This window comes from Malaclemys terrapin, chromosome 1 (assembly GCF_027887155.1).
Source record: "Malaclemys terrapin pileata isolate rMalTer1 chromosome 1, rMalTer1.hap1, whole genome shotgun sequence".
NCBI lineage: Eukaryota > Metazoa > Chordata > Testudines > Emydidae > Malaclemys > Malaclemys terrapin.
The window spans coordinates 69696812-69985169 of record NC_071505.1 but is presented as its reverse complement, the minus strand read 5'-3'; the positions used below and the strand labels follow the sequence as shown (position 1 = coordinate 69985169).

Sequence of the window (288358 nt, the reverse complement as noted above, 5' to 3'; positions counted from 1 at the left end):
AGCTATACAACTGAGTCACACTGATCCTAGATTCTATATGTTACGTATATTGATAAAACCTTTCCACTGGATCCTTTATCTTATTATCCATTTGACTGCTGCTGTTGAATATTCTAGATATTTCCTTGTGAACCTCTCTGCTGTGCTACTGAATATATCTGGTCTCCGAACACTCCACTGATTTCCATGAAATACTAATGGATGATATCAGAGCAGCAGGCACCAGGCTGTAGAGGATCTGCAGTGAAAGGGTTAAGTTAGTACAAATGCATGAATGTTTTCCAAGTAGACATCACCATAAAACTTCTGATGGAGTGTCAAACAAAATACACCGATCCTTGAAAACTACAGAAGTACACCTGTTCTTAGAATGAAATTCACCCTGGTGTTAAGAACCAATGTGCCTCTTGAGCCCCACTTCAGCCCTATTTTGGCTCTCTGCACAGAGGTGAAATTCATCCCTAAGAATTAGAAATCTCTTCCTGGTGTTCTAAACAAAGCAATCTTTATACAGTCACTGATTCTGAGCTGAGTCAAGCCACTGCTACTGAGTGTACCAAAGATGAAGCACTGACCATGGAAGCACATCAGACAGCAATTCTAGGGGGTGGAATTGTACAGAGCTCACTTGTATTTCAAAATAATGAAACACTTACAAGATCTCTTATTAAATATATACCAATAATTTAAATCTATTTACCTATTTGGAATATCAAGATAAGAAGAGTAATTTTAAAGCTCAGACTCAGAACTTTCAAATGCTGGGACTGATTCTCTGGCTTTTTACAGCCCCTTTGCACCACTCTAGCAGCACAAAGGGAGTGTAAAACCAGTTTAAATGGCTTTCTAAAGATTCCCCCCATGCAGAACAATCCTCAGTTGATGTAGAGCCAGCACATGTAACTCTAAAGTCCTATGCCCCCTTCCTCTGCAGTGCTCTGACTTTTGGAACAGTCCTTTGGTGTTACCAGATTTGCCTGTTACTTTGGGGTACGCTCATTTATTAGGGTTACTCTTCTGGGGGAGGGCGGTTCTGTAATTCTACCAATGTACTGCTTGTGTCACTTATGTTTCCATCTACTTTTCCCTTCTGCAAGTCCCCTCCCAATGGAGCTATCCTGCAGGACCTAGGTTCCCTAAGACTGGGTTCCTCCAGCTCCAGAATCAGATGAATACACACACACACACACACACACACACACACACACACACACACACACACACAACAGAGCAAGTCTGAGTGAACCAGGTCAACCAGCACTCTCAAGCTGACCCCTTATATGCCCCTGGACTCAATAGGCTGGGCCAAGCAGCACTTCCAAGCTGCCACCCTTATATGCCACAGGTACAGTACAGTACACACAATACAGTGCTGTCACTGGACTAGAGTACACCTGAGCAGGCTGGGTCGAACAGCACTTCCAGGCTGCCATCCTTATATGCCCCTGGACTCAGTGGACTGGGTCAAGCAGCACTTTCAAGCTGCCACCCTGATATGTCCCAGGTTCAGCACGTCCGTATCCCCACTTTCAAGTTACAATTGTTCTGGTAGTAATTCACTTGATGAGCAAACCCCACAGGATTTTTGGGCACTGCAGGGATCTTTAGCTTAGGTAAGAGGAGTGTTGCTGCAGAGTAAATGGGGAAGCCAATAATACAAAAGAATAAAGTTCCGAGAGAGACAGGGAGGGAAGCAATCAGCTTAACCATAAAAGTTATTTATTGAATAATAGTGATAACCACACAAGGAGAGCCTAAGCAAACAACAGTTACATTATTAAAGGTTACAAAAGTCATATATAGAAAACTATACCTGATCAAACAAGTCAGGGTTAAAAAGTTATATCTAAGGTAGAAAAGAAAACAGAGAGGGAGAGAGAGCATGCAAGTGTGCTGGGGTCTCACCACTCCATGCAGCTTGAACTGGTCGGGGTTCCCAGGTGATGGTGGTAGCTCGCGGTCCTGAGTGCTGGAGACAGGCAGAGCCCCAACACGATCAGTCAGGAAATGAAGTCCCAGTGGAACTGATGCAGAGTTTGGATCTAGGCATCAGAACACTTACTTGAGCAGGGGTAGGGGGTTTTGTAGGGAAACAACAATGGTTCAAGGGAGAACACTAGATTTGTTTATGAGTAAACTGATGACTCATGGGTTTTCTTTAGGCTAGACAATGGGAACTGATCATTCCTGGCTATGGGTGGTGTTCCTTCAAGGGAGCTCACAATGCAATTAGGCAGCTTCAGTATTTTGAATATCAGTCAAGGATTCATTACTTAGAATTGGTCTGATAACTGCTGAGCTGGGTGTACGCAGGCGTAGGTTCATTAACATCTGTAGCAGAGATCCCCCATGATGCAGTGCTTCTCTGCTTTTCTGGTCCCAGAGTTCCGTGTGGTTCTTGTCTTGGAATCTCTGTTCTCCATTCTGCATGCTAATTGAGATGCCTCCCTGTCCCATCTTTGAGGCAGATGAGGCTGGGGAGTTGCCTTAATCCTGTCACCCTTGTCAGGAGGGGTTTAGGTGTGTCTCCCACTGCCTTTTCATTGCTTTCTGTAAGTCTTTCCTCTGATCGGTTTTGGTTCAAGCAGAGGCTGGGGGGGGGGGGGGGGAGGGGGTGTCCTTCATGAGTCAGACAGGCTGGATACTGTGCCCTGGTTCCCCAAGAACAAAGATCTGACTGGTATCATTCGGGTTATGGGTCGTTGAATACATTTTAGAGCTGCTCTAAGTTGCACCCCAGCCAGCCTCAGGACTGGGGGAATGCAGAGATGATGTAAAGCCACCTTTGTTCCATCCTTGGTGTTTGCACTGAGCAGAGCTCAGCCAGCCAGAAGAATGGGGCCTGATATTTGTAACTGATTATATAGAGAGTGAGATTATATAAAAACTAATAAAACCACTGGCAGATTTTAAAAAGATCTTAAAATCTTTAAATAGAAAGGACACACTCTCCCCCTCCACATTTTTTCTATAAAAGGAGAACATATGTTAGAAAAGGCATTGCCAGTTTTGTAAATAATTATACTAAGCATTTATATAGTGCTGTTCATCTTCAAAGAGTTTAAAATCTAACTAATTAATCCTGTGGCATACCGACAAGAAAAAGTTTTTAGTAAAGTAGATCAAATTACTAATCAACCACTTCCATACAAAATTTGACAAGGCAAAAGGGTATGTTAACCAGCTGTATTAAAAACGCATGTCCCATGTCCAATGCATTTGAAATGGATGTGGTGAATAAATACTGCATAATAATACTTTCTAGAACCTTTGGGCCATATATTCCTGTGTCTTGCGAGGCAAATGGAACAAGGGAGCACCAAAGGTACAAGTCTCCCCACATTTTATAACAGGCTGAGGAGTATAATACCATGTTCAAGATGGCATTGCAAGAGTCATTAAGCAGTCGAGCCACATTTGTCCAGGAGGGGTGGGGAAATGGAGTGTAGCCAAAAGACTACCACATGAAGTCAGACAAGAAACCAAAAGTTTGGTATCATCTCCTTAAAAACAGCACAATAAGTGACAACCAGAATAGGAAGTTTGCCAGCATCAGAGACAGAGCCCAGAAGGAATACAATCAACTCCAAGCAATGTTGCACCCCAGACACAGTTGAAGAGGCATAGTAACAAAAGTACAGAGCAGTGGCAAGCATCAGCAAAAATCAGGGCCCCCTGACTTTTTTAAAAAAATACAGTCAGACCAGGTAAACTAAATGCAAATGTAAGGGACCACAGTGCAGAGACTTGTATAGTAACTACGTGGGGCTCAGTAAGTGCACAGTGCAGGTGCTCAGATGCTATGGGGATGTATGCAGTATATAAACCTAGACAGAGTAGATGCAAATAGTGATGTTCCAATGACTATATGCTTGTGAGAATTCTCTTTGTTTTTGTTGTACTGCTTCACATGCCCTATACATGTGTCTGAAGTGGACAGAAGCCTAACAGTGTCCTACCCATTACTAGTTTCAGAGTAGCAGCCGTGTTAGTCTGTATCCGCAAAAAGAACAGGAGTACTTGTGGCACCTTAGAGACTAACAAATTTATTAGAGCATAAGCTTTCGTGGGCTACTGCCCACATCCGAAGAAGTGGGCAGTAGCCCACGAAAGCTTATGCTCTAATAAATTTGTTAGTCTCTAAGGTGCCACAAGTTCTCCTGTTCTTTCTACCCATTACTAGTTCATGCTGCAGACTGCCAACCCTCCGGGGTTGCCAACCTTCCAGGTTTGTCCTGGAATCTCCAGGAATTAATCTGTAATTAAAGATTAATCTTTATGTCATGTGATGAAACCTCCAGGAATATATCCAACCAAAACTGGCAACCCTAACTGCACTGCTGTTTATTTCTTCTGATGCGTTTCATGCTTTTCCCTGAACCTGTAATGTGTTCCTTCCAATCATTTTGTTTCTCATTCTGTGATACGTTATTACAAACTGGTTTCCTTTGTATCTCAGTGGTATCATAAGCATGAGGTTGCACTTCTAATTTGTCTTTTTTTAAAGCTAAACAGACAAACAAAAAACAAATCTCTGCCACCTACTCAGACACTTCATGCAAATGAAAACATAAGGTCATTAGTCTGAGCACAACATCACGGATATCTGGATTCTTGTAAATTTCACACTAGTGCCTTTTGTTACATTACAACACATGCCAGCTTGTGCCAAGGGTGGCACTACACTATAAGCAGAACAGACAGCAGCACATTAGGTCAACAAAACATTCAGCAACTGTTTTTGTTTGTGGGACGGTGAGGGAAGAACATATTGTGGTTTACCCTAAGGCAGTGGTTCCCAAACTTTAACAACCTGTGAACCCCTTTCACTAAAATGTCAAGTCTTGCGAACCCCCTCCTAAAAATGAACATTTCTAGGGATTTTCTCCTTTATCTGAGTATAAATTATAAAAGCAGTGATCTTGGAAATATAAAATTTGTTTTTATGACATACTTATTACACACTATTATTATTATTATTTTATTTGTTATTACAGTATTTTTATTACATTATGAAAACAGTAACACTCCTCCAAGATCTCACTTTCATAGCTTGTATCACTTTGAATAAGCCTGTTATAAGACAAGGCTCCTATGTTTCTTCAAGGAGTATCAAATGTGAAACAGCAGGAAGGTATTTAAAAAGCCAACTCAAAGAGTTCCTCCTACACAAGCATTCAGGTCTTGAGCAGTCCAGGCAAATAACGTACATTACAACAAAGCTTAAATTTGTTCTTCATAATAATTTTAAAAACAATACTAGCTGCCTATTTAATTTTAAAAACAGCAAAAAATATCCACCTCTCTTTCCATTTCTTACAAGGAGTCTGGATTTTTTTGCCTCTGTCTTCACGAACAAGGTCAGCTCCCAGATTGCTGCACTGGGCAGTATAGTATGGGGAGAAGGTGACCAGCCCTCTGTGGAGAAAGAAGTGGTTCAGGACTATTTAGAAAAACTGGACGTGCACAAGTCCATGGGGCCGGATGCGCTGCATCAGAGGGTGCTAAAGGAGTTGGCGGGTGAGATTACAGAGCCATTAGCCATTATTTTTGAAAACTCATGGTGATCAGGGGAGGTCCCAGATGACTGGAAAAAGGCTAATGTAGTGCCCATCTTTAAAAAAGGGAAGGAGGAGGATCCGGGGAACTACAGGCTAGTCAGCCTCACCTCAGTCCCTGGAAAAATCATGGAGCAGGTCCTCAAGGAATCAATTATGAAACATTTAGAGGAGAGGAAAGTGATCAGGAACAGTCAGCATGGATTCACGAAGGGGAAGTCGTGCCTGACTAACCTAATTGCCTTCTATGAGGAGAAAACTGGCTCTGTGGATGAGGGGAAAGCAGTGTATGTGTTATTCCTTGACTTTAGCAAAGCTTTTGATACGGTCTCCCACAGTATTCTTGCCGCCAAGTTAAAGAAGTATGGGCTGGATGAATGGACTGTAAGGTAGATAGAAAGCTGGCTAGATCGTCGGACTCAACGGGTAGTGATCAATGGCTCCATGTCTAGTTGGCAGCCGGTTTCAAGCGGAGTGCCCCAAGGGTCGGTCCTGGGGCCGGTTTTGTTTAATATCTTTATTAATGATCTGGAGGATGGTGTGGACTCCACTCTCAGCAAGTTTGCAGATGACACTAAACTAGGAGGCGTGGTAGATACACTAGAGGGTAGGGATTGGATACAGAGGGACCTAGACAAATTAGAGGATTGGGCCAAAAAAAACCTGATGAGGTTCAACAAGGACAAGTGCAGAGTCCTGCACTTAGGACGGAAGAATTCCATGCACTGCTACAGACTAGGGACCGAATGGCTAGGTAGCAGTTCTGCAGAAAAGGACCTAGGGGTCACAGTGGACGAGAAGCTGGATATGAGTCAACAGTGTGCTCTTGTTGCCAAGAAGGCTAACGGCATTTTGGGCTGTATAAGTAGGGGCATTGCCAGCAGATTGAGGAACGTGATTGTTCCCCTTTATTCGACATTGGTGAGGCCTCATCTGGAATACTGGGTCCAGTTTTGGGCCCCACGCTACAAGAAGGATATGGAAAAATTGGAAAGAGTCCAACGGAGGGCAACAAAAATGATTAGGGGTCTGGAGGACATGACTTATGAGGAGAGGCTGAGGGAACTGGGATTGTTTAGCCTCCAGAAGAGAAGAATGAGGGGGGATTTGATAGCAGTCTTCAACTACCTGAAGGGGGGTTCCAAAGAGGATGGAGCTCGGCTGTTCTCAGTGGTGGCAGATGACAGAACAAGGAGCAATGGTCTCAAGTTGCAGTGGGGGAGGTCCAGGTTGGATATTAGGAAAAACTATTTCACTAGGAGGGTGGTGAAACACTGGAATGTGTTACCTAGGGAGGTGGTGGAGTCTCCTTCCTTGGAGATTTTTAAGGCCCGGCTTGACAAAGCCCTGGCTGGGATGATTTAGTTGGGAATTGGTCCTGCTTTGAGCAGGGGGTTGGACTAGATGACCTCTTGAGGTCCCTTCCAACCCTGATATTCTATGATTCTATGATTCTATGACGTTTAAATCTCCTCAATGTGATAGAGATGCTTGCTTTGATCTGCTTAGCTCCTGGAAATCCAGGGGCTCCGGGCTGATGGCCCCGTGCTGCCCAGGGTTCCTCAGGACAGCTCTGTCTGCCATTAGGGAATTTTTTCCCTGAGAACCCCCTGTAACATTTCGTGAACCCCAGTTTGGGAACCACTGCCCTAAGGCAATGGAATGCCTAGAGACTCTCAAGCTGCATCTCAGGGCTAGCTTGTGCCACCAGTTCACAGCCTTGTTCCACCCCTCCTCCAAGGGCGCAGTCATTTTCTGTTGGCCTGTTCCAGAGCAGATTTCTGTCTTTGCTCCACTCTACCAGCTGGCATGTTACAAGGTGGGACAGGCATGATCCTGCCCACTCCCTGTTCACCCACTGTAGGGATGCATAGCTCCCGAATCGCCAGCCCACGGGCGCAGCAAACTGCTCCCATGGCTACGAGGCAGGAGTGACCTTCAATCCAGCGTTTGTGTTTGGGAAACTTATTTGGCTGATTTGATTGTACCCTCGCAGCTGGTGTTCACGCGCTCAAGAGATGGGTTCGTTATCTTATGTGCATGTACACTGCCTGGCTTTTCTATGCGCAGGAATGTAACCACTAAGAAGAGTTGTAAACAAAGCAAGGAGAGAAATAAAAACCCCAGGAAAGGTTTTCCTGGGAGGCTTTTTGCAATAGGCTTGTAAAGCTCTCTGGCTACCAACAAACCTGGCGTTCTGTTTCCTGCGTCGTCACCACAGCTGGTGACCCCGACGTGATACCCCTCTACTCACCGGCTGGATACGCCGAGCGCGCCCGCGGCTGTTTGCCGCCCCTTATTCGTGAGTATGGGGGGGAGACTTTCCAGTGCCCAGAAGGAGCACGCAAGAGAGTTACAAAAGATTATAAGGCAGCGATCATGTGTCGTTGTCTCGGTCGCTCATATTGAGGACCTTCTAAGGGAAATAGATCGCCAGTGCCCCTGGTATCCGGACTGCGGGTCATTACAGCTTTTTGATTGGATACGGATTGGGATCACCTTGTATAGTGAACCCCGTGCCCCAGTTCAGCACCTGCTGCTCTGGCAGCGTTGTAAGGAGGCGCTGGAGGGGTTCGGCCCCGACGGCCTTAAGCCGGTTTCCCCTTTGCCCCCAGGTGATGGGCCACCCCCCTCCTGCCCGCAGCTGACCCTCCCTGTGCCGCCGCCCGTGGCGGCGCCCCCATGCCTACCGGTCGGGCGGGGGGGCGCTGTCGCCGCGGCAGTGCAGCTGGTGCGCAAGGCCGGTCTCTTGACCGACAAGGAATCCAAGTGTGGGTTCGAGGCGTTCCCCGTCTCTAGGCGGGATAATGGAAACGGGGGCCGAGTAGTGGACTGGGAGGCTCTCCCCTACTCGGTTCTGCACAAGCTCCGGGGGATCTTGAAAGGTGTGTCAAACGGTTATCACTTGCTCCCCCAAGATTGGAAAGACATGTGTCGCATGGTGCTGTCTCCCGCGCAATATGTTGTGTGGGACAGCGAGTACCAGCGAGAGGCGCTTGCGGCAGCAGCACAAGGTGGGGGGGCTTATCTTGCTGAGCAGTTATATGGCACAGGGCAGTTTTCGGGCATCCCCGAGCAGGCGGTGGGCACGCCCCAGGTAGCTTTTCCCATCATTGGCCAGTGTGCCCGTCGCGCGTTTCACAGGGTCCCCGCTGCGAGCGAGTCCTCTAAGTCCTTCGACCCTGGCGGAGTTGCTGCAGGCGTGTACTGATGTAGGCACTCAAACCCATCAGATGGCCCTGCTGACAGCTGCCCTGCACAAGGGGCAGAAGCCTCAGGGGAACTGCTTCAACTGCCACCATCCATATTGATGATTAGGCGTACGGCCCTCCCCCTTCCGTTGGCTCACTGATGAGCCCGTATGGGTTGCGCAGTGGCCGCTTTTCCCCAGAATATGTGCAGTGTATATTGTAGCAGAGGTAAAGGAAATGCAAACCTACCAATATAGGTTGTGTTGTCTTGTTCAGATCACTGTGTGTTTGAAAGCAGGAGTTAGAAGTAAAAGGCAATCAAAAGACTGGGAAAGTTAATTGTGTCCCTTTTAAGTAAAAATCTTTAAGCTGTGGATAGCTTTGGATTTGGAAGCAAGCCAGAAAGCATTTGTATTAATGCAAGTTTCTAACTAATAAGGTAGAAGCCACTGAAATCTGGGCTGCCTATGAACAAATACAAGGAAACATTTTAAGCAATGACTGACTGCCCAAAAGGGGTAGACCTCTGTTCTTTTGTTTTTCAGATCATCAGAGAAAATGGATGCCAGCTGAACAGCATTCAATGTACCATGCATTTACTGGCACAATAGGGATTATTTTTGTGTTTTATGGCAAAAATTGTTAAAAATTTGCATACCAACAGTCTTTGGAAGCAAAGACATGGAAGGTTAACCCACTCTCCATATTGTCCATGGGATCCTTCTGGCTACCTCAGATTTCTAGCCAGAGGGCTGGGGAGGGAGGAAAGCAATTAGACACCTGAGGTTGTACTGAGTGCACTCCTCAAAAGTGGGTGTGCTTGTCCCGGTTTGTTGCTCCAAAGCTCTGTAATAAAGTTATTTTACTGGAAGAGTGAAGGTTTCCTTTGTAGGTTAAAAGAAGCCGAGAAAGGGAGAAGAGGAAAAAGCACAGAATGAGTTAACTGAGAGGAAAATACAGCTTGCAGGCTCATCCAAGGCCACAGCCAAAACTTGGCTGGCCCCCAAGACAAGGGGGGGGCTTAAATGTGCCCGAGCAACTATGAGATCTGCAAAACACTGCCAGGCATTAATGAAATGTGTTAGGTTTCTTTTCTCACAGGTAGAAAAGTGCTACCCAAAGATCCTAGCACCCCTGCCATTTATTAAAACCAGGAGACTGAGTCTATGTAAAGTCCATCAACGAAAGACTGCTTTGGCTCCATGCTGGAAAGGCCCTTTCCAAGTCCTGTTAACCACCAACACCGCTGTGAAGTGCCAAGGACTGACTGCCTGGACCCATGCTTTTCACTGCAAAAAGACCCCTCCACCTCGGGAGGACTCTTTGACTGATGATAAGCCTATTTCTTCTTCTAGCCCTGCTGTGCCTTCTGGACAGCAGGAAAAAGGAAAAAAAGACAAGGTGAAGTGCTAGTAACCTCTCCCTTGTCCACTGACAGACCTACTGTTGCTCTGAATTTTTCCAGAAAAAGCAAAACCATTACAGGGTGATGTGCTAGTAACCTCTCCCCTGTATGATGCTAAACCACACTGTTTCAAGAGAAGAGAAGAAGGAACACTTGCTTCCTTGAAACCACAAAGTCCAGGAATTCCTGACTACAAGAGACATTAAGAACTGACCCTGGTGAAGAAACAAAAAATTATAACCTGGAAAAAAAGAAACTTGTGGGACCCATGCTTGGGAACGTGGTGTTGATTGGATTTTGGGGTTTATTCTACAGGCTGCGCCCTGTGTTTTGAATAAGTCCTTCAGTATGTATTGCCTTCCCTAATTGGATTTTAAATGATAAGTACCAAAGGCACCTTGTTGCCATTGCCCCTGCTATCTTCTTTATTACACTATTACCCCTGTAACACATTCAAATACAGACAATGACCCAGAAGTTGCTGACAGAGATGGTATTGAATATCACTGAGGCTGGGAAGGCATTGCAGTGGGATCTAGCATGTTCAGGCTTGGCCCACTGCCCTTACAGACACATCAGGAGTACCATCTGATCTGTGGCCATAGAGACATACTTAGAGACTTTCTAGGTAAAAGTGCAAACGTTCTTAATGCTCCTTCCAAGCATATGGACCGGTAAAGGGGGTGTGGCCTTCCACATACCAAATCCTGCCGGGTCCATGGGGAGGATGCATGTGGGATTGAGTAATTCACCAAGACATCTGGGAAATTAGACTACCTGGTATGCCCAGTTAATTTTAGTTAGTGCTCCTGGGATTACACCTGACAGGACGCTTACTTTTTCAAGTTAATGACAGCTGTGTGTATGTTAATGACACCACATTACAAGACATTTGGGTCCACCTGGCACAAGTATTGAATCAATCTGATTCCTGCCTGGCCGTTGCCCCGAAAATGCAAGGTCTGTTAAGTACTTGCCTTGTTCCTGTCTGCAAACCACCCAGCAACATCTGGGGTGTGAGACAGTAAAGGAAATGTGTTGTTTTAAGCTTACTGATAATAGTAATTGCATGTAATAGTAAATTGATATGCTGAAATGTTATGTTTAAGTTATCCGCTAGGACGTTTTTCTTCCTTAGTGGGATTATATCTAGTCATAGCTACTCTTAGAGTGGATAAAGACCCTCTTATAGTATGGGGTCCTAGTTTTGATGTTTGATGTTTTACTTTGCTGCTTTGTTTAATGTTTACCCAATCTAGTGACATTGTGCATGCTACCCTGCGAAGGTGCTTTGTTTAAACACTGCATCTATGAAATAAAACAGGGGGGGATGTAGGGATGCATAGCTCCCGAATCGCCAGCCCACGGGCGCAGCAAACTGCTCCCATGGCTACGAGGCAGGAGTGACCTTCAATCCAGCGTTTGTGTTTGGGAAACTTATTTGGCTGATTTGATTGTACCCTCGCAGCTGGTGTTCACGCGCTCAAGAGATGGGTTCGTTATCTTATGTGCATGTACACTGCCTGGCTTTTCTATGCGCAGGAATGTAACCACTAAGAAGAGTTGTAAACAAAGCAAGGAGAGAAATAAAAACCCCAGGAAAGGTTTTCCTGGGAGGCTTTTTGCAAGAGGCTTGTAAAGCTCTCTGGCTACCAACAAACCTGGCGTTCTGTTTCCTGCGTCGTCACCACAACCCACTCTGTGAGGAGAGGGGAGAGTAGAAGATGCACAGTCCCTGTTTATCCCCGTGCAACCTAACCCAAGGTAGCCCATGCAGGGGCTTATGGATGCGGGGCAGTCTTACTGTCCCTTACACCCTGGCATTAGCACATAGGCCAAGAGATCATCTAGCCCTGATTGATTTGACTCTTGTCCCTAAACAAGGGTCAAGAACCAAGTGGGGCACAAAGAGGCTTACAGGATATAGGTTTCTAAAAACACAGATATGCCAACACTGAGAAACATTGTCTCATGGAACAAAAATGCAGTAGTGGAACATCCAAATCTACCAACATCAATGCAGGCAAGATACTGCCACCTTTCCTCGCAGGGATAGCTGTGGCTGCCTGAAGTGCCTATGCAGACAGGCTGGTAGGGGGCCCCCAGGGGAGAACTACAAAAGCTCTAAGCTAGCAGGACATAAAGATCTTTTAGTCACCCCCCTTCATTCTGATGTCAAGGCCTCTGTGCATTTGATGTTACTCCCTATGAGAAGCACCTTACTCTAGGAGTAGTCCTGCTGAAGTCAATGGGGACCTCTCATGGACAAGTTACTGCAAGGAATCTGCACTGGGTGAATCAGCCAGTGCGCTCTTAATCCTGTTCTGAGAGGACAAAGCTCACCAGCAGGAAAGGTTCTGTGCAGGTTGGAAAGGGGCTGGGGAGGAGTGGGGCTCAGAGCCCGGGCAGGCAGGGGGCCCTGGGAGAAGTGTGGGGTTGCAGACAGTTTGGGTGCTATATGTGATCCACCAGGTGCTAGAGCTTTAGCAGCTGAAGTGCCTATAATGTCGTCTGGGACATGATACACCTGGCACACTACTAGGGACTGTTTCATGCAGAGTTTGATGGCTGCATTACTTCCCCATGAGGCGCAATGATTACAGTATCATTTAGTGTGAGCCAGGGTATCAGCATCTGACTCTGAATTCCTAAGAGACTGATATCAGCGAAAAGTGAGCACCCAAAAATGGAAACTAAATAGCATTGCCAGTGACAAAAAGGGACTCTAAATAGTGCCTCTCACTCAGCACTAGAGGACACTAAAGCAAAGCCAACTCCTTCAATGTCTTCAGAAGAGAAAATTGCAATTGAAGTCTAGGATGTCCTTTCTGTATCCTTTAAAGAATATGACAACTGAATCATTCTGAGGGGTTTTAAGAATAACCTTTTAATCAAAGTGGGTTTTCCCCTGAAATAAGGGCATGAGACCCCAAAATATGGATCTCTAAAGAATTTTGAAAGAAACAAAAGTTTCCTAAGTTGGCAGGGTTACATTTTACTTTTCTTTAAACTTGTGCAATTGATAGGTTTCCACTTGTGCAATATCTAAGGTAATAGAGATCAGACTTTGGCCCGCGCATTGTAAAGTCAGTCTTCTGAGAACAAACTGCCACGAGCAAGAGCAAACTGTGAAACAAACTGTGACCTGAAGAAGAGCTCTGTGTGGCTCGAAATCTTGTCACTCTCACCCACCTTGTCTCTGTGAAACAAAGACGTTTAGCACTTCTCTGGGTCTGTATTATTTGTGATAATTTTACATCAAATTAGCTGCCAAGACTGAAATGTACAAAGAGTGAAGATAAAAAACAGGAAAAAGGAGCTTGTGGGGCCGGCTGGCAGCCCCAGACCCCCGACCCCGCGGGGCTGGCTGGCAGCCCCAGACTCCCCCGATGCCGCGGGGCCGGCCGGCAACCCTAAACCCCCAACTCCCAATCCCATGGGGCTTGCCGGGAGCCTCGCCCCTGAACCCTCCCTCCCCCGCAATGGGGTGGGCCGGCAATCCTGACCCCGCCGCACCGGGTGGTGGGTCAGCCTGGCCCCCACCACGCTGGACAGCCAGGAACCTGGACCCTGCCACGCAGGCCAGCTTTTAGCACACAGCTGAGCTGGGCCACAGCCATGTGCTAATTGGGCTGCATGTGGCTAGGGTTGCCAACTTTAGTTGGATGTATTCCTGGAGGTTTCAGCAGAACATATAATCTTTAATTAAAGATTAATCTTTAATTCCTAGAGACTCCAGGACAATCCTGGAGAGTTGGCAACCATGCATGTGGCCCACAGGCTGCTGGTTAAGAACTGCTATTCTAGAGGAACTAGAGAATTGTCTGAGCTACAGATTCAGGTCTGAATCCAGTTCTGAATTTCAAGAATATTTGAGGGTGTTCAGGTGCAGGCTTTTCAGTCAGGAATATTTTGAATATGAACCAGATTGGGGAACAAAGGGAAAGATAATAATAATCAAAATTTTGCACTTATATAGTGCCTTTCATCTGAGAATCTCAGGATGACCAAAGAAGTCTATCAATGTAAAGAATCTATTTTGGGGGCCCAATGGTACCAGCATACTCCGAGTCTAAGGACAGGAAAACAGAGAAGGAAAACAATGATCCCCTTGCCATTGTGTAAGGCTAGCAACTATTTCTTAGGAAAGGTTCAGGACTGGAGTACCAAGGGCTTTGCAGGTCACATTAGTTAAGCTGTGCGAGAGAATCTGTATAGGCCCTGCCTTCATAATGGCTCTGGACTATGTTTTTAATAACACTTCTCCATGAGAATCAAATTCACACAGAAAGTCATGGAATTATAATGGTTTAATGAGATTTATGTGAAATATTATGCCTCATACCACACACCTGGAGAATCTTTTAGGACAGGGACAAAGACCAGTCCTTGGGTTTATTGTCCTAAGAGCCCGATGGCACCAGTTTTCATTTTGCCTTCTCCATTTTCCTGCCTTTGTTTGTTATTCCATCCCACCTTCTCTGCTAAAGTCTGCTGCTTTTCTGCTGTGTAAAACCAGCACAGGGCTTCATATCAATCACTCTAAAGGAGCTGCTTTGCTAGGTGCTGACTCCAGGATGAAGGCAGGAGGGGCCAGAGATGGATAGGTGATGTGAGAAGTAGGACAGGATGAAGGGTTTTTAAATATCTGATCACTATTCTCGGAGGCTTAGAAAGCATTTGTAAACTGTGGAGGGTTATTCTGTCTCTGACAACCTTCCTGCATGTTTAATTGTTTACCCTGTATGTTGTGAAGATACCCTTGACTGTATAATCCAAGCACCACTATTTCAAAGGGGTCTAGTTTCCTTACAGGACTTGCACAACCTTGACAAACTCCTGCAGACATTAATGTCTTGATTTTCTTTCCTCCCACTTTCCTCCATTCTTGTTTTCCATAGCCGGTTCCAGCCAGTTCTCTCATTCATGGCCACACCAATGAGCTCAGCAACAGCATGTGTGTGTAGGATCCACTTCTGCTTTTGTCAGCTGCCTGCTTCCCAGGCTACCATACCTTCAACTGCATCTTTACTTCTGGGGGAATTCTGTGCCACTGCACATGCGCAGAATTTATGTCCCCCACAGATTTTTTTTCTTCCCCACAGAAAATGACTTTCTGACAGGGAAGCAAAGGGAAGCCACAAGAGCAGTCATATGACCCACCCCAGCTGTATGTTTTGGGTGCCCAGGGCAGCCGGAAGATCACTGTAGGGCAGGGGACGGGACTGGGGAAGACCCAACTGGTGGTTCCTACCCTGTGCCAGGCTCAGCTACTAGTCCCGGCTGGGCTGGGAAGCATGGGACTTCCTGTTCCCCACCCCCAGATTTCTTCCCCGGCTGTTGGAAGCTCTGCAAACCCCCTCCCCAACTTCCTGCACCCACTCCTCAGCTGCAGGGAGAGGGATCACTGTACAGGGAGCTGCTTCCCCATCCACCCAATACCCATACAACCTCCTCATACCCAGACCCTCCTGCCGAGCTTCACTCCCCCCACGCCCAGAATCTCCCTGAACAAGTCCCACTGCCCCTGCACCTGGACCACCCTAACGAGCCACCCACATCCGGATCCCCACCCTACCGAGCTCCAACCGGCTGCACCTAATTCTCCATCCCACTGAGCCCCACTCCCCCAGCATCTGGAAACCCCCCCCCCTGAGCTCCCCACACCCAGACTCCCCTGCCGAGCTCTATCCCCCCCACACCCAGACCCCACACACTAATCCCCAACCACCTTCACCTGGACCCCCCTGCAGAGTTCCATGGCCTCTGCACCCAGAACCTCCCCCCAATAAGCCCCTGTGCACCCAGATCCCCCCCCTGCACCCAGATCCCCCCCTGCACCCAGATCCCCCCCTGCACCCACACAAAGCCAAATTGCCCCACACAGAGCCCTCTCAACCCATATTTAGATCCCTACACACTAAGCCCCTCCACACTTGGATCCTGCATTGCTGAGCCTGCCTGCTCACACCTGGTGCACTTGGCACGGAGGGGCAGGGCCCTGGGGTGATTCTGGGGCAGGCCCGATCCTTACATTGTGTCAGGGTTGGTTGCAGCCTCATTGCTGAGTCCATGTCTTGGGGGGGAGCTGCACAGTGATCTCCCATCTCTGTGCAGCCTGTGGCCTCTGCTCCCTAGTGCCATGCTGGAGCCTCCACATTTATTTGACAAATAAAATTTGCAGAATTTTAAAATACTGTACACAGAATTTTTAATTTTTTGGTGCAGAATGCCCTCAGGAGTACATCATCTTCCTTCACAGAAGAGAAGGAAGGAGAAGTGAGGAGGGCCTGAGTGATTGCAGACTAGAACCAACTTACCAGCACTAATTCATACTCACTTAATGAGCAACAGAACTCCTCACCCCATTCCAATACATAAACACACCCCTTTCCCACCTCAGGAAGATTCCTCCCTTCCCTATGCCCTCAATATCCCAGACAGCTTTCCCCCTCACTGTAGAGAGGGGAACATTCCTTGTGGCCCCCAACACACTCATGCCCTCAGTAGCCTCTTCACCCAGCCCATGAGGCTGCTTGTATATACATCTGAGCCAACTGACTCCACAATTGAGGGAAGGGGCCCTCCTAAGATGCATCCACTGCTGCTTGGACACAATTGAGGATCTGGTCCTTATTCTCTGCCTCCAAGTGACTTTTTTCTGAAAGTCAGAGCAAGTGTTTGTAGCACTCAAATGGCTGGGAGTATGTGGCTGAAGTTTGGCATTGAAATACCGCTCAATGAGGGGAAGTGTCTTTGAGTGCTATAGTTAAAGTTGGTTTTCACTTGAGTACATTGAGCAGGGGCAATAATATTTGTGGTGGACAGGAGATTTTTGTGTCGTTACTGATACAATATCACATAGCAACAATTCCATTGTATGTAGAAGTGTCAAATAAAATGAGTCAAAAAATTAAGCTCTATTCTCACTCACCATCAAAGAGTGAATCTGTAAAAAACTGACCTCTACATCCACATTCTGTATGTGCTCTTTCCTTAGTGATTCTTACGTGATATTCTGGCAGGAAGAGGCTCAGAATGACCTTTGCATTCAATATAACTTCTTTGCCTGCATTAATACTTTAAGCTTTATTGACAAGTTTTCCTTCCCCACTGTTCTTCCAAGTCCTAAGCTCCTATGCATTTAATATCAGACCAACTTCTCCACTGTGATTGCCCATTATCATAGCTGCAATCATTTTGGAAGAGGAGAGATTCCTGAGGTTACTATGCACCATCCTATACTGCCATTTTAATTGTCATTATGGTCATTATCATTAATAGGGGCCACTCCTGTTCTTTATGCATTATGATGTTTCTAAGAAGCTAAACATGTTCTACAAATATACCATACTTGTAAAAACCTGCCAAAATGCTTCATTTGTGATGCACAGACCTCCCCTCCATTACAAAAGTGATAAGCATTAGCAGCTTGAAGAACCAATGTCACCAGTAAAAGTAAAAAGTTAAATACAGAGAGAAGATTAAACAACTACCCAAGAAATATTAAATATTGTTGATGGAAACAGATCAGGCGACTGTCCACATTTACTACACCACAGCCCATTCGTAGCTGACATTTCCTAGGGGTTACTGTTCATGATACCATCTGCTCTACTGGGATTGCTGGGTACAAATGGTCACTGTCTTCCACCCCACTGTCCTGTCAGAGTCACTAGATGTGAGCTGTTGAGGCCACAGGCACCCTGTGTCAGGGTCACTGAGCATGAACTGGTGGGGCCAACGCAGGCGTGCTTCATTGGCAGGGCCTGTTTGCATTGGTTTTGATGCCTCTGTGTTGGTTGCCACAGTTGATTGGTGTTGTGCTGACACTAATGTCTCTCTCTTGGCAGGAAGCTGCTGTAAGCATCTCTCCTAGGAGGCTGACTTTCATATTCTCTACTGAGGAATAAGCAAAGCATCCACCCTCTTGAGGACAAATCCCCCCTCTGAGTTTGCAACCTCTTTCCCCATATGAGTTTCCTCCTGGATGTCATTTTTTCATTCTTATGGTGATCACTTTACCCTTTCTTTCCTTTACTGGATTATTATGAAGACATTTTCTTTGATCTTACCCTCATATACAGCTGCTGAGTCAGGAATTATATTAGTAACACTGAGGCATAACAGGAATTATGCCACAACCCCCTTGCAAATAACATTCTTCCTCTCCAGGCCCCAGGCACATCTCCAGCGTCCCCCACTGCCTTCAACATCACCCCAGCTAAGAAAGCGTAACATTTATGCTGAGTGTCTGAGATACTCATATCACCAGGGACAATCCCTTATAAATGGACTCACCTTTCTTCCTACTTTCCAGACCATTCCTTAAGCACCTCATAGCATAGGCTTCTTCCTCTCCTCACCCCCATGAGTATATACCCCAGCAGGTGCTAGATTCTTTTTGAATTAGCTTCACTGGGCTCAACTGGCTCCTTGACAGTATACGTTCATCCTCAAGATCTGGCTCTTTTCCACCAACCATGCTTTCTAACAAAACAACCAAACCCTACTCCAAGACTTTCCTCAGGATCAGCTCAATGATTTCTCCACAAGCTTTGCTTGTGCCCCAGCCTGTTATAGCTACACATGCTAGCACAGGTGCCGGTGGCCTAAATTTACACACTTACATGGGAGAACCAGTCCTTGGCACCCCCAAGAATCTCGGGATATAAAGGTGCTAAACCCTTCCCAAGTCCTGGGCCAAGTTCAACTTATCCTGACTCAAGGTTAGACATCTTTAACTCTAGAAGATGCAATGTGGCCACAATGCTAGAAAAATATAAGGGGTCAGATTCTCCATACAGTTATACCTATTATACACTGGTGTAACTCCATTTGAATGAGTGTTATACTGGCATAAAACTGGTCCACAGATTATTATTTACTTATTTATTGTTAAATAATGATCTTGTTAAAAGCTTTGCTGAAAAACCTTTTTTTAGCTAGAAATTTTAATATGCACTTGCCATCTAGACTTTTCTTTACATCAAACTTAGCAATGGAGGGCTCCTCTTCTAAGGAAAACCCCATTGTTTTGCTCTTCAGTGGACACAGGACTTGGTTTGTTTTATCTACTACATTTTAAACTGGCCCATCTGAGCCGTGGCTTACAGACACCACCAAGTTGGACTTTTAACTTTACCAGATGCTGTCTGACCACCATAGAAAATCCTGCCAATTTTATATTATATCTCTTTGTAATTATAGCTCTTTAGCTCAGTAGGGTATTATTAGCTCAAGCTGTAATTCGTTGACTGCACTATAATTACAGTGCACTCAGCCTGACAGTCAGCTATCACCTAGAATGGGTGTGTTCCCGGTGTTATTTTTAACAATCTGTTGGCAGCACTTATTACCAAGGTTTTCAACAAAAACATCTGAAATTGGGCAGGCATTTGGCAGCCTCATTAGCAGCAAACCTCTCTGGATATTCTTAAGTGGTTTGCGGGTTGCTCTCATTTTTGTGTCTCTCACTGTCATTGTCCCTTCATTGAGAAATTGACAAACAACAGAACAAAAAACAAAAGAAACAGGAGTGTGGAATCCTACTCCACTGGATCATAAATGCTTGTGGGTATAGGAAGGGGTCTTTATCTGTTAGTGCCGCCTTGCAAAAGGATGGGGAGCTACACCAGCTGACTCCATCCCCCTTATGCTGCCGCACTCAATTCTGTGTTCGTCATGTTCATCATCCGGCCCTCAAGACAATGGGGAGTTGGAAGTTCCATGGCTCTAGTGGAGGCTAGACAGACCTAGGTCTCCTGGGTTTAGAGGCTTCTTCTCCAAAGTCCTTGCCTGGAGGAGGTAGGGGAACCCAGGCCCATCCACTCTACTGGGTTCCAGTTCATGGCCTTTCTTTGGAACAGCCAGAACCAATCCTTCTCAGTCCCTGGCCACTCCTTGAGATACCTCCTACCTCTCTTCTGTGGGCTTTCCCAGCCTGTTTGTTTCTTCCTCTTTGGAGGGTTGACTTCTCAGGCAGCTTCTCACTAGTCTGGTGGAGGGATCCTCTCCCTCTACATTCTCTGTAGTAGCTATCTTTCTTCTCAGGCAATTAACTGCCTCCTGGTTACTCAGTGCATTAACTACTCCCAGGTGAACCTGAGCTGCCTCATTCCCCCTATGTGGAGCCTGCCTGAGGTTGACTGGCCCCTACTCCTTCAAAGGCCTAGCTACCCTCTGACAAGGTGGTCCCCCTTAAAAATTCTAGTGGTTTCATTCTTTTAAATTTGGAGTCTACTGTTAAAATTCATAGTATGATCCTTGGGAATATCAAAATTATACACTTGCATTAAATATTGTAGTATCAGAGGTGGTCCAAGGTAAAACTCTGACATCTATGACCCTTTATGGGGAACCTACTATCATTAGAGACACCAGATGCTTAATGGCTGGCTCTCCTAAAATGTGGTTTAAACTAAAATCCTTTGATGTCACTTTACAAGCTTACATATGTATAAAGTAATGGCTCTAATAAAAAGTCAGTCTAAAGAATAGTCTCTCTCCCCTTGTTGCATGGGAGATTTATACAGTGCATTTCAGTTAATGCTAGTGGAAGTTACTGGATAAAGATAAGCATAAATCCCACCATCCAAGTGTACAAGAGGAATCAAGAAATTAAAACTGTGGTGGTGGTTTTGTGATGTAAAAATGTATCCACTAAACACTGGGTATTTAAACCATCTGTTCTACCTCCCTCTCCCCCCCCCCCTTTTTTTTTTAAACTGAGAAAGAGACTGATTTAATGAAAACTCCTCTTCTCTGAACTTCACTGACCTGATGGTGCAGGAGACATGAATATCAATAAGCCACTTCTACAGGGCTCCTTGCATGATTTGCCTTTCACATACCAGTAAGAATGATTTTAACAGTGGGAGAACAAAAAAAACCCCAACAATTCTGGGCTTTTTTTTGGTTTGTTTGTTTTGATAAATGGGTGGAAATTATTCAACATTTACAATGATTTGGAGGACTGGGCCAATATTTTAAATTAGACCTGAGTTAGAGCAATGGCCAGCAACATAATGGGAGCTCAGTACAACACTCTTCACTGGTTTTGTTATATACCTGTATGCCATGGAAACTAATATAGAGAAATAGTGCTAGTGAAAAGATAACTGAGGATAATTTAGAACATATAGTATAATACTGCATTAGTGTCCTAGGGTACAGGTCATTTGGACTAACGTAGGAGCAGAAAGCAAAGAAGACTACTGATGCACTAAAAATATCCTTGCTGTGGAAGAAATTATATCGGAATTAAATAGATATCTTGAATGATTAGCCCCAAAACTGGATGTTCTTGGTAGGGAAATCTATTGTAAGCGACTAGAAATATTTCCTCCCCTTCCTTCTTTAATGAGGGGCTCTGGAATAGATGGCATATTGTTAAAATACAAAATATAAGCACTTATTTTCACAACTGTCATAGGTTGGCCTTCCCCCTTACCTGCAGTGATGAGACCTCACACTGAAAGCTACATTGTGCCCTAGTCTACACACCCATGCACGGGTGCAAGGGGAAGTAAGAAACTCCTACTCTATGCTCCCTACTCTCCTGCTGTAGAAGATGATAGATGGGGAGTTGCAAGGAATGTACAGAGCCTTAGCTTCCCCCTCCCAATGCACCAACTCACAGACCTGAGTAATTTTCTGCTAGTGTAGACCTGCATCAAATTACTTCACCTGGAGCAGAGAGGGAGCAAGGATGGAATTATGCTTCTCTGAGCATCATGCCACCCCTTACTGTGGGCTGTCTTTGTGGCACAGTCCAGCCCCAAATGAACAAGAAAACAAACAGTTCTTTTTTCCCTTCCAGGCTGTTAAAACTGGTCAGAAAAAGTAACCCCTATTACAGTGGTTCTCACCCCGGGGCCCAGTTAGCACACAACTGTGGCCCAGCTGTGTGCTAAAAAAAATTCAAAATTTACTGCTCTGGTCTTGCAGGGGGTGGGCTGGCTGAGAGGGAGACTGTCTTGCAGCCTGCATCAGCGTTCCTGCCAGCAGGGGGCTGGTGAGTGCCGCAGTGGGGCTGGGGGAGGAGAGGAGTGGCTAGGGGTTTTTTTTGGGGGGGGGAGGCTCTGGGAAGTAGGGGTTTGACCCAGGTTTTAGGTGGCGCTCCGCTCCTGGCCGCTCTTCTTGGGTCTTGGCTGCCAGCCCTGCCGAGCGCTCCGCTCCTGGCCGGGGTCCCAGGTCCAGGGCCCAAGCTCCTGCCCGGCCCTGCAAGGCAGGATTTGGGGTCCGTCTGCCTGGCCTACGCCCAGGACTCCACTCCTGGCCCCGCTCTGGGCAGAGTAGGGTTACCATTCGTCCGGATTTACCCGGACATGTCCTCCTTTTCGCGCTAAAAATAGCGTCCGGGGGGAATTTGTAAAGCACTCACAATGTCCGGGATTTCCCCCTCCCCCGGCAGAGCGAGCGGCTGGGAGGGCTGCAGAAAAATCCCGGGCTGGACTCCTGAGCAGCTGTAGAGGAGCCGGAGCCGCCCTGCATTCTGAGTTGGCCTCTCCTGCAACCCGGTCCGGCAGCACTGTGCAGGGCCAGGGACCGGGTTTTGTTGTGCAGGGCCAGGGACCGGGTTTTGTTGTGCTGGGGAGCGCAGCCACATGTCCGGCTCGGCTCGCACAGAGCCCAACACTCTGTTCTGAGCAGCAGGGTAAGGGGGACCGGGGGCAGGAAGGTTCTGGAGGGGGCAGTCAAGAAACGGGGGGGGGGCTTTGGGGGGGGGTGGAGAAAGTTTTGGGCAGTCAGGGTACAGGTAGGGGGTAGGGTCCTGGGGGGCAGTTGGGGGGGGTCTTAGGAGGGGGCAGTTAGGGGACAAGGAACAGGGAGGCTTAGGGGTGGGGTTCTGGAAGGCAGTTAGGAGCAGGGGTCCCAGGAAGGGGCAGTCAGGGGACAAGGAGCAGGGGGGTGGGGAGCTGGGAGTTCTGGGGGGGGCTGTCAAGGGGGCAGGAGTGGGGAGAGGGATCGGAGCAGTCAGGGGACAGGGAGCAGAGAGGTTTAGATGGGTTGGGAGTTCTGGGGGGGGCTGTCAGGGGGCAGGAGTGGGGAGAGGGATCGGAGCAGTCAGGGGACAGGGAGCAGAGAGGTTTAGATGGGTTGGGAGTTCTGGGGGGGGCTGCCAGGGGGCAGGAGTGCGGAGAGGGATCGGAGCAGTCAGGGGACAGGGAGCAGAGGGGTTTAGATGGGTTGGGAGTTCGGGGGGGGCTGTCAGGGGGTGGGGAGTGGTTGGATGGGGCGTGGGAGTCCCAGGGGTCTGTCTGGGGGTGGGGGTGTGGATAAGGGTTGGGGCAGTCAGGGGACAAGAGGCAGGGAGGCTTAGATAGGGAGTGGAGTCCTGGGGGGCAGTTAGGGGCAGGGGTCCCAGGAGGGGGCAGTCAGGGGACAAGGAACGGGGGGAGGGTTGGGGGTTCTGGGGGGGCGGGAAGTGGGAGGGGCAGGGGCGGGGCTAGGGCGGGGCTCCTACCGTCCTCTTTTTTGCTTGCTGAAATATGGTAACCCTAGGGCAGAGGCACTGGGCATAGGGGACAGTGGGCTGTTTTAGGGTGGGGAGCACTGTGGTTCTCAACCTGTGGCCCACTTAACACATTGTGGGCCGCATATGCAGCCCACAATGATAACCAGGTTGAGAACCACTGCCCTATTACAATTTTCCCATGATTAGCCATACATATCCTCTTCTTTTTTTTATTTCTCTGGCAGTTGAACTCTAGTCCACGAAAGCTTATGCTCTAATAAATGTGTTAGTCTCTAAGGTGCCACAAGTACTCCTGTTCTTTTTGCGGATACAGACTAACACGGCTGCTACTCTGAAATCTGTAGTGTAGATAAGCCCCATCTGAATCAGTTCTCCAGCCCTTTCAACCATGCTGCTCTGGTTTCCTACCCTGAAAGCTCTACCTGGACAACCCCAGCCAAAGTATACGGAAGCCTCCCATGTACCAGATGGGTAGGATACACCTCACAACAAGCTCAAAACCTATTTTACAGCACAGAGCTCTCTGCATGAATAACTGAGCTGAACATCTGATGAAACTACAAAGAAAGAGGAGAAACAACTATGAATCAAACCTACCAAGTGAATATGAAACTGATGAACCTCAATTGGTTTTCAAAAGCTTAGACTCTGCTTGATTGAATGTCTTGAACATCCATCCACATACAAGTAAAGTCACTTATGCTGGTTACAAAGAATAGACAAGGTACTAAAGTTAGCTAAAGTACCATTGTCATAGATGGGATGTGTGTCTACTGACCATGACTAATACATGGAATAGCTCTAGGTTGTATGCCACCCTTTAGTATGTGGTATGTAGTACAGAGTAATATTAACAAAAAGGGACAATTTTCTGAACTAAGTCCTGTTCCCATGCTCCCAGAGTATTATTTAAGGAAATGTCCCTAAGGAAATACATGGGAGCGTCATGGCCCCTACACAGACTTTCCGGAGTAGGTGTAACATGGGCTCTTCTATGTGCATTACCAGGGGCTTGATTCTGCCATCCATACTCGCATGGAGTAATGGGTAGTGAGGCACTGCTCAACATGAATATGGGTAGTAGATGAAGCCCTTATAATTTGCCAATACACTAATAAAAACTATGGAAGGGGAGAAATACAAAGGGAGATTGAGGCAAAAAGGTAGAAGCCTTTGGATTAACTTCAAGTTCACATGAAAGTGCAAATGCGTCTCCTTCATCTTTTGGGCTGTTAAGTGTATCATGTGGTACCAATGGCAGCTTTGTCCCAGAAGGAATTCCTGACCGCACTGTTAAAATAGCTCTCTCCAGTGCCAGCTCTGACTTTATCTGTAATTTTAGCAAGGCTACTTCATTAGCAATGCCAATTATAAATGTTCTTCTAATTCGCTTGTCCTTGTCTGTCCCAGAATCACAATGCTCAATGACTTCATACAAAGTTCAGACAAAACCTCTCTACCGATTCGAGCAATACTGACCCAATTGTGCCCTCTCAATACGATTCTATGTCAAACTTCCTTATTAGATGATCATATTATTTTACTGGCCACCATCACGTAATATATTCAGTCTTTCCTCATTACATATAGCAGAAAGCTAACTTCCTCAGTTTTCTTGTTCTGCTTCATTGAATTGTTGTTTGAAATACCACACAACTAGGATGTTATGCCAATTCTGGAAAAAAAATCCTTTAAATATTCCAGGGTTCAAAAGACTTTTAACCCTGTGTTGTATCACAAAAATGAGAGGGGATACATTTCTTGAGATTCTTCAGATTATTTGATAACAAAGATTGGACTCTGGCCAAAATTTCAAGTGTCCACTCATTTTGAATGCCTCCACTTTTGGGATGTGTAGAGAACCCTAGGACTTGATTTTCAGAAAAGGTCAAATGTCAGAGTGAGACACATTTGTAGACTATATCAAGCCATTTATACTCCTCTTTAGCTATGTTACCAGGGTAACTGAGTTATCGTCGGGGTCACACCTGCTTAATGGTCAAGCTATTGTACAGTCAAAGCTGTGCTCCAGGATGTGTCCTTTTGGGTGATCAGTCCTTCTTGCACTGACTATGTCAGGTCAGATCATTACTGTTCCATTCAGTAGTGATTCTTTTCTCAGACAAGTATCCCTCCAGTTTACTGTTCAGAGGGCTCTCCTTAGTCCTCTTTCTATTTCCTGGGGAGAACAGTCTCTAGAAACCCCAGCTTTCTTCCCTGGCTTCATTTGCTTTCACACATATGTGATTTTACAAATGTATATTTCAAGAAAGAAATCAGACATCATAAACCACAGAGCATCGGAGTGAGTGGCATAAACTACAGCATCAAGTGAGCAGGTGGACCTTGACAGAGTTGAAGCTTGGGCCTGATGCTATCTTGATGAGTACATTGTAGATAGCTATAGGGTTGCCAGGTGTCCGGTTTTCAACCGGAATGCCCAGTCAAAAAGGGACTCCATCTCTGTGCCTCAGTTCACAGGGCGCTGCTGATCGGGCCATTAAAAGTCTGGTCTGTGATGCAGCAGGGCTACGGCAGGCTCCCTGCCTGCCGTTGCTCTGCACAGCTCCCAGAAGCAGCAGCATGTCCCTCCTCAGGCTCCGCACGCTACCCACGCCCCAAGCACTGGTTCTGCAGCTCCCATTGGCCAGGAACTGCGGCCAGTGGGAGCTGCGGTGGCAGCGCCTGCAGACGGGGCAGCGCGCAGAGCTGCCTGGCCACGCCTCCATGTAGGAGCCGAAGGGGGGACATTTTGTTGCTTCTGGAAGCTGCTTGAGGTAAGCGCCGCCTGGACCCCTGACCTCCTCCTGAACCCCAAACCCCTCATCCTCAGCACCACCCCAGAGTATGCAACCCCAACTGGAGTCCTCACCCCTTCATGTCCCAACCCCCTACCCCAGCCCTGATCCCCCCCTGCTCTCCGAACCCCTCGGTCCCATCCCAGAGCATCCTCCTACATCCCAAACCCCTCATTCCCAGCCCCACCCCAAAGTCTGCACCTCCAGCCAGAGCCCTCCCACATACCCCATGCCCCAACCGCCTGCCCCAACCCAGAGCCCCCTCCCACACTCTCAACCGCAGCCCAGAGCCCCCTCCTGCACCCAAATCCCTCATCCCTGACCCCACACCCCCAGCCAGGGCCCTCACTCCCCCTGTACCCCAACCCCCTGCCCCAGCCTGGAGCCCCTTCCTGCTCCCTGAACCCCTCTTTTCTGGCCCCACCCTGGAACCCACACCCCCATCCCAGAGCCTGTACCCCCTCCCACACCCCAACCCACTGCCTCAGCCCGGTGTTCCCTCCCACACCCATAACTCCTCATTTCTGGCCCCATCCCAGAGCCCGCCCCCCCTCCTGCACCCCAACCCCCTGAGCCAGCCCAGTGAAAATGAGCGAGTGAGTGATTGTGGGGATAGCGAGCGAATGTGGGGAGAGCGAGTGACAGAGGGAGGGGGAATGGAGTGAGTGGGCGAGGCTCGGAGAAGGGGCAGGGCAAGGCTGTTTGGTTTTCTGAGAGTAGAAAGTTGGCAATCCTAGATAGCTAGATAAATGCAAAATGGCAGACTGCATAATGTCAGATGAGAATATATCATGAGTGAATCTGCACAAATAAAGCCTCCTTTTTGACTTAGACAAAGGTGTTCTGAAGGCCTGAAGCTAGATTTTGGTGAGTGAAAAGAGAGGTTTGCTGACAGTAGTAGGGTTACCATACGTCCGGATTTTCCCGGACATGTCCGGCTTTTGGGGGCTCAAATCCCCGTCCGGGGGGAAATCCCCCAAAGCCGGGCATGTCCGGGAAAATCGGGAGGCTCGGCCGGGGCCTCTTTGTGCGGGGCCGGGGGCATGGTGCCCGGCCGGGAGCCGGGCCGGGGGCCAGGCCGGGCCAGGGTCGCAGTGCCGGGCCGGGCCGGGCCCACGGGGCCGGGCCTGCGGGGCTGGGAGCCGAGCCGGGCCCGCGGGGCTGGGAGCCGGGAGCCGGGCCGGGGTCGGGGAGCCGGGCCGGGGTCGGGGAGCCGGGAGCCGGGCCGGGAGCCGGGCCGGGGTCGCAGTGCCGGGCCGGTCCGGGCCCACGGGGCCGGGCCCGCGGGGCTGGGAGCCGAGCCGGGCCCGCGGGGCTGGGAGCCGGGCCGGGGTCGGGGAGCCGGGAGCCGGGCCGGGGTTGGGGAGCCGGGCCGCGGGGCTGGGAGCCGGGCCGGGGTCGGGGAGCCGGGCCGGGAGCCGGGCCGGGGTCGGGGAGCCGGGCCCGCGGGGCTGGGAGCCGGGAGCCGGGCCGGGGTCGGGGAGCCGGGCCGGGGTCGGGGAGCCGGGAGCTGGGCCGCGGGGCTGGGAGCCGGGAGCCGGGCCGCGGGGCTGGGAGCCGGGCCGGGGTCGGGGAGCCGGGAGCCGGGCCGGGGTCGGGGAGCCGGGAGCCGGGCCGGGGTCGGGGAGCCGGGCCGCGGGGCTGGGAGCCGGGCCGGGGTCGGGGAGCCGGGAGCCGGGCCGCGGGGCTGGGAGCCGGGAGCCGGGCCGCGGGGCTGGGAGCCGGGCCGGGGTCGGGGAGCCGGGCCGCGGGGCTGGGAGCCGGGCCGGGGTCGGGGAGCCGGGCCCGCGGGGCTGGGAGCCGGGCCGGGGTCGGGGAGCCGGGAGCCGGGAGCCGGGCCGGGAGCCGGGCCGGGGTCGGGGAGCCGGGCCCGCGGGGCTGGGAGCCGGGAGCCGGGCCGGGGTCGGGGAGCCGGGAGCCGGGCCGGGGTCGGGGAGCCGGGAGCCGAGCCGCGGGGCTGGGAGCCGGGAGCCGGGCCGCGGGGCTGGGAGCCGGGCCGGGGTCGGGGAGCCGGGAGCCGGGCCGCGGGGCTGGGAGCCGGGAGCCGGGCCGCGGGGCTGGGAGCCGGGGGGTGCGCCGGGGGTGGTCGGCCAGGGCCCGAGCCGAGCCAGGCTGGAGCCGCCGGGGGCCAGCCTGGGCCGCGCCTCCTTCTCCCTCCCCCGCCCCTTACCTTACCTTACCTTACCTGCTTCAGGCTTCAAGCAGGGGAGGGGGCGGAGACTTTGGGAGGGGGCGGAGTTGGGGCGGGGGCGTGGGCGGGGCTGGGGGCGGGGCCGGCCTCCCCCGGGAGTGTCCTCCATTAGGAGGCACAAAATATGGTAACCCTAGACAGTAGTAAATGGAGACAAATCTCCATTGGTCAGATAACCGAAAACAAAGGATCAGGGTGAAAAGAAAACACCATTGCTCCCCAGACAGTAAAGAAAGCTGTACTGCAGGCATGACAGGCCCAGAGTCATGAACAAATGAGGCCTAGAAGAGTCAGTGAAGCCTGCTTCCTTCTAACTCCCACAGCAAATGACACATTATCCACAGCTGAACTGTGTGACTCACTCAAATTCTAGCCACATCTGCTCTGGGAGTCAAGAGACTGATCTGGGATTACAACGTTATTAATTATAATTGTAATGTGCACAGTGCCTTTCCTCCAAAGATCTCAAAGTGCTTTACAGGCATTAATAAACTAAGGGCTTGTCTACACAAACAGTTAGTTCATGGCAAGCTGGGTTGGGAATCTACCAACACTAGTCTGCTGCCGACTAAATGCCATGTGCATGTTCACAGATCAAAGTGCACAAATGAACTTTTAATACACGTCAGCAGGGTCCATGCAGCCAGTTAGTCTGCAGCAGGCTAGTGCAGGGTAGATTCACACCCCAGCTTGCCACGAACTAAATGTTTGTGTAGCTAAGCCCTAAATCACCCAAAACTCCTGTGAGGAAGCTTTATTATGCCCATTTTAAAGATGGGTGAACTGAGGCACAGAGAGGCTCAGGATAAAATAGTGGCTTTGTGCCATTGCTTGACTTGCAGGGGTGAGGAGGAGCTGTATGCCTGGGGCTGTTCCTAGGGGCATTTCATCAGAAGCAAACACAATGCCCCCAGGAGCACTGGAGAAGCACACACAGCAGCTCTGATGGCTACATTCTTTTACATGGTGAGCTTGTGCTCTACCTATGCTAATATAGCTCTTGGACAGTGGAGTGGGCAGGAGAATCATAATCTCACCATTGCCCCATCCTTCCATGTTTCCATCTGGAGTGTCAACCACTGCTCACAGCACTAGAATTCCTTGGTCCTTGTGTGTCAGTAGCACGAGGACAAGGAATGTGCCTGGCTCGTGAGCTGGAGTGCAACGGTGGGAAAGGTTTTCTGGGCCCTCCTTATCCACACAAGGCTACATACAATCTAGCTGTAACTAGTGAGTAACAAATCTGGGAACAGAACCCAGGAGTCCTGGCTCTTCCACTGCCTTCTTTAATCATACACAAAACCATCTAAGAAGCTTACTATTGGATATAGAAGAACACATTGGTTCTAGAACACTGACCACAAATTCAGCACTAGTCTATCTCCAAGGTTAAATTTGCGTTTTGTCTAAGCATTAAAAGTTAGTCACGTAGTTATATACTAAGAAGTCCATTTCCACTTTTCTCCTGACTCTCTTTCTTCTGTTTCTTGTTGTTAATTTTATTTAATCTTTCTGGAATATCCCACAGCCATAAAGAAAGTGTAATGAAGCCTGCACTACCAGCATCCTGTTTCTTCAACCGTCTTCCTTTCTGTTTTGTGCCCAGAATAGAATGGATAATTTAGATGATTTCACTGATGATTGAACGTAACTGTTACTTCAGCACAGCCAACATTGCAGGAAAAGTAATAGGCATAATTGTCCTGAAGCAGCACTTAATCTAGGGATCTTGAGGGAAAATTCTTCTAGAAAGAAACATTTGTATAAAAGATGTTATTTGGCACAGTCTTGTAAATGTGTGGCAAATCGCGATTTCTCACTTCAAATCTGACTTTCTAAAGTCTCACAGGAACTATTATGATCTTTTTTTACATTTATTTCCTTTGCCACGCTTCCTTCTTATAATTTCAACCTCTTTTCTTCCCATAGTCCTGATTCCCTCCTCCCCCCATATCTTTGTTCCTTTTTTCTGTTTACTCTTCCGTTTCTAGTCTCTTCTACTTTCTTCCAGTACCTAGGGTGAAATAAATGATTCATTTAAAACACTTTGATGAATTTTGCTGCGTTTTCTATTTGCAAACTAATTTTTAGTCTATTTGTAAAATGACCCTATGTCCTAATTTTACCGGGACAGTCCTGTTCTTTTTCATATGATCTCCTTGTTTCCCAGGATCGTCTTTCAGAATACCTGAAATGTCTTCCTAGTCCTAGTCTCTTTATCCATACAGTCCTAGCTTCCAACCCCTGCCATCCTCTACTGGCTCCCAGTCCCAATCTACTCCATCTGCTCTCTGCCCCTGAGTCTAGAAAGTGCTGCTTAGCCCTTGTATCCCAGGGCTAGTGCATGTTCAGCACAGACAGACTATTTGGAGAATTAAGATGCTGAACTCTAAGAAGTCTATACAGAGCATTTGTGAACTGAGATATTTTAGTGACATCTAACCTTGCCAAATGTGGACTGTTTTTCACAGGCCCAGCACAAGACAAATCCCTGACATCAGCAGGGCCCCCTTGCCAGATTTCAAGTCCCTGCTCCAAAGCCTGGAGGTGGGTGCTAGAACTTCTCAAAAAACTGGCATCAAGAATTATTTTTTTAACGTGAGCAAAACAGTGTATTTTCCCCTAACTGTATTCTCAGAAACAGCTGAACAATTTTTGCTGAAACTTTCCAAAAAAATTCAGCCCGAGGCAGACACCTGGCATAGAAAATTTCAGCTTGACTGGTTAAAATTTGGCAACATTATAAGCCACTGTAAATAGGGTCTTATAACAGGATGTGTCAGGCAGCCTTATCCATAAGCAGTGCTATAAGCTCTCCCTATAATTAGTAAGATTCATTCTCTGAGCAATATGAAAAATAAGCAGTGAATAAAATCCAGTAAACATTTAAATATGGCAATCGAGTACAGAGCAGGAACACCAGTAGTTTGTACACTAGAAATCCATTTAGTTCCATGCACATTAGTCACAAGGCAAGTAGAATGAATCAAATGAGTATTCAAAGTGGCAGAGAGATGGACAAAATGACCTGATGAGTCTTTTTCATCTCTAATTTCTGTGAAGTGAGTCAATTAATCTCAGGCAAGGTATACAAGTTTACAAAGGCAGCAACTAATGAGATAGCAAAACGAGTTAATGTAACACAAAACCTCCATTTAACGGATCCTTTTCAAAATCCATAAAGGGCTGCCATATGTCATAGTAGCGCAAAGAAGCCCGACCAGCCTTATACGCTCAAATCTCAGAAGGCTACAGTTCATCAGCATAGTTAAGCCAGTGCACAAATCAGAGATAATCACAGATTCTCCATTAATTCAAATCACTTTTCTTGCCAAAAAGAGCACACTGTATAGTAGAAGCTCATCATGCCAACTCTGGTAATGTGCTGGCCTGTGTCAATGTGTATCACTGCCCTCTACTGGGCAGAATCAGACTGGACTGAGTGTTTTGTGGTCTGTCATTGTCTAATCCAGTGATTGAGCTGTAAAAGAAAGTGATTGTGTGCTACCTTCCACTCAGCTCTTTTCCCCACCCCAAATACCAACCCCTTTTTCTCATAAGATGTGAAAATAAAGTATGTTCCTCTCATTCAAGTACTCTTATTTTCCTATAGTGACTAGCCTAAGAGGATGTCAATCTATGTCCCTGGGTATTGGGAATCTTCTTCAGTCAAAGCAAATTCAATGAGTTGGGTGCCTAACTCCTTTAGGCTCCTTTGAAGAACTCAATCCATGTTTGTACTGAATATTCATGTAGCACAGACCAAACTCCCAATATCTTGCTCCAGGATTCACTAAGCTGGTGTAAAACCTGGGGTGGGTTCTCTGCAGACAGTGTAGTCCAGGGATCGGCAACCTTTGGCGTGCGGCCCACCAGGGAAATCCGCTGGCGGGCCGGGACGATTTGTTTACCTGCAGCGTCCATAGGTTCGGCCGATCGCAGCTCCCACTGGCCGCGGTTTGCTGCTCCAGGCCAATGGGGGCTGCGGGAAGCGGTGACCAGCACATCCCTTGGCCCGTGCCGCTTCCCGCCGCCCTCATTGGCCTGGAACAGTGAACTGCGGCTAGTGGGAGCTACAATTGGCCAAACCTGTGGACGCGGCAGGTAAACAAACCGCCCTGGCCCGCCAGCGGATTTCCCTGACGGACCGCGTGCCAAAGGTTGCCAATCCCTGATGTAGTCAGTATTTGTTCCAACATTCTGGTCATGAATCTGGAAGTGGCATTCCCCTAGTACAAGAGGAAACTTATGAAGGTTTGCTTTTAGCTCACGTAGAGTTTATTTGAATAGATGGTGTCCCATGTGGTACATACTGTATTGCACTTTTGCATCTTCTTTGTACTTTAGCTTTGAGTCTCTCAAGTGAAACACAAGAGACATTTTTTAATAAGACAAAAACATTTTGGGACAAATCCTTGGCCTTGGTCCAGGCCTTCTCCACCACTTTGGCAACAGAAGAGGCATAACTGGCCAGCTGAGGATTCCCAAAATCCCTCTTTTGCTTAAAACTGGTTTAGCTGGCTCCTATGCCCCCTCCCTGACCCACAATGTAGGGCTTGTATTGGGAACATGGATGGAGTGCTGCTGCACTCTATTGATCCCTGGCCATAGCCAGCAGAAATAATATAGGCTGCTGTAAAATATATCAGGACGGATGGAAACTGCCCCTGTGATCAGGGAGCTGCAAGTGGCTCCTTTGGGGCTCCATCATTTAGCTGTGCCCAAAGTTTATTGAGCACAGCTGAAGACTGAGCCCTCCATATTTTGTTAAGACAAAGGCCATGCTTATAATACTGTTTTGGTAAGAATTTTGGCGGGGTCATGTCTATGACATGTCAGAAGGATATTTCTTGAGTGGTCATTGCCATCTACAGTAGTAAAACTTGCAGTTTGGCTATCACAAGGATCTGAAAGCCACATGCAGATTTCTAGTAATGGTGTGTCTTAATGTCAACTGACAAATCCTCCTCTGACACTATCAATGCCAGCATAATGGCAACCACATCGCTTCTCTTCAGGTCTAGCCTAACGTCCCGCTCCCAGGGAACTGCACTGGCACAGATCAGGCAAAATGAACAATGCTACTTTTAAAAAACAACAAGGAGTCTGGTGGCACCTTAAAGACTAACAGATTTATTTGGGCATAAGCTTTCGTGGGTAAAAACCTCACTTCTTTGGCTGCATCCTTGTTGTTTTTGTAGATACAGACTAACACGGCTACCCCCTGATACTTAATGCTACTTTTGAATATTTCACTGGACACATTAAATGAAAAACTGACCTTGAACATGCAACCAGAGGTGATTGTTATGAATGGGTCATGCAGTGGTGGAGAATAGTCCTCAGTGAGTAAAGCCAAGCTCTCCCAGGGATCAAAAGAAAAAACAATTCCTTCCCCTCTGGGTTCTTTCTCTTTCACATCAGCCTAGCAGCCCCTAGACCAGGGGTCGGCAACGTTTAGCACGCAGCTCGCCAGGGTAAGCACCCTGGCGGGCCGGGCCAGTTTATTTACCTGCTGACACGGCAGATTTGGCCGATCGCGGCCCCTACTGGCCGCAGTTCACTGTCCCGGGCCAATGCGGGCAGCGGGAAGCAGCGCGGGCGAGGGATGTGCTGGCCACAGCTTCCCGCCGCCCCCATTGGCCAGGGACGGCGAACTGCGGCCAGTGGGGGCCGCGATCGGCCAAACCTGCTGCGTCAGCAGGTAAATAAACTGGCCCGGCCCGCTAGGGTGCTTACCCTGGCGAGCCGCGTGCTAAACGTTGCCGACCCCTGCCCTAGACCATGCCATTGATGGAAACTTCACCACATATGGAAGAGAAGAAGTAAGTGTTGTGTTTACATTTTATACAGTGCTTCAGCCACCAAAGGGAACATTAGCAGGACCAGCCCAATGGCTACAGGATAAACCTGTCCCTTCCATGCACTGACAATACCTATTACTAAGGGTAGCTTAATGAAAGGATTTGGCCCATTGATCTAGTGAAAAGCATGTTAAACCAGAAGACTGCCATGCTGGTACTTAGTCATAAAGAATTTGAGTAATACACGACAAAGAGTCCTGTGGCACCTTATAGACTAACAGACTTATTGGAGCATAAGTTTTTGTGGGTGAATACCAGGGCCGGCTCCAGCATTTCTGCCGCCCCAAGCAAAAAAAAAAAGCTGCGATCACGACTGGCGGCAGCAATTGGAAAAAAAAAAAAAGGCCGCGATCGGCGGCGGCAGTTCAGCGGCAGGTCCTTCGCTCCTTGTTAAGCTGGTGCCTGGAGCTGGCCCTGGTGAATATCCACTTCATCGGATGCCCATGAAAGCTTATGCTCCAATACATCTGTTAGTCTATAAGGTGCCACTGGACTCTTTGTCGCTTTTTACAGATCCAGACTAACACAGCTACCCCTCTGATACTTGAGTAATACAGTGTTTGTGACACTGTGTTAAATTGCAATGACATTCAATATTACGGCACTACCCCAATACAAATAGTATAATGCATTGCCATCATATCATTTGCAACTCCGCTCATTGCTCTAGCTACTCTTACTCCTCGCCCTCACCTTCCTGGCTGCCAAGACCAGGGGATATTTTCTCCTTTGCTCCCTCCTCCCTTTCCATATGGGTCATTGTTCCCTTAAACACTTAAGGACGTTTCAATTTCTCTGGTAGTACATAGCACATCTTCACAGAGAGCTTGTCTCAGAGCCCCGTATCTCTCCTATTCAGAATCACTTAACAGCAACATGGCAATACTGCAGATGCATAGATGGAAAAGTAACCTTAAGAAACCATGTAATATATTTTAACTGTCTATTAAATACATCTTAGCAACTGGAAAGGAAGAGGAGGAACCAGCACTATGTAACAGCTCTCCATGGACTATCACAATTGCTCTGTGGAACACAGTTTGAGCCTATAAAGCTTCTAATACAATTGACATAGAAGCAGCTCATATTCCATGGTCAGACAACACAATTGCAGATGCTATCGCTTGATATTCTGCCTCTTAGCTGGCTATACTTCTCAAAAGGTTTTCCAAGGTGAACTCAGTGAAGATAGAAATGCCTTTAACAAATCAACTAAGCTACTAAATAAATAAATGTTAATGAAATGTGCTGTCTTGTCTGTGGACCAGCATCACATCATGTACACCTTTCCTCCTTTATAACTGCTATCTGGAGCTTTATTATACAATATTTATTATTAATTTGTATTATTGCAGTGCCTCTGACATCTTAAAAAATGTATGATCCCTGCTTCTAGGAAAGATGCAAAGACTTAAACACAGAAACAATTATTATTGCACAATGGTCAAGTGCCCCAGCAGCATTATGGGCATTTTCCCCTAAGGGGCAGTTTGCATTGTTGAACTTTTCCAGCTTATTCATTACTTGTTAGAATACTGAGCACCTACCTCAAAGTCACCAGAATTCAAAGAGGACTAGGGTAAAAGCCTCTCCTCTACAGCACTTCTGGAGAAAAATGGTGGAAAATATTACATTCTGAAAGTGAGTTTTAAAGAAGAGGAGAGGGCATTGGGTAAATGAAAATAGCTTATGCATGAATCAGACCTCCCACCAGGAGCCAATGGGCCCAATTCTCCACTACCTGGCATCTTGTATAGGCATTTATATCTGTGGAAAATGAGAGTGCGAAGTCGGTGTAAAAACAATGCCAAATTAGATTGTCAGTGTTTTACACCCACTTTACACAGGTAGAAATGACTACACAAAGTGAAATGACTACACTAGCTAAGGGTACGTCTACACTTAAAACACTACAGCAGCACAGTATGTGACACTTACTACAGTGATGGGGGGGCATTTCTCCCACTGCCATTGTTAATTCACCTCCCAGAGAGGTAGTAGCTAAGTCAACAGAAGAATTCTTCTGTCAGTCTAGCACTGTCTACACTAGGGGTTGGGTCGGCATTGCTATATCTCTTGGGAGTGTGACTTTTTCACACCCCTGAGAGACATACCTATGCCAATGAAAGTTTTCAGTGTAGACCAGTCCTTAAAGGTATTCTTCACTTAGTGATAGAAAAATAAATGGTTAATACATTACCTCTCTAGAACTTGGGGGAAATGTCTACTCTCCTTGACTCTCTTCAGTCAGCCAGGGTGTCTCCCAGATCTTTCCCCTACTCCTTCAACCAACTGGTTTTTAAATCCCTGGATCCAGGTCATCTCATATCAGTTTATCATCTCCCAGGGTGAGGTTACAGCAGCCTTCCCACATAGTATTGCTTGATCTAGTACACTTTAATACTCTCTATTCCCCATACAATAATTCCACCTGTCTTGAATATTTATCTTAGATACTTATATGGCCCCCATTATCACAGTATGAAAGTGCCTCACAGCCTTTAGTGTCTTTATCCTCCCAACACCCTTGTGAGATTGGAAAGAACTCTTATCCCATCTTACAGAGGGGAACCTGAGGCACAAAGAGACCAAGTCCAATATCACATAGAAAATCTGTGGTGGAGAAGGGAACTGAATTTGGCTGTCCCAAGTCCCAGGGCAGTGCCCTAACCACTGGGCCAATTATTATTGTCCTATTGTTCAGGTATCAACCCCTCATCTAACTCCAGAAGGTTCCCCCACCTTCTTGTCTCCAATCTGACCCCTCAACTAAGACAAGGTGGACAACTCAAACCAATTAATTCTTGTTTTCCCTCTTCATTCTCTGAGGGTTAGATTGTGACTAGAGCTACAGCTCTGAGCAAGGAGTGGCTTAGGCTGTCCCAGGAAGAATTGTGCCTTGGAGACACACTGGAGTCACATTCTTTTTCTTCTTGCTCCCTTGGCAGCAGTCAGTTATAACCTTTTTTGCCCAGGTTGTCTCAGCTGCGCTGGCCAGCAAGTAGGGTAGAGTGGATCCAAGGCTCTATCCTTTCCCTGCCTATCTGCTCCAGGGAGGGAATAAGAGGTAGACAGCGCTAGTGTAACCCTTCTGCCCATCTAAGTTGGCAGCAACTAGGGCCAGGTTCTGTATCTAGGGGTTCCATTTCAATAACACAATGCAAAACCAGCTCGAACCCCCACCCAGAGAACTGGGACAATTACATACCATCCCCTGGGTGCCTCTAAGAGGCAATACTTCCCCTCTCGCAAGCACAGAGTCTGAGTGTAGCAGAAAATGTTTAATAACATGAGGTAAACGACATCAGCATTAAATTGGAAAAAAACACCAAACAAACAGGATTCATAACATAAACCATGAGCAAAAGACCCACCCCAGCAAATTGGGCTGTGTCTTTTCCCTTTGGTTCTTGAATCCAGCAACACAAAAATCACCCAGAGTCCAACATCACCAAAGTCTCTGTCCCTGGTCAGTGCAGCCCCAGAATAAAAGGGGGGCACGCAAGGTGTTAAGGGGCACCTTACGTGATCCAAGGCCTGCCGGCCATCTCTCCGTGGGGTTCCGCCACAGCCTTCACCATGAGCCAGTCCACTTCCTGCTGTCCCACAAACTGGTCTGCTCTACAAGCTGCTCCACTCCACTCACCAACCTGTGAGCCGCTCCAGCCGTCTCCGCAAACAGCTCTGCTCACCATTCCTTGGGCTGCTCCAACCGTCCCCACAAGGCTCCTCACCACTCGCTGCTTCTCCAGTCATCACCACAAATTTGCTCCACCAGCTGCTTAACAATATAGCTTCAGGCTCCCCCACTAGTTAACACAGCATTCAGTGATCTCAGCTCTTAATAACTTTAGCTCTTTTGTGATTTCAGCTCATAATAGAAGAGCCCCAGTGTTGATGCACCATTGGTGTAAAATGAATTCAACTCAGACTCCTAATGGAATTAAAGTTGTTCTGACATTCAACAGTGGAGAGAGGAGATGATGGAATTTGTGTTTCAAGCCCACAAAGAGAACCCATACACATACCATACCCTCCCTCAATTCATAGGGGGTTTGTAACCCATGCCCCTTGTCAAGCAAGTGCTACTTAGGTAATGGCGAGTCTTTCTGTCATACAACAGTTCCACTGGCCTTGATTCACAGAATCAGGGTAATAAAACTTTATTCTTCCTGCCCCAATAACAGAGAAACTGGGGATCCCACACCAGCCAAAGTAACCACTTTCAGTTACTGTTGTTTCATGCCAGGCGGGTGGGTGTGCCTATGCAAACAAGATCAGCCCCTGGAGTTCTTTTCCACACTCACCATAATTCACCACCAGATGTCAGGGTAGAGCTCATCCTGACTCTGCTTACACTAGCATATTCTTATTTCCTTCTTATTCCCTTGTATGGGCATGTAGTCCATGCCACAATCTAGCCCTAAGTCTGACTCTATACCCAGATCTCAAGGCTATTTCCTGCTGCTGCCTACTTGCCAGTTTTCAGCAGCACTGGTACACACCACCAGAAAGCTTAGTGCGCTGCTCTTGCTGTGTCTGAAAGGAGGAAAGCCTTCTGGTGCATATTAGTGCTACTGTGAGTGAGAAGGCAACAGATGAAAAACAGGTGTAAAAGGCTTGGGGACATCAATGATCCTTCAAGAAGAACAGCCAGTAGAAAATAAGATATCTTAAACAGTAGAAAAACATTAATACTCCTTATCTGGTCACAGTTATTAAGGGTCTGTTTATGCTGCCCTTCTTCACATTAAATAGAATATGTGACAGAAGGACTGGTCTCTGTCAATAAACCATATTTAATAGGGAGCAAAATTAGGGTAAATCTGAGTTTTGGAAGGCTGTTAATTACTTCTCTGAACCTGGACAAAAGATGTGGAATGGAGCTGACCAAGCAGCCAAGAAGCTATCTGCTGGAGTAAGATTCTAAACATTTGTAAGGGGATGAATTAGCATCTTCTTATAAATTCATAGTTTGTAAATCCCAGAATGGACCACTCTGATCATCTAGTGTGACCTCCTGTATAACACAGGCCATAGAACTTCCCCCAAATAATTCCTGTCTGAATTACAGCATGTATTTTAGAAAAACACCCTATCTTGATTTTAAAATTGCCAATGATGGAGAATCCACTAAAGCTCCGAGGACATTGTTCCAATTATTAATTACCCTCACTGTTAAAAAACTACATCTTATCTCCAGTCTGAATTTGTCTAGCTTCAACTTCCAGCCACTGGATCATGTTGTGTCTTTGTCTGCTAGACTGGAGAGCCCATTATAAATATTTGATCCACAGATAGGTACTTATAGAGTGTGATCAAGTCACCCCTTAACCTCCTCTTTATTAAACTAAATGGATTGAGCTCCTTGCGTCTCTCACTATACAGCACATTTCTAATCTTTAAATCATTCTCATGGCTCTTCTCTGAACCCTCTCCAATTTATCACCATCCTTCTTAAATTATGTACAGGGGTGAGGGTGACAGCACCTTACTTTGTGAGTTGTCCTGTTGCTTTTAATGTGACAGCTTGCAAAATAAGGTACTTAAAGTGAGTAAGCACAGTAGAATCAGGCCCTACTAAGAAGTATTTTACTATTTATCACATATTGTAAAACCAATTAATACAAAAAACCCTTCACCACAAGTTACTGTAGGGATCATGAGGACTTGAACTCAGAGCTGTAGAGTGATCTGGCCACCAATAGCACCACACTACCACCTGGCTGCAGCTGTAACCTATTACTCCCCATGACCCACAATCCACAGAGGTGCAACACTTCTGGACATTCTATCTCAAGAGATCTGACTGACAGTGGTCTTAGTGACCCTGGTTGGCTCCTTGTCCCTATATAAATCCATGGTGCATACCAGGAAGTGTCCAGGCAATAATGTGGATTCCTAGCTAGCTACCATGACTGAATTCTTCCATTGACCTAGATACCACCTCTCGGGAAGGTGGATTACCTACAGCAAGGGGAGAGCACCTCCCATCACTGCAGTAAGAAGAACAGGAGTACTTGTGGCACCTTAGAGACTAACAAATTTATTAGAGCATAAGCTTTCGTGGACTACAGCCCACTTCTTCGGATGCATCCGAAGAAGTGGGCTGTAGTCCACGAAAGCTTATGCTCTAATAAATTTGTTAGTCTCTAAGGTGCCACAAGTAGTCCTGTTCTTCTTTTTGCGGATACAGACTAACACGGCTGCTACTCTGAAACCATCACTGCAGTGTTTATGCTGAAGCACCACAGAGGCCCAGCTGCAGCTGTGCCATTAGCATTTTAAATGTAGACATAGCTGGAGTTTCTAAAATTGCTGGAACAAAAACCTTAATATCATAAGGGAGGATTGCTGTTACCCCATGTAATGCTGCTTTTACAAATGGGCCTGGGATTATATTGGTTATAGATTAGAACCTAGTGGTTAAAATGAGAGGAGACAAGAATCAACCTATGTTCTCAGTTTATGCAACATGTATGGGTTTGTGGAGTGTGATGCTTCTTACAGTTAAGGCTTATATCACAAGAGAAAACCAAATACTATAAAAATCTCAGTATATTAAAAGATGCCAACTCAGCCAATAATTCAGGAATAATATAACAAAGTATATAATATATAAAGGTCTATATTGTGTATAGAACACCACAAGAGCACATAGTGCTTTACTATAGGCCTGATTCTCCATTCTCTTGCATCAGTCTTATGCCAACGGATTTATACTGCACTACAGAGTTTTCAGTCTAGTTCAGATATATTTGATACGCCACTTTAGCTAGGTAGGAGTTGCAGACGTTGTCAGTTAGCAGACCAGCATTAAGCAGCTTTGCAGAAGAAGAAAAGGTTTAAAGAGAGATTTAAGAAGCAATAAAGCAAATTAAAAAGAACTGCCCTAATAGAGTTCCAATTTATAGTAAATCATTCTAGCGAGGGAATTAATAGCCTCACCACTATAGTATCTGAGGGCTTCAGATATATTAAGATATCCATACAATGCCTTTGTGAGGTGGGGAAGTATTATTCCCAATTTACAGGTGGGGAACTGATGCACAGAGTGATTAAGTAACATGCCTAAGGACACACACAATAATGTCTATGGCAGAGAAAGGAGTTAAAACCCTAATCTCCTGAGTCCCAGTCCAATGCCTTAGCCACAAGACAGTGGATAACAGTGGTTAAATAATCTGAGTTGCACAATCTTCATTGTAAATGATTTTTAAAAAATTAGAAATGTGGCTTTCAACTTAAAATAAGGATTTGAGCACATTTGAATCATCTGTTCAGTACTGAGAAAGGCTCTCCTTGCTCTCTGGAGTCTGAAATGCACCTCCACTGGCAGTGGGTTTAACAAACACCTACTTGTCCTCTCTGATATCCCTAGGTTGGAGAATCCAATCCCATCCCTACCAAAGCAAATGCAGACTCCTATTGATTGAAAAAGAAACTGGATCTGGCCCTCTGCTTGTGGTTAGCCGGCTGTGTTAGTGAGAACACCCTGCCCTCTGCTGGACAGAAGATCTGTTCTGACTCCCTTTTATTTGCTGTCTCCAGTTGTACCTTATTTTTTTCCTCAAAGCCAGATGTTCCGGTCACAGTTTTGATTTTGATTTTTTTTTAAGTAAATTATTTGTTATTAGTTACAATGCTACTTCTGATTGTTTTATTATCTTGGGTGTGTAGCTTTCTTGGTTAATTCATTTTGTCTCAAACGTTCTGTTCTAGTCTCTAAAACTTCCAGGGCTGATTAGCACTTTGAGGACATTCGTGGAGCACAATTCTCCACTTTGGTTCAACATAATCACCTTACATTCATGTTAGCTGGATGTTTTCTAGACAAAAAGGCTTATGTCACAGTATTTTGTTTACACTGATTTAGGCACAGGAGGAATCAATTTAATACTATGTTCCTGCAAAGCCAGCTTGTCAAGCTGACTAGAAGAGAATTCAAAGTCATATATCCTGAAGTAGTTTTCCTACCCACTCCAGCTCTTTATTTATTGCTTTACCCACAACAGCTCTTTAGACCACTCTTAGAGAGCAAGACTAAGAAGTTTCTGGATGCCTAAGTACACCAATGGAAATGTCTGAGCTGCCCTAGATCCTTTGTTCAACCACAATACAGGTGGGCTGAGCACTTAACTGAACCGATGTGCCTGTTTCAGCAAATATGCTTTTCCATGCATTAAATTATCAAAGAATGAAAACAAACAAAGGAATAGAGGACTAATTTCTGTACATCCTCACCTGCTGTAAAACTATACTTGCCTTTTCTTTAGGAAGCAATACAGCAAAAACAGCGGGCACCAACTTAGGGCTGGCTTTATTTTATAGTGCCTGTCATTTGCAGTGCAGTGACTCATGTAAAAGATTGGTAGGTTCTGACTGGTTTTGTATTGCCAGTTCAGAAAGTGAGCTCTCACAGCTGGAACTCAATTCTTTGGGATCCCTGGGACTACTGTCTTTCTGTAGGACTTCAAGCTAGCACGTGTCTTAGACAAAGCACAAAAACCAGTCTTGATAGGTTTCTCCATCATACGGTATCTGGCATCTGTTTAAACTTCTTGAGGCTATCTGCAGAAAACACCCATTATAGCATAAGTTCAGTTAAAAAAAATACTAAATGGTGCTTCCCTGTGTACCCTAGAAAGCAAGTATTATTCTGCAGCTTTATTAAAGACAACAGAAGCCATGACCTTTGCCTCAGTAAGCAGGTGCTTCAAACACAGGGCATGTGCATACCCACACATGTCCTGTTTCCTGTCTTACCTCCCCAAATAATGTAGGTTTGGTAGAAGCCAGTAGCTATCTGTTTCATTTGTACCCGTTTTAACATGAGTCATTCTGCATTCTGTACTAAGCCCAACAGAGATAAATTGAGCACATTGATGTGGTTGGTAGAGTCTTACAGAGCCCCTTTATGCTGTCAACACATATAAATGCAAAATAAGTTTTTATTATCTATGTAAACACTGCTGATATTTACTCCCAAAATAAACCTGGCTTTTCAGTATGATGCAACATCACACTACAGTAAAAAGCAACAATACAGCTAGACATATGGAGAGCTTTTCCTCAGTGCCACAACTTAGAAATATAGGTCAAACATTTGGGTCCCTATATTTGCCTAAATATGGATTTATTTGCCTAAATATAGGAACCCAATTCTGAAAAATCTTAATTTATAGTTCAATAGTTTCCAAAAGTGTCATTCTTAAATAATTATTTAAATCAGAACAATAAAAATGGCTGTTTGCAGTGTTGTAGCTGAGGCAGTGTTGTCTCTCTCATACAAATTATTGTTAGTCACTCTAGTGGCATGTAAATCAAGAAAACCAACACTAAAGCCACGTAGGTTGAAAACATTGGTACTCTGCTTAGTGCACATTTAGAACGGTCAAAAAATCAGATATTTTATGTCCCGATGAACAGCTGCCTATATTACAAAGCAATCCAAAAAAAAAAAAAAAAAAAATCACGGACAGTATAAAAATAAAGAATGGTAGTGTAAGTAGCACCAGTCCTATTTATTATTTATTTCTTCAAATGTACAAAATGCAGCTATAGGCACTTATCCTATGGTTTGGGAACTTATCCCCTAGGTTAAAAATACAAAATAATGCAAAAGGGCTGCCCACGAATATAGCCAACCCAACTCACAGCCTGTTCTCTCCTAAATAGCTAGTGAAAAGAGAAAAAAAATAACCCTCTGGGTACTCTGTAAAGTCTAACAAATCCAACTCTGGCAGACCATGGTCCTGAGGAATTTGCTATATACAACAGGTCAAGTGCATGCTGACAGTGACTGAGGAGCCTGGGAAATTTTATCACAAAGCAATAACCTATAATAGCAGCTGTGGTACACCTCCGTTGATCTCTATTTTGTGGAGTTACAATGTCCTAGCATTTTTCATGGTCTTCCGCCTAATATCCAAGGCACTTGAGACAGGACAATTTTTTCCCCCCCACTCACAAGCCTGTTCCTGCTGCTGTAGATTATAATTGCCTCATGAACAGCCAGAAATACGGGGCCCGTGTGGTGCCATAGGTTAGAATGATAATTAATTATTTTGATTTGAAGCCATGTACAAACATGAAAAATAAGAAAAATATCAATATATAAAATTAGCTCATCTGAACATAATGTACCAAATTAAAAACCTTCAAAAGCTGGTATTGCCCCAAGATAGTATAGTAACTTTGAAATATTTTAATTTACCCATTTCCAGCCATCTAGTCAAATGAGGAATTTCTTTTGGGATGTGTGAAAGATGTACAAATGGGAGATGTGGAAGAATCAGTAAAGCTGAATATCTGCTAAGGCTTTTTTATTAGAGACAAAGTGCAGGAGGTAATATCTTTTATTGGGCCAACTTTTGCTGGTGAGAGAGACAGGCTTCCGAGCTTATATAGAGTTCTTCTTCATATCCAGGAAACTAACTTACAGTATTTCTGCTAGATACAAGGTGAAACAGGTTGTTCAGCATAAGTAGTTAACACATTGCGAGGGACTATTCAAGGTGAAATGGCCCAATACCACTGTTCCAGTCATAAGGAGGAAAGGAAGAAGTTGCTAGTGGGTTATAGATTGTTGTAATAAGTCATAAATCCAGTGTCTATTCAGTCCATAATTTTTAGTGTTTAGCAAAGTTATGAATTTGGGCTCCCAGACTTGTCTTTTGAAAGCATCGTGCAGGTTTCCTTTGAGGATGAGGACAGATAGAGCGATTGGTTTATGAAAAGGGTCTTTTTGTCTGTATCATTTTCCTGTATGAGTTCATGAGAGAGTAGCAATTGTCTGGTTTCACCACATTGTTATTGAGGCATTTAGTGCACGGAATGAGGTGCACCACATGTTGATAGGCATGTATAGAACCCATGGATCTTGAAAGGTGTGTTGTGCAGGGTGTTGATCATTGTAGATATGTCTGCAGGGTTTTGCATCTGTTGTACTGGCAGAGTCTGGTGCCACTTTGAGTTGGTGTGTCCTGGTCTATGGGATGCTTGTACCTTATGGTAAGCTTGGAGAGATTGTTTAAAAGCCAGAATAGGGGGTTTAGGAAAGATTAATTTCAGGACGTGGTTCCCCCTTGAGTATGGGTTGTATTTGCCTGATGATACCCCAGTGGGGGTTCCACTATGGGGTGGTAGGTAACAACTAGGGATTTGCAGTCAGAGGGAGGTTTATTTCTGTATGGAAGCAGGTTCTCTCAGGATATTTGAGTGGCTCATTTCATGATGCAATCTACTTCTTTGGTAATGTCCTTGTTTGGTGAAGTCAGTTTTGAATGTCTTAAGGACAGACTTTTTCCCCAGAGCATATTCTGTGGTATCTGAGTACCTGGCTGTAGATAACAGATTTCTTGGTGTGTTTGGGGCGGTTACTGGCTCTATGAAGGTGAGTGTGGTGATCCGTGGGTTTCTTGTATGTAGTTGGCTGCAGGGTTCCATTGTTGAAGTTGTAGACCAGGACACACCAACTCAAAGCAGCACCAGACCTTGCCAGAAAAACAAACAGATACAAAACCTTCAGGCATATCTCTGCGGCTACAATGATCACCACCCCCACAACCACAGACACAGGTTTCCTCCAGGCCTCAGGGCTGCTGACCACCCCACTCTGCCCCAGGCTCCACCCCCACCCAACCCTTTCCCCCAAACTCCCACCCTACCCCATGCCTTCTCCCAAGCCCCCCCCACTTCCAACCCTCGTTCCACCCCTTTGGGGGAGGCTAGCCCCCAGCTCTGCCCCTTCCGCCCGTGCCCTCCCCACGGATGGAGCCCCAAGACCTCCTGCCCCCCCTCACAGCCGGAGCCACAATTCCACCCTCCACAGGAGCTCCAGGCTGGCTGAAGCCCTGAGCACTCCCCACCTCAGCTAGAGGCACCCCGGGCTGGCCGCAGCCTGGAGCAGCCCCCTGCCCTTTGGCTGGCCAAAGCCCTGAGAACCCCGCCCGCCCCCTCCCCAAGGAGCCCCGGGCTGGCCGAAGCCATGCTGTGCCTCCCCTCCCCAGACTCAGCCAGCCCTGGGGAAGGAAGGGGGAACCTTCTGTTACCTAGAAGACACTTTTGATATGCCCCATGCAGGTTCCAGAGTGGCTGAGGAGACAGTATGTGCCTCCTCAGCTACCCCAGAACCAGGATGGGGCATAATAAAACAAAAACTTCACCACCAAACCCCGCAACCAGGGGTCTGGCAGCAGCGCCAGGGGAGGCAAACTCTGCTCAGCCTATTATACCCGCAGCCCCTGCCCAATAGCAACTTATGTGGGTGAAACCAGACAATCACTGCACCCTCCCAAATGAACTAACACCTGAAAATGATAAAAGACAAAAACACCCTATCACCTGTGGGTGAGCACTTTTCACAAAGCTATCAGTCCTCATCCTCAAAGGAAACCTGCATAACATTTTCAAATGATGAGCCTGAGAGCTTAACTTTGCTAGACTCTAAAAATCATGGACTGAATAGAGATACTGAATTTATGGCTAATTACAGCCATCTGTAACCCACAGAAATAGCCACCCCAACTGCTTCTCCCACCACACTCCCTCTTTTCTTCCCCATGACTGCAGTGGTTTTAACTGGCCACTTCACCTTGAATGGTTCCTTGAAATGTATTAACTACTTATGTCAACAAGCTGTTTCACCTTTCGAAGAGCTCTGTGTAACTCAAAAGCTTGTCTCTCTCACCAATAGAGGTTGGTCCAATAAAAGATATTACCTCATCCATGTTGTCTCTCTGATATGCTGGAACCCACATGGCTACAACACCACCACATACAGCCGGGCTTTCTTATATTAGTCACTCAAGCCTGGGTAAGTTACATTGTAAATGAAAAGCCATCACTAAGCTTGAATACACAAGTGCATTGATTTAACTAAACTATGTTTTTATATTGACTTAAAGTAGTGCTGTTATGTAGACACAGTTAAATCATTTTACAGCTGGCTTATCTTGATTACCAGCTGAAAGTAAATCAGTATAAATCATTTTAAGTGTGTCCACACAAGGGGTTTGCGCTGGTCTAATTAAATCAATTTTAAATGATTTAATTAAACCGGTGCAACTTTTGTGTATAGACATGACTTGAAATACTGAACTGGTTAAGGCTTACTCAGTATGGTAAGAATACATGCAAAATGTTTCTCAAAATGTGAGGCAGAGGTACCATCTGCAAAGCTTCTCAGAATAAATAGAAAGGGTAAATCCCAATCCCACTAGTTGAAGTCAATGGAAATTTTGTCATTAATGAGGCCAGAATTTCACTTAAAATGGAAAGAGACAAGATGCAAAGAGAAGAAATACAGCCCAAGTGTAGAGGAGATGGAAGGAAGAATGATAGAAACTAGAAGCAAAGGAGATGGTGAGGGGGAAATAAATGAGAGTGCACCAATGGGTTTTTCTGGGCCTGTGTCCTGCAACTCACATAGTAATTAAATTAGTATTCCTTTACCCTACCAAATGCTGATGGCTATTATAAGCAGACCCGGTAGTTAGAGCTGGCCAGAACTGTTCTGATGGAATGCTTTTCCATGCAAAACTACTAATTTATTGAAAGCAAAACATTTCATGGAAACATGTCAATTGTTGACAAATCTTCTAACAGAACGCAAGCATGGTTTGAAACTCAACTGCCAGGCTGGTTTCCTGCCAGCTAACCTGCCTAGCTCCTCAGCAGCCTGCCTGAAGGACTATCTTGGAGTTGGGACCCCAGTGTTTATAGGATCTGCCGTTCAGAGGCAGTCCTGCTATACAGACTGACCTGGAGCCAGGCTTTCAGACCCCTGGGCCCACCTGCTTCCTGGGCTACCTAGCTCCTACAGCCTGGGGATGCAGCTGCCACAGGAGTCGAGAAGTTCAGGGAGCCAGCTGGCCTGAGAATCTGTCAATCCTGGAAGCCCTGAGATCTCTGACTTGGTGACGGTTAGGATAGTGTGGCTGCCATGGAGTCAGGGATCCTGGAAACCCAGGCAGCAGCTGACTGAAATTGACATGATTCTTGCCAGTTTCACAGCTGCTGGACCACTGAGTCCTGAAACTGACCACTGCTATAAGGTGGTGGACAGCTGTGACATGATATGATATGATTCTTGTCAATTTCAGTCAGCAGTTGCCAGGGCTCTAAGGGAGCATATCTGGTTTCAAAAACACAATCTGCTGGTGTTTCCAAAACAAAATATTGTGGGATTTCGGTTCCAAGAAAACTTGAGTTTTTTGCTTTTTGTCCCCTTTTGTTTTCTGGAAACTCAAAAATCATAGAATGGAAATTGTTTCCCAGCCAGCTCCAGTGGTGATGCCTATAGCTAAAGGTTGCTTGGCCCATCTCATTATAAGATCCCATTTTCAGTTGCTTATAACTTTGTCAAATTGTAACTGTTTGAGATGAAACTTTCCATGCTGGGTGTCTGCCTCTGGTTAAATTTTTCTGAGGCTTTCACCTAAAATGGTTCAGCTGTTTCCAAGACCCAAATTGTTTGTCTGTAAGCCTGCGTGTCCATCCCTCCTGGTCCATCTCTGAGGGAGGCCACACCTCTTCACTGTCAAGCCCTTAGCACCGCAATCAATTAGTGGGAGATTAGCAGTCTTTAGAGTTCAGTCCACTAGATCTGTACTGGGCAATAGCAAGTCTATGAACCCCAGCCCTCAGGCAGGGCAGGGCATGAACAGTTAGGGGCTCTGGCCTGCAGTCAGGGAAGAATAACACAGTCTATAAGCCCAGGCCCTTAGCCTGGGTTGGGCAGCAAGCAGTTAGGGACTCTGGCCTGCAACCAGGACAGAGTAATACAATCTCAGGGCACAGGCAGGGGCGAGCACCAAAACACAGGCCTCCTTGTTTAATGCAGGGAGGCTGCCTCCCCAGGGGAGGGAGGATAGCAAGGGGCCTGGGCCCACCCAATTCCAGCAAGTTCCAGCCCAGGGGGGGGCCCTAGCAGTGGCAGAGTGGTCCGCCATTGGGTCAGCTGGGATCCACCCACAGCACGCTGACCTAGTATCAGGCCAAGGCCCAACCAGACTGTCATCTCGTTTCCCTGGGCTACTTCCTACCTTCCCAGGGTTTGGTACCTCTGTGCTGTAGGTGTCCTCTGTCTCCCTGGGATCAATGGTCAGTGGTAGCCCAGCCACTCGCCAGCACCTTGGTCAGTCAGGGGTTCTGGGAGCTCTGGCCAGTCCTCAGGCAGCAGCCCCAGGAGTTCCATCTCAACATCCCACTCAAGCAGCAGAGAAGAAGGGTTTGTCTTCCTCAACAGCTCCATCCCAATGAGCTGCATGGACTGCCTTTTGTATTTCTGCTTCCTGTCTCACCCCTCAGCAGGCATGGCTTCCCTGGTTCTGTAGCCCCAGTATGCTGACTTAATTCCACCTCCATGTGAGGGGCAGACTCAATGTTGATGTAGTTAGGTTGACATAGTGTCAGTGTAGACACTGCGTTGCTCACATTGACTGCTACTGCCTTTCAGAAGCCATCGCACAATGCCTCACACTGCCAGTACAAGTGCTCCCGGTGAGGACGTGCACCGTCGACACAAGGAGCATAGTGTGGACATGCAAAAGCAATTTAATTACTGCAGCAGCTGTATACTGATGTAACTTAGATCAACATAATTTTATAGGGTAGACATGCCCTAGGATTGGGAGCAAAGGATGGAAAGAAGACTTAGATTAGATGAGGAGCTGTAGGGTGGAGGGAGAAGACTGGGACTGATTGGGACAAGTAGCTGTGGGGGGGGGCAGTGGGGAAGAGGAGATCAGGCAAGGAGACTAGTACAAGGAGCTTGGGGGAGTGGGATTGGCTGGGCTAGGAGACTGGGACAAGCTGCCTGGGAGGGGAAGTCTGGGAGCCAGGACGAAAGACTGTGATTGGATGAGGCACCCTGGCTTAACTGATCAGCAGTTAAGTCAGGGACTGAGCAGGCAGGAAAATGGGTGGAAAGAAGACTGAGACTGCCTGGGAAAAGGTATTGGGACAAGGAGCCTGAGGGGGAAGATGGGGATGAGGAGCTGGGGGAAGGTGAAGATTGAGATCAGATGAGGAGCCCAGTGAAGGAGGATGTTGGGAGAGACTGCAACTGGATAGGCTATGAGACTGGAACTGGGACAAGAAGCCTGGGGTAGGGCAGTGAAGAAACAGGACAGAGACAGACTGAAGGGGACATGGACCGAAGGGGTCAAGATTGGGAGCAAGAGGGTCTAGAACCACTACAATATATTCCCCCTCCAGAATGTGACCTGGAACCCAAGATTCCTGATGTCACCATTCCTCTGATGTCAGCAAAGAGCTATGAAATCCAGTGGCAAAGTGTCTCTTGCCCCTCTCTAGTGTAGGGCCATGCAGAGGATGACAACCTATCAGCTACTATTAGCTAAGTGGCAGAGGTCTGTGCTGTGGATCTAAAGATTCCAACCTTGCTGATGATCCATGCGGGTGTCAACACGATTCCTTCTGATAGAATTGCTCTTTTTTCAGTTGTTTTTTTAAAACTTAGTGTACGTATTGGGTTCCGGGAAGTGGGTGGGCGAAGCCTGCCCACTGCTAAAGGATCCCCCCACAGCCTAAGGGGAGGACCCACAGGGCCTAAAACCCAAATGATTACAGGGGGCAACTAATGTAAAAACAGGGACAGGAGTGCAGTTAAAGGGTCAAAAGAAGGGAACCTGACGGGGACACTGAGCAGAGCACCCCGGACAGCGCCCACTGCTCCTCAAAGGTGTCAAGGGAGCCAGTGGACGCCGCCCAGAGGAACTCTGCCCGGATACATGAACGGACAGAGGATCAGAAACAGGCCCCACAGTCATAGGAACCTCCATCGGCCAACCTCCTCTCCCTGGTTTTATAGATGGCCTGTTTAGCCAGGGCCAAGAGGAAGTTGACCAGGAGGTCCCGTGACTTTGTGGGGCCATGGATAAGGGAGCGCATAAATGAGAAGGTGAGGGGAAAAGTGCAACCAAAAATGCAACATAATGTCGGTGAGGAGCTGGTGTAGGGGCTGCAACCTGGAGTAAACGTGAGCCAGGGTCTCCCTCATGCCGCAGAAAGGACAGGTGTCTGGGACCGGGGTAAACTGTGCCAAGTACATGCCCGTGCTCATGGCCCCATGAAGGAGCCGCCAGCTGATATCCCTGGCAGGTCTCGGGACCAGGGTGGAATAGGCTGGCCCACTGGGGCTTCTCACCCTCAACAGGTGGCAGGAGGTCCCGCCCCTTCGTATCGGGGCGGGACATGAGGGTGAGGAAGTGAAGAGTGTGGAGCATGAGCGTGTATAGATGTTTCCTTGGCACGGTCAGGAAACGAACCGGCTGCAAGTCGTGCAGCCGGCTCACGGAGAAGGGGCGGAGGGGGGGGGGCGGTTGGGTCCACCGGGCAGGAGCCCGATAAAAAGGCCCGGAGGACCAGGGGTGGAGGGTGGGCGGGGTGTGCCCTCCCGCAGGACCTGGTCGAGGTAGACCCGAGCAGCGGGCGGCAAAGCAGCCTTCACCTCCTGAAGTACGCACCGGGGAGTACAAGGCCTGGAGAGCCCCATGCGCCGAGCGAGCGTCAGGGGATCCAGCAAGACTCCCTGGTCGTAGTCCAGGCAGTCTCCGACTCTAGTGACGTCTGCCAGGACCAACCTCTGGTGCACCGCGGGGGACTCCGCCACCTGCACACGAAGCTGGGGGTTGTGTAGCAGGGGCTCCACAAGGAGATCTGCCCCCCCCCCCCCCGGTGGCCGCCACGGACCTGGTCGCTGAGAACAGTTTCCAGGTCTGGAGGAGGTCCTGGTAGAAGACCGGCAGCCCGGAGTGGTCTCGCGGAAGACCTCTCGGATCGAGATAAAAGAGCTGCTGGTCATATCAGAGCCCTCGGAAGCAGTGCAGGAAGGCGTGCGCCAGTACTCTCCACGCCAGACTACCTGCACCATAAAGGAGCCTCTGCAGGGCCTGGAGGCGGAAGACATGGACCTGAGTGCGGAGGCACTTTAGGCCCTGCCTCCCTCCTCCAGGGGCAGATGGAGGACCCCCCCAGAGACCCAGTGCAGTCCTGGCCAAAAGAACTCCAGAATCGCCCTCTGGAGGTTGGCCAGGAAGCCCGGGGCTGGGACCAGGGTGTTGAGACAGTACCAGAGCATGGACAGGACTAGTTGATTGAGTACCAGTGCCCTCCCTCGAAGGGAGGGGCACCAGAATAGTCCTGTCCATTTCCGGAGCCACTCCGTCACCCTGCCCTGCAAACCGTGCCAGTTCTCTGGCGGAGACGGATGCGTGGCAGAAAGGTAAACGCCGAGATAGAGCAACGGACCCGCGCTCTACCGGATGGCCTGAGGTGCGGGTGGGAGGGAGCTCGCCTGCCACCTGTCCTCTACCACCAGGCCAGAGCTCTTGACCCAGTTGACCCAGGTGGAGGAGGCCACCGAGTACACGGTCTGGCAAGCCTTCACCCGCACCAAGTCTCCCGGGTTCTGGACCACGAGGAGCACCTCGTGGGTGTATGCTGACAGGACCAGCCGCAGCTCTGGCTCCCGAAGCACCAACCCCATCAACCTCCTGCGGAGGAGACAGAGGAAGGGCTCGATCGCCAGAGCGTACAGCTGGCCCGAGAGGGGGCACCCCTGCTGCACTCCCCGCCCGAAGCTGACCGGCTCGGTCAGGGTCCAGTTGAGCCTAACCAGACACTCCGCAGAAGCGTACAGAACCTGGAGAAAACCCACAAACTGGGGTCCGAAGCCTAACACTCGCAGAGTGCCCAGGAGATACCCGTGGTCCACCCTGTCGAACGCCTTCTCCTGATCCAGGGACAGGAGGGCGAACAACAGACCATCCCTACACCCAAGCTCCAAGAGATCCCAGATCAGATAGAGGTTATCATAGATGCTACGGTCCGGGATGGTGTAGGTCTGGTCTGGGTGGATCACGTCCTCCAGCCCGGACCCCAGCCACAGCGAGATGGCCTTGGCAATGATCTTGTAGTCCATGCTGAGGAGCGAGACCATTTAACTTCTAAAAAGGGGAACTACACAAAAGCGAGGAAGCTAATGAAATGTAAAATAAAATGAACAGTCACAAGAGTGAAATGTCTGCAAGCTGCATATAAACTTTTTAAACACAGTAATAGAGGCTCAAATTAAATGTATTTGGGGGGGGGGGGAAGTAAGAAGACCAAAACAATGCTACCCAGACTAAACAACAGAATAGAAGAGGCAGCTGGAGGCAAAAAGGCATCCTATAAAAATTGGAAGTGAAATCCTACTGAGGAAAATAGAAAGGAACATAAATTCTGGCAAGTCAAGTGTAACAGTATAATTAGGCAGGCCAAGAAAGAATTTGAAGAGCAACTAGCAAAAGACACAAAAATGAACAATAGTTTTTTTAAGTACATCAGAAGTAATAAGCCTGCCAAACAATCAGTGTGGCCCCTGGACAATTGAGGTGTTATTAAGGAAGACAAGGGCCGTTGTGGAGAAACTAAATGAATTCTTTGAACCAGTCTTCACTGCAGAAGATGTGGTGGAGATTCCTACACCTGAGCCATTCTTTTTAGGTGATAAATCTGAGAAACGGTCCCAGATGAAGGTGTCAATAGAGGAGAGGAGACTTTGGAATAAACTGACAAATTATACATTAGTAAGTCACCAGGACCAGATAGTATTCACCCAAGAGTTTTGAAGGAACTCAGATATGAAATTGCAGAGCTGTTAACTGTGGTATGTAACCTACCACATAATCAGCCTTTGTACCAGATGACTGTAGGATAGTTAATGTAATGCCAGGAGTTTTTTTTTGTTTGTTTTTTTCGGGTGGGGGAAGTCTCCAGAGGTAACCTTGGCAATATCAGGCCAGCAAGCCTAACTTGAGTACCAGGCAAATTGGTTGAAATTACAGTAAAGAATGCAGCTGAACATGATACGTTGGGGAAGAATCAACATGGCTTTTGTAAAGGGAAATCATGCCTCACCAATCTATTAAAATTCTTTATGGTGGGTCCAGAGACATGTGGACAAGAATGATCCAGGGGATATAGTGTACTTGGACTTTCAGAAAGCCTTTGACCAAAGGATCCTAGACAAAGTACGCAGTCATGGAATAAGAGAGAAAGTCTTCTCATGGATCAGAAACTGGTTAAAAGACAGGAAACAATGGGTAGGAATAAATGGTCTATTTTCACAGTGGAGAGAGGTAAATAGTGGGGTCCCTCAAGGATCTGTACTGGAACTGGTGCTATTCAATATAGTCATAAATTATCTGTTCATTCCCTCTGAAGCATCTGGCACTGGCCCCTGACCCAATATGGCCAATCTTATGTTCTTTCACTCATTGGAGAAAGCAATTGAGATTTGGGCTGGGCTTCCCTGCTCTTTCCTAGTGAGTTGTGATGCACAGGATGCTGAGGAAAATGGCAGACAGATGGAGCTGGTGATTTATGTGTAGTCAGAAAAAGTAACTGTGAGTGTTCAAAGGAGCCATCTGCAAGCTCTGTGCACTGCTTTTACAACTCATTCATTATTCCTGGAGTTGACACCTTCTGTGTGATACTGCACCAAGAATGTTCTGTGATACACAGACAACGTGCTATGAGGAAGTTGTAGCAAGAGCCGTTTGGATGAAGCCTTCTTTCATCCCTGAGAATAGGGGCTTATCTGAGCCTTTTACATCAGACAGGCGGCTCATGGAGAAAATCTCCAACTGTATACTTCACTGGATACACTGGTCACTGTTCCGGCAACTCCACCTGTATTCCCCTTCTGTGGTTCAGCAGGGTCACCCACTCCTAGGCTTCCGGTTCCCAGGCCGTTGCCTCTCTTGGGTAGAGACATGAGTCTCTCCCTCCTGACTGGGTGTATTTCCAGATGTGATGGTCTTTGCTTGAGGGGAATGTTGCCTAATGGTCTTGGGCTTAGGCCCTTCAACCTGCAGAGAGAGGTTTTGGTAGGGGAGCCCAGGCCCTTCCGTTGCACTAGGCTCTGGCCTAAAGAGCTGTGGGGGCAACCAAAGGGTCTGACACGAGTGCTTAATTTGTGCCAGGACTTGCCAGGGCTGAGCCCCAGCACGTGGAGGCTTGGCAGTTCATAGCCCCGGCACCTCTGGGCTTGCTGCATTAGTTATGAAAATAAAAATATTGCTTGAGCCCCAATGCCAATTGGTTGAGCTCCAGCACCTTTTTCATTTCCAATTAAATGCTGTCTGACACTCAGAAGCACCTTAAAACTGCTCTCCCTGGACCACTTCCTACCACCCCGCTATTGTCCAAAGTTTGCAGTCTGGAACAGGGGAGGGTGTAGCACCTCTTTGTGGCCAGGCATGGCATGGTTGCTTTCTGCCTCCTCTACTGCCTTGGCCCTCTGGCCGGGTCAGTTCCCTTCAGGGGTAGCCCGCAAACAAAACATGGGAAATCAACAGAAATAAACTGGGTTAGTAGGTAAGAGGAGGAAACGCCTCCTTCTCTGGATATAACAGAAGCAGGTCGTACCTTCCTTCAGGAAGGGGCCTTCAGACAGATGTTGATGGGAGAGATCCTGCCTTCCCTCAGTAGCTGCAAGGCAAAGATCCTTTCTCTTCCCTGGCCTGCCCCCACGTGTGCTGTTCTGCTCTTTTAATTCCTCCTCCAGCCTGAGCATCCCTTGCAGGTGTGGCTGGGCAGGGCTGGCTGAGCCCAGAGAAGCTCCATAACCCTTTGTTGCCCAGTGGGGGGTTTGTATATCCCATCACACTAGGCTGCACAGCTCCTTGCCAACACTGACTTCCCCAGCAAAGTCAGGCTACCTAAGCAGGCCTGCTTTACTTTTCTCCTCAGAGATGGTAAACAGTGACAAGGGCATCCTCTACTCCCACAAGCTGTCTCGTTGGCTTAATGGGATTAGTGATGTGCATAATAGGTATGAGTAAGGATTGTACAGCCATGGCCCAAACTCCGACCAGAAGCACAGCCTGCTACTGAAAAAAGCAATGACATGAACATCAAGATTGAAAAGCAGAGAAAAATAAAATAGATCAAAATACAAGTACAGTAGCAGAAGTGACAGTGCTTGCTGTATGGCCATAATGGCGTCTTCTAAAAACTCAGAAAGATTGCCTGACTGTGTCCTACCACAGGCAACTAGTACAATCTGACCTCCTCAATACATAAATGCAAAGACAAATCAAAAAGTGGAAATTCAGCAGAGTTTTATTTTGCCCCACATATAAATGCAAGAAAGAAGGACCCTTGAGCAAGAAATCCCTCCTCAGGCTGGTTTCTATCTGAATCCTTAAGATCACTGTCATGTCACAGGCCGATTAGACTTTGAAGAAATTAGTAAAAGGAAGTCTGGTTCCAATCTGGACACCAGGGCCAGTCTTCATCACAAGTTAGGGATATTGCAGCTAATGTTATCTCTACGCCCACAGTTGTCAGAATTGAGAATGCAACAGTAGTAATCTGTATCAAGCAAGAAGAAAAATTGTGTCTCATTTCCCATAAGCAGTAGATTTACACATCTTGAAAAAAGGAAGCAAAAAGTATTTTATCATTTGGAAAGAGTGAGATTTACAAAACTAGTCCAAGAAACAATAATAGAATGCTTCTCCCTGATATAGATAGGGCTACCTGAATGTGTTACTGTCCTGCAGAAAAACTATGCGTTATTTGCAGGCATTCTAAATAATTCTTCTTGCAGGGCTGTAACACAATCAAGTGACCATGACTGTGAAAGGTATCGTATGATTTTTGACCACATATCATCACGGTCATTTGACTCTGACCTTTCCTTTTCCAAGCACTGTAAATCTCCCTATCATCACGTCTGCACTATTGCCAACATATATCACTGCCCCACACCGCTTCTGCTGAAATTCTCTTTGATACTTTCCTGACCTCTCCCTTTGTTGCGTACTGAAAAAATCATAAAGCACCGGCTTGGAATTCCTTAGCGACAGGATCCAAACCTGCACCTATTGAACTCAATGGGAGTTTAGCCATTGTATCAACCAATTCCTTAAATAATGAAAAAGAATGAGACCCCTGAACAGCAGTTAACTAGATTAAAAGCCAGCTCACTTCTCCAGACATGCCCCAGCTGCCCTGCTGCACAGCCCTGTCTTCAGACTAGATAACAGCCAACACTGCATTTATCACCTTGTACTGTTTACAGGCATGTGTAGCCAACAGGAACACAGGAACACACATTCTAACCTATGCATACACCATAGGATAATTAAGCCTTTAATTAATGAACTAAAATCACTGTGCATAATGCAATCTAACAGTGACTCCCTTCTTTACGACTCACCCATGTCCCAACGCTGCCTGTATTTTAAAAATTTCCTCTCCTCCCCCACTAGTAGTACAGTGTCATCCAGAGGCCCAGATCAGGATCAGAGCCCTATTATTATTATTATTAAGTTTTATTTCTGTAGCACCTATGAGCCCTAATCACAGACCAGGACCACACACTGCTAGGTGCTGTACGTGGTGGTAGTCCATCACTACTGATGAAGACGATATTGTTGCAGTTCTCATCTATGGCTACGCATATGACTCCGAAGTCCAACACCTGATGCACAGAGTTGGCCGCACTGAGGGCATGGGAAGTCTGTATCTATGATGTTTGATGATGCAGCTCTGTTTGCCTTTCACGTGCAGCCTGGAGATGAATTTGTCAATCCTGCTCAAACCGGTTACATGCTGATCTTGTCAGAGACCACCAGTGAGTCCTATTCTGAGCCATTTGCTCAATTTCTTTGGGATTGAGTCACTGGAGACTGCTCTTCAAATTATCTTTGAAGTGCTTACATGGATGACCCTTCTTTCTTTTGCTCTGACTCAGCTCTCTATACAAGATCTGTTTTGGAAGACGGTGGTCTTCCATTCTGATGACATGTCCGCTCCACCTAAGTTGTGCTCTCAGCAACTTTTCCTCAGTACTGGTTGTGTTTTCTCTTTCAAGGGTCTTAATATTAATCACTGTCCTGCCAGCAAATGCTCAGTAATGAGCAGAGGAAGCACATATGAAATTGCTCAAGCTGTTTAATGTGACGTCTATAAAGAGTCCTTGTCTCAGATCCATACAGGAGAGCTGTTAGAACCACTGCACTATAGATCTTCAGTTTGGGGGAGACACAAATGTTATGTTGGTTAAGGACTTTTGTTCGAAGTCAGCCAAGGGCCTGGCTGGCTTCACTAATTCTGGAGGAAATTTCCTTATCAAGGGAACGGTCACATGAGATGGTACTGGCCAGATACTTGAACTGATCCACATTTTTCAATGGTGTGCCTTGGATGAAGTTGGCTGGCACTGGGGCATTGAAAAATAGGTCCTGGTTGGAACTAGACCTCTGTCTTCCCAGGACTGATGGTGAGGCCAAAGAGCTGGGATGCTGCAGAAAAATCTATCAACGATGATCTGAAGGTTGTCTTGTCTCTGGGCCATCAAGGCGCAGTCATCTGCAAAAAGTACCTCGACGAGAAGTCTCTGCAGCATCTTGGTCTTAGCATTGAGACTTTGAAGATCAAAGAGGGAGCCATTGAATTTTAGGGGGATGTATATCTCCTGATCCAAGTCCCTTGTGGCATGGCTGAGGACACAGGCAGAGAACAAGTTCAATAGTACTGGAACAAGTACGCGGCCTTGCTTCACTCCATTTGAGATTTTGAATGTATCGGAAAAGTCACCACTGGTGAGTACTTGCCCTGTCATGTGATCAGGGAACAGACGGATGATTTGTATGAACCTTCTTCGGCATCCCAGTTTATGCAGAATAGCCCATAGACTCTCTCTGACCATATCAAAAGCTTTGGTCAAATAGATGAAAACTGCATACAGGTGCATTGTTTTGCTCTAAACATTTTTCCTGGACCTTACAACAAAGATCAAGTCCATAATACTATGACCTGGTCTGAAACCACACTGCACTTCTGGCAGATTCTCCTCAGATATGTTTGCAATGAGTCTGTTCAACAGAATGCGAGCTAGTATTTTCTCTGCTGTACAGAGGAGAATAATACCTCTGTAGTTTCTGCAGTCAGCTTTGCTGCCTTTGTTTTTGAACAATGATACAATAATAGCATCTTTGAAGTCTTGTGGCATTTCTTCTTCCTCCCAAATGCTACTCAAGATGTCATGAAACACCTTGATGGCGTTGAAGCCTTGTAGTAGGGCGGCTGCCCCACTCCCTGAGATTATGGGCTGCGGCAGGCCAGGGGGCCTGCGCAGATGCATAGCCAATAGGAGAAGGGCTTACTGGGAGCCAATCAGGGCCCAGTTTGGAGACAGCCAATCAGGGCCAGGCTCAGCCCTATAAAAGGCTGCTCAGGGAGAGAGCAGTCAGTCTGTCCCAGGCCTTTGAGAGGGGAAGGTCTATCTCCAAACTGGGAGACTAGCACCATGGACAGAACAGTGCTGGCCAGGCTCAGGGAGCAGAAGGGAGCTCTAGCCTGAGGCTTGCCAGGCTGCAGGCCCTGATTGGAAGGGCCTAGCGGGTGCAAGGGGCTGTAGGAGAAATGGCCCAGGGAAGTGGACAGACGAGGGGAGAGAAGGAGGACAGCGAGGCTGCCGCCAGAGGGTCCCTGGGTTGGGACCCAGAGTACAGAGTGGGCCTGGGTCCCACCACCCCCACTCCCTTGCAGTACAACCAGCCATCGGCCGTAGGGAGCGGCTATTACAGACCATGCCAGATCCCTGATGGGAGGGATTAGACTTTGGGGTGTGTGGTTGACCACAGTGGAACATAGAGACTGCTGATTGACCCCCCCACCCCCCCGGAAAGAGTTGTGGAAGGACTGAGGGCACTGCCGGAGGGCAGTGGTCCTGAAGAGGATGCCGCGAGTTGGTGAGCGACGAGGGCTCAGACATGCCAACAGAGGGCAAGACTATGGATGGGACACCACCAGGAGGAGGTGCTCCACTGGACTGAGCTAATTCCCGGAACAACCAGTAGGAGGCGCTGCGGTGGTGAGTCCCAACCCCATTACACGCCTGCTACTTTATACAGTTCTGCTGGAATACTATCCTTTCCCGAGGCTTTGCCAGAGTTCAGTTGTTGGATGGCTTTCATAACTTCCTCAACTGATGGAGGGAGGTAGAGATCCTCTTTGATGGGTTTCTCAGGTAAATGGTCAAAGATACACCAATCAACTGTGGATGATCTATTGAGTAGACTACTGAAGTGTTCAGCCCCTATCTATACAATTCCCTCCTTGTCTTTGATAAGGGTTATGCCATCTGCCAACTTCAAGGGGGCTGTGCCAGATTGATGGTCCACAGACTGCTTTGAGAGAGTCAAAGAACATCTCTGCATTGTTTGTATCTGCATAATGCTGAACTTATGCAGCTTTCTTCTCCCACCACTCATCCTGCATTCTCCTCAGTTCAGACTGGGTCTTGCTTTGTAGGTACTTAAACCTATCTTTCTTTGAGATGGAAGTGAGATCATTCTGTGATTCAACAAATGCTTTATGCTTGTCACTTAGGAGTTTGGAAATGTCCTTGTCGTTCTCATTGAACCAATCCTGGTGTACCCTTATCTTTGGTCTCAGCACTGATTTAGCTGTGTCAATAATCACGTTTGAACCGGTTCCATTTCATCAAGTGACTGCTGAAACTGCACCTGATAGTTAGCAAAACTCAAGCACGCCATGTTAAAGGCTATTTTATTAAGTTTGGGGCACTTGCACTGTGAAGGGACTATATGCAGGTTAAGCACTACTCTTACCCATCTGTGGCCTGTCCAGAATTCTGCATCATGCATGGTTCTGGTAATTCTGACATCACAGATGTCTCGGTGGTGGGTGATAACAGTCAATCAGGTGCCATTGTTTGGACCGTGGGTGCATCCATGTAGTTTTATATTTATCATTTTGCCTAAAGATGATGTTAGGAATGAGCAAACTATTCTGCACGTTTACCCAAGAGGAGGAGGCTATTGCTGTTCATCTTTCCCACTCCTCTAACACCTCTCCAGTAACAGCTGTCTCTACCAACTCTGGCATTAAAGTCTCCGAGCAGGATGAGCTTCTCACATGCAGGGGTTGATCTGATGATGGATTCCAGGTCAGAGTAGAACTGCTCCTTGCTTTCCTCTGTGCTGGTCAGTGTAGGTGTATAGGCACTGCTGATAGTGACATGCCGTAGAGGATTCAGGGGGAAATGGAAGCCTGAATGAATAGCTCATGAAACTAACAGGCTGGTCAGGAAGTTATTTCTGGAGAGATGTTCTTATTACAAAGCCAACTCTATGGATCTTGTCTTCATCCTCTGCTTTTCCTATCCAAAAGAAATAGTAATCACCTCCTAGCTCACTGATGGAACCTTCTCCAGCCAGTCTAATCTCATACAGTGCTGCAATATCAATATTGTACTGGGCAAGTTCTCTGGAGACAAGAGCTGTTCTTATCTCAGGCCTTTGTGCATCGCCTCCATCTATAAGGGTGCAAACATTCCATGCTCCTAGAATGAGTCTTTTCTTCTTTATTAAGTATCAGGGGGTAGTCTTTAAAGGTGCCACCGGACTAGTTGTTGTTTTTCTTCTTTACTGTTTTTCGACCACTGTAGGATAATCTGCCAGCTGTGGTAGTCTGGCCAGATGTTATGGGGCAGGCAATGTTTAGGGCACCTTTCCTAGCCCCTTCCCTTAAAAAGCAGTGCTATCCTAAGAAGGGCTGCTTGGTTGCCTAGGCTGCTGCCGAACTTCTCCGCTGTCCTGGGGACAGAGCTGAACGGCAACTAGTCCCGAGGCCATCTATGTGGCTACAACTGCCAGCGGTCATCTCCACCTGTTGCTTCGCCATACCCCTATCACCACAGGACTTGGATTAAGGATGATGAGATTTGATAAAACAATGTTAATGGGATGAGAGTTGCGAGAACCTGTGCAGGAAATTTGAGTGAGAAAACTGTTGCACAGGGGCAGTCCCAGTCTCGGCCATGGAAGCCAGATTCAAGCAGCACGAAGAATCGTTACAGCTGGGAACTTCCTTAGCTACAGTGGGTGACCAGGACATCTTCAGTGGCTTGTCATGCTCTCCATGCCCCACAGCATGTTGCTGAATCTCCTTCATGGCCCAGTCTGCCAGAACAGTCTTTGCATGCTAGAGAAAGGCAGTTTCCGTATCTCACCAAGGGTAAAAGATCCATCTACTATCCTCACTGTGCTGTATAAACACAGAACAAAAAGGTTAGTGCTTTTGTGCTGTAAAAACATACAGCAAGAGACAGACTATGCCTCAAAGAACTCCCAGTCTAATTTAAGAAAATAGACAAGTAGGTGTAACAAAGAAAGGAAGTGGGGGGTGGGCGGGAAGACTGAGAAGGAGAGAACAAGTGACTACATAGACCAGTGTTTCCCAAACTTGGGACGTCGCTTGTTTAGGGAAAGCCCCTGGTGGGCTGGGCCAGTATGTTTACCTCCCACGTCCGCAGGTCCCGCCCATCGCGGCTCCCACTGGCTGTGGTTCGCTGCTCCAGGCCAATGGGAGCTGCGGGAAGCAGCGGCCAGCACATCCATCTGCCTGCACCACTTCCCACAGCTCCCATTGGCCTGGAGCAGCGAACTGCGGCCAGTGGGAGCCATGATCGACAGGACCTGTGGACGCGGTAGGTAAACAAACCGGCCTAGCCCGGCAAGCCTGGGGCTTTCCCTAAACAAGCGGTGTCCCAAGTTTGGGAAACGCTGATATAGACAGATATCCAGGCACAATTAGCAGATTTAGAGTTGGTGGTGTTTTTGTTTTTAATATAAGCAAAGAAGTTAGTGATCTCACTATCCCTGCAGGTGATCTGCCAAGCCATTTTAATCTGGCAATTTACCATACATCTCCTAATAAAGTGGGTCTTGAGGAAGGATTTAAAGGCAGACCAAGCAGGAGGTTCATGGATTAGTCTGGGGAGGGTATTCCAGGAGTAAGAGGCAGCACTGAAGAAAGCATAGGGACGTCTGAGGGAGAAGTGCCAGCAGACTCCTAGATAGAGCCCACATCAGCTCTATCCTCAAACAATTCCATTGACTACCCTTTCATTTTAGGAATCAGTTCAAACTTGCCCTTGTTTTCTTAAACCTTCTGAGACTTGTTTCAATCACCTTTACAGACCTTGTCTACCTTTAATCCCTGCCCCTCCACTTGTCTAGCCCTGGCCCCTCTCTATCGCTACATACAATCTTGCAACTGTTAGATTGAAAGCCGCCTTTAGCTCTTGTTATCAGAATCTTCTTTCCCCTTCCTCACTACTTCTAAATTATCATTTGTTTTCAGGTTTCATCTCAAGGCATTTTTTCCGATGCCTATACTTCCCTCTGCCGTTGCTTTTTATTTTAGCTTTGTAGCTATATCATTTAACTCTAAAGTATTTTGAGATACACTTGTAGAATGTTATACACAAATACTCTTATTTTGCTTTCTGTTATACCACTGCAAATCTAAAGTAACTCCACTGAGTTACACCAGTGTCGTCAGGTTCAGGCCCACTGGTATTCAGAACATTGAGAAATATCAGAAACAATAATCTGGGCCCAGATTCTGCCATCATTACTCATGGTGAGTATTACTTGCCAAATAAAGTAACCCCATTGAAATCAAGGTAGCAGAATCTGCTCCCAAATGGCTATTTCTCAAACTTCTCAACCTCCTGAACACAATGAGATTGAATGTGATCTTACTTTCATGGGTGTAGCTCAGTTGAAATCAGTGGAATCACTCCAAATTTACCACAGTGTGATGGAGCGGAATCAGGTCAGAAACATGCAGTGAGGGCTTCCAGGATGCATAGCAAAGGGCTCAAATTCAGAGCAGTCATTTTTGTCAAGCGTATAGTCACTTCTGTGGTTACTCTACTGATGATTAACATTTTGCGAGTGACTTACTACAATAAATGTGCATCATGTGTTGGTTTGGCTTTATGCAGTTATTTTTGTTTTTCTATAAATATGAAAGGACTCCTGAATGGGCAACAGTATCTTTCATGTCACTGAACAGTTAGTTTGCTCAAAACTAAAAGCCTGAGTACCTTCCCCACGGGCTTTCACAGCCTAGTCCTGCCTGGCTGGTACTCACAATCTCTCCCCAGGTTCTCTCTTCCACTCTCTTTATGTCCTGGGAAGGAGGAACCCACTTACACCTTTACCACTCAGAAGGAATGTACTGCAGTCACTATTGTGGGACTAGGGTTGCCACCCATCCAGGTTTTACCCGAACAGTCTGGGTTTTGGCTTCTGTATCTGGGCGCTATTTATGGTTTTACCCAGAAGGTCCAGTTGAAAAAGGGACCTGGCAACCCTAAATGGCATCCAAACTAAAAGTCTGGTTACCATGGGATGGGGGGTGATGCCCAGTCATTAACCTGAACCAGGCTCTGATCAACCAGGGCCATCTCCTACCTCCAGGCAGGCTCCTTGAGACAATCCAGGAAGCGATGGCAGGAGGGAGGGAGGGAGAGGAGCAAGTAAAGGGATGGGGCCTGGGGGGGGGGGGGGGGAAGAGGGGGAGCAGGGGCAGGGCCTTGTGGGTCCGGGTGCCAGCAATTTGCTGGTAAATGTGGAACACTGGCAGAACAGTTTCAATTTTTCTTCTTGACACCCTGCTGTGATAAAGCACTTAAGCCCTGGCCTTGCTTTCTCAGTCTTGGTTTCTTAAGTGCTAGATAATTGAGTTCCTGTGTGTCTTTCTGATGATTCTCCTGTAGGGTTTTGAGGGGTTTTGGTTTTTTTGGGGGGGAGAAACAATTTCAAAAAAATTCTGAGTGGTTACAGAGATTTAATAACTTGCTTTTACTTGCATTAGGAGCATGTAACTCCATATATTTACAAGGCACATATTAGATATGTCATCCATACTAGAAGGCACTAAAGAGAATTTTTTAAAAATGTTATTGTTTAATTCAACTGGAAAGAGTGCCCAAGGGATCCAGACAATTAACTCTATCTTCCCCTGAAGTCTTAAACCAACTCTCCTGAATTAAAATAGATGCACTATAAATCTCCTTTGCTAAACAAAGAATGCTTCAGCAAGCGATAAACCTGGCCCTCCAAACACATCTCTCCTTAAATGTGACCAATCTAGAACTCTTATAAATACCAGTGGGAACCAGAGGGAACTAAAATGTACAAAACTAGGTATTGACAGTGCAAATATGTGATGTCTTCTTCAGAAGGCTGATAAGCTAGGACCAAACAACGTTTAAAAACAATTATTAACCAACTGAATCTATGGTGGCTGTCACTTTAAAAAGTAATTGCTGGGCACAACTTTAACAATAAAGCATATGTAGAAGTCATTCAAAAATTTTCCTTGAGCAAAACAACACCCTTAATGTCAAATCTAGACAAGCCAGAAATAGAAGGTATCTTGAGGCTGATATCATTAATAAACTTAATATTGCCCACTAAACTTTACCCCTCCCCCCCAAACAATCACTAAACTAAGCAGGCCAGACAGGAACAATCCATCAAGGAAATTTATTTAAACAGTATCAAGTTCCTAATTATCTTACTTTCAGAGATGCACTATAACATTCTATTTGTCTTCATTTCCATTGCTGCTGGAATATCAGTTGACAGGAGGGATGAGGAGTTTGTTTCACCATCTGTAAATGGTAGATAAATGAACCTTTTAAAACATTTTGGTTCTAAACCTGGGGATGCCTCTAGTTCTCCTAATAACATGAGTTACCTGAGCGACTTTAGCAAGAAGGGTATTTATCTAGTCTACCAGGCCTCCCAACTCCATTTGAACATCCTAAAGCATCTTTTTTTTGTTTCTGAGATGATTTCACTGTGAACCCCTATGTATTACACTTCATATTTGGTGAAGCTGCCCAATTCAAATTAAGCAACATTTTCAACCTATGTGCCTAATCCTGCAAGGTGCTAAATAGCCTCAATTGCTTAAAAGCAAGCATAAATCCCAGCCCAGCATACTAGCCATAAAAAATTTATTCCAACTGTGCATTTTATTTGGGGTAGTTAGTTTCTTCCAATATGTTTAGAGACAGAAGAAAGTATAAATGCAAGTAAGAGCCATCACAATTGGCACTAACTGACAACTTTCATGGTAGGCTCAGTAGAGGCCAAGGAATGAAGGAATAGCAAACAGACATACAGTACAAAGTTCCTACTATTGTGAAACTTGCCCTCAATTCAGATGTTTGATGTACTGTATTAACTCTGGCAACACTTCTATATGGCCATTTGTATAAAGTTGTTGATATGGAGACCAATCTATCCTTGCCCCCCTAGAGATGCCTGTTAGTCAGGAATGAGGCACGCTACTGGGGCAGTTTGGGGAAATGTGTATGTTCACTGTTTGGGCTGTAGCTATTCTATTTTGTGACTGGCAACTTTCATGACATCTATATTCACACAAATAAAAATTAAAAAGGAAATAAGGGCCAGATATTTCCTGTGATACAAATTGTGATGCTCAATGGAATGCCCTAGCAGATTTGTATATGAAGCAACAACACCCAGACAACTTCAAACTAGAGCTACAGAACACAGGAATGCAACATAGAGGAATGACAAAAAAATCCCCTGTAGCCAGGCACACTGGAAACTGCATGCATCATCTATTATCTGTGCTATTCACACCTATTAAGCATGTGCCAAAATAAAAGAAATACTTTTCAATCTGTCAAGGCTGTGAAACTAGATTTTAACATGTGTGACAAAGACCCAAAATAAGAGGCAGAATGAAAAATAACAGAGAAAGGACCTCAAAATTACATGGATTGAATTTTTGATATGCATGGAGTTTTCTGCAAATTCAGCATCAATAATCAGGCTTCTTAATGTCAGTAGTCTCAGTAATAAATGGTCAGATAACACTGGATCTCTGTGGAATAAAGGTAAAAATAGAGGAAACTTGCATAAGTTGTCTTTCACTAATTTGAAATTGTTTCATATCCTTGTGATAGGCTGGAGACCACATAATCATGTGTAGATGGGCAGGGCCATCCCTCTGAGTCTGAGGGGGGCTACGCCTCCTCGCAATTTGGGTATGCTAAGGCCTTCTCTAAGAAGAACAAGAGTGGGGGAATTAGTGATTCAAAAGGGGGTCCATCCTTCAAGAAGGGCAGGCCATACACAGTCTGGGCTCTGGCTGGTGACCAGGGCAGGGTGCAGCTGTCTATTCATCCAGCCCTTAGGCAGGGCCGGGCAGCCACCAGTTAAGGCTCTGGCCTGTAATCAGGCAGAGCTGCAGTAGTCTATTTCCCTGGGCGGGACAGCCAACAGTTAAGGCTGTGGGCTGCAATCAGGAAGAGCTGTCGTACCAGCCAAGTGCAGGGGCTCAGGTTGAGCGCCACAGTTTTGGGGGCTCAGATTTGGGGTGAGTGCCACATGCAGTCTATTGGGCTTAAGCAAGGGGTTGAGCCAAGGAGCACAGACCTCCTGGCCTACGGAGGGGGAGTACTGCCACCCCAGGGGTTGGGTGGCAGGGGGGACGCAGGCCCACCCAGCTCCACCATGTCCCAACCTAGGGCCCTATCAGTGGCAGAGCAGTCCACCACTGGGTCAGCGTGGATCCGTTCACAACACACGGACCTGGTTTCAGGCTCACTCTTCACCAGACTGCTGCCTGGTTCCCCTGGGTTGCTTCCTTCTTTACCCCTCGGGCTTACCTGGATCCAGGGGTCATCCTCAATATCCTCTGAGTACACTGCCAAGGTTAGAGTTAGTAGCTCCTCTGCCTCGAGAGCATTGGGGCTCCCTGGAAGCTTATGCTGGTCCCTGGGGCAACAGCAGTTCTCCTTGGTGCTCACCTCCAACATCAGGGAAAATGTGTCTATCACTTTCAGTGGCTTCTTCACAAATAAGCAGCTGGGCCAACCTTTTATATTTCGGCTTCCTGTCCCTCCCCTCTGCTTGTGGGGTGTGGTCCTCCTGGCTCCTCCCACCTGGTGGTCTTTGGCGTTCGCGCCACACCTGCATCTGAGGGGAGCCACACCTCCTTGCTACAGATGACATGCCCTTGCAGGAGTGGGTGGAATCCTAATTTGGCTCCTCAAAGCAAAATAAAGATTTCACCAGAACTGTAGAAGGAGCTTTTATCGTCATCTGAATTAATGGAAAAACATCTCTGAAATCAAATCAAATATGACACCAGACTATTTATTACAAAATCCCCACAGCATTAAATGGATAACCACACTGAACAGAGACATTTGTTTTTTGTTCTGTTTTCAGTAATTATTTGCCCCAAGCCAAGCAACTACAGGATAAGTGTACTTCACTCTACTTTCCAAAGAAGTACAAAGGGTTTTCTTAAAATGGCAATATAGGAATTGGAAGTTTCGCCCTCTTATCAACTGCTCCATCTGGTAAAGAACTTTGATTAATTACTTGGTATGATTCTTTTTGACCTTTGTGATGGTTTGGGCTGGAAATATGTCTGTATACAATGTACAAATTCCACTTTGGTTTTATGAACAACCTGTTTTCTTACATCTTATGACTGTCTTCTTCCTGTGCTTCTTGTGTTAAGTAAACAGGGGAGTGTTGCCAACATATCAGTCTATGAATAAGTCAATCATTAAAGATTATCCACATCTGAACAGCTCTTATCTAGGAAGAACAAAGGTATGACAGCATCCTAGAAAAAAGTCAATAAAAGGTATTACTTTACAGACCTTGTATCTGTTTTCTTCTGAGGCTGTGTCTACATTAGGGAGCTTACAGCTGTACTGTACTGATTCAGCTGTGCCACTGTAAGATCTCTCATGTAGCTGCTCTATGCTGACAAGAGAGAGCTCTCCTGTTAATGTGACTAATCCACCCCCAACGAGCAGCGGTAGCTATGTCAGTGGGAGAAGCTGTGCACACTACCACTTATGCCAGCATAATTTATGTCGCTCGGGAGGGTTGATTATTCACACCCCTGAATGACATAAGTTTTGCCGACATAAGTGGTAGTGTAGATATAACCTAAAGTCATTAATAAAAGCGGAGGGCTAAGAACTGCTTCCTGCGGGATCCCTCTAGAAACACTGTTCAATGATAATTCCACGTTTACAGTTACATTTTTACACCTGTTAATTAGCCAGATTTTAATCCACTGAATGTGTGCCATGTTAGTTTTATAACATTCTGGTTTTTTAATCAAAATCTCATCTGGTACCAAGTCAAATCCCACAGAAATCTAACTATATTACCTTAACACTCTAACCTTTATGAACCAAACTTGTGATCTCATCAAAAAAAGATATCTGGTTAGTTTGGCATGATATCTGTTTTCCATAAACAATTGTTGATTGGCATTAATTCTATTATGCTCCTTTAATTCTTTATTAATTAAGTCCCATATCAGCCATTACATTATCTTGCCCAGGATTGATGTCAGACTGACAGGCGTGTATACCTATCCCATTCAACCTTTTTAAATATTGGCACATTAGCTTTCTTCCAGTCTTCTGGAATTTCCCCAGGGTTCCAATATTTATTGCAAATCAACATTAATGATTCAGGGAGATTCTCAGCCAGCTATTTAAAAACTTTTAGATGCAAGTTATCAGGACCCATTGGTTTTAAAATGGCTAAAATAAGTTACTGCTGTTTAACATGTTCCTGAGATACTAGTGGAATAGGAGTGCTATCATCAGCATGTGATGAGACTACATGTCTGTTTTTTTCCATAAGATAGAAATATTTATTGAACACTTATGCCTTTTCTACTTTAATATTGATTATTCTACTATTTATATCTAGTAATGGACCAGTACTATTGTCAGGATTCTTTTTGTTCCTAATATACTTAAAAGAAACTTTTTCTTATTGTCCTTATCTCTGCTGGCCATAGATTTCTCCTTATGACCCTTTACTTCCCTCATCAATTTCTATAATTCCTAGCTTCTGATTTATAGTACTACCAACTTCTTTTTCTTCCTTTGTTTTTTTTATATATAATTATTTTTGTAGCTGTCTTCACTTCCCTTCTAAACCAGATTGTTGTTTTTTTTAACCAATATGGCCTTCTTACTTAATTGTGGGATTGTGGCTGTTTGGACATTTAGTAAAACGTTCTTAAACAATTCCCAATTATGATTCACATTTTTCTGATTAAATTATTCCTCCTAGCTGATTTGGCTCATCATTGTTTTCGGCTTTGTGAAACTGCCAGACCTGACTAGACCAGCGGACCATCTAGTCCAGTGTCCTGTCTTTGACAATTCCACCTTATTCTGAAGCATCTGGTACTAGCAAGCGTTATGAAACAACCTGACTATATGGATTGTTTTTTTTACTTCTTGGTAAAGTTGGTTTATGGTCTGAAACATGAGTGTTTATATCCCTTATAAATGTTTACCCTATTCTATGTAACTGAGCATGTTCTCATAATCCATAATCTAATCAGAAGGGAGGGATAGCTCAGTGGTTTGAGCATTGGCCTGCTAAACCCACGGTTGTGAGCTCAATCCTTGAGGGGGCCATTTAGGGATCTGGGGCAAAAATCTGTCTGAAAATTGGTCCTGCTTTGAGCAGGGGATTGAACTAGATGACCTCCTGAAGTCCCTTCCACCCCTGATATTCTATTATTCTATGATTTGCCCGCAACAACAAATACTAATACAAAGAATTCTGAGAAAGTGGGTTATAAAGATATACAATCCAACAACCAAGCAACAGGGGGTGCAGGTGTACTCAGTATCTCTGCTGCCGAGCACTTCCTCTCAGCAGGATTATCCAATTAAATACCTACTGGAACAGCTAAATATAAGCTGACAACGTGCAGTCTACTATACATGAGAAATTTGAAGCTCTGCACACAAAAATGGGGGCTTTTGCTACAAAAGCTAATTGCACTTGACAAGAAGATGGGGGCAACAGAGAAACATGTGGAGATGAAAATTGTCTCCCAGGACAACATGGCAGTTGACAGAGTGGATATTAAAAAGTTCTTGTCAGACAGGAACAAACTGCAGATTGCAGAAAGGAACCAGTTTAGGCATAAGAATATCTTAATGCTGAGAATGCCTGATGATAAAGACCTATTTGACCTGGTGTCTGTTTGAATCCCAAATTCCATCACATCCTAGATAATCAAAAATAATGCCATGGAGTAGAGATGCCACATTAGAGAGAAGGAAAACCAGAGCCAGCTGCTGATGCCTGCAATAGAGGATCTTAGCAACTGAACTGTCTGTAGAATAAAAAGTGACCTAGGGTGAAGAAATTTTCCATATTCATTTTCTTGCACCTTAGGTTATGTCTTACAGCTGTACTAATACATATGCACCGCTGTAAGATCTCCCGGGTAGTCGCTGTCTGCCCGCGGGAGAGAGCTCTTCCGTCAACATAATTAAATTACTCCCAACAAGCGGCAGTAGCTATGTTGGGAGAGCACCTGCTGCTGACATACTGCTGTACACACCGATGCTTCTGCCGCTGTAATTTTTGTTGCGTGGTGTGTGTGTGTGTTTGTGTTTTCACACCCCTGAGCGATGTAAGTTATACCAACAAAAGTGCTAATGTAGACGTAGCCTCTGACAACACACAGAAGAAAACAATTAAATATTCTGAAAAACAATTCCATAAAGATAACAGTATAAGTCAGGAGAAATGGAAGACAATGGCATTATTGTGATTCACACGGGTGGAAATTAGAGAAGACTCAGACCTAGTGTCTGCAACACAGCTCTTTGGACCAAATTCTACTTTCAATTACTCCCATACAACCACAGTGACTTAAGATCAGAATTTGGGCCCAGGGTTTCTCATGAAGATTATCCCTTAATCATGAGTTATGTACATGGAATCACATTATACACTGGTTCATGATGTCAGAACTGAGCAAATCTTTTCAGAACAGAACACAACTCAGTGGGGCACCACTGGCAACCCTAACCCTCCTTTTGTTATTACTTACTGTTTGTATTATTGTAGCACCTAGGAGCCCCAGTCATGGGCCAGGACCCCTTTGTGCTAGGCACTGTACAAATAGAGACAGGATAGAACTTAGGAAGCCTGAGTCCCAACATAGTCTACTCCTGTCAATAAAACAGTAATGTTAACCACTCGCAGAACATGTTAGCTCCTGGGGTACAGGTCTGTGGTATGGTTCAAAAGACTACAGTGATGAGCATCCTACAAAACCTTATAATCACTAGACGTTTTTTCAAATAATACTTTAGATAGCCAATAAAACTAATAATTCTGGAAGTAATATGTGCTTTAAATAAAACCTGTCATTCTGCAGATGAGCACATGGTAGGGATCAAATGTATCATTGATGTAAGGTGGGTGCAGTTCCATGGGCTTCAATCAGAACCTGCCCACTTATGCCAGCCGTGAATTTATCACTAGATATGTAATGTCATAGTAAGCAGTTGTCACTACTGCACCAACATTTATCAGATAAAATTATTACATTTACATCTTTCATTGGGCATAATTGAAAAAGTAAAGACTCAGTCCTGCAGGGTGCTGCGTAAGTCCTACCGTGGACTCAAATGCATTCAGCACCTGCAGGAAATGCTCAGCATCTTCAGGATTGAACCTTAAGTAATTATAAAAGAGCATTGTCAAAGGATCAATATTTCCTACTCTGAGAATAAGCTTCCCAGCTCTAGGTGAATACATTTCTCATAATTTCCTCTGCTTTGCCTCAATTATGTAGCAGTGGCATTAGGAGACCATTATGCTGTGTTAATGTTCCATTGACATTATCTCCAATTCTGTTGCTTGAATAATAAGAGTTAATTAAAAGACTGAATTTTCTTTCCTCAATACTTGTTTCTTTTAAATACGTTTTTGAAAAAACCCTAAAATGTATTCCTGAGTACAGAAGATTTCTTCTTCTGCTCAACAATCAGAACTGAAATGCTAATCAGCTACTTAGAACATGTTTTCATAATTAGAAAGAATGGATTTTAAATGTCTTTTAATAAAGCTTCCCTAAATTAAGCAATGGTTCTCACCATAAGAAGTCCACAAAGGGAGATAATTCACTCTGACAAGAGTTATACACCAGGGCTTTTCAATGTAGAGCTTTAATCTGTAAGGTCACCTGCAGTCTAGTGGATTGAGGGTAGCTCTGTGAATCAGGAGACCTGGATTCTATTGGTGACTCACTGTTGCCTTGCTTTGTGACACTAGACAAGTCACTTGCCGTCATATTTTCTAAGATATCACCCTGCGTCAGTCTGGGGTGTTCAGAAAACTGGGGAACTTTTAAAATCATATGTTGAGCACCCATGGATCCTGAAAACATGGTCACATGTCTAAATGTGCAAGACAAGTGGGTGCCAAAGACATTGCTGACCATCTAGGTACAAACTTGTCTAATGAACACACTCATATTTATCCATGCCACATTTGTTCCCTCTTCCTAAATGTCACAAATAAACCCCTGATACCCTTACAGCGCTCTCCTAGTACTACAGTACCCCACATATTTGGACACCTGTGGTAGAAGGGGACAGCACACAGAGACCAATATCACCAACCATGGCCAGAAACCCTAATAATAAGTGAGGAGGTATAGGCGTCAGTTCATGTGGCATGATGAGGTGATGAAATATTAAAGCTGGTTTTCATAGTTTTTGCCATAATGTTGCAAACCTGGAATGTGCAACAAAGCATGTTATGATAAAGGGGCTCCCATATGGAAAGGGGAAGAGGCCAGAATGACCCCATATTGTTATATTTTAAGTGTATACTCTCACCATATTGTGCCTGACATTCTTGCCTACAGATTTGAGACCCCAGAACATTCTGATATATGATAGGTAGGGCCTTCCCCTCTTAGTAGTGTGAGGTGTAGAAAGATGGGCAAAATATTAATAGAGGCCCCCATGGCAGCATTTCCTTGTTCCATGCACACTGTGGCATAGATGCATACCAGAGGGACTGGGACATACTGCCAGACCCTACAGTTCTAATCCAGCCAGCCATGATAATGCGTGATCCCCATATAGTATATTCAGTGGGTCTACTGAGAAGTATGCCTATGTCATGGATCTGCAGGGTCTGTGCTACACCCCAGATTTTAAACAGTCTCTGGAGGGGGTGGTCAGGAGACAAGGAGCTGGGGGGGGGGGTTGGATGAGTCAGGAGTTCTGGGGGGGGCTGTCAGGAGGTAGGGGTGTGGAGAGGGGTTGGGGGAGGTAGGGAGCAGGGGGATTGTATGGGTCGGGAGTTCTGGGGGTCCTGTCAGGGGGTGGGGAGCAGTTGGATAGGCGTGGGAGTCCAGGGGGTCTGTCTGGGGGTGGGGGTGTGGATAAGGGTTGGGGCAGTCAGGGGACAGGTAGGGTCCTAGCGGGGCAGTCGGGACAAGGAGCAGGGAGGTTTAGGTAGGGGGTGGAGTCCTGGGGGGGCAGTTAGGGGCAGGGGTGCCAGGAGGAGGTAGTCAGGGGACAAGGGGTTGGGGGTTCTGAGGGGGGAAGTCAGGGGGTGGGAAGTAGGAGGGAGTGGATGGGGGCAGGGCTAGGGCGGGGCTCCCTGCATGCACAGCCTAATGAAATGGGCTGCACACACCTATGGCTGGTACAGGGGTTGCAGAGGTGCAGCCTGGGCTTAGGTGAAGGTAGCAGGTCCAAACCCCCCTTGCCAATGATGAGTGGTTTATAGACTGCAGTCTGCTCCAGTGAGCAGGGGCTAGATGGTGACTGGCAGTAGCCACTGAGGTGAGGTGGGGATAGAGGGTTGGGGGTTCCCCTGGGTGGGGGCAGAACCCTGATGTAAAGGGCACCGGGATCTGGGAGGGACACGGGGGCCAGCGGCAGGCGAGACATTGGCCTGCAGAGGGCGCTCTGGGCTGGAAGAGCTAATTCCTGAGACAACCAGCAGGAGGTGCTGCTCTGGTAAGCTGTTGCCTTGCTACGGTGTGCCAAATGCCTAAGGGGTCCCACTCTTCTTTGAAAGTAGGCCACGCAGCTTCACCACCTCCTAGATTGAGTCTCTGGCTTCCAGCACACCTGGTTCATACTGTGAGCTCTGCCCAGCAAGTCACACTAAGATGGACTCGTGATAGAGACTTGTACACTCTTCAGGGACTCATGCACCTCAGCCAGTATTTGCAGTGACAGGCAAGCAGTGTTGTCAAAACAGAATAGGGTTTATTAGTCAACTGGAACACAACATTGGAAGTCCTTAGGTTAGCACAGAGAAATAAAGGTTAAAGCATAACCAATTTCTGGTGAAGCCAGAGCCATTCACCAGCCAAGCTATAGCAAACTCTGTTTTCAGGTTCTGTCTCTCTCTGACCTCCTTAGTCAGTCCCTGCAGAGAGCCAGCTTCTTCCAGAAATAAACTCTTTTTTTCCCCCTAGTCATCTCACAAGTCCTTTGTTCTCCAGGTAGGGCCATGCTGAGTGCACAATCCCTGCTAAGGCAGGAAAAAGCTCCTTTTGGGTCATTGGTTACTAGGGATCAACATACTGGTGATGAAGGCTTTCCGTTTTCTTCTTGAGTTTTCCATTGATATGGGTCAGCGTTGGCCAGTCCTTTTAAAGAATCATTTAGTGTGCTCAGAGAGATAGGCAGCACACATACACGTATGGCTTTTTCCTGTTTTCCCCACTAAGTAGCAATGCAAAGTACAGGTGGAAACTGAAGCACACACAGGTGTCATAAAAATATTACAAAACATTCTCACTTTGTCACAGCCTGTGACTGGATGTACATGTCTGTCAGTTCCTTGATTATTTGCAGTGTTGTTGTAGCTATGTTGGTCATAGGATATTAAAGAGACAAGGTGGGTGAGATACAGCAGCATCCAGGGAGGCAACGCCACCTCCACCTGCTGACTCACCTCAGCAGACTACCCAGGGCTGGTTTATAGTGATCTGGGTTGAGAGTGGTGGGGGTTCAGCTCAAAAATTTTAAAAACCGCTCTGGCTGGGGGGGGGGCGCAGCTAGGGGCTGTGTGCAGGCAGGGGGTATCTCAGGGTGTAGGGATGGGGTAGCTAGGGGCTGTGAGCAGGCAGGGGCTAGCTCAGGGTGTAGGGAGGAGGTAGCTAGGGGCTGTGAGCAGGCAGGGGGTATCTCAGGGTGTAGGGAGCGGGTAGCTAGGGGCTGTGTGCAGGCAGGGGGTATCTCAGGGTGTAGGGAGCAGGTAGCTAGGGGCTGTGTGCAGGCAGGGGGTATCTCAGGGTGTAGGGAGGGGGTAGCTAGGGGCTGTGAGCAGGCAGGGGGTATCTCAGGGTGTAGGGAGGGGGTAGCTAGGGGCTGTGTGCAGGCAGGGGCTATCTCAGGGTGTAGGGAGGAGGTAGCTAGGGGCTGTGAGCAGGCAGGGGGTATCTCAGGGTGTAGGGAGGGGGTAGCTAGGGGCTGTGTGCAGGCAGGGGGTATCTCAGAGTGTAGGGAGGGGGTAGCTAGGGGCTGTGTGCAGGCAGGGGGTATCTCAGGGTGTAGGGATGGGGTAGCTAGGGGCTGTGTGCAGGCAGGGGGTATCTCAGGGTGTAGGGATGGGGTAGCTAGGGGCTGTGTGCAGGCAGGGGGTATCTCAGAGTGTAGGGAGGGAGTAGCTAGGGGCTGTGAGCAGGCAGGGGGTATCTCAGGGTGTAGGGAGGGGGTAGCTAGTTGCTATGTGCAGGCAGGGGGTATCTCAGGGTGTAGGGAGGGGGTAGCTAGTTGCTATGTGCAGGCAGGGGGTATCTCAGGGTGTAGGGAGGGGGTAGCTAGGGGCTGTGTGCAGGCAGGGGGTATCTTAGGGTACAGGGAGGGAGTAGCTAGGGGCTGTGCACCAGGAGAGCTACCCTTTAGTCACTGCTCCCCAAGGGCTCTGCCGGCCATAGAGCAGGGTCCCGCTGCCTGGGCAGCTCTTACCGGCTGTATGAGCTGAGGAGTAGCCACAACCCCAGGCACCAGCAGCAGGAGATGGAACAATGCGGCTGCCCGCTCCGTGGCACAAGCCAGAGCAGCAGCTGCCTGCACTGCCCAACTCCAGTGTCCCGCTTCTGACCTGACCAAGGGGTGGGGCCTCAGGGGCAGGGAGAGGAGGAAGTGGGGGCATGTGGAGCTGCCTTCGGGACTGTTCTGTTCTGCTCTGGCACTGCGGGGATGGGGGCAACCAGCACTCAGGGCATCAGCCCCACAGCATGGGACAACAGGACTCCGAGCTTCAGCCCTGTGGCCGGGTAGGCACCAAGGCTCAGGCTCTGGGTTCCAGCTGCGGGGTCCCACAGCTCCCCTGAAAAGGCAGAAAATCCCAGTCTTTTTTCTAAGCAGACATCTCTCTTTGCCTTCGCTTCACTTCTGTCTCCATATGTAGCCATATTGTAAGGTCTGAGGCTTTTGTCTGCAGCCATATTAGGAGAGCAGCAGCCATGAGCTAAAAATCACATCCTCACATTCCATCTAAATTAAAACAAATTTAAATTTAAATTACATTAAAACAATGTAATATCAGGCTGCTAAGAAGTTGATCCTGTCCTAATAGTATCCACCATCACCAGATAAAGAAACAGATCTTAAGATGGTAAAGAAAACTTTGTATTCTGTCTGGAAAGAAATCACTTATCAATGGTGGTGATTGTAAAATCTATACTTCTCTTGTTTTGCATTTATGGTCCCTATTTCTCTATTGTTTATCTGTATGGTCTTTGTCTGTTCTTTGATTGTTTCTGTCTGTTGCATAATTAATTTTGCTCAGTGTAAATCAATTAAGGTGATGTAAATTAATTAATGGGGAAAACAGTGAATGTGATATATCTTGACTTTAGCAAGCTTTTGATATGGTCTCCCACGGTATTCTTGCCAGCAAGTTAAAGAAGTATGGGCTGGATGAATGGACTATAAGGTGGATAGAAAGCTGACTAGATTGTCGGGCTCAATGGGTAGCGATCAATGGCTCGATGTCTAGTTGGCAGCCGGTATCAAGGGGAGTACCCCAGGGGTCGGTCCTGGGGCTGATTTTGTTCAACATCTTTATTAATGATCTGGATGATGGGATGAATTGCACCCTGAGCAAGTTTGCAGATGACACTAAGCTGGGGGGAGAGGGAGAGGGTCCAGAGTGACCTAGACAAATTGGAGGATTGGGCCCAAAGAAACCTGATGAGCTTCAACAAGGACAAGCTGGGGACCGACTGGCTAAGCAGCAATTCTGCAGAAAAGGACCTTGGGATTACAGTGGATGAGAAGCTGGATATGAATCTGCAGTGTGCCCTTGTTGCCAAGAAGGCCAATGGCATATTGGGCTGCATTAGTAGGAGCATTGCCAGCAGATTGAGGGAAGTGATTATTCCCCTCTATTCGGCACTGGTGAGGCCACACCTGGAGTATTGCGTCCTGTTTTGGTCCCTCTACTACAGAAGGGATGTGGACAAATTGGACATAGCCCAGTGGAGGGCAATGAAAATGATTAGGGGGCTGGGGCACATGACTTACAAAGAGAGGCTGAGGAACTGGGGTTATTTAGTCTGCAGAAGAGAAGAGTGAGGCGGGATTTGATAGTAGCCTTCAACTACCTGAAGATGGGTTCCAAAGAGAATGGAGCTAGGCTGTTCTCAGTGATGGCAGATGACAGAACAAGAAGCAATGGTCTCAAGTTGTAGTTGGGCAGGTCTAGATTGGATATTAGGAAACACTATTTCACTAGGAGGATGGTGAAGCACCGGAATGGGTTACCTAGGAAGGTGGTAGAATCTCCATCCTTAGAGGTTTTTAAGGCCCGGCTTGACAAAGCCCTGGCTGGGATGATTTAGTTGGTGTTGGTCCTGCTTTGAGCAGGTGATTGTACTAGATTACCTCCTGAAGTCTGTTCCAACCCTAATATTCTATGATTCTGTGATTCTATGGTGGGGTATAATTGGTTAAAGGATTGTTTTATAATATGTTAGGATTGGTTAGAAAATTGTTCAGTAATATTTTAGTAAAAAGAATGGTTAAGGTAAAGCTAAGCAAGACTCGAGTTTCACTATATAAACTGAGGTCCAAAAGGAAGTTCTTTGGAACCAACTCCAGGACACAGCCCCAAGATCAGAGCTGCCAGACCTCAACACTCTGCTAATGACACCGTGCAGAAGCTGGAGTCCCCCAGATGACCTGATCCTGACTGGCCATCAAAAAAAGTTCACCTGTCTTATTGGGAGTGGTGAGTGTAGTATGCTTAGCATGTGCATTCTGTTTTGAAGATTGTTAATAAATAGAGGTTAAGTAGGATATTACAGTGGAAGGCTCTTTCACTGGTAAAAGACCCCGCAAACCCACAGAGTGTAAGGTTACGCCCTGAGCCCTAGGAACAGGGTAAGCCTGGGTGCCTAAATTAACAGGGTTACACCTTGAGCCCTAGGAACTGGGTACAGATGGGTGCCCCTAGAATGCGTGAGTAACAGAGAATTTATGCGGGTAACACATTCTGACAGGCAACATAGCTGAGTAGGCAGGATTTGTATCTGCCGTAACAGAAACCTGGCTTCTAGTCCCAGAGCTTACTTTATTTGTGAAATGGATGGACTCATAGTTATCAGTCCCCAGGGTGGAATATGGGGCCATGGTCAATAATAAGGGCTTTGAGTTGCACAAAATATTAATAGTTGCCAGTAGATGATGACTTAAACTCATGCCCTGTCCTCCTGGTTCTTAGACTACTGTACTTTAGGTTAAAGCAGAGGTCTCAAACACGCGGCCCGCGGGTCGCATGTGGCCCGTGGAGTTATTTCCTGCGGCCTGCCATAGGCGCTGACTCCACTGGCAGCCAAGCTCTCCTCACCCCCTGCCCTCTTTCTCCCCCCTCAAAGCGCACTGCGTCCCCACTCCTCTGCCTATCTCCCAGCACTTTCCGCTGCCAAACAGCTGTTTAGTAGCACTTAAGGACTTTCCAGGAGGGAACATTACAGTTTTTAAAAAGTTGATATATTGACTTTTAATAGCATACTATATTACTCTTCACTTTTTTCATTTTTGACTTACTTTTGTATCATTGTATGAAAAGGTTTCAGTGATGCAGCCCTCGGGACAATGTACTAGTCCTCTTGTGGCCTTCATGGTGATCTGAGTTTGAGATCCCTGGGTTAAAGGGTATTTTGTGAGAGCTGTGGTCAGGCTCTCTTATTTAGAGGGGTGTGTGCCGGGCTGTAGCTAGGTGGGGGATGGAGCTGTGAGAGCCCAAGGGGTGTGTGCAGGGCTGTAGCTGGGAGTGTTATGGCTGCGGGAGCCTGAGGGGTGTGTGCGGGATGTAGCTGGGGGCAGTGCCAGATTAAGGTATAAACTAACTAAACTACATTTTAGGGCCTCGGAATATGAAGGGCCTCTAAAAAAGAAAACAATGACTCCATTTCAAATTTTATCAAAATCAGTTGATAAATAAAGGAGATATGCGAAAAAGATTCTCAGTAAAAACAGGCATTTTCGTTCAAATATCACAAAAATATACACATCTGGCTACACAAATACCCTAACCCTACCCTTACCCTTCACTAATTATATTAATTACTGAAAGGTGGGATGCCAGGGCTTAGAAGAAAATGATAATTGCACTTGTAAAATTAGATTTCTACGAGTAAGTCTGCTATCAGTCTCCTAAAGCAGCTTTCTGTTGGGCAGCTGCTACTCATAAAATTCTGACCGTGCCTTCATAAGTTATTTAAATAAATAAATAATCTCACTGCCGATAAAATTGTAAAAAATGTGAGATCGGAGATGGTAGTGTCATGAAGCAATCCTGCCAAGCTCATACTTGTATGTTAGTGTGGTCTTTCTTCTTTTGATCTGTACATACGTACAATTGTGTATTTTAGGGCGCACGCTGCTTTCTGCTTCATGGGCTATCCATGCTTTATATGACTGAGTTTGCAGTTGATCGTCTTATGTGTTGGCTTCCCTCTGTCAGTTTTGGGAACCTTCACAGTAAATATTAGAGAGTGCTGATGAAAGGATAAATAGAGGTTTTTGAGAGATGTGAAGGCAGATATACATATATATAAAATTTTTCTGAGTAGTTGGTGAGCAAATTATTTCAAACTATGTGCATATATGATTTATAGGCTATTAAAGCCTATAATATTTATTATATTTGCTTGAATAGAGGCTAGTTTTTCTCACTTTCTCAATGCCCGTCTAGAGATTACCAATCTTTTTTTCTGGTAAATTCTTTCTCTCTCTTTCGCACATATAGCTTGTTGTCACTCTGTGTGTCCGAGGTGTTTACTCGGATTAATTAGTGGTTCTGCGGGAGACAGAAAAGAAGCGAAGGCAAAGAGAGATGTCTGCTTAGAAAAAAGACTGGATTTTCTGCTCGGTGGGTTTGGAGCACGCAAGATAGTATTTTATTATAGGTAGAATGCTATGTAAAAATTCTTATATAGACTTATAAATCACATATCATATGTATAATACATTGTATTTTTATAGTATGGCAAAAGAAAAATCCCAACAATTCATTGTTTCGTAGAGAAAATTAAATCGGAATAAACGTTTGTAAATATATTTTATATATAATCTGGATAAACTTTGTATTTCCCTGACAAAATTAATCAAACCTTTTTTCATTTATTCATATGAAAAGAAGGATCACTTTCTTTATTCATGGTGTAAAAAAAATGATATATCCTCTCTTGTTTTCATGTGAGAACATAGACAAAATAGCACTAACTTTCACAGAAATATCCTGGTAAAATAACACAGGTTTTTGCCATATATATATATTAATAAAATATTATTTGTTATTGTATAGATATATAAAGCTCAGTATTTATAATATAATTTTTTTACTGATTTCAATAAAAACTTTCTGCTATTAATTTTAGTACCAACATTAGGTAATTCAGCATAACCTTCTATAAAAACAAAACAAATCAATTTATTGGAAAAATACAAGCCGCATACAATTTTCTGACGGTTTGCTTATTACCTCAGTGTAATTTATATTAATATAACTAATAGTTGAGCTTTAAGCTTGTGGGTTATCCGCATCCTATATCTTATATTGCCTCTTGTATCCTCTATTGCCATCTTATATCCTCTTAAGAGTCTCATTGCGTATTAAGACAAGGAATTCCACAATTTAGATGCCCCACAGAGAAGAAAAATTTCCTGAGAACTCTAGTAAATTGCATTTACTGTATTTTTTTATTTTATATTTTTTTATATTGTTTTGTTTACTTCTACGTTACTTACATACAAAATTAGTTCAAAGAATTTGTCTAACATTTATTTCTGCCATGTCATCGTTACAGAGGGCTGCTGAAAATGAAGATTATTACTCTATTTTTACAATTTCGTCTTTGTATATATAAAAATATAAAGCTTTTGTGTTAATATATTCAGTGTCCTTTCTGTGAAAATAATAAATTCTTTTTTTTTTTTTTTTTATGGTATGGGGCCTCTTACACTTGACATAGTTAGGGCCTCAGAATGTCATAATCCGGTCCTGGCTGGGGATGTGTGAGTGTGGAGCTGATAGAGTCCAAGGGGTGTGTGCCAGGCTGTAGCTGAGGGCGTTGCAGCTGTGGGAGTCCGAGACTTGTGTGCCAGGCTGTAGCTGGGGGTGTTGCGTTCTGGGAACTGGAGGGGTGTGTGCCAGGCTGTAGCAGGGTGGATGGGCTGCAGGAACCTGAGGGGTATGTGCAGGGCTGTAGCTGGGGTTGAGGGAGGCTGAGGGGTGTGTGCCGGGCTGTAGCAGGTGGAGGGGCTGCCGGAGGCCGAGGGGTGTGTGCAGGGTTGTAGCAGGGTGGAGGGGTTGTGGGAACCTGAGGGGTGTGTGCAGGGTTGTAGCAGGGTGGAGGGGTTGTGGGAACCTGAGGGGTGTGTGCAGGGTTGTAGCAGGGTGGAGGGGTTGTGGGAACCTGAGGGGTGTGTGCAGGGTTGTAGCAGGGTGGAGGGGTTGTGGGAACCTGAGGGGTGTGTGCAGGGTTGTAGCAGGGTGGAGGGGCTGCGAGAGCCCCAGGGGGATATGCAGGGCTGTAGCTGGCGGTGTTGTGTTCTGGGAACTCGAGGGGTGTGTACCAGGCTGTAGCAGGTGTAGGGGCTGCGGGAGGCCGAGGGGTGCGTGCAGGGCTGTAGCTGGGATTGCGGGAGGCCGAGGGGCGCGTGCCGGGCTGTAGCGGGGGGTGTTGTGGCTGGGGCGGCCGAGGGGCGCGTGCCGGGCTGTAGGCAGGAGCTGGCTGTCCTAGGGAAGCGCAGGCGGAGGAGGGGCCCGGAGCTAACGGATCTGCAAGGGGCTGGGGGCGGGGCGAAGAGCCTCCTCCGGAGCTGGCCTCAGGCCGCGGAGCTGTCAAACTCGCACCCCGCCCTCCCCGGCTCTGCGCCAATGAGTCCGGGCAGGACCTGTCACGTGCCAGAAGGGGCGTGGCTGCGCGTGGGCCCCGCCCAGCTGGTCCAGGGCAAAGGCGGCGCGGCTGGTGAGAGAATCAAACAGCGACGCTGCGCCGCGGCGGGGTTCGGGGACCGGAGCCCGAGCCTAGGAGGTGTCCCGGGCACGACCCCCTACAGCCGGCCCGGGCCGCGCGCGTCTTTTCGCTACACGCGGGTAACGGCCGGACGCTCCCAGGTGCCGCCCGGGGAGGTGAGAGCCGCGGTCTGGGACGCGCTGCCCGCCGGGGCAGTAACTGGGTGGTACCGGGGTGCCCAGCCTGTGGCGGCGGCGGCTCTGCTGGGCTTCCCCAGACGTTGGAGTCCGCCCCGGTGCTGCCGGGCTGCGAGCGAGCTGGCCTCTGGGCTGCTGCTACAGACCCCTCCACTGGCATAGCGGAGCCCGGCGCTGCCCGCACTGCGGGGGTCCCTCCTGGCCAGCGCAGCCCCCGTCCCGCACCATGTCGCTGAGGGGTCCGGGAGGAGGCAACGCGGCGCCACGTTAACTGCCTTCCTCTCCGCTCAGCCACAAGAGCCTGGCCAGGGTCGCGCCCGGCGCAGCGCTGCGGACACAGAAGTGTTCGCTTCTCTGCAGCCCGTCCCTGCGGGCGGGTCACCCCCCGTGCCTTTGTGTGGCTGTTGCTTGTTCGCAAACACTGGCTGATCTCAACTTCAAACTGTGTTTTATCTGCCACGGACGTCAGAATAACCAACTGGGTGGGTAAAATTGTTGGGATTGGGAGGGATGTAGCTGGGGTTGTGGAATTACTCTCTTGGCAGGGGGACTGGGTGAATAAATCACTAACAACGGGAGCACTTTACTTGTTGAAACGCGTGTAGAAGGTGGTTAGACCCATGGGGAAAATAGTTGAGGGCTGTGTGACTTTGCACGTGATAGCATCATGGGTGGTTGTCCCTTGGCACTTAATGTGGTGCCTCATTTAGTTTTCGGATAACGTATCTGCTAAGAGAACAGGAGTACTTGTGGCATCTTAGAGACTAACAAATTTATGCTACTCTAGTATCTGCTAAAATACATTAAGATCTGATAATCAGACTAAGAAAATATTTTGCATCGTGAGAGAAAATGAAGAGCAGTGAATTGTCATGCAGGCTGCATTGTCCTAGGAGACTTAATGAGCAAGGCATATTTAAGTTGAAACTAGGAGTCAAGACAATATAGTAATAAGCCCTTTTAAAAATACATTACACAGTTTTAAAAACCTAGTTTTCTCTGTTGTCAGTAGTCTCCTTTCCTTAGTACCGGGAAAGAAGTCTCCCTATTAACTGTTTAATTCCCCCAGTGGAACAAAACTTAAATTTCCCAAGCATTATAAACTGTTTTAAAACAAATATTACATGGCTACTCCATACTGGACTGAGAATTAATGAAATACTGTTAATTTTTTAAACTACTAAGTATTAAACATACTTGTGAGTGCATTCTTCTTGGAAAAAAAAATATCAGTCTTTCAAATAGACATTTCTAAAAAATATACAGGAGGGTCAGTGGTGACATACAACAATCTGTATAAATCAGTGTCCAGGAAAGCTGCAAAAAACAACCCCCCCAAAACCTCAACACCCCCCCAATAAACAAATAACCCCCCCCCCAAACCAGAGTTTTCTAAAGGTAGATTTAAAAAAAAAACTTAAATGAGTTGAACCTGTCACTTTTTATTAGAAATTCATCTGCTTATATGTGGACTAATACGTGGTATTTAAAACAAAACATAAAGCTGTTTAAACTGAGGACAGAAAAAAAATCTCAAAACATTAATTTTCATGAGAGGGCTCTTTTGGCGGAAACCTTAGATGTTTTAGTTTAATCTCTGGAGACAAATTAGAATGGAAATTAACACTTGGCATATCAAAACCTGACTTGTATGGTTGGGTCCCAACTAAAACTCACTTTGATGTTAATGAAAATGAGGTTCTCCTTAAATCTGTCAGATCTTTGAAATAAGGGCTGTAACATTCTTAAAAACATCAGCTGTTGAGCAGTTGTCTGCTCACTACAAATGTTGTGGTGAGGATGTATTTAGTTCCATTCCTTTGCTTTCCTTTCCAACTCAGTTCTGGTGAACTGGCAGGAATCTGAAATTGATAGCCCTGCTTCCTTAAGCACAAGGCTTAAACCAAAAACAAACACACTTTCATTTCACTGGCCTGTGATATCTTCAGAAAATACTGTAGGAGCTTCTCTGAATCCAATGCAATCACCTAGAGATGTTCTTTCAGCCATGCTCTAATTTTCCTAAAAACTCTTTAGCTTCTGCTGTAAACTCGTTTGCCACCTGCCTATCTGATATGTACTGTGCAGTATTTTAGTCTTTAAAACCTACAGTAGCACTTGACAAGCAGGATTCTAGTCCATCTTAATTCATTGCCTGTTAAAAATGCTTCTCGCTGGGGAGAAAGAAGGTGTTGCAAAAGGGTGTTGGATGCTTGTTACCATCTATGGTTATGGTCACTTCTGAGCTGTTAGGCTTTAAGTCAGTGATACTCAGACTGGGGCGTGGGAGCCGCAAATGGCTCTCTGCAGCAGGTAGTATTAAAACACTGTGATTTAATTATTAACCAATCAGGATGCTTTTACAGTAAAAGCTTTAGTTATCCAGCATGTTGGGGGAATGGAGGGTGCTGGTAAGTCAAAAGTTCTGGTTAACTAAGAGTTATACTTACCAATGGACAGGGGGGAATGGGGGGCGCAGACTCTGGGAGGGAATTTGGATGCGGGAGAGGGCAGGGGGTTGGGGCACGGGATGGGTTTCAGAGTGCTGGATGGGGCAGTGCTCACCTTGGGCGACTCCCTGCAAATGGCGACATGTCCCTGCTGTTTCTAGACGGAGGCGTGGCCAGGTGGTCCTGCACGTTGCCTCTGCCATGGTTCCTGGCCAACGGGAACTGTGGGGGCAGCGCACAGAGCCCCCATGGCCGTTTCTCCGCCTAGGAGCAGTAGGGATATGTCGCCAGGTAGGGAGCCTGCCGGCCCCTGTGCCAACCGGACTTATAACGGATATCAGAAATGCCGGTTTCTAGAGCTTTCTGGTTGTTAAAATGCAGATCAACACAACTTTTACTGTACTATGTTATTAACCAGTTGTAGTTGATATAATAATACTTGGTCAGAATAACCAAGAAAATTTTTTATATATATATATAATGTAGTAAATGAAACCGTGAATTCACACTACTGTGACTCTCTTGGGTAATGTTGATAGCTAATTTGGCTCATGAACAACTGAGGTCTGAGTATCACTGCTGTAAGTAGTTAAGATGTGATAGAATCCTTCTTTTGGAGAAAAGAAAAGCTAACTAAGCTGTGAATACAGGGAACTGGTGCTTAGATGGCTAGATTTAAATGGCAGCAACAAATTGAGCATTTTTCCTGCTTTTAACCAGGGGTTGCAGGGGGACTTCATTAAATTAGGAACGAAAGATCTCAAAATTTCTTTTTGTGTTTAAAAGCTTTTCTGTCTTCTCACTTTCAAAGAGTGTCCAAGGAAACATTTTCCCAGCACATACTATTTGTCAAGGATCCCTTCGCTTTTTTAGCAACTGTGAAACTAAGAACTTTTTAACAAAAGTTAAGGAAAACACTGTGTATAAAACTTTAAAATCCTTTTCTCTTTTTTTGTGAAGCTTAACTGCACAGGAGAAAAGGTTGGGTTTGTCCTCTTCTTGTATAACAAAGGCCCAGTGTATATATATTTTTAATCTTGCTTGTTTTTAACACATTACAAATTCAGGTCTTGTCTGCTCTGGAAGGCTCTCTGACTCTTGGAGTTGTTGAAACTATGAAATCCCTAGAGTCAAGAGGGTAAAAGCTGAGTAACAGGATTTTTAAATCTTTTGCACGTAATGTTCTCTGTGTCTGTTGTGCTGGTTAATTTACGTACTTTAAAGACATGATCCAACTCTCGTTGACTTCAGTGGAAGAGATGGATCAGGCTGAAAGTCTGGCATAAAGTGCAGCCAGTTTGACTAATGTGCACCTAACCATGTTGTAGCTATTTTATACACCATTTCTTTAGGACGTGAGTCTCCGGGGAAGTGATGATACTAATGTTTTGAACCACATATTGACAAAATGTGATTAAGAGCAAGCCATATTATGCAGGATTTACATATCTTGGCATTCAGACTCTCTCTGCAAGAAACCTCCCCCTCCCCCCCCCCCCCGTCTAAAAATTAGCTGCAGTTATTGATAGAAGCATACAGGTCTCTCTGCTCTCAGTTTTAAACTAAGGTTTACAAATACAGCAGACCAATTGTGTTTTTCATGATGGTGCATGCACCAGATAAAATATATATACAAAAAACATTTACTACAACAGAAGTGCCTCCCAGAACTTCTGTACTGTATATTCTGGGAAACAGCACTCCTAAAATGTCTTAATTCTTGACAAAAACTTGTGATTACTGATTCTTGGGTGAGATGCTACTTAAGTGTTCAGTACTCTGAATACATTAGGAGGGGCTTGAAATGAGCTTGAGCTCTAGTTTGATGATCTGACTTTTTCCCCTTCGCGTTGTTTCTCTGTTTCCCCAACTGTGATATCTTTCTATCTCGTGCAGTGTATGTGGCTGTCACTTTAGGCTACAAGTCACAAGGGCTTTCTAATTCAGGCCTGGTGCTCTCCTGCTTTTGAACAGGGAAAAGTCTTGATAAAGAAAGTAGATATCACTATTTGTACAATATGTGCTGCTTTGCTGTGATGTGGACTTGCTGTATGAACCAGAATAGCCTTCACGTAATATGTTTTGTCATTATTTTAATGTAATGGCTATCTCCGCTTCAGAGGGAGAGAAGATTTAAAAATAAATGAGCTAGGTATCATGAAAGGAGACAAGCGGAAGGGAACTGTTGTCTTAAAGTAGTAAGAATGAATCATTGTTTTCTGTAAAATGCAGTATTTATATTGGTTAAGTGTTGCAGTAGTTTTCTGGGAGTACCTACAAAGTACTAGATGCTGTACAAACATAAAAGATGGTGTTCCTTCCCCCAAAGAACTTACTATTGAATTTTTGGCTTTCTACTTCATTAATTACTTATCAGAAAACATTAAGTTTCTGCAAATAGTCTCTGTCAGAAGTGCTGAGGGGGAGAGCTGTGGCTGGAACTCATTAAAAGGTATATTTGCATGGCTCCTATGTTTACAGGAAATAAAAAATTAGAGGCTTTGCAATTTTGCAGTTGCAGGCAGTCAGTGAGATGAGGTGTGGGGGATGTGCAGAGTGTTTGCTTTTCTAAATGCCAAGCTGAACAGTTTCTTCATGGAGTAGTACGAAATTTATTTTCTGCATTCTGTGCACAGATTTACTCATGTTAAATCAGTAAAGTTTAAGTTTTAGTCCACTCTAACACATTTCTAGTCTGATTATTTTTAACAAATATGGTGTGTGTGTGTGTGTGTGTGTGTGTGTGTGTGTGTGTACCTTACAGCATAAATAGTATTGAAAGATTAGGAGTTGGAGTTACCAGAGGCCAAGGGCAAAATTAGTCCTGGGGTACAACCCAAAACCCCACTTCCACATAAGGTGTGTGTGTGTGGCGGGGGGGGCACGCTTGAGGATTCCTACTTGAGAACTGTCTTTGTATCCTGCTTGGTTAATTCATCTCTTGTAGCAGCCTTTGGCTAATTTAATATTAGATTGAAGCCCTTTTTGCTCACCTCCAGCTGTTTAAAGAGGATGTGGTCTCACTCTGCCCTCAAAACCCCAGAACTTCCTGGGTGTGGAAGGGAAAAGGAAGAACCCAGAAAAGACTGATGGAAGGGCAAAGGAGGAAGCCACCCTCAGCTGAGAGGCTGCAAGATGGCCTCTGCTACTCCATTCCTTCTTCCTCTCTATAACCACAGCCAGGAAGCTCTGGGGTTTTGGGGGCAGAGGGAGACCCATGAGTAACTCCTGTGCCTGCCTCTGCTGGATAACTTTTCTAACTACTGGTAGAGTGAAATTGACAGTTGTGAACAGTAGCAATGAAAATGACTGTACTTGTTTTGTTACTTACTGAGAAAGGTATATGCAACTGCTGAAGCACTGGAGCTGTCTTCCTATAAATCTTTTGGACAGACAGCGTTGCATCATGTTGACGCTAGAAGATTTTCTTTGCAACTGTAAGAAATCAGAACTAAGGCCCAGATTCTCAAAGGTAATTAGGCCCAGATCCTCAAAGGAAGGCAACTATGCTGCTGTTCAGAATACAAGACTTAGTTATGTAGAAACCAATGGCTTTGGGCCCTTTCTGTTCTTGCTCCCTCTCAGTTTGGGGGAGGAAAAGTTCTTGTTGCTGGAGAGTAGACTTTTTTTTTCTTCTTCTTCTTCTCCTCAAATCCAGGACAAAAATATTTGCCTCTTATTGGAGAGAGAGAGTACCACCAGTGTTAAGCCTTGCTTAGTTTTATGAATGACACAAAGCATAACTTTTTGGACAGCGAAGTAATCTCTTCAGTCATGAGATTACATCAGTGAAGACTGAGTAGAAGAAACTTCAGTTACCAGCATTTAAAGCAAATACTTGGTCAGCTCATGGTAACAGCATGTTAAATGCGTTTCCAGCAACTTGGTACATGCTAATTTAGACCTCGTCCACATTTAAATGTAGATTGACCTACCTAGCAATGTCAATCAGTGTGTGAAAAATTCACACCCCTGAGTACCATAGTTAAGATGACTTAGCCCTGGTGTAGACGTGGCTAAGTTGATTAAAAAAAAGTCTTCTGTTGACCTACCCACCATTTCTTGGGGAATTGGATTACTTAATTCGACCGAAAAACCTCTTCCATCGACGTAGGAAACAACAAGGAGTCTGGTGGCAGGACATAGGAAGCGTCTCTGCTATCGGTGCTACAGTGGCATAGCTGCTGCTGTAGCACACATAATGTAGTGGTGCCCTTAGCCTTGTAGCTTTATACCCACAACAGAGAACCTTGCTGGTGCACCTTTGTGTTTGTAGATCAGTGACCTTGAACTCTGCAGTATAGGAGTACAGTATAGATAGGGCCGTACCAAATTCATGGTCCATTTTGGTCAGTTTCACAGTCATAGGATTTTAAAAATCATAAATTTTATGATTTCAGCTATTTAAATCTGAAATTTCATGGTGTTGTAATTGTAGGATTCCTGATGCAAAAAGGAGTTGTGGGGTGATACTGCTACCCTGACTTCTGTGTTGCTTTGCAGCGGTGCTGCCTTCAGAGCTGAGCAGCTGGAGAGTGGCAGCTGCTGGCTGGGAGCCCAACTCTGAAGGCAGAGCCGTTGCCAGCAGCAGCACAGAAGTGGGGTGGCAATACTACACCATGCCATCCTTTACTTCTGTGCTGCTCCCTTCAGAGCTGGGCTGTCAGCCAGCAGCTGCCACTGTCTGGCCGCCCAGCTCTGAAGGCAGCAGTGCAGAAGTAAGGGTGGCAATACCATTACCCCCCTAAAATAACGTTGTGACCCCCTCTTGCAACTCCCTTTTGGGTCAGGACTCCCAATTTGAGAAACGGTTTCCCCCATGAAATCTATAGGATAGGGTAAAAGCACACAAAGGACCAGATTTCTCCGGGGGGAAGGGGGGAGACACCAGATCTCACAGTCCGTGATGTGTTTTTCATGGCTCTGAATTTGGTAAGGCCATAATTATAGAAGCTCTTGGGGTAGGGAAGAGGGAGCAACTAGTAGTGGTTAACAGCTGGTTTTTGATGTAGGGTGCCTGGGAAAGTGAGGAATCAGTCCTGGCTTTTGGCAATGAGGAGGCAGCTTGGACTCTGGTTCTGGGCGGTAAAGAAATCTTTGTTTCTTCCTACCTTTGACTAGGTGGGAATGTGGGCTTTGTTTTGCAATGAACTTCTTACTGCAATCTACAACAATTGCTCCTACATGCAATAAAAAAGAAGATACTTCAGTCCCCCCCCCCCCCTGAAATTTTTAGCAGGGAAATAATTATAATTTTTGATATCTAAACTGTACAGCACGTAACCTGTGTAACTCCTCTTGCATTCGTTACCTTCACCTCATCCCCCATTCCTCCATTTTTTAATTGGATTCATAAGCCTTTGAGGGTAGTGACTGGTACTGTTTGTGGTTGTACAATCCCTAGCACAAAGATCCTGAGCGGTGTCTCAGAGTGGTACTTCAATACAAATGCTAGTTAATTATATATGAATAGGAGCAATTTTTCTTTTTCTTTTCCGGACCTGTTCATTCTGCCTGCAGACATGTGCAGATGCTACTGCATTGGTCGGCTTACATTGTGAAGGTTATTTTATGGTGGTAAGGGATAGTGGGGTGTTTTTTTTTTTTTTTTTTTTTTTTAAGAATCTTAGATTTAGGCGCACAATTATACATCTGTTTATGCAGCTGCATGAAACAGAACCCTAGGGTACAGTTTCCATTCTAACTTCACTCACTGGCTTTTAACTTCCTCAGACAGGTTGCTTCTGGGTTGAAATTTATTTGCTTGATCTTGGAGCAAAGGTGAATCTTGTATTGGAAAGATTTTTAACAATCAATACAGCCACTCTTAAATTATGGGAATACTTTTCCTATATATTACAGGAGATGTCTTAATGGTCACATAACTGTAATAGGAGAAGGGACAACTTCCGAAGTAAATACTTCAGATTTGAAGAAAACAGGCTTAGCGTTTAAATTACATATATTTGTAAAGCTGACTGGAAGCTGACAGATACATCAGTTGGGGAAGGTATAATAAAGCCCAAACTACAGTTCTGTCCAAACCTCTTTTTCTAAGGACTGGCTGTGCTAACTTGGAGAAGATTCAAAAATAGGATCAAAGTAACACAAAACACTCAACAACCAAGTGAGGTTGTTTAGCACATGGGGAGAGTAGAAGCACCCTTCCCCTGGGTAGATTCTCTTGATATCTTTTTGATCTCCTTAAAGTCCTCATGAAGGGTTTTACTTGAACATTCATTACTCCTGGGGAAATTCTGCACCACTGCGCATGCGTAGAATTCATGTGCTGCTCAGAATTTTTTTTTCTCAGCAGAAAATAGTCTGCCAAGAAGTACTGCAGTTATGCCTTTTGCCCACCAAGGGCACCAGGACAGTGAGCAGCTGCTCCCAAGCAGGAGCAGCCCCAGCTGAGGATAGTGAAGAGAAGAGGCTGTATTCCTCAAAGCACCCTGCCCATGGTGCCAGGTCAGGATGCATGGGATATGGGGAGATGGACAGCATGGGGCTGCAGGGGGGTTGTCATAAACTGAGGTTCAGAATGGCTAGTGAGGGGGACGACAGGGGCAGGGGCTGAATGGGGTTGCAGAGACATGGGGATGGGGTGGATGTGCCTGACTGAATGAGGGAGGCTGGGGTCTGCATCGGGGAGGATCCCTAACAATCACTCCTCCCCCCCCCCCAAAAAAAAAATACAACAAACCCTGTTCCATACTTCTCCCACTGACGTCCAACAGCCCTCCAAGTTCACACCCCAGGTGCCTTCACAGCAGTTACTTCCCTCTCCCTCAGCTCCTCTTTTACCCTTGACTCCCCCAAGTTTCAGAAGCAGTGCAGAGGTGTGAGAAATGTTTGTACTGTAGTTTAAATGAATTATTATTCAGAGTTCTGTATTAATATGCCTTGTAAGGAATCTATTTGTCAAATGTTTCCTGAATCTTTTTTTGTTGTCTGTATTGTTACAGACATATTTGCTGACAGGTATTTTGAAATAAATTACCAAAATAATTGAAACTGGCGTGATTATATTATTTTTACAAATAAAATATGGATTATTTTTTATTTATGTCTTGGTGCAGAATTCTCCCCAGGAGTATTTCTCAAAGGCAGTTGCCTGATTCTTTGGTCTCATGACTGATTTCCTTTTTGGCAACTAAATTTCCCAGAAAGCCTATTCTGAAAGGGCCCAAGCACCTAATATAGGGCCTTGTTACACTGATCTCTTTTGAGTATGTATATTAAGATATGCTTCAACAAAGCTAGTTTTTTTTTTTTTTTTTTTTTTTTTAATGTAGGAAACTAAAACAAAATAATGGTTCATGTGGTATTAGTGATGCAGAACCATGAGCTCAAGTTAGGAAATTTGAAGTTAGTGCAGCAAGAACTATTAACTTGTCCACACTGTGCTTTTGTAGTGACTTCCAATGGTTTTTTTTGTTTGTTTGTTTGTTTGTTTCAGTCTAAACTGCAATTATTGCTATATTTATTCAAAAGTGCCATAACTTGGTCCCATTGTATATCCTGTATATTTTTACGTTCAGGTAAATATTGTAATACTTAGAGGTTACCAAAACCTGTGCTTGATTTCTCAACCTGAACACTGTCTTAATGCTGTTTCCCTTTAAATAATAAATTTCATGTGTATGATACTTCAAATATCTATTTTGTCTTTCATGAGTGAATATTAAAGATATAATGATGTAAGATTTTTCTGTCACTGAAAATGGTATATCACTAGCCTGCCATAACCACTGAATGTTAGCCAACTGTTTTAGCCTTTTGTTTAGATACTAGTTGACTCTAAGTTAATACCTGCCTTCTAACACATCATAAAGTGAATACATGAACTTTTGTGCTATGAAGGGGTATTGTTACATCCAACTTGGATACAAATCTCTTTAAGAACTTAATCCTAAAAAATCGAAGATCAGTAGAAAATACTTTCACAAAACTTGTGAAAACCTATTCCAATGGGAAGTTTTTATTAACAAATAAACGTTTCCTGCACTGTCAGCAACTTGACAAAGATTGTGCAGGGGCATGAAACTAGAAAATGAAACGATCTATAAAGAAAAAAAATTGACGAATCAGTTTATTTTCCTTGCCAGGGCTCAGAGAAAAGTGAGAATAAATCTACTGAAAAATAATCAGAATTTCAATATTTTAAATATCTTTGATGTAGTAATACAGTTATGGGGAACTTCTTACCTTAATGGGCATTCACTCCGATACTAACGTCTTAATTCTGCTCGTTGCTCAAATTCAGTTTTTTTTTGTATTACATTTATTTATCTTTATATCTGAATTGAGTCCTCTAAAAGCAATGTATGACTCTGCTTATAGTGATCAGAAGATGATGGCAAACAGAGCCAATTGCACTTAGAGCAGTCTCTGAGAATTGTGTAGTGAAGCCTATACGTTGGTCTGTTGTCTCATTACTTGTTGGAAAAGATACTTGGCTGAATTCCAAAGAGAAATGTAATTAATTTTGATAAGAGTCATTATAAAGCAATTAGTTGTGGAGGAAGTTGCGATATTGGCTTGGTTTACAGAGTGATCGCATACTTCACATATTTAAACAAAACTTCCACATATGGACTAAAAAGTTTATCTATAACAAAACTTTATTCATAAGTTAAGAATGGCACAATTTTAGTTTCACTGACCAGATTAATGGGAAAACATGGCAATGTTTGGTGAAGTGACCTCATATTTTGATGAATATACTGAAGTAATCTGTCCAAACAGTGTTCACCAGTCTGCAAGAGTTTTGATGATATTGTGTTTGGATTCACATCAGGATATTCAAAACTCAGCTTACAAAGACCACCAAATTTAGAAATACTTGTCTACTGGTATGCTGATCCTTCATAATCCTGTCCTTGTTCCACACTTGGAGTAAACCTAAAGGAGGAGAGCAGAGGAATATCTAAGTCAAAGTGAGGATACATAGTGACATATAACTCTGTTTTGGGGCTGAATATCTATTTTGTCTTTCATGAGTGAATATTAAAGATATAATGATGTAAGATTTTTCTGTCACTGAAAATGGTATATCACTAGCCTGCCATAACCACTGAATGTTAGCCAACTGCAGTTCTTTGTTCCACAGCTGTGGAAGTTGAAAATGCCTGATGTGCTGTACTGCTGAACGGTGCTGGGAGAATGAGTTCAGCATTGTTTCTTTCACTAGAGAGCTGTTCCTACAGATAAATAGGGTAGCCTGAAAATAAATACTTAATATGTCTAGAAACTCTAGTCTTTGTGATTGCATAACTTTTTGTCTGAAAAAGGCTGCAGGTCAGCCTTTTTATAATAAGAGAACAGTCTCCTCATAATGAGTGATGTAAGTGCCCCGTTTTTCTAATCTGTACAGTGAAAAGCAACCACAAAACCAGGATTATTTGTGGTACTCTTCAAATTGAATGAAGATCCTTTCCATAGCTGTGTATTAACTGAAACACTTTCAATAACTTATCAATTAACAAGAGTGCAGTATGATGTATATTACTTAAGCAGTATGCTGTGAGTCGGGACTGATTTTTTTTTTTTTTTTTTTTAAATCTATTCCTTGTTTTTGTATCAGTGGTCACACTTGACTGGAGTGATCTTTTCAATTTGAAGTCAAGGGAACAGAAATATATCTGCCCCTACCTTCTTTTGGGATATCTACCATTAATGCAGCTCCAGCTAATATAGATGATGAGGCACAGGTGTTTTTACTGTTTCTTGTCTAATGAGATAGCACAATGGTGATGCTTTTGCCCCATCCAGATTACAGTCACACTGTTGCTACCGCTAGTGGAGCTGTGTTTATGTATGGTTTATTAAACTCAGATGAATTTTGGGATCTTGAAAGTGGAGGCTAAACCAAACTTAAGTGAGCCAAGCATATTGCTGTCTGACACTGCTAGCTTCCCCACACCTCTGCAGTACTTTCGTTCATTTCACTTCGTAGTCTCTTCTAAATGTAGATATTTTACAGTGTGGACTAACATAAAATGTTTAGATCCTCCAATAAAACAGAAGATGTAAAAATAAAATGGAAGACATCCAAAAAAGGAGCAAATGTAGCATGTGCCATTATCCCAGCTAGTGAAACATTTTCTGGTGGCATGGCTCTTTAAAGAGCCAATGATTGGGGACATACAGGAGTACTTTAAAAGACACATAGTGAGGATGCTTGATCTTAAGTAACTACTTGATAAGTATTCTCTTCTTAAGAGTGCTTTGTGTAAGCCTGAATTTGAGGAAAACATTTTAATTTTAGTGGTCAAAACAGAGACAAGAGAAGAAAAGAAATGCAGTCCTGTCTAGTAGATAATTTTGAAGGAGATGTTCATCTTTGTGTCCACTCATTAACTTAAAACTTAAAATTCTATGTGTGGTGACTTTTTTTTTTTTTTTTTTGTATTTTGTTTTAAGGGCAGAAGGGTCCATTATGATCACCGAGTTTACCTCCTGCATAACACATGCCATAGGACTTCACCCAGTTTCTTCATAAAATTGATGAATTCTGTTTGAGCTCTTAGAAAGATATGTAGTCTTGATTTAAACACTTTGAACCTACCACATCCCAAGGCAAATTGTTCCAGTGGTTAACTACTCTTACTGTTAAAAATGTGTGGCATATTCCTTGTCTGAATTTGTCTAGCTTTGCCTTTAATCATTGAATCTCATTATGCCTTTTTCTGCTAGATTAAAGAGTCCTTCATTATCAAAAATCTCTTACACGTTTAGGTACTCGAAGACTTTGCTCAAGTGATCTCTTAACCTTCTCTTTCATAAATTACATACATTCAGCTTCCCTAGTTCTCACTACAAGGCATGTTTTCTAAACCTGGAACTATTCTTGTATGTCTTTTCTGAACACTTTCCAATTTGTCAACATCCTTTTTTGAAGTGTAGACATCAGAAATGGAGACTATATTCCAGTAACGATCTCACTGTGCTGTGAACAGGGGTGATGCCACCTCCCTTGATATTCCTCTGCTTAGGCAGGCAAGAATTGCATTTGCCCTCTGTCACACAGAGCCCTGGAAGTGTCCAGCCAAAGAAAGAGCTCTATCTCCACACCGAGTCCATTGTGTTTGGAGCTCACCTCATTGGACTCCAAGTGCACTTTAAGTCTCTTGAGTTTGAACATAATCTCTAGGCACTGCCCCGTCTGGAGGTGCACTTTTTAGAGTGCAGATCCTCTGTCCAGTACTCCCTTCTGAATGCTGTGTCCAATTGCCTAGCCCCTGGAACTAATCCTGGCCCTTCAGACTTTTTTCTGTAGCCAGGGCTGGTGCAAGGAAGTTTTGCACCCTAGGCAAAACCTCCACCTTGCACCCCCCCTCTCACCTAGCCAACCCCATCCCCCCCCATGGCAGCTAACCCCATCCCCCCCACCTGGGGAGCCTGCCACCCCCCCCACCCGGGGACCCCCCCTCCCCCGCAGCAGCTTCCTGCCACACCCCCCACCCTGGGAGCCCCCCTGCAGTAGCTACCCCCTTCTGCGGCAGCTAACCCTGCCCGCGGAGCCCCCCCCAGCTCACCTCAGCTCCGCCTCCTCCGCTGAGCACACTGGCGCCGCTCTAATTCTCCTCCCCTCCCAGGCTTGCGACGCCGATTGGAGGAGACTTAGAGTGGGGGCTGTGTGCTCAGTGGAGGAAGCAGAGTGGAGGTGATCTGGGGCGGGGAGTGATTCCCCTGTGCGTTCCCCCCCCATTACTGCGGGCGTCCTCCCTGCGCCCCCACCCCACCCCAGCTTACCTTCATTCCACCTCCTTGCAGGGGTGGCATGTTTGTAGAAATTTTGGTGGTGCCCAGAACCCGCCCTCACCCAAATTCAACCCCCCCCAAACTCTGCCCCCCACCAGCCCAAGGCTCTGGAAGGGAGTGTGGGTGAGGGAGGAGGTCTGGGGTGCAGGCCCTAAGCTGGGGCAGGGGATTGGGGTGCAGGCTCTGGGAGGGAGTTTTGGGATGGGAGAGGTGCAGAGGGATGGGGTGCAGGGGTGAGGGCCGTGGGGTGTGGCTGCAGATGAGGGGTTTGGAGTGTGGGAGGGACTCAGGGCGAGGGTAGGGATGTAGGGGGTGAGGGCTCTGTCTGGGGCTCGGAATGGGGGATTTGGGGTGCTGGAGGGGCTCAGGGCTTGGGCAGAGGGTTGAGGGTGCAGTGTGGGGTGTGTGTGTGTGTGTGAAAGCTCTGACTGGGGATGTGGGCTCTGGGGTGGGGCAGAGCTGGGGATGAGTTTGGGGTACAGGCAGGCTGCTCTGGGATAGGGGCCAGAGAGGAGGACTCCCCCCAGCTCTTTCCCTGCCAGCCGCAGCAAGCTCTGTGGTATGAGCCCCCCTTTCCCGCCCCCCCCAGCAGCACCCCCCCCCATCACTGCATGTGCTCCTAGGGTTCGTCTCAGGTCCTGGAATCTCCCTCGCCTCCCCCATGGTGGGGCGCTGCGTGTGCCTCCTCCCCTGCTGTTGCCCCTGACTGTAGCCTCACTGGGGGTGAGGGATGGGGGTGCCTCCTTGCCCAGCATGGGGTAGGAGCAGTGACTGCGGGCAGGGGGGTCCCCTGTGCTGCTGGAGGGTCACATTGGAAAATGAAAGGGTCTGAGGGGGAAGGGCAGGCTCAGAGTCAGTCTGCCCTGGCAGTGGAGGAAGGGGGCACTAGGACCCTGCGGCAGCAGTTGTTGCAGGGAAGCAGAATGGAGGAGACAAAGACAGACAGGCTCTGCTCCCAGACAGAGAGTTGGGGGGGGGGGGGGGCAGCAAGTTGGGGCCAGGGGACACTCGGGGGAAGGCGTGGGGGGGGGCTGCAAGTGGGGCCAGGGGGGGACACACGGCCCCAAGTATTGCTGGCTCTGAATATTGCTGGTGCCCGAGCACCACGTGGATCGGCTTTTAGGCGCCCCCAACCACTAGGCGGACGCCTAGTTTGCCTAAATGGTTGCACGGGCCCTGTCTGTTAGGGTTACCATATTTTGTGCCTCCAAATGGAGGACACTCCAGGGGACCCCGGCCCTGCCCCCAGCCCCGCCCATGCCCCCGCCCCAACTCCGCCCCCTCCCCAAAGTCTCCGCCCCCTCCCCTGCTTCCCGCGAACATTTAATTCGCGGGAAGCCTGAAGCAGGTAAAGGGGGGGGGGGGGGGGAGGAGGTGCGGCCTAGGCTGGCCCCCCCGCGGCTCCAGCCTGGGTCGGCTCGGGCCCTGGGGTGCCGGCCGGCCCCGGCCGACCACACCCGGCCCGCCCAGCACTGCCGGCCGGCCCCTGGCGGCCCGGCGCACCCCCCGGCCCCGCGACCCCGGACCAGCTCCCGAACCGGCCCCCGCGGCTTGGCGCACCCCCGCGGCTCGGCGCACCCCCCGGCCCCGCAATCCCGAACCGGCCCCCAGGCTCGGCGCACCCCCGCGGCTTGGCACACCCCCGCAGCCCGGCTCCCGGACCGGCCCCCCGGCTCAGCGCACCCCGCGGCTCGGCGCACCCCCGCGGCCCCGGACCGGCCCCCCGGCTCAGCGCACCCCACGGCTCCGCGGCCCGGCGCACCCCCAGGCCCCGCGACCCCGGACCGGCTCCCGGACCGGCCCCCCGGCCCGGCGCACCCCGCGGCTCCCGGCCCGGCGCACCCCGCGGCTCCCGGCCCGGCGCACCCCCTAGCGGCCCGGCTCCGCGGCCCGGCGCGACCCTGGACCGGCTCCGCGGCCCGGCGCACCCCCCCAGCGGCCCGGCTCCGCGGCCCGGCGCGACCCCGGACCAGCTCCGCGGCCCGGCGCACCCCCCGGCGGCCCGGCCCCCGGCACCGCGCCCCCTGCTCCCCGCCCGGCCCCGTGACCCCGGCCCGGCCCCGCACCGGCCCGGCCAAAGAGGCCCCGGCCGAGCCCTCCCTCCCTCCTGATTTTCCCGGACATGCCCGGCTTTTGGGGATTTCCCCCCGGACGGGGATTTGAGCCCCCAAAAGCCGGACATGTCCGGGAAAATCCGGACGTATGGTAACCCTACTGTCTGTAGCTTAAGTACACCCCTCTTTCTCCAGAATTTCAGCTGTGTGGCAGAAATTCTGACTTTGCAGTTAAACTCTTCAGGGGCATATGACAGTGAAAGCAAACAGATATTGCTCAGAATTCCAAACACCATTACTCTTTACTTAGCAGTATGGGATATGTGCAGGTCTAGACAAAATACAATAGTTTTACACATTTTTGCTGTCTCAGCTTCTTCATCACACTGGGGAATCCTCTGAAGTGTTCAGAGTCCTTTCTTGAGTCTCGTGGCACCTTTTTGGGTCAGCTAGCTTTCTGTGACCTTGGCTGGTAGTCCTGCAGTTAAAGCAGAGCCCCTGCTGTGAAAACATGCCCATCAATTCCTCTTTTCTACAGCAGCTTTGGGTAGGTCTCTGAATCTCAAGTTTGTGTTCCCCCTACTAATAGTTTTAGTACTACTGCTGGTGACTCTTCCATTCTCCACTTCATCAACTCCTTGCAAATAAACTTGGTTAGACTGGTTTCCCCAATCAGGTAACCTCTTCAGCATACCCATTGTATGATTAGAGCACAGTCATTAAGACTAATGACTATTTTCTTGGGTCTGGCAGAGATGTGCTACAGCAGGGGTTGGCAACCTTTCAGAAGTGGTGTGCCGAGTCTTCATTTATTCACTCTCATTTAAGGCTTAGCATGCCAGTAATATATTTTAACATTTATAGAAGGTCTCTTTCTAGAAGTCTATAATATATAACTAAGCTGTTGTTGTATGTAAAGTAAATAAGGTTTTTAAAATGTTTAAGAAGCTTCATTAAAAATTAAATTAAAATGCAGAGCCCCCCCAGACCAGTGGCCAGGTACCTAACCGGGCAGTGTGAGTGCCACTGAAAATCAGCTCGCGTGCTGCCTTCGGCACCCGTGTCATAGGTTGCCTACCCCTGTGCTACAGGCTTATTAGCAAATGGCGGATTCCACATCCGTTCAGAGGCATTCCATGATACAAAAATTTAATATAAACCAGAATTTATATTATAACTGTATAATGGACCTGTCTCCATCATTTATCACTCCACCAATTTTGTGTTACTTGTTTAAAGAAGGGAGATAAACCATCATGCTTTAGGGCAGGAGTTGGCAACCTTCAGCATGCAGCTCCCATTGGCTGAGAACAGCGAACTGCGGGCACTGGGAGCGTCAGGGGGCTGTGCCTGTGGACGGTCAATGTAAACAAAATGTCTTGCGGCCCGCCTTCGGATTACTCTGGGCTGCGTACCGATGGTTGCCAACCCCTGCTTTAGGGCATAATCCATCTACTAACTAATGTAAGTTTCTTCCAAATTCCAATATGCAATTTACTCCATAAGTGTCCATTATAGGTTACTCACCCCTTTCCTGTGGAAAAAGCTGGTTCTGGCCACTGTCAGGCAAGGCACTAAACTAGATGGCAACATGGATCATATCCAGTATGAAAATTCCTATGTTATATCATATCAGTGAAAAACAAAACAAAGATGGCTATTTGGAGGTCCATATTATTAAATCTCATAACTATTGAGAGACTTCTGAGGACTTTCAACACAAAAGAACAGAGCAAAGATTGAAAAATTAAATATACATATCTCCTAAAAAGCATCAGAATCTATTTATGCTGAACAGCACCCACTGCACCAGGTTTCCTACAGGAAAAAAAGTAGGTTGACAGGCCATCTTTAAATTAAATGCTGAAATACGGATTTCAGAACCTAACTGCAGGTACTCCGCTTTGAAAGTTTATGCAATTAATCATTATTTACAAAGGCCTTTTTAAAATTGCCAGTCAAGTTACTTTTTTTTCCTGTAGAAAACTTGATGGAATGGATGCTATTCGGCATGATTGTCAGACTCTAATGCTCTTATAATCGCCAACTTGCATCAACAGAATTAGCTTAAACAAAAAGGACAAGTTGCTATGATTCAAGGATTGTGTTGACATTATTCTTGTTAAAAATAGAAGATATGAAGCTAGAAGTTAGTGAGCCAACATTGGTATGTCGGATAGTAGGCATAATTGATGGACAAAATAGTGAGGGGTTTGGCTATTCCACCTGTCACTCAAAAGAACAGATGGAGGCTACTGAAGCAAGCTTCATCATCATGGCTGCCACCCCCACCTTTTTCTGTGACCGCAGGCCTTCATCCTGATCTTGAGAAATGTCCTTACTAGACCAGGCCAGAGAGAGGGAGAGGATGACATCGCCACCCTACCAGCTCCAGCTGAATCCGAACCACCACCTGGGATGAAACGACTTTAACATCAGCAGTAATTAAAAAGTATTGATGCCATCTAAGAGACTGTCAAACAAGGGTTTTTCCCTTCTAAAACTTTCTAAAGCTAGAGTGAGAGGAAACAAGAAATGTTAAAATGAAAGCCTTACTTAACACTTTACATTTCAAATGCTTTAACTGTATCTTTAATAGGTTTAAAGGGTTTTTATTGGTGTGTTTGCCAGGGTACTAAGCAGGCAGAGGTCTCTGTATACCAAACCACACACCTTTTTTAAAACTAATGTCGGACATAGACTGGGTTATGCTAACATCATTGGCCCACTTATTTCACCTACGTTAAAATATTATTCCCATACTTTTATCTTCTAAATGCTCTGGGTTTCAGGAAAACTTCACTAAACCCCCATCTCACACACTTGCACAAAACTGCTCTTTATATTCAATAGCCAAATCCTCCAAAGTCTCAAAATACTGTGTTGTACATTTACACAAATATTATGCTTTAATAAAATAAAAATTAAGCAGTTGTTAAAATAAAGTGTACTGGTACGTTATCCTTGCTTTTTTTATTGTTTACATGCTAATATGAAAAATTCTGTACTCCACTAAGTAAGACCTAGAGGCGCTACTGTAATTTTAGAACAATAACTTCCAAAGTAGGTGACAAAATATGGTAGTATTGGGACTTTTCTTTTCTTATCACAAATGACTATGAAAAGGCATATTCAAGAGCCTTTGGGCTATCCGCTGTGGTGATCTGTTGTGGAAGGAAGAACAAAAATATTTATTTTTACCTTTTACCGTCCTCTCCCCCCCGTTAGAGGGTATCCACACACCAATCCATTTAAACAAGTTTCTTGTGAAGCACGAAGACAGAGTAAGTTTACTTAATATATAAACCAGGTGTTTATATTGGGCAAAAAAGTACCAAGATACACAAAAATAAGCCAGTACTGCAAAATGGTGCACCCCATTTATTGAATAGCTAGGCTGTGTGCTTATGGATCTGAATTCATTAATCCTGATCTTAATAGAATTTGCTGCAATATTTCACATATTGAAACCAACCATTTTAAGAGCTCTCCACTTCAGAGCCCATTATTTAGTAATGTTCTACCATAATATCAAACTCGTATGAATTTTTTTTATAAACTAGAACAACCTTCCCTTCAGGAAATGATTTACCTTGATTGGAAAGGCTCTTTGTGGTAGGTTAGTTTCCTTGATGTAAACTAACCTAAACGGATAACAATGCCTTTTTTGCTAGATGTGCTTAAAAATAACTTTACCTATGCTTTTTTTTTAATTACACAAGCGCTGAGCGATTGCCAGAAGACAACTAGGCATCCCATGATAAATTAAAGACTACAAGAGTGCTAGGCAAGGAGAGCGGTCTTATTTGTTTTAGCTGGACTAAAGATAAATAATTTAATTCATATTTCTATTTTATACACAATTTTAGAGAATTACAATAAAAATCAAATATCTATAAAGCATGCTGTAGAAAAAATAATTCAGCACACAGACACCTTTGCAAATATACATGCCCAAGTCTTTTCTTTGGATCCCTGAATTCCAACACTGGTAAAATTTAGATCTGTGAGCTGGAAGAAGCTGCATAATATTACTGAATTTCTGCTAGCACCAATGCAGCTGCACAGTTGCTAATAAATGGGCACAAAGTGGGCTAATGTAAAACAGCATAATTAAGATTTGTCTACATGCTAGTTCAGAGTGTTCTTGTATCACAGCTGCTGTTATAGACAACTTAAATAAGACCTCTGCCCTGAGGACTACAGTCTCTAGTTTAAACAAATACTTGGTGTAAGGGATGTGAACAATCTAATGACAAGACACACAGAAACATGTTCAAGAAAGTAGGGCTTTGTCCGCACTCAAAATCTGTACCATTTTTAACTACACTGGCACAACCGCCCTAGTGAGGACACAATTGTGTGGACCCAGCTATACTGGCCTAGGCACTTCTATACCAATATAATAGCACCCACAATAGGTGTACCAGAATAATTATTTTGTTTAAATAACAAAAAGTTGCACCAACTGAAATAGTTGCAACACTACAACATCTGTTACTTTAGTCAAGAAATTAGCGGATCAAATTAACTGGCAAGTGAGCTCTAAATATCAAATATATGAGGCTGTTAAAATAAGAGTAAATGCTTTCAGAAATGTCAGGATAAAAAGTCTAGGAAGACGCATTTGATATATTTTTAACTGCATGATGCCAGAGGTGTTAACTAAGTTGCTGTTGATATCGCATACAGCTGGAGCATTCTACAAAATATGAAATTCAACCATATAAGTTAGCATAAAACAGAACATCTGAACTGTTACCGGAATTACTTTAGGGCCTTATCCTTGTCCACTGGAGTCACTGAAAATTTCATTGGGACCAGGATTTAGCTGTTAGAATGCATATGTTCATCTTCGAGTTTCAGACTGTTGCCCATCACTATAGCATCCAAGCACCTTCCACATAAAATTAATAGTAATAGCTGACGTCCCTAGTAGATTTTATGGAGCCTGTGGTGGTTCTTCCTTTTCAGGAGTAAAGGCTCTGGTTTTGGTTTTGGTTTTTGGGGGCAGAAGGCGGTTGTCAGTCTGCTTTTCAAGAAAGCCTTTCCTTTATAGCAAAAGTTTTGCACAGTATTTCCTAGAGATACTGTCAGATGCTAGAGTTGCCTAATCTCCTTCAGAGCTTCCTTCCACACCCAGATCCTTTTTGAGAATCCCTTGTCCCTAGCTCACAAATTTTATCCTGGGCTTTTTTACCTGCTTTCTCTCAGTTTGGTCTTTAGCACCTCTGTGGCTCAATCCATTATTTATTCTAAAGGTTAGGACCAATGCCTTTAAACTGACAGCAGAAACCAAGTAGGAATCAGCAGAGGGAATGAAGCACAGGCCTGAAGAGCTCATGACTGCCTAAGCCAGGGAAGCAATGAGCAAAATGCAGTTTAGTCAATCACTTCTTCAAAAAGGAGCCTACTGTATGTGGGAAACATAAATACACTTAAGTCCATAAGGTTGTTTCTAGGTACTCTAAAAGCTTTCTCTAATACAATTACTATTACATTGTTCAGGTCTGCCATTCAGCTTTAGTACAGACTGAAGTGCTTCAGATTTCTATTGCTTTCTAATCCTTCTCTGATCTAGCAACAGCTATCTGGAAGTTTTTGTAATCCATCTCCCATGACTTGTAGTACTGTAACTTAGAGCAATATGTATTTTTAACATGGTAGACCACATCAAATTTATTAAATTTGCAAAACCAACTGATTTTATAAGGTTGCTTTGATATAATGTAACATGCTGCAGTGAACAGATGAACTATAGTGGGCACTAAAGCCTATCCACGCATTTTCAATTAATTTTAATTGAAGATGTATAGCTACATCCTCTGAACTGTTTTGAAATCCCAAATATAATTTAACATCCCCATGGTTCCTTAACATTTGAAAAGGCTTGACATTCTGTTGCATTCACAACATCTATGAATGGGAACCTGTCAGGCAAATCATAAAAACTAAAAAGGAGCTATCCTATTCAATAATAGAAGTCTTCTGTTCCCAGACCTTTCAAAACTACTCAAGATAAACATGGGATTGCTTCTGTTTAGAGCTGACTTTTCCATCTTAAGCTTTCCCATCCTTTTTCCTGCCGTTACAGCAATAGAAATCATAAGTAGTTTATTTTCCTCTGACTAGAATGACAGGAAAGGTTTTTTGCTTTTTCATATTAGAGGAAGTGACCTTTTCAGATAATTTGGAAACTAGGTCTGATGTAATGTTATCTGATCATGTTTTATTTGTTTAAAATAGTTTGATGCAAGTTGTTTTTTCTCTTTCATACCTTCCCCATCAACATTTGTTGTTAGAGGACATTGTAACATCATCTCAACTTTATGAACATCCATACCACAATTGAACATGTCCTTAGCTTGAGTCAGCTGGCATGGGCCATCCACAGGTTTTTAATTGCAGTGTAGATGTACCCTAAGAGTGTAAGATCTAAGGTGCATAACAGATTTCAGGAGTAGCGTTTAGGCCTAGTCACTCCTCAGAATTCTCATGTGAAGTCCATGGCAGCAGTTTACAAAAACAAACCCTAAGGAGCCATGTGGCCATCTTTTTATTGCTGTTCCTACAGCAGAGAAACTAGGATTCCCTGCTCTTTCATCTATCTTTTTCTTCCCTCTTAAGTAGCACTATAGAAATTCCTTCTTTGGAAGGTTCTAAAAACCTACCCTGAATAAACAGGTAAGGTTAGCAGTAAGGCTGTAAAAGAACTGCCTTGCTTCAGGTAGAATGTACATTAACCATGTTGCTGGGTAGTCAGTGTTTTAATCTGAGGCACTAAGTGGGGGATGGTGGGGGACAGACATAATTTGTTGTCACAGGACAGAGAAAAGTACTTAATTGAAAAAAGTAATGTAACTTTTCAGCTGAGAAATGGTTTGAACTTCAATTAGAGTATGCTTCCATGTCAAAGTTGATGTCCTCCCCCCCCCCCCCCCATCCTCATTACTGAGACTTTTATGGCCCTCCACTTGCTGTTGTGCATTGAATAATAAAGTTGGAAGTGCTCATCTCCTCCTGATTTCCTTCTGTTTTGCCTTTGCCCCTGGAATGAGTCATTAGCTGAGTTTCCCCAGTCATTTCCTTTTTCCAGGCATTTAACAAGTTAAATCAGTATATATGCAATTTCCCAGCTCTACTCTTTTGGCTGGTAGGGGCATCTGACTCTCATTGCTGTATTGGTCTTCGGAAGAGTAGGAGTGATCCAAACTCTGCATTTTCTAACTTTCTCCAGCCAGCAGCTCAGACTCAGCATTGTTTGGGACTAACATGTCTTCCTTCTAAAGGGTGGCATGTTTGCACTGAGGTACTACTTTTGGACACCTGGTGCTCTTCTGAAGTGTGGTTTGGTCTCTTTCATCTTTTCACCATTGTATGATATCTGCCTCATAGAAGGAGTTCCAAGGTACTGCAGAGGAGGGAGGTTAAATGTAATCATGGACTTCACAAAAAATAATTTTTTGTGGGGAGAAAGGGAAGTATTATGAGTGGAACAACTCATGTAAACTACCAGTTAGGATTCCCTAATTTAAAATAGTCCGAACTGTGTTCAGATTAATGTACCTCACTGATTTGTGAAAGGATTTAAATTACATGTTATTTGCAGAGGCTCATTAGAAGGAGTCTTCACAAGATTGGGCAGAGGAACTGCATATCAGTGTTTACAGTGGAAATCATTTTCTATAAATCTTTGTTAGTTTACACTCTACTTCGGAATCTAACTTACAGGCAATCCATATTTAAATGTCTAAATTTGTGTGTGGCATACACAACAGGAAATTAGGATAGCTCGTTTTGAACAAAAGTTTGAATCTCAAAACTTCCAGACTAAACTAAATAAAGATTTTGCTATAATGTTGATTATGCCTCTGCCGGGTTACATCCCTGGTGTTGCAGGTTTTAGGATTTTGAGTCTCATAATATTTGGGGTCTTTCTGATAGCCCCAGTTGCTGTAGTCATGTGAATAAATCAGAATCTCTGCTTTCAATTAAGAAAAATTCTGGACCTCATGATTGCAGAGAGAAGCTGGAAAACACGGATCCTAAAGGCTCAAATACTAGAAGGCACATAAAAAGTTGTCTTTTAAAAGTGTTATGACTCTTTTTAGGGACTGACTTGTGATTTTGTTGGGGTATGCTTGGTGTTGGCAACGCTGCTTTGCGTAGTTATCAGTAATTACAGCTTTTTGATGTGCCATTTGGTAAGGTGGAAGCTGAAATTAGATAACTTGATCTGAAATTTACATAGACCCTCAGTTTGTACTACATTGGTGGGTGGAGTGGGGAGTGTTGGCTGACTTTTCTGTTGCTGGTAGACAGCCCATAGGACTAAATTGTTGATGAGCATGTATCTTTCCCAACAGGCTGTATAAGTGCACTCTAGGTATTATGTAAAATGCAAATCTCTCTCCTTTTGCATAGTCTGGTGTTATTGACAAAACTGTTAAGATAACACACAAGATCAGATGAAACCTTCTCTCTAAATTAGGCTGCTGGTGGAGTCCCTCTGTTAGGTCTACTCATCCCAGATCATCTTACCTGATGGTGTAACAAGTCATCTCCCTCAATGAGTCAGGAAAAAAAAAAAAAAAAAAAAACCACTCCACGCTTTCCTAGCAAGTTGAATACCTGCTATACAGGATGGAAAGTCCCTGGCAAACACTGCCAAGCTATAACAAGGGCTTTCTTTATCTTGTACTTTGAAGATACAGAAATGAGCTCTGTTTATCTTAGTCATATGAGCAGCACAACAAGAAAGGAAAGCAAATAGAATGTTCAAATAAGGCAAATATCAACAATCTATTCACATAATCTTTTGGTTACTCAGTTCTGTGAATATACTTCCCAGCATTGCTAGGAGAGAAACAAATCCTTTCTCATTATAAAAGAGGAAAAATAAATACAGATGTTCAGTACTAATATCCTAACTAAATTGAATATAATAAAACATACTTGCCAACAGAAAACTAAAAAGAAATGCATAGCTATTGTTGAAATTGTCTTCCTTATTCACATCTATAATTACATAATGGGTTTTTTTAATCTGTGTCTTTTGTGGGTCTGTTATATCCTAACTGTGTAGTTCATAATATGTAGTAAAGCCTATTTTACCCTTACTTCATGTCTTCTGGTTTTGTGCCTCCTTAAAAGTAACTTGCCATGATACACACCAGCCTGTCTTTTCTCATTCAAACTGTATTCAAAACATGGGAAAAAGTGTATGAAGAAAAAATGGCTGTCTAGTATGCTACCTTACCCAACCATTGTTTGTGCAACAGCATCGACAAATGCTCTAAGCCCAGCTGTATCCATATTGTGCATCAGGTTGCTGCTGAAGATCCAATAAAAGGAATGTTAAAATATTGTATGTGGTTCACCCCCAACCAGTAGAAGTTGTTTCTTGAGGCCATGGATCAAAGTGTCGACCCCCCCCCCCCCCCCCCCAGTGAGTTTGCATGGCTCTTTGGGTAGGTAAATTATGGAATAGTTTTTTTCCCTTGGTGAATAGTCATCTACAGTTTGAGTAGATAGTGAACAAGACACTTATTGCAGCATAGTTTAGTGTTCAGAGCAGAAGATTTCAGATTTCCTGGGATCTGTTCCACTGATAGCTCTTTCACTGATTCACTCTCAGATAAGCTTGATTCATCTACCTCAGTTTTCTGTTTATCTGTCATGCATGGATATTGAGGGCTGAACTGTATGTGTGAAATGACTGTTTCCTCTAATGAAAGCTATCAATTGCAGAGTACTGTCTGGGTGGGTGGCCTGCTCAGCCCACTAGATTGCCAGTCACAGAGGGGAGAAACTGAATGGACATGGAAACTGAACTACTGGTAAATTTACCCTTTGGAACACGATCCACAGAGAACAATTGAGATTCACTTGCGAAACATAGTATGAGTTTGCATTGTTGGTGATCCAGCTATTCTATGGATTAAAAAGACTACTTCTGTTGAAGTGCTATGAAACAATGTCTTATAAGCACTTAGTTTAGTATCAGCTGCTGTAGATATTTAGCGTATGGATGGCTTTTCCATCTTGTTGTACAAATTTCATTTAAAACTGTGGAATTAAGAACCTTTAAATTGCCTCTTGCATAGCAAGGTTAGTGCCACATATCTATTTCAATATTGCCATTCACTTCCAAACTTTCATGGGAGAAAAGCGAGCCAACCAGAATATTTGTGTTATTCCAAAAATATGCTGTTCACTTCTTGAAGGATAGGGTCAATGTAGTGTGTTCAGCTTATAGAAGATCATTGATGACATTGATATTTGGATTCTTCTTGAACCAGGTTCTTGTGAATACTACTCTGTCCAAAAAAAATTGCTCTCACAAAATAGCTGCTGGTATTCTTATTACTGTGAATTGGTCTTCTGCAAGCTGCATTCTATGCTTCAAAATAAAACAGTTCAGATGGCAGGAATTTGAGTAATGAAAAACAGTTTCTAACATAAATCCTAGACTTCCATGATGCAAACTCAATAGGAGTCTACCCTCTCATTGAGAAAAGGTTTTACCTTGCAGTCTTACTAACCCCCTAACTTAATCCTACCGATCAAGTCATCCTTTTGTCAAACCTGTAAAGTTCAAGAAAAGATTGAAGCTTTGGGAGAGTATTTTGGTTCATAAATACCAGCCCCAATAAAGGTTTAGTAAAATATCTATTATTGCCACTTCAGCCTAGTGAAGGGTTTCTCACAGAAAGCATTAGTGCATTGCCATCCAGAATGAATATCAGGTGCTGAAAGACTTTTGCTACTGCTTTGGCTCCAGGAGGCTCACTCTGTCCACCTTCCTATAATAGATATGAACATTCCTTCTTTAATAGGTCACTGATAATACTTCTCAGTAGCTTTGTTTGAAAATCCAAAATATAACTGTTACAGTATGTCTACATTTAATAGGGTAAGTATCTTAAATGCAGAAAAATAGCATTAGTAACTTTATTGTTTAGAAGCAGGTTTTTTTTTTTTTTTTTTTTTTTTTTTTTTTTTTAATTTTGGGATTCTGACTATCCTTTAGGAAACCGAGGGTCTGATGCTTGTTATGTGGATCTCTGGTGGGGAAAACAATTTTCTGTCTTTAAATATCAAAACAGAATTTTTGTGCTACATGTATGCATGACTCATAATAAGCTGAAAATGTTTGATGGGTCTCCATCAAAAGTGGTCTAGGAGTGAAATGTTTTTGAAATATTTGATGTTTTGGGCATTTAATATATTTCAGTGGAAAAAATAATTGATCTTCAGGCATACTTTTTAGAACCTCACTAAGTCTCTCATACTGGAGATGACTAGCAGTATCCCAAGAGGATAAAATTATCCCAAAACTTTCTTCAGTTTGTTAATGGAATTTTAAGGGGTTCCCTCAAAAGCCCTGTCAGCATATTTCTGTCACAACTTAAGGTGCATAATATACGTTCGAAAATTTTATGAAGCGTATACCTTTCAAACTTTCTTGAAAGACGATAATAAATCTCTCCTCCTCCTCCTCTCAGCATCATCCATTGTGACCTTACTACTCCACCGACTTATTAGCTGCTGGCTTGATCTTATTTTCAAGCAAAATTGCTCTCTTGGGTTCCTTCTATCTCATTTAACATCACTGACCTTAGCCCAGGGGTAGGCAACTTATGGCACGTGTGCAAAAGACGGCACACAAACTGATTTTCGGTGGCACTCACACTGCCTGGGTCCTGGCCACTGGTCCGGGAGGCTCTGCATCTTAATTTAATTTTAAATGAAGTGTCTTACACATTTTAAAAACCTAATTTACTTTACATACAACAATAGTTTAGTTCTAAATTATATTCTTAAAGACCTTCTACAAACATTAAAATGTATTACTGGCATGTGAAACTCTAAATTAGAGTGAATAAATGAAGACTCGGCACATCATTTCTGAAAGTCTAGTATCAGATGGCTAGCCATGTTAGTCTGGATCTGTAAAAAGCAACAGAGGGTCCTGTGGCACCTTTAAGACTAACAGATGTATTGGAGCATAAGCTTTCGTGGGTGGTCTGACGAAGTGGGCATTCACTCACAAAAGCTTATGCTCCAATACATCTGTTAGTCTTAAAGGTGCCACAGGACCCTCTGTCACTTTTGAAAGGTTGCTGACCCCCGCCTTAGCCTGATTTCTTTCACTCTCAGCCCCCTCTTCATAGACTTCTCATCAGTCAGTTGTCCACTACTCCTTTTTCTTCCACCTTTTGACTCTGTCTCCTATTGTAAAGTTTGTCCTATTAACCTACAGAGCTGGCTTATGTCCGAATCTGATTTCTGTTTCTGCTTCTGTTTGCTGCCGAACATCTCTTGGGTAATCCCATGACTATGCTGACTTACTCCATTACAGATTGGTTCTCTCCACCTTCAAAACTTCTGTCACCCACCAAAGCATACCATTTCTTTCTCGTTGAATCCCTCGTGCCATAATCTTATTTGCAGCCTTTGATTCCTAATGCTCTTGCTGCCTCCTTTCACTGGGCAGGATCTTGTGATTTCATAGCAAAGACGAGCATTCTTCCTTTAACACGTGCTCCTTTCTTACCACCCAACCATATGGTCTCCTACATTCTCTGGCAAATTGCAAATTTACTGTCATTATCAAAATGTGGACATGCCCATATGACACCCTAAATAACTGGCATATGTACAAAACAGACTAGATTGACCTTTCTTGGTAGGTGCTTTGACAGTTTTGAAAATGTCTGTCACCTTATGAATTTCATTTTATTTTGTATCACTTGTGATCATAACCTGCATTCATTAGGGACTCCATTTTGTACCTGATCATACTTCGTTCTGTGTTGAGAGCCAGTTTGATCTGCTATATGTATAGCCTGTTTGTGCTATATAACAGCAAAGCTGGAGAAGCAGAGGGCATTTCTCATCTTGTGAAACGCTAATGCAGGACTCCTCCAGATTGCTCTCTCCAAGAACTACTCACTTGCTTGAAGCTGATGTGCTTTATCACCCCCTATGAAACAAGGGTATTGTGCATGTAAAGTCAGCATGACTGGGGCTTGACCAAGACATTATCTTTAAGCAGGAGGGGTTCTAGTTGCAAAGATCCATGTAGCTAGCATGAAGGGTGGGCAAGAGAGGCTTTGTTTTTCCTCCAGGCAAATCAAGATTTTAAAATCCAGGTTGGATGTGGTTCTTAAAGATGCTCTAGTTCAAATGAGAATTGGTTCAGAGAAGTCATATGGCCTGTGTTATACAGGTGGTCAGACAAAATCCATGTGGTGGGTGTTGGCTTTGTGTGTGTGTGTGTGTGTGTGTGTGCGCGCGTGTGCAAAGCCTTTGTTCCTTGCTCTAACTGTCACATGGTCCTGGAAGAGTTAAGCTTTAAACTAAAGCAAACACAGCCAAAAGAGACCCTGGGAGAGAGTGCATAAGCAACTGAGGCAGGTTGGGAGATTTAATGTTAGTCGGGGGGTGAGGAAAAACAGGAGGGGCTGTGGGACTTGGGTGAGGTGGCCTCTCATGCATCTCCAGAACACTGGACATGCTGCACAGAGGATGCCATTTTTAAGAACGTGCTGCTGTGCACTCACTGGCGTGACTCCACCCAGACTCAGTGGGCGTGAAAGCATGGGAGCAGAGTCTGAGTCCATTACACCAAACTGGTGACCATCCACAAGGAAGGACACAGCTGAGGCTTTAACAAGTGTGTGTGGTACCATTAGAGAAGGTTGTCTTGATTTTAGTCAGCTAAAGACTTAAATTAGCCTGGTCATGCAAAGATAGGCGCAACTGAAAGACAGATCTCCCATCTTTTTAATGCTAAGATCATACAGTAAACATCAGAACATTTCTTTATATTTTAATTTCTTTTCAAATATCCTGTTCCTCTTCTCAGATGGAGTGATTTGTATTAATTTAAATCTACTAGCCCAGTTTTCATGGTTGATCAGGTATGGCTGTACATCTGTTTGTCTAATGATTCTCTGTTTCCTTGGCAGTAAATAAGAGGACAAGATTAAGACTTTGTTCTCTTAATTTAAGCCATTTTGTTTTATTTGCTTCTCTGAATACTTTAGCTAAAGACTTGCTGTAGCTTTTTCAGTTATGAACGTAATTGTTATATCTAAGTCTGGGTTAAGATAAGCACATGACTTGTAGAAAGTGAAGAACTGGACACAGCATTTGGCATGCCCTGTGTGATAGTTGCTTGTTAGGAATTAAGTGTATGAAATCAGCGAGAGGCCTCCTTGAAACATTACAAGGTGAGTATTTTCAAAAATAGTTAACTATCAAGCCTGTCACAATAAGTGAACAAATGTATTCAGCCAGTAAACACTGCCAGAAAAAAAGCTCTCACGTCATGCCGGTTCATTATGAAATAGAAATAATTGCTCATGAAACCAGACAACTAACTAAATTACAAATTATTAAAAAAAGGTTCACTATGCTTGACCTTCAGTCAAATTGCAAAAGCTGAGGAGCAAAGTAATGCCAAGATGGTGTCAGAATGTTGAAAGTAAAATTCTAATTTTAATCTTAAAAAAAAATTAGTTTGTTTTAATTTGCCATCTTAAAATAACTTACAAATGGGGTTCATGGTCATTGCACAAGGGAAAAAGTAGAGACTCTGCTGTCTTGTTTCTGAATGTTCAGCCTTGAGGAAGGAAATGTTATTACTTTGTTTTCAGTACAAATGCTGCAAATATCTTCAAACTTGTGATCTGGTCTCCTGTGAAATAACCATGATTAGTTATTGTGTAAAAGGATTGATACACTAATTACAAAAATTGCTCAGAAGTCTCTTTGTCATTGTGACAACCTCCTATGTTGAAATTGTAGTGAAGAGACATTTGGATGAGGAAGGAGAGAGTTCACTGCATCTCCTGCTCTCTGGGCTCACGCTAATGGCCCTAAGAATTCCAATCACTTCTTATATTTAACCAACTCTGCTTAAAACGTGCTATTTTATTAGGAATAGATTTTTTTTTTGAGCCAAATGGAAGAGGATGCTTAATATTCAGCTGTGTTCATAGTGTTTGAATTTGGTGTTCAAAGCAGCTCCTGGTTGGAATTAGTATGTCATGAAAGGTTTTTACAAGTGATTAACAGCAAAAGTCATCCTCAAACATCATGGGGAGTCTACTTCTCTTCTGCAAGGGTAGACTATTAAGTTGATATTTTCCATTACTCTGAGGGATAATAGTTGAACAGTATACTGAATGTCCCAGCTGCAGAAAAAATAAACAGTTGAAAGATAGATTTGTAACTACTTGCCAGAATTCTTCCACATATGTGAAGAACCTGACAATAGGTCAGGTTTTTTTATATTTTATGAGAGCGGTGTTATACCAATAAAAACTAGCAGTATCTTATTAAAGGGGACAAGATAAAGATGCCACATTTATTATAACAATTTGATTTATGACCAATAACTAATATCTTAATCCTTACACACACACACACACACTCTCTCTTTTTATTATATATATATATATATTATATATATATATATATAATTTATTATATAAAATATGCAGCTGCTGCATAGTTACCAGTCCTGCTTGAGTTTGCAGCTTGGGTTCGTAGCTTGTGGCGGCTAACTGTCCAGGAAAGCCGGGCACAAGGACGAGCTGGGTCTCAGTTGCACATGCACCGATGCCCTTCCATGTTGGCAGCAGAATGTTACCCTCCTCCAAAGTTTTCCATCTCACCCATCCTTTTTGTAGGCTTTAGTTTGAATCCAGAGTCTATAGGTCTTGCTGTGTCATGATGCCTCCAGGTTTGGTGATTGATCACCTGTCAATTGCAGACATGACTTTCAGACTCCGACTGGGCTTTGATCTTCCTTTTTATTGTACCTTTTCTTTTTAGGGTGGATTCTTCTTACTTTGTTAGGGCTCTTGTCTGCATCTTCAGCCGTTGGTGTTTGAACTCTATTTAATCAGGACAGGCTGGGGCTGGAGGTTGATTCCATCATCCATACATACCTCATTCACACATCTAAACTAATAAGATTACAGCAGGGTTTGCAAAAATGAAGGTTGCAGCAAGCCCTTACCAAATGGAGTAAGCATTTTTAAAATGGGGTTTGAATTACAATATGGCAAACAGTGAACAGAAGTTACAATATAGACAAGTGTAATAAATGGTGAACAGAAGTTACAATACTGAAACAGTGCAAGTCTCAGTGATTTAAGCAGGAATTGGATTGATAGTGAAACTTACAAAGGCAACTGACTGAACAGCTATGGCTCTTAACAAGCATCTTAATTGTTAATTAGCCAGTTATTGGGGTAACCGGTTTTATGAATGAACATTGTTTCATTCATAAAACTTTACTTAGGAAGTTACATTAATAAAGTGAACAATTAAAAACAATTTCTTTCATCAGTTCTACAGAGGCTGTGTAACTGGCTCAGAGTCTGAAGCATAGGTGACAATATGAAGAATTTGTATTCTTGGAGAAGCAAAAACAAAACCCAGAGCAAATGATAAATATCCAATAAATAGCATTTGAACATTATGTGAAACTTTTCAGTATAATAACAGTTGGCATACCAGGAGTTTCACAGCTTACCCTTGGACCTACACAATCTTCTCCAAGTAAACTGTGCCACTAGTGAAGCATCTCTAAAGCTGTACTTAAGAATCAAAGGGCACTTGATTTTGGGAATTTATTTCCAGAGTGCACCTGGTCTCTCTGAGTCTCCATATTATAAGTAGCAACAATACCTATAGCTCTAATAGAATTACTCCACTGTGATCCACTAGAGAAGAGGGTGGAAAGAGGCCAACTAGAAAAGACAGGGATTTCAGCTCTCACCCACATGTTTAGTCATTGTCCTGTTAACATATGTAGTATAGAAAAACAACCTCTTACAGCAGCATGAGTCTTCTAAACGCTTTTGTTCTTGGAAGCTGTAGCTATCTGTGAAGGAAAGAGAAGAAGGAACCTCCTGCTCTTCGAAGTCTTCTTCAGAGACCCTTAAAAGAAAATGGCGTCCACAACTTCAGAAAGTGCCAGTGGCTATATCACAAATACATATTTATGAAAACTAATTAATTCATGTTATGCCCTCCAACTTGTTAGGTAATAACTAGAAGAGGCCTGTAACCCTTCATAAATGTTACAAGCTCGTTGTATTAGTCTCTGCAAAGTGTACTCCAGTTCTTTTTGATATGTGCTGTCCCAGGTGACGAAAAGAATATTTACTACAAACACCCACAAATCCCCAGTGATGTGTATGGAAGGTAAGACTTGAATTTCTGCTCTTCAATTGATCTTCTGCTAAATTCAGCAGGCCTTTTTCTTTAGGTCCAGTTGAAATAGACTAGTGGTTTTAAAACTTTTTTTTTCTGGCGACCCAGTTGAAGAAAATTGTTGATGCCTGGAACCCAAAGGAGTTGGGATTGAGGGGTGTGGCTACAAATTTGTTTTTGTTTGTAAGCAGTTTGTTGAGAGTACTCCATTCTGAAAAATAATATCACAGGAATGTAGTATCTTGCCTCTAGTAGTGACCATTTAGAGAGAGGTGAACGTTCCTCTCTATCCCTGTTGTGACAAGATGGCCGATGTATCCCTGGCCCTCCTATATCGCACTGTTTAGTGCAAGTAATCAAATTGGTAATGATATTTATTGCTCAGGTGATATAGTATATGCTCCGAATAATGAGACTTGATTACTCTTCTCTGAGCTTACGGATTTATAAATGTTAATGATGAAAGCTAGATAATTTTGACCAAGTACAGCTGGTTAGATACATAGGTTGCTGACCTTTCCTTTTTTAGTCACTAAATTTAGTGGCCAGAAACTTCACTGAATTATCATTGGTCTGTCTTCTGGGACAGAACCAAAAGGGGTTCTGTCACAGGGGAAGCGCCCCCAGTCCCCTTTTGGGGCTGGGTGAGGGTTATTATTTTCCCACGGCTGAGTCTGTGTGATCACCCGTTTCCTCGGGATAGGATGGCCAAGGGGCAAAAGTCAATACGATTCCCCTCTCTCAGGGCTGAGTGGCCCAATACCCAGAGTCATTATACCTGCCCCCTTCAGCAGGGCTGTGCGACTTAAGGGCCCCAGTCAATGCAGGTGCGTGGCCTAGTGACCAGAGTCAGTATAGTTGCCTTCTTCAGCAGGGCTGTGTGGCCTAAGGGCCTGACTCAATATGGTTGCCCTCTTCAGCAGTGCTGTGTGACCTAGGGGCTGGTCAGGGGAGTGGGCCACCATCTAGGGGGTGTGGGGTGGTCAGGCCCTACCACTGCTTTACTGGGTCCCAGCTCAGGGCCTTGGCAGTGGCAAGTGCATTTGCCACTGGGTCAGCGGGGGATCCATCTGAAACACGCTGACACCACCCGGCACACTGAATAATTCCCCCTGAGCTACTTCCTACCCTGGCCCTGGGTAGTGGTCATGGCATCTCTGAAGTCTTTGTGCTTCTCCACTTGTGCAGCTTTCAGCAGCTTCATCTCTCCTTGGGCATCCACAGGAGCTTGGGCATTTGCCTGTGTTTTGATGTCTCTGGCTTCTGCCATCTGGGGCCTCAGCAGTTTCCAGGCTGACTGCCAAGGAGGGAGGATGCACGTTGGGCGCTCTAGCCTGGGATGAGCTGAGCTGCTCCCTTTTATGCCTCCAGCCAGAGCATGCCCAGCAGAGCCAAAGGAGCGTGGTCTCTTTGGCCCAAAGGGTGATGTTAACCCTTGCAGTACGATTGCAGGGCAAGCGTGCCCTGTCACAGGCTCTTATTTTTCCCCCTGTATTCCTGATACTTTTATTAGTCAAAGTCCTACAGTAAAAAGCTTTGATCTAGTTTTTTGGGTATGGAAGTATCATAACTAGAAAGGGAAGGGTAAAAACCCTCCCGTATTCAATATTATTAAAATCCCTCCTGGACAGAGGCACCATATGACAGGGAGAGAGAAAATGGTTGAGACTTATAAATCTCAACCAATAATCCTAGGATTTTTTCAGTTTCTTACATGTAAATCCTGCTGTGTCAGTAACTATTTTGGCTGCCTTTCTCTGGACCCTATCACTACTGTTGTAATTTGTGCAGGATGAACATGATTGAAACCCTTATTTAAAAAAATCCAACAACCTCAAGATAGTAAATCCTCTCCTTTCACAGATTTGTTTATCAATGAAGTGATTTCAATTCTTGCTGTAAGATTAAAAGGGGTGCTGTTAAATTAAATATTTTTTATTGGGTGTGATTTTTATTCCAGGTTATTGGCTTTAGTTAAAAAATAAAATCAGATAGGCATCAAATTACTTTCCTTAGGGTCTCAAATGACTGCTCAGAATTTGTTAATGAATGATAGAATAGAATGATAAAATACTACATTGAAATTGGGATGTATTTCCTATGGAATATAATGTTTTAGGAAAAATCCATCTTGGGCTAAGAATTTGATAGTGAACTCCTGCATTATGATAAAGAACAAGTTAATCATGGATGCTATAGGAGTAATGGAAGCCGTTATATTAACATTTGAAAATACGACTTAACATTATGTATTTTGGCATTATTGGTCAAGCAACTCAATTTCACTCAGGGCTGCAAAACTAACAAAAAACAAACACAAAATCCTCAAACCCTGGGCTTTACATGTTTAATAGATTATTTTGAGAGCTCGTGGTCTGCTATTTTTTATTAAAGGGGTGCTCAGCTCCAGTAGTTTCCACTGAAGTTAATATACCCTAACTCCAATGTACAGAGAATATTTTAAAGTCAGAGGCAGTTGTGAGTGTGTTTTTGCACCTCTAAAAATCTGGCCATAAAACTTTACAAAGTCGTCATGCAAGAGCTTATGTTCTAAAGGTTCACGGTCACACTGCCTATACTGATTGCATTTAAAAAATGAACAAACTTGACCAGGATACAAAATGTCAGGATTAACTTTACTGGCCTACATTTTCAAAAGTGACTACTGATATTTTGGGTTTCCAATACAGACATCTTAAAAGGAGGCTTAATTTCAGAGCATGGGTGCTTAAACACCTTATAGGTGCCTGATTTTCCAGGAATCTCAGATTGGACACCCAAAATAAGTGGTTGCCTTTGGAAGATCTAGAACACTGTATTTTTGTGCTTTCTAAGTCTGACTTACTTACCATGGTCCCTAATCACTAGATTCTATGCATTCATTGTACAATTGAGAAGAGAGAAAACTAAGAAAACACATTAGACATGTGGCATGTGAGATGTGCACATTACATCTCTTACTCAATTGGCAAAAGGATAGACATCAGGGGTAGGCAACCTATGGCATGTGTGCCGAATGCGTCACACAAGCGGATTTTCAGTGGCACTCACACTGCCGGGGTCCTGGCCACCGGTCCGGAGGTCTCTGCATTTTAATGTAACTGTAAATGAAGCTTCTTAAACATTTTAAAAACCTTATTTTACATACAACAATAGTTTAGTTTTATATTATAGACTTATAGAAAGAGACCTTACAAAAACGTTACAATGTATTACTGGCATGCGAAACCTTAAATTGGAGTGAATAAATGAAGACTCGGCACATCACTTCTGAATGGTCGCCAACCCCTGATAGAGATGCTTGGCATAGCAAAGTTTGAAAACCTATGGTCCTAGCAATCCACTTATTGGATTTAGAAGCATGTTGAAGATGTTGCTGCTAATACCAGAGTTGAATGGTTGCTAACTTCCACTCTTTACTGTAAAGGACTGATGCACTTTACTTGATCTCTAAATGCCAGATTTTAAAATAAAAATGCAAATTATGATGTATGTAAATGAAAGCATAAAATCATGACAAACTTATTAACTATGGTAGCAATACTAGGTGCGTAGAATAACTTTAAGCTAGTATCAAATTTATTCAGTAAATACAAAAAGGGAGTGTTGTCTTTTAAATTTGACAAAATCCAGGAATTTGTCTGTTTGTAACTCAGATTATTGTAGAGGAATGTGACAGTGGTATAAGTAAAGGAAGAAATAACAGTTCTCCTTTTATGAATGCTTAAAAAGGTCTGTCAAGGAAGGCTAAAAACTGCACAATTTGTCTGAAAATTGGAAGAGGCTCCTTTTAGACCTATTCTTGCCTCGTAATTATATAATGCTACATTTCATTGGGGAAAAAACAACTTGTGCTATGCCTGGGGCTCCATGGTCTTCATATAGATTTGTCACATTTAATAAAAAAAAAAAAAATTGCGCAATTTCCCAAGCTTGGAAAGCCAAGCTCTCAAAAGTTAGGAAATGTCAAAATTAAGGTTCTCATGCAACTATATACCCTCATGTATGTTTGCATGTTGCTGATCATACTGTTTCCCCCCCACCCCCCATATGAATGTTCAGCTGGTTGTGAGCAGAGGATCTTCAGATTCACAGCGCACACTTTTCCACTTGAGCTAAATGATTAACTGGTAACAGAAATGTAGAAATGTAACTATTATCCTCTGTATCAGTCCCTAGAAGGGGACATTAAATACATGTTGCCAATGAATTGTGGAATGTTTTGGTATTGGGATTCCTGGTCTCTATTCCATAGATTCCAACACTAGAAGGGACAATTGTGTTCTAGTCTGACTTCCTGTATAACACAGGCCATGGAACTCCCCCAAAATAATTTCTTTTGAACTGGAGTATATCTATTCTAGGCTTTGGGAGCAGAATGTTTTCCAATGGTTACAGAAGATAGCAAAAGTTCATAGCCTTTTGGAATGAAAGAGCCACACAGATTTGGCACAAACTTGGTTCTGATCTTTTAGAGGCCTGAGTCTTTTCCCAGTTCTGCCTAAAATTATCTTATGAGCAACCTCGGATACCTTTTTTATTTTTATATATAAAAAATATTTACTCTCTTTTATAACTGCTTTTCTTTAGAGTTAGGGATATGAACACTTGGCCTATAATTAGGGCCCTACCAAATTCTCGGCCATGAAATACACATCACAGACCATGAAATCTGGTCTCCCCCTCTGTGAAAACTAGTCTTTTGTGTGCTTTTAGCCTATACTATACAGATTTCATGGGGGAGACCAGTGTTTCTCAAATTGGGGTACTGACCCAAAAGGGAGTTGCAGGGGGCTCACAAAGTTATTTTAGGGAGGTCGTGGTATTGCCACCCTTACTTCTGCGCTGCCTTCAGAGCTGGGCAGCTGGAGGGTGGCAGCTGCTGACTGCAGGCAACAGCACAGAAGTAAGGTTGGCAATGCCATACCATGCCATTCTTTCTTCTGTGCTGTTGCTGTCAAAGCTGGGCTCCCAGCCTGCAGCCACCGCTGCTCTTCAGCTGCCCAGCTCTGAAGGCCATGCTGCCACCAGCAGCAGTGTAGAAGGAAAGATAGCAGTACCGCAACCTCCCCTTCAATACCTTTGCGATCTGCCCACAACTCCTTTTTGGGTCAGGACCCCTACAATTAAAACACTGTGAAATTTCAAATTTAAATAGCTGAAATCATGAAATCCAATGACCGTGAAATTGACCAAAATGGACCATGAATTTGATAGGGCCCCATCTATAATATATCTGTGCAGTTTGCCACCCTTAACACTAGTCATTCATTGGAAGAGGTGTGACCGAAACCATAGTCTCTTGGCTCACAGACCAGAGTACCTTCTCATGTGCCAAAAGGGGTTTGTGTATATCTCTTACCCAGTGAAGATATGGAGCGGTATGGCTGCCCAATGTGTGTCTCATATGAGGACACTCGGGAGGCCTGCATTACAATAATATTTGACTACTTCAATTGGCCAAATGAAAGTGAAACATTCTTGATTCAACCTGTTAAATTTAAAGGCCGAAGTACATAGGATACAGCATGACTCAACACATGGATCTGAAATTCCTATAATTCTTTTGTATATTGGTTCTACAAAGGATGATGCAGCAGCCTTAAAAAGGACAGGCTTGGGTAATTCAGGCTCAAAATGTAGGTCTTGTTAAATCTTTACAAATCTTTACTTTTAAAAAGAAGGCTGGCAAGGTCACTTTTACATTTGTAACAGTTAGTTCCTTTAAGTCACATTTTCTTGTCCCCCCCCCCCCCATTCTACTTTTATGGTATTTGATTTCTGTTCTTTTTCATCTACTGTGGGAATCTATTTTTGTTCTGAAAGTGCTTGAAGATAACTTCCGCAATATCTGCAGAGAAATCCAACTCCAAAGTCTGCTATTTCTCACTTCATCATATTTTTTAATCTACAACAGGAAGAAGCTGCTGAATTGCACACATTAAAGACAAACTTTAATGGGTCTATATGATCACAGTGGTTCCTTCTGGCTTTACGATTTAGTTGGGAATTCAAATTATATTGTATTGCAAAGTCAGTATGCTGCTAACATGTAGTGTCCTCTATTTTTTTTAATCCCATAGTTAATATGCATTCATAGATTAAATCAGGTAAACTTAGATTTCTAAGACTTTCTGTGTGTTTTTAACTTGCATTACCTTTCTATCCTAAATAACTTCAGTTACAGCAAGCTGTGCATGATGATGTTAGTTGTTGGCTGCATGTGTGTGTTCAACTCTGGCCAGATAGCCAGCTCACCAGACCTTGATTGAATTGTCCAGAAAGACCACCGACTCGGTTCAGTGGTGAAAGTGCTTGGTCAGGTTTATTGACGACAAAGCATTGCACTTGCACCTGTGAGACTCTAGGAGGCATGCTCGTGATAATGGACTCAGCTCAGTGAACTGTGGGATTTCTGCTTCCCCCCCTAGGCTGGACAAAGACACTCACTCTGCGACTCCTGTTTTATACACTATTACAAACAAATTACAAATGCCCCCTCTGACTTGATTAGTTACCACCCTTTACATTGTGCCTGTTGGTTTGATCAAAATATCTCTGTCACCCTAACCTTATCTTTAGGAGGAATCAGTGTGTCCCTGTATTGTCATCAGGAAGTGTATCATCAGGAGGGACGGCTCAGTGGTTTGAGCATTGGCTTTGCTAAACCCAGGGTTGTGAGTTCAGTCCTTGAGGGGGCCACTTAGGGATCGGGGGCAAAATCAGTACTTGGTCCTGCTAGTGAAGGCAGGATCTGGATTCAATGACCTTTCAAGGTCCCTTCCAGTTCTAGGAGGTAGGATATCTCCATTAATTTAATTTAAGAATAACGTTGTATGGAGGTGTTTTGGTACCACCCTTCTAAGAATGTGTTTACGTGAATGCTTAGTACCTAGGAGTGCTTGTGTTTTTACAGTGCCAGCTCTGTTCTTGCCAAGTCCATATACTGACTCTTGCTATCTTTGCTTTATATCAGCAGGGGCCTGACTTTAGTTTGGGCCTTAGGCCTTGTACCAGGCCCCATGCTTCAGCTCTCTTTCTACTACACATGATAAAGAGAAATTGGGAACATCTTTATTGGTAAACTGAAATTTTGGCAACAGTTATACACTGTCTGAATTAATGCAGTGATGTCCTTCTGAGGGCTGGCCTACACTGCAGCTGTAAGTTAACCTAAATTTTATGCTACTTTAGTAATGATTGCTTTGTGAAAAGTGTTCACCCATAGGTGATAAGTCTTTTATCATTTTCAGGTGTGAGTTCATTTGAGAGTGTAAGTACTCGTCTGATTTCACCCACACAGTTACTATTGGGCCATTTAATGCACTGGCTGAAGTATGCCAGATGTTGAATAGGCATGGGTATGACTCCTGGATCTTGAAAGGTGTGTTGTGGGGGTGTTGATCTTTGTAGCAGGGGAGATATGTCTACTGGTTTTGCATCTGTTCTGGCAGATGTTTTGACACAGTGTCCTAATTGGAAACATTGTCTACTGGTTCATTAAAAGCTATTGAATTGTTTTCTCGGTGTCCTTTCTCTCAGACATTTTTTCATTTTGGTGAATTGAATCTGATACTAGTACTACTACAGGCATCTATTCTCAGGCTTAAAATAGTAAAAGTGCTGCCTCTTTCCTTTTATGCTTTTGCTCTACATTCCACAGCAATGTCAGTCAAAGGAGAAGGGGAAAAAAGCGTTCATTTTAAAAGAACAGGATTGGTTTTGTTTTGGTAAATGTTACATGCAAAGGAAATTAAAATCTGTATTTAGTATCTCTTCTTAGAACTGCTAATTCCACTCTGGCATTAGAAATGGAAAGAACCTATTCTTGCACCTATCCATCCTGTCTGTGGAAACACCATTGTTAACTTAACTTCCTTTGTTTGAGGAATTTGGCTGGAACAACTATATTTTCTTCTGTTCGGCTCGTCCCCTCGCTTGCATTAGCTTCTCATCAGTGCTTGTATTACTTACAGACAGCTCACAAACCTATCAAGATAAGAAACCAAAGGAAATATTAATTGGTCTTCATCCATCAAAATACAGATCATTTTCTTGCCTTGAGATATTGACAGGAACATTTTAACTTCTCACGCTAATCATTCTCTAGGTGAAAATGCATTAACTAGGTAGAGAAATAAATTTTCTGATTTACTTATTTATTTTAGTAATACTACAAAAGAGTTGGGAAAGAAATTTCAAAGTGCTGCTGGAGTCAAATGAAGGCTCCTCTTTTGAATGAAAATTGTGTCACCTACTTACCATAGATAACATAGGTAGCAACAATTTGTGGTAAATGTTCCGTCACATCATTAGAATTTTCCCAGTTTCAAAGTCTTATTTAAAAATAATGAAGAGTGGGTGGAAAAAGTATGTGACTCTAAATCAGGACATAATTGCAGAGTTTCAGGGTGGAGTTCCAGGGGCAGAGGGGGTGGGGGTGGGACTTTTTTGAACATTTGTTAGCCATTAAAGGAAAGCGCATCAAGGTAATCACTTTTTTCCAAACAGACTGTGTGAAATATAACTTGTATACGCAGTACTAGCATTACAAAATATTAATATCTACTGTAGGTTCCACTCAGTGCCTGCCTAAGCATTTGGTGCAGACCAGGTGTTAGCATTCTTCCATTACAATGTTTAATTCTTTCCACAAGATGAGAGAGAATGACACTGTAAACCTATACTGGTTTAAGATCACCAAGCAAGAAAGTTACTGCAGTCCATGATTGTAATCAAAGGAACACATAGTCCTGCAGATATGTAGCTTTCTAGAAAATCCTTCCTATGCCTAGAAACCCGCCACCCCCCAGAGATAACAAGATTTTACTAAACCTGCATTTTCAAGGTAAAAACAAAGAATTAGCCCCATCTGCAGTTTCATCTGCATGTTGCTTCAAAAAATTACCGGCTTCATCCGATTTGGAAAATGCAAGGGGATGCCCCCAGAATTTATACAGTAAGGATTAGGAATGTCTTGTGAAATAGAGGGTGACTACTTTTCTTGAATTTGAGTAAAATTAACTTCACCCAGTTTTCAGCCCATTTGAAAGGGGCTAATTTGAATTGATGTTTCAAGTGATAGGGTATCTCAGACTTTCCAAGAATTTCATTGGTACCAAGGTATACTGCATGTACTATGTTCCCTTGTGTGTTGAACTTACAAATCTGATAACTAAATTTGCCATGATGGGTTGCTTTATAAACTCTTGATGGTCATTGCTAAAAATTCCATTATTCTTTAGATATTCAGATTATGGGCCACATTTTATTAGAGAAATAAGGTAGGTTTACTGATAGGTCAATGCTAGCATCACTGGCTGCATTTTAAAAATTGAGTAGGGAGGTAATACCATTCCCTGGTACCACTCTGGGTATTGATAAAAATTAAAGATGGTAGATATGAAGTAACTAAAGTACATATGTTAATGTTTTCTAAGTATCTATTAATGGATTCTTGTCAACAGTTACATTTATACATTTTTCATGATCTAATTTTAATGCTGCTTATCTTAGGTTTTTTTATAGTGCTGCCCTTTACTGTAGTGCCTGAGCACCTTCCATAGAAAATCAATAGCAATAGTCAAGTCCCTAGTGGATTTCATGGAGTCTCTGGTAATTCATCCTTTTCACATCAGAATTTTGGAGATATCCTATCTCCTAGAACTGGAAGGGACCTTGAAAGGTCATCGAGTCCAGCCCCCTGCCTTCACTAGCAGGACCAAGTACTGATTTTGCCCCAGATCCCCAAGTGGCCCCCTCAAGGATTGAACTCACAACCCTGGGTTTAGCAGGCCAATGCTCAAACCCACTGAGCTATCCCTCCCCCCGATTCTGTTTGGGATAGTCCTTTTTTGGCAGGGGAGGGACAAGGAAGAAAGGCAGGGTTAGAAGGGTCTTCGGAATAAAAGGGGCATATGAACTCAGTGTCACTAAGGGCAGTAATTACTGCAGTGGCTGATATCCACATTACCCTCCTTCTGTCCGTGGTCTGCATCCTTACCAGAAGCGCTTTCACCAAATGAAGAGGGGCAGTGTGGGGGCTGACAGCTGTGGCTTTCAGCTTCGTGCAGCTCCCCACTGGGAGCCCAGTTGCCCTCTGGGCTTCTCACCTTCCTGCTCCCAGCTGCCCAGGGCTTCTTGTCTGTGGAGGGAGATCTGTGCCAGAATCTAGTAGGCTGTCATGCCTGGCTCCGACCCAGCCTGGAGAAGCTGGGAACAGTGATTAGAGGGGAAGTCTGGCTTCACCCCTGTAGCCCTTGACTGAAGCATATGCAGTCAGTCCAGTGTTACATAGGAGCTGAGAGGCTCAGGCATGCTTAGTGAGGCTATATCCTGAGCAATTTTAGCTGTTAAGCTTTAACAAGTCTCTACTGAGCATGTGCAAACTTGTGACTTGGGCAGATTTTCACAGGTTTGGCAAATGGATCATTGCTTACATAAAGGTAAAATTTGAAGTCCTTGCTCCAAAGAATGTTGGCAGTGCTATATATTTTTTTTTAAAGAACAGCTCACTAGAACTTTAACACTTACATGTATTTTTTTTCTCTAGCCTGTGTTCTTGGAAATGGCTGAACTATTTTGGCTGAGTTTTTTGCGAAACCAGTTCTGCCTGAGCCAAATAAGCTGGCATGGAAAAATTCAGCCTGAATCGTTAGTTTGTCAAACTTATAAGCAGCTGAAAACAGGGTCTTACAATGGGAGATGTGGGGCAACCTTAATAGGTGGTGCTACCAGCTCCATCTACAATATGCTTTGTATTACCCAGAATGCTGACAGTATTTATTGACTCTGTTCTGGTTTGGTTTACTCCCCACTGTTCCATTTCTAGTATAGATTTACTTCTGATATTTGAGCTTTCCTCCCAACCACCCTTCTTTTAAAAGCTACTTTTGGCAACTCCTAATTCCTTGTCATTTTTTAGGTTGATAAATCACACCGTAAACATTATAGAAACTAAATTTAACTAGTCAAAGATACTTTACCTAAAAGTACAGATTTTATTTCTGCATTTGGTTATGATATCTTGGGTTTCCAGATCTTCACAGTTTGGGTTTTTAATATTGCTTTATGTTAGATACAATTTTCCAAAATTTGCTCACTCAGAATATAATCTTGTACTGAAGTATCCCATGAACTTGTTAATTATGTTGACCTCAGGTAGTTTGTGGTTACCAGCCATCTCTATTATTCATGTTATAGTTCTTATCTTTAAGTAGTAGTTTCAGGAAGACTTCTCCTGTGGTTGTATTCTTTACTTTCTGGATATAAAATTGCCTCTTTTATAATGTAGAAAACCCATTGATCCATTTTTAGCTGCATATTTTACCAAGTAGCTGTCTGAGTTTGAGCTCCTTGAGAGTTTGTACAGAAACTTTTCATGACATCTTATTTCCGTCTTGGAGAAGAGGGTATGGGGTCTGTTGCAGTTCCCCTTTATTTATCATATTTTTTTTTCTTTGTGTTCAGCCTCAAGTTTTAGCACCCATCATATTAACATATGTTAACTACAAAATTATCACACCAAGTGCAATGCAGTCTAGTACCTTTGAGATCCTTTGATGGGAGGCTCTGGAATTTCTAATACTAATGAATTAAGCCTTACAAGCTTACAAGCCTTACACTCTTGTCCAGTAAATCATAATTGATGTGGCCCTCAGAGTAGTCTTGAGAAGAAAAATCAGTTAATCAGTTGAACATTAATCTGTTACCAGTTGTATGAATCTATTCCTGTAAAAAGCTAAGCTTGTGGATGAAATCAGCAAACTTTTCTGCAACATACATTTGCTGAGAGCACTTGGGAAATGCAGTATTGACAATTCTCACTATTTTATCATAATCTCTGAAAGTTTAGTAGTTTTTTTTTTTTTTCTTAGTGCCAACTCCTGTAGCAGGTTAATTACATGAGGCTGCTTTTATTTTAAGGAAAGTTGGTTTGTTTCTTGTCCTTGAGCTTTTTGAGAAGCTTGAAAATGTAAACTCTAAAGGCTTAAGAACCAGAATGCCAATAAGAATGCAAAACTTAATTTTTTTTTAATCCAACTCTTGAATGCATATGGTATCAGTACTGAAACTGACACATCTTAAGTGACTTGAGGATGTTTAACAGAAGCTACTAAAATTAGACATTTTAAAACCAGCAGGTCCAGATAAATTGCATCCAACAGTTTAAAAGAGCTGGCTGAGAAGCTCAGTGGACTGTTAGTTGTGGGGGTTTTGTTGTTGTTTTTTAATTTCCAATAACTTTTAGAACACTGGAAAAATTCCAGAAGACTAGAAGGAAGGTAATCTGGCGCCATTATTTAAAAAGGGTAAATGGGATAATCATAGGGCTGTCAGCTTGACATCCATGATAATGGAATGGCTGATATGGGCCTTGATTAATCAAAACTTAAAAGTGGCATTAGTTATATTATCCAATCAACATAGACTTACGGAAAATAGATGTTGTCAAACTAACTTGATATCTTTCTTTGGATGAGATGACAAGTTTGATTAAGGTCATTGTGTTGATGTAATATACATAGACCTCTGTAAGGCATTTGACTTGGTACTGCAGGATGTTTAGATTAAAAACTATAATACAAAATCAATGTGACATGTTAAATGGATTAAAACTGATTAACAGATCAGATCTCAGAGTGATTGTAAACAGGGAATCATCAAACAGGTGTATTTCTAGTGGTGTCCCAGATGGATATGTTCTTGGCCCAATGCTATTTAATGACATATCAGAAATGATATTATATGTTTTCTTATAACATTTGCAGATGATACAAAGCTTGGGGGAGTGGTGGCTGGAGGGCGGGAGAGGATGTCTTCTTCTGTTTACTCTTTGTGTGCAGGCTTACCTATCAAGATTGATATTGAACAGTTTATTTGTACTGGTAAGTTACTAGACTTTGCCTTTATCTCTCCTATTCTCCAAGATTGAAATAAAGTGATCCTGAACGTTTCTGTACAAAAAACAGACATTTGCTTGCTAAAATATGCAGCTAAAAATGGATCAGTGGGCTTTCTAAGTTGCAAAAGAGACTTTTTCTTTTTTTTTTTTTTAATTCAGAAAATAAAGAATACAACTACAGGAGAAGTCATCCTGAACCTACTTCTTACAAGATAACAACAAAAACATGAATAATAGAGACGGCTGGCAACCACAAGTTGCCTGAGGTCAATGTAATCAGGAAGAAGTTCATGGAATATATCAGTGCAAGATTATATTTCAAGTCAGCAAATTTTGGAAAGTGGAATCTAGCAAACTACGTGCAGTAGAACACCGTATTTAACTCCCAAACTGTGAAGAGCTGAAAACTCAAGGTATCCTAATCAATTGTAGAAATAATGTATTAGGATCTGGCCTTCATATTTAAATCTAACTGTCTTAAAGCAGACTTCATTTTCTCTATCTCCTCATTAACAAAGCAGTAGAACTCCTTTTGAACTCAGACCATGCTCTGTGAAGTCTCACAAGTGCCCTTTTGTTTGTTCTTAAATCTGCAAAAACCATGAGAAAATTTAATGTGTCATTATTCAAAAGTTATTCTGGGCCCTAATTAAACTTATACTGCAGAGGTAGAGCTGGGGTGATGCGCCTTTCCTGTGAATTAGACACTTTCATTTGAGAAGGGGTTTGGATTGGCAGGAAAGCCCATGCACTTGCCAAAAAAAACTGCATAAGACAGCTCCCAGAAATAGGTTTGGATGCTGAGACCTTTGGTCTTGCCTTTTAAGTGGACTTGGAGTCCTGGCATGCTTTAAGTCGTATATCCAAAGGGGGGAAGGCCTTCAATAGGTTTGGATGATATTGGTGCTGCATTGTTCCTCCTTCAAGCAGCCTGTCCTGGTAGAAATGTAGAAGATCTTGCTTAAAGTAAAAGTTTAATAAAGTAGCAGCCACTTAACCAAAAGATCATAGTGTTTTTCTGCACTTGTTGGTTACCTGCCATTTTCCAAGGACTGAGTGAATTATCTAGACCATGCAGGGCTGGATTAACCTTTTATGAGCCCCGGTGCCAAACATATTTGTGGGCCCCCATGTAGTCATTGTAGGGCCCCCATGTAGTCTGAGTGTGGGTCTGGTGTGGCAGTGCCATTGGTGCTATAGTATACCTGGTACTGAATCTCAGAGACATTTTTCATTTTGATCAGATACCTCTGCATGACTACATGCATTGCCATACACAGCTCCCCCGGTTTTTCTCATTGAGCTGTACGCCCACTGGGTTTATCAGTGTCCACAGTGAGCAGAACTTTCATAGTGATTAGGGGAAACTCTCCACAGATTTATCTCCTTCCTCATTCAGACCTTCTTTAGCCATGTCTCCAGTACCACCCTATGTCACCGTCACTGTATGTGGTTCTGGTCTCAGCTAATAAAGTTCCACAGCCAGCATATACCTGATCAGTTCTGACAAATGCCTTCCTCAGAATCCATCCTCCCATTTTAGCAAGCCACTTGCAAACACCGTTTCCCCAAGGAGAGGACTTAACCACTGGAAACCTGAAATCACCAGCCTTTCTTCCTCTGCTCCCAGCTACATGCTAGTCTATTACTTGGTCACCACCACCTCTCCCCATGGCTGTTTCCCTTCTCCCCTGTAAGCCTGACCTGCTTCCTCTTTCCCTGCTTCCCTTGACATTCCTTTCCTACGGGTGACCTCTGTTTCTTGAAGTTAACTCCAGTTCCTTTATCTGCTCCTATCTTAGTTGCCCCCAGTAGTCACAGAGCCACCTGCAGCTTCTCTGGCTACAGCCATGGGAGCAATTGCCAGAGGTCAGCCTTAGCCTTATTACCTTTTTTATGTTAGAAAACTGTGAATGAATGATTCATTTCTTACTCGATAATTAACTTGTGATTTGTGTCAAACTCCCTTTGGATAGAAATTCAAAGTCAATGCACAAAAACAGCTCTTAATTTTTTAATTAAGCTTATTGTTCCCATATTTATTCAGCACATCAAAAATGTATCAATCATGTTTTCCATTTATTAAACAAAGGAAGTATTATTATCTACACTTAGTGAATTGAACTGGTTGTTTGTGCTCACCATGCCTGTCAAGGCATTAGAACTAGTAAATCTCATCTTCTCATACCTAATTTTTATTAATAGATTGGAAGAGGAAAACAACCAGAGGTGAAAGTAAGTCAGTCTTGCCAGTCCGGTATAGCGTACTGGCTTCCTCAGGCTGGCGATTTAAAGGGCCTGGGGCTCCCGGCAGCGGCTGGAGCCCTGGGCCCTTTAAATTGCAACCAGAGCCCCTGGGTAGCTGTAGCTACTAGTCTAAGGAGGGTTCTGCTTGAACCTTGCAACGGTGGCCCTATGGACTCTAAATCCTCAGTGCTGGCCCTAGGCAGCTGCAAACTCTGCAGTTAGGCACTTCCCTCCTCTAGGCCATGGCTTTAAGTACCTGAGATGCCCATCACCTGCAGCAGAGGCCACCAATTCCTATGCATCCCTCAGCTAGCACAGAGTCTAGCAGAAACTGCAGAATGATTTTGGAGGCTGGAGTTCCAGGGGGTTCCCATTCCTGAGCAGCAGCTCTGCAACAAACTAACATGGCCCCACTCCACTGTGGAACCAGGACCCTATGAAGACAGTGGAGTTACCCCGTGTATAACCAGTTCTGTCCAAAGCCTGTTGAAGTGAGTGGAAGTCTTTCTATTGTCTTTAATGGGCTGTGTATAGAAGCAAAAGACCCCATTCTAGACTCCAGGAGCAAAGTGCATTCTATGCTGCACTGGTTTACTATTGTAACAGGAAGGTTTTACATTACCTAGTGAATAAGCAACACCTTCTAACTTTTTCTGAGAGGCTTCCCCCCCAGTTACTAACTGTAAACCTGCTTAGCTTACAAGGGCTGAAAATATCAGGTAGTATGGTTACAAAAGCAAGGCACTTCTGAATTCAGTAGGAATTATGGATGGGCACAGAACACAGACAGGACTGGTACCTGCATGGTTACAAAACTGCAGGTGGCTAGGAGCCCCGGAGCTCGGGTGGCGTTTTAAAGCGCCCGTGACTCCGCGGTGGTAGCGGTGGCAGAGCCCCGGGTCCTTTTAAATCGCCGCCCGAGCCCTGCCGCTACAGCTCTGGGGTAGCGGCAGCGAGGCTCCAGCGGTGATTTAAAGGGCCAGAGGCTCCAGGCACCGCTACCGCAGCGGCGCCGGGGATTTAAAGGCCCTGCCTCTTCCAGTTGAGGCCCTGCCCCCTGATCAGGACTCCGGCGCACTGGTAAGTCCTTTAAGTTACTTTCACCCTGAAAACAACCTTTCCTGTTTCAACTTCTAATTGGTTGCTTAACTCTGAATACCCTCTACTCATTGAACGGAACGAATTGAATAAACTGAAATGAAAGAAATATTCTCTCTGCACCTGCAGAAGATACTGCTGCTGCCAAAGCTGGTTCAGCACTTCAACAAACTGGTTCCATGTGCTTAGCCCATGACTTCCACCAGTTCAGTGGGTTGGTTTTCTTTAAAAATTAGGAGCAAATATGTACTGCTTAGCATTACTTTTTGTATTTAATATAAAGCATTTAAATTGATTATAATAAATTTAGGCCTTAATTTCAAATTTTAATTTTGAACAGGTTTACATTTAAAAAAATAAACTAGTATTTAATTTAAATTAAATAAAATCTGAATCTTGATTTTTTTTCTTCTAAATCTATTTTTATCCACCTTACCCCCTCACACATCCTCATTTGCCTAGATCTTCGCCTAGAAGGGATATTTGCACTTAGCCCCTCTGACCCAGCACAGCGGTTGTGCACTTCTCCCTCTCCATTCTGTCCTTTTTAAAGAACAGAACTACAGAAACGAGTACAAGAAATGTACTTCTCTTTGTGGAAAACCACACATCAAGGAAATGTGAAGGCAGGTGGTGAAGCTCGAGTGCAGAAGAGAGCATTTTTGTGCGTGCGTGCTGCAACTTGACAAAATAAATTGTGGTGCATTGTGTTGTTGGATGTTTATATTGTACGCGGGGGTGGGGGGGGGCTTATACAAGAAAATTCTTGGTTTTATTATTGCCATGCTGTAGCAGACCCTCAAACTGAATAGAGAATTCCTCAGTTCAGGTGTTTTAAGCTTGTCATGGGGTCGTTTGTGGATGTCCTTTCCACAAACTTGGCTTTCCAAGAATTTTGCATTTGCTGTCAAGTCCTGCCAATCTCTGGCTCAGTTCCTTTCCTCAGTTTTCCCTCTGACTTCCTTATATCTGTTATGGGATTTTGTTGAGAACCTATCAATTTTGAACGATTAGAGAGGGAGTGCAGAAATAGAAATGTATACACCTTGTTTTTCTGCTTATTAGTGCAGACTTGGAAAAAAATAGTCTTGTCATGAAAATGTCTGAATTCCTTAATCTGTACTTTGATTTGTAACTGCTATTCTTACACAAGGATCTACACCTACTCATCTTAGACCAGAGCTAATTTTTTAAAGAGCCCTTTTTGGTGCTTTTTCTTGGCACTGTCTCTTATATACGTCAACCAAGTTATTTCAAATTCTTTCACAGGCTCTACAGAACTGTGTGTGATGATGATAACCACATTCTGAGAACTATTTCCTGTAGGTAGTATGTTTATAGTGCTATCATGACTCTCCAGGACTGCAGAATATAAACCAGTTTTGGTAGCTTTTGCTGCATTTCCACTGTTGGTCTGATTCCAGTACAAATAAACTGATTCTTAATTAATCTCCAGCTTCTTTCAGAATGCAGATATGGATGGTCAACTCTTTTTTGCAGCACTAGTCACTGAAGACAAATGTGACTATGCTATTTTAAAGGGGTTCTTGGTTTAGTATTGTAAATAGGTATCACTGTTGAGTAATATTTTTTTCAATAAGAAATGCCTACTCCATATACTGTGCCTTGAAGATGGTACTCTGTTGGTTTTGTAGGCTAACAGGTATAGCGAGAGACCCCAAAGCGCAACACTCCTAGTCAGATTTGTAATGGTATGTTCTGCAATAATTAACTGATTTGGGACAATGTTAAGAGTGTTTTTTTTTATTTTTTTTATTTTTTTTATATATATATATATAGTACACTGTGCAAGCTTCCAAGTGTTTTGAAGATTTACACACTTTTTTTGTATGTATGCATACCATACATACATGTAGCCACCCCCAGACTGCAACCTGGGGACTGTTAAAAATGCCCAGTACCACTACACAAAATAGGCCAGGAAGGACTTTGGGTAAAGCTTACCTGAACTGAAATTTGATAGGATGTTGGGGGTGATGCTCATTCTCCTACAAAAGGGATTGATATTTTAGACCAGTAGTTCTCTGGGCCCGCTGGGGAGCCACGAGCAGGTTTCAGGGAGTCCGCCAAGCATGGCTGGCATTAGACTTGCTGGGGCCCAGGACAGAAAGCCGAAGTCCCACTGCCTGGGCCTGAAGCCGAAGCCTGAGCAACTTAGCTTCACAGGGCTGTCTATGGTGTGGAACCCCAGGCAATTACCCTGCTTGCTACTCCCGAACACTGGCCCTGGCTTTTATATGCAGAAAAACAGTTATTGAGGCACAGGTGGGCCGTGGAAATTTTAGTGTGGGGGGCACTCAGAAAGAAAAAGGTTGAGAACCCCTGTTTTAGACTACAGGTGTTATGATCTTATGACTTTAACATTTGAAAGTTTATCAACATTTTTTTATATTTACAACATTTATTAACATTTTAAAGTCCAGCAGTACGCTGTTCAACACCATACCAAGGCACATGGTCCCTATGGATTTCCAGGGCGTGTTTTCTCAAGACTACATTCATCAACTGGATATTTCCCTGATAATGCCTGTCAAACTACTGATTTGGTGGATCTCCTGTTTCGCTACAATAATGAGACAAGACTACATTTCAGTTGGACTGTTTAGTTATACAAGCTTGCATTATTGCAATCAGAATTTTTAGGTTTGCGTGAACATTTATTTTGTTCTGATAAAATGTAACAGTGAAACAAAGAGCAATAGTATGTGAATCTTCAGTACAAAATTAGTGAGTTCAGAGTTTAAGCCAATTGAGCAATGTGGTTTTTATAAATGTCACTGGTATTGGACTTTATTTAATATTTATATTTCCATAGTGCTCTAGTGTACCATTGTGCTAGATGCTGTCCAGATTTGCATCAAGATATAATCTTGGCTCCAAAGAGCCTGCAGTCTAAGAAGGAAAGTGACCTACTGTGGGGGGAGGACAGAAAAGAAGGATGCTACAACAAATCCACCCAACACAATTTTTATGCACAAGCTTCTAAAATTATAAACCGACTGCCAACTATTCCCAGCTGTCTCTCAACCTAACTCTTCTTAACTAAGGAGTAGGGGAGTGTGGGAGGTGGTATAATATCCTAAATCATTACGAGTGTATGCAGGGTCATAAAATCAGGTCTTGTCAGAATAAGTAAACTGCCTAGTAAAAATATAGTGTATTGCTTTTTGTGTCTAAGGTACATTTGTTAACTATGTGAAATTGCAATCTGTGCTTTTAGAAACCAAATGATTTCTACATAGCAAAATCTTGGGTGGTGTCACTATGCGGTATTTTGTTAGCCTTTATCTTTCTGAGACCTTATTTCATCCGCAACAGTTTGGTGTACCCATATTTCATTGCTTGTATGTTTTGAAGACTAAAAACAATAAACAAACTCCTTAAAATGTAAAGGAGGCATTCTAGGGTTGAAATTTTATATGCATGGTTCTATGTGTAATGTGATTACGCAGCTGGCAAATTTTCTTTTTCTTGTAAAATTGGGCTAAATGAAAGCTTAGGATTTTGTAGCATAAGTCTATAGCCCTTGCAGTTGTGAAGGTAACCCAGTGGTGCACAGTGTAAACCAGAGGTTCCCAAACTTATTTGGCCTACCGCCCCCTTTTCAGAAAAAAAAAATTACTCAGCGCCCCCCTTTTCAGAAAAAAAATTACTCAGCGCCCCCCTGGAAATCTACCTTCTTTAAGCGAACAAACAGAAAGATGCAGTGACAAATTTGTGTTCTTTTATGTATCTATATTTCTACCCACGTCCTACAATATAGTAAAGAAAGATGTGTTATTAGAATATCGCCCACGACATCAGGTATACAGTGGTTTTTGCGTAAGATGGCAAAAGACAACCAAACTAAAATACTAATGAAACTAATAAACTGGGTTTTGTTCTTTGCTCAGCATTAGATATATGTATTTGATATTAAATTGTCAAATATCAAACTAAATTTATCAAGAAATAATTAATTAAAAATAACCAATATGCAATTAAAAATCAGTTAATAGTTTTAATTTAGTTTGCCCTTATTTAAATAATTGTTCCTTATTAACACACGCCTTATTTACCACTTAACACAGATGATTCGATAGATATAAATAAATGTTAATAGTTAACAGTTTTTTACGATTTCATTCCCGTTTTTGTTAATATTGTAATAAAAAATATGACAAATATATTGACTGTACACTTCAAATAGTACTGTACCAACAGAAGCCTGCTACAATTTTATTATTAGTAAGCACTAGAGACACAGAAACGTACGGTAGATATGTAAGAAAATGTATAAAAATACTCACGTGTAAATTGCTGTTTTATTGAAACAACAATAATACAATTTGCTTTGTATGTGATCCGTAATCCGTAAAGATCGAAGGTATTGAATATGAATAAAAAATTTTAAATACTTATTGCACTATTGTTAACTGCTTTTTACACAATTAAGAAACAATCTAAATTAGATTTCATACGTCGCCTATTTATAGTATCGTATTGTAAACAAGTCATTACACGCACATATTCCTGCCGATGCATGCTGGACTTCCCGACAATGCGCGACACGCTCGCCTGCCAACACTTGCTTGTTAAGAGTTGTTGGCGGACTTGACACCTGATTGGTTATAATTTGTGAATTTATTTGGAAAATAAAGTAATCACTACAACTTTAACTCTATGTTACACAACAGATGAAACATGTACGAACGGGTTTTCAAAATTTTCTTATATTCTTTCTTTATGCTTCCACCGCCCCCTTATTTTTATTCAACGCCCCCAATTGCACCCGAGGCTACTACTGCCCCCCTGGATCGTTCCAGCGCCCCCCAGGGGGCGGTATCGCCCACTTTGGGAACCTTTGGTGTAAACCAATGCTGTGATACTTGCAAATAGCTTGAACAGTAGGTCTGGGTGTCATGAACAGAGCTACTTATCTCCATTGGATACTGGCTCCAAATCCTAACCAAGGATACTTTAAACATTGACATTGCTTCTCTGATCTTGGCAGAAATGTCAGGCTAATACTTCACCATTGTTGGATGTAAGCTAGTTGCTGTCTGGGTCTTGTTAGTGTGGAGAATGAAGAATTCTCTATCCCATTTTGCATAGAAGTGGAACAAATGATGCATCGCTTCTCCCCATGGTACCAAATTCCAAATGCCTTTTGATTCCCAGAAAACAAAACCACCACCTACATCTTTCTGGCTGTCCAAAGCCCCATCTGCCAAAACCTCAGTCTTCCCACTTAAAGCCTCTGCAATGCTGTTGTGTATTTTAATACAGAAATGACAATTGGGGTGAGGTGGGGTAGTGTAGTGCAAAATGAAATTAAACTTAAATTTAATATTAACAAGAAAAACTACATATTGCACCATACTGGAAAGGAGCAGCAGCAGTGGGAGAGGACCTATAGGAACAGTGTCACCTAATGTAGAGGTCCCTGACACACACGACCCAGGTCTAAATTACATTAAGTCAATACAGATATCTGCCATCCCACGGTTTCCTATTACACCCTAGTAACTTGAGGGAAATTGGAGAGTCCAGCTGTAACTGAGATGTGTTGGGCTCCTGACCAAATACTCACAACTAACTGTGGCAGTCTTCAGTTTAATAGTTTTCAGAATAATAGTTGCACCTCTTTGGAGTCTGAGAATGCAAATTTTACTTATACAAGAAATAATTCAAATGTTCCTTACAACCAAAATAACAAACTTTTTTTTACTAATAGTTAATATTTAATAGTCCCTTCCATAAGGACCTCACTGTCCTTGTGATTAGCAAGCAGGTCATCCCCAAAAGGGTACTGAAAATGCTGTTTTACCTTGTGTACTTATTAGGTTGGTCAAAATACCTGCCAATTTCCTTAAAGAATAACTTACTAAATGTCATGCTTTTCAATACAGTGTAAATTCATTCTAGCCTCATTGGAGAGCAGAGTCCTAAATATGGAAATTTGCCCATGTTGAACTATTCCTTCCCTTAACTACCATCTTCAGTGTGACTATCAGTGCACCTTAAGTGATAGTTACTTCTAACATGAAGGAAGGGTGTATGCATTACAAACACAATTGTACTGTCATAGTTACAGGACTGGCTGCACTTACCGCTTTTCTGGTCCTTCAGATGTTACATATCATGCCTTTACTTATTCTGTGGTGGGATTTTGCAATTCTCTCACTCTAGAAAAACAAGGAATCTAGTGGCACCTTAAAGACTGACAGATTTATTTGGGCATAAGCTTTCGTGGGTAAAAAACCCACTTCTTCAGATGCATGGAGTGAAAATTACAGATGCAGGCATAAATATACTGACCTGTTAGTCTTTAAGGTGCCACTGGACTCCTCGTTGTTTTTGTGGATACAGACTAACATGGCAATTCTTCTGATACTTCTCACTCTAGACTGATCCCAAGGCTACAACTGTTCTTATGCTGTATGTTTGAGTTTCGGCACCTCTGGCTCTTCCCTTGAGGAGTCTCACCAGTGCTATACAGTGATCAGACAGTCTTCTTAAAACAGAACTATTGAGGTAATAGCAAAGCTTTTAGAGAGGATTTTAAGAGTCTGTGTGTATGTCTCTTACCTAAAGGCTCATCCCCTGCTGGTGACCTAGGCAGGCCCAACTTCTTCAGACATCTCCAACAGGCTTCCTATGTCTCAGACTGGTTCCTCCGATTCACTTGAGAGAGGGTCCCTCTTTAAAACTGAGAACACTGTTTTTTGTTCTTTTGCATTCCTGGGCTTTGGCCATTCTGGTCAAAACCAGTTGTGTAGGTTGGCTGGAGCCAGAGTAAAATCATCAAAGCTAATAGATGTGGCATTGTCCCTTAACAATTCTGAAGTGTTTGAGAAGTGGCTATCCTGGCCATTATTTTCCTTCCTGCTTGTTTTTCCCAATAGCCTCCTATTAAATTTATATAGTCATACAGTGAACACCTCAATTGCCAGGCCAAAATATAGTATACATAAATTACAAAGCAGCTCCAAATCTCTGGTGTATCCACAGATTATGAACACATTTTATTTAAAATATACAAAGATATAATTGTGAGCCAGAAAATCTTGGATCTCTCTTCCTTGCCCTTCTACAGACTTGCTGTATGTGACATTGGCCAAGGCACTTAACCTGTGCCTCTCTATAGAATGTATATTTATATATTTCACATGATGGCTGAGGTTTAAATCATTGAACTTTTAAAATATTTTGAGCTTCTTGGGGCAAAACCGAGTAAATTATATTTTTAAATATGCAGCATTATTGTACCCATGATGGTCCCAGGATATTAGAGAGACAAGGTGGGTCAGGTAATGTCTTTTTCTGGACCAGCTTCTTGTGGTTACATAGAGCTCTTCTTCAGGTCTGGGAAACGTATTTTTAAATAAGCATTTTGAAACCAAATCCTACAGAAGACCTGTGGACCCAAAATAAGTGGTAGGTGCAAAATTTGAAAGCTTCAAACTATTATTTTTTATATAACAATGGCCTGCTACGTGAGACCACTGTTGGGCCAAGCAGCATTTTTGAAGGGTAAAGAAAATAGTTGATGTGCTATACAGTCGGGGAGTTCTGATGACATTTCAGTAAATTTGAGTAAAATCAGAATCCCTTTATTGTCTTCATTACCGTATCCATCTCAGTAAATGTAGACTGCCCTCCCTTTCCTCCAAGGGGCTCTGAGTGGAATTTTCCTACTAGTAATCAAAAGAATCTCTCTTGAAAATCGTATTTTATATCTACTGCTGTCGCAAGTAACTCCAAAAAGGACTGTAATGGATTGCCAGCTCTCATTGTTCTCTCTGGTTTTGCTATACTTGATTATGTGACAAGCTGTTTATATTAATATATTGTTCTCATGGTTGTGGAGTAAAACTTGAAAATGTGACCCAACTGCACCCTAAAGAATCAAAAGCCAGAGGCAAATGACTCAAAATATATTTTAAAAAAAAATCTCATAACTCTTAAGCAAATCTCATGATTTGGCCGTGTATGTTGTGACTTAGAATTTTTGAATGTTCTGTGGTTTGCCATACTGATATAACTGAAAGACTAGAAGAAGAAGAAACTTTTACAGTATTTTCAGTTTGTTGACTGTGTGCATTTGACAACACTTAGTGTATAATCACTTGCATTGTTTGTTGGTCAACTTCTGGCCTTGCTTCCTACATCAAAATCCTGAGGGGCAGCAGAGGGAAGAGGATATACTATCCCAGGTCTAGCTGCCTCTGCTCCCCAGACTTCCCATGATCCTGCTTCCTGGGACCAATGGAGGAGTCTCCAAAGGTTTACAGGAGAGCTCTCCCCTACAACTGCCCCCAACACATACCCTACCTGTATCAGTGCCTGGGACCCATGGGGTAGCTACAGCCAGACAGGGCAGTGGGCAGCCAAGAAGAATGTTTCAGACCCAGGGACTCCTCTGCAGATCTCAGGTAGCAGATAAAGTTGGTGGGTGTTGGAGAATTTACTGCTGCTGCTGTTAGTGCCTCTATAGAGGAAGAGGCCTGGAAGATAGTGGGTGCACAGAGAAGAGAAGAGGATGAGAACATAATTGTTGTGTGCTAAAGTCTGGTCTCACACTTATTGAAAAACACACATAAAGATAAGTCTAAAGTTTTGCTTTATGAATGTGAAAAAACTGCTTTAAACATACATGTAATCTGGAAATTGATTTTTTTTTGTATTACTTTAAACATTTTAGTGTTTTAGAAAATTAAATATCTTCAGATAGCTTAGTACTGATGAATAACACAATAACAGCATAAAATGGTAGCTGGAGATAGAGATAAAAATGGTAAAGAACAAAATTGTCTTGTTTCTAAGGAGTTGTGGGGGTGGGGGGAATGGCAATTTTTCAAAAATGAATTTTTGGTATTTTGTTAATCTGAAATCCCTGTACACGGTGTATAAGAGAGAGCTTTGGCACAGATGTAACTGGAACTGAAGCTGCTGAAAGATGCTTCATTTGTCAATGAATTGTTTTTCACCCCAAGTAACTTAAGATGAGTTTTTACTTTTATTTGTTAATTTTTTAAAAATAACTTTTTGCCTTCTGCACCACCTTGAGTTGACTCCTTGTGACCTTTCTGTGTGTTGGGAAGTAAGGCCAGTGTGTCTTTTAAAGGAAAAGTTTTTAGCCAAGTACTATGTGTAGATTTTCAGTACTTCAAACAATAACATCAAAACATAAAGCTGCCACACTGTCTTGAGTAATCCAGCTATACGGCATGTCACTGCACCACTTTTGTAAGATCAGCCTCAATCCTGTGATCCTCTAATAAAGAGCATTAGTCTTGCAATTTCTAGCCACAATAGAAGATATAAGAGTGCAATGGCAACAGTAACCCATCCCTTCATTACTTTTAACATGTTCTCTGATTTTAATATTGCAATGGATTTATTAAAATAACTATTAGTTTTGTACACGATTCCTATAGGAATTTTAAGTAATGCATACTGTAGTTATATAACTTTAAAACAAAAAAAATTTACGGAATGTTCTGATACTGCCTAACAATTGTTCATGGTGGAGTTTCTGTCCTTGTGTATGGACGTACTGATACTGTCTCAAATTACATGATCTTGTATGCTATCTCTCTCCCTCACACCTGGCCTCAATTTCTTGTGTACATTAAACAGTGAATGGGGGTCCAGAGCAGTGTTCCCTCTAGTTATTTTCCACCCATGTGCGGAATGAATTTTATGTGCACCAGTATGGAGGTGATGTGCGACACGTCACTTCCATATTGGTGCACATAACAAAATTCATTTGGTGGGGGTGGGGCTGAGGGCTTTTGAGTGTGGGAGGAGGCTCAGGCCTGGGGTAGAGGGTTGGGTGCAGGGGTGTGAGGGCTCTGACTAGGGGTGCGGACTCTGGGGTGGGGCTGGGGATGAGAGTTTGGGGTACAGGAGGGTGCTCTGGGGCTCCGGCAGGGAGAGAACTCTTCCTAGCTCGCACTCTCTCCTCCCCGCCCCCACAGCAGCACCTGGGCTGGGGGGGAGAGGCGCTTCTCTCCGCCATGGCAGCACCTGGCCTGGGGCTGCAGGATAGGCACCCCTTTCGCGGCCCCAGCAGGTTCAGGCCAGGGCCGGGTTTAGGCCGGGGAAGGGGTGCCCGGGCCGTGCCTGGGGCCAGGTTGCACTGCGCCTGGGGCTGGGTTGGCGGAGGGGCACCCTGGCTGCGGCAGGTCACAGGGTGGGTTCCCTGAGCGCTTGCGCAGCGCTAAATAGGCTGCTGCGTGGCTCCATGGCCATGCAGCTTACAGGGAACTTAAGTCCACAGTAATTCATGTCTGTTTTTGAGGGTTTTATACTGTGGTGTGAACAAGCCTGGTATCATAGCACCCTTTCCTTGTTCCATACAAAAGATTGCATCATATATAGGGAATAAGGCAGTGGTCCTGAGGAAGGGGGTGGTATGATCCTGTCAGTCTTTTTGACTGGAACCTAAAAAGCATGGATCCAGTCCCCAGCTCGTCCAAAAATGGCACCATAAGTGGCAAAGTCACGTAGTCTCTGTGCCTCGGGTCTGTTTAGGCTACTGCTTAAACTGTAGTGGAGATCTTAAAAATTCATAAACATTTCTGATTAAATTGAGTGCTACAGAAAAGCTTGTAAAAGAAAACCATTCCTTGTTCACTGTAGGGATTGGATGTTGCTCATTAATTGAGGCCTGGAGCTACACATTGAACTAAGAGGATGTAAAAGGATACAGAAGAATCTGGTTTTTGCTTACTGACTGTTGATTATTCACTGGCCTTTGTCAGCTCTATGCCTTGAACGAGTGTGATCCTGTGGGGAAAATGACATGTTATATTTTAAGACTATCACAATGCATGTGCAAGATAGGCCAACCTTAATGTGATAATTTCTTGAGTTTTGGGTGCTTCACTTTGCAACCTTAATTTTCCTTTAATTTAGGCCCTTTGTACAGGTAGTATGTGGAATCTTTGAGAACATACGATATAAATGGCATATGGTAGCAGTTAAGCCATTATTTTTGTTGAGCACTGCTCTAGTGTATTATTGTTAAAGAACACTAGTGATATCTGGTTGCAGTGTTAATTAATTTCAGCCACTGATGATTGATTTGTTCTCTTCCAGGATATGCAGGTTTGCAGCATGGAGGAATTCTAATTGAAAGAAATACTGAGACAAGGCCTCTTTCAACATGGAGACTGTTTTATTTGAAGGGGAACCTGACAGAATTTCGGTGAGTAACGTCAATGTGATTGAATGTATTCAAATTAAATAAACGTAGAGGCTTTTTTAGGATCATTGATCTCGAGTTTGTATCTTAAATTGTGGGTACTTTTTGGTCACTGCATGTTAAAAGTAAATTTTATATCCTATCAGCAGGGGTAAAATGTACCAACACTTGTTAAGCAGGGCCTGCCTGGTAACCTTGTAGTAGTACTTTTCACTACCATGGAAGAAATGTTTGATTCCTGGACTTGGTACTCACTATTGGGGGGGGGGGGTAAGGTAGTAGAGGGCATTCCTGTTAGTCTTGCTGATCAGCATATGAGCAGGGCAGACTAGCTTTCTTTTTCCAGTCAGAGATTGGTAACTGAAGTGCTGCTTCATGAGATAAGGGGTAGGAGGAATGGTAGGGATTCTGAGGACTTTTTCAAGGACAATGAGTACTTTCCATCGAGGATTGTAAGCTCTCTGGGGCAGGGACCATGTCAACTTCCATACTGCACCTAGGACTGTGGGGCCCTAATCCCAATGGAGGTCTATAGGTGCTACCATATTTAAACAACTATGTTAACATACTAAGTAAAATAGTGAAGATGTATAACTGCTGAAGCCTTTATATATGAGCAGGCTTGGAAGAACTAGATTTTTATTGGTAAATGTTAAACATTGATTTCACCATACAAACACTAACCGACAAAAAAAATCTTTCCATCGCTTCTGATGATAAATTTACAGATAGGCAAAGTAAGAAAAATGCTGTTAACTCATTAGAATTTGATTTACAGATATTTACTTTGTATATTTTGACATGTAATGCTGACAATTTGAATATTTAAAAGTTATAAAACTTTTAATTTTTTGAATGTCAACATCTACTATCATTAAAAAATCATCTTACACCTCCCACGGCTGAAAATTGAAATCATAATTTTGCACTACTGTGAAAATTTAAATCAATAAAAATAACTTAAAATATTATTATTTAAGTTTACAGAAAAAAAATTGTCGAAGCTTATATGTGAGGTTTGCATGACACAAGATGCACTAATGTTTTTTGTGGGGTGGTTTATTATATCTAGGGGAAAGATATAGCTTTTGATCGTCTTCCCGCCACATAGACAATTCTTTAAAAGATTGTCATTTACTTGGTAAAGACTCCAATATTCAATGAATTTCCATGAGGGCCTGTTACATACAGAATGGTCCAGTGGGATGTGACTTTTTTCTCCTGAAGTCATTTTTTGAGCTAATCACCTCCCTTCAAAAACAAAGTAAATCTCATTTAGAATTTTTCCTTTCTTTAGTGAGAATAAAGGAATGCTTAAACTAATTCAAGAATTTTTTTTTTTTTTACTTGATAAAACTTTTTGGTCACCCATAAAAGCAAAAAGAAAATCTTACAGCAGTATTTGGGCCATAAAAATAAGTAATCAAAAGCAGCTGTTTTTCCAGGACATAATCAATAATATGGAAAATGTGTTTCTATCTGGAGATGAGTATAAAGTGAGCTACTTTACAGCCTGCAGCAATGTTGGATCTCTCTTTGCTCATTCAGAATTACAACAAGGAGGTCGGTGGCACCTTAAAGATTAACAGATATATTTGGGCATAAGCTTTGTGGATAAAAAACCCACTTTTTCAAATGCATGTGGATACAGACTAACATGGCTACCCCTCTGATACTTGACATAATTCAGAATTGAACTTCTCCCTGGGAGAGGGTACTGTCCTTTTCAAGGCCTTTGTTCACACCTTGTACGTCAAATGTCAACCACAATGTAGGGCCTGTTTGAAGAAACTCCCTGTTCCTCCTCCTCCTCCTCCTCCTCCTGCTGTGGTCATGGTACCTTATTTGCAATGATGAGAATCCTGCACCTTTCCTCGGTTATCAACATTTAGCAAATACAGAGATAAAGGTAAATTGGGAGGAATGCAGACAACTTTAAGTGTGTGGTGTTGGACCTCCTTGACATGCTTTAAAAATGAGATCTATAGAGTAGGTTTTTCTAAGTTCATTAAGGCTACAGATACGCTATCCTGCAGTTTGGACTGTGGGGGTGTAAAGAGCAGTGCACGCCAAAGTGTTGTGCTGTAATTCCCCCAGGCAGACCCTGTGGGCATGAACTAAAAGTTTCCTGGTTTGTGTTAATGTAGTCCTGTTTGAATAGGATGACGTTAATCTGAACTAGGAACTTTTTAGTTCATGCTCACTCGGATCACATGGGAGAATTACAGTGCAGCACTTCGGTGCGCACTGCTATTCACACTTCCAACGTCTGAACTGCAGGGCAGAGTAGGCAAGCCATAAATCTAAAACGTTGTGAATTCTCTTCAGAACTGATGTTAATGTTAAGTACTTTTTTCCACTGTTCAGCATTACTTGCCAGATTAATACTTACAGTAGTAATTAAGTTTGACAAATGTATACCTTGATTATAGGCAGAATGTGAAGTATCATTTAATGTTTCTATTTTATACCACAGCTATTGTGTTAGAAGTGTTTTTCAAACTGTAAGCACAATTAAAAGTTTATCTTTTGGGGCCAAAACCTTATCTAAGTACAGTATCTAATTTTCTTAGACTACTACATATTTTAGTTTAACGTTGCTTAAAGTATTTGAAAATCAATTCAGAAATATTACTACTATATTTAGGATTAGTACAATATTTCAGTTCCTTCTTTGTTTTGAAAATCCTTTGTGCACAAATACCCAGCGTCTTACAGTTTTGTATTTTTGAGTATGAATAGGGTTGCCAACCCTCCCAGATTGAGCCCAATTCCAGGAGACTCACAGCCAATCTCCAGGAGGCTATTGACGCCAATCCGGGATATTGTAGGCCACTAAAAGTCTGGTGGCGCAGTGCGGCTAAGGCAGGCTCCCTGCCTGCCCTGGCGCTCCACACGATTCCTAGAAGTGATTAGCATATCTAGTTAGGCCCAGGGGCGTCCAGGGGATCTCCACATGCTGCCCCTTCCCCGACTGCCAACTCTGCAGCTCCCCTTGGCTGGGAACAGCGGCCAATGGGAGCTGCGGGGTCAGTCCCTGCAGGCAGGGGAAGCACATGGAGCCGACTGGCTGCTCCTGAGCCTAGGAGCCGGACATGCTGGCCACTTCCCAGGAGCTGCCCAAGGTAAGTACCGCCCGGCCAGAGCCCGCACCTTGCACACCCTCCTGCAAACACCCCAACCCTCTGCCCCAGCCCTGAGCCACCTTCCACACCCAAACCCTTCCAGAGCCCGCACCCCTACCCCAGGCCCAGCCTGGACCCCCTCCCATACCTCTTCAGCACTCCAACCTCCTGCCCTAGCCCAGTGAAAGTGAGTGAGGATGGGGGAGAGGGAGGAGGAGATGGAGTGAGTGGGGGTGAGGCAATGGTGTTTGGGTTTGTGATTTGATTAGACAGTATGAATAATATGGCAAGCAAGTGTGGATAGCCTAAACTTGAATTTATCCCCTAGAACCCCAAAAGAGAGGAAACTTGCTGAAGTATGCAGGATAGCTGTGTAATATTGAAGTAGGGTTACCATCCGTCCGTATTTCCCTGGACATGTCCGGCTTTTGCGTCTCTAAATAGCCGTCTGGGAGGAATTGGTAACAAGGTTAAAATGTCCGGGGAGGTTTTCTCCCTCGCCTCCCTCCCTCCTTTCCATGCAGAGTGTGGCTGCTGATTGGGCGGCTAGGCCGATTGACCCACTCCCATTGGCCTCCAGCAGCCAGAGCCCTCCCCTGCTCCCCCCTCCCTCTCTCTGTAGTCCTGTGTAACACACAAACCAACCCACCCCGCAGTGTGTTTTGCAAACACGTGGAGCCAGAATGGTAAGAGGATTCGGGGGGGGGGGCAGTCAGGGAGCGGGGGAGTGTTGGATGGGTCCCCAGCCTCCACCTGCCATCCCCCCTCTGCACATCCCCCCCTCCGTGGGTCCCCCCTCCCTGTCTGCCTCTCCCTTGTCTGCGTGTACTGCCTGTACTGCCAGAGCCAGCAGTAACTGCTGTCTGCTGCCCCCGGGTCCTAGTGCCCCCATCCACTAATGGGAAGACAGGCTGCCCTTACCCTGCCCTTCCACCCTAGCCCTGAGCCTCTCCAACACCCCAAACCCCCCAGCCCCAGCCCTCATCCCCACACACCGTAATCCTCTGCTCCATCCCTGAGCCCCCTCCTGCATCATGAACCCCTCATCCCCAGAGCCCTCACCCCAGCATCCCCTCCTATCCCCAAACTCCCTCCCAATCCCCCTCCCCCTTCCCACACACCCCCTCCTGCCCTCAAACTTCCTCCCAAAGCCTGCACGCCCTCCCTTTGCACCGCCTCTCACCCCCAAACTCCATCCCAGAGCCTGCACCCCTCACCCCCTCCTGCACACCCACCCCGTGCCCCAGCCCGGAGCCTGCACCCAGCACCCAAACTCTATCCCGGAGCCTGCACCCCTCCTGCACCCTAATCCCCAGCCCAGGACCTGCACCCCAGACCTCCAACCCCCCTCCCAGAGCCTTAGGCAGGTGGGGTGGGGGGTTCCGGGCACCACCAAAATTTCTACAACCCTGCCACCCATGTGAGTGGATAAGGGTCAGGGCAGTCAGGGGACAGGTAGGGTCCTGGGGGGGGGGGGGCAGTTAGGGTAGGGGGTTCTCAGCAGGGGGCAGTCAGGGGACAAGAAGGAGGGGGGTTTGGGGTTCTGAGGGGAGCAGTCAGGGGGTGGGAAGTGGGAGGGAGTGGATGGGGCGGGGCGGGGCTAGGGCGGGGCTCCCCCCCCCCCAGTGTCCTCTTTTTTGTTTGTGGAAATATGGTAACCCTAATTGAAGGGTTTGAGTAGCCAGAAGTAATAAGGGCTCTTAAAAAAAATTCCTTCACTTAATCTTGTGTGCTGTGACCTGGTTGCTTTTGTTCTAGTACTGGGGAAAATAAATTATGACTTTAATTTTCTGTTGCTTGAGTCGCATAGTACTGTATTCCCCTTCAGATTGGAGAGAATTCTGACTCTGTACAGAAGCCCTGGACTGTCATGGTGCTCTAAATTATAAGAGCTGATATAGGCTGAACTGCTGAGCTTTTCATAGGCTTTTGTAGATTTCTGTGACTTTCGTATTTCTTGAAATCTGTGGGTTACGCACAGGATCGAGGCTCAGGCTGGCCTTCAACTGATGCATGTATTGACTAGGATTCTGTTCATTCATATTGGGATGTATTCTAGAGCAGAAGTTCCCAAATTGGGGTCCATAGGCCACTTACTGGCAGTCAGCAGAGATCTGGCTGGTTTACATTGTGCTGGCTATTCTTATTTAAGCTGAGAAAAGAACAGGTGGCAGGGGGCTAAAATCCTATAAGAACATAAGCATGCAGTGTGATTCCTTTTCTTCAAAAGACGAACCATTATTGGGGTAAAGATGCCCAAAAAATATTGCCTAATACTATTTTCCTGCCTAAGCAATAGCTGTAGTTACCACAGGGGGAAATGATCAGTGTGATCACAAATGTGAGTGGGGAAAGTAGCTCATGACTCAATTTCTTTTAATATTTTGTGTATACTTTGAGAGTTTGAACTCTCCAGCTCTACAGTTCATGCCATCTGCTGGTGAGGGAGGAGATCTTGGAGTAGGACTGGTGGCAGGATCGCACTCATGCTACAGCTCTGCTGTTGGTCTGTAGCAGAAGACATCTCATGTCATCCACCTAGACTCAATTGCTGGGTTGGTAGAGAGCAAACAATAGGCTGTATGCTTTTTTGGCATTTAGAGTATGGCTTTCTTGTCCAATTAAAATCAGTTTGTTCTGTGCATGCGTTTGGAAAATGGAGCAGCTCAGAAGAGCTAGTAATTTAGTTAGAAAAAAGCACCTATGCTAATTCTCCTAGCTGTTCTGGTGATGCAGTTCTCAAACTCTCAACTTTAATTCTTGCTTCAGATCAGAATAGTTTGGTTGTAGCTTGCGTATTTGGGTGGTGGTATTGAAATGGGTAATCAAGAGGGCACAGTAATATCAGTTTTTCACATGCAAATCTTATTTCAATTTTGGAACCCTTGGAAACACTTTTTCCTTTTGTTTATCCCAAGCTTGTTCATGGAACTGCAGAGAAATGTCTTTAACTTCTCTTTCCATAAAGTAACTTGGTGCCTCTGGAGTAGAGTTGGGGGTTCTGGGAACTGTTGTCCAGAAACCTGAACTGTGATTTTGCATGACTCATGAGATGTGATAACTCCTGTGTCTTGATTGGTTGAGCTTGGTTTAAAAGTAGGAAATGTTAATATAAAGGGGTTTTTGTTTTTGCTTTTTTAAGCAAGTCTCAAAAGACATGAGAGAGACTGAGACTCTGCTGTTGTGCAACCTACATAATTAGTTTTAAACCTCCTAATCTTCTGTTCTCGATTATGTGTTTTTATTCCGCACTTTCTTCTTCCTCTTTGTGGATGATTTAAATGGATTCTAATTTGAGCATTCTTTAGCTATATTTTGAGTGTTTACATGAAGATTAGGTGGTGGTGGTGTGCCTTCAGAAGTTGGAACAGATTGAGGCCCTATTGTGCTAAGCGCTTCACATACCTCTAATAAGACAGTACCTGCCCTGAAGAGCATACAGACTAAATAGACACAGGGTGGGGAAAAAGGAAGTATTATTCACATTTTACATATCGAAGAACTGAGGCACAGATGACTTGTTCAGGGTCATCCCCTTCCTTTCTTTCTCTCCTTGTAGTTTTTTCTTGTAGAGCCATAGGTTCATTATTGCAACTATGCAACCACTGCAGCATAATATAATGTTCTCCAGGTCACATGCAGATATTGTGTGCTATGTGAAAATTGAGCTCTGAGTAGGGTTATTGTGTTATAATTTGAAATATGCTGACCAAGATTTAGCAGTGGTCCATCACAGGGGTGGTATAATTTACTCAGCATGTGAGAGATTGGGGGGTTGGGGGACGGGGAATTACACTGTGGTAAAAGATTGTGGGACGATAGACAAGATAATAAAAGTGATCGTCCAACAAAAATAACATGGATTTCATTTACACTGGAACAAACAGAACTGAACTCTACCTACCTACAATGTCTAATATAGGAAGTGTATAATTAAAAACCCGATTCAAATACACCCCCCCCCACACACACACACAGGTTCAAATGTGCGCGCATACTAACTTACTACTAAGTCTACTTAACTACATATAACCCCCTAAATAAAAAAAAAAAAATCTATCTCTGTGTGCACAGTTTTTTATCTTGTTGTTGGTTTTTAGTTCAAGGTTCACCTTTTCCCAAATATCTCACTGGGTGCTGTCTAACACCGAAGTTAGTCTCTGAGTCTCAAGCACCCCTCGTGACTTCCTGAAGAGATGGTCTTGACTCCAGTGATGCTTGCTTACTGGGGTACACGTTAGACCAGACTCACTGGATCTGAAGGACCTTTGGTTCTCCTGTTCTGGATATCTGGGACAACATGAATCAATGATAGGAGATTCCTTTATATTCCTGATCATTGGATATAGTAATGGATGCTCAAGAACACGCGATTAAACACGGACTGACGTGACCAGCCAGTTTTAAACTGACGGGATCCTCTCCTGCACATCAGTCTGTCCTGCCCAATCTCAGCCTCTCTACTTACTCTGTTTCTCTCAGTCCCAGTTTCTCTATGCTATTCTGGCTGCCCTCTCCCCTCACCCTGTTTCTCTCAGGTTACTCACAGACAGTTAACTAAACTAAGGGGGGAGGGATAGCTCAGTGGTTTGATCATTGGCCTGCAAAACGCAGGGCTATGAGTTCAGTCCTTGAGGGGGCCACTTAGGGATCTGGGGCAAAAGCAGCACTTGATCCTGCTAGTGGAGGCAGGGGGCTGGACTCAATGATCTTGCATGGTCCCTTCCAGTTCTAGGAGATATCTCCATTAAAAAAAACAAAAAAACCTCTCCCTCAGGTTCTCCCCGCCTGCCTCTGTCCCTCAAATGTTCCCCCCTCTTCTCCTCCATCACTTCCCCTCCCCCTGAGGGGAGATGTCACCTCCTCCCACTTTCGCAGAGGGAGCGCCACCTGTTTTCCACAGAACAATGACAGTGCATTTATCCTATGTCCCCATACAAGGTTGAGTCCCTTAGTCTTATTTACATATGCTTTAATTGTAAGACACATAACTTCCAATATTTCTAAGATGACATCAGATGTAATCCACCATCCCTAGCTGCTTTTCTGTTGGGCGTTTATGCTGCCAGTGTCAAACTGTATAAGGTCTACGGTGCAATGCATCTTGGAGTGCACAGACTTGGAATTTCATGCAATTTATTAATTCAAAAATCAAATATCAAAATATCCTGGTTTAAACTAGTCTCTTTTTCCTAAACTTCCCACTGTTTCAGCTTCCCTGGCACTAGCAGTAGTGGGAGTACCAATGTAGATAAGAGACTGGTAGCCAGTTGTCTTTATCATCTTGTGTAGACCTGCTATGAGCATAATTGGCCTGCATGGTGGTAAAAGTGCTTGCGTCACTGGCCATCATAATGCTGGTGGAGCTGAAGTGGGACTAAGAATAGTAGGAATTATTTTGGAGGAAAAGGCTACTGTTGACACAATGTTTTAAATGTGCAATCAATAGAGGGAATCTAAAACACCTGCGCTATGTACTAGTTGCTGAGAAAGTAATGGACTACATTCAAATGTATAATGCTAGTTTAAACTCTGATCTAGGCATGAGTTCTACTTGATAAATCAATCCCACTTTTGTTTTTGTTTCGTTTTTGATATTTCCCTCCTAAGGCTGAGTTGGTTATCCTACTCTCTCCCAGTGTTTCATTTGGTTTTGAGTAAGAACAAGGTCATGGGGGGAGGGGGATAGCTCAGTTGTTTGAGCATTGGCCTGCTAAACTCAGAGTTGAGAGTTCCATCTTTGAGGGGGCCATTTAGGGATCTGGGGCAAAAATCTGTCTGGGGATTGGTCCTGCTTTGAGCAGGGGGTTGAACTAGATGACCTCCTGAGGTCCCTTCCAACCCTGATATTCTATGATCTTTGTTTAGGGACAGATTCAGTCTTAAGGAAAGCCCTTCCTCTATATATTCTAGAGTCCCTGTAACAATCTGCAAGGCTCTTCTGCTTAAGAGAATTTAATCTTTGACCATTATGATCTTTTATTCATCTTTGCCTTTTTGAGGTATACATTTTTCCTTTTGACAGGGTAGCTGCATCTCTGAACAACTCTATTTCTGCATTGTTCAAACATAAATATAATTCTGGCCCCAAAATGTAGTTTAAATGATAATGAAAAGAAAACTTACTGATGGTGTGGGAATGGGAAGAAAGAAGAAAGTGTAATTTCCATGGAAGCAGATGTTTTGCTGCTTGTCTTTATTCTAAAAAAAAATATATCTATTTTTAGGAACAGCAATGGGAGCAGATAATTCCAGATCAGAGAGAGTGACGAAAGGCTAACTGAAAAGTGAGATCTGAGGAGGAATTGGGAGTAGAGCGAGACTTCTTGGCATACAGGGAGAGGATGTTTGGGCACGGGGTGGTACAAGAAAAGACATTATTGCAAGTATGAAGGAGATAAAGTAAAAGTGGTTGGCCTAGAGGCCTTAGAGATGGAAAATAAGAGGTAATAACTTGCCATGCAGGTGGGGGCAGAACTTAAAGCCTTCAAGTTGAAGAGAGTTTGAGGTTTGATGTGGAAAGAAGTCAGTGATGAGATTTAAGGGAAAGGTGGCACAGTTGAAAGTGGTGTGAGACAGATGATTTTAGATTTGATATTTTGGGAGAAATGAAAAGGGTGATGAGGCACACAAGTCCAGTCTTGTGTGCCCCCTTGAATGTAGTGAATACTTTGAATTGTGTAAAGATTGAATGTAAGAGGTTTGGGACAGTAATGTGCAGTCTCTTACTGTAGATGAGTTATTTGTTTAAAAACTTCTAAGGGTAAAGGGGAGGCAAGGCATATTTTTGATGTTCATGGCACTTTCTTTTAAATATTCACAGGAACCTGTTATTCATCATCTAGCACACAAATGTATAACTTGCACACTAGGTAAAAGGTTTTTAAAATAAAACAAGAATGTTTTAGTTCTGACTAGAAAACTGTTAATCTGTTAATTATTTGTATTGTATATTTTTGTTGCTCTAAAGCAGAAAGATATCTTAATGTTGCCTCTGTAGAACTGTGAACCAGTAATGTAGCTTAGGTTTTTCTTTGTCTAACAACTTCTTGGGTTGAATTTTCATATGTAGCTCTTACGGAAGCAATGCAGTATGGTAAAGTATCTCTAATCTTACCTCTCCCTCCCCCTCCCACTGTGCCCTTCTACATGAAATTGTTAGTATATTAGTCAAATTAAACAGTTCTACATACTTTGATTATATTTGTCAAACTTAAAGAACTTCAGAAAACCTTGTAACTGTTCTTCTTGGGCTATTGATGGGCTATACAGAGAATCTGAAAGTCTGGACACACTATCATAGGAGTGTGCAACCTAAATTATATCAAAGTGTAATCTTATTGCTGACTGGAAGAGCTGTTTAGGACAGAAACATTTTGTTTTATGTACATAAAACCATTCTATGAAAAGAACAAAACTTTATCTGAAGCAAAGCTGTGTGCTGCATTTGCAACTGTGTTGTGTATGAAATGTAAGCTTTCTTTACCAATCTTCGATTTGTACAATAGGTGAAACTTACAGTTGTTTCACTTTCACGTCAGGGACGGTACTTGGTACTGCTCTGAAGGCAGGGGACTGGATTCAATGACCTTTCAAGGTCCTGTCCAGTTCTATGAGATAGGTATATCTCCAGATAACTTTGTCATTTTAAAGTTTAGAATATTGAACTGTGGGTTCTTCGTTATTTGTATTCAAGTTGTATAATTAGCTCTTTGGACAGTTATTGGTCTACTATGAAAAAACAGTAACTTTTCCATAAAGATTACAGTTATGTTACTGTTTTAAAGCTATATTTTGCTCCCTTGCTAAAATCTATTAAATCAGCTAAGTTTGAAAATCGGTAAAAACAAGTCTTGAGCTTCTTACAAAATCTACCAAATTTAGGTCTTTCAAATGGGGGTTTCTGGCAGAGGTCACCACCACAAAATAGATATTTTCAAAGTTGCAAAAGCTTTCTAACACTCTATATTTATTAAGGGGGGGGGAAGGTAGTGGTGAGGGAGGGACATGAAACTTAGTTTACCAAACTCACCTAAGCAAGATTTTTATCTATGATACCAAAATTTAGTTGCATGAAATGTGAAGTATTAAGTCTTGCAGCTCCAAAAAGAGGAAAATGCTAAAGATAACCAGGTTCCTGTGAATTCATCAGGGTACAACAGAAATCCTAACTTTTCATTTATAAAATCTGAGGTGAGCATCCTGCCTTCTCCCCTGCAGAGAAAGCTCAAAATATAACAGGATTCTAGGGAGGGTTGTTACTGGGGAAAGGGCTCACAAGTGAGGCTGCTTGACAGGCCATGTTAGTGGCTGAGACAAGCAGCCAGTGATTGGAGAAGTGGTGGCGATCAGGAGGAGATTGCAGTTATGGGGAAGAGGAGCTGTGGGCCAGAAGGGCAGGAGTTGCTGCCACTCCCCAAACAGCTGCAGTTTGGATGACTGTTGCTTTCTGGATTTGCAGATGGGCTGGAGGGTGAGCAGGAGTACTTTGGAGGAAAGTGGGTTTTTCCTAGAATATATAGAGGGACTGCCATGGGTAGACAAGTCTGTAGGAAGTTAGAGAGCCCCTAGCTTTTTTTGCTCCCTAATCCTATGTCACTACTTTAAACTAAAGAAATTCACCAGGCAGACTTTAAGGTGGAGTTATATTGTGACCACACAAAGCTACAAAGTCATTGTGCTCTTCCTGAATGTGGGAGTTTAAATGTCTAAATTCTAATACTAGAAAACCAGGAAATTTAGAGATAAGGGCACCCTGTCCTCCAATATCTTTTACAAGGATGTTAGGCACAACTTTAAAAAGTTTTCAGTGTGTACTTGTTCTGTTACTATTAGAAAGTCATGGTCTGCTTTGCTGATACAAATAAAAGGGCTTACCCCAAGATTCCCTTGGAAAGAGCCCCTTGCAGGAGGTGCAGAGCCCGTTCTTGCCTTCCACAGGAGACCCTGGCACCAGGAATGGGATAGAGTGGCTAGAGCGTCAACACTGAGATAAATTCCATTGTCACTCTTCAAGTCTTATCAGTCCAGCGTTTTTTGTGACTACTAAAGGTCAAATAATAGAAATGTTTTATAAACACTGATCTACATATGCTATTTAAATCGGTCTGAGAAACTAGTAAATGCAGTTTGGGATGATCACTTAGGTTCAGGTTCAGCTTTGGTGGTAAGATTTTGAGATATCTATGCACAGAAGGCTACAATTACAATACCATGAAATTTCAGAATTAAATATCTGAAATCATGAAATTTACAATTTTTAAAATTCCATGACTCTGAAATTGACCAAAATGGACTGTGAATTTGGTAGGGCTCTATTAATAAACAGTAGTTTGCAAAAATAGCCTTAATTTTTGACCTCTGACAGTGAGATGATCCTTTTTAAGATAAATCCTTTAACAATGTGGTTGTGGGGTAAAATTTTCAAAAGCAGCTAAATCCTACTGGAAGTCCAATGGGACTTAATAACCTGAGTGACTCAGGTGCTTTTGAAAATTTTACCCTTGGTCTTTATCTTTCTGTTATATACAGGCAACATAATTGTTTTTTCTTAGTGGACTATGGATATTAAATTTACATAGTTATGCATGCTTAAACATAGCAGTTTAGGTGAACAAACAGCAACTTAACGATGAGCTTAAAAAAAGGGTCTTGTTTATAACAAGTGTATATATTAAACTTATTTTAATGTTTTTTTCTGAAGACTATTGCTCACTTATCTTAGAAAATTAATTATTTATTGGAAAATATTGAATACTCCCTCTAGATTCTGGAAAGGAAAATGCATGTTTCAGACAGTTTTATGGCATGTTTCTGAAGTATTTGAGTATTGGAGAATTTTGCTGGCTAAAAGTGAGCCCATGACTGTTTCTTGATATGAAACTTTCTGTGGTTTGATTTGTAGCAACACAGGACTCAGTCCTTCCTCCTTGCTCTGACAGATGACTACCAGTTGCTAGGGGTTCTTCTTTTGCTTCGCCAGTTTGGATTCCTGCCTCAGTCAGAGCAACATACAGGACAGAGGCTGTCTGATGCACCCGTGCATGTTAATACTCCATGACCTAGCTGGTAACAGGGTACTCTTGAACTTGTATCTCCAGCAGGGTGCCTCAGATACTGCTACACCTATGAAAGGGGTGCCTGTTTCCATCTTTATATGGTGTAGCCATTCTATTTTCCCCATGGGATGTAGGGCAATTTTTTTTGGCTCCTTTTTCCAGAAACCTAGTTGATATTTCCTGCAAAAGAATTTCATCAAAGACATAATCTCTGGATTCTTAAGGGCTCAAGCTTTCCCCTCTCTCCTGGTGTGTCTGTTCCTGAATGTGGTGACCTTTTTCAGCTTTTCAAGTTGGAGATTTAGATTCTATATATACAAATTGAAATCCTCCTCCTCTGATTTATGTGGAGGGGTGGGACTGAAAATACATATGGGCAATCAAGTTTTCTGAAGTGGTTTTTAATATCTTAAAAACTATCATTGTACACCTTATTCATATGCAAACTTGCACTAGTTTGACTAATTTAAACACGCATTTTTAAACCAATTTTGGTAAACCTTTGCAAGTTTATATATAAATAAGGTGTACAATGCTGGTTTTTAATATCTTAAAAAAACATTTGAACTAAAGTTTAATAAAGCCATTTTCCAACAGTTATAGTAGACTCTCTGTTGGTTTAGTTTGTTTTTCGCCTACAGAAAACGTCAACTTTTCATTTGAAAGAAAAAGGAAAAAAAAAAAAAAACCAGAACCCTCAAAACAAATCCGTTTTTAGCCCAAAACTCTAAACATACATAGTAAGAAGAGACTTCCGGTGGATCATGTTTAGTTGAAACCCCAGTTTTCTGGCTGAATAAGTTTTTGACTGAAAATTTCAAGCAGCCTTAATATCAACACACAAACTTGTACTAGTTTAAATAACTTGTTTTAACTGAAACATATTTGTATGAGGACAAGTCTTTAATAGATGAATTCATATGCAGACATGAAATATTTTTAAAACAAATGTTTGGTACTCAGACATTTGTGTTACCGGCTAGTATTTGAATTCAGGATCACTTACCCCTGCAATAGTTGGACATTACAGGTATCCTAAAGTAGTGTTTAGACTGACACTTTTCTGTATCGCTTTAGCAGATACCCAATCTTCTTTTGCGGAAAAAATCCCTGACAGTAGGTCTTGACAAGCTTAAAATCTTTTCTTTCAGTTTTTAAAATGTCATTCTTAAGGTTACATGTGTATTCTGTCAATGATTTGTGATCGTTTAAAAGTATATATTTTTAAATTTAGTTTATAGTACATATTAAATAGTTCAGTTCTTTTTCCATCAAGAGATTGTATGTTTCTGCTATATATCCTGATCACTAATGCATCAAACCAGAAAGTAATTTTGCACAACAGGTAGTAGGTCTAATTTTAGGCTTACCCCTCTTTAAAATGAGTTTAAACTTGAAGGAACGCCTGTATAAAGACTTTCTTGTGTGTAATCAGAGTTATGGTTGCTGTCTCTAGTGACAGCTTTTCTGCTTTTTGCTCCTTTTAAACTTGCATAGCCAAAACAGGGGTAGGAGAAGATTGGGTTCTGTTTCATCTTGTTGAGCACTTCTGTTGATACACCTGTGCAAATTCAGTGAAGGTAGTGGGACATGCACAGGTGTTATAGGGGCCTAATTTGACCATTAAAAGCTTTTTCACTGGTGACCATGTGAGAGAGAACCAAGCTTGACTCTGAGTGTAGGTTGTTTGCAGAGATGGCAGTTCAAAAAATAATAAAAAATAAAATAAAATTAGCATGTTTAATATAGAAATCATGGAGAGAAAATAACATAGAATCCCTGGTGCTATTTTATTCACTTTTCCGAGTAAACACTGTCAATATAGGTAAAAGTCTATCCTGACATTTTATCCCTTTAGGAGACTTAGTACTGCATATAACATATTTCAGTATGGACTCCAGATGATACCTGAAGGATTTTGTGAAGTAAACAGAGGTCTCTTGTATCCAGAATAGATCCTGAAAAGAGATTATCTTCAGTTAAGACTCTAGATTGCAGATATATACTTTTGTGGTGTTAGGTATAGATGCACTGTAGAATATCTATAGTTCAGGCTGGTGCATGGGCAGTATGGAATCCAATCTCAGTATAAACACTGTGCTTATTGGTGAAGATCAGGAACAGAGTTGGACTTGTTTCATCCTATATTATAGGAGCTCTTTGTATCAGTCCAAGGGCTAACCATACAGTGCTAAAATATTTATATAAAAGGCCTTAGTCATCTCAGGTGACAAGCTCCCCTGCTCTATGCTGTCTAATTCTGATGTTGTTACTTGGTTAAGACAGTACTTGAGAGGGAGTTAGTGGTGTAAGGACTGCTGCTGTGCTTTATCACTGTGTATTTCACCACTATGAGAGAGTACAGACCATTTGCAGGGGTTCTCGCAACAAATTTTTTGGTGGCCTCAGAGTGCGGCCACCAACTCTTGCTGGTAGCCGCACGGACACTTTCTCCTAAAATACTTGATTAACTTTAGGAAAAACCAATAAATAGCACATATACACATCCACATCATTGTAATTGATTCATGTAGGGTTTTTTTGCAGACTCAATAATAAAAATATTACTGTGAGAAGTGATACTTGTATGTTTGTTAATCACTTTTCTCAGCAAGTCCCAGGAAAAATTAAGCCCTGGACGGGGGACAGGATGGGGTTGGAGGTGGAGGCAGTGGGGTCTGGGGCGATGGAGGGGTAGATTTAAGGCTAGGAAAGGCGGTGGGGTCCAGGAGTGATGGGGAGAGGGGCATGGATGCGGGGCCAAGAGAAAGGAGGGTGGGTGGTGAGCCCTGCAGCTGCGTGGATGGAGCAGGGCGTTGGCGCCCACGGCTGGGGATCAGTGCCCACGACCAGAGCCCAGAACTGGGTGCAGGAGCTGCACAGCTGGGGATGGGGCCAGTGCCTGCATTCAGAGCAGGAGCTGCATGGCCGGGGCAGGGAGTTGAAGCCCAGGGACAGTGCCCATCACCACGAGGCTGAAGCTAGCACCCGCTGCCACGTGCCTGGGGATCAGCGCACGCCCGGGGCCAGGGATCCGCGTGGGCCTGGGGCCAGTGCCTGCTGCCATGCACCCAGGGATCTGCGCCTACTGCCACATGGGTGGGACTATGAGTCAGCGGCCAGGACTGGGGATCGGAGCACGCAATTAGGGGTTGGTGCCTGGAGCCAGCAGCTGCTGCTGGGATCAGTGCCCAAGGCCAGCTGGGGCCAGTGCCCAGGGCCTGGGGCCAGCACTGTGTGACCAGAGACGGGGATTGGAGCCTGCTGCTGCGTGGCCAGGGATTGGAGCCTGAACTGAAGCCCCATGGCCAAAATCCAGGGCTGTGTGGCCAGAGCTGGGGATCAGTGCCTGAAACCCTGCAGCCGGAGCCGGGTGTTGGCACCTGAAGCCCCATAGCTGAAGCCCTGGTCTGCGCAACCAAGCTCCCTAAAGCCTCTGGAGCCTGCCTCCCAACCACCCCAGGACTGAAGCCAGAGCCTCATTGCCCTCCCACGCCGGTAGAGAACTCCCTGTATTCCTGCAGCATTGTACCCCGCCTGTCTCCAGGGGCCGTGCAGGACTGTGCATCCAGGAGGAACAGAGAAGGAAATGGGAGGAGCAGAACCTTTGTCTTCCCCACCATCAGGGCTCAGGAAGCTGTCGTGGCTGCATAGAAACCCCCTGGTTGCCGTATTTGAGAAATGCTGATTGATTAGGAAGCTTAAATTGCAGAACCCTCTCATCCCTGTATGCTTGTTCATTAATACTTTGTTTCCCATCTCTCCCAACTCCTGCTTTTGCTTTAAAGCTCTTACTATGAACTGGCAGATGTAGCAGAGTGGTGCAGATCAGGAAAGGCTTGGTGTTCTGACTCATTATCACACTGAATTAATTCTTACACGGTTGTTCTATTACTGCATGCCTCTCTGCTGTTTTGTTGCTCTTGGAACTTTCTCAAATCTAAAAACAGTAAGGTAATATAATCCCATTTATTATAATCCCATGTATTATGTTCCCATTTTAAGTATGCTATCTTACTGTATTATGCAGTTAAAGAGAAACCAACTTGATATGTCCAGTTTTTTTTAAACATGAGTTTGATACTACTTTAGTCCCCAAGTTTCCTTTAACTTCTGGGGGTTTTGCAATCACATTCCCCTATTTAAAAACATATTCTTTCTCTCACCTGATACTCTGTGAAAGATCCAGGCAAACAGAGTGAAACTAACTAGCTGACTAAACAGGAGAAACTGAAATGGACTATACAGAATGTGCTTCCAAATGCGCCCAGTAAACAAACTGAAAAACTTGAAGTTTTCTTTTTTTACTGATCTTGTTACAATAGTAACAACATTTTCAGACTGAACTGAGTATTAACCTCTCCAGGGCAGCCAAGTGGCACAGGAACCCCCATCGCTAAATAGGGACATGGCTATGTTCTCCACGAGGCAAGAGACTCCTTCTGATACACCTCACAGAGTTGGGAGCCTCGGGGGGTGACATGGTCTCATGTTTGCTGACATGGAGGCAAACCTGACACCTTTTTTAAAATATGGCTAGGGTTTGCCTCTCAGTGCACCCTGGGTAGGGTTTTGGTTGGGCTTTCCAAAGCACTGGATTTTATACTTACCTTTTTTTTTTTTTTTAAATAAAAAAAAAAGTCAGATGTGCAACAGTCCTGTTTAATTCACACACACACACAGCTAAAATTGAAAAGATAAACTATAGCTTAGCAGAGGAGCGATTGGGGATATTTTTTTCCCCAGTAGTGGGCATGTCACAATGCTTGTTTTATCCTTTGATCCCAACATTTATGTCTCTTTTAAAATGGTAAGCGCTTGGGGGCAGGGATGGATCATATCTTGTATCTGTACAGCCCCCAGCCCAAGTGGTCCTGATCCTGACTGGAGCTTTGGATACTAATGGAATATAAATGATTAATAATACAAGTCAAATTACCTCCCATCCCCAAAAAGATGAGGTGGGGTGGGCTGGGCTGTTACTTTATAAGTACTCCATTCTCCTGCAATGATTACAACTATATATAGTTCAGTGGAGACTTAGGTGGGGGGGAATTTGTGATACAGCTTACAGTTCTTTGGAGATGCACGAACACAATGCTTCTTGTTTAACTCTTCAGTTTCCATTGTTTGTCTTATTTCCTACACAAGAAAAATATGTTGTGTGATGGGTAGCTGTACTTAATGAATTAAAACACTGAGGCTTCTAAAATAATAATTTTGCATAAATGCTTATGCTTGGCTGCATCATACTAGTGGATGCTGCACATTTAATGCGCTTTTAGGAATGTTTCTGTTGTACATGTACAATTTGAGAGAAACAATTTTTTTTTTAGATGGATTGTCCTAGAATCCTAACTCTTTCATAGGACGTTGTGGTTTTCTGAAACTGATTTAATTACAGATCTTGAGACATGTTCTGTTGTAATGAGTTTTGTGAACACTAAATTTCTGAACATCTTTCAGAAGACCTACTTTTGTCTGTCTAAAAAGGGATATTAGCTGCTCACTAACTGTATCTAAGCTAATAATGGCTTCCTATAAGCAAATTTGTCAGTTTTGTTGCTTCAATGTTTTGTTTCTGAACTGTTAAGTCCGGGGGGGAGGGATAGCTCAGTGGTTTGAGCATTGGCCTGCTAAACCCAGGGTTGTGAGTTCAATCCTTGAGGGGGCCACTTGGGAATCTGGGGCAAAATCAGTACTTGGTCCTGCTAGTGAAGGCAGGGGGCTGGACTCGATGACCTTTCAAGGTCCCTTCCAGTTCTAGGAGATGGGATATCTCCATTATTTTTTTTTTTTTTTTTTTTTTTTGAAGTCTTCCCTTAATATTGATGTGCATGTTGTATTTTAGTGATAAACTAACTCTGTTTTCATTGTGCTTCCTCTTTCCTTTTGCTCCTGTTGCTGACGTCTCTGCACATTTTGCTTCTTCCTGGCCTGGACTTTTTTTGTGCGCTGTTCTTCGTTCTCCAATTGCATTGCACACGCAGAATCATGGTGAGATCAAAGACTCTCATGGACCATCAAGTAAGTGACTGACCTCGTCTATCGGATGTTTGGGCATATTAGTCACGGTCACCATCTTCTTGTGTGAGCACATGGGCCAGTGGACATAACACTAGGGTTTCATGTGTGTCATGACCTAATTGAAGAACTGAGATAACAAGGACAACAACTGTTAAAGAAATACTTTATTCTGCTTGTTGGTCTTGTCCGTAAGGTGTTTGTTAAATTTAAAACCAACCATAATTCATAGGATGTATTGTTCTTCTTCAGTCATGGCTAGAAAAATATGAATCCTTTTAACACTCCACTTGGAGTTCTGAAGTTAAAATGGAAATATTTATCACTTTAAAAGAAAGGACTGTCTTTTCACTCTGTTTGTTTGTTTATACAGTGCCTAACACAGCTAGGCTCTAATCGGAGTTGGGGCCTCCAAGTGCTACTGTAATATAAACACTAAATAGGACACACAAAATAGTGGTTTAACAGGTAGAAGCAACTTGTTTTATTTGGAGCTTAGGGCAGTGTTTGCTTTCAGTACCTTGTTGTCCAATTAGTTTTAATAAAAAGCCCTCTCACATACTGAAGTGTGACTAAAAAGAGGTATCCCAACATGCAAGGGAGACTAGTTTGGATGCATTTTTACTAAAATACCATTTAATAAAAGGCAGTGCCCTATGGGAATGCTACTATTAGAAACTTTTCAAATCCGTTTGGGGTTTTGTATATTGCTTTTTTCTTGAAAAAGTGAAATGAAGTAAGTTCTCTACTGCTGAAAACGATTTACAAATACTTTTTATGTTCAGTCACATGCAGATGGGTAGATCAGTTTGAATTTAGTTTAAGGTGTTAGATGTACTTTCTTTTTTTGGTGGTGTCGCCTTTCTGTCCCTCACAGAATTTTCTTCTTAGTTCTTGTAGCAGCACCAGCTCACCATTCTGGTCATGGGCTAACTGCTGCCCCAGTTTCTCTTCACTCAGTCTGGCTCTCCCAATTTTGTAGCCTGGTTTAGTTGCTGTGGTGATTTGGCCCTCCAGCTAAATCACTAACGAAAAAGTTCATTCTTTCCAGGGTATCCAAGTCAAAATAAACACAAACCAAAATCTTCAGCCAGTCTCAAGCTAGGCCTGTCCCTCCTTCCTAAAGGTCAGTCTTCTCAACTGATCTTTTCCTGGGCTTTTTTGAGTCTTGCCTTGCTGTCTACCAACAGCAACTCCCAGGGCTTTCTACCAGGATTCACCATTCTCTGTCTTGAGTCTCTCCCCTGGCATCTGCTTTCTCTCCATCCCACAATGCCTGCTTGTCATAGGACTTTGCTTATTTTGCCCAGGGGTGGGGGGATGCAAGCTAAGTATGACACAGATGGGTTCGACCCATATGATTCATAGATTCCAAGGGCAGGAAAGGCCATTGTGATCATCTGGTCTGATCTCCTGTGACACACTTTGCCAAAATACATTCTAGAGCACATCTTTTAGAAAAACATCCTATCTTGATTTAAAAACTGTCAGAGAATCCACCACAACTCTTGGTAAATAAGAGGGCTGAAACTGGCAATGAAAATTCCCAGCAAAGCTTCCACATGACAGACGGGAGACCTTGAGACTGTTGAATTTGTCTCCTCTAAAGTTTCTGTTTTGAAAAAATATCTTTTGAGCATGAGGTCAGAAGTTTAGATTTTGAAATCTCATGTGAAGTTTCATTGAATGTGCATTGTGAAGAGATTTGGCCAGTTGTGTCAAATCCTTTAACTCGAAGTTGAAAAGAGATGTTTATGTTGCGGATGGGGGTTCTGTTTTCTCTTTTTTGCTTTCAGTGAGAAAAGGTGTTTCATTTCTAAGGGTACGTCTATACTTACCTCTGGGTTCGGCGGTAAGCAATCAATCTTCTGGGATCGATTTATCACGTCTTGTCTAGATGCGATAAATCGATCCCGGAAATGCTCGCCGTCGACACCGGTACTGCTGCTCCGCAAGAGGAGTATGTGGAGTCAATGGGGGAGCCTGCCTGCCGCGTGTGGACCCGCGGTAAGTACTTTGTAGTTCGAACTAAGGTACTTCGACTTCAGCTACATGAATAACGTAGCTGAAGTTGCGTATCTTAGTTCGAACTGGGGGGTTAGTGTGGACCAGCCCTAAGACTAACTGCCTCAAGGTGTCTGTGGGCCATGTTTTATCATGGCTCTTTGTTGCAAGATGACAGCTCTTCAGTTACATTGCTTTGAAAGGCCTCCACTCCAGAGACCTCTTGTAGAAAAATGGAAGTTGCTAAACGAGAGACTGGAACAGTAATTACTTTAGCTCAAATACTGTGGAGAGCCAGTGCAAATTTCTTGAATCAGTATACTTTTCCAAGCACTAGTCCAGTTTCAGTGAAAACTGAGGGAAAATGAGAGGATTGGGAGCTTGCATATAGTTCATACAGCAAATTCAATACTGAAGATGAGACAAGCCTCAAATAAGGGAAATCAGACTCTGAGGCTAGAGTCTGATTATTATAAAGGACTGTTTGGTGGCGCTAAGTACTGGAGGCTTAATCTTTAAAGGACATGTTCTAAGAAGACACACACTTATATTGCTGCTGATTAATGCATTAGGCACTTAAGTAAATTTAAAAAAAATACTTCAGTTAGGACTCTTGCATTTGAATCTCTGCCCATTGTAAGCACAGTGCTGTTACTTATTGAGAGATGCAATGAAACTGGCAGATAGCTTTTTTTTTTTTTTTTTTTTTAAATAAATTCAAATTACTGATGTCTTAACACTTGTTCTCTGATTCTATTACATCTCTAATTTTCATTTCCCATCTCATGAGCTACAGACAGTGGTACAAGAGATCTCTTAAAGGCTTTGATTGCATGAGAATTTTATGTATTTTAAATTACAGACTCTGCTTAATATAGGCTGGAACTGGAATGTTGGTTAAATGTGAAGGTTTGGGATTCTGATATATTAGTGTTTACAGGAGTGAAGCCTTTTATATATTGAAGCATTATAAACTCCTGTGATGTGATTTCTATTGAATAGCATAGTATCTGGTATTTCTCTTAAATCTCTAGTTCTTGGAGTCGTCTTCACTTTTTTAATGAAAACTGAGATTCTCATGTAAAGTAAGTTTCTAGCCCTCATAGCTGCAAATAAGAGCTTGAAAATGTCGAATCCTAAACCCTTAAATACCAGAAGGAAAATAAAAATAACTTAAAATGTAATTTTTTTTTTTTTTAAATCTCATCCTAAAAATCTTGTTTTTAAGCCAATCTCATAACTTTCCTTGGGCAGGCTGTCATGCTTTCTTTGAGTGCTCAAGGTTGACAATGCTGGAATAGGATTTTATTGGAATCCATTGTGGTATTGAGTTTCCAATGCATTATATTAAAGATCTCTTACTATATTTTCAATAAGGAAACAAGTGAAAAAGTAACTTGCCATTTCAGATACTTAAAATAGCTTCCACTGCAGAATCTGTGCAAATGTGACATAAAGACTCTTAATTTGTAATTTTTCATTTCAATTCTTCATTTCATATCTTCTGTTATTGACTTGCTATGAACTAGCATCCCAACAGCTGAGCAGAAGCAAATGTGAGGAAATGGAAAAAGGTAAATAAAAATGTTCTTAAAACAGAGTTGTTGGCCTAGCCTAGTGGTCTTACTGGTGTTGGAATGTTCCCTCATATGGGGATCAGAGCTTAAGACCAGAACTTTGTCTCTTAATCCACATTATACCAGTAACTGATTTTTGTTTCCTTTCCTAGCACTCTTATTCCTTTTTAAACTCAATGTTTTCTTTGGTTCTAAACATCTTAATGGCCTGTTTTGGGCATTTTTCCATTTACTTACCTTAGTAAATAGCTTTTGAAAATATTCATTTTGATTGTTTTTAAATTCTTGCTGTTTCCATTTAAAGTGAACTAGGCTGTTTCTTAAGTGTTTCCAAAAGAGCTTTTTACCAATTAGGATTCAAAGGATGCTGGGTACTGCCCCTCACAGACATATAGGGCATAATTTTACAGAGATGGTCAAGCACTTGATGCTCCCATTGAATTCAGTTGGAATTGTGGATATACAGCACTTCTGAAAGTCAAGGCCTTAATAAAAGCTACAGTAACTCCTCACTTAATGTTGTAGTTATGCTCCTGAAAAACGCGACTTTAAGTGAAACTATGTTAAGTGAATCCAATTTCTCCATAAGAATTAATGTAAATGAGGGGATTAGGTTCCAGGGAATTTTTTTACTTACACTTACACTTACACTTACACTTACACACAAACACACTATAAGTTTTAAACAAACAATTTAATACTGTAAAAAGCAACAGAGGCTGTGGCACCTTTGAGACTAACAGAAGTACTGGGAGCATAAGCTTTCGTGGGTCAGAACCTCACTTCTTCAGATGCAAGTAATGGAAATCTCCAGAGGCAGGTATATATCAGTGTGCAGATAACGAGGTTAGTTCAATCAGGGAGGGTGAGGTGCTCTGCTAGCAGTTGAGGTGTGAACACCAAGGGAGGAGAAACTGCTTCTGGTACACAGTGATGATGATTGTGAAGATTGGTTGAGGTGGAGGAGTCAGAGGGTGGGATATTTTCCAGGGAATGCCTGACTGCTAAATGATGAACTAGCAATTGGCTGAGACCTCAGGGGTTAACTCTCATAGTCTACAAGGCAGCAGGAATGGAGGGAGGGGAGAGAGCATCACAGACACTCTCACTGTGTGTATGAGAGAGAGATGCGCATTTCTCCTTTAAGTACACTGCCTTGTTAATTAGATCAGCTTGCTGAGACCACAGCTGCTGTTGCCAGCAAGCTCCCTCTGTCCTGAACCCAGTTGTGTGTCTCCCCTGCTCTATGGAAGATGGGGTAAGCGGGGTGCGGGGGGAGGGGGACACCCTGACATTAGCCCCCCTCTTTCTCCCCTTCTCCTTACACAGCAAGCAGGAGTCTCGGGGGGGCAGCTCCAAGGCAGAGGGCAGGAGCAGCACATAGCAATGGGGGGAGGGACAGCTGCAAATGCTAGCCTGCTGGGCAGCTGCTGCACAGGGAACTTAAGGGAGCGGGGAGCTGATAGGGGGGCTGCCAGACCACCCTGGTTCCAAGCCCCCACCAGCTAGCTGCAATGGGCTGCTCTTCCTGCAAGCACTGGACAAAGCAGGTGGCTGCCAAACGACGTTAGACAGGAGCATTGCACAACTTTAAACGAGCATGTTCCCTAAGTGATCAGCAACATAACAACGAAACAACGTTAACCGGGATGACTTTAAGTGAGGAGTTACTGTACTTGTTAAAATAAGAAGCTGAGGCTCCCTTCGATCTTGCATAGAGTAAATGGCTCCACGCTGTCATCTGGCCTGCTTACCAGGCACATGCCAAAAGGAGAGCCCATAGCAATTAGGGGGAAGGTTTGGGGGTTTTCTGGAATAGACAAGACAGATGATTCCTAGCTTGTGCTTGCTGTATTACCTGCAATACAGGCAGAAGTGCACCTGTACTGAAAACTTTCCATTCACCTTCTTACTGTTCTGTAACACTATGCTGACAAATACCATTGGAGTTTAACAACTTGGAACTCCTTTCTCTTCTGCTGATCGCTTTCAGCTTTCCAGATTAACTTTTTTTTTTTTTTTTTGAAGCGCCCACTCAATTGAAGAGGCTAATGTTAAAGCTTCATAAGTGCAAATACAGTTAAAAGACAAAGTCCTTGACTTGAAGCACTTATAGTGTGTGTGCTTAAGTTAGTTTATATCACATAGCAGTTCAAAAGGAATGGTTTGCAAATATTGTTAGCGTGTGTGTGCCATCACTGTTTCAGTATCTTGACTAGGTGAACTTTGCAGTGGCACTACAACACTCTGTGTGTTGGGTACATAGCAAACTTTAAGCTTTCAAGAGGGTGGGTGGTGGTAAACTTTTCCTTAAAACGTGACTGCTTTTACTAAAGAAAGTACTAAATTCATTGATATTTTGTGTATTAATGAGTCATGCACTATGAGGGATTAGCATTCTGAGTTACTTGTGACAACTAACCAAGAGTATTCCTCATTATGTCTTAAATAAAAAGTGAAAAGCAGCAACTACTACATCGATTTTTAAAAAAGTTAGGAAAAGTTAAAAATATAATACTGGTAATATAAGTGCCCCAAAAGAGGTTCTTGGTTCAGGTAAACTTACTTTGGCAATACTTTGTGGAGTGTTACCTTGATATTATATATAAATAACCAATTAATACTAAAAACCTGAGTGTCTGTCCTCCTTTGGAGTACATGTGATTTTGATTGAGGTGTATACTGGACACACAATTGGAGGCAATTTGGACATTACAATGTCAAAATTGGAGAACTTGAAATGATTTTGCTTCCAGTATGAGAACCAGCAGAGGGCATTATAGTTCTATACATGGTGACTCTCTTCAAATTGTCAGGTACTCCACTGCATGTAATAGCAGAAATGAAATTGCAGCTCCATTGCAACAGTATGAAGGAAGAGATGTGAAAGACGTAAAAGGCTTTTTCGGCTGAATCAAATGGCAGGAGAGGGGAATTATCTTTCAAAATTCTAGATTTTAATTGCTTATTTGTTATATACTTCAAAGTTGCTGTTTTAAAACAGATTAAAACTATTTTAAAGAACGGTGTCATAATTTTTTCTTAGGACTGTTCATAATCTACCGAAGCTCTAAAGTGAAACTTTGTTTCCTTTATAGATCTTCTGCACCTTTGCATTTTGCTTCTATGCTCGCTTATAGGGTCACTCTGGAGTACTGGCCTGCCAGCACTGATATGTTTCGATCTCTTGAAAAAGCGTTTGATTTTAACCCTACTCTTTCCTCCTTCACCAGTCAGGAGGGAGAGGAAGTGCTACTTTTTCACCCAACTTTCCTGATCAGCAGGTCACATAAGTGTTTGTCGTTTGTCCAGTATAGAGATATAAAGTGGGGACTACTACTGTCCTTTTACTCTTTATGCTGTTTTCACTGGTCATTGCCACCTTTGTGGGGAAAATATAACTTAGTGATGATAATAATAATGAAACAAGCCATCAGGCATCCTTGGAATGTCGTGTCTGGAAAATTAAACTCCTAACCTGACGTGGTTTAAAAGTACAGTTCAGAGGCCCAGTCTGAAGAGACATGGAAATCTTAAGGCATGGTGAACTCTGTAGCCAAGGGGCTCATATCTTCTTATTTTTGCAGCCTGCCATGTGGTGACTTGTTGAATTAGGCATCCTTTGTAATGTCCCAGTTTTCATTTTGGTGTTTTATTTTCCCCCCTCCTTGTTTCATTTGTCATGACTACTCATGCCAATAACACCCACAGTGTGCCAGCCATTGTACTATTACAGAAGAAGGGAACAGTCCCTACCCTGAACAGCTTATAGGTGAATACAAGTAAAGTGGTTGGTGATTACTGGCCACTTATTACTACAGGATTTACTCTATAAAGCTTTTTTTAAAAAGATGTTCAATTTCCCCCTCACCCCTGCCATTGTTTGCAAACTTCATGGAGGAAATTTCTATTTTTATTCACTTCTGCTTTTTAATCTCTCTCCTTTTGCTTCTCTGCCCATTCCATCACCAGAGGGCTAAATGCTTGTTATGGTAATGTGCATCCATTGATAGCTTTTAGGAACAAACACATGGTCTTGCAACTGAGACATTTGAGCTGGCGAGCTGTAGCCATGGCCTGTGCCAAACTAAGGATTCCCGAAGACTGGATCCAGAAGGAAAGCTGGATTTCAAGTGGTTCCCCCTCTTCCCCCTTCCCCCCTCCACTTTGCAAAACACACTCCTGTAGGTAATGGGTTAGCATAGTGGATTCCAGGCCACATAGCTTTCCCAATTCCCAATGCTCTTTTCCTCTGCTGTATACTTCACTCTCCCAGACCATTGTCTCTTCCTAACCAAATTGCTGGTTGGGAAATTCCTTAGCCTGTTCAAGAGGAAAGCACACGTGTAGGTTAGAAAATGAAGGTCCCAAGGATTTAATCTGAAGGGCAGATTTTTAATAATTAAAGATTATTTAATTGCTGTCATTTATTTCTTTGTCATGCATAGATTTCTATAGTTGCGTGACCATCCTTTTTATGTTCCAGCTGTGGTAACAAACAGTGATGAATCACACCTTCTGACTCCAGGAAAGATGAGCCAGCGCCAGGGGAAAGAAGCACATCTCACTCCAACCAAAGATCTACTCCAGCCGACGCTCAGTCCAGGAACTGTCCACAGCCATGGTAAGAGACCTTTACTTCTATTACTGAAGGATTTAAAATATTCCAAACTTGGTGGTTGTTACCTATTCCAACTCAAGCATCAAACATTAGTTCAGTTCTTGACAAAATATTGCTTTTAAAACTGAGGTTTCAGAAAAAGGAAACTTGTCTAAGTACCCTCTGGTGTAAAAGCTTCCAATATAATTAACTTAAATTTATTCTGTTAGCCAAAGCATATTGTATGGAATTCTTCATACCACTAAAATAAAAGTTGTTAATTGCACAACAGAAGAGGATTAAAGCATAGCTCATGGCTCTGTTTTACATAAAGTACACATTATGACTTGTGGAGAAATATTCCGTATTGTGACCGTGAATAAAGGTGACGTCATATAATCTTGTAACGGCTATTTATGTCACATCTAAGCATTTTATGCAAGACTGTTTATACAATACATTTGTAAAAGTACTTCAAGAAAATATAACTTGATGCAGAGAGGTAAATTCATCATCAATTATACTGAATTGCATGGCAGAATGTAGGACTGTTTTTGAAAAATCTAGTATATGGATGTGGTTATATGGATGTGGTTATTTTTATTTGTGTGGTAAGATATTTACACTTGTTACTTAATACACAATGGGATGTCCTATGCCAGTTCAAATGATGTATTAATCTTATTTTCCAGCAGATGGAAACATGAAACATCCCAAGCATTTCAACTAAACCACACTGTTTTTATATTTTACCTAAAATCAATCTATTAACTACAGAAAGATAGATTATAAGTGGTAGACATAAGAGTTCAGAGCTAGTTACCAAAGAAAATAAAAGATAAGCGCACAATCTAAATCTTAACCTTATTGCACTAGGCAGTATTTTGATTAAGCAGTTTTCTCATACCCCTGGATGTTGAAATTCTTAATACACAGGCCTGTCTTAAGCATGGACCAGTCTTCTCAGTTGAAGTTTTTGTCTTCTCCGTGTTCTTGTTGCTTCCGGCGTAGGTGGGGGAGAAGAAAGGTGAAGGCATGCTGCCACTGTTCCCTATTTTATATCCTTAGTCCATTTGCCTAGAAGACACTTGCCCAGACATGTCCTGGCAGATTTTGCTGAGTCACTGGGTTGGGCAGTCCCCCTGGAGTGGTCTTGTGCAACTGTGTCATGGGATCAAGCAGTTCCCATTGTGTGGTGCTTGCGCAACTGTCACTGAATTGTAAATCCCTTGATTACAGTTCCCCTGCTAATTGATGGTCATTGAACACCCTCCTGGGTGGGGGTCCTTTCTGTGCCACTAGCAAATTTACAACATATTTTTAGTAACAACCATACAGCAAAATCTCATAACATACACACTAACAATATACATATTTGGATGGATCAATGGGGTTCAGCAGATCATGACCTTTCATATGATACCTTACATGGCATGCTGTGTATGAAATATCACAACCACATATGAATGATGAATATGGAGTTACTGGGTGCCATTTTGAGGTATAGTATGTTACACATACCTGCCCACAGACAGGTTTCAGGCAATGAACGCCATTCTATCTCACATCATGAACCTCCCACATGTACCGCTCAAGACATGCCTGTCTCTTCTGGGCCACATAGCTATGTTACCCCTTTCCACTAGACTTCATCTTTACTGCCTCCAGATGTGGCTCCATTCCGTTTACTCACCAAGCCATCGCTCTTTGGATCTCAGGCTGAAGATTCTGGTACTGTTGTCCCTACTACAGTGGATCGCACCCCCTCCCCACCACACCCTAATCCCCTGGTCATGTACTGCTGGGGGTTCCCTTTCTTCCCTCCTTTCAAAGCAAAATTATCATCACCGATGCTTCCCTAATAGGCTAGGGAGCCCATATGGACAACCACACATAACAAGGCACGTGGACCCCTCTCAAGTCCAGGATGCACATCAACATCCTGGAACTTGGAGCAGTGCAAAGGGCGTGCAAACCATTTCTCCCACTCTTTCAATTTCATCATGTCAGCCAATACCACCACCAGTTTTCTATATCAACAAACAAGAGGGAGCGAGAACCCCCGCTCTCTGCACAGAAGTGGTCAAGCTCTGGAACAGGTGCATCTCACATCAAATTGCCCTATCTGCAACTTACCTCTGGGAACACAGAATGTGCTCACGGACTTGCTTAGTAGACACTTTGCAAGTGACCACGAATGGGAGCTTCACAATATGGTGCTATGCAATATCTTCAAACAATGGAGAGTCCCTGCCACAGACATATTCACTTTTCAGACCAACAACAAATGCACCACGTACTGCTCCAGAGAAGGCATAGTCTGTCACTCCCCAGGTGATGCTCTCCTATTCTTGTGGTCCGACCAATTCAGCTACGCATTTCTTCCACTGCCACTCCTACCTCAACTTCTCCTCAAAATCCAATGAGACAGGGTGACGGTCATCCTCAGGGCCCCTTTTCGGCCCAAACAGTTCTGGTTCTAATTACCTCCGCATGTCCTCTTGTCCCGATTCCCATCTTGAACTTTCCTGATCTCCTCACCCAACTTGGTGGCACCCAATCCACATCCGCTCCATCTCAGGAAGTGGTAATTTGATAGGCATCTACTCTAGAATGAGCATGCTCTTCTGCTGTACAAGACATTCTCTCTAGCAGCAGGAAGGACTCCATTAGACAATGCTACCTGGCTAAGTGGAGGTGCTTTTTTCCTCTTGGGCCCAACTTAAAGGAGTTCCACAAGAAGAGGTGGAAATCCCCTGATTCTGGACTACATTCTATCCCTGAAGTCATTGGATCTCACCTCAGCACGTTGACTGACCACTTGAATGCAATTAGCACATTCTGTCCACCAGTGTAGCGGGCTTATTTCTTTTTACACACCCTAGATTTTGGAAGGCCTACTCAGAACCTTCCCTCTTCACCAAATGGTTGCATCTCAATGGGACTTGAATTTGATATTCTCAGTTTGAATGACACCCCTCCCTCCCCCTCTGCCGTCACTGGCAATCTCCTCCTTGTCCCTCCTTCCCATGAAAGTTGCCTTCCTGGTAGCTATCACTGCAGTGAGGAGAGTCGGTGAACTCTGTGCTATGATGGTGGACCCGCCATTCACAGTATTCCACAAGGAGAAAATCTCCTCATGTCTATACCCTAAATTTCTACCAAGGTGATAACTCAGGTTAACTAAGCTATTCACTTACAGGTTTTCTTTCCAAAACCACATGCCTCCACACAAGAATGTTGGCTCCATTCCCTCAATGTCAAGCATGTGCTGACCTTCTACCTGCAGAGAACGAAACGTATCAAAGTCCCATCGACTATTCATTGCAATAGCTGAGAGACTCTGAGTACAGGCCAGCTCCACCCAGAGACTCTCCAGGTGGATTTCTGACTGCATCAAATTCTGCTACCAGCTGTTGGACCTACCTCCCCCTGCAGGGATACAGACTCACTCCCTCAGAGGGCAAGCTACCATCTTGGCTTCTCTCCAGGGCATCTCTCTCATAGATATAAGTAAAGCAGCCACGTGGAATTTGGTGCACATCTTCATGACCCTTTATGCCCTGGTGCGAGACTTGGCAGTGGATGCTTCATTTGCTTCAGCTGGTAACGAAAGATAGGAAGGCATAGTTGCTCAGTGCCTACTTTGCTTCAGTCTTCTCACAAAAAAGAACATGTGACCAGATGACTAGCCAAGTTACCATAGACGACAAAGGGGAAAAGATGCAGATCAGGATAAGTAAAGAAGGTGCAAGATCTTCTCACCAATTTGAATGAATTCAAATCAGTGGGGCCAGGTGCTATTCACCTGAGGGTACTGGAGGCATTAGCTGAAGAAATCTCAGAACCACTAGTAATAATATTTACAAACTCATGGATGACAGGAGAGGTGTCGGAAGACTGGAGAAGGGCTAACATAGTGCCCATCTTTAAAAAGGGGAGAAAGGAGGAGCCTGACTTCGATACCTGGGAAGCTACTAGAGCAATGTATAAAACATTGTTTGTGAATACTTGGAGGATGGAGGGGTAATCACTAGCAGCCAGCATGGATTTACCAAGAACAAATCATGCCAAACCAGTTTGATTTCCTTCTTTGACAGAGTAACTGATTTGGTGGATGGGGGAATGCGGTGGACACAATATACCTGGACTTCAGCAAGGCTTTTGACACAGTCCCACATGACATTCTGATAAGCTGAAGAAATGCAGGCTTGACAGAACTACCATTAAGTGGATCCATAATTCGTTAAATAACTATAAATAAAGAGTAACTATTAATGGAATGATGTTGGATTGGAGGGAGGTCTCAAGTGGGGTTCCACAGGAATCTGTTCTGGGTCAGGTGTTGTTTAACATCTTTATTAATGACCTAGATGTAGGAATAGAGAGAATACTGATCAAATTTGCAGATGACACAAAGCTAATGGGGGTTGCCAGTACTTTGGAGGATAGAGCTAAAATTCAGAGGGCTCTTGATAAATTGGAGAACTGAGCTATAGACAAATGTTGGGTTAGATGATCCTTGCAGTCCCTTTTAACCCTATGATTCTATTTTGCACGGTAGTCCTCTGCACGACCCTTCCATCATCATCCTCACACCCTCCACCAACTTCGGTACTGCTTGTCAATCTCCATAAGTGGAATACAAAAGGGACCATCACTTGAAGAAGAAAAGGAGGTTACTTACCTGTAATTGGAGATTCTTCAAGCTGTATGGTCCCTATCTGTATTCCATTTCCCACCCTCTTTGCCTTCTGCTGTGGATCTCTCAGATTTGTGGTGAAGAACGAACCATGCGTGGACCAGCGGATACTGCTTTCAAATTCTCTGACTCTGGGCATGTGATGTGCATGTGTAACCCTCTGGAATACAGATAGAGACCACACTTGTCAAAAAATCTCCAGTTGCTGGTAAGTAACCTTCTCCTTTGAAACACTAACTGAAGGTGTCAGGGAATCACCCCAGTTTCTGTATAATAGGCCTCTGATTTACAGCTGTGTGGAGCAAATAAAATATGCATTGTATGTGTTCAAGGTGGAAGTCATCAGTATGTGAGACTCATTTATTTCTTCCTCTCTCCTAAAACCCGAAATGCCGTGAAGCAAATAGCAGAATTTTTGAATCAAGTGATGCAAATTTAAGTAATTCCCTTCCAGGGAAGGATGACTATGGTACTTCAGTATATTAAATGTAGCTCAGGAGCCTTCTGTACCATTCCATTTATTGCTATGATTTAAAAGAAATTAACAAGCTTCTGAGAATTCCCTCTCTGATGGATGGAAATCCTGACACCCATTCTGCAAGCATTAAATCCACGGGAATTCTTACAGTTGTATGCAATACTGATTCTTCTGGAGGGTGAATTTTAAGATTCTCCCTGCTTGCCAAAAGTGTGTGTTTTTGATTTGTTAAATTTCTGCCCTTTTCCTAAGAATAATGACCCCTTCTACTTGGGCAGTGTTGACCTCCAATGTGGAACTTCACTGGGACTGTCAAGTGATCACTTGAGTTTCACCCTATATTTTACAGGCACTATGACAGCTTCTTCTGGGGTAGGTGGGGGAGTCAGGCCCCTGCACCCCTTAATTCCTGCGATTCACCATGACTGTCAGCCAGCCAGTAAAACAGAAGGTTTATTAGATGACAGGAACATAGTCCAAAACAGAGCTTGTAGGTACAGACAACAGGACCCCCACAGTCGGGTCCATCTTGGGGGGCAGGGAGCGTAGACCCCAGCCCTGGGGCTCCCTCCATTTCCCCAGCCAGCTCCAAACTGAAACTCTCCAGCCCCTCCTCTGGCCTTTGTCTCTTTCCCGGGCCAGGAGGCCATCTGATCTTTGTTCTCCAACACCTTCAGTTGGCACCTTTGCAGGGGAGGGCCCAGGCCATCAGTTCCAGGAGACAGGGTGTCTGCCATTCTCTGTGCAGACAGCCTCACACTGGCCCTCTCGGGCTCTGCAACAATCACACAGTCTTATCCCACCACCTAGATACTTTGAGAAATGCATAGGGGAAACTGAGGCACCCACACGGTATTCAGAGAAAACATTAAGAATGTCCCCACTTCATCACATCTTCTCATAGTCCCATTTTCACGAATGGGTACTGCTGTAAGCATCCTGCTATCTGACATGACAAAGTATATATTAGAGAACTCTAATTTCTTACCTGTCAAGTTTCTTTAAGTCCTTCTTTTACAGACAGCCAGGTTTTTTTCTTGGACTCCCAGGATGTTTTTGCAGTAGATCTGTTGCAAATCTAAATCTGACCGGGTCAGTCTAACAAACCTTCCTGAGCATATTATACCCCTTTGGTCTGAAATAGCCTGAATTTTTGTTGGCCTTCTGGGCATGCTTCAAAGGACAGGTGTTCAGGTTCTTGGAGAAGGTAGAGGGTATGCTCCCTAGATGGGGCAGAAAGAAATTTTTGTAGGTGGCTGGCTGAGTTCCTATCAAATTGATCATTTAATGCTGTTGAGATTTAATTATGTTGTTAACGGTGTGTTGGGATGGCTGTGGCCTTGGATAGGTATCTCTTGAATTATTTAAATAAAAATATTCTGCTCTTAGTTTGCTGTATTTTCACCAGTTAATTTTGAGCTTTCATTGTGTTTTTGTTTTCCATTTTGACTACCAGGGAGGAAAAAAGTCAATATATTTGGGAAGAATTCAGATGAGACACTTGTGAATTCAGCCAAAAATACCACTGACTTGCTACTTCGTTCTGTTTAGTGTTTTCCCCAGATTTATTTTACTATGATCTTCTGCACTACTGACTGCTAATTATGGTATATTTTGTAAAAGCTGCTAATATTTCATTGCAACAGGTACATAACCTCCTGACTCATGCTGTAGTCTATACTTTAGGAACAGTCTTGCTGTAAAATTTGTTTAACTTTGATATTAATAAACCTTCTAAACAAGTTTGTGGTGGTTCTTTCCTGTGAATACTTTGCTATATCTTTTTCTTGACCAGAAATGCAGTACCTGTATATTTAGTTTCCTAAAACATTTTTTATAAAGCCCGTAATGTAACCATTATGCCTGATATAGATGTGGTCAAGCATTCATTGTGTTCTTTACTGGCTTTGCTTTTGCTCACCAAAATAATTGAGACCAGTCTGTAAACTTAAAAAAAAAAAAAAAAAAAAAAAAAAAAAAAAGCTTGGAAAAGATTTATAAAAGCAATAGGCTAGATCATACTATAGTAATCATTTCATTGATACTCTGTCGTCCCTCCTATTGTCTCACCTTTTGCTTATATAAGTTTTTTGAGGAAGGGACACACTTTATTTTGCATGTGTGTACAGCTTAATACAATGGGGTCTCAGTCCATTGTTGGTGAGGTTTTTTGTGTGACAATACAAACAAGTTACTTCAGTTCATTTGCATGAATTAAGACACTAACCAATATGGGTGGTTAATTTAGCCTGTTCTATTATTTCTGTGAACTTCTGTAAAGATGTGAATTCAGTGCTTTTGAAAGCTGGTGTATTGGCATCCCTGGTGATTTAAGTCCTCCTATACTTGCCTAGAGACTAGGTAGAGTATAGGGAGGCCTCATGCTGGCCTCATAATATGCTTCAATCCTAGCATAGTTGGACTTTTGAGTGATAGTGCAGTCTCCAGGCTCAGTCAGTTCTTGGGCCAGTCTGTTATCAACAAGCATGGCAGTTGTGGTGCTCTTCATGATATGGCTGTTGTAGTAATTGCCTTGAAGTGACAAAATTGTCTGAACAAACCACCACCAATTAGTTTTATAGCACTATGCAAAAATTCTACTTGTTCACCTGCACAGAGCAATATCTAGAAGTAGAAGTAAAATAGCAGGATTGACCATTATGTCCAGTAAGTGACTTCCACTCAGTAGAAGTATCCATTTCATGAAAGCAATTACAGGATTTAGTGCTTTCCAACCATCAAGAAATAATTAATGGAAAATGTAAAAACTAATACATGATTACTTCCTGATCCAGTACTTTTACCCCAAAAACTAAAAGCCCCAATGGTTTGTAACATGATTTTTCATAAATGCTGGAACAGCTTGTTCTGCTAGTCAGTATAATTTAATACAGAATCACAACAACTCTGGGCACCATTTGTGTACAAATTAAACTGATTTGTAAGCTTTAACTCCTGTGAGCAGTGCAAAATCTTATTTTTATTATTTAATACTAACAGCTCAGTGCCACCAAGGGATACTGTGTGTGCATGTGTGTATGTATGTATGTGTATGTTTCTAAATTCACTCAGTTCAGAGGTATTTAACTTGACAGTGTCTCTTTAAAACTATACCCCAAGGTTCATTTAAACAAGACTCACAAAAAGAGACCAACCAAATTTTCCATCACTTTTAAAAGAAAAAATCCTATGGAAAGTGTCTAGTCAAACATTTCTTAACGCTGTTTGCCATCATCACTGCTCTTAACTAGTTATCAAATGAACTTAATTGTCTCAGTAACCAGAAGTGAAACTGACTACTTTTGCTTTTAAGATGAGAAATGCAGAAAGCAAATGGAATAAACTGTGAAATGTAATTTACATTTTAATTTACTTTTGCTGTTAGGTATATTTATAACATAAATGAAAAATTAGGGTGGGATTTTCCAATGCCCCTAACTGGTTTAGGAGTGCAAGTCCCATTGAAAGTAACCCATGGTGCTCTGAAAATCCCATCCTTGGTTATTTTTTAAAATAGGGGTACATAACTTGACACATTGCTTTTTAAATAGTATCTAGAGTGTACAAATATGAGTAATGGGCACAATATATAAGTAATGGGCTTCAGGCTAAATGTAAAATATTTGCGAGTAAAAGTACAATAAAGTCCTTGTTTTCAGTCCGTGGTGCATATTGCTGGAACATTACCAACCACGGTACCCAGAAATAATTTTTTCTTTTCAAGATTTGTGTAATTTTTTAGATGGCTGTGCCAGCTGCAATGTTAATATTTCCATCAACTTGCAATACCAAGTAATGATTCATGTATTTGGAGTAGTTTGAATTTCAAAAATGAATATTTCATATATAAATATTCATCTAATGAAGTACAAATGTTAGAAATATATTGTAATTGCAGTGAAATTGACCCTGAAGAGGGTGAGATTCTGTGATTGGAATACACATGTATTTGTAGTACAAAAATAGCATTGCTTCCAGATGTTTGCATTAGCTCTGACTGACCTGAACTGAAATTCTTATTCATGGGATTGTTTAACATCAGGACTGATATGTACAGTACAAAGGAGTGAAATATGGCTAGGTACATTATTCCTATAAACAAAACACTTTTAGAAAACATAGCAACTTCTTTAGTCATCTGTTGGAGGTTTAGTATTTGCTAGGCCACCTGCCAAGTGGCAAGTTAAATAAATTCAGTGAATTGTCTGCCATGCCAAATGTTGCCATTTTTAATTGTAATAAGTGTATTGTCAGTGTGATGCAAGTTTTTATAACTATAAAGTGTATAGGGTGGTAGAAATTTTGTTTGAGGCCTGTTTTTTTTAAAGTAAGCTTAGGAATACTTTGACTAACACTTATTCTAGTGCCATAAAAGTAAGTTTGTTGGTCATGTAGCTTTTGCAAAAATGAGAGGTTGAACTAAAGTAAAAGATATGCAAATATTCTATTTCCTATGCATTTTGACCTGCTGTTTTGCAGGCCTTGGGTGGAATGCAAATATAAACTTTAAAAGAAATCAAGCTTTTAAAATATCCTGCTCTTAGCTCTAGTTCCTCTGACCTCATGCAATGCTTTATCGTAGCACTAGAAATAAATCTACCCTAATTTGTTCTGGATTTAGTTTCAAGCCCTGGTTTACATTTCTCAGGAAAGAGTAAGGGTAGAAGGGAACCAGTCACTCTCTGAATCACAAACAAGAAAACAGAAAATACTGTAAATGGAAGTGGTCATATTATTGTGCTAGCTCTTGCTGCTCTGAAAACATCAACTTGTTTGTCTTAAAGTACATCTTGGGATACAGCCTGAAGTAACTGAACAGATCTTCATATATTTAAAGTTTGAATGGTAGCTTTAAAGAAATAACATTACTTAATACCAGGTCTTGTTTTAAATAACTGTGATGTATTGCTATTTTTTCTTGACAGTTCCTTACATGAGAGTTGTTTTAAGTTAACTGAGAAACTGTTTTGTAAGAGTGATTATAGGATTGTTCCTAGTCCAACAAGAGTAGATGAGTTAAGTGAGTCTGCCAAGTTTAGTAACCTCTAGCTTACGCTTGCACAGAATTGTACAGAATTGTAGTAGTGCTTACGGGCACTTTTTTTATTAATTGGTACTTAACATTCTTTGCAGTAACTAAGGTAAAGTGCAAGCTTTAGATGAAGCTCATACTCACTTGACTACTCAGAGTACAGCATGTGTTTTGCTTCAGCATCCTCTAGTGCAGTGGTTTTCAACGTTTTTCATTTGTGGACCCCTAAAAAATTTGAATGGAGGTGCATACCCCTTTGGAAATTGTCTGTGGACCCCAGGTTGAAAACTACTATTCTAGTGGTTGATTTAAGAAAGTTAATGGCATCAGTTAGCCTTCCTGAAACTTGACTATCCTCTATTCCTTTAAGTGCTTTTCTTTAAATTTTCTATCAACCTCATTTGGTTAAAATGTCAAACAAGGCACAGTATTCTCTGTGTAACCAACAGTGCCTATATACAGAAGGGACTATCCCCTCCAATTACTATGTGATCCTTTTGTATACGTAAATTGAAATCATACTTGTTTTTTTCTCTGCCATACCTCTTTGTAAGGTGATACCTATCATCCCTAAATCTTTTTTTTCCCATTACTACTATTGGAGTACTTTCCCCTCCATTCCAATATTATTACTTTTCCGCATTAGCACAGTGTAGAGGCTACACTTGTAAAACGCCTGGCTTAAGTTTAGCTAATCTTCTAAATAAATGAACAGACTAAATAAGAATAAAATCCAAATATTCCCTGGCTGGCAGTAAGTCCTCACTGGATAGGTTCAAGAAGCTACCAGATAGACAGGAGTTTTTCAAAGGTCGGGGGGGGGGGCGGGGAATGAACATGTGTAGAGGCTCCAAAGATCTGTAATCCTGGGGGGAAAGTTTAGTTTTTTAAGGAGGAAGGCAAAAGTCTTAAGACACTAGTCAAACAGTGACTTCTGCGCTTCTAGCTGTTGAAAATTAATTTGGTACTTAATGCTTCTTCCACATTGTGATCAGGACTGTGGGACAGACTTTTAAAGGTATTTAGGATCCCAAAAATGCAAATAGGAACCTAATGGGATTTTCAGAAGCACCTAGGAGCCTAACTCTAACTTCCCTTGATTTTAGTGGAAGTTTAGGCACCACTAGTGCTTCTGGGAATCCCATTATGCTCCTGTATTTAGGAGCCCAGTGTGCTTTAACAACATGCTTCTGACCAAGGAAGAGCAGGTAGCCACACCTCCCTGCATATCCTTGTACAGTAGGTCAGGTGTCTAACCTGACCATGTCAGGAAGTGAGAGTTCATATGTATTTAAAAAAACCAACAATTTGGTTCTGCCTTGTTCTGCTAAATTATATATCTGAGTCACCTGATGACACTTGTGTTTATTGTGGACTGGTTGGCAACCATAAGATGTATCACAAGTGTTAGAACAGCAGTGCTTATACTATAGAAGAGGTTGTCAAGGGAAATTTCTAAGTCATCAAGTTTAGGTCTGCTAGAGGTAGAGGATAGGTTCGGTTTCTGGTTACTGTAGCTAAATGTAGGTTATTTAGTAGCTTGCTTAAATAAGTAATAGAAAGGGGCTAATCATATAGCTATCTATTGGCTGAGGTACACAAACAAAATTTTTTTAATTAATATAATTATGTAATTTCACTTATGATATACTTGATACAAAACAGGCCATTAGCAGGTAACTGAGAATAAAAGATCAGTGAAAAAGTGTGCACATTTGTGGCTTATTTTGTGCTTTGAGCTCATGGGACTTTGCATTATTACAGTGACGGGTCTGTTTAGTATTTTAGTATTATATATAATATATATTATTATATAATAATAATTACCTTTATTATTTATTTATTTTGTTGTTGTTGTTGTTGTTTTGTATTCATAGGCAAATAAATTCAGAATTTGGCCGGTAAAGTGATAGTCTTCCCGATAGGAGACTTTGAGGGAATTTGACAATTTTTTGCTGTAAAGCTTGATTTATTTTTGCAGGTCCTATAGTGCATTGCTTACAGCAATGATGACTTATGTATAGCAACATATTTTGGCAAGGATTACTATACTTGGATTTTAAGACCACTAAAACCTCTGCCACAAAGCAGTATTTCTGGAATACAAATCAAATGACATAATGTGGTCAAATGCCCAATTTTATATCTATAAATCATCAAAGGGTTGTAGTTTGATGTTGACAGATTTTTGACTGACTTCTTCACCCTGGCTTTGATTTTCCCCCTACCCCCTCCCCCCCCCGGAGAGTTGCAGTGGAAAAACAAAGTACAATAGGCTAAATTTATTTTTAATATTGAAAACAAGATTGGAGTTTTAAGGTAGGTCTGCACTGCTCCCAGCCTGGGTGGACTGACTCGTGCTAGCAGGGTGTGAGCTAGTGTGCTAAAAATAGCTGTGTGGATATTGCTGCACTCGCAGAGACTTGGGTGGGTCTGATCTCAGGTGGCTATCCTGACCCTCTGCTGGTGCAGCAACATCCACACGGCACACTAGCTCAGCATCCAAGCTGCTGTTTTTCATGGGCTCTATAATAATAATATATGGAGATAGATAGATATATCTCATAGAACTGGAAGGGACCCTGAAAGGTAGTCTAGTCCAGCCCCCTGCCTTCAGGGGGACCAAGTACTGATTTTTGCCCCAGATCCCTAAGTGGCCCCCTCAAGGATTGAACTCACAACCCTGGGTTTAGTAGGCCAATGATCAAACCACTGAGCTATCCCTCCCCCCAAGGGTTAATTAGTCTATCTACCATGGATGGGATACACGCTCCAAGCTGCAGTGTAGATGTACCAGAATGTGCAGGAATCTTTGATTATAACCTGAAGTTGTTTACATTGTTATACAAATCATCCTTTTCAAATTGGACTCTTATAAATCATGTTAATTTTTCTTCCAAAATTCAGAAGTGTCCTCAGAAATTGAGCATCTAAAATTGTCAGACTTTTGAATTATAAATATGTTCCCAGGCTGTCTTGATGATCGGTTACCTGTACTTGCAATAACTGAAATAGAAAGAAAACTCTGACTTGTAATAGATACTGAAAATTAAGATGCTTTGAAAAAATTGATTGCTACTAGTATTCAGATAAGATTGTTAAATTTATAACTGTGTTCACCCTACTGTCCAATTTTTATACATAGGCAATAAAATATATTTCATGGGTTTTACTTGCTAGGAATATCTGCTTTTTTGCTGAGTGACAGGAAGATGGTCTTTGGCTTAAAAAAAAAAAAAAAAGTGTGCATATGACAACTCCATGTAGAAGCACTTGTGAAAAGAATGGCACTAAATGAAGTCTATAATACTAGGTTATCTAGGGATTTGAAGAAGAGCAGTAAGGTAGTTTTGCACATGTTAATGAGAAACACCTTCCCTGTCTGAGGGGTAGCAGGAAGGGTGTGCAAAGGTGTTTGCTTGGAAACAGAATCACTGGGTTGTGATGGCTGCCATTATTGGTGGAGGAGAGTAGACAACTAGATAACCTATGATAGATGGGGTGGGAGTAGTCTGTGAAGGACCTTAACATGCATACTACTTTTCTTCACTTTTATGTATTAGAGAAGGGGGAACCACAGGTGGACACTAATAGAGAGGTGATATGGCTAAAGTGATGAGCCAGGAAACCTATCATTGCAGTAATGCTTTGAATGGATGCAAGTGGGGCAAGATTGCATTGTTCATAACCATGGAGAATAAAGTTGCAGTAAGCCAAGGTGCTAGATGAGGGCCTGAATGAGAAATATGTCTGTGTGGACAGAGGGGGGGAAAAGGCCAGGTTGTTAGAAGTGTTATGAAGGAAGAAGTAGCAAGATTTAGATATGGCCAGGATGTGAGACCCTAAAGAAAAGGCTGCGTTTGAAGATATCCAGATTACAGGCCTGACAGGAAGCATGGTGGGTTGTCCACTGTGCATGGAAAAGGAGGAAGCAGGACAGCTCTGGGGTTCTGTATGTAAAGATTAAGAACTCTGGCCAGGTTCAGTTTAAGCTGAAGCTTGAAGGAATCTCAAATCAATGCCCAAAAGATGGGCCAGAATTTTAATCTGAACTGAAGGAAGTGTAGATTTGTGAAAGTCACCAGCACAGAGAGAATAGGTGAATATCATGAGACAAAGCATAGATAGAGTGAGAAGTGGGGGTGGGAGGCAAAGAACTGAGCTCTGAGCCAGTCCAACAGGAAGTTGGAAAGTGGATAAGCAGGCTCCTCCAATACAAAGACCAAAGGATCAATTTGAGAGAGAGAGAAGAGCAAGGAAAGGATGGAAGCATAAGAGCCAACAAATGACAATATTTCAAAATGACAGTCCTAGTTGTTGGTGCCAAAGGCAGCCAATGGTTGAGAGGGATGAGGGTGGAGTACTGGTTCTGAGCTTTGGCCAGGAAGAGGTCATTATTTTAATGGTGAGTAGGAGGTGGAAATTGCATTGGAGAGGATTTATGCTATAATTGGAGAAGAACTCCAGGCAGTAGTTGTAGACTGTGCATTCAGTGTACTTGGAGGAAGGGGAGGTAGTAAGTATTACTGACTCTTACAGGTATTGAAAGCGAGGCAAAGATTGGACCAGACTCTGCTGCCTTTGTTAGTGAGAGTAGTAACTTACTATACAAGTGATCCCATTAATTTCACTGGTACAGTTTATGCAGTCATATACTGGTAAGGGGAGAGTCAGGTAGAGACAGATTGTGCCTCAGAACCTTAGTGAAATAGCAATATCCGGATTAGATTGTGGGAATTCTGCTCGTTCTTGTTGACCACTTCTTTTACCACTTTTGACTCAAAGTTGGAATAGCATTTGTTTTTTTTCTGTTGCTGTCTCAAAGTCCTTATCTCATACTACCTCCTCCCTGTTTAATATATTTGAGAAGTAATAAAATAGATGTAAAATGCCGTTTGCATCAATGGCTTTATATAAATAATAAATGATGTAGACTAATGTAAAGCATCATTTGTAAATTTACACATACAAATAAATTGACAGTGTTGTGACAGTGCTTTGCAATAGATTAAAATATGCTAAACACAGAGGAAAAATTCCTTCAGAGTCTGTATTGAACTTGGAACAAAGCTAGTCTTACTCCCGCTCAAAAGAGTGGCAACACATGGTCTAAGATGTCCAAATCACCCATCTCATGAGAGGAGCCAATGATTGCTGGACTGACCACTGCCTGGTGAAGTCAGTCATGTCCATCAGGATTGCATCGAAACATAGAAAGCAATCCAAATCACACAGATGGCAATATGACATCCAAAGACTTAAATCCTCAGTGCACCAAGAGAACGTCCAAACACTCTTCAGTGAAAAACTGACCATATGCACACCTGAAAATGACAACACAAGTGTCGAAGAAGACTGAGAAGCCCTAAAACATACCATCCACGAGGCTTGTGAGGAATCCATCAGCCTTGCTACCTGCCACCATCAGGGCTGGTTTGACAACAACAACATTAAGATTACAGCCCTTTTGAACCGGAAGAGAAAAGCTTTCTGCGACTGGCAAAACCAACCACTAGCCAGTCAGAAGCAGAGCTCTTTCCATCAGCTCAAAGCTGAAGTTCAAAGGAGGATCTGAGAAATCAAAAACAAATGGTCTGAGGACAAAGCAAAAGAAATCCAAAAGTTCGCTGAAAGACATGATATGCGAAGCTTTTTTATTAGACGAAGACCCTGTATGGACCAATCTCATGTGGCCTCACCCTCTGAGATCCGAAGGTGGTAGTACTCTTCTTAAAGATGACGAATCCATCAAAGAGCGCTGGAAGGAACACTACCACAAGCTTCGAGAATCAACTGTCACTGACGACACCATCGACTCCATCCCTCAGCACCCAATCTGGGAAACTCTTGCTAACCCACTGACACCTGAGGAGGTCTGCAAAGCAATTAAACAAATGAAGAACAATAAAGCACCAGGTCCTGATGGCATACTATCTGAAGTACTGAAAGTGTGGGGGAGAGAGACTGACTAACAAGCTTCATTTGCTGCTCCTCAAAATCTGGCGCATTGAAGAAATCCCTTCTGACTTGTGTAATGCTAACATCATCACCATTTTCAAAAAGGGAGACAGGGTCGACAGTGGCAACTATCAAGGCACTGCTCTCCTTTCCATCTCTGGGAAGATTCTTGCTAGAATCTTACTGAATCGCCTGCTCCCTCTTGCAGAAGAAGTACTTCCAGTGTCCCAGTGTGGCTTCAGACTATCACAAGGCACAGCTGACAAGATTAGCTAGACAGATCCAGGAAAAATTTCAAGAACAACACCAGGAGCTGTATATGGCCTTTATCGATCTGACCAAAGTCTTTGACTCTGTCAACTTTGAGGCTCTGTAGAAAATCATGTCAGAGTTTGGCTGCCTAAGCAAATTTATCACCATTGTAAGACTCCTCCACGACCAGATGACTGCCTCCATCCTGTGCAGTGGCTCTGCCTCTGAGCCCTTTGTCATCCTAACTGGGGTAAAACAAGGCTATGTACTGGCACACACCCCTTTCTCCATTTTCTTAGCAGCTATGAAAACATTAACCCAAGACTGTCTACCACAGGGCATTGGCATCCAGTATTGGACTGACGGCAACCTCTTCAACCTTTTTCATCTCTGTGCCAAAAGTAAAATAATATTGGCAACAGTAACTGAACTCCAGTACGTAGATGATTGCGCTGTAGTTGCACACTCAAAGGAGGATCTACAAACAGCCCTTAATTGCTTTTCTGAAGCTTACAAAAGCCTAGGGCTAACTCTGAACATGGGCAAAACAAAAGTTCTCCACCAGCCAGTCTCCAGTCAGTCATCAGTCCCAGCAAGGAAGATCTACACTGACAAAGAAGAACTGGGGAATGTAGAATACTTTCCCTATGCTGGCAGCCATCTCTCACAGAGGGCAGACATAGATGTCAAGATTCAACACAGAATCTGCTGCACCAGCCTTGCCTTTGGCAGTCTCTCGCCAGGTGTTAAACAGTTATATCAAAACATACACTAGTCTTAGTTTATAAATTGGTAATAATCCCAACTCTCCTCTATGGCTGTGAGACTTGGGTGACCTATAGACAATACCTGGAACTCCAGCACCAGCACTTCCTTCAGAAGCTCCTCAACATAAAGTGGGAGGATAGTTACACTAATGTTAGTGTCCTCTCAGAGGCCAACATGTTCAGTGTTGAGGCCCTGATGATCCAGCACCAGCTGAGGTGGAGCAGGCACTGTGTGCACATGCCTGATGTAAGCTTACCAAAACAACTGCTGTACTCCCAACTAACCAAAGGAGAAAGGAAACAGGGAGGCCAAAAGAAACGCTTTAAAGACACCGTCAAGATAAACATCAAGAGATGTGGCATTGACACCGCTCACTGGGAGATAGCAGCCCAGGATAGGGATAACTGGCGAAGACTGTCAGAGAGGCACAACCACTTTTGAGGAAAATCACCTTGCCCTGGTAGCAGAAAAGCACCAGAAAAGAAAGGAAAGACAACTGTCATGCAGCAATCGTGGCCCAACCCTGTCTTCCAACACCACCTGCAACGTGTGCCCATGAGCCTGTGGCTCAAGGATCGGACTCCTTGGTCACCAAAGGACCCATGAAAAATAAAACCTGTCAAAGAGATCATCCTCAACCTCGAGTGATCTCCGATAATGATGATTAAATATTAGGGCTGTCAAGCAATTAAAAAAATTAATCTTGATTAATCGCACTGTTAAACAAGAGAATACCATTTATTTAAATATTTTTGGATGTTTTCTACATTTTCAAATATGTTGATTTCAATTACATCACAGAATACAAAGTGTACAGTGCTCACTTTATATTTATTTGTGAGGTACAAGTATTTGCACTGTAAAAAACAAAAGAAATAGTATTTTTCAGTTCATCTAATACAAGTACTGTAGTGCAGTCTCTTTATCATGGAAGTTGAACTTACAAATATAGAATTAGGTACAAAAAACTGCATTCAAAAATAAAATAATGTAAACTTTTAGAGCCTGCAAGTCCACTCAGTCCTACTTCTTGTTCAGCCAATCACTCAGGTAAACAAACTAGTTTGTATTTGCAGGAGATAATGCTGCCCACTTCTTGTTTACAATGTCACCTGAAAGTGACACCAGGTGTTCTCATGGCACTGCTGTAGCCAGTGTGCAAGATATTTACGTGCCAGATGTCCTAAAGATTCGTATGTCCCTTCATGCTTCAGCCACCATTCCAGGGGACATGTGTCCATGCTGATAACGAGTTCTGCTTGATAACAATCAGAAGCAGTGCGGACCGAAGCATGTTCATTTTCATTATCTGAGTCAGATGCCACCAGCAGAAGGTTGGTTTTCTTTTTTGGTGGTTTGGGTTCTGTAGTTTCCACATTGGAGTGTTGCTCTTTTAAGACTTCTTAAAGTATGCTCCACGCCTCGTCCCGCTCAGATTTTGGAAGGCACTTCAGATTCTTAAACCTCGGCTCAAGTGCTGTAGCTATCTTTCGAAATCTCACATTGGTACCTTTTCTGTGTTTTGTCAAATCTGCAGTGAAAGTGTTCTTAAAATGAACAACATGTGCTGGGTCATCATCCGAGACTGCTAGAACAAGAAATATATGGCAGAATGCAGGTAAAACAGAGCAGGGGACATACAATTCTACCCCAAGGAGTTCAGTCACAAATTTAATTAATGCATAATTTTTTTAATAAGCGTCAGCAGCATGAAAGCATGTCCTCTGGAATAGTGACCAAAGCATTAAAGGGCATACAGATGTTTAGCATATCCAGCATGTAAATACTTTGCAATGCCAGCTACATTGTAAATAAGAAGCGGGCAGCATTATCTCCTGTAAATGTAAACAAACTTGTTTGTCTTAGTGATCGGCTGAATAAGAAGTAGGACTGAGTGGACTTGTAGGCTCTGAAGTTTTACATTGTTTTGTTTTTGAGGGCAGTTATGTAAATTTTTTTTGTTGCATATGTAAGTTGCACTTTCATGACAGAAATTGCACTACAGAACTTGTATGACGTCAATTGAAAAATACTAATCTTTTATCATTTTTACAGTGCAAATATTTGTAATAAAAATAATACACACTTTGATTTCAGTTACAATATATTTGAAAATGTAGGAAAACATCCAAAATAATTAATAAATTTCAACTGGTATTTTATTGTTTAACAGTGTGATTAAACCTGCGATTAATCACGATTAATTTTTTTTAGTTAATCGCATGAGTTAACTGCAATTAATAGACAGCCCTAGTAAATATACTAGTGCTTTCTCCAGTCTAGCGTTAAATGCCAGATGATGGGACTCCCACCACTTCCAGGGGTAGATTCTCTAGGCTAAGATAATTTGTCAGTAAGCTCTTGCTGATACTCAACCTACGTTTTCCTTATTCATTCCATTATCCTCCTTTTTATAACCCTTTGTATCTCCAGAATAATTCCTCCAACTCTGGCTTTTACACTTTCCTTCTGAAAGGCTGTCTCGAGTATGTGTGATTTATATAATTTATGCATTTCTTTTTTTTGTTTGCAAAAGCCCTTGCTGGATTCTTGGGCACAAAAATGGGGGAGGAGGGGTTAAATGTTAAAAGAAAACACACTTGACAGACTGTTATTCCTTAGTCTACAAGTTGTTTAGGTATATGAGGGATTTCTGGGATGTTCTCTTGTAGGTGAATCAAGGTTAGCCAGAGTGTTATCTGATTATGCCGTTTAAGATATATATATTTTTAAAAGTGATAAGATTAGAGAACCAATTAATTAATTAGCAAATGGTGTAAATAGTATAATATATAAACTCCCTCAAAGGAAGGTAAATCACCCCTTATGTTTGGCTAATCTTAGGCAAACTGGTTTTCATAAAAAAACAAAGAACTGAGTTTGTCCTGTGTTCCCTGAAGAGATACAAGACTGAACTTGCTTAGAAACTAATCCCTAGAAACAATACAGTACTCCCTCCAGATCAGATCTGAAATCCCCATCAAGAGACCAGCATGTTTGAGCTCTGTTCTTTGAGATAGCTTTGCAATAGACAGTGCTTTTAGATTTTCAAAAATTAAACGGAGGTAGGAGGAAATTGTTCTCAAGCAATGCAACCTGAGATGATTTCTAACCATTTTGTGTTCTTTGGGGATTTTTGCATGTCTTTGAGTATTCCTTCTGCCTCACCCAAAGAAAGCAGTTTTCACTTTTGTCATATTTTGTTCCATCTCATTCTGATGTTACCTATTTACTTCACTTTTGCTTCATGTCTGTGGCATTCATTATGCTCCTTAAATTAAGTCAGGACATAATGAATGCCACATGCCCCTTATCCTATGCCACTCCAAGAATCATTTAGGCAGAGGGAGTATGGAACAAGCAGTATTGCTGGCCCATACCCATTAGCACCATGGTCTCCAACCTTTTTACACCCAAGATCACTTTTTGAATTTAAGGGCAACCCAGAATTTACCCTGCCCCTTCCCTGAGGCCCTTCCCCGAGGCCCTTCCCCAAAGCCCCGCCCAACTCACTCCATCCCCCCCCATCTCTGTCACTCACTCTCCCCCACACTCACTTTCACTGGGCTGGGTTTAGGAGGTTAGGGCTCTAGGCTGGGGCCAAGGGGTTTGCAGTGTGGGAGGGGGCTCTAGGCTGAGCCTAGAGCAGGGGGTTGGGTGAGGGGTGCAAGCTATAGGAGGGAGTTTGGGTGCAGGAGGGGGCTCTGGGCTGGGGCAGAGTGTTGGGGTGCAGGAAGGGGTACAGGGTGCAGGCTCTGGGATGGGGGGTCAGGGCTGGTTTGGGGTGCTGGCTCCAGGAGGGTCTCAGGGCTTGGGCTGCGCCATGGAGCACTCACCTCCAGTGGCTCCCGGTTGGCAGCACAGCGTGGCTGCTGCTAAGGCAGGCTGGCTGCCTATCCCAGCCCCATGCCACTCCCAGAAGGAGCTAATGCGCCCCTGGGGCAGGGTGGGCGGCACGTGGCTCCGCATGCTGTCCATCTCTGCAAGCACCGCCCCCGCAGCTCCCATTGGCTATAGCTCCCTGTCCCGGCCAATGGGAGCTGTGGGGGCAGTCCTTTCCGACAGGAGCAGCAAGCTGAGGGAGACCCCTGTCCCCGTGGGACCACACTGGCCGCTTCCAGGAGCGGCGTGAGGCCAGGGTAGACAGGGAGCCTGTCTTAGCGGCAGCCCCACTGCACCGCCAGAGATCGCGATCCACTGGGAGGTCCTCTAGGAAAGACCCATTGATTGCAATCGACTGGTTGGTGACCACTGCATTAGCAGATCTCACAAAGTATCTGAGCTGTCTTAACCTGTGACAGAGCAAAAGGTAGGTAGTCCTGATGTATTTTTTGAGCCCAAGGCTTGTTACAACACATGTTGCCACATAAGCCCCCAGAGAGAAGTCCTGAATATATTCATTATCTTTAACAATGAAATGAAAATGTCACTTTAAAATCTGCTTCCTCCTGTTATTGAATAGATATGGCTTATCTTTCATAAGACACTGGAAATGTGGTTAAATGAGTCTGCCATATGGAATTTAAGCTTTCCTTATAGGACCCTTATTCATCAGTAGTCTTGCTAATTTTAATTAATAACTCGTGTGAATAAGGTTCCACTTAGATTGAGCACCCAAGCATTAATTTTAATCTTTATATTGCCTAACTAAAATTTGTATACATTTTTCAAGTTTTGCTTTGTGATTGTCTTTTAAAAAATATTATCTTGGCAGCATGCCTGCTATTCAAATAGCATACTCTATTAAATTCTAAATTAATGGGAATCCCCTTTGTGTATGTGTAAAGGCATTGTATTTTGGAAACAATTTGCCATACAACAGGGAGCTTCTGCTTGTTAAAATTACATTTACCTATTTGTATATGGGTAGCAGCTTTGCGAAGACATAAAATATTCACAGGACTATGCGTTAAGAGGCAAGTGTATCAGATTAATGTGAAGGAGAAAAAAGCTTTTCAACCAAGCTTTCTTGGCAAGTAAATCTCAGCAAAGCTGACCTACTTGAACCTGAACTGTTGCCCTGGAATTTCACGAGTGTTGTGAAGAACAAAATTATTGAAACCTGAGTAGTGAACAAGTCTACGCACTTCTGCTGGGAGGAGCTGAGGGACAGTGCAGCTGGTGAAACACAAGGATACAAGCATGTACAAGCTGCAAAGAGCCTTGATGCCAATGCTTGTACTGTAATCAGAAGTATCTAAGGAGTTATGCTTCAGCATAAATTGTGCGTGGTTTGGAATTACTAAATGGTGGAGAAGAATCTTTGGCAGGATTAAATTGGTTTTCCCTTAGCAGACTATTAGCTCTGCTTTCAGAGTGAATAGCATTGTGGCTCGGATGTCTGCTTTGTGACTCACACTGGTGTCTGAAGGCAAGTATACCTCTAAAAGAGCCTGTTGATCCATAGGAGAAAAACAGACTTCTTAATTATAGTGGCTTTTAAACTAAATGTAAAATATGCATGCTGTATAGAAACAATTTTGATGTATCTGACAGCTGCTGATAGTTGATTTTTTTTTTCTCAATCGCTTACATACTGTAGGAGTTGCTACATACTGCAGATTTATGTGGGTAACGTGAAATTATTTACCGATCTATTTTTGAGGAAGCCAGTTGGATAATATTGCATTTTAGAAATGTCAGGTCATATTCCTGTCAGAGACTTAATTGCACCAGGGCTATTTTCCCCCTTACCGCCATTCCTCCCCCTCCTCCCGGCTTTTACAGTGTTGATTGATTTAAGGTCTCTGTTTCAGGAACTAAAAGGAATTTTTTGCCTTCCTCTTTTTTTTTTTTTTTTCTTAAGTATGAATATTGCATAAGAGAATTTAAGCTGTGGCTGCTACTGCACCAGTAGTAGCATTTCTTGATTGTATACTGAGCCTATGTGCTATATCAGCTAAGAATACTCTCTGAATGTAGTGTAAATAATTAACAAGTTCTGATTTGCTCTGTGAAGGTGTTCAGTTTGTGCTATTGATTTGGAGCTTAATTTGCATGCTTAGTATTAATACCTAATTCATCCAGAGAGCTTTCTTCTTTTTTGACCAACTCATGATTTTTGAATTGTAATTTTTTCCCTTATAAGAATATTTTTTTATTAAAACCTAACCTTTTCTAAAATGTGTTGCTGTGCTGTTAACATACTAAGACCTTTAGATTGTGTCCATCGTGTGCACTCTGATTTAGTTCCATCCCAAGCAATCTTATAAAGGACTGTCTTAAGGAGAGGGTTATGGCATATTTTTTTAGCCGGCTGAAAATAAATTTAAAAATTTATTTCTAAAAAGAAAGCCCCGATTTAATTGCAAATACATATGGGGCATACATTGTGTTCTTCAGAAAATATCTTCAGTAGATTGCAATCTTCTTCATTGTTACCCACTTTTCAAAGTAATCCTTACCATATCCATTTCAGACCATCAGATTTTTTCCTTTGATGTTCCTTGTTTTTATAGTACCATATTACCTTATTTTTCTATATAAATGATGTATTAAAATCAAAAGCTTGCTTGCATGAAGCATCTAAAGTTACTGGTAAAAAGAATCTTAACAGTGTCTTATGGGCTTGGATGCATTCAGGATATAGAATGGTTATCACACAATTCATATTGAGTCATCTCCCACTCCCTCCTGTGAGTTGCCAGCAGATACACTTGGTAGTTTTGTTGAAATGTTGTAGTCTTGTCTCCTAGACTTTACAGGGGGTGCATAAACGCTACCATCAATATTATAATTGGGGTGATTCTGCAGACAATAGATCCTGACGCTCAGGGGTCTAGGAATCCTTTTAAATGCCCTTTTAATTTTTTTTTATCAATTCTAAAGGTTTAGTAAATATCAATTCTGGCTTAGTAAATATGCGTCTTCCAAGTGATGATGGCACTTGCTGTGATTGGCATTCTGAATTTGTTCTGTTATGTTTAAAAAATAAAATAAAAAATTCACAACTTTTGAAGCGTGGTAAAGTGCCAAAGTTGTCATGTAGAAGATGGCCAGAATCTGAGCATTTACCAAGTTGTCCAAAGTGCTAAAGTGTCCCTCTCAGCAGAGGAGGCTGGTGCTGGTTGTGGTAAATTCAAAAGGGTTTTTTTAAATTTGGGATGCTGAACATATTGAGACCAGAACATTCTGCTTCTGTAGCTTGTAGACTACAGAACACATCTTGTGCTTCTTACTGTCACAATATGGAGTCTGATGAAATCTGGGCCTGGAACTAAGGCATCATAGGATGGAATGTTGACTATACTACAGGTGTTAGTTCACATGTCCACCACAGTATAACAGCGCTGTAGCGGTATCAGTAACATTTTTTTAAAATTTCCCTCTCCTTCCTCACCCAAGTGAAATGCTGAAATTAAGGGACATACATAAATAAGAAATAAAGGTAAAGCTCACAAGTAATGAGTGTGATGCTGAAAAAAGTAGAGAGCTATTAAACACTCGTGGCCAAATCCTGCTAATAGATCTACAGATCATAAGGAATATAGGTTAGTGAAGTATAAAGGAAGAGAAAATGAAAACATGAAGCTGGGGAATCCACAGAATTATCCTGCACTTCAAATAGTATTTTTATGCTGGATACATATGTTCCATGTTAGTGCCAAAGAAAACATCATCTTTGGTCAAAAGGGACATTTTAAAAACAGTGGACCAATAAGTGAGATTTTTCCATCTTCATGCTGAGTTAAACAAAGGGCAGTTGATTAAAATATGAGATGTACACCAGTGGTTCTCAAACCAGGGCCGCCGCCAGTTCAGGGAAAGCCCCTGGCAGGCCGGGCTGGCTTGTTTACCTGCCGCGTCCACAGGTTCGGCCAAGTGTGGTTCCCACTGGCCGCGGTTCACCACTCCAGGCCAATGGGGGCTGCAGGAAGGGCGGCCAGCATGTCCCTCAGCCCGCGCCGCTTCCTGCAGCTCCCATTGGCCTGGAGCGGCGAATCGCGGCCAGTGGGAGCCACGATTGGCCGAACCTGCGGACGCGGCAGGTAAACAAACTGGCCTGGCCCGCCAGGGGCTTTCCCTGAACTAGCGGTGGCCCTAGTTTGAGAAGCACTGCTGTACACCAGTTTTCTCAGTTGAAGAGCTATTCAGGCTGTACATTTCAGCACACACTGTGTGTGCAAATGTAAAAGTTGCATTAACATTGGCGTTTATTGTATCCATTTTGTCTACTAGATTCCTTTTTAAGCAGGAAAAAGGGGAAGTATTTATTGCTGTCCTTTGTTTCATCCTCTCTGTAGAGAAACTGGGTGTTTAAATTTTCAGACAATCAGAACCACCACTAAGCAGAAATAAACTCAAATACATTAGAATTCATTTGGAAACTTCTTTGAAATTTTTCTTGTGGGATGAGCAAAATGGACAAATATAGGGGAAAAAACAACAAAATATTTAGATGTATCATTTCTATTTAAAGGCTTACGTTGGAACATTTTGAAGCATGTTTGACAGTAAAGAGCATATGTCTCCACCTGCCTTTTGGCTGTAGAATTGTATCTAAGCTGTGCCATGTTTCCAACTACTATTAGCATGACTTGGTTTAGATGGCATGGTTCAGGCCAATCATAGACATGTGACATCTCTTTTTTTGGTTAGTAATGTGAACTCACCGTGCTACAAAAACATTACATTCCTGCCGGCTGCATTCATTCCACAGTGAAATTGTGCAGCTGTTACCTAGAATGATTTAAATCATTCTCAGACTGTTTTTCCTTGCAATTTTAGAGAAAATTAAATGAATATCACACCTTTTTCAAAAAGGGAAAAAGTTAATGAGGTAGTGAAATGGGATCACCAGAAGTAAAAGGTAAAGACTGGAGATCATAAAGGAGTAGTATCAAGAGTCATGTCACAGGTTTACCATTTAACAGGAAATATAAATTTTATAGTGGGAAATCAATGAAGTGTGGTAGTTAATTGGGATAATGGGTAGAAAAAATTGATGTTTGTATGTTGCTGAACTGGATCATTTAGCAAGGTTCTGGCATACTTAGCATTCATGTTACCCTTGGGTATTTTGGAGCTATGGTTTCTGTGGATGGCACATGAGTTGGGTATTTCAGTCACAATCCTTCTTTAATACCTGCCTTGCCTTTGGCGTGTGCTAGAAATTATTAGGCTGTTAAGAGGACTGAGTATTATTTCACAGTTCACAGCATCACAGGGAGTAGTAGAGCTACAATTATTTTTCTAAACTGAAAGACATTTTTATGTGCCACATACGTACTTTGCACTGTTACAGCTACGTTTAACAGCCATTGTAGGGACAATAGAATACTGCAGGCTGCTGTGTTTAGGTGTGATCCAGTGAAATGATGTGACTTGAGGATGCTTAGCACCCCACAAAATGGGAGTGACTGAGCATTAATTACAAACTGTTTTATCATTAATTTGATTTTGAGAATGGCTTCCTCCAACGGTGAAGAAATAGCCTTTGTGTGAGGAATGAACCCAGCTGAGCTAACTGTATATTTGTTTCTTTTGCATTGTCCAATTAAAATGAACCAGGTTTTATAATGACTTTTGTCTCAGATGCTGTATAGTAAGAAAATGGAGCCAGTAGAAAAGTGCCCAGCAGTGAAGAAAATTAACTTGTGGGAGTGGATGTGTTTAAAAAACCAAACTGCTTAGTGGTTACTGACAGTTTGAATGGTGTTAATTGTTAGGTATGGGAAACAGGAGAATTGGCCATATAAAATGATCGGTAGGGAGAAGGAAAACTGATTTGGTTGTTTTACATGTGAGAGTAACAGCAGGTAAGGTTTGGTTCATTGGGTTACTATAAGGTCAGCTCAGAGTTCTTAAATGGACTTTTTAAAGTGAGTTTTGTCCTCCTTTGGTTTGCCTGGCTGCTTCCATTGAAGTCTTAATTTTAGGTTTAAAAAGGCGATTCACTGAGCTGCTAGTCTTAATTATATTTATTGTGTATGAGTGTTTCTGCATTAAGAAAACATTATGGTTCTTTTTATTTTTGTGGAGGTTATGTTGTGTTGTGCGTCAGAAATGTAGAAAGAAAAAGTTAACAAGAAAAAAATTAGAATAAAATGCTTGCTGCAGAAAGTGGCTGATTGCTTAAAAATCAAAATAAGTAATGAGAATTCAGGTCAGTGTTAAGTTAACAGAAAAACCATCAGGTAGGGTTGCAGCATTGATTATTAAAACTTAACTAGGCAGACGTTAAACGAGCCTGGTTTTAAGGACGTGCTAAGCACTTGCCCTCTGAAAGCCAGGCACCTCTAAGGTGTGTCCAGTTAGACATTCAAAAATTGAGGTACTTAAAATCCCTATTCTTTTTAGGATGCTTAAGCCAATACTAGTCTTCAGAATTGATATAAATTTCGTGAATTGTTAACTGTTAGCAAATGGGACTCATCCTCTGTTAACATGTAGACTTAAAAGGTTTATACTGGATTATTGTTTGGAGAGAGAATCAAAATGCATCTCTCGCTTTGAATTGTAGCTTTTATTTTAATTTAGAATCCAAACAGTGACTAGCAGGAACCTAAACTAAGGCCTTGGCTGCACTGGCGCTGTACAGCGCTGCAACTTGCTGCGCTCAGGGGTGTGAAAACGCCCCCCCCCCCCCCCCCGAGCGCAGCGAGTGCAGCGCTGTAAAGCACCAGTGTAATCAGAGCCTGCAGCGCTGCACGCTCGCTCGCAGCACTGCACGCTACTCCCCTCGGAGACGTGGAGTACATACAGTGCTGCGAGAGAGCTCTCGCAGCGCTGGCGGCACGACTACACTCACGCTGCAGCGCTGTGAAGTCCCGAGTGTAGCCAAGGCCTAAAAGTAGAATTTAATCACTGTTATATAAAGTATAGTATTGGCTCCCTTCTCCAGTACTCATGGTAGCATAGTTTTGAAATGAAGTATCAAATAGGAAATCCACATTACTACATTAGATCATGAGTTAATCTTTATACAGTATAAGTTTGGGGCCAGGGAGACAAGCAGGCAGCGGAATCTATTTAACAAATCCATTCTGAAACCCTAAGTAATGACAGTTGCCTAGTGCCCAGCGAGCAGTGCTGAACAGCAGCCTGACTTGAGATGTACTGATTGAATTTAATGTGAAATATCACTGAAGTGGGATGGTGAGAGGGGGGACAATACATTCCACTTTCAGCTCATTAAGAGAATCTGCAGCAGCATAATTTGAGCCTATAATGTCTCTGTTTATTGCTGATTTTGACATCCTCTGGTATCTCCTCACATCAGTGTGTATGTGTGTCCTTTGTGTCTGTTCCCTTTGGATCTTACTAATCAGAATGTGAGGTAAAAGTCTGTTACTGCAACATTCTTGTTCCAGCCAGCTAATGCTAACCAGCTGTCTGAGTGAACATAATCCTTACACAGACCATCTAACTCATGAAGGAAGAGGGTCCACTGCGACGTAGGTTTTCATCATGCGCTGGGGTTTCGCCTGGTGTGTTTCCTGCACGATCTGATGTCCGAAAACTTGTCCGGAATGCTTCGTTTGGAGGATACAATGAAATATCTCCTGCTTTACCAGGTTTGTTTTGTCTCAGTCTTGCTCAGTAGATCTTAATAAAAACAAAACTTACAATCTCAAATCCATCAATTTAGGTGAAAGCCCTTTACTAAGATGTTGGTATTACAGTAACTAGAGTGAATATTCCAAACATATTTCTGGATGAAATCTGATTGTGGGAAGAGCAGAAATTTTATATCTTTGACATGTGAATAAATAAACTAGCTTGTTTCAGAAAGAACATAAATGTGTCTGCCTAAAAGGGATTCTATACATGCTTGATAGAGAATGTGGTGCTTTGCTTTGATTTGCATACAGGATGCAGTTTTTGCAACTGAAAAATTGTACAATGGGGAGAGAGAATGTCCTCAAACGACGCTTAAAGTGAGAGACAGAGGTTTTTAAACTGTGTAGTTTATAGCAGCTCCATGGTAACTGCTGCAAAGTTCACACACAAAATGTTAGTGGTCTTGCTTCGAATGACAAGTTAAGGCTAAAGTTTTATTCTTAATCACAACCCCCCTCTTTTAGTATTGCAGGAGCCTCCAGTAAATGACTGTATATAGGATGGATTGAATCTCATCTTGGTCATACATTTCAACCTGTTCTGATAGGTGAAGGTGTGCAGGGAAAAGTGTTAATTAATAATAATGAGCGCTGTGGTGGATTTTTAAAAAAACTTTTCATTCTACATCTATATAAGTGTGATTCAAATCAGTATTAATGGGCATATATTATACTTTAGGAAACTTCGACTTTAAAAATGTTTTTCCAAGCATTGTCAGTCTGAAGTACAATTCTGCTTTGAAAGTTACAATGTAAAAATGGCCGGTGTGTGTGTGTGTGTGTGTGTGTGTGTGTGTGTGTGTGAAATATTTATTTTTGTCAGGTTATCACCATAGAGCCAGGAAAGCTGGAAGAGGAAGCTATTTCATTCCTTTGTTTTTTCCCTCAACAGAATAGCTGGCTAAGTTGCAGTTAGTTACATCTGTGTAAATCCACAGAGGACAGTTGGGTTGCTGAATGTCATAGAGGGGCAACTTCTTAATACTGAAGTTATGCCAACTGTCACTGATAGCCTGATTTTGCTTGCAGAACCTTTACTACAAGTGGACGTAGACAAGAAGAAAAGAACACAACAGAATTCCCCAAGCATAGGCTCAATCTGTAGCGCTGGAAATTAGAGAAATCCTCTCTCTTACTTATAAACCAAACTCATACGGTAATCAGAGAGACAAGAAATATGGACCACAGAGCACCATTTTTAGTCTTTTTTTTTTTTTGTCTAGAGTAGGACTGCACATTAAGTGTTATCTCTGACCATTACTTCAACAATAACATTTTTTTTTTTTTTTTAAGTAGGACAAATGGAAAAGATGAGTCCAAATTTGGTGAACTAGACCAGGGGTTCTCGCAACAAATTTTTTGTTGGCCTCAAAGTGCGGCCACCAACTCTTGCTGGTGGTTGTGCTGACAATTTTTCCTAAGATACTTAATTAACTTTAGGAAAAACAAAATAAATATGCACATATACATGTCCAAATCATTGTAATTTATTTATGTAGGGTGGTTTTTTTTTTTTGTTTTTTTTTGTTTGTTTTTTTTTTGGACAAACTCAGTAATAAAAAATAATTTACATTTGTCTCTATTCTTTACTGGACCTAAACAGAATAGAAACACACAAATAAGGCGCTTTGCATGTTCTTGTCTTTTTGTTGTTGTAGCTTTTGCTTTTTTGGTTGCGCTTCCCTCCTCCTGGCCCCTCCCCCCACGCCTCCCAAGGCGTGCTAGCTGGTAAGTCTTCTGCTGTGATAAGTGATATTTATATGTTTGTTAATATCACTTTTCACAGCAGAGTTACTCAGCCCCGGCAAGCCCTGGGACAAATTAAGCCCTGGATGGGGAGGGAGGCAGCAGGGCCCAGGGACAGTGGTGGGGTGTGGTGAGCCTGGGGCCAGAGCCTGCCACCGCGTGTGTGGAACCTGAAGTCCGTGGCCGAGGCCTGCCTCCCCTAACCCCTGGGGAAGTGGGGAATTCACCAGCTGTCTGCACCTCCAGCGTTTGTGTCTCTGGAGGGGGGCAGGGCCCAACCACCTCTGGCGGCCCTGGGAGAGGGCCACTGCTTCGCGTCCCCCCTCCCTTCATCAAACCCCAAGAGGCTGTGACCGCAAGAAAAGGCACTGGTGACCACATGCGGCCACGGTGACTACAGTTTGAGGAACACTGATTTAAGAAGCCTGTGGAAATTCCACACACAACAGATTTGTAGCTCTATGAAGCTCTTGGTATGTCTTGTGTAAATACCTATTTAGGTAATGCATCTACCTCACTTGATGAGGTGATCTTTCGATTTGTTATGTAAATAGCTGTTTATGCATACACGGAAAACACCCAGTGTAAAACAAGCATACGTAGATAAAGTCCTGAGGAAATGCCTTGGGGGAAAATAGTTACTGTGGACTTACTTTATTCATTTTTTCAAAGCAAAATCTTATTTAGAGAAAATAGTAACCAAAGTTGTTGTTATACAGTTGCCAATTTTATTTTACTACTATAGCTTGCTGATCATGAAACACTTGAAACTACTTAATTTCCAACAAAGATATTAAAACTAGTTGTGGGGAAACACCCAGAAGTTGAGTATTCACACTGTAGGTGTTTGCCAGTGTATGTCTCCTGCATTGTTGCAGACAAAACGTTGTTCCAGAGCTAAATATGCTGTTTCCCTTTTATGTCCCATGAGCCTTCTCCAATGCTGCTACCTTCCCTTAAGCATAACTCATATAATGCTTTTGAGAGTGCTTAATTCTTCAGTTCAGTGTATTATCTTTCAGAGCTGTTTATTGCATCCACTCCTCAAGTTAACCTGCTTCTTATCTTGATGTGTCAAAGTTGACAGCCTTGTCACTCAGTTGACTTTAGATGATCTTCTTGATCTCTTCATTTATGCTTTCATTTTTGCATTGGTGCACATATGGACTTCAGAATTAAAAACACAATAAATGACAGTTCTTACATTTTGAATCATAATGGGTTTGGTGTTGGTATTAAGTAGGAATTAATTTCTTGTTCTATTTTTTTTTCACTTAAGCGTCCTAAATGTGAAGGTTATTTGTTGTGAAATGCAAAATCAGCGTATGAAATGATGCCCCCCTTTTTTCTGCTACAAGATTGATTGCAGGATATACTTACAGGTGCAGCATGAGAAGAAATGAAATTAACATAGTGATGAAATGCTTAATTTGCGAGGTTTAAGAGGTTCAACTCAAATTCAGTTTTAAAATGGCACCATATCATAAACTATGTGCCAAAGATTACCCTGCTTAAACAAGGTAATGACTAATCCTCTTGCTTTTTTGAAATCAGCTTTCCATAGAGGTCAGAAGAAATATACTTTGTGGAGGACTTTTTTAGTCCAGAAAATATTGTCTTAAATATACAAACTAATATCTCCTCATTGTGTGTTAAATAGATTTTTAAAACATCAGAGCTCTTGGTTATCAGTTCAGTTAATATGTAACTACTAAACTCTGCCTGCTGTTGTATAAAAATACGGTCTTGCAATCAGTTGGGTCTCATTTAAGTGTGATAAGACGGTCAGTTATTAAAAAGAATTGCCCTAATGTTTATAATAGGCACTAAAATTAGCGCCTGAACCAAAACCCATTGACTTCAGCGAGCTTTGGATCAATCCCTTGGTGAGTTTATAATCTGAGGGCCAGAACCTGGCCCATGCCAAATCTGCTTTGTTTTGGTCTGGTGGAGAAAAGCAAATTTAAATATTGCCTTAGTGGATTCTCTACAGAGATCCACGAGTGGTGTATAGCCAGCCTGAAGCCACTCACCACCTCCCCTCCCCTTACAACTCTCAGTATATGGCATACGAGGGGAGGGGCTGTTGGGAGTGCAGCAGTGTCGTGGCCGCTATTCCTGGCTGCTGTAACAGCCCTTGGAGATCATCGCAAGCTAGGCTTAAGTTAGAGCAGTTTTTAACTTATCCTGGGCGTGAACTTGAATCTGCTTTAACTTATCCTGGGGGTGAACCTACAGCTCTGAGATCAGGTGAGTATTAAGTTTGTCACCTTTGCCATCCCACTTGGTACTGTGCTAAGTACATCTCAGCCAGACCCAAGGATTGGTCTCATGAGCACAGTGGGATGTGATGCATAAATCTGAATTGATTCACACATTGGGGCAGAAGAACTCAGAGTATTTTGTTCTTAGTATTATAGTTTTTGTGTTGAAATGGACACAAGGTCTTTTAAGGCTGACACATCTGTCTGCACATATCTTCTTCATTTGAAAGATATACTTTAAGTTTCTGGATAAACAGGGCTCAATGTGCAGAATATTTAAGTGTACCCAAGAAACCAGTTACAAGAAAATGAAAGAAGAAATTAAAAAGATGAACTGAAAACTGTCAGTGATTCAGATTGAAGAACTTGAGACCTGGGTTGATTTTTAAACACTGCTTCCAGCCCCTCTGGCATTGTCAGTTCCAACCTCAGACAGTGACCTCAAATGCATTTTGCATTAGCATTTAGTGCCACGAAATGCAGACTTCCAGTGCCTTAAGGGCTAACGGAAATACAAATATAGCAATAACACAGAGCATTAAGTTCAAACAGATGGATCCTCCTCTGTTATGCCATGTTATCTCCATCAAGATTCTATATGCATGTATAAATAAATTCACAGTGTATGGCTGATGGAAAAACCAGGTATATTTTTGTCTACAATAACAAAAAACAAATATATCCTCTAACACACATTGTTCCGGAAGGTAATAAGTCAAGGGGGCAGCTAATCAGAACATGGTCTCTACAAATTGAAATTCATATTGACTACAGAGTTTTGGCTAACAAACAATTTTAGGGTTATTTTGGTACAAATCTCCTTGAACGAATTAGACTAATAGTGCTTCTGTTAAAATAAGCTTAAAATACACAGATGCTTCCATCGTATGAGAATACATGGCAAAAGTAGTGTTTTACTATATAAGGCTCTGACAAGGTTAGAGGTAGAATACTGCGTTTTATAGACTATTTTCATAACAACAAGGAGAAAAATCTGAATATATTTAGTAGAAGTTTTAAAAAGCTGCCTTTCTGTTGCTGGAAAAGAGGCAACACCAAGGCAACACAATGCTGGGATGCACAACTATGCAGGGTTTTTTTGGTAGTGGAACAAAGCTCTTTACTGCAAAGGTTCAAAATCCGGGACACTGTATAAATAGCAAGCTGAGTGCAATAGTTTTGCTTTGGTTAATTTTTAAAGTTTAATTGTTCAATAGTAAGGGTTTGAAACAAGTAATACAAATTAGTTTGATACAACTGAACACTTAAGAGAGAAGAAACTGAAGCATGAAAGTAGAGTTCAAATAAAAAAAGGATGATCGTGGATCAGATAGCATCCTACTTTCCTGTAATTCCTCATGTCCCAATTGATGTATGCAGTTTTCATTTGTGCCTGGTGTAGCTAATTAAATCTATGGAACATTTTAGGAAAGTTTAGAGTGTGTGTGTGTGTGTGTGTGTGTGTGTGTAAAAAATTAAGTTCTTAAATCTGTCATCCTTTAACAGGAAGCTGTGAATTTATAGCTTCTATCCTTTTAATCACAATTCTTGATGTTGAACATTCTTGTTAATTCAACTTATTATGTCTTTTTGTAATTAGGATAGCTATTTTCTGTCCCTTTCTCCATTAACTTTTCTGCTTAACATCCAGGAATGTCAAAACTTAGACTAAGGTGGGTGAGGTAATATCTTTTATTAGATCAACTTCTGTTGGTGTGAGAGACAAGCTTTTGAGCCCAGGCCTGAAGAAGAGCTCTGTGTAAGCTCGAAAGCTTGTCTTTCTCATCAACAGAAGTTGGTCCAATAAAAGGTATTACCTCACCCACCCTGTCTCTCTAATATCCAGAGACCACTATGGCTACAGCACTGTATAAAACTTAGATTGGTTCTTTTATTCTGTGTATACTAGATAGAAATATGTGCTTGTCTTCTAGGCATCATAAGTCCTGGAAGGGTGCAGATGCTGGCCCAGAGATGGGTTCTGGAAAATACTGGTTTCTGTTCAAACCAAAAAGAAAAATTGTCCAACTTTACAGTGGTGAGGGGGGGAATCTACTTTTAGGGTGTGTATTGGGGGAGAGGAGGAGGAATGAGCAACCCATCTTCTTGAGGGAAGCAGGACCTCCCTACGTACCAGTATCTCCACAATTCCTAATTCTTAAGGCAGTCCTTCAACCTCCAGGAGAGGTGTAGCTCATTGGAGTAATTACTACCCATGCAACATTTGTCAGGTGGACTAGCTTTCTTGTGGCCCAAGGCTTTATGGTATATTTGCAATCAAAATGGTGCAAGGCCTTTCATCTGGCTGGGTCTATTCTGAGGTATGTTCTTTCTAAGGTGACCTTTAAATTATCTATGGTGTACCTAGATGGCATAGTAACAGGTATACTTTGATATACTGAAATATATGCATCAGAAATTTTTTATTCTTGCACTGGAAAAAAGTATTCCAACAAAATACACTGATATAATCTGTTCCAGCATTTCATCACATGCATGGTATTGAGTTCTTCCGCCACTTTATACTTAAAACATTTCATGCTGTAAAAGTGTGCCATCAAGTTGTAGGATGACAGCTTTGACGCTGATAAAAGCCTAGTGTTATTGCCTAACTTACATATATAATACTGTAGATACAAAGGAGTGTTAACTTCAAAACAACTGAAACAAAAGTTAATATTGTATATATCACACACACCAAGTTGGACTCAAAATGTAAGCACATGTTAAGATGTGAAGCAATCTTTAATCTGGAGAAGAACTACAAAAGGCCAGTTCCATCTATGTTGTGTGTGCACTTTTGCATATATTAAACAATTCAATTTACTGCTTATGTACAGTAGTTTGAAGTATTTTAATGACCATGGCAAGGGAATTTGTTGTTTTTTGTTTTCCTCCTTGAATTTATAGAGACCAAATAGCTAATAGGTTCCAACCAGAGTGTGGGTGGTGACACAATCTCACTATTTGGAATCTTCATTAGCATAAATCCTGGAAGGGTGCAGGTGCTGGCCCAGAGATGGGCTTGGGAAAATACTGGTTTCTGTTCAAATGAAAAAGAAAAATTGTTCAACTTTGCAGTAGGAGGAAAGCTGCTTTTAAGGATTTGCATTTGTCCAACTGTTTGCTATAATCATTAGTACTGGTATATTATGCATTACAGGTGTTCGTTTGGTAGTGAAAACTGTGACGTTGCATATCATTTTAATTGTAACCCTTTATTCTGAAAAATTTACCTTTTTTCAGTGAAGCTTTCCATGCGTGCATCTGCCTAAAAGTTAATTTAAAAAAAAAAAAGAGCAAAATCTCTTTGGCCAGCTTTGAGTCAAGTTTTTGTTTGTTTGTTTCTATTTAAAACAAAACAAAACACATTTTTTTCCAGTGCCAGGAAGTATCTGGAACTTGTAATTGCATGTTTTGTTTTTTAAAAAGCAATGAACAGTGAGGAGTGTCTAATTTGAAAAAAGTTGGTTCTGATTTAATAAATTTGCCTGTTTAAAACATTGTGTACTCCATGTGCACAATATAGAACTCTGGAGTGTAGAGGTGCACATTTTGGGAAATATTTATGGTGTATGTGTGAGCAGCTCAGAATCTCAACACTTCTAAGTCTGAAGTGGCAGTTGGGAAAACTGTATATAATGTGAAATTTAAAATATGAATAAATACACAGAATAATGTATTTTCAGTGAGGAAACTAATTTTGTTAGAAACTCAGAAGTAGCTGTACAGCAAGTGATATGTTGAAACCTCAGATGTATTTTTACTAAACAATGTTATTTAATCACATTTTATAGGGGGCAGTGTTTTTATTTTTTTAATTTATTTGCATAGTTCTGGATGATAACCAGACAAGTGAAAATTACTAATTTATGTTTTACTTTTCAAGAGCCAGATAACTCATTTGAATACACTACATTTTATTTTATCATATTGCAACAATGTCATCTTCTCTTTTAAGGTTTTGATAGAGGGAAAGATGATGTGTCACAAAATAAAGAAGATTCAGCACATTCAATGTCAAAAAGCAAGGTAAGCACAGCCAGCTTTCCAAAAGCTGGTTTTAAAATATGCAATTACACAGTGGAGTTGTTCCATGCACTGGGTTTAAATGCAAGTGTATTTAGCCACAGTGAGTGTTAATCTGGTGGATTGCTGTGAAGACCTCTCAAGGGAGAAGGATTAAATATTATTAAAAGCATAGTGTCTACTTTATTAGGGTGACTTTAAACATAAACCTACAGTGCAAACTCAAGAAATTGAGTTATAGTTTCTCATGTCGTCTTGTTAAAAATTTTCATTTAGAAGATGGCATCTCTTAACTTAAATCCACTGTACTTTTGGGCAGCACTGGTCTTGAAATAGAATGTGAACTTCCAGCCTTTTGACCTGTAAGTGAGAGTGCGTCATAATATCTCCTTATGGGACGAGCTGAGGGTTGTGGGAAAAGGTGTGTTTTCCAACAATCATTCTATTTATATGTAGTTTGTGTTTTGAGATACGAAAGTATTTTTAATTTAATGTTGCTATTTAAGAGCATGAAGTAGTCATTCATGAGTTCAATATGAAGTCCCATTTCTGTTAAGCAATGAGGGCCTCCTAGGAGGTGCAAAGTGCCATCATCTCCCATGCCAGTCAACAGTCTACTGATCTTTAGTATAAGAAACTATGGTCACTGGTTTCTTTACATTCATTTTAAAACTAGAGCTGGTCATTAATTTTTTAACTAAACATCTTTCATTAGAAAATGCCAATTTGTTGAAGTCGCATCTGTTCTCTGGAGAGATTCAGTTTTGATTAATTTTGCATTTCAAAAAAAGTTTCGAAATGATCACAACTTCTTGTTGTAACTTTCTGCGCAAAATAAAAAACAAAAACCAGAGCCCAAGCTCCAGTCTGAGTTTATAACATCCAAGCATCATTTACACAGCTACTTTTAGTGTGCAAACCCCACTTCCGTAAGTCTGTAGACCTGGTCTGGGAGACTCAAACCCCTTAGCTTAGATCCATTTGTACTTAGAACCTGATGAGTTATTCATATAAAGGTTTTCCGGAACTTGCCTCTACATTGTAAGATGTGGTATTTTCACATCAGACATTTTTTAAGAGTTTTAAGAAATTCCCAGATTCTGGCTTAGAACATCTTAAATGTGGAAGGTCAGTGTACTACTAGAGAGAACTATTGCCATATTCCCTTTGTTTGTTTGTTTGTTTGTTTGTTTGTTTTTTGCTTCACAAGTTGTCAAGGCTAAATCACCACTCTGGCACTTTGAGTGCAGAAGGTAGGGCCTGCAAGGATTCTAAAAATTAATACTTGCCACTCCAGGCTTGTATTAAACTTCCAAGGTTACAGCTTTTTTTTCTGACCTTAGCTTGGTAAACACTGCCACCATCCAAATGCAAACAAAACAAAACCTTGGACCCAGGAAGGAACACTTGGGAGTTCCTCCCTGTGGGGTAACCTAAAGCCCTTTCACCCCTCCTCTGGGGAAGAGCTGAGGGGGAAAAAAACCAAAGGAAATTAGCTGTAACCACCAGCTAATCAAACAGCATATGCACAAACCTCTTAAGACACCAAAAATCCAATCCGGTCTTAAAGGTATATTTTATTAAAAACAGAAAGGAAGAAAATACATCTGGAACTTAGGCTTTGGCTAGATTTTAAAAGAGCAATTCCAAAAATTAAGCACCCAAAGTAGCCTTCTTGGGGGTTCATCTTAATGGTTACAAGCAACAAAAGCATCGGGTTAGCACAGAGGAGATCCACAAGCCAAAATAAGCAATAAACCCGATCACATACTAACTAAACATTCCCTATCCAAATTATTTTTTCTAGGTATGGAAGATACTTTTGCATACCTGGTTCAAACCTTACACAGCATTCCTGCTTATAGCATTACTGCTCTGTGTCGCTCCAGCCCAGCGAACAGACCAAGGGAAAGTTTCTTTCCCAATTTTAAAAAGTTCTAGCCTTCCCATTGGCTCTTTTGGTCAGGTGCCCACTTCTCTTTTTTTCTTTACCTGGGCGACTTTTTAACCCTTTACAGGTAAAGCAAGTAGAGAACAGCTACAAAGAGGGATTTTACAGCTAACTGGCTGGCTGGGTGTCCATCAAAGGGAGCTACCTGCCACCCCTCCCCCCTTCATTACTACACAAGTACTTTAAGTTTACAGTCTATGGCTGCAGAAATCTTACATTTGAAAAACCTGTACTTGTAGAGACTGGTGTAATATGAGGTAATTTTTATTTGTGATGCTTTGTGACCCCTGATGTTGCTGTTCACATCCATGCTACAACTTCTTGGTCAGGGCCTAAGTGTCTAATATGTAGGTCTGCCTTTGGTGACTCTTGTGTATTTGGTGGCACATGAAGTTTTAATGTGGAATAATGGCCTTCATTATCTTTCTAATCAACAGTCTGTAATGTATATCTTTCTGTGTGGTTAAAAAAGGTCACATTTTGCACAACATCTGTATGAATAAGAGTAAACTACCCTTTGGTCACTGAATTGAAATTTGTTTTTACAGATGAGATTTTCTGACAGTTTTTCCTCAGGGTATTTCTACAAGGGCAAAATGAAAGCTGTACCTTAACTGAATGTTTCAATTCAATGGCAAAAAAAAAAAAAAAAAAAAAAAAACCCTGTTAACACAGGGTTAAGGTTGCTTGGTAGTATCTCAACCCCTTGTAGAATGTTGAGTTGAGGGAAAACTCAAACTTCTAAAAACAAGGAAATTACAGTTAAAATTGCCATGCAACTTTAACTCTGCCCTTTTTGGGTAATGCATGCTGCCAACCCCACAATTGCTGAAAGGTAGAAGCTCTTCAGCAACTTTTTTACTGTCCATTCACTCTCTCCCCCCCCCCCCCACTGGATTCCATCTAACATTATTAAAGGGAAAATAGGTTGCCCACATTACCTTCTGTCTCTTCTTCTGGACCTGGCAGTAGCCAAGGGAATTATTAGGATACACTGTAGGTGCAGTTAGTGTGTTAACTGCATTTTCTGCTTTTCAAAAGTTTGAGTTGTCCTCAACATTCTGCAAGAGACAACATCCCACCAAGCAACCTTTTGACTGCAGCAGCAGTCAAAAAAGCTAACAGTGTTAGGAACCACTAGAAAAGAGAGAGATAATAAGACAGAAAATATCATAATGCTACTATATAGTATACCCACACCTTGAATACTGCATGCAGTTCTGCTCTCCCCATCTGAGATGCATTAGACCTGGAAAAGGGCAACAGAAATGATTAGGGGTATGGAACAGCTTCCACATAAGGAGAGATTTAAAAGACTGGGACTGTTCAGTTTAGAAAAGAGATGACTAAGGGAGGGATATGATAGAGGTGTATAAAATAGTGTGGAGAAAGTGAATAAGGAAGTGTTATTTACCCCTTCACATAATATGAGAACCAGGGTTCACCCAATTAAATTAATAGGCAGCAGATTTAAAAAAATATACAGAGGTATTTCTTCACACAAAATACAGTCCACCTGTGGAACTCGTTGCCAGGGGAATCTTGTGAAGGCCAAAAGTATAACTGGGTTCAAAAAAAAATTGGATAAGTTCATGGAGGATAGGTCTAGCAATCGCTATTTTGCCAAGATAATTGTCCTGTTCTGTTCATTTCTTCTGAAGCATCTAGCACTGACCCCTGTCAGAAGATAGGATAGTGGGCTATATGGACAATGGTCTGATGCAGTATGGCCGTTCTTGTGTTCTTACCTATGTTAATACAGAGTTATTTGCCATTGGATAGAAACTCACAGTTCAGGCACCCAAACAGTGCCAAACTACTATACTAACAGACAGTCCCTACCTCAATGAGCTCACAGTCTAAGGCCTGGTCTGTACTCCACAGCTTACGTCAACCTAATTATGTCAGTGTACATACTACAGCCTTCTCCCGCCGATGTAAGTACCCAACTACACCGACATAACTCCACCTTCAAGAGAGAGGGGTAGCACTTAGGTCGTTGTTGTTCGAGCAATGCAGTATTTGTGTAGACCAAGGGTCAGCAACCTTTCAGAAGTGGTGTGCTGAGTCTTCATTTATTCACTCTAATTTAAGGTTTCGCGTGCCGGTAATACATTTTAAAGTTTTTAGAAGGTCTCTTTCTATAAGTCTCTATTATATAACTAAACTATTGTATGTAAAGTAAACAAGGTTTTCAAAATGTTTAAGAAGCGTCATTTAAAATTAAATTAAAATGCTGATCTTACGCCACCAGCCTGCTCAGCCCACTGCCAGCCTGGGGTTCTGCTCACCTAGGCCAGTAGAGGGCTGATCAGGGCCTGCGACCGGGACCCCAGACCTGGGGGGGTGGGGTTTCAGGGGTCAGGGCAGAGGGCTGGGGGAGGGGGGTCAGGACAGAAGGCTGGTGTGTGTGTGGGGGGGGGGGGCGGTTCAGAGATCAGGGCAGAGGGCTGTGGGGGTGCAGGGCAAAAGGCTGGGTGTGTGGGGTGTGGGTGGTTCAGGGTAGAGGGCTGGGTGGTGTGGGGGGTGCAGGGCAGAAGGCTGGGGGAATGGGGGGGTGCAGGGCAGAGGGATGGGGTTGTGGGGGTGCAGGGCACAGGGATGGTTCTGTGTTGGGGTCAGGGGGTTCAAGGCAGAGGGGCTGGGGGGTGTAGGGCAGAAGGCTGGGGTGCTCAGCTCGTGGGGGTGCTCCCAGCCCCCTGCCCTGAGTGGCTCATGGCAGGGGGCTGGAAGGGATATGCCCTATTCCACCCCCTTCCCCCAGGCTCCATCCCTACCTCTCTCTGCGTCCTCTACGGAGCTATGTGCACGCTGCCGCTCTTCCCCCTCCCCCTCGCTAGGGCCATCAGCTGATTGGCACAGGGAAGGAGAGGAGTAGGGGCAGGAAAGCACCACGCTGGGGGAAGAAGCGGGGGAGGGGGAAGCTTGGCTGCTGCAGAACCAAGCTTCTGTCTCCTGTCCCCGCAGGGGAGAGCAGTGGGCGGGGGGGCTGAGTGGGGCTAGGGGCCGGGACCATGGCAGGGAGCTTAAAATCGGCTCGTGCTGTAGGTTGCCGACCCCTGGTGTAGACACTGCATTGCTTGCATTGGCCAATGGCTATCTTGTCAGTTTCACGGCTCCAGCATGGACAAAATTGACAAGAAATCTGGGCAGCTAGATCCCAACTTCCCTTGCCTTCCTATTCCCAACTGGGCTGCTGCCCAGAGGCTTCCCGCTCAGCCCCCCACTCTGCCCCTCTTCAGTCAGTGGAAGTGCTCCTGATGAGGGGGACATGCATGACTGATAGGAGGGTAGTGTGGACATCAGCAACTGCAGAAACACTGCTCTACAGCCGAAATGCTTCTGAAATAAAGGTAGTCAAACTTTACTAATTCTGGGTCACTGAGAATAAAAATGATGCTTAAAATTGTTGATTGGCTCTAGTTTTCAAGATATGCTATTGGGTCAGTATATACGACCCTTGACTTGGGAATGGCGGAGGATACGTGAGTTATAAAGGGAAGGGATCTCAATTTAAACCAGAAATGACTAAAATACATCTTGGACTGGATCTATGAATAAAACTATGACTGGGTTTGGACAGTACTTGCTTTTTAGGCAAAACGATGAATGATGCAATCTGAAGCTGGTATTGCGTCATACATGATATGAATTGCATCATATTATTCCTAGAAGTCATGGATGATGCAATCATAATGAAGCCTACATCACACTGCTGAACAAATTGCCCTATATCAGCTCTAGAAATCATAGTGTCGTGCTCTCTTATTTGTCAGTGTTTGATTTTGAAAAGGGACACATGTCTGTTTAGCCAAAGTGAGCAGAGATGCCTCGTATTTGTGTGAACAGTGCAGATAACTTCTGCTATGTTTGTGGTGAAGTGACTTTTGCATCACAAAAGCGCAGTATAACCACTATGGTTAAGAAAGCCTATCACCTTTATTTTGGCTGCAAAATTGGAGATCAGGACAAGAGGTGGGCCCCACACATATGCTGCAACACTTGTGCAACAAATCTTCGCCAGTGGTTGAACAGGAAAAGGAAATCTATGCCTTTTGCAGTGCCAATGATTTGGAGAGAGCCAACAGATCATACCAGCAATTGTTACTTCTGCCTGGTGTCTCCAGTTGGGAAAGGTGTGTCAAAGAAGAAAAAGTGGACTGTGCATTATCTAAACATTCCATCAGCTATACGCCCAGTACTCCACGGAGAAGGACTGCCGGTTCCTCATGCACCAGAATCATTCTCACTTGAGTCAGACGAGGAAGAGGATGAAACTTCTGGTCCTGAACCATCAATGTCCCAGGACCCACATTTTCTCCCATCCTCCTCCTCTGAACTACACCTCATAACACAAGGTGAACTGAATGACCTTGTCAGGGATTTGGAACTACCCAAGAGTAAGGCAGAGCTGTTGGGCTCCAGACTACAGCAGTGGAATCTCCTGGCAGGTGATGTTAGGGTTTCCATGTTCCGTGACCGTCAAAAGGATCTTGTCCCATTCTTCTTCATGGAAGGTGATCTTGTAGCCTGCAACAACATCGATGGTGTGATGGCAGCCCTCGACATCATTCACGATCCAGATGAGTGGAGACTGTTCATTCATCGAAGACGAGTCTTAAAGCTGTTTTACTGCATAATAGCAATGCTTTGCCATCAATTCCAGTTGGTCATGCAATCCATATGAAGAAAACCTATGACAACATAAAACAACTTTTGAGGTGCATAAACTATGACCAACATCCGTGGCAGCGTTGTGGCGATTTGAAGGTTGTTGCTCTCTTGCTTGGTCTGCAGACTGGATACACAAAGTACTGCTGTTTTCTCTGCGAATGGGGTAGTCGTGCAAGAGATTCCCACTACATCAAGAAAGATTGGCCACTCCGACAGTCATTGGAGCCTGGGAGGAAAAGTGTTCAGCATCCACCACTTGTTGAATCAAGGAAGATTTTGTTACAACCCTTACACATCAAGCTGGGTCTGATGAAGAACTTTGTTAAGGCCATTGACAAAACACAAGCAGCTTTCAAGTACCTCTGTGGAAAATTTCCAAGGTTAAGTGAAGCTAAGATAAGGGAAGGTGTCTTTGTTGGTCCTCAGATTCGTGAACTTCTTCGAGATGATGCATTTGACCATGCACTGCGTGGCAAGGAAAAGATGGCATGGAAAGCCTTCCAGTTAATGGCAATAAATTTTCTCGGAAACAACAAGGCAGACAACTACAGGTTGTTGGTGGAAAACCTCCTCAAGGCATACAAAAGCCTTAGTTGCAACATGTCACTAAAGATACATTTTTTGCACTCTCATCTAGATTTTTTTCCACCGAACTGCGGAGCAGTGAGCGACGAGCACGGCGAGCGATTTCACCAGGACATTGCAACAATGGAGAAACGCTATCAGGGCAAATGGAGCCCATCAATGCTTGCAGACTGTTGCTGGACAGTGACAAGAGATGCTCCATTTAATGAATACAAGAGACAAGCCAAGAAGCGCCGAGTAGACCCTGAATAAGACTAAACTATGTACATAATAGTTTTTTGTCTTTTGTTTCATAATAAATTTTATTTATATAACCCTTTTGCTGATTTTTAAAGTGTTACATAAACAGGACAGGTGAAATATTATCATGTAAAGCAACCATAAACACATGAAAAGACCTAGGTTTACAATTTATGAGTAAAACTCTATCTACACAATATACATAGACATAAAATGTAAAAACTTAAATATCTTAGAAACAGTAGCCAATCAGTTGTTTTAATTGTCATATTTGAATTCAGCACATCAAAATACATAATAAATAGCACATTTTATCTCTGAAGCAGACGACTTCTCAAAAATTGTAGACCAGTGTAATTACTGCAGTGGCTGTAAGTTGACCTAATAATGTAGGTTGACTTAGTACTGCAGTGTAGTCATGCCCTTAGTGAATTGGTGGATGTGAGCAGGATATGCACCTGGGCTCAGCTTCATTGGCTGAGTGGGAAGGAGAGGATGGTTGGCGTTCACTGGCACAGGTGGGGCTACCTGGGGCTGAAGACGGGGCTTGGGCTCAGGTTTCGGTCCCCCCTCTTTTGTCTTCAAAGGGGATTGTGATACAATGAAGTTTTGAGAACCGCTGTATAACTGTTTTTTCTGTACTGGTGCATGCACACTGCAAAAACCACACATTTTCTTAAATACATTTCTCAGTTTGGGTCATCCACGATTTAGTGGGGTTCCATGAACCTGGGGTAACACCTGACAGATTGTGCCACTGTTTTGACCTGCATCGTAGTCATAGTTTGATCTCTAGCTCTGGCTGAGGGGGTCGGGGGGAGAGAAACTTTTTGAAAAATGGCTGTTTTTCAGGGCTTATCTCTGGAACCCCTGGCTCAAATGACCCTACCCCCCCCCCCCCCCGCTGAGGTGTACAGAAATCTTCAATTACTTCAAAAGAAATCTAAGCATGTAGTTTTTAGAGAATTTAGGAAGGTCAACCTTTAAATTTGTGACACAGTCTTAACTATCATGCTGCTGTTGCCTACTATATTATCTCTGTCAGTGGTTTCCAAACTTTTTTGATAGCACACCCCTATCGGTAAAATTTTTTTGAGCATGCAGCCCCTGCCACGCTGAAATGCAAAAAAAAAAAAAAAAAAAAAAAAACCACTCGGACTCCCGGCTGACGAAGAAAAAAAGGGGGGAAAAAAAAAAGTGCTCCTCCTGCCGCGCACCCCCAAGGATCCTCTTGCACGCCCCCCACTTTGGAGACCACTGATCTACATCACCCTGATCCAGTGGCTTTATAGCCTATTTACACTGGAAGAAAAGGGCAATTTGTGAGAGAGAATATGACTTGAGTATTTACTGATAGATTATTTTCTGTAAGGAGGATACCCTGTATTCCTCATGCAAAAACAAAAGGTTGTTTAAATTGAAAAATTCAATGCAACCTTAACTATGGAGCTGTTATGGAATTTCCATAATCATCTTGCAGGTCTTTAAAAAAAAAATTAACGCTTTTGCCTTGGTGTAGTATTCTATGGCTACTCATTCCTGTCTCCCAGCCTAACTGTTCTGTAGCTGATGGAAAAGACTTGGAATTCTGTGATGTCATAGTTGAGAAGTCTAGACCATGTCAGCCTTTGTTCAGTCTTTAAGCTCTGACTCTGGATTGCTTCAGTTGCAAAACAATACATCATTCATTTCTAGTCCACACTCAGGTCGTACTGGTCAGGGAAAAGGAGAAAATACACTTGGTCGTTATCCAGCTCCTTTATGATCACAACAGCTAGTTGGTCCTGGAGCTTCTGAGCCCTCTTTCTATTCTGTGATTCTTTTTTAACTGAGATTCTTTAATTTATAATTTAACTAAATTACTGATCTTTGAATATTAATCCAATTTATTTTCTCAACTTTCCATTTCAGGTTCTTACTCTTGTTTTCCGTCCGATAACTTCAGTCTTTCTGTCCTTTCCAGTTATTGTCTTATCTAGACCTCTGTACAGCTGCAATAAGGAGAGAAAAGATGTTTTCTTTCCTCCATTAACACCTCTTTTTCCACCTTCGGTTTTGCAGTAGCTGTTTGCCTGACTTTTGATAGGAATCAACAGCTCCCTAGACTTCAGGATAAGCTTTCAGAGAGACAATTGGCTGTCCCAGCTACAAAGGCTAAGTGGTAGCCCTTTTGTCTAAGCATGGACTGGACCAGCAGTGATGAAAGTTACTCACCACCCAGTACAAGGAAGGTACAGGATGTACCTCACTAGGAGTTGCAGTTGGCTCTTTTACAATGTTTCCTGTTTAAAATGTTTTCTCCTGTCATTTTTTAGATGTGAATTTAGTGCTTGGTAAAGGTACTGGCTTGACATCCCTGGAATTTAAAGTCTTCCATTTATCTACTGAACAAGTTTCCCATAGGCAGTTTCATCACAGTGCTTTTCTAACAAACTTCAACTCTTGCATGGAGACCAAGTTTTCATAGTTCTAGGATTAATGTGCACCAGTGTGGGGTCCCATGCACATATATACATTTCAGATAGCATTAGATTCCTTTTAACAGGCAATCTGAAAACTTCAAAGTGTTATTTCGGGTTGTGTTCCATTACGCCTTGCCTTTTGGATTCCCTGGCTCATCTCTCCTCAAATGCTTGAAAAAGAGTAACTATTTTTTCCCCCTTCATCCGATGCAATGAAAGTACTTGAATACTTACGACTTAATAGACCAAGAATTCACATGTCTAGTTGTATATTTAGAGTTAAAATCTAAATTTTATTTTGTTCTGAACAGGCTTCTAATATGAAATAAACAGTGCTCCCTTCCCTCTCATTATCCCAAATGTAGGGAATCTCCATACTTGCACATTTTAGACTCAGTCATTCCTAAGTGTTTCAGAAACAAACTTTTTGTGAATGAACTTTGTATTGAAATTTGAGACTTGAAAATGGACAGCTGGCTATTTGAAAGGCTAAATAGAGTAAGAGGTTGCTTTCAAAAAATTGTCCTCTAATTCAGATTGGCAGCAAGAAGGCTGTATTGGTACATGGGCATTTTGCTACAAAGCAACTCTTGTCAATCAGGGTTGTTTCTGTGCATAGAGAAATAGATCTCTTTTAAATTTATTTTTGGGTTGGTAGGAGATAACTACTGAACAGTTCCCAGTGGTGATTCACTGAATTGCAATAGTAATGACAAGTGATAAGTTGTAACAGCACAGCAGACTTCCCTTACAGATGGCCACTTGCCAGTCTTTGGCTGGATCAGTCAGTGTCCTCTTCCAGTTCCCTTTCAGCTAGTGGACAACAGATAAAAAGAAAAACATCTTTGAATCTTTTAAGACATGACACAAAACAAATCATGTTATGATGAGTCAGCACATTGTCCAGCCATGAATGAGGACCTGGGTTTTATAAGCAACCTTGAGTCCCACTTTCCAGTCTGGTGGCCTTTGGGTGCTCTGCTGAGATATCTTGATCTTCTGGAGTTTGTAGGAGAGGGGAAAGCAGTGACTGAACTCTTCTTGAGCAATCTTAGTCCATTGACTCATGGAACAGATTTAAGTCTAGTTTAGTCTGAAGACGTTGCATGATTCCCTTCATGGATTGGGGGTAAGTGCCTAAATAGCAGTTGGCACAGAAGGAGTTGTCCAGTTATAGGTATCGAATATTGAAGAGTTGAGCTCCTCCCAATTTTAAATTCCTGTGGTCCATCTTTCAGCCAAATAGAGCATTTAAAAAAAACAAAAAAAAACAAAAAACATTCAGCCAGAGATGACTCGTGTCTGCCAATAGTGTGGGGGGCAGGGAGAGATCTTGGGCAACCGGCTTCAGCAGTGTTACTGAGTATGCTCAGTCTATATGGCTTGTACTGAGCATGCTCACACAGAAAATGGGGTGGGGGGGAGAACGTGACCCCCTCTTCCCCTGCGTCTCCCTGCCCCCTGCAACAAATTTACTACATGTAGTTGAGCTTCTTCTGGAGGATTCACTTGCTGGGTCTTTCAGTCCTTAAAGTAACTGACAAAAGCAGGGGTCTCAAACTCAATTTACCTTAGGGCCAGTGCCAGTCCTCAAATCCTCCCAGCGGGCCAATAATGTCACTGAAGATGGTGTTCAGAAAAGAAAACTTTTATATTGTATTTTTTATTTTTAATTTCTTAGAAATAATAAAACTGTCATACAACTTTATACAATTCTTTGCCTGCCAGAGAGTTTTTAGTATTTTCCAGACACCTGGCAGCGCTTCAGTTCTGTCAGTTTGTTGATGTTTGGCCTCAATGACTGAGCAGTTGAAACTTTCAGGATTGCAGCAGGGTGTGCATCAGATAGGTGTGTGCGGTATTTTGACTCGTTTATATTCATTGTGGGGAAAAAAGTGATGCTGCCTCCATGGGTGACTCTGCCCATCAACTAATGATGCTGCCTCCATGGCTGACTGTGCGGCAACTAGTGATGCTACTCTGTCCCTTTCCCCCAGCCAACAGGAGCTGCGGGGGGTGGCGCCTGCAGCAGACATTGCTGGCAACGTGTCTGCATGTGTGTCTCCTCCGCAGGCTGTAGTGGGGAGGTTCTTGGGCCGCAGACCAGGACTTTGAGACCCCTAGACAAAAGTATAACTCTGTAAATAGTTCTTGAATGAACCAGGTTGTGAGAAATTGATTTTTATTGAAGGAAATGAAAGGAAATGGTGAAGACAGTAGAAACCTATAGAAACATCTGTGCACATCACTGATATTTTTTTTTTTTGTCTGAGTGAAACACTATCCTAATGTGTCCAGGTATCTATCAGCAATACTTACTTATTCTTTATTTTGTAAATTTCAGTCTGAATCCAAGCTTTACAATGGCTCTGATAAGGACATCTCCTCTACTTCAAGCAAGCTCACAAAAAAGGAGTCTCTTAAGGTGTGTCACTTTCCAAAATAATTTAACAGCTTGTAATTTGACTTTCCAGTCAGCCCTCAGAAGCTAAATAGGGATAAAACCTCTCAGGTAGAGCCCTGCCCGGGACTATGTTTTTAAATCCAGCTCCCATCCTGCCCCGCAATACCTACTCCCTCATTGTTTCTGGCATTTTTTATTCTGCTCCCACCTGCAAAAACCTTGGATCCCACAAGAGAGACCAATTCCCCCATGCTACTAAAAAAAAAAATTGATTAATATATTGTATATATAAACAATATTCAGGCACAATTTTTACCACTAAAAGAATAAAACAAATATTGCTTAAACTATGTAAAAAAAATACTTTTAACTCCTGTCATAATAGACATCAAATCTCTTTCTATCCCTTGCTTAAATTTAAGTATTAAAAGCTTTATTTAAAAAAAAAGAAAAACTTGCTCTACATTGCTGAATTTCTATTTGACAAACTGATGAGAGATTTAGTTTTCCTGCAAATTACTGTAGTCTGGTTTTGTTTATGTCCATCCAATCCTGCCCAAAACAAAGTACAGTTTACCTGCTCCCGCTATTATGGCAGCGAGTCCTCTGGGACCCGTGGGATCCCAGTCCCGCTGCTGTGCTGCACTCTAAGGAATATCTAGGACCATTGCCTCATGATGATGCTAAGGTGACTTTGTGTTTCTGTGGTGCAGTCTTTAGGATCACATGTAAAATGGGAAGAGTGCCACTTGTTGAATCACCAACACTGTCTTGTGGTACCTATGTTTTCCTTGTTGGTGTTTCCTCCATATATTGACAAGATCAGACCTTACAAAGTTTTTAAAATCACTGCCAAAGGTGTTTAGCACAGAATTTTTCAGCCTGGAGTCGAAACCAAAAAATCTTTAAAAATAAATAAATAATCTGGTTTGATTTGAATCCAGAACAATTTTTTCCTAACTTTACAACAGATTTGTTTTGAATCAACCAAAACATTGTCAACTTGAAAATAATTTTTTTCTGTCTTATTTTATTTGTTTTGAGTTTTTGTTTCAATTTGGTTGTGTGGGTGTTTCACCTTTATATATATATATATATGCCAGATTTTGAAATTGAACTGTCCATTTTGAAATGAAAAGTCAAAACAAAGTAGTCCAAGATGAAACATTTCAAAATGGTCAAAAAGAAACATTTCAGCTTTTGAACATTTTTTTTTTCAGTTGAAACTGTTTGCCAAATTTCAAATTGTTTTGGGTCCTGAAAAATGCAATGATGAAAAAGCAATTCATTGAAGAAACTTTACCCAGCTCTTGAGGTGTTATAGCCACAGACCTTAAAGTGGTCGGCCACCATGAGAGGAAAATGGCATCACTGAATTTCTACTGCAAAAAATAGATAAATAAAAAGTAAATGCTTTCATGTCCCTCTTTCATTATTTTTCAATGTAATGGACATTTAAACATGCATACCTCTCCTAAACCCAAAATCTGCACAATTGTGCCAGTGTATGAGAACTTGAAATTGACTACTAATTGATTATAAATAAAAGTGAAACTAACTGTTCTACTTGCTTTTCTGATAAGGAGCAATGAAATAAACAATAAAATAGTTAAAAATAAGTGACTTCAGTTTTTTTTTTTTTTTTTTAATTTAAGGTGATGTTTGTAACATTTTTTTTTTTTATTTGACATTAGAAGTGACTTGTCTTGAAACTGAGCAGGGAAAAGTCTTGTGTGTTCAAGACAAACATTCTTCCACATTTTAAAGCTGCTTCTTTGTCTATATTGTTACAGGTTGAGCTTTGCACCTTACAATTTTCCTGAGGTTTTTGTTAGTTGCAATGTTTTTTTTTTATTGCTCTGACTCGCTTTTTCCCTGTGATTTAAAATAGTTTTCCCATCTTCTATATTTGTTAATTACAGGTTCAAAAGAAAAATTACAGAGAAGAGAAGAAGAGAGCTACGAAAGAATTGCTTAGCACAATCACAGACCCATCAGTTATTGTTATGGCCGACTGGCTGAAGGTCAGAGCTTGAATGTGAAACCTGAGTTGAAGTTGTAGCAGCTGCCTGGTGTTTACCTACCAAAATAGAAAAGGCTTAGAATCTTGATGGATTGCTGATTAATGTTTTTCATCTAGCAGAGCATCTATTAATTGCATCAATTAATTGCTCCATGCTTGAATCCTAGGGGATAACTGAGGAACCTGGCTGTTACTTACTGCAGTCACCATAGTGACATTGATCTAATATGTACAGCAACTAATTTAAAAAACTAGTTGGGGTTATGGGTTTTTTTTTGTACTTGTTGATTTATACTTGATCATAGAGAATTCCTTAATTTCTGTTAGCAGTCACAAAAGGAAGGTCAGTAATCTTCTTAGGTATTTTAACACAGGTTCCTTCTTGCCCATCTCTTCCTCTTTTTTTCTCTTTCCTCCCATATGAAATAGCTATAATCCTAGAAGCTTATTTCCATAGAAGGGATGAGACGTTCATCTGTCCCAAACAGTGGGCAGTACCACCAGCAACAGGGCATAGCAAAAGCAGTGTGGGTACTTTCACAGAGATTAAAGTAAATGGCTTATGTATAAGAGGTAATATTTACTCTGCTCATGGAAAAGCCTTACTAAATAGAAGGATTAAATCAATACTACGGAGGTCAACAAATTGGTGTTTGGTCAGCCTGATAGGGAGATATAAGTTCTAGAGTGACCAGAACTTAATCACAAACATCCAGACTCCAGACGTTCAAATCCAAGGAACCTAAGAACTCTTGGTGGTGCACAAGAGGAGGTGCTCTCTCAGATAGCCAGTGACCCAAGCCAGATCTGGAATTTTTATATATCTATAGATTGGTTGTTAACACCTTGATTTCTATTCAAAGTCAAGTATTAAGCACTCTGAGACCTGTTATAACCTACCGTCACTAACAAAGAAAAACCTATTGCTGGCCAGTGCCAGCTGACTTGAAATTGCCCTGCAGCCCCTGCCCGTTGCTGTGTAGACTTCTGGGTTCAGGCTGTAGCCCAGGCTCTAGGGCCCTCTGAGGTGGAAGAGTCCCAGAGCTTGGGCTCCATCCTGAGCCCAGAAGTCTACACAGCAATGAAACAGCCCTGCAGCCCGAGCCCCGTGAGCCTGAGCCGGCTGGCGTGGACCAGCTGTGGGTTTTTCTTTGCTGGGTAGATACACCTTAAGTAGGCAATTGCATTCTGCACCAACTGTTTCTTCTGAGTTGCATTCATAGCAATTCCATTCAGAGTCTATTATAGTAAACCCATATGTCATGCTAATGGTAAAATACGATCTGACCGTGGACACTCCTGGGGAATCCAGAAGGAGTCAGGGATCCAGAAGTACTTCCAGATTTTGAACCAGGGTAATATTCGCCAGCCCTGGAAGGAGGAATCTGCATCTAAACATGTTTCTGCCACAAGGAAGTACAGAACACAGTTGTAGAATCAACAGACTTACTTTATTTTGGGTAAAACTGTCAATTGGCTTGGATTCAATTTTCCTTTCAGCAGGAGAGGGATGACTTTGATATTTATTTTTGACTTTATGATATTTATTATAATTGTGATGAACTAAACCCAATTGTTAATACTTTGTAGATTCGTGGTACATTGAAAAGCTGGACCAAACTGTGGTGTGTGCTGAAACCAGGAGTATTGCTCATTTACAAAACCCCCAAAAATGGCCAGTGGGTGGGAACCGTGCTCCTGAATGCTTGTGAACTCATTGAGCGGCCTTCCAAAAAAGATGGCTTTTGTTTCAAACTTTTCCATCCCTTGGAGCAGTCCATCTGGGCTGTTAAGGTTAGTGAACATCCATTCTTTAAGAAGACATTGCAGAATGTGTCTGTTCCCAGCATTGAGTAGAAGCAGCCTTACACGTAAGAGGCACTAGGCTTTTCTATATAGTCATCAGTGTTATGTTTTCTAGCTATTCTTAATTTAATTCTGTGTTAATACAGTGTCTACTGCTGTACTTTTCATCCAAAAGAGTAACTATGTGACCTCTATGATTTATACTGGGTAGATCACATGTTGGTTACATGAATAGATTAATCCTTTGGGGAGCCCTTAGAAATACATAGGATGCTATAATCTTTACTGAAGAGCATACAGTGTGGTTCATGTAATGTGTCTTGCTGAAAAGTCTTTCATTCAATATTTATAAATAGCTATTTCATTTCTTTAGATTTGATACTTGAGTAAATTAATAACTTCATACAAAAGCACTTGTTTTAATTGCTTTTGTACACAGCAATAATGATGGAGACCCTGTAGGCATTTGAAGCTTATATATGATTCTGTATTTTGAAACATAGTGGTGGTGATTATTTGAACAGTAGAATCCCATTTATCCGACCCTACCTTAACAAGCGCTCCACATTTACCAAACAACTTGGACTCGAGGGCCAGAAGCGGGCAATCTCTCCTGTGGACACTAGATGGCGGTGCATCATCACATTTTTCCCATTCTCTGGTTTATCCAGAGGTTGTGGGGTGTTTTTTTTTTTTTTAATCTGATCTGGCCCTGATCCCAATTAGACTGAATAAACAGGGTTCTACTGTATTACCTTATCTCCTAACAGCCCTACTAATGGATGAGGAATTTTATATTCTCTGCATTCTGCATCTGACACACACATGCAAAGTACCTCTGCAGCTGTTTCATGTTGTGTCTCATTGGTGATGGAGAATGGTAACTTTGTTCTTCATTAAGTTCAGGCAGTTAAAGTAACATTTATTCTGAGGAACTGTTGTCTGTTTGGAATTTTATCTCTTCTTAGTATGAAATACTCAAAATATTAGGGTTTTTTATAATTGGTTGTAGATTTACTGTAGTCTAAAACCACTTACCCTACCAATTTCTCATTGTTTGCTGCACACTGCTTTCCCCCATTCCTTTCCTAGCTATATGTATTTTGTGGTTAATGTGACTTAAAAGTTCAATACTTTATATGCACCTACATCAAGAAGGTTGTTAACAGCTGTTTGAGTAGGGTGACCTAGCTCTGCAGAAGATAATAAATCAGTCTTAGGCTGAGATCTGCATAAATCAAGTCTATATTTTCTAATTGCTTGAACGGTATTAAAGATAGGTCAAATTTTAAACCTGAATAAATCAATATTGTCCATTTTAAATGTACTGAGGGCTATTGTGGCATTTGCTCGTTCTGGTATGGCTATATACAGTGGAGAATTATTAGTTTTAGTTAGAAGTCCTTGTTAAAATGAAGTCGTCTTCCCTATCCTATCCCCCTGTCAGTAACAGCAATCCGCTAGTGAAACTATAGATCCTGTGGGAGGCAAACTTTCATAAGGATAGCAGCCGGTAACTTTACTCTCCAATAAGCTTTCACCATTAGGCTCACAAGAGAAAAAGCTTGTTTTTCAACAAAGAACAAGAACATAAGAATGACTATATACTACGTCAGACCAAAGGTCTGTCTAGCCCAATTCCTGTCTTCCAACAGTGGCCAATGCTAAGTGCCTCAGAGGGAATGAACAGAATAGGAAATCCTCAAGTGATCCATCTCCTGTTGCCCATTGCCAACTTCTGGCAAACAGAGGCTAGGGACACCATCTCTGCCAATCCTGGCTATTAGCTATTGATGGACCTATCCTCTATGAATTTATCTAGGGTTTTTGGAAACTTGTTATAGTCTTGGCCTTCACAACATCCTCTGGCAAAGAGTTCCACAGGTTGACTGTGTGTTGTGTGAGGAACTCCTTCCTTTTGTTTGTTTTAAACTGGCTGCCTATTAATTTCATTTGGTGACCCCTAGTTCTTGTGTTATGAGGAGTAAATAACACTTCTTTATTTACTTTCTCCACACCAGTCATGATTTTATAGGCCTCTATCATATCTCCCCTTAGTCATCTCTTTTCCAAGCTGAAAAATCCCAGTCTTATTACTCTCTCCTCATTTGGCAGCCATTCCATATCCATAATAATTTGTTGCTCTTTTCTGAACCTTTTCCAATTCCAATATATCTTTTTTGAGATGGGGCAACCATATCTGCACGCAGTATTCAACATGTGGGCTTACCGTGATTTATGTAGAGGCAATATAATATTTTTCTGTCTTATCTATCCCTTTCTGAATGATTCCCAACATTCTGTTTCCTTTTTTGACTGCTGCTGCACATTTGAGTGGATATTTTCAGAGAACTATCCACGATGACTCCAAGATTTTTCTTGAGTGGTAACAGCTAATTTAGACCCCATCATTTTATATATATACTTAGGATTTTGTTTTCCTATGTGCATTACTTTATGAATGCAAACATTGAATTTCATCTGCCATTTTGTTGCCCAATCACTCAGTTTTGTGTAGCTCTTCGCAGTCTGCTTTGGATTTAACTATCTTGAGTTGTTTTGTATCTGCAAATTTTGCCACCTTGTTGTTTACCCTTTTTTTTCCCAGATCATTTATGAATATGTTGAATAGAACTGGCCCCAGTACAGACCCCTGGGGGACACAAGTATTTACCGCTCTCCATTCTGAAAACTGATCATTTATGCCTACCCTCTGTTTCCTGTCTTTTAACCAGTTATTGATCCCAGGAGAGGACCTTCCCTCTTATCCCATGGTAGTTTACTTTGCTTAAGAGCCTTTGGTGAGGGACCTTGTCAAGACTTGTTCACACCCAGTCTGGAGAGACACCACCACTCAGAACTATGTACACAAGATGTATAGGTACTGCAGAAGTCCTGCTTTTCCCTAAGTGCACTTTTCATAGTGTCTGGTTCCTCCATCTGGCTGACTGTGCATGCCTTTCTATAGTAGTTTGGGGTCAGTCACTTATCATACTCCCTTAATGTTATGCTCTTCCAGTCTACAGTGTATAACGGGTCGGCAACCTTTCAGAAGTGGTATGCCGAGTCTTCATTTATTCACTCTAATTTAAGGTTTTGCGTGCCAGTAATACATTTTAACGTTTTTAGAAGGTCTCTTTCTATACGTCTATAATATATGACTGAACTATTGTTGTATATAAAGTAAATAAGGTTTTAAAAATGTTTAAGAAGCTTCATTTAAAATTAAATTGAAATGCCGAGCCCCCTGGACCGGTGGCCAGGACCTAGGCAGTGAGAGTGCCACTGAAAATCTTCTCGCGTGCCATAGGTTGCCTACCCCTGGTGTATAATGAATAGTATCCATTCTGTTGTGTTTAAACCAGTCTGAGACTTCAGCACACTAGTTGCTTAGTTCTCCCTCAAACACTCAATATTTCAAATATTGTCTTTCTGAGACTCAATCAGATAAGCTGAAAAAGCACTGCAAATATATTTCCATGAATAAACTGAGTTTTTAAAACATTCTTTATCCACCCCCTTATTGTTTGCATCCCTTTTGCATTCACTTTCCGAAAACAGCCATGACATTTTAGTTTTACTGGCATGAATGTGCTGTGGAAAGTGAACTTCAGAGTCTTATGTTCACTTACAGAAACTGAAGTTAAAATTTACCCATGAATGTTTGTGCAGGGAGTGCTAGAACTATCATCCGGTTAGGGAACAGAAACCATACAGTGTAACTTCTCACCGATTGCAACTAACCAACCATCTACAATAGTGAATATCAAAGACTCTCAAAACTATTTGCAATCAATCTGTACATTTTTTAAAAGTCTCTAATGTTTTCAGAAAACTGATACATTATAGAAAATCGTAATTTACAAGCAATTATTCCATTACCAAAAAGTTCATTTGTTCAGTTATTCACTGCAAATTACTCATTCAGTTTTACTCATTGTACTTTGCCTGAGCATCTAAGCATATCACTATCATATGCTTTATCCTGAATGATAGTAGTCTGGTACAGAGTAATTAATGTATCTTGTATAACCCAAATTAGAGTCCAGGTAACTTGTCTCACTGACAGACTTCTGGCCTCAGACTGTAGTCTCGCCACCTTAAGATTTTACACATTATCACAATATCATTCCCCTTAGTTAAGGCACTTTTTGGTTAACCTACTCATATTGCTCATAACCTCTTGGATCTGTGTGATCTATACTTGGAGGATTGACAGCTCTTCCTGAATAAAAAACTGTGGTTTCTTTCACAGTCTGACTGTTAACTCCCAATCTTAAAATGTCCTTCTTTCTAAATATACTCTTCATAGACCCACCGATATCTTTTGTTTCAATTCTGAGGACTTTCCCTTGAGTGACAGTTCTTGTTTTTAATCTCTGTAATAGGAGTTGAGAAATTCCGGACTATGGTTGAGACTAGCACTAGCCTATGTACATTGTTTCTTTAACACTGGCTGTTCCATATGATAGCTTCTAAAAATCACTGTCGTCTTCTTTGAGTGACTGTTGTATTCCACTGTGGTTTACATACGTGCATCAGGCACCCAAAGCCGGAGAATTTGCAAGTAATGTCCATTGGGTCTCACATGCACCCTGGCTCTCCTCGTGCCTCCGTCCAAGGGGATAAAGGGTGGGGCAGACCGACTGTCTCTCCTGTTGCTTCTCACCACCTCGTGGTCTGCGTTGGAACCTCCAGTGTCTGTAGCTTCAGCTTCGTCCTAAAAAATAAGAATTAGATTTAGCTTTGTAAATAGTTTTTAACAATTTTTACAGAGTTTGCATCCCTACCTCCTCTAAAGCCTCCTCAGTACTGCCTCTGGGGGCCACTCTCATGAGAATATTCTTAAACAAGAGATGAACTCCCTATTGGGGCGAGAAGCGGTAGAACACATCCCTCCTCAATACCAAGGGAGCAGGTTTTACTCTACTTACTTCCTGGTACCCTAAAAAAGGGTGGTTGGAGACAATCCTTGACCACTGCCATTTCGATCACATCATTTGCAAACTCAGATTTCTCATGGTCACGTTGGCATCTATAATCCCGTGTTTAAACCAATCTCAGCTTGGTTTAACATAGGCTTGTTGCATTTCCTCTCCACATTGAGGGGGAGGCAAACTGGATAATATATTCATACTGGTCGGGGTTTTGACCAGGGCAGGATGCTACAGCTCTGGGGTCCTAGGCTGGGAAGCTGGTGGTTATTTTGGCTGTTGCCTCTCTTTTGTTGGTTTATGCAGTGGCTGATCAGAGAGCCTGCATGTAATTGCAGCTGGGTTTGTCCCTAGCTGTATGAATGCTGGAGGAAGTGTAGGACCAGGAGCAGCTCTGCAGCTTGTCACAGCAGCACAGTGTGAAAAGGAGCCCAGGCTGTTGGGTCAGAGAGCTCAGTGGTACCCCAGTTCCAGGTGGCACCCTGAGGGAACTCCTCACATCTACTCCCAGGGTGATGCTCTGCTTCTTCCTTGGTCGGATCAGTTCAATTATGCCTTTCCTTTGCTACCGCTTCTACCATGAGTTTTATGCAAAATTTGGCAGGGCAGACGTCATCCGGATCACCCCTTACTGGCCCTGACAGTTCTAGTTTCCCCACCTCCTACATGTCATCCCGGCTACTAATCAACCTCCCAATGTTTCCTGAACTCCTGACCCAACGGAACAGCAAGATCAAGCACCCTGATTTGCATCTGTTCCACCTCAGGGCTTGATATTTGGATGGGTATCATTGTTAGAATGTTCAGTTGGGGAGTGAACCTAACTCAGCCTTGAGAGACATTCTTTCTAATATTAGGAAGGATTCTATTAGAAGATGTTACTCCTGGGAGGATTTTGTGCCAAAAATTTAAAAATTCTGCATATTTTATTTGTCAAAATAATGTAGTATAATCACATCAGTTTCAATTGTTTTACAAGCAACAACTATGGCATCATTTCAGAAGGTGCCTTTCTTGATATCCGCAAAGTGGCCACGTGAGGCTCTGTTCATGCACTTGCAAGACATTATGCCCAGGTGCAGGACTCCTTTGCTGATACTTCCTTTGGGACTGCAGTCCTCCACTCAGCTCCACCGTCTACATCCTCACACCTTCCTCCTACTTCAGTAGTGCTTGTCAGTCACCCATGGTGGAATACAATAGGAACCATCACTCGAAGAAGAAGAGGAAGTTACTGACCTGTAATGGAGACTCTTTGAGATGCGTGGTCCCCCTCTGTATTTCATTACCCTCCCTCTTTCCTCTCTGTTTTGGATCTTCTCTGATTTGCAGGAGAGAAAGAACTGGAGAAATGGTTGGTCTGCCTCACCCTTTATGCCCTCGGATGGAGGCTCGAAGTGAGCCAGGACATATGCACGGACCAACTGACCTATTTTCAAATTCTCCAGCTCCGGGCGCATAGTGCACATGCATAACCCACAGCGGAATTCAGATAGGGACTGTACATCTCTAAAAACCTCCATTACAGGCCACTAACTTCCTCTTCACTTGCTTTTGTTCAAAACTTCTTGCTTTTACATTCCCTTGTCTAACTCACCAGTTTCCCATTAGATTCATTGGGGGAAGTCCATCCCCCAACACCCAAACAGGTTTTCTTAACAATTAGGCTGATTGACGACTGATTGACAGTAGATTTAACGTAGCCTCCAACCATGACTACAAACCTAATGCAAACCCCTTTACCTATCAGTTGTCTTAAAATTCCTCTAACTTAACTGTTTTTAGAGTGGACACTTGAGTGGTGTTTTCAATCTTTTATCCTCTAAGCACATTTGACAGAAATAGAAATATCTGTAAGAATAGCACTGTTTAAAAATTCCAGATGTTTAAAACATTTCTTTAGAGTTTATTTAGGTCTGTCAAGCAGTTAAAAAAATTAATTTTGATTAATCGCACTGTTAAACAATAATATAATACCATTTATTTAAATAGTTTCGGATATTTTCTACATTTTCAATATATTGATTTCAGTTACAAAACAGAATACGAAGTGTACAGTGCTCATTTTATATTTATTTTTTATTACAAATATTTGCACTGTAAAAAACAAAAACAAAAATATTTTCCAATTCACCTCATACAAGTATTGTAGTGCAATCTCTTTATTCTGGACATTGAACTTGCAAATATAGAATTATGTACAAAAAAATAACTGCCTTCAAAAATAAAACAATGTAAAACTTTAGAGCCTACAAGTCCACTCAGTCCTACTTCTTGTTCAGCCAATCGCTCAGACAAACAAGTTTGTTTACATTTGCAGTCGATAATGCTGCCTGCTTCTTGTTTACAATGTCACCTGAAAGTGAGAACAGGCGTTTGCATGGCATTGTTGTAGCCAGCGTTGCAAGATATTTATGTGCCAGATGCACTAAATATTCATATGTCCCTTCATGCTTCAACCATGTGTCCATGCTGATAAGAGGTTCTGCTTGATAACATCCAAAGCAGCATGGACCGACACGTGTTCATTTTCATCATCTGACTCAGATGCCACCAGAAGAAAGGTTGATTTTCTCTTTTGGTGGTTCAGGTTCTGTAGTTTCCACATCTGAGTGTTGCTCTTTTAAGACTTCTAAAAGCATGCTCTACACCTCATCCTTTTCAGATTTTGGAAGGCACTTCAGATTCTTAAACCTTGGGTCGAGTGACGTAGGTATCTTTAGAAATCTCACATTGGTACCTTTTGTGTTTTGTCAGATCTGCAGTGAAAGTGTTCTTAAAACAAACAACATGTGCTGGGTCATCATCTGAGACTTCTATAACATTAAATATATGGCAGAATGCAGATAAAACCGAGTAGGAGACATACAATTCTCCCCCAAGGAGTTCAGTCATAAATTTAATTAATGCTTTTTTTTTTTTTTTTTTAAACAAGCATCATCCGCATGGAAGCATGTCCTCTGGAATGGTGACCAAAGCATGAAGGGGCATACAAATGTTTAGCATAACTGGCACGTAAATACCTTGCAATGCCGGCTACAAAAGTGCCATGCAAACGTCTGTTCTCACTTTCAGGTGACCTTGAAAATAGGAAGCGGCCAGCATTATCTCTCATAAATGTAAACAAACTTACAGAGGGTCCTGTGGCACCTTTAAGACTAACAGAAGTATTGGGAGCATAAGCTTTTGTGGGTAAGAACCTCACTTCTTCAGATGCAAGACATCTGAAGAAGTGAGGTTCTTACCCACGAAAGCTTATGCTCCCAATACTTCTGTTAGTCTTAAAGGTGCCACAGGACCCTCTGTGACTTTTTACAGATTCAGACTAACACTGCTACCCCTCTGATACGGAAACAAACTTGTTTGTCTTAGCAATTGGCTGGACAAGAAGTAGGACTGACTTGTAGGCTCTAAAGTTTTACATTGTTTCGTTTTTGAGTGTAGTTATGTAACAAAAAAATCTACATTTGTAAGTTGCACTTTCACGATAAAGTACTTGTATGAGGTGAATTGAAAAATACTTTTTCTTTTGTTTGCCATTTTTGCAGCAATTTTACAATAAAAAATAATACAAAGTGAGTACTGTCAACTTTGTATACTGTGTTGTAATTGAAATAAATATATTTAAACAGTAGAGAAAACGTCAAAAAATATTTAATACATTTCAATTGGTATTCTATTGTTTAACAGTGCGACTAATCACGATTAATTTTTGTAGTCGTGATCGGTTTTTTTGAGTTAATCGCATGAGTTAACTGCGATTAATCGACAGCCCTAAATTTAATTTGAGATTTGTATCTGGAGCTTTGCATTGCTTCCTGTTCAGAGTCAGTGTGGCACACACTCCTGCTGATTCCTCTTGCAGAAGACACTTGGAATCTACGGGGGGGGGGGGCGGTCATAGAAGTACCTAGGACAGATAGTATCCTTGTCACCTACTCATAAGTCCATTTCTGTGAGGGGAGGAAAGTACCTCCACCGTAACCTGACTTAGGGGAGGAGGCAAGGAAACAAGGTACGAGAGCACGGGGTGCTGCTGATAGGCCAGGTCATAGAAGTTATTTGCACGGCCAACTAAAGCCTCCAGATTAATTTTAAAAAATAAATTGGAATAAACTGAAGACCTTTCTCTTTAAAGTATGGTTCTCAACTCAACCCCACTTTAAGATAAGTGTCTGAAGAGGAAAACCCAATGAAAGGAGGCAACTCATCTACAGAACCATATCTTCATTAGTTGTTGCTGTGAGTGACAGTAGAGCTTCCTGCATTGTAATCATCTTGTTACTACAGCAAACAAGCTATGGAACAGCTGATTCAAAATAATGTCTAAGGGTGTTTTATTCATATATTTCTAGGGTCCTAAAGGTGAAGCGGTTGGTTCTATAACTCAGCCGTTACCCGGCAGTTATTTGATCATCCGAGCAGCTTCAGAATCAGATGGTAAGTAAATTTCTTGTTTAATTTTTATTTTTCATTTTTAAAGTGCTTGCTTATTAGAGATTCAAATTACTCCATTTTTCTTGTACAGTGTGTAACAGCATCATATTTGCAGATCCGTAGTTCAGTTGAATGTGCTCTTTTTATTAACTCAATATATTAGATAGCTATAATGCAAGCATTTTTATTTCATATCATGAAGTAACTTTGCAAAGTTTTCGTAGTTAAAAATTTTGACTTCTTTGAACTAAACATTTGAGCCTACTTAAGAGACTAACAAACACTGCCTTGTAGAAGAGGTGTTAGTCCATATTAAATGCCAAATATCTTGGAAGATTCTAAATTAGAAAGAATTTCAAGGCTATTGTGTAACTTTGAGTAGCCGCTATTCAACTGCACTAGTTAATTAACTTAGCACTGCAATATACATTTTATATAGGTCTTATTGTTGAAAGGGTTATGGCCAACTTAAAATCTAATAAATTTCAAGAAATGAATGAAAAGTAATTTCATGACCTAGTTGTCCTAAGTTCGCTTTCAATTTATTTGGTTTTATAATCAATTTCTTATTTTTCAAAATGCTTTTTGCTCCCCTATTGCTGTTGAAAGACCCCAGAAAATTGACCAAACATGGGAAATAGTAAAGATGGCTAAACATAAAGTATTACAGTGAAAAAAAACAGTTTTTTCTGTGATCTTTCAAATATAATCTTTGGTCTAGTCTATTAGAGTTCTTTGGGTGTATCAACAAAACAGGGACAGAAAACGGAGGAGGAATAAATGGTCAGTTTTCAAGATGGCAAAAAGTTAATGGCTGGGTGCCCCAAGGTTCTGTTGTAGGACTGGTTGGTGTTTGATCCCTTTTTCAGAGCATTACTAAATTGAAGAGCAAATTTTGCATATGACAGAATTATTTGTTAGCCAAAACTAGAGAAGGCTGTAGGGAACAACAGAGAGATCTAATAAAGTTAGGTGACAAAGCACAACAGCAAATAAAGGTCACTGTTGTGAATGGAGAAATGGTACATTGGCAGGAATAATTTGAACTAATCAAACATTAGCTGGGGTCTGAATTAATTAGTTAGGGGGAAAAGGTTGGTGTTCTTGTGGACCATTTGGTGAAAACGTTTCCTCGGTTTAATTGTAAAGTTAAAATGTAAGTATGTATAAAGAATGGAATGTCTGAACTGGACATTTGCTGATGTGTTTTTGTAAGCAGGTGCTTTTAAGAAAGTACTGAAGTTTTACGTATTCGCAGTAAGGAACAAAAATATTGCAAACAGGGAAGGAGAATTCAGTACAGTTGACACTCCATGCTTGAAAGTTGAGTTGGCAGGCAAAGAAGGGAGGTGGCAGTCTGCCTCTGTGAGGGAAAAGGCATATCTGCTGTGGCTTCTTCTGTTATAACTAAGGTTAAGATTTTGTCTCGGTTACTTTTTATTTATTAAAAATTCACGGAAGCCCATGACCTGTCCGTGACTCCTACTAAAAATAACTGACAAAAAGGGGAGTGGGGGGGTCCAGCGCCTGTTGAAATGGATCTTTAATGGCCCATGGCTGGGCAGATAGTTACCAGTACCAGTGAAAATTCAGGTTCAGTTTGCTCAATTTATTTGAGAGAATCACACAAGCAGTAAAAGGTTATGTAATACGTCCTCCTAATAAGCTTCAATTCCCCAAGCATAAACCCTCAGTAACTATCTTGGCCCTACACAGTATCCTGACAGGCAAACAAAGCAGGTATAGCTACCAGTCCTAGATAGACTTCTTTTCTTCTCTTCTCTTTTCAAGTACTTGGTTACTCTGAGGTCCTCTGGTTCAAAAGTCCCTCGTAGCAGGGTGTTGGCTACTCCTAAGACCCTCTGTCTTACAGCATCACAGACCTCTTCAGATGTTAATTGGAGAGCTAACTAACGAACTAACTCCGCATGTATGGTATCCTTAACATTTATACCCCTTGCTCTCAAAGGAGTCACGTCCCAGAAATATGCCCTGTGGGCGTTTCATTACTGGTTTTTCTAATTAATATTTTAAAAGGGACTGCAAAATAGACAGAGACCAAAGATCAGTTGACATTTACCCTCTCATCAATCATTCACTTGAACTCTTAGTGTGGTGCCATCCTAAAGGGTCATTTTGACCCTGGTCATTCAATACCAAGCTCACTGATAGCATGTCTTCTGCGTTTTCTTTACTTTTGTGAGCTGGCCATCGGCTGACATGACCAGAGTTCCAAGCTGAAACACACACAGATAGTCTCAGATTAACAATTCAAGTGCAATTTCAGCGCACTCAATAAATTTCCATACAAACAGTCTGATGTTAAGAGAGCCCTGCTCCCAGAATCCTCTAGCCAATTCAAACATACCAAGCCGTACCAAACTCATGTTCACCACATTCATTCATATCAGTCACAGTAATTCACAATAATAATTTGGCACCATCCCAACATCACCCATCGCTGCTGTCGCTCGCAGCGGCTGGGAGCTCTAGAGTCTCCACCACCCCACATGGTGTCATGTATCAGAGGGGTAGCCGTGTTAGTCTGAATCTGTAAAAAGCAGCAGAGGGTCCTGTGGCACCTTTAAGACTAACAGAAGTATTGGGAGCATAAGCTTTCGTGGGTAAGAAACTCACTTCTTCAGATGTCTTGCATCTTGCATCTGAAGAAGTGAGGTTCTTACCCACGAAAGCTTATGCTCCCAATACTTCTGTTAGTCTTAAAGGTGCCACAGGACCCTCTGTTGCTTTTTACACCACCCCACAGAGGCTCAGAGCTCCGGGGCTGGTGGCTCAGACCTGCGGGGGCCTCCGCCACGGCTCGGAGCTCTGGGGTTGGCAGCTGAGAGCTCCGGCCCCGGGGCTCAAGCAGAAAATGTCACAGAGGTCTCTGGAAGTCATGGATTCCATGACCTCTGTGACATAATCGTAGTCTTAGTTATAACGTTCTGGTCTATGATCTTGCCAGTCCTACCCTGGAGTCCCTTTCACATCTAGACAGGGAGTGAGTTATTTTTATATTTTAGGTCTGGAATGATATTAAAATCCAAGTCACCTAATGTCTGTGGACTAAGTGCGTATTTATTATTCTAGTATGTGCCTTTCAAAGGTAAGGTATGGGGGGGCCCTAAATAACTCATCATTGTGAAGTGAACAATATCAAATTCCATTACTAACAAGCATCTATCTTTAGGCAGGTGTTGGATGGATGCTTTGGAACTGGCTTTGAAATGTTCCGGTCTGCTTAAACGTACGATGATTAGAGAAGGTAAAGAGCATGACTTGAACTCTTCAGCAGAGAGCACACATGTTTCTCTCTATGGCTTATTGCGTGCTAACAACTTACACGGTACAGAAAGCTTTCCGTAAGTAATCAAGCCCTTATTTTTATTCTTATAAGAAAGTTACTAAAACTGGTGTAAAATTCTTAAATTGTTTAGGCAGATCTTTGAATTTGAAATGATAATATCAAAGTGGAAACCTTCTTAAGATTGGAATTCCTTTTGCCTCCTAATGCCCCTTAAAGATCTGTAATTGTGTATTTTTTTTAAACTTAACATTTAAACTGTGCAGATGTGGGTTCTTTACTTGATGCTCTTCAAGTAGCTCTGCCTATTCTCACTTACGAGTACTGTGTCTCCTTATGGTGCCTTGTGGTAGAACCATCTTCTAGCAGTATTAGCTAGGGAACTCTTGTGCCTCCCCCTCATCCCCCCCCCAATGTCACACTGCGCCGAAAGCAAGGCTATACGGAGGGCGGATCACTCTCACCACCTCAGTTCCTTCCAACCACATGCCACAAACATGTGAACCTCTTCGATCTCTTCAGAGCTGGGTTTTTTTTTCTTCTTAGGGCTGGTCCACACTAAGCCCCCAGTTCGAACTAAGATACACAACTTCAGCTACGTGAATAAAGTAGCTGAAGTCGAAGTATCTTCGTTCGAACGGTACTTACCACGGGTCCACACGCAGCAGGCAGGCTCCCCCGTCGACTCCGCCTACTCCTCTCGCGGAGCAGGATTACTGGCGTCGATGGCGAGCACTTCCGGGATCAATTTATCGCGTCTAGACAAGACGCGATAAATCAATCCCAGAAGATTGATTGCTTGCCGCCGAACCAGCGGGTAAGTATAGACATACCCTTAGATAGTTACTGTTGATTTAGTCGGTGATTCTTTTTCAGTTCTGTGATATGGCGGAAGTGAAGAAGCTGAGTTTTAAGAGGTGCGTTTCCTGCCCAGCTATCTTCCCGGTACACAACGACCATGTGCAGTGCCTAAAGTGCTTGGGAGAAAGACATTCGCCTTTTGATTGTTTGATTTGTAGGACCTTTACTCCCAGAGCCCACAGGACCAGGAGACTCACCTGCAGCGCCTACTATGGAAAGAATCTCTCAAGGCCAGACCCTCTGGTTCTGAGCAATCCTCCAATCCAAGATTGCAACGGCAAGTCTCTGCCTCTGTTGTTCCCCCCAACAAAGGACCGAAGGGTTCCAAGAGGCTGCATCCCGAGTTGGGACCAGACCCAATCCCTGTGGCTTCCTCAGTTAAGATTCTGAGGTGACACATGGCCAAACTGAGGGCCATGTGATCGGATACCACTGCCCAGTTCCAGAAGAGAGGCCAAGACAGTTGATCTACCCTCATTGTGCGATACTTTGTGCCTCACAGCTTTCTGATCCTGAAGGAACTCATGTGGTGGTAGGACTAGGATCAGCTTCAAAGTCCACTTACAGATGTAGGAAGATGGAGTCCATTGGTGTGCCAGAACCAGGGTAGCTAGTGCCTTTGGTGCTGTCAGTAATGACACTGAAGAGAGAGGGGCATAAGGACAAAGTGGCCACAGTGAGCAGTTCTGGTTCCTGGCACAGGGATCAGACCTGTCAGATCCATCTGATTCAGACCAGGGCACTACGGCTCCGAAACGCAGACTTGTTCAGCCTTTTGCGTCAGTAGCAAGGGAGATGGACTTACATGTAACACTGGATTTGATATTGTCTCAATCTTCAAATCTGTAGTTTGGTTCCCATTTTGGCTCCCATTTTGGTTCCAGCTACATCCTCAGTTCCAGAGAGTTCAATCATCATGGCAGTCTAGGTTCACCTTTTGATGCCGCTGCACATGTCTGATCCAAGAGTGAAATGCAAGAGCTCTAAGAGGAGGCATGTTTCCCCAACTCTAAGATCATCATCTTTGCCCCTGTCAGGAAGAGGAGGCTAGAGGTCATTAAGGTCCCTTTCACAGATTCTCTTATGCTCCCTCCTCCTAAGACCCCTACAGAATCTCCTCCAAAAGCTGGCTCCTTATATCTTCTGCCAGATCTGTAGTTGTCCCTGGTTCACTCTATTCCAAATCTAGAGTTTTATCAAGAAGGAGATAGAGGAAGAAGGCAGAGACTGGCAGAGTTTTTACAAAATGTGTCTCTCTGTGGTGGGAGTTCATCGGAGGAATCAGGGTATTTTTGTTAACCCCTGTTTAGATGACTGGCTACTGAAGACTTCTGTGAATGAAGATCTGTTAAATAGTCTTCATGACCAATCTCTTTTCAGATTTAGGGCGCTTTCTTCACCCAAAGTCGATCTTCTGCCCTTCACAAAGGATCCCTTTTATAGGCGCTATACTAGACTCCATAGAGCGGAGAGCTTTTCTCCCAGAGTATAGATTTATCAAAACAAGCCAGTATTTGTTAAAGATCCAGAGAGTAAAGTTTTTCAGGGGTCTTATGGTAGCCACTACTATGTGATGCTGTTTGCCTGTTTGAGAATGAGATCTATGCAGCAGTAGATGCCTTGGTCTACAGACCAAGTTGAAACGGTCTTCAGTTGTTGATACCCATGCCTTAGAGGATGATAGTGTCCCTAGACTGGTGGTCAGTCAGAACAAATGTGCTCAGGGGTGTATGGGTCCAACCTGGATAGTGAATTCAGACGCATCAACCAAGGGCTGGGGAATCTTCGTTTCTGAGTGTTAACTTTATTGGAGCTACTTAAGTAGTCAAAAAGCTTATATTGACAATCAAGAATACATCCATTATCAATCAGTGTGTTAATTCCTTCCTGGAGTTAGTCTAAAAATATTGCCTTTTGAGATCTCTTTGGTATCTGATCTTGCTTGCTTGCTTCCTTTTCTATGTGCCACGTTTTTAAAATGTACTTTAGTCTCTTTTTTAATCTTGTAAGACATGCATAAATTCCATCCTCAAAAGTGTATCCTGTAGAATGTAGCACACAGGTACTCTTCATTTGTAAATAAGTAATGCTTGTCTTTTGACAACAATTTCTATTTTCAAAACATTTTGTTTCCAGTTTAGAGTATTACAGTTTTAATATTATCTGCTGATCCAAAGTAACCACATTGAAGACTCATTTAAGCAAATTTCTAACATCTCCCCCCTCTTAGTGCCTTTTGGCTCCTGCTCAGTGTGATGTCCCAGCTTGCACTCTACTAGTGACATCACACCCAAAATAGAAGGATATTGGTAACCAAATCCTGTCTCAAGTTGGAGTTTGGTTTCCAAATAATCTTCAGTGTTGGGTTTATCAGAATGGATGCTGGGGTGCTATGACACACTGAGAGGAAGCAGTGATAACGGAAGGGTATTTGTCTTCACCTGAATAAAAAGACATGTTGAAAATGTACTCAAACTCCCCTTTTCTCCAAGTCCACATGGTACATGCTAATCCCCATTTTGGGTACAACTCCTAACTGCAGATACAGGAGAAAAATCTCAGCATTATGACTTCTTCCCCTACGTGATGGTTGCATTCATATTTACAGCAAAGAGAGTTCCTCTGCTACGTAAATGAGCTTTTGCATACTTGATACTTTTGTTCAGAGAATCTTCACCTGATGCTTTTATTTTCTGACAGGATTTGTTTACTATCATGTGCTTGTATCAGTTTTTTTGCCCTTGGGCATTTCCAGACTTTCCAGTGTTTGAATTTATTTAAGTTTAACCCTGTATTTCTTGGCTTTCTATTGCTTGTTTTTTTGTTTAACTACAATATTCTTGTAAGGTTTTTAACCCTTACGTTACTGATGTACTTTCACCCCTACTGTGGCTTAGTGAAGATTTTTGTCTGGGCATTTTCTCAAGGTTTTAAAACTTTGAAATATTTAACATGCATAGGGACCCTAGACTAAATGAGCTGAGGGCCCTATAGGGCACTGGGAACCAAGGAACTCTGTGGAGTTTAAGACTTGCAAGTGACCCTGGATTGTCAGCTTCTTCATACACCCCAGTCTTCCTCACTCCACAAGTGGCACATGGTAATGGTGTTTATGGAAATCATGGATTCTTCAAGTGCTTGCTCTTGTCGATTCCATTCTAGGTGTGCGTGTGCCCACCTGCGCGGCCGTCAGAGATTTTTGCCTTAGCAGTATCGGTAGGGTTGGCTGTGGCGCCCTCTTGAGTGCTGCACCCATGCGTTGGTATATTAGGCACTGCCAGCCCTATGCCCTCTCAGTTACTTCTTACCGCCCGTGGTGATTAGTCAGAGCTCCTTTCCATGCATGGCAAGGACTAGCATTTTCGTTCCTTCTGACTTCGAGCCTTAGGGCTTTGTAAGTAGTTTGTTTATAGTAGTTAGTGTTAAGTAGTTAAGTGTAGTTCGAAGTTAGAGCCCCAGTGGGGACTTTGCCCCAGGCGGAGCACGCCCCAGCCTCCAGGGTTTAAGCCCTGCACAGATTGTAACAGGCCTGTGCCTGTAAGTGATCCCCATAGCAGCTGCCTCAAGTACTTGGGAGAATCACATGTGAAGGACAAGTGTCGTATTTGTAAAAATTTTTGACACAGGACTCCAAAGGAGTGAGATATTCGTTTGCGGGCTCTCCTTATGGAGGCTGCTCTTCGTCTGGTTTCTGAGCCGTCCCACCAAGACTCGACCAGTACCTTGGCTTCAGTATGCAGCACACCCCCGGCACCGGACTCCACCCGGCACTGCTCCCTGCTGGTGCCCAAAAAGAAAACAAGGAAGCACGGCTCCCCAGCACCAGGCAAGAAGGGCCATGGGTCATCGGGCAAAGGACCCAGTTCAGGCTACCCGGCCACTCCAGAGCCATCTGTATGTGCCTCCCCAGCTGGGGCCCTTAGCCCCTTGAAGGGTCCACCACGGACTCCTAGGAGCTGTAAGGGACCCAAACTCCTGACGGCATCAACACCTTCCCAGAAGTTCCCCCAGTGCCAAGAGAGTGCCGCTGGCACCGCACGTGGTGCAGGAAACAGCAAAGGCTCCCTTCAAGGGCAAGCCAGCTGCTAAGAGCCCTCAGAAACAGTGGAGTGCCACACGATTCCTCCAAGATACGGCAGGTCTCCCCACCTCCCCACCGCAGATCTCCGGACTTGCAGTCCAGATCCTCTGGGGCTCACCCTCAGGCACCGCGATCACGATCCCCGCTGTCTCGACGCGGATAACCTAGGGGAAGATGCTGGTCTCCGTACTGCCAGAACCGGTCGTCCTCTCGGCACAGATCTCTGTCGTCTGTCCCGTCTTGACTATGGTTCCCCCCCAGCACTGGTCCCCTCGATACCGGCACTGATCCTCTTACTCCGGGCAGTGGTCTCCGGTAGTGACAGTCAGTGGGCAGACGCAGGCGTCGACGGCCCCACCGTAGTCACTGGAAGGGGATTCTTCTGGCACGGAAGGGCAGGTCAGCCCCTTGTCCAGACTCCACCGGTGCAATTGGGCACCCAAGGCTGTGTGGACATGGATAGTGCCACCTTGGCCACACGGCCAGTGGCCAGCACAGTGGCCTTATTGGAGCGCGTGAGGCATGCCAGTCATGACAATGACCCCTTCGCACTGCTCATCTGCCACTGCCTCAGAGCAACAGTTGGCCATACCGACAGCACTGGTCTCGGTGCATGGGTCACGCTCAGAGGTCAGGGTAGAGGACACTGCACCCACCCCTAAACCTTTCTGCCCCCATGGGGGATGATGCCCCAGGGCCTCCTCAGTCTTCATTTTCATCCCAGGACGAGGTGGTTGCGAGATCCTCGAGGTCCAGACCACTGGACAAGTTTAAAGAACACCAGGCTCTGCTTTGACAGATGGCAGAGAACTCGGGCCTAGAGGTGGAGGAGATGGCTGGGCAGGCAGACACCTTGTTTAACATACTTTCAGCCTCTACCCCTGCCCATGTTGCACTACCAGTGCATGACGGAGTCCTCAAAATTTCCAAGCCATCTGGCAAACCCTATCATCCAGTCCTCCCACCTCCCAAAAGGGCCAAAAAGAAGTACTTTGTCCCAGCCTTTGAGTACCTTTATATCCACCCATCTCCGCAACTCCCAAAAATAGAGGCCAAGAGACTGGACCTTTTGGGGAGGAAAATTTATTCGACTGCCAGCCTAGAATTCCAGGTGGCGAACCATCAGGCCCTGTTGAGTAGATATAGTTGTAATTGATGGGACTCCCTCCATAAATTCAAGCAATCCCTTCCGTGGGGTTTGGCCTAAGAATTCGGCACCCTGGTAGAGGAGGGCACCGCGGTGGTTAGGTGCTCCTTCCAAATGGCGTGGAACGCGATGGACTCGGCAGCTAGGGTGGTTGCAGTGGTTATGAGGCACAGCTCCTGGCTTCAGACCTCCGGCTTCTCCCAAGAGATGCAGACCTCCAATTGGATGGGAACGATTTCTTTTCAGAACAGATGGATGCGAGGCTGCATGGGATAAAGAACACTCGGGCCAGCCTTCACTTGCTGGGCATATATACGCAGTAGTCTGCACAGAAGCAGTTCTAGCTACCCCTGCCACCAAGGCCTTAGCAGCCTCGTCAGGGGTCTGCAAGGAGAAGGGATAGGAACATACGTTTCAGTCGCTGCCACCCTTCCTCCTTCCACTCACCTGCGTGGTCTGGCTTGGCAAAGCATCCCGGGAGCCAGAAGCAGGATGTTAGAATTCTGCCATCTACTCCAGGACATGTGTGCATGAGGATTCTGCTCCCTTACCTTCCTTTTGTGGGAGGATTGTGGTGTTGCTCATCTCCCCAGTGCAGGATGCTGAACATTATGCCATTATATGCAGGGGAGTGGGTGAAGACCTGCATCTGGAGAAATACAGTGCAGTTGCCTCTGAGGGGACCCCTTGAGACAAGGGTGAAACTGGGGGGAGGAGGAGGCGGCCTGTTGCGTCAATCCTTGTTTGGTTCATGGCCCAATCCGGGGGGTGGGGTGGGTGGGGGTGTGTGTGTGTGTATTATCAAATAAGCCCGTGAGAACTCTTGGAACAAGTACTGTCCTCACTCTACTGGCTCCTTTCAACCAATATATATGATCTGCCTCCGGCTGGACACTCAGCTATTACCCAGAGAAACATTAGTGAGATGGTATTTCATAGAATTTTGCAAAAATCTTCCCTTGGCCTTTCTTTTAAAGTTATGCAGTAGCTACTGCAACACTTGACACTTTTTTGAAATGCAGTTATCTCAGGTAACTGGACTATAGATCTACCTGTATATGTATGTATGTATCATACAAATATAAACAGCTTTTAAAACCCATTAAAAGTAGCTAGGTCACTGTTAGGCAGTCAATCATACATATTGTTTATACACAAAATAGTGAGGGTTGTAAGGTAAAACGTGTATGAGGACGAAATTGTTGTAGGGTTGGTAATGAGCTTCATAGTTCTAAACAGATTGCTATAAAAGTTTCAAGGAAGGCTGTTCCTTGTGATTCTTTCTTATTGCAGTGCTATCAATTTGACATGGCTATCAGGTATTGGTAGTGACACTAATGTCCTGCATTAGGTAAGTTCCTGGTTTGAGGATGTTATTCATAGTGGTGGATAATTTGAAGGAGAGGGACAATCACAACATTTTAGATTTATTTTTTGTTTGTTTGTTGTAGATTAAATGATAGTGAAATTGAAAGGCATCACTTTAAAGATCAAGATGTGTACTCAGACAAATCTGATAAGGAAAATGATCATGATCATGATGAGTCTGATAATGATGGTCTGGGGAAAAGTGAAGAAAGTGACACTGACACATCAGAGCGACAGGATGACTCTTACGTTGATCCAGAACCTGTTGATCTTATCAGGGAAACTACCTATATGGAACAGATTCATGAAGAACTTGGAGAGGTAAATAATGTACTCGTAGTAGTATTTACCTTATTTCCAGATAGCAAATTGACTTAAGAGTTTTAGAAGTCAAATTGAATGTCATTGGAAAGTTGCCTTGCAGTGTTGGATTTAGTAGTTTAAGGAGACTTGTGAAAGTGTGACTGCTCCCCCTCATGCCCCTCTATTTAACAGATTCCTGTTCACCACTAGTCATGTGGCTGAGCAAGGGACTTTGGAATACTCCCCAAATTTAAGGGACTGATTTTACACAGAAATTGCCTCCTGCAGCAGAAGTGGAGTCCAGCTGCTTGTCCTTTCATTATTAGTGATTGGTTTACATTAGCTTGGTTTCAAGGCTCTCTCCTCAAGGAAAAGGGCAAGAAACTTAGTTATTAAATGAAGTAAAGAGGTTTCTTTACATTCTAGTTTCCCCCTTAATCAGAGAAGCCAGTAGCCACAAAATTTGCAGGGCTCAGAGGTTGCTTTTGTTGCCTTCTGTCATTTTAACAAATTTAAGTTGATCTGACTCTGACATAGTTTCTGCATGGCAAAGCTCCACCTGCATTTGAGGTCCTGAGCATTTGTGTGATTAAAAAGTAGCAGTCACCATAAAAAAATCACCAGTGCTATTTGAAATAGTAACACTCTGAATCTGACTTGTTTGAGCCTCCCTCTTGTGGCTTTTCACTGCTAGAGACTTTTTTTTTTTAATAGCAGCAGCAGCAGGGAATGAATAAGATGTCAGATGATGTTAATTTCTAGCCTACGTTAATGCTGCTGTTACCGATTTCTTCTCCAAAGATATTTGAACTTTTTTTAGACAAAACCCACTACTAGTTTTTGTTTGTTTGTTTTTAAATTGGAAATAAGGTAGCTTCTTCTAAAATCCTGGTTTCATTTCCTGAAACTCTCTGGAAAGGAGAAATATCTCCCTTTTCTTCTCCTAGTCTAGCAGAGTGTCATCTGGAGATGTGTAGATGGGGGAGAGAGAGCGTCCTCTTGCTGCTGCTAGAGGGAGGGAGGGAGGCAGGCATATGGAAGAGTGCTGGACATATCAAAGGGTGGAGGTGAAATGGCAGATTCTTCATCAGCATTCAAAATGAGAAATTGATTAATGTAACCAATGGTCCCTGGCTAGTACATTCACTGCATGTGAGAGAAAAGGGAAACACATAGTTGATGGCTGGGAAAGGAACAGGCTTCTGACCATGGTCCCATCTAGAGGGCTCTCTTGATATAAAATGTAATATAATTATTGGGGCAAACCTAATTCCTAAAAAATAAATACTAGATAGCATATCTGATATGCTGTGTTAATCAGGTAGCATATAGTAAACTTTTCAGAATGCCTCTAATGGGGCTAGTTCCCATACTCCTGCAGGTAATTGGTTAGCCACCATGTATCCTAAACCTAACTTATTGTTTGTCCTAAATGTGTGTAGTTTTTTTTCATAGGATATGTTGAACTGTTACTGTGTTTCTAGTTTTTCAACAACATTTTTTCCTGGTGGAAGGCAGGGGAGGCTTGTCAAACAGAAACAGTGTCGGAGGAGAACAAAAGCCTGATCTGGATGCTGTTGAAACAAGTCCGTCCAGGAATGGACCTCTCCAAGGTTGTACTGCCTACGTTTATCTTGGAACCTCGTTCTTTCTTGGACAAACTCTCTGATTACTACTATCATGCAGACTTCTTGTCTGAGTGAGTTAATTCTTTTTACTTTAAAAATAAATTTTATTAAATAGTGAAATGGCTTTGCAAGGTTTTCTATCCATCCCGGTTAAACTGAAGCAGAGAATGCTGAATGTCTGCTCATCTAACAATGTATTAAACACCGTGTTGTGGGATTTCCTTGGCTTATTCCTAAAGCTTATAAAGTACATCTCAAAGGCACAGTATCCTGGTCAGAAATTGATGATAACTGTGACAGACAAATGTGCTTGTTAGTGCTACTAGAACCAGAGGATAGGGACCTTTGGAAACATCTGTTTTCCTACGCTATTAGAAGTTAAGAGCTAGTTAGTTAGGAAATTAAATTTCCTTTGCCTTCACTATCTACAAAACAATACAATTTAAGTAGTCCAATTAAAGTATTTTGTTAGCTATATGGGGGCCTAGATCAGTGGTTCTGAACCTATTTACCATTGTGGGCCGCATCCAATACTACCTGTATGGCCCTGAGGATGTCACATGGGCCGCAGCTCTGTGCTGATTGGGCCACAAGCGGCCCGTGGACCGCAGGTTGAGAACCACTGGCCTAGATGAATTCACTTGATTTATCTGAGAACCAAAAGGAATAAGAAGGATCTAAAATGGAATGCTTCACTTCAACTTAGAGTTCTGTGAATTTCTAAAGCAGTCTTCCCAGATTGGAGAACTGAATGGAAAAGATTTTGCGGTGCATGGGCCTAAGTACTATATCTTTGCAATGGCCATGCTGCCCAGAATTGGACATAATTGGCTTTGCAAAAGAAATAGTTTCCCCGATGACCTTTGGCTTTTAAGTGGGGGAAACACACAATTCTCTCAAGAGCCAACAGTTCGCCAGTCTGTTCTCAAGACTAGATTTTCTTGTTACTTTATTGTTTTGACCAATATTTAATAATAAATACAAAAAGGGCTCTACTTCACCCTAGAAATGTTTTCACCCCTCAGCTCACAGTTCTAAAATGGGGATTACATCACATGGATCAATATCTGGATCAACATCTGTCTACAGTATTAAACTATATTAGAAAGGAACAAAAATCTATAAAGGAAAACAAAATATTTAGCTGAATTTCAAGAATCAAACCAAGCTTTTTGATCATAAAATGTGCATTTTCTTGTATTCAAGAAGCTTATTGGGACTCAGTGTTGATAACTTTCTCCTTGGATCTCACTAGTCTGACTAGCAGCAGTATCTCCCCATCTATAGTAGGAAAAGTTTCCAGTGAGATATTTGGGAAGCAGTCTCTTGGTAATACTGACAAATCTTTAAGAAGCATGACTTTTTTTTTTTTAATTTGGCAGCTTCTTGGTCAACTGTATGCCAAAAGACATTCTTTACCCTTATTCTGAGTACTTTCTAACTATGTCTATTCAGTTACCAGTGGATCTGATAAAATTATTTGATACATATATACTTAAAATATAGGCGTGACTTTAAATTTCCCATGTGTACTAATTCAAAAAAGTGTTACAAGATCTATTTTCTGGTCAATAGATAATATATTATAATACATATCAATGTAAGTTATAATATGCTGATATTAGATAATAATGATAGAAGATCTATGATGTGTCTATTTCAATTTTATCTTTAATCCAGTAACTCTGTTGTGTGTTATAGGGCTGCTCTTGAAGAGAATGCTTACAATCGTATGAAGAAAGTAGTGAAATGGTATTTGTCAGGATTCTACAAAAAGCCAAAGGTAACCTTTTGCATCTTCCTCTGCTATTAAAGGATGATCTTAATGTTTAGTTATTTTAAAAGTAATATAGACAAATATGAAGCTGTCTCTTATATTTGGACTCAAACCATGATTGAAATGGACTGCACTTAATGCACATTTTTGGCAATGAATGTTGCAATGTGCATTTTCAGCTAAATTGGGCAGTTCCTATATTCTTGATAGTCATGCTCTCAGTGAGGAACATCACTCTCAGTAGGAAATTACGACCAGGATTAGATAGCAACATTTTTAGTATTTTATACTTGGCACCCTACTTGCTTCTTAACACTTCTTCTTTCTAGCAGTGCTGATGGGAGAGGTATTGAATGACACACAGCTTGCCTCTGCTTAATTTCAGACAGATGGAGATGAGTTATTAAAATAGTTTTCCCACAATAGCTCTACTGCTCTATCCCCCATCATAAAATGTACACAGAATGAGAAAGGATCTCTGAAGTACTAATGAGTACCTGTTTCTATTCTTTGTCCCCCAGAATTCATGGGGTTATCTTCAAAGTTGGACTCTCTCATAGAGTATATTCTAGTGTCCTCTGCTCTTTTTTCCTTTACATTTGATAGTGCTAATTCCATTTTCTGTAAACTGTTTTGCATTTTCTGTGATTAGATTGTCTGATTGAAATCTCCAATGTTTCTGTTCAGGGACTAAAGAAACCATACAATCCTATACTTGGTGAGACTTTCCGCTGCATGTGGATTCATCCCAGGACAAACAGCAAGACTTTCTATATTGCTGAACAGGTATTGGCAAAATAGGTTTTGCTATTAATCTGACTTTTTAATATATGCCATCAGTTAGTTAGTTTTTTGCTTTGCTTTGTAGAACAGATAAAATAACGATATTCTGTGTAGTCATAGTGACCCCAATTTGGCAAGGTACTTAACATTTTTGCGTAATATATGAGTAGTCCCAGGGCTCCTTATACTGGCTCAGTATCTTGCTGAATCAGTATTTAAGAAATGATTTAATGTCTTTGTTTGAATGCCTATTTGCTTAGGGGAATGGCTGCTACATGAATTACTAAGTGTCTGAACGCTACATCAAGAGCAGATGCTGATTTTGGGAGTGGAGGGACAGAATTTCACTCATTGTTCAAATAATAGTGTTTCTTAGGTCATCTTCTCAGGGAAGTCAGTGTTAATCTCCTATAGGGGCTCTGCGACAGTATCATGGAGGAGAAAAAGGGTTATTCACCAGCAATACGTTTTGTCTGTGAATGTATTACTGCCATGTTCATCCTCTGTCTCAGAGCCCAGCCACAAATAGTTTCCCTCTGTGCCTTTAGAAACCCTAAGGGATGGGTAGAAGAACTGGCATATTTGTACCCCTGGAATGTTGGGATTGAGGAATTGTGCACATATTCCTAACTGCTACTCAAAAATAGTTCCTTGGCCATGTGGCTAGGCACCCGTCTCTTACAGTGGGGCTGTAGCGAGACAGTACTATTAAGTAACCTCTAATCTACTAGCTTCTCTTTCTGAAAAATAAAATGGCAGCTAGCTCTGGAACTTGGCAGAGGAGGCAGTAAAACAACTGCAGTCAGTAGGCCAGGCAAATCCAAGCATATGGTACTTCTGGTCCAAGCTGAGGTGGAAAATCTGGGAACTAGGACACTCAGACCAGGCAAATGCGTGATTCCAGCTAGTGAGACAATACATGTGTTCTAGGCTTTGAGATTAATTATTAATGGGTAGTGGTACTCGCAAGGGACAAACAGTGCTAAGTACGTGAAAAGTATTCAAGAAGTTCTGCTGACAAACTTGGTCTTTAATGGTACTCTGGATTTTTACTAGACATAGGTGGTTATACAAGAGATTCCTTTGTAATAGTTTAGCATTTGAAGTTTTCTAGTTACACCTTGAATTCAGTAAGGATGTTGACTTTGTTTGATCGGAGTATATTTTTAAATATGTCCTGACTTCTATCTATGAACATTTCCTATAGATGCCTTTCTTTGAATTTTAAATCCACGTGCACTTTTGATATGTACTCTCTGTAGCTCACTTGTTAGAACAAGAATTATTCCAACACTTCAGCTGCTTGTGTTCAATTTTGTTGCATTCAACAGGTGTCTCATCACCCCCCAGTATCTGCCTTCTACGTTAGCAACCGAAAGGATGGGTTTTGCCTTAGTGGTAGTATCCTGGCCAAATCCAAGTTCTATGGTAAGTTCTTTATGCTTTTTTTATATACAATGGAGCCCCAATTATCCAATCTAATAGGGATTGGGGCCAGATCAGATAACCAAAAATCCAGATAAACCAGAGAATGGGTGGCTGGGGCTCCCACTGCCAGCCGCAGGTGGCTGGCTGGTGGTTCGGTAAATATGGAGTGACGGGTAAAGGAGGCTCGGTTAAACTAGGTTCTACTGTATTATTGCACAAGGAATCTATAACAAGTTGGAAATGCAATTAGATGTTTTTATTAAATAAATGCAAGGAGTGCCTAAAATTCTAAGGATTATTTAAACAGAGAAACTTTGCTTTAAAAACTTTAAGCATCATTTACAAAACATTAAGAATCAAGTCAGTTATTGACATCTCCTTCCTCCAAATAAAAGTGCTCTGTTCATGGCTTTGGTATAGATGCTATATTTTGTAAAGGGGATACTCTACAGCATATGGGCTTCTCTGTAAGGACAGAATGCAACAGAGGATGACCCAGTCTCTTTAATCTATTGCTCACTTAATGGGAAACGCTGCCTATTGTCCATTGGCTTTGAAAAATACATAGTGTAATTTGGTTTCCTTGTCTTTCAGGGAATTCATTATCTGCCATATTGGATGGAGACGGTCGACTAATGTTCCTGAATAGGGGAGAAGATTATGTAATGACCATGCCATATGCACACTGTAAAGGTAGTTTTTTTTTTTTTTTTTTCCTTATTCAAAAGGTGGAAATGTTACAAAATTAGATGTTATCATAAGCTGTAGATAGGCTTGAGTTAGAGAGAATCTACTCTAAAGTGAAGTTGTCTGAACACGCAAAACATTATTATATCCAGGTTCTTCCAGACCTGAAGAAGAGCTCTCTGGCTCGGAAGTTTCTCTCTCACTGGCAGAAGTTGGTCCAATAAAAGATATTACCTCACCCACCTTGTCTCTCATGCATAACATTGATGGTTCTCTAATTCTATGCTTCCACATCTGTTAATAGCGCAAGTACACTTGTGTGGAGGGACGCCTAGTTAATGCTGTATTTGTGTTGTGGTAAATTTTGAAGAAAAGCATGTGGCTTTAATGACAAAAATATGTAAAGCCACCTGGAATTGCAGTAAAAGTAATTAATGAAGTCAAGGGCTTGGGCCTATTTTTTTTTTTTTTTTTTTTTTTTTTTTTTTTTTTTTTTAAAGGAACAAACCAATCAAGCGACACCATTGCTACCTCCTGGAGATCTTAATATTTTAAACCAGTTTTTTAAAAGGGGTACCTAATTCTGCTTTTTACCCTCTTCTAGATTTTTTTTTCTGAACTTGGTCTTATCAGGGAACATAAGAAATTATACTTCTTGCTGTGGCTGAAGTGTTTGTGCGTTTTGTTCAAATACTTACCAACCATATGTACAAAAATGTGCTCACACACCATCTTAATTCAGCCAGATTTCACTTCCTTCTTTCACTGTTAAACCAGCCCTTGAGCTTGTGATCACAAGATACAATGCAGTGCAACACTACGGGCGCGGGGAGGAAGGGGATGCTGTTCAGCTTAAGTATTGAACTCGTGGTTTAGCTGCTTAGCTGGAACTAAAAGATCCCTTTGATACTCCCCAAAATAGTTGAGAATGAACCATTTGTCATGGCTAACATTGTCAATGAATTTAAAAATGTTGGTGTTCCCATTGGTGAATATCAAAAGTCTAATAGCCAAGGGTGTATATATGATTTGAGTACAGTGGGCTAGTGTCCATTTGCCTGTAATCATTTCACTCTCTGGGAAGTGAGTGCTTTTTATTAAGCTATTTGGACAGGCGCTGGGTGTTGTGGTGATGAGAAACAGTACAAAATACTTGCATTCAAATGGGACTAATTTTAACACAATTTGCTGCTTATTCCAATACATATATTCTCTGGCAGAGACTGGCCAAGTGTCTGCCATAAATGCTGCCACTTGCGTGTAAGACGTTGCATTGCAGCAGAATAGCGTAAACAGAATTAGCTCCAGTTAGCTGGATTTTGGAAAGCTTAGCTATGCTCTTCTCACTTCTTTCCAGGAGATTTTTTAAAACTTATTTCACGCCAGAAACGGAAGAACTTTTGTGTGGTTTTGGGACAAACATATATAAAATATATTATGTAATGTAGCCACAGAGTAAGGGGCTGCACATACTCATGATTAGGAGAGATCCCCTGAAGAGAAGATAAACTGGCTCTCTTGGCTATTCCTTTTTCCACCTGGCACCAATAAACATTCTAAGGGTTGTTTTTTTTTTTTTTTTTGGGGGGGGGGGGGTAATAAGAATTTAGCACCTGTGTGTATCTTGCTCAGTTATCAATAGAAAGCAAATAGGTGTTGTAGGGGAACTCTGTTTGCATGTTATGTAAAACAAGTTCTGTTTTCCTGCAGGAATTCTTTATGGCACAATGACTTTAGAGCTTGGGGGAACTGTCAACATTGCATGTGAGAAAACTGGATACAGTGCAACAATTGAATTCAAACTAAAGGTAAGAGGGCTCTGCATGTGGACGCAAGGGGAATTAAGATAATAGAAAAATGGATGTAGCTCTTACCAGGGCACTAATCAGATTTTCAGAGTTGGTATTGATTTAACTCTTTTCTTGGAAAATGTATAGTTTCTTTATGCTAATTGTTGTATATCAAGCTATGTTAGTCAAGCTAATCACAACACAAGTGATTACAGTACTAAAAGGAACAGCATCATTAGGTAGAATACTCTTCTGGGTCCAAAGGTCAGGACCTGGGCCCTTTGCTGGGACTTGGGCTCTGACCTTAGCAGTGCACCATCACACTGATACAGTGCTGTTGGTTGAGTCTAACGGATGACACTTTGGTTTAAATATCTCAAAATCCTTTTTCTCTGCCCAAGTAAAATTCAAGAGACATCTGACCCTTTAGATCAGTCAGGGATCATGCCAATGTTTTGACCAATAGTCCTTATGTTAATAAAACTGTTTCAGCATAGCTTTTTAGAAATGAAGGGATGACTGAACAAGATGTCATGGGCTGAGCCTTAACTCTTGGATTAGATAGCCATGCGACAGGTTATTTTAAAGTAATTTTGGCTGTCACACCAGAGATTTTGTAATTACATGTTTTTGTCCTAATGTTTAACTTTACTCTAACATTATCTCTCGCTAAAAAATTAACATTTTTCTTTTTGTTTTGTAGCCATTTTTGGGCAACAATGACAGTGTTAATCAAATATCAGGGAAAATTAAACTGGGCAAAGAAGTTCTGGCTACTTTGGAGGGCCACTGGGTGAGTAATGAATGCGTCTATAAAATAAACTATTTCTGTTTTGCTAGTAATGACAACTAAATAGCACTCATCCTTCAAATTTGTTGTAAATTCACCTAGATATAAAGCTACTTCATTTTGGCTGTAAACACTGGCACTTATAAAGAGGTGGCTCATGATAATAGGTATCTTACATATATACTCAGCTCTCAGGAATGTCTCTGGAATTTAGATAATGCTGATTTTAAATGACGCTCTTGTTTTCGTTACTTTATGTACTTCTGAAAGGGGCAGAGTTGGACGAAAAGGGTGGTAGTGCATTTGTGAGTGACATACAATGTTCCTGAAGAAAAGAAATTGGTGGCATATATGGCATGTACACAAAGACATAATATATATCCATATATAATGTAATACAAACTAAGGGAACTAAAATGGGGGTTGGAGGGGAAAGGGAATTGAGGTAAGAGCCTGGCATGGAGTTACTGGGGACTCTGAAAGGAGAAACTGAGGCAGACACAACTGTTGTGCTGAGGCCTGCTGCAGGAGGGTGCTCAGGACAGGTCGTCCTATCACAGATAGCTAGTAGGGACTCCGGTAAGTAGTCAGCTTTCAAAAATATACATATGGGCTGTCAAATGACTAAAAAAATAATCGCAATTAATGTCAAGATTAAAAAAAGTTGTGATTAATTGCAGTTTTAATAGAATACCAATTTTAATTTATTGTAAATATTTTGGATGTTTTTCTACATTTTCAAATATATTGACTTCAATTACAATGCATAAGACAAAGTGGTACAGTGCTCACTTTATATTACTATTTTGATTACAAATATTTGCATTGTAAAAAAAGATAAAAGAAATAATATTTTAAAATTTACCTCATACAAGTACTTTGTTTGATCTTTGGTCTTGTAGTGATCCTGAAACTCTGGAAGCATACTCTGTCGCGACTGGCAGGATTCATTTGCTATTGGTGGGTTATCTATAGCACAAAAACTGGAGGTGAAAGCATGTTTTAGCACATAGGTGCTACTGCAGACTTGAAGTACTTTAATGGTATTGGAACTCAGCTACAGATAACTGTCTTTTTATCCAGAGAACCATCTGGAAGTTTTTTAAAAATAAACTTCGTATTCAAAAGACCTGAACTTTTGCTGCTTTGCTCCATTAATTTTTGCTGATAGTTAATCACTCCAGATTATGAGAACGCAGTAGAATTGTGCCAATTTCCACTAAATGATGAAGTACAGTATGTGAAGAGGGTCAAAACAGAGGTGTGCAATTAATTCTCATTTTTAAAAAATGCATTAATTTGTTTTGTGTTAATCGCTTGCATTAACTGGGTTTGACAGCCATAAAAACAATAATTCTGTATTTGTAATTTGCACTTTCATGATAAAGAGATTGCACTAAAGTACTTGTATGAGACAAAAATACTATTTATTTTGTTTCATTTTTACAGTGCAAATGTTTGTAACTAAAATAATCTAAAGTAAGCACTGTACACTGTATTCATAAACTACGGAAATGCAACCTAGATGGAGCTACTATAATGTGGGTGCAAAACTAGTTGGAAAACCATTTCCAGAGAGTAGTTATCTGTGGTTCACAGTCAAGCTGGGAAGGGCATAACGAATGGGGTCCCTCAGGGATCAGTTCTGGGTCTGGTTCTGTTCAATATCTTCATTAAGGCAAATACAGCACCCATATTTAAAAAAGGGAAGAAAGAGAGAACCTGGGGAATTACAGACCGGTCAGCCTCACTTCAGTCCCTGACAAAATCATGGAGCAGGTCCCCAAGGAATCCATTTTGAAGCACTTGGAGGAGAGGGAAGGTGATCAGGAACAGTCAACATGGATTCACCACGGGCAAGTCATGCCTGACCAACCTGATTGCCTTCTGTGATGAGATAACTGGTCTGTGGATATGGGGAAAGCAGTGGATGTGATATATCTTGACTTTAGCAGAGCTTTTGATATGGTCTCCCACAGTATTCTTACTAGCAAGTTAAAGAAGTATAGATTGGATGAATGGACTATACGGTGGATAAAAAGCTGGCTAGATCATTGGGCTCAATGGGTAGTGATCAACAGCTCAATGTCTAGTTGGCAGCCGGTATCAAGCGGAGTGCCCCAGGGGCCGGTCCTGGGACCAGTTTTGTTCAACATCTTTATTAATGATCTGGATGATGGGATTAATTGTACCCTCAGCAAGTTTGCAGATGACACTAAGCTGGAGGGTATGGATAGGGTCCAGAGTGACCTAGATGAATTGGAGGATTGGGCCAAAGGAAATCTGAGGTTCAACAAGGACAAGTGCAGAGCCCTGCACTTAAGAAGGAAGAATCCCATGAACCGCTACAGGCTGGGGACCGACTGGCTAAGCAGCAGTTCTGCAGAAAAGAACCTGGGGACTACAGAGGACTAGAAGCTGGAAACGAGTCAGCAGTGTGCCCTTGTTGCCAAGAAGGCCAACGGCATATCTATATTAGTAGGAGAATTGCCAGCAGATCGAGGGAAGTGATTATTTCCCTCTATTCAGCACTGGTGAGGCCACACCTGGAGTATTGCGTCCAGTTTGGTCCCTCTACTACAGAAGGGATGTGGACAAATAGGAGAGAGTCCAGCAGAGGGCAACAAAAATGATGAGGGGTCTGGGGCACATGACTTATGAGGAGAGGCTGAGGGAACTGGGGTTATTTAGTCTGTAGAAGAGAAGAGTGAGGGGGGATTTGATAGCAGCCTTCAACTACCTGAAGGGGGGTTCCAAAGAAAATGGAGCTCGGCTGTTCTCAGTGGTGGCAGATGACCGAACAAGAGGCAATGGTCTCAATTGCAGTGGGGGAGGTCTAGATTGGATATTAGAAAACACTATTTCACTAGGAGGATGGTGAAGCACTGGAATGGGTTATCTAGGGAGGTGGTGGAATCTCCAGCCTTAGAGGTTTTTAAGGCCCGGCTTGACAAAGCCCTGGCTAGGATGATTTAGTTGGTGTTCGTCCTGCTTTGAGCAGGGGATTGGACTAGATGACCTCCTGAGGTCTCTTCCAACTCTAATATTCTACGATTCTATGATTGTGCTATGTAGAGCATCAAACCCTGACTGAAATTGCCTCACACATTTAATAATCTAAGTTAGTAGTAGTAGCAGAGGCAAGGAAATCTGTTTTTGAACTATGACTTTTGAGCATTACCAGCCAAGTGTGTCAAAAGAGAATAACAAATTCTTCAGTTGCAAAAAGTGCTGTATCCAGGGTGTCTGTTCCTCAGACTTGTTCTCTCTGGCTTAGTTTAAGACTGCTACAATTTTTGGTAAGTAAAGTAATTATAAATGTTAAACTTTACAGGACAGTGAAATTATTATTAGCGACAAAAAGACAGATGTTTCAGAGACCTTCTGGAATCCAACATCTGAGATCAGGCAGCGCAGATTAACAAGATACACAGTGAAATTTGACGAGCAAGATGACTTTGAGTCAGAGAAGTAAGTTCATGAACTATTAGCTCCTTTTCTTTTAGTTAATTACATAAAGGAGAGCATATATGCTGTTTGACAAATAAAATATGGAAGAGAGCATGGCCTATTGGTTAAAGCTTAGGATTTGGAGATGGTGATTTGGATTTTAATTCTGATTATCCTGAAAACTTATCTTTGTGAACTTGAGTAAGTCACTTACCTTCTCTGTGCTTCAGATTCCCAGTCTGTAAAATTGAGAGAAATAACACCTTTAAATGCAACTTTATTTACAGAAGTTCCAATGTAGGAAAACGTGAATAAAATAAAACTGGCAAACACAATAATGCAGTAAATAGTATCTTTATAAATTGATCATCAATCTCATTTTACCTCTGTCAAAGCAATATTTGTAGTTATTTCTGTCATCCTGATTTTGATTCTTTCACCCTTATTACATTAATTTGCTAGACTTTGGCAACAGGTGACTCGAGCTATAACCAACAAAGATCAGACAGAAGCTACTAATGAGAAATGTGTTCTGGAGGATGCTCAGAGAAAGGCTGCCAAAGAAAGGAAATTGAAGGGTGAAGAGTGGACCTGCAAACTGTTTGAACAGGATTCAATCACAGGGGAATGGCACTACAAATATGCAGAGTGAGTGGTGGAGTGTTTTGCTTACAGTTTAAACTATTCTACATATTTAAAGGTGGTGTTACGTAGAGAACTTGTTTTATAGTTTCAGGATTGAAAGAACATGAAAATGTGGATGAGTTCACACTTGTCCAACTGGTATTGAGTAGTCTTAAATCTCTATTCACCTAAAGCCATATCCACACTACAACATTACACTTACTGTGTAAACGGCATGGGGTTGGCTTTGGATGTGGTTAGTATCTATGCAAGACATGGCTGATGTTCAGTTAAGTAACTGTACCTGATAGTAATAATTTGCTGCTAATAGAGGGACAGACTGGCTTGTGTTTTTTTCCTTCTTAAACTAGTTCAGCATGCTTTTTTGACAAGTGGATGAGACCCCCTAACTATTCCTGTGTAATCAGTTTGGCTGGTGTCATCTTCCTAGTTCTTTATGCGTATGACATCCTGGAATGCATTGCCCCACTTGCTGCTGGTTGTGTTCTGTGGGCTTGTTCTCTGAACACTTGCCTTCCTAGGCAATGTAGAATATCCAGATTTTCCCAGAATGGGCTGATGCACAATTGTGCAGCCTGGTAAATGTGAACTTGAAAATGTAGCTGTAATAGCAGAAAAGCTGTTTGGACATAAACTGCATCATATAACTTGTTACTGGTAAAGGTGACTAACACTGACAGGCTCCAAAAACACAGTTGCCACGTGGATGGGTCCACACAGCTCTCTTCTCCTGACAAGTGTAACACACACTGAGTAGCTCACTGTTAAAGGCTTATGGTGATTCCATGCATCAGAAGCTGGAGGGGTAACTCTGCAAGTATACAAACAAATGTGAAACTTGAGTCCAGTCTTGGCATTGATCCACATCCTCAATTCCCACTGACTTGCAAGGAGTTCAGCAAGAAGAGCAGTGGCAGAATTGAGCCTTTTACCAGTAACAGTTACCACAGGATCAGCAAGCAGAGTCTTTTGTTCCTTTTTCAATTGAAGTATTAATTTGTACTAAAAACGGGAAAAAGTAAACTATCCAGGGATATTACAGCCATATAAGAATGTAGTAGTGCTGAAACCAATGTTATATCTAGCTTTGTGCTGACAGTTGGTTCCAGAGCTACATACCTTACAGTGAACTCTATTGTACATAACAAATTTTCACAACTGACAAAAATAGCCTTAAAATTTTCTACACACCATATAAACTAGAAAAACAACAAGGAGTCTGGTGGCACCTTAAAGACTAACAGATTTATTGGGGCATAAGCTTTCGTGAGTAAAAACCTCACTTCTTCGGATGCATAGACTTTCACTCTATGCATCCGAAGAAGTGAGGTTTTTACTCACGAAAGCTTATGCCCAAATAAATCTGTTAGTCTTTAAGGTGCCACCAGACTCCTTGTTGTTTTTGTAGATACAGACTAACACGGCTACCCCCTGATACATATAAACTAGTATTTTCCCTTGCTCTTTCAAAGAGAAAATAACAAGATTTTTCTTCCCCGGTTCCAGAATGTGGTATGTTTATGTAACATGTCAGGAAATCTTTACATAGCTCAGTCTTAGCATTTTTGTTATGCCAGTACCTATCAAAATTGAGTGATACTCTGGCTGGCATTCTCAATAGCCAGGGTAGGGACTGACCTGTGCATGGAGACTGAGTTATCATATCATCTTTGGGTGTATAATCCCTCCAAATCAGAGGTGAGGCACATCAGCAGGTAATATGAAGAGGCTTACATCACTTATGCCCATTCTATACTTATCTTGTGGGGAGTTCTGAATCTTTTGGATGTCATACTAACACCTTTCACTCAAAATATTTGCTTGAAAGCTTTCCTCAACTTAACAGGAAAATGAAAATGCCTCTGATGTGTTATACAGTAACACTGTGTTCATTCTGTTTCTGTGTAGAACCAGACCATGGGATCCACTGAATGATATGATACAGTTTGAAAAAGATGGTGCCATCCAAACAAAAGTCAGGCATCGGACACCAATGGTACGTTCCGGCTTTGTAATTGTTCTCAGTAAACATGAGGTCAGACACTGGCAAATGTCAAGTTATAAATCTAGAATTCACAAAGCACTAGAGTGGTTCTTCACCCGTGTCCTACAAAGGTGTAGTCCAGTCAGCCCCTAGCCTCTCACTCTCCTGCTGTTGGCTATGTAGGAAAACTGACGTAATTGGATAGGTATTAAAAGTTGCATTACCTTAATTCCGCTTACAAAAAAACATCCACACTTATTTTAATTAATCTAATCTAAACCCTCCAAAACCTCTAGGATATCATTTTCAAATATTAACTCAAGCTTCTAACACACAGCCATTATTATAATGGAACAACAGCTTTTTCATCAGAATGTTTGATTCTGTGCAGATAAGTATTACGTGTGTGAATTGCAGGTTAGTGTTCCAAAAATAAAACGAAAGCCAACCAGTCAGTCGAAGAAAGGAGAGTGTGGATTCTCTTCCCCAGAACCTGATAACCAGGACTCCTCTGGAAGTGAAGGTAGGATAAGCTGCATCTGTTCAGCAAATTTCATTGTTTTTCTGTTCAGTTAGACTGAGCACTGCTACAGTACAGTCATGCATTTACTTTCCTATTCTTTATTATCCCAAGATATTTGTGGTATAAAATAACTATTGGAATATGATAAGTATGATAACAGTACTAGTGCATTACTACGTGACTTCATAGAAAGACAAAAAATGCATAGCACAAGAAAAGCAAGTGGCCCATGGTGTTACTAGTGAGATATCTGAAACTTTCCTACGTTTATAAACATAGGGCTGTAATTTAAGTAGGCTTTACTACTATAGTTAGTACAAATACAGTGTTTGTTCACTTGTAAACAAAAGAATTAATCTCTGCATTAAGAAAGCAGCTATTTAAATATATAGCTCAGTAGGTTTATGTAAGAATGAAATGTGTAAATAATTGTTGGCACTGTTTATAATCTTAAAACTTCTGTACTCAGTTGAAAAAAGATTAAACACTTCAGTTGTGGGCTTCCTGGGATATAAGTGACTGGAACAAAGCTTTCAGCAGGACCTCAAATTGGAGAATTTCACCTAACTGTGTTTTCTAAGTAGTTTTATTGTAGGATTAAAGGAGTTTAGATTTGGATAAATTAGTCATTCTAACGTATTGCATCTGTTTGGCATATCTTCATAGCACAACTACTAAAGCATAATACAAGAATCAGAAAGAAGGGGGCAGACCTTGGTGAACTACAAAGTGCCATTGAATCTATAAAAGAAACACAAGAAGACATTAAGAGGTAGTATTCAATGATAATATTTTAAAATAGATTTTAGTGTATCAGGCTTGTTCTGTTTAAAATAAGCTAGGAATATAAACTGTTATTTATTTTTCACTTCACTGGTTTAAATATAAATACTTCAAAACAGAAACTTCTCCTAAAAATTGACATGTTTATTGTTCTTGTCATTAATCCTGCTTTGTATAATATACTCTGGAATAGTTTAAAGAAAATGGTAGCGATGCGGGACTCACCCCTGCGGCGCCGCCTGCTGGTCGTCTCCGGGAATTAGCATTTCCAGCATCCGGAGCACCCTCTGCAGGCCTGTGTCCCGCTGCCGCTTGGCCCCCCGTGTCCCTCCCAGGACTCAGGTGCCCTGTTATCCGGGATGCTGCCCCCTGGCAGTACACCCCTCAGTCTCGGGGTATTCCCCTCCCCGGGGAACCCCCACCCCCTATCCCCACCTCGCCTCAGTCGTAGGCTACTGCCAGTCACCAACTAGCCCTCGCTCCCTGGGGCAGACTGCAGTATAAGCCACTCATCACAGGCAAGAGAGTTTGGGACCTGCTGCCTTTCTCTGCAACCCAGTACCTCTATGGGGCCTTGGACAAGGCTCTGCAGCCTGGGGAGTTGCCAGCCCCTCTGGCCTTTCCCCAGCCCTGCCTTACTCTAGGTACCCTGAGCTTCCCAGCAGCCAGGCCCCTCCCTCTCTCTCTCTCTCTCTCTCCCTCCCTCTCTCTCTCTCTCTCCCTCTTTGAAAGCAGAGAGAGACTCTACTCCCCAGTCCACTGCCCTCTTATAAGGGCCAGCTGCAGCTATTTCCCCAATCAGCCCAGGTTTTCCCCTACCACAGCCCTCTCCCAGGGCTGTTTTAAGCCCTTCAGGGCAGGAGCGGGGTTACTGCCCCGCTACACTGCTCTAACAAGCCTGATTACTTCATCTCCGATTCAGAAACTGGATAAATACAGTGATTAATGCAGATCACCTTCACTGTATGTTTGTCAAATTACAAGTAGGTTTACTGGAAATAAATACCATGGGAATTCCATATATAGCACAAATTTTGGGTCACTGGATTTTTTAGTATTTCCATTGTTTTCTGGGGTATTTTTTTTAAAGTTTCTACCTCTTCCATACGTGAACCAATGCAGTGTTGTTTTTATGATACTGCAGAAGGATTTTGCCTAATTCTTCTTATTAGCATATTAACTATGAAACCGAAGGATGACTGTTTAAATGTCAGTATGTTTACTAAAATAACCAGTAGTGAAATAGTTAAGAGAGCGCTCGGGAGCCCAACTGCATGCATCTTATTCATGATTGGGTCCTAAATGTCCAAACAAATATTGAGATTTATTTACTTTGTTGGACTTCAGTGTAAAGTTATTGCAGGAAGAGAAAGGCAAAAGCTCTCTGGGGACTTGAAGTTTACTCAGGGAGAGACGATATGGAGATAGCTCTTAATTTAAGTGGGAATAAAAGAGCTCAACGAGGGAGAGAGGCATCTAAAGAACGATAATAAAAAAAATAGACTGAAATAGTCATTTCTTTAAAGCTACTTATTAGCAGATAACTTACTACTACGGTTGCCAATTTTGGTTGGATGCATTCCTGGAGGTTTCATCACATGGCATAATCTTTAATTAAAGATTAATCTTTAATTCTTGGAGACTCCACGACAATCCTGGAGGGTTAGCAACCCTATTTACTACACAAGTCACCTAGAATTGTCATGTATGTTGAAGAAATGTACTTAAATTTCCACCGATTTTTTAATTTTTCTGCCAAATCAAGAAAATGACCTCGTTGTTCTATGATCCTAGTTACAAGGCTTTTTTAATTTTAAACAATAAATTTTATCTCTATTCATAAATTTATAAACACCCCTTTATATAATGTGTTTCTTGGCTGCAAAAGAGAAGAGAAACTCCACAGATTCGATGCTGCATTAAATACAGTTCAGCAATGGTACAAGAATGGTACAATGATAGAAATTGTAGGATGTATAATAAATGAGGAAAACTTAAATTTTAGAATTAACCTGATCTTAATTGCCTTCACACTACACCGCTGCATATTGGTAACTGGAAGATTATTGATTTTCAGTTGTTGTTATATGCAGGTGTTTGAAATATGTTGTACATCAACATAAAGTTACAGACTGCTTTGCGGACATTGGGATTAAAACAGTTGTGTTTTTCTAATAGTTTGTGTATGCATTACTTTGAGATTGGCATTCTTTTTTTTTTTTTTTTTTTTTTTTTTTTTCCTGCTACCCTCAATAGCCAACTACAAACCAGGGTTTGCATTGTTTAACTTAGGGGTCGGCAACCTTCAGCACATGGCCCATCAGGGTAATCCATTGGCAGGCCGCGAGACATTTTGTTTACATTGACTGCCACAGGGACATGCTGGCCGCTGCTTCCTGCAGCTCCCATTGGCCGTAGGGTGACCAGATCACTACGCTAAAATATCGATACATTAGAGTACCATCAGCCTCACCCGCAGTCCACCCCCGCTCCTCCCAGGCTCCATCCCCACTCTGCCCCAGGTCTCGCATTCCCACTGCGCCTTTCTTCATCCCCTGTCCCTCCTCAGTCCCCCACCCACTGCTTGCCTGCCGCTTGTCTCTTCACCCCTGCCCGCCACTCACCCCTACGGCGCCGACTTCCCCTCTGCCGGGTGGGTGTTCGCCCATCCCCGCTTCTTCCTGCTCCTGCACCGCCCTCGCCCTGCCCCCATTCCACCCCCTTCCCCAAGGCCCTGCCCCTGCCTCTTCTCCACCTCCTCCCCTGAGTGTGCTGGGTACCTGCTCCTCCCTCCTTCCTGGAAAACGCTAAGTGCCACCAAACCGCTGTTAGGCGGCAGGAAGCACGGGGGTGGAGGGGAGTGGGGATGCAGCGCACTGGGGGGGAGGGAGGGAGGAGGAGGGGGGAGCTTGGTTGCAATTTTTCCCATGGGTGCTCCAACCCTGGAGCACTCACGGAGTCAGCACCTCCCTCCCGCTCACCACCTTACCTGAATATCTGGACAAATGGCGTCCCGATCGTACATTGATCGGGATGAGAGACAAAGGGTTAAATATCGGGACAGTACATCTGGTCACTCTAATTGGCTGGGAACGGCGAACCGCGGCCACTGGGAGCTGCGAGGGGGCCATGCTTGCAGACAGCCAATGTAAACAAAATGTCTCACGGCCCCTGAGCAGATTACCCTGATGGGCCGCATGCCGAAGACTGAGAGGGGACATGATAGCAGTTTTCAGGTATCTAAAAGGGTGTCATAAGGAGGAGGGAGAAAACTTGTTCACCTTAGCCTCTAAGGATAGAACAAGAAGCAATGGGCTTAAACTGCAGCAAGGGAGATCTAGGTTGGACATTAGGAAAAAGTTCCTAACTGTCAGGGTGGTTAAACACTGGAATAAATTGCCTAGGGAGGTTGTGGAATCTCCATCTCTGGAGATAGTTAAGAGTAGGTTAGATAAATGTCTGTCAGGGATGGTCTAGACCGTATTTGGTCCTGCCATGCGGGCAGGGGACTGGACTCGATGACCTCTCGAGGTCCCTTCCAGTCCTAGAATCTATGAATCTATAAAAAACCCCTGGTTTAACTGAAGAGAATATGTTGACTAATATCCATTGAACATGAAGGAAAATGCAATACTGACTCTTTCTGCTTTGCCGTATTCTTACTTGCAGACTCCCAGGCCTTCAACAAATATGAGGAGTTTGGGATGAGAAATGTTAGTTTCCTGCCATTTTATTTCTCATTTGAGGTCTTTTTGTTGTTGTTGTTGTTGTTGTTGAGTTGGTGTCTTGATATTGTGTATCTAAAAGTCCAGTAGAATTGCATCAATTAACCTTTTCTCCCAAAGTGACAGAAAATAGCCTCTTGATATTTCATGGTGTTCCTAACAGAAGTCAGATAATGTAAGAAACTGTTTAAATCATCTTGATGTCCACTTAAGAGAGTTTCTTTTTATATTTTATAGGGATATTATGGCTCTACGGAACCGTGTTACTTCAAATTCACCACCACTGGAAAACAATTTCTTGCAGCTTAAGCACTATGTCTTTATTTTTCTCATGGTTCTGGTGCAACTTATCATCAATTTTGTGTTCAAATAGAAGGTCTGAACAAAAGACTCTTTGAACTGGAATGCTCATATACTTACTGGGACCATATTTTAAGTTGGTTTGGACTTTAAATGATGCAATATTATCAAAAAGAGCCCTGTAGTTAAAACTTAAAGAACTTCCCCTCAAATCTTTATGCGTACATGGATCAAGATATGTCGAATTCCTGCCTAGCCAGTTGAAGTGGGAAATGTGTAAGTGCCAGTACTCTTGCTCTTTGTGTATGCCTCACACAAACACAACAATAGCCTTCTATCTATAATAGCTCATAGGCTGTACTAACAAATTTCAGTACAGAAAATGTCAAACTCAAAATTCAGAAATCTGTTCCCCTCTCAGTGGGGACACGTAATGCCTATTGATAAAGATAAATTGAGAAAAGAACAAACTTAAATTAACAATTTTGTAACAAAATAACTTCTGAAGTAACTAGCTTTACTGTTTTATTGAAAGTACTGTATGGTGAAACATGTTTCAGATCAAATAACACAAATACATTAGTAAGCACCATAAGTAATAGGAATTGGCTCAACACAGAGTTGAAGGCTTTACCTGAAATCTTCGTGTTTTAATGCTCTGATTTGGGAGGAGGTTTTTCTAAATATATGACAATATTTTAATTCTAGATTACTGTGGTGATATACAAACCACTCGATTTTCATGGTTGGCCACGTCAAACCTTTTATTAAAAACACTGTCTTACGTTGTACAAAGAATGAATTGTACAACTGTGCAGTACCCATAATGACTACTATGTTAATGGTCCACCAACATTTCCATTATGAATCCATGTGTCAGAGATTTATAACTATGTAGTTAATTTTTTCTCAGTTTACTAAACTTGAATTAAATTGTGTGGGCACTTCCAATAAGTTGAAGAAGATAGACTACTGCTATCAAATGGTTTATTTGGTGTTTCTGTAACTCAGAAAAAAATATTAACATGCAAAGCTGTGTTAAGTGTGAAGGGCTTGATGTTAAGTTCCAAAATGAAAGGCAGTTTAGAACTAAGAGTTCAGACCTGCTATTAGATTACCACTGCTAATTTTATAAAATACACAGCAACAAACCTTAGCTGTTTAAGAGCAAGATGAAGCTCTAAATCTTCATTAAATTCCTCCTTATTGCAGTATATACACACCATGGAACTCATCCTGATATTCCACAATTGGACAAACTAATAATATAGAAGTTGGACTTGGATTTTAAATGTGACTTTTTATTCTAACATGGTTTTGGTCTGAATTGATGTTTCCAAACAACCAATTTTTTTAAGCAAAATTAAGTTTAGGTACCAGCATTTACAGGGTGAGATCTCCCTCCCTCCTCCCCCCATTTTGACCCATCTACACAAGTTAAAAGGGGCTCTAGAATCCCCAGTTCTAGATGGGGAGACCTTCCCTGGTGTATACGCTGTGGAAGACTGCCATAAGGCTGTTTTCCAAGAAGCCCCTCTCAAGTCTTGGCATGTAGGGGGTAGGGCCACAGCACTGCAGAGATTCTGGGCAGTGAAGTGGCTGATGCGGCAGCCTTTCAGGAATGCCCTAATTTAAACAGGCCCCAGGGCTCTCTAGGTAACATCGTGGGCCTCTCCAGCCCCTAGAATAACCTGTGACTGGCAGGATACAATGGTGTTTTAAAGCCACCTTCCCTTGGGCTGAGAGTCCTGTGATCTACCAGTCTCATCCAATGTTAATGCAAGTAAAATTTAGTTAGATTTGTGCTTTGTCTAACCAGCTTTTATCTTCCTGTGTCCCTAACATACAATTTTCCCCAGTCCTTTATTGCCCCCACACAGGAGACAAATTTTACTCTTTAAGCATCCTGCTTAAATTTGGTAATTCCCCACCCCCTTTGTCATAATGTAGTTTTGTCTTGAACCATTCTCTACAGCAGTGCTTCTCAAAGTCGGGCCACCACTTGTTCAGGGAAAGCCCCTGGTGGTCCAGGCCGGTTTGTTTACCTGCTGCGTACGCAGGTTCAGCCGATCACGGCTCCCACTGGCCACGGTTTGCCGCTCCAGGCCAATGGAGGCTGTGGGAAGGGCGGCCAGCACATCCCTCGGCCCACACTGCTTCCTGCAGCCCCCATTGGCCTGGAGCATCGAACCATGGCCAGTGGGAGCCGGGATCGGCCGAACCTGCGGACGCGGCAGGTAAACAAACCAGCCCAGACCACCAGGGGCTTTCCCTGAACAAGCAGCGGACCGGCTTTGAGAAGCACTGCTCTACAGCACTGTTCTTTAACATGACTATAATATAGACCGGTGTTGTGTACACAGGCACAACCAAATTCGTGTAACTTGGTTGGAACACTATAGTGTTATACCTTGTGATTAAAATTGTAAAATATAGAAAGAGCTTTACTGTAGAGAGGAGATAGTTCAACACAGTAAGTTCCTAATAGAAACTAAAGGTGGCAGCCATATATAAAATGTTAGCAATCATAACATAAAGGGTAGGTTAAAAGATGAAAATAGAATGTTGTAATACTGATTTGACACTGCCAGCATTCAAGAGATTGTCATTACACCACTCACATAGAGAGATCTCTTATGCAGATCTGTTCCATGACCTGCAATGTAGTTGGTATACTCGTATAATTTGTGCTATACACGACAGGGACACATAATACATAGGCAAATGTGAGAGCTAACTAGCACTACCCCGAGAATTTGGGCAGTAATATTAGATCCCTGAGATATTTCTACAGTTTTTGTGTGTTGAACCTCATATTTGGTAATAACTTATCTAAATTTAAAAGGAATGTTTGTTAAAAATGTCCATCTTGCTCAGTATTTATGGTTTTTAACTTTTTTTTTTTTTTTTTCAAGGGCAGTTAAGGAGAAGCCCTTTACGGATATATTTTTAAACTGACTTTAATTTAGTATTGATTTGCAAGCGTGTATAGAACTGCATATTTATACTCATGCTGCCATTGTATAGGTCAAAATATTGTAATTGCTTGCTGACGGTGTTTTGGCCCATATCCGAATACATGTGTGCACACCATATATTCCATATTTGAGATCCTGCCCACTTCAACTCTTGTGTTTTGCATATGCATATACTTAAATAAGATGGAGCTAGACAAAATGCCCTTATTTACATGCAAGGTTATTTTTTTCTCCTCTCTCAATATGTTTTTAGAGCCTGACTATCTAAGATATAAGAGCTGTTGGTTTAATTCCTGTCCCAAGAGGCAAGAGTACTTCATGAAAATTTTTTATGAAAAAGTAAAGCAACAGGTCTGCTCTTAGGTGTATTTATTACTCGTATTCTAAAAGCACATGCACTGAAAGCCTGATAATTCCTATTTTGCTCTTCTTTGTATGTAATTCCCTTATGTGAGCAGAAAAAGGAATTTATTGCCTGATTTTTAGGGTAAGGTGATTACAGGCCTGGTTTGTAAAGCCTTTTCTTAATACATAATTAACTTCATATTTAGCCACGATGTGTAGTCGATCTTGAAATATTCTTTACTAAAGATTATCAGTTTTCTGCACATAGTCATAAAAACTCTGCTTGTACAGTTTGCAGATATCTGAAGGCAGTGGCCTCCTGCTAGTTTTTAATATTTAAAACAGAGCACTTGTTTTCTCACTTGATTAGATTCTTTTTTTTTTTTTTTTTCTTGTACGGGAATTAGGAAATATTCTGAACTGATGATTGTTGCCATGTGTTTTTTGATTGTTTTTTAAAATGCACTCTAAGCCTTTAATTTGCCACTTAACTACTGTAGTTAGGTATAATTGACTTACAAAGAAAGTAAGCGTCATGTGAAGAGCATAGTTCCAGCAATAGATAATGTTTCTTGTATTTCATATGTTGGTTATTTTAAAAATAGTTTGCATTATTTATAAGAGTACAGCATGTCTTCTCCCCCCCCCCTCCAAATTAAATCCTGAAAACTTCATCTTATTGTTGTCTTGTAAGATGTTTCATGGATTTTTACAGTTCAATGCCCTTCTGTGCCTTTGGGAAATCCTTCTTGTCAGTTTAATGTTAATGAAACAAAATTTGGATTCAGTATATTTGTCTAGCATAAATTGGTGGTAGTTTTTCTTAAAGGCCATTATTTCATCACTTAGTTTTCTTTTTGTAAACAAGAATGCTGTACTCTTATGAAAGTTTGACTAATCATTGTATTTCAAATATATCCTGAACTCTTTGGACATCATTGAAAATAGTCAGATATTTCTGAGTATTGTAAACAGTGCCTTCTTGATGGATTTCACACTGTTTTGAGGTGTATAAAGAAGACTTGTCAAATTTGTGCCATACATACAACTGACCTTTTGTGGGGGCTATGTTTTTGAAAACTATCTTTCTCCCTTCGTCAGATTTTTGAAATCACTATAAAAAAATCCATCCTTCCACTTCTATTTCAGTTTTCTAGAATTTCTAGCTAGTGAGCAGTGTGTCTGGTCTTGGCTTTTTTGGTCTTCTGTACAACGAAGCTGCAGTGCTTTGTTTGTGATATTAAAGAAATAGCCATAATAAAAGCTTAACATCACAGACAGATTATTTTGGCTTCACTTTGTACTTGACTAAATTTAATTGAGAAATTAACTGATACAAAGAAAAAATTGGGGGGAGGAGAGATTTTCAAGGGCACAAAGGGCAATAAGGCACCCAACTCCTATTTGTGTGTCTTGAAAATCTTCCCCTTAAGCATGTATACCTTTTTAATTATCTAGCCATTTTGTACAAACTACAAACCAAAGGTATATTTAACTGCATGGGGAAAGTGCTCTTTAAAATACATAGCTTGCCACTATTATCTAATTCTTCATTTTTCTCTAGTTTCAGAACTTCAGGTAATTCAGACTAGCATATTTTTATTCACTTTTTATTATGTTACATATTATTTGAATTTTTGTACTGTTACATTTTTTTAGAAAATTGAAAATGGACTGTTATACAAAAGCTGTATAGGACCAGTGTTTCATTAATCCAATTCACAGAATATGTAAAGAGCCAGATCCCATGACAAAAATGAATGTGAATGTATGTACTAAAATATTTATATAGGGGGAAAATCCTTTATTCCTGTATGTTTTGTTTCTGCATATATCATGTTAAAATTGCTTTAGTATAGTATTGCACAGGTTATTTAAAAAAAACATGCTCCATGTAGTGTTATAAGAACTACTATGAATTCTTTAGAAAGATCCACAAGTTGTGACCATATTGCATGCTTAAATGTACATCTGAGTTCAACATTTTGTTAAATGGCCATTTGTAAATTAAAGCACTACCACTGGTCAATAGTTTTGTATGACTAATGAATAGAATAAAGAGATGTCACCAACAGCATAAGCACCGTATGCTGAGTCATGTTTGTGTGTCTGACACCACTACATTTAAACAGATGATAGGAATGCTACTGAGAGGAACATTTCAAATTTGTTACAGAATCATTTATCCCTGAGTTTCCATTGCTCCTTATTTAGTTTCTATTTCTGGTTTCTGGTTACAGATTTAGTATTTGGTCTGCCTAGGGTATCTGTTGTAGGTGGTTTACTGTGGTAAGAGGTCTCTGGCAATTTAACTTCTACTGTTTGTTTATTTGTTCTGCTGCTGCTAGGATATCATGTTCTCATTTTGATTAAAATTTCCTCAGGGAGCATGTCTTGGCACTTAAGTAATTAGACCAAATATAAATTAAATAGCAGGCTACTTTGTGGTGGGTTTGCTGATTTGGTGTTAGTATTAAGATGTTGCGGTGATTTTACATATATTAGGGCTGTCAAATACTTTTTTTAAATAATCAGAGTTAATCACAAGATTAAAAAAATATTGCAATTATTCACAGTTTTAATTGCACTGTTAATAATAGAATACCAATTTAAATTTATTATAAATATTTTTGGATGTTTTTCTACATTTTCAAATACACTTTCAATTACAACACAGAATACAGAATTCAGTGCTCACTTTATATTATTTTTATTACAAATATTTGCATTTAAAAAAAAGAAATTGTATTTTTCAATTCACCTTATAGAAGTACTATAGTGTGCTGGTTCTCAACCAGGGTTATACATGCCCCTGGGGGTATGCAGAGGTCCTCCAGGGGATACATCAACTCATCCAGATATTTGCCTAGTTTTACAATAGGCCACATAAAAAGCACTAGCAAATTCAGTATAAACTAAACTTTCATTCAGACTGTGATAAATGAAAGGGGTGTGGGGGGAGTAGCTCCCTTTGATGGACACCCAGCCAACCAGTTAGCTGTAAAATACCTCTTGGTAGCTGTTCTCTACTTATTTTACCTATAAAGGGTTAAAAAATCCCCCAGGTAAAGGGGGAAAAAAGTGGGCACCTAACCAAAAGAGGCTAGAACTTTTTTAAAATTGGGAAAGAAACTTTCCCTTTCTGTTGTTCTCGCTGGGCTGAAGAGACGGGCAGCAGGAATGCTGTGTAAAGTTTGAACCCTCAGATCATATCTAGAACTACTTTTAAGAACCCAAATATGTAAGTAAATTAGGAATGATGCAATTAGGTTTATTGCTGTTTATTTTGCAAGGCTTGTGGACTCCTCTGTGCTAACCCCAGATGCTTTTGTTTGCTTGTAACCTTTAACCTAACCCCCAAGAAAGCTATTTTGGGTGCTTAATTTTTGGAATTGCTGTTTTAAAATCCAGCAAAAGCCTAAGTTCCAGATGTATTTTCTTCCCTTTTGTTTTTAATAAAATTTACTTTTTTTAAGAACGGGATTGGATTTTTGGTGTCGTAAGAGGTTTGTGGATGTTATTTGATTAGATGGTAGCAACAGCTAATTTCCTTTGTTTTCTTTCTCAGCTCTTCCCCGGAGAGCGGGTGAAAGGGCTTGAGGGATTCCCACATGGAGGAATTCCCAAGTGCTCCTTTCTGGGTCCAAAGGGTTTTTTTTTGCAGTTGGGTGGTGGCAGTGTTTACCAAGCCAAGGTCAGAGAAAAGCTGTAACCTTGGGAGCTTAATACAAGCTTGGAGTGGCAAGTATTAATTTTTAAAATCCTTGCAGACCCCCACCTTCTGTACTCCGTGTGGGAATTCAGCCTTGACATGGATTTTACAGCAAACTTGCTGTCTGGGTGTCCATCAAAGGGAGTAACCCCCCACTTCATTTATCATATAGACAATGACTTGTTTATACTGTTCTAATTACTGTACACTGAAATGTAAGTACAATAGTTATATTTCAATAGATTTTTTATTATATGGTAAAAATGAGAAAGTAAGCAATTTTTCAGTAATCTCGTGCTGTGACACTTTTGTATTTTTATGCCTGATTTTTAAGCAAGTATATTTTAAATGAGGTAAACCTTGAGGTTACTGAAGACAAATCAGACTTCTGAAAGGGATACAGTAGTCTGGAAAGGTTGAGAGACCCTGTTATAATGTAATCTTTATTATAAAAATGCAACTTACAAATGAAGAATTTTACATAATTGCACTCAAAAACAAAGCAATGTAAAAGTTTAGAGCCTATAAGTTGAAGCTTGAAAGGGCATAAGAATATTTAACGTATCTGGTTGCAACACCGGCTACAATACCATGCACTTTTAGGTGACATAGTAAATAAGAAGCAGGCAGCATTTTCTCCTATCAGTGTAAACAAACTTGTTTGTCTTAGCAATTGGCTGAACAAGAAGTAGGACTGAGTGGACTTGTATGAGGTGAAGTGAAAAATACTTATTTCTTTTGTTTATCTTTTTACAGTACAAATATTTGTAAACAAAATATTAATATAAAGTGAAACACTATACACTGTATTCTGTGATGTAATTGAAATTAATATATTTGAAAATGTAGAAAAACATCCAAAAAATATTTATAATAAATTTAAATTGGTATTGTTATTTTGAACAGTGTGATTAAAACTGCAATTAATCATAACTATTTTTTAAAATCTAGTTTGTTTTGTGTTAATGGCATGCATTAACTGCAATTAATTGACATCTCTAATATATAAAAATACAGGAGTGGGGTGTGACAAGTTTTTATCTCTGTGCTTTTTGATAGAAGGAATTTGTATTGTTTTGGTTGAGATTGCACCAAAAGCTGTGGTCCTTTATATTTATATAGATAGATATCCTGCTGCATTTCTGATCTGCAGTCATATATTGGAGTGCTCCTGTTGTATATCATATTTGTTTGTTAGTTGTGTCCATTTGAGTAGTTTGTAGTTGATTTAGCTCTATTATCGTGAGATGCTGTTGAATTCTATTACTGAATAGTTTTGGCAGTAAGTTAAGTGGGAAGGGTTGTGGCTGGGGATGCGGGCTCGGGTGGGGCTGGGACCGAGGGGTTGGGGCTGCAGGAAGGGTCTCCAGGCTGGGCCTGAGGGGTTTGGAGGATGGGAGGGGGGTCATGGCTGGGATTTGGGAGGTGGGCAGGCTCTGGGCAGCATTTACCTTAAGCAGCTCTTAGAAACAGCAGCATGTCCCCCCCTCTGGCTCCTACACAGAGGTGCTGCAGGTGTCACCCCTGCAGCTCCCATTGGCTGAAGTTCCCAACCAATGGGAGCTGCAGGGGCAGTACTGGGGGGTGGGGGTAGTGTGCAGAGCCCCCTGGCTGCGCTCTACACGTAGGAGCCAGAGTGGGGACATGCTGCTGCTTTCAGGAGCTGTGCAGTATGGGGAAAGATCCTGACCCTGCTCCCTGGCTGGTGCGACAGAGCGGGGAAAGCCCCTGTCACCACTTCCCAGTGGAAGCTCAAGGGCCTGATTAAAATGGCTGGAGGGGCCAAATGTGGCTCCCAAGGCCGTAGTTTACCCACTGCGGGCATAGGCTATGCATGTCTGATGCCTTGTACTCAGAGGGGAAGGCTTGCAGAATACAAAGAATGCTACTGTGATGGAGAATGAAATTAATGATAGTCCCAGTCTACAAGGCACAATTTCTCCTGGCCCCATGTGGCTGTGGTGCAAGTGCCCGCTGAGCACCACGCAGCGGGACAGAACCGCGCCAGCAGGGAGAAGATGAGGCACAGCAGCGTCCTACGCAAACTGTCCTGTATTTCTGAAGCAAGGCCGGCCACGGGGCGCTACTGACAGCGCTGCGGTGCCACCTCCACGTGCTCAAACACTGAGTCGCGCCCCCACCAATCCACTCTTTGTTGAGGGCTTTTTAGATTTGCCCTCGGGCGCGAGCCTGTGGGATGGGAGGTTTTAGCAAAGGAAACGCGGGTCCCCCGCTAACGAGCGGCTCGGCTCCGAGCGAGGCTGCCTCCGTCAGCGGCCCCGCGCGCCTCTGCGAGAAGCGGCACGCCCTGGGAAAGGCGGCAGCGGGCTCGGCCCAACCGTATTAACCCCGCCCCTTTGCCTGGCACGTTACCGCGTTCAAACGTGATGGCGTCACGGCGCCTTAGGGCCCCAGCGGCGGGCGGTTTCCATGGCGTCCGCGGCGTCCCTAGACTTGGGGCGGCTGGTGCAGGAGGCCGAGGCGCTGGCGAGCGCGGTGCGGGGCGCGCTCGGGCCGCGCGGGGGGCAGGTGCTCATGACCCGCCCTACGGGAGAGACGCTGCTTACGCGGGACGGGAGGCGAGTGCTGGAGGCGCTGAACCTAGGCTCGCCTACGGCCAGGTAACCCCGGCCCGGTTCCATGCCTCGCGGGCCCGCCCCGCCCGCCCGCGCCTTCCCGGGGCTGCCGGGGCCGCCTCCGTGTTTCAGTCGCTTGTGGCTACGACCCGCCCCCGCCGTTAGGGGCCGGGCCTGCAGCGCCGCTGTGCGGGTCCCGGATTCCCGGGCCGCAGCCGGTCCCTGACGCTCTGGGACTTGTCCCCTCGCAGCAGCCGGGAGGCAGCGAGAGGACAAATCAATGGAGCAGCTGCTCACCCTGGGCAGAGGCAGCACAACACCTTCTGCCAGCAGTTCCGGGGCTTCGTTACACCGCTTTACACCCAGCTTCATCCTCCCCTCCATGAGCCTGGTGCTGATGGGAACGATACAGTCCCCGCCCCCAGCAGGGGCCAGGGCCAGGGTCCTCGCCCTTCACAGCACCTGGGGACAGGGAGGAGTTTGGGCTTCTCGCTAGGATGCTGTGGTTTTTTGCTGTCACTGGTGCCTGCCTGCCTCTTGTCTACCTCTGTGTCTGGCATGTCTTTCAAGCCCTGGGCAAACCTTTCCATTTGTTAAAATGACAGCTGGGAAGAACCTGCAGTCGGTCATGAGTAAGACTACATTTTAGTCAGGGGTATTTTTAGTAAAAGTCATGGACAGTAAACAAAAAAATCACAGTCCTTGACCTGTCCATGACTTTTACTATATACCCCTGACTAAAACTTGGTCGGGGGGAGGGACACACCACGGATACTTGGGTGGCCTGGCCCAGGAGTGCCTGCCTGAGGAGAGGGGGGGGAGTAGAGGCAGGCTGGGAAGCAGCGACCTCCAGCTCCTAGCTCCGCATGCTGCTTCTGCTTCTCCCCCAATCCCCTCTTCTGCAGCTCCCACAGGTTGGGAACTGCAGCCAATGGGAGTTGCAGGAGTGGTGCCTGCGGGTGGAGGCAGTACGTGGAGCTAGGAGCTGAGGGAGGGGAGTTCCTGTTGCCCTTCTGAGGAGTCCCCCCAGGTAAGCATCACCCAGAGCCCCCCTCCCACCCAAACTCCTGCTGTTGGGGTGGGGGGAGGCAGAGTGCCCTAGCAGCAGCCGGTGCAACTCACCCAAGGGCTACCCGAGCTGCTCAGGTGGCTCCCAAGCCAGCCACACGAGACACTGCAGAAGTCACAGAGGTCACGGAAAGTCACGGAATCCGCGACTTCAGTGACAAACACAAAGTATGAGTAGGGTGACCAGATAGCAAGTGTGAAAAATCAGGACAAGGGTTGGGGGTAATAGGAGCCTATATAAGAAAAAGCCCCAAATATTGGGACTGTCCCTATAAAATCAGGACATCTGGTCACCCAAAGTATGAGTCATGAATGGCTAGTATTATCTGTTGAAAAGTGAATACATCTCTACCTCGATATAACCTTGTCCTCGGGAGCCAAAAAATTTTACCGCGTTATAAGTGAAACCGGGTTATATTGAACTTGATTTGAACTGCCAAAGCGTGCAGCCCCCTCCCTCCCCCCCGAGCTCTGCTTTACTGCGTTATATAGAGGTGTAGTTGAAACACTTCTCTGTTAATAAATTGAAGCTATTGATTAAAATATGTTGGTAAAAGCCACCCTTAATTTACTTTGTTTTCCTTTTTCTACCAGAATGATGGTAGCTTGTGTCTCCAGTCACCACAACATGACTGGAGATGGTGCTAAAACATTTATCATCCTATTGTCCAAATTACTCAGAGGACTTCAAGCAATTCTTGATAAAAGAGAAGGATCTCCATTTTGTGAGGATATTCAAAGGAGAGAAAGAGATCAAAAACATTGTCACAGTCTGAAGCAAATATCTCAGTCTCTTATGACATTTCAGACTCACATATTGGACCACATCATGGCACAAGACCTAAGAAAACATTTTCTATCTGCTTTTTCTAGTTGGGAAGGAGAGATAAGTAGACACACAATGGAGTCAATATTAGAAGCTTACTTTTGTGGAAGAATAGGAAATAGTCATCAGAAGCTTCTTTCCCAATTGAGTTGTGATTTCTATTACAGGTGTATACCTTTCAAAAATGGTAAAAATGAAATGCTGGATTTGGTGAATGAATATTTTCTAGAATTGCATTCTGCTGTAACAGGTCTTCCTGTTTCAAATTCCAGGATCTTAGAGGGACTTGTTCTTCACAGAGATTTTGCTGTGTACTGTCCAGCAGATGGTGACATAAGAATGTTAATTGTAACGGAATCGATTGACTCTGCTCTTTCTGCCTCTGGTTTAGAATTTGTTGTAAATGCAGAAGTTCAGTATCAGGCTTCCCAAGTCTGGATTACAAAAAGAACAGAAGCTATAATGAAACACTTGCAGAACAACAATATAAAAGTATTATTATCAAGTGTGAAACAACAGGAAATAGTTATTTACTATGCAAAAATAAGTGGTATATCTATTGTAGAGTGTTTATCATCAGAAGAAATCTCTCTTCTCTGCAAGACCACAGGTATCTCACCTTTTATACCTACTCAGGACAATATACATAGTGCGATCGCTGAAACCATGATAGCAAAATTTTGTCGGCCTTTTGTACTTGGCTCCAAGAGATATGTTCATCTTGGTTTGACAAGGACATGTGCCTTTGAGCCTCATTGTGTAATATTTTGTGGCCCAGTGCATGGTGTCACTGAGCAGCATGCCTCTGCTTTTCACGGAGCATTTAAAATGTTACAGCAACTATTTAAAGCAGTTGATCTGAGTGATGGATGTGAAGCACAACCTGAAAACCCAAATAATACTTCAAAAGCTGTACATTGTAGTTGGCAACAGTCAGCTACTCAACAAAAATTCATAATGGAGAATATTTCTTGTAATAGGGAAAAGGTCAATGACCAACAACTGAAAACATCTATGGCTGAAACAGAAAAACAGTTTATAGACTCTTCTAGATGGGTAGATGAAAATCCATCATGTAATCAAACAGACTTGCAAAAATCCTCAGACCTAGCCATGCCCATTGTAGAATTAGAGAGTGATTTTATGTTTTCAGCTCTAATTGACAGAGGTAGTTCTGTAAGGGAGCTACAGAAACTGCCACTAAAATGCAAGCATCCAAGTGAAATGTGGGTAAAGAATAAGAGTGAGCCAGTTGTCAACAACCACAGGATTTGTAATGATGCTATGACAGCAATAGAAAACACCAGTACATCAGTTGTTTCCAAACAGCTGAATGCTGCTAAGGAGTATTGGAAACCAGGCAATCATATAGTTCCATTTAAGTATGAGAAGAGTTATAAACACACAGTCCAAAGTTACACCAACTTGGTCATACAGGCAGGATCAGTTTTGTCAGTTGGAGGTAACTTTGAGATCCTGTTACATTATTATCTCCATTCCTATGCAAAACAATGCCAACAACCAAAAATAACTGTTATTTCTACTGTAATTGCTGATGCATTGTTAAGCATTCCAAAAATCCTTTACAGGACAACAAAAGAGAACAGTTTTACTCAGGTCTATTTCAAAGCCACTAGTGCACTTCAAACTAATCAGCAGCTGCCCATGCATCAACAAGGTCTAGAATCAGTGTATTGTAAATATCAGTTAGTAGCTTCTGTTCTTCATTGTCTTACAAAGCTTCTCACTATTGATTTAATAATTGGTATTAAGAGACCACCTCAAAAGACTGATGATTCAGAAGAAGATTTATGAAAACAACGTTTTTGTTTTTCCTATGTTGTTACCGGAAGATTTTGATTCAATTATACTAAGCCAATGATGTTACTTTAGAAACACTGCTTTTAATTTAAAACCTTTATTTCCAATTTATCCATTTCGGTATTAAAGCTTGTGGCCCGCCCTAAGGGATTTTCCCAGGAAAGTCACAGCTAGCCAACTTTCCTTTGAAGGACACCGATACAGCCCTTCGCTCAAGAATAGGCAACAAGCAATAAATTATTCGAAAACAAAAATATTTATTTAGAAGTGAATGGTTACAGTAAAAGAGTAGAGATAGAAGTAATAGAGTTACAGTATAAACATGAAGCGGCATCGCAAATAGACACCGCCTTACAATTACTGTTTCAATTAACTATCACATATAACAATATGATCATTCACTTTATACCTTATAACAATATTTATTACGTATACAAATTAGGGCTGTCAAGCGATTAAACAAATTAATTGCACAATTAAACAATAATAGAATACCGTTTATTTAAATATTTTTGGATGTTTTCTACATTTTCAAATATATTGATTTTAATTAGAACACAGAATACAAAGTGTACAGTGCTCATTTTGTATTTATTTTTTTTATTACAACCTAATACTGTAGTGCAATGTCTTTATAATGAAAGTTGAATTTACAGATTAGCATATGCTAATTAGTCACTTGTACAGAAAGCTCCTCCTCTGTCCCATAGACTTCTACGGACTCAATGCATCCTTATGGGGTTTTTCAGCTGACCTTTGGATGAGCACTAGCTATTTCCTGCCTGGACATCCCATTGGTTTCTATGGGCTACAGTGTATTCTTATGGGGTTTTGCTGAGTCATTCCCCACAAGAAGTGATGCAATACTTTGCCTTGATTGCATCATCCCTATTCATTTCTGTGGGCTTCCATGCATTCCTATGGGATTTCCCACTACATTACCTAATCCTATACTATAGCCGCCATCACTATATTTTCTAATTTAAACTATTCTTAATTTTTATTTAATTAAAGCTTTATTCTTAAAACTAATTACTATTCTAAGCATCCCAAAGGGTCCTGACACTACCACTACTGATTTTATATTCAGTTAAGCAATTTAAAATTTTGGCAAATTTAAACCCTTTTCGAGGTTTTTCTGCGGATTTCCAATTTAGGGCTTGGTAAGGCATTTCGGGCAACTGAAGCAAAAATCTTTTGTCACAATGTGTTCTGGTCAAGTCTGGATGCCCAAAGCTCAGTGCAAGGACAAATACTTCTTCCCGTAACAAAGAGGGAAGAAAAAGCAGATCATTGCAGGTTTGGATGGCTGTTGAACTCAGCAAAGCAATTTCTGTTAATTTATCAGGCAGGTTTCAAACACAAGCAAATGTAATAGTATGCATTTAGTGTTAAATTGATTCTGGCCCTTTGCACCATATTGTGGATGGTTTTAAGATTCACCATTAGGCAGACTTGCACACCTCATTTTTCACATTTCAATATTTATGCAAACTAAATGTGAATTTTGGTTTCCCTGGCAAGTTACCTGTGGCATGTGCCATCAAAACTTTGCAAAGCTAAAGAGCTAGCTTTAACAATTGTTTAATAAGTCAAAATGTCTCTGTAATGTATTGACCTTCATAAGGAGTTGAATTAAATATGATTTTAAACACTATGTTGTGTTTTTGTATACATTTTCTCTAATTTTTTCTGGCCACCATATTCTTATAACCCATTCCACATCAATATGTTCACTGTTAAGACAGCCATCAGTAGACTCTAGGCCACTGTAGTATATTCCTGTAAATGACTGTCTGACTGAATATGATATATAGAATTTCTATTCTTTATCTAATAATTTTGATCATAGTAGCAATAGTAGGAAGTAAATCCACATTATGACTGGCCAACATTTGATCTGTCAAACTGATTTTACATGGTATTCGTGGCTTCCAATATTTTCAGCTATTCTGGCTCATGTTCTCGAGTCACTATAAAAATAGTCTGAGTGTAGAAGAGAGGCTGTACTATTAAACTACTAAACATCTTTTCAAACTGTGTTGATCATCAGTTTTCTTCAAGTTTCTCATCCTAAAACTTACTTGAAGATTAGACTTAACTTGATGCCTTAATTTACCTGTTTTTTTTAACTGTCTACCATAGTGATGCATGGAGGAAAGAGAATACTGAGTAAATGGGCAGCTGCGGCTGGGGGAAGTGATCATATTTGTATCCCTAGTAATAGTATTAGATATTAATACTAATATCAACAGGGATTTTATAATAATTAATTTGAAGTAATATTGGAAATTTAAAAATCATATGTTATAAACAAATACTTTTCTCTCTCTTGTCAATAACCACTTACATGATTAAAACTGAATGTTAGATTTCTTCATTTTTTGTGCTGTTTCCCTTTTACATTTTTCTCAATATATTCAGTGGTGATTGATTTGAAGTCTTTTTCACTTTCAGGTTCTCCTACTGCCGTATTTTGTTTGCAAATACAGTAGCAAACTTTATTTTAAATACAAATTTCCATTGGAATTAAAAAATCTTGCCAAAATTTCTATTAATTTGGGTTTTGTAAAAGTTTGTTTTACAGCATGTGAATTTTGAGCAAAAATTTAGTTGATACTGTACCTTGAACTTTAGGAAATTTGAGAGAGTTAAACTGAAGCAAAAAAAAAGTTGCTTAAACATATTGTGGTGATAAAGTTGAACTTTTTGTTCTACAAAAAAAGGTGAAGCTCATTGTTTTAAAATGTGCCCCAAGGCTACCTTCATGTTTAATGAAGTGGTATAGCCCACAGAGATTACAGGACCCAACATGCAATTCTCCATTTTGACCCCATCATGATGGGAGCTATAGTCTCTGGGCTGCACTGTCTGAGTAAGATGAGGGCAGGGCGAATGACCCCATTTTATGCACATTAGTGTAGATCATAAGCTCCAGTAAGTTGTCAGTGCAGCTCTCATTTGGGAAAAATGTGGATGTCTTGGACTGTTCTAACACAAGGGATATCAACTGTAAAGACTAGTAAATAATATTTTGTTTTGTTTTAATTTAGGACCTAGTCCTGCAATCATCTCCATTTGGGTGGACCCCGGCACTTGATTCATTTGAAAACAGTGGGTCCCAGCATAGGCGTGTCTGCCTTTACAGTTCTCAAGGCAGGCTAAAGGTCTAAGTTATCTTTTGCTAGCATAGTCAGTTGTTTGTGGGGGGGTTTTAGGAGGAAGTTCTGGAAGAGGATCACTCTGGCATCCCCCTATTGCTACAAAACATCATTTGGTCCTTGAATACACGGTGATGGGTGCAGTATAAGTAAATAGAAATCACCATTCTAAAAGACCTTGAATTACAGAGAACTATATGCAGCTCACCCAGCCACTCTGAGTACCTTCTGATGGCCTTCAAGCTGCAATCTTGAACTTGGATTCCATGGATTAACCTGATACTAGATTACTAAAACAGCCTAACAAGTATGCAGGTTCCTATGTATCTTGTGGAAACTGGTCCACAACTTTGGTGAAGGGCGCGTGAAATCTGCAGCACTCTGAAGCTTCCACAGAATAAACCATTTACATTTTAAAGTTTGAGTTTTTATTAAATATGAAAATGAGTAATACAATCAGAATTCTGTCCCCGGTGTTATTTATGTTGACATTCAATTTATTTTACACTGTTGTCACATTTTCAGTTTATGTACCACAGATTTTTGTATAGATAAAGGAAAATTGTACTGTAGAGTATGAAGGGTCTGATAGCTGGATAAGAGAGTAGTTAGGATTCCTGGCACTTGGGGAAGCAGTTTGGGATTATCTCATTACCTATCATTTGCCCCACAAAATAAAATTATTTAGATTATATTTTTCTTATGGTTAAAGCATTAAGGCTAATTAAGAAGTTGGCAAAGCTGATGTCAGGTGTATATATCCTGTCTTTGTATACAAAAGTTATGTGGGCGAATTTACAAAATAGAATGATATACTGTCTCTGTGCCTCAGTGGGTCACATAGCTGAGGATGCCAGATTCAGGACAAGCTGCTGAGAAATAGGGCAGATTTACCCTAGACTGGTGGTTATTCTACCATTAGATATACCATGCCAGTAACAAAAGTAAAAATCTGTCTAACCATACTGCTTAACATGAAGTCAAAAATGCTGTTTCCTTAGGCATTCCAGCATTTATTTCACCACCCAGACACAAGACTTTATGATGAGTGGTTATAGAAAACCAATTTAATCAAACAAAGGGTTCTTCTGATCTCAAGAGACCAGCCACATAGCCAGATCAGTATTTTAACTCAGATCAGACTGCTGCCAATCCTTTAGTAACTAAAATCTAAAGATTTATTTATAAGGAAAAGAAGTGGAGAGTTAAAATGGTTAAGGAAATCATATACATACAAGTAATTGCAAAGTTCTTATGTCAGATTTGAAACAGTGATGGAATAAACTGCTAGTCTGCAGATGTCTCTCTGGAAATTACCCAGACAGCTTGGGGGTCATCAGTCACTGTTTAGAGCTTCCTTGTTAGAAACTCAGTCCAGAGAAATGAAGCAGGAAATTAAGACAAAATGGAGGTGTTTCCAGGATCTTTTATATCTTCTCCCAATCCCATGTGGATGGAATTTTACTGTCCCAAACAAAGCTCCCAGTCTCAGATTGTGGAAAATTACAGGCACAAGAGGGAGTCCAGGGTCACATGAGCAAGTCACATGCCTTTACATGCTTTGATGACTCACAGGAGCAGCATTGCCCATATTCTTTCTAAAGTGTCCATAGGAAGACTTGCTGGGCTGGATGAGTTTCTTCAGTGGCCCACTGTGAGAGTTAATTTTCTTTAATGGGCCATCAACACAAAGCTGTCTGGCTTCATTGTATATTTTATCTGGTGGGTATCACCCCAGGAACAAACACAGTTGGGATATAGATCTATAGCCAATATTCATATCTTCAGATACAAAAATGATACATGCATCTAAACAGGATAATCATACTTGGCAAATCATAACTTTCCATCGACACCTTACATGATATACTTTGTTTAAAATTTGTTGCAGTTGTATAACAGTGGTAGCAACAATGATATACACAGTCACATTTCAATCATATGGCATCACAATACCATATAATTATTTTAAGATACATCTCCACTAATTCTTTCCACCTTTCCCTCAACATCTGACCCTGTTTTATTGCATCTCTCACCACTGAAGGCCAGTTAAGTTGGGTGTTTGAATTTTACCGTCTTTCCTGCTCTTACTTTGGGAATGGTTTTTTTCACTTTTGAACTACTAATGACAGCTGAGAGCATGGCACTCATTTTGTGAAGAAGACAGGGACATAACTCTTCCAAGAAGAAACACTAGTTCTTTCTGGATTGGCTATTGTGAGGCACTTATCCAGCATATGACTATTTCATTTTCAATCCTGGCATTATGATCATATTGTGCCTATGTTCCACAGGCTCGGGGAAAAGAGAGAAAGGCATTAGTCCAGTCTTCTAGGATGCCACCAGGTTCACCTACAGATCTGACTTTTTCCATAGTAGAATCCTCTACATTCTAGATCTGTGTTTCTCAACCTTTTCCATACTGTGACCCCATGTTAGAACAGAAGAATGTTTTGGGACTTCCCACCTTCTGTATACTCATAAAGGGAGGTTGATTGAGACTCCTCAAAACCTGTCTGAGACCTTCCATGTCCTAGATCAGGGCTAGTGTGTCTCCACTGGTATTTTCTCCTTGAAGCTTCTGTCCATCTCCACTGAGTGGCACATACACATTTTTAAGTGCTCTAATCTGTGCTGGCAGATGACATTCACTTCTTCATGCATGCAACTTCTTAAAAAAATATGCAAGAGTTTTAGCCGCATATCAAGTAGCATGATAACAAATAAAGGCCACATTTTGAAAATGTGGCTCATACAGCAAGTCCAGGAACTGAAACTGTATCTCTTGTAGGTCAACAGAGTCAGGATGTGATGGGCTTTTAGGCTGGCAATAATTCAATTTTTCAGTGTTGCTGTTTGGGAGTTTTTCCAGTCTTAACATATTCATGGGTGATGTGACATTGAACCCTATATTTGTCATATTAATATTATTATGACATAATTATGATGCATTTTGTAAAAGATAAGTCATGGGAGGTGCCACTGAAAAAGTTTTTTGCTTAATATGATTATCCTATTTGTATGCATGTATCCCAGGGCCTACAGCAGCGATTGGGCCCTGCCCCCTTCAGAGACCCAAATGCTTGAAGTGCAGGCAGATGGTGAATTCCCCACTTTCTCAGGGGTTGAGGAGGCAGGCTTCGGCCACCGGGCTTCGGGCTCAGTCCATGTGATGGCAGGCTCTGGTTCCAGGCTCCGCTGGGCCCCACTACCTCCCTTCCCAACTCCCCATCAAGGACTTAATTTGTGTCAAGGCTTGCGGGGTTGAGTAAGTCTGCTGTGGAAAGCGATATTAACAAACATACAAATACCACTTTTCACAGCAGAAGACTTACCAGCTAGCAAGTCTTGGGGGGGGGGGAGGGGCAACGCAGCCAAAAAAGCAAAAGAAACAACAACAAAAAGACAAGAACATGCAAAGCGCCTTATTTGTGTTTCTCTTCTGTTTAGGTCCAGTAAAGAACAGAGACAAATGTAAATTATTTTTTATTACTGAGTCTGAAAAAAACCCTACATAAATAACTTACAATGATTTGGACATGTGTATGTGCATATTTATTTGTTTTTCCTAAAGTTAATTAAGTATTTTAGGAAAAATTGTCACTGCGGCTACCAGCAATAGTTGGTGCTCTAGCATTGACAGTGAGAGCAGTGCACTGTGGGTATGTATCCCACTGTGCTACTTGCCACCTTTTGCGGCCAGTTGTGGGAAGGCAGAGTGGATTGCAATGCATCATAGGTGCGTGCTCAATGTCCCATGATGCAGTTTTTTTTTTTCCATCATTTCGTGGGCTTCAGACTGAGTTTCTGCGACGGGGTGATAGATGGCGCACACAACCCAATTTTGGGCCAGGACTATCTTGTTCTGGAGTTCTTCAATAAAAAGGAGTGCTTCTCTATGGTATTGCAGGCGCTTGTTGATCACTAACAACAATGTGGGCTAGTCCAGGAAAGTGCATGACTCACACATCTTCAGGAACACTGGCCTGTACAGAAAGCTGCAAGCATGACTTTCTTTCCAGACCAGAAGATTTCAGTGGGGGATGTCGAAATGCCCGTACTGATCTTGGGAGACCCAGCATACTCCTTACTTCAGTGGTGGGCAACCTGCGGCCTGTCAGGGTAATCCGCTGGCAGGCCGCAAGACAGTGTTCACATTGACCATCTGCAAGCACAGCCACCCACAGCTCCCAGTGGCCGGGGTTTGCCGTTCCCTGCAGCCCGCACTGCTTCCCACAGCTCCCATTGGCCAAGAATGGCAAACTGCGGCCACTGGATTACCCTGATGGGCGCAGGTTGTCCACCACTGCCTTACTCTGATGGGTCATGAAGCCTTACATGGGAAACCTGGACGGCAGCAAGGAGCTCTTCAACGATAGGCTGAGCAGGTGCAGAATGACCGTAGAATGCTGGCACTGCCTTTATGGCAGGTTAGACCTAAATGAGGAAAATATTCCCATGGTCATAGCACCTGCTGTGTGCTCTGTAATAGCACCTGCTGTGTGCTCCATAATATGTGTGAGGCTAAGGATAGAAAGTTTCCCCCAGGGTGGAGCGCAGAGGCAGATATCCTGGTGACTGATTTTTGAGTGCCATTAGAGAGGCACAACAGGGGCTATTTAAATCAGGGAGGCTTTGAGGCACCATTTTGACATTGAGCACCAGTAACATGTCTTTCCATACAGCACACTTCCATGTTTTAACTTGCCACCTTTCATGAAAATTTTGATTCCTGACCATGATTTGCAGTCACCAAATTATCAAAATTGCAACTGTATCTTAATTCCGGCAGCAACCACCGTGTTTAGGAGACAAATAAAGATTGGTTATCTTTCAGAGAATAGGTTTGTATTAAATACCAATGAACAACACACACAAAAGGCTCAATGAGAAAGGAGATAACAGTGAAGGGCAGTGTAGGCTCTTATAGCTGTGTGTAAGTCCAGCTATCATTTTGGAAGCTGTCCGAAGGGGTGGAGTGAATGGGATCAGGAAGTTGCAAGGAATGTGTGGGAGGAGTTTGGGAAGGCCATGGAAAGCAGTTCTGTATCCGCTGCAGTGGGGGTCGAGCATGCATTAATTATGCCTACAGCATGATTAGGGACTTCAACATCTCTGGTTACTCCTCCATCACTTTTTATCATGCACTCCTGGCCCATTAAAATTTGCTCCTGGCTCTCCTTTCTGTCCTGCCTGTCTGTTTTATAATTTTCTTTTAAAATCTCTCTCCATGCCCTGTGTTCTTGTTTTTTGGCCTCTGAGGATTAGAGCACCTCTCGAAATACGTTGTCCTTGTTCTTCCTTGGTCTCTTCCTTATCTGGCAGAGGCGCTCTGCCAGTGTGTAGTGGGTTCCCCTGAAGGCCACATCTGCATAAACAGAAGAAACAATAAACAGAAGCATGATTGTTAGTGCGCACACACAGCATCGAATCATTGTAGTAACATGAATCTCTTTTAAAATACAAATCTCACTGTTCCTTGGCAAGCACACAGCTCGGCAAAAGCTGTAAACATGATGAGTTCAGCTGGGAAGGGGAGGATGAAGGGGGCACTCAAGATGGAGGAAAGGGTCTTGGTGTTTTTTTAAGGGGAGCACTGCAGGTGACTCAGAACAATATTATAAATTCTGCCACCACTTTCCATATGCAGGGGTCATTGAAGCTGATGTCTCACTCCTAAGGGTAAGTAAGGATACATCTCCTGCATGCATGTGGCTTCAGACCGGGTCTTTCTGCTGCTTGCTTGTGTGTTGCTTTGGTCCCCACACAAATGATTTCTGATTGGCACGGGAAACTGTCCTAAAACAGGTAAAGGAACAAAGCAGCTCTGCCAAGGAACCTTCAGCAGGGGATTGGCGAGTACTTGCAGGAAAGTTACCTAGAGATGTGTCTGGAGGATTTCCATATGAAATCTCAGTGTGCATTAACACACTGTTCCACTGCACTGTTTAGCTGCAC

The 288358-nt window shown here is 42.6% G+C and overlaps 2 protein-coding genes across 9 annotated transcripts; both read left to right on the top strand.

The window, feature by feature from the left end:
• Positions 1-83605: 83605 nt before the first annotated feature.
• On the top strand, positions 83606-268123 carry OSBPL8 (oxysterol binding protein like 8). Of its 8 annotated transcripts, none has more exons than XM_054026933.1 (26): positions 83606-83848; positions 130456-130709; positions 144751-144859; positions 164030-164066; positions 167597-167641; positions 172131-172268; positions 208967-209037; positions 221291-221371; positions 223273-223374; positions 224964-225167; positions 234469-234553; positions 237744-237915; positions 245398-245635; positions 247132-247316; positions 248947-249028; positions 249710-249808; positions 251137-251233; positions 251828-251926; positions 253631-253728; positions 254414-254503; positions 257835-257971; positions 258413-258598; positions 260504-260591; positions 260997-261102; positions 261769-261874; positions 265848-268123. In XM_054026933.1, the coding sequence occupies exons 3-26, from the start codon at positions 144818-144820 to the stop codon at positions 265981-265983; spliced, it is 2724 nt and encodes a 907-aa protein (XP_053882908.1). In that variant the 5' UTR covers positions 83606-83848; positions 130456-130709; positions 144751-144817; the 3' UTR covers positions 265984-268123. The 8 variants fall into 8 exon arrangements, with proteins under 8 accessions (XP_053882908.1, XP_053882892.1, XP_053882915.1 ...); XM_054026917.1 differs by having other exon boundaries at positions 83606-83863; XM_054026940.1 differs by lacking the exon at positions 130456-130709.
• A 7209-nt stretch (positions 268124-275332) lies between these two features.
• Positions 275333-280893, top strand: BBS10 (Bardet-Biedl syndrome 10). The gene is given in 3 exon segments (XM_054026988.1): positions 275333-275356; positions 275358-275566; positions 277184-280893. Coding segments are annotated over 3 exon segments (2280 nt in total). The 3' UTR covers positions 279231-280893.
• The last annotated feature ends 7465 nt before the right edge of the window (positions 280894-288358 follow it).

Bases quoted from the DNA above. Each gene is read 5' to 3' on its own strand.
- OSBPL8 (XM_054026940.1), top strand. From the start codon at position 144,818: ATGGAGACTGTTTTATTTGAAGGGGAACCTGACAGAATTTCG. The intron at 221,372-223,272 runs GTGTGTCACTTT...TGTTAATTACAG, and splicing joins CAAAAAAGGAGTCTCTTAAG to GTTCAAAAGAAAAATTACAG. The intron at 225,168-234,468 runs GTTAGTGAACAT...ATATATTTCTAG, and splicing joins AGTCCATCTGGGCTGTTAAG to GGTCCTAAAGGTGAAGCGGT.